General features: G+C 36.1%; 2 protein-coding genes across 8 annotated transcripts; one reads left to right on the top strand and one right to left on the bottom strand.

The window, feature by feature from the left end:
* The first annotated feature begins 25,139 nt into the window (after nt 1-25,139).
* On the top strand, nt 25,140-177,276 carry SEMA3C (semaphorin 3C). 3 transcript variants are annotated; one of them, XM_068669916.1, is made up of 18 exons: nt 25,140-25,269; nt 57,637-57,777; nt 122,347-122,507; nt 124,919-124,981; nt 129,777-129,896; nt 133,780-133,870; nt 138,005-138,124; nt 139,560-139,702; nt 141,707-141,821; nt 144,135-144,204; nt 147,205-147,349; nt 152,065-152,287; nt 161,929-162,017; nt 164,191-164,232; nt 165,075-165,232; nt 168,227-168,294; nt 171,475-171,605; nt 173,559-177,276. In XM_068669916.1, exons 1-18 carry the CDS (start codon nt 25,215-25,217, stop codon nt 173,970-173,972), a joined length of 2,349 nt encoding a protein of 782 aa, XP_068526017.1. In that variant the 5' UTR covers nt 25,140-25,214; the 3' UTR covers nt 173,973-177,276. The 3 variants fall into 3 exon arrangements, with proteins under 3 accessions (XP_068526017.1, XP_068526018.1, XP_068526019.1); XM_068669917.1 differs by lacking the exon at nt 25,140-25,269 and adding an exon at nt 54,133-54,558; XM_068669918.1 differs by lacking the exon at nt 25,140-25,269 and adding an exon at nt 55,115-55,137.
* Nucleotides 177,277-197,275: 19,999 nt separating this feature from the next.
* Nucleotides 197,276-233,310, bottom strand: CD36 (CD36 molecule (CD36 blood group)). 5 transcript variants are annotated; one of them, XM_068669912.1, is made up of 15 exons: nt 233,226-233,310; nt 225,325-225,493; nt 221,191-221,428; nt 212,606-212,766; nt 210,246-210,390; nt 207,888-208,067; nt 207,654-207,745; nt 207,154-207,200; nt 205,112-205,181; nt 203,232-203,419; nt 202,376-202,494; nt 201,033-201,106; nt 200,206-200,260; nt 199,844-200,008; nt 197,276-199,168 (listed from the first exon to the last, which is right to left on the bottom strand). In XM_068669912.1, the coding sequence occupies exons 3-14, from the start codon at nt 221,308-221,310 to the stop codon at nt 199,844-199,846; spliced, it is 1,416 nt and encodes a 471-aa protein (XP_068526013.1). In that variant the 5' UTR covers nt 221,311-221,428; nt 225,325-225,493; nt 233,226-233,310; the 3' UTR covers nt 197,276-199,168. The 5 variants fall into 5 exon arrangements, with proteins under 5 accessions (XP_068526013.1, XP_068526011.1, XP_068526015.1 ...); XM_068669910.1 differs by having other exon boundaries at nt 221,191-221,431; nt 233,226-233,309; XM_068669914.1 differs by lacking the exon at nt 225,325-225,493 and having other exon boundaries at nt 221,191-221,431; nt 233,226-233,309.
* Between the last annotated feature and the right edge of the window lie 15,908 nt (nt 233,311-249,218).

Below are 249,218 nucleotides of genomic sequence, written 5' to 3'. Positions count from 1 at the left end.
TGTTCTTCAAAAAGGTTTTTTAAAACTCAGATAAGTGCCAGGGACACATATCTCAACATTACATCCTTACCCTAGCTGAGCCTACAGTACATGTCTTTATAGTTTCAGTCATCACCATAACCTTGGTTGAAAAAAGACACAAAAGTAAATAGAAGACTGATGGAAAGGGGAAAAACATTTTTTTTCCCTTCTATTTTTTTTTCCATTTTCTTTTCTTTTCTTTTCTTTTCTTTTCTTTTCTTTTCTTTTCTTTTCTTTTCTTTTCTTTTCTTTTCTTTTCTTTTCTTTTCTTTTCTTTTCTTTTCTTTTCTTTTCCTTTCCTTTCCTTTCCTTTCCTTTCTTTTCCTTTCTTTTTCCTTTCTTTTCCTTTCTTTTCTTTTCTTCTTTTCCCTTTTCTTTTTTTCTTTTCCCTTTCCTTTTTTTTTTTCTTTCTCTAATATATCCAGCTCTTCATTAGCTATATTCAATGTAGTGATCAATCTTTTAAAAATAGAAGTTAATTATTCCCCACTAACTGATACTTTGAAAAGCAATATTCTTCAGAGGAACTGAGACACAGGGCAAAAAAAAGTTGTTTAGACTGAGTAAGAAAGGTATACCTATGTCAGAAAATTAACTCTTAAAAGTTAAAAAATTAGAAATTAAAAGTTAAAAAATTAAAAGTAACTGATGCTTAAACACTTCCTTCTTTTTTCCCAAGTCCTTGTCAGCAAGATGACCTTTAGCTGTCAGAAAAGGCAATTTATTTGCATTGCTCGCTTAGTATCCTTGTTGGTGATTCTTATCTCTAACCTTCATGAAAATAAAGGGCATTTTGGCTTCAGATAGTAAAATTAATTTAGTGTGAAAGCACAGATCAGTTGACATGTTAGCATTTTTCCCTGACTTGCTTTTGGCCTGGACAAGCTAGCATAAAGGCTTACACTGTATTGGCAAGTGTCAGGTATTAATTTGTTACAATGATTTTTGACCAAAAAGTAAGCTAGATGAAGCCACCATGGCAGTAAGACCAGTTGAATTCAGTCCGTGTCATGCCAATTGGTCCTCGTATAGAAAGAACAGTCATTAATTCGCTTAATTTATTATTAGACGAACTACCAAAACCAACTAGAAGTTGCCAAAAAACAACAATGTTCCATTTTTAATCACAGAATTTGGAAACTTTTCTTCAGACTTTGGCTACACAACTATCACAGAATCACAAAATTGAAGGGGTTGGAAGGGACTTCGAAAGATCATTGGGTCCAACCCCACTGCCAAAGCAGGTTCCTTAGAGCAGGATACTTTTACTAGATACCTGTATTTTTGTAAAACAGATCTCTCAGGACTTTTATACCCAGATAAAAATAAATCCTTTCAGTTTTACTTGGCTAATTAGGATTTTTACTGTCTTTGTTTCCTGCAATGTTTCCGTATAAACTCTGCTTCCACATATAACCCTTCCCTTATTTTTATCTTGCATGAAAAAAATAAGTCAGACATTACAAAGAACCCACAATAGAACCACAGGAAAGAGGACCTCATAGAAAAGTCATCTTTACTTCTTAAAACTCATGTAATTGTCTTCTGGAGGTAGAGTCAAGAAGAAGTGAAAGCAAATGCCTCCTTTATCTAATTTCACTATCTTATGTATAGCAGAAAAGATCAGATAATTGCTGGAAATCTCAAAAGGATGTGTCTTTGAAATTGAATGCTTCTTCTCTATCTGTTTAGGGGAAAATGAATCCAGAACATTTCCTCTTTTGCCAAGATACTTACGCAAAACTTGATACATTTTTTTCCTCTTTTCCATACCAATATTTTTTTTATTATTTTTTTTTTTGGTAGTCATATAACAATTTATTTCTGAGCCCACTTCCTGCTGGCTTTTTAAAAGATACACATTTGGCAACTGTGTTGTGACATTTTGTTATTATTAGACTTTGGAGAAGAAACAAATTTAAAGCACTTCCCACAATGAAGCTTCAGCAGTGACATTTTCATTATTGTTTCCACTGACAGCAGTAACATAAAAATTTCAACTGTTAGATACAGTCCTGACTCAGTGTTTCTCTCACCAACAGCAGTAAAATTGTACTGCTGCCCAACAGGATTTTTTTTTTAATCCTTGAGGCATTAACGTTCAATTATGTGGCATTGGCACTTGTGAGATGAGTAAGAGAACTAAATGGATAGCTGCAGCAACAGGTGGTTGAGTCCATGTTGCCTGTGTGACTGGCTTAGTTCAGTTCTTCTTTGTCTCTTCCCTTTTTCCCAGATCTGAATGGAAGCAACCATACCCATTGTAATAACATAGCTACAGCTACGCTAACAGAGCTCTGGCCTTAGTACTCAGAAAAGAGGTTTTGAGAAGAAAACAGGATGCTTTCACTTTACTCATAGCTTTTTCCTTGTGTCTGGGATAGTCCTAGAGAGCCTCTTCTCCCAAAGACCAGAAACATACAGTCTTCTCACCTCTGCCTTTCTCTGGAACTGCCTGCTTTCCTGCTATATTTTTTCTATTTGAATACAGACCTATAAACACAGGCAAACATACGTGTGTGTTTTTACATTTTTCTTAAACTGAAGAGAAGTAATATGTTTTATTGTTAATTAAACTTCTGTAAAGGAGTTGTTTTAATTGCTCAGTTACCAGCTTGCTATGAACATTGACTTCCACCTCCCAAAATGCCAAATCTACATTCCTTTTTTTCTACCTGCATCCTTTCATCCTCTTTCCTTTTCTTTTTTTTTTTTTTTTTTTTTTTTTTTTTTTTTTTGTTAGGTGAGGTTGTTAAATATATTAAATACAAAATACTAACTTATTTGTCATGTTCTACTTGAGTCATTATACAAAGACACCACCTGATTGATATCTTTCATCCTTAATTTGGACAATGGCGAATAACCCCCAAGCGGTTGCTCCATACAACTAGAATAACTAGCCGTGATCTGATTTATAATTTGCCAACACTTTCTGCTATGTTTATCAAGTATGGGTCAGAGGCATTGACAGTCAGCAAAAGGGAAGAGAACTATTAAAAGTATTAGACCTGATCCATGGAATCATATGACCTAGTAATAATAATAACAACAACAACAACAACAATAATAATAATAAATAAATCAGTCTCAGCAGCTAATAATTGCTTTTTATCATATGTGGTCTGATAAAGCCTTTATTGGTCTTAGAGAATAGGAGAAAACTTTTGATTTCCAGACCTTTCTCACTAACTACACATAGTACAACCCTATTTCTCGACTAAATTGATTTTAGACAAAAGTCGAGTTTGAAGCATAGATTAAGACCTTAATGCTCTGTAGCTTGCCTAAAGCTCTTTTTTTTTTTTTTTTTTTTTTTTTTTTTTTGATAGCCAATTTTAAAATGTTCCAGTTTGAGTTTTAAAATTTGTGGCCTATATAAATTCAGTGTAGAGCTTATAGAACTTACCTTAATGCCCAAATACTACATCAGGTGTGGCAGGAATAGGAATAACCACCACCAGGGCAAAACTGCCCAAAATGGAGAAGTGACCCAACATAAATTTCAGACTTTCTGTCCAGTATTTTTGTTGAGTATTAATTTATTTTTTACTTCTTAATGGTTACTGTCTGCCCTCTCTTTACCTTACCTCTATATCTTTAAGATTTGAAGGGGAAGAAGCCACATAATGTGTTTTTAAATGTATCTTTTTTTCTGTATTTTTGCCATGCTGGTCCAGAATTCATGCTTTGATCCTAGGAATTTGTGTTGATTTTTACAATTTTTCCTCTGGACTCTTGGTATAGAATCTGGAAATTTTGTATGCAAATATGTTTTCACGAGACAGTTGGCATTAGAACTATTTTTGACACATCCCAGAGAAAAAAATAATGGAGCAGAATACCTTTTTGAAATATGGACCATTGAAACATCACTGAGAAAGCAGAGTGCAGCAATATTGGAAGCAGATAGAATGCAGGCCAAAATTATGATTTGTTAGCCTCTAATTCAGGGAGAAGACAAAGAAAGAAACTAAATATTTTTTTTATGGTCTGTCTAGGTCAAGAGGTAATTAAGAATGTGCTTATGCAATAAAAGTTTTACTTACTAATTCTTTGTAGGTAAAAGACTTTTTTTCCTCTTTTATTATTTCCCCTCTAGTAGGAGACTTCAATAAACACAAGCAGATCATTGTTAGTGAATCTATTGCTTCTTCTGAATATCTATAACATGTCTATTCTAACCTTCACAGTTGTATTTATTGTTTAGTATAACATGATCTGTACACAGGGAAATGTCACTTTCTCATATGTACCTCACTGGGAAAACCTCATCCACTTAAAGCTATTTTCAATGTAAATACAGAAAATATTGTATTAGAAATTCATTTCTTTTTACCCTCTTTCAAAAGTACATGAACATTAAATTTGAAATCAGTCTGTTTATTTTCCATTTGGTAGTTTAGAAGAAATTATATTTTCAAATACTTTTCTAATGAAATAATCAACCCGGAGGTAAGAGATTCTGCATGCCACAGCAGGGAGGATAATGAGATTAATTTTAACTGTAGGCTTAAGAGTGGAACTTTAGAATGCAACTCTTTTTTATTATATACATATATATATATATATATAAACTAGGTTAACATATCAAAATTGTATTGTAAGGGTATACAAATGTATCATATGAAATTAGTTCCACTACCTGGGAAAATGTCCAAAGGCCTATTATCAGGAACGCAAAATTCTTTCATAGACCAACCCACACCTCAGGGGAAATGTTGCTCAAACAGAGATCATCTGCCTAAATACCATCTCTAGAGATTCCTTAATCCTCTTTGTAAAAATATTTTTTTCTGTGGCATTCATCCATCTTTGAAAAAAAAAAAAAAAAAAAAGGTATTACAGCCACATCTTTTATTATACAAAATACAAGTAATGTGTTTTTATCTATTTTCTGACTAAATAAGGGAATATCAGACAATCAGGGAGTGACCATCAATATTTAACTTAACAACGAAACCCCTCAAATCAGGCAACAGAAAATGACTAAGGAAGCTCCAAGACAGAAAGACAGAAAGGAATGTGGAATAACATAATATTAAGCTAATAAAATTTTACTGAATGCAGAGCAGAGAAGGTAATGTCTGTGGTGCTCCTATTACATTTTCAGGCTCAAAAACCAAACAAACAAACAAACAAAAAAAAAAAAAAACGCCTTATTTCTCTTAGTCTTATATTTTTGTTCTTTTCATTCCTACATTTTGATGTGGTAATGACAATAAACAATGGATGTTTGTATGATTAGTATCACTCGATATTTTTCTTGGTGTTTCAGCTTTTAGAAACAAATGATTACATTAGGGAGACCTTTCCTTCTTTCTTTTCTTTCTTTCTTTCTTTCTTTCTTTCTTTCTTTCTTTCTTTCTTTCTTTCTTTCTTTCTTTCTTTCTTTCTTTCTCTCTCTCTCTCTCTCTTCTCTCTCTCTCTCTCTCTCTCTCTCTCTTCCTTCCTTCCTTCCTTCCTTCCTTCCTTCCTTCCTTCCTTCCTTCTTCCTTCTGGGGAATATATCTCAAACTTTAAAACCTGGGAGGAAATAAAAGTATCTCAGAGGGACTTGTTTTGTTTATTTGTTTGTTTTTGCCTGAATTTCTTAACTAATGGGTCAATCTTATGTTTTTGGAAGAGGAATCTGATTTTTGTACAACTGAAAATGACAAAACTGGTTAAATTTGTAAACACAAAATTGGATCAGTCTGCGTCAATTTAATTGCAGGATTATAATAACAGGTTTGTCTACAGAGAAAATTTAAAGTAGAATACCTGGTCCTTATTAACCCCCTATTTAAATGAACTGATTATTTGACAAAGTTGTTGTGTTTTGAGCTAGCTTAATCCACTGAGATAGCCACTACAAGAAAAAACTATAAGCAAATCTCTTTTCTCGGATTAGGAGATAGATCTTTCTTGAATCCCTTGCCCTCAGTGGCAATTCAGTTGCCTTGACACAATATAAACTAATTGAATTAATTTAGTTTCAATTATTTGTTTCAATAAATGTTGTTTTGGTTCTTTGTTCTTCTGGCCCATAAACAACTGAAAAAAGTAACAATTGTCATTACTTTTACTATTCATGATGAACATACTGTATATGAAATTTTGTTTCTAATTTATGCTTAGGGATTTGGGAGACATGTTAATAAGTCCTTAAGAAAATTATTTTTAAATAAGCTTTCTCAATCTTCCAAGCAAATACCATGATTATAGAAAAATAAAATACACTAGGCAATCAAAAGAATACAGCTAAAAGAGTCTTTTTCAAAAAAAAAAAAAAAAAAAAAAAACGGGCTTTGTCACTTCAAGGCCTCTTCTTAAAATACCATTGGCTAAACTTTCAGTAAAGTAAACCAATGAGAATAAATATTTGAACAGTAAATGTCTATGTGAAACAATACTACACCATCTTTTAACAAAGACAATTTAAACAATTCTAAAATTGTAGGACAAAATCCATATTTCTACATTTATCTGTATTAAATCTAACATTTAAGAAAGACAATTTTACATACTAAAGCTCTTCATGGTATGCATATATTTTAGACCATGAAATCAGAATTTTAGTTTTCAAGATCCAGAATACAGATAGTATTAGCACCTGATTTTTTCTCTTTCCCTGTTAGCATTATGCAAGTTTTCTCACTGAAGGAAATATGCATTGGTGGGCCTAGGAATATTACAACAGAACCATTAAGGTCCCACAGTACCAAAAATGTGTTATTCCAAAGACACTTTCAGTGTAACCCTCAAATATAAATGGGTCACTGTGTCTGAGAAGGCAGATGTAGCCAGCTCTATTCACCTCAAGAAATGGTCTGCTGATGAAGTTAGGGTTGAGTGGACCTTTGGCCCTTGCTTTGATGGTCTTGAATCAGACCAAAGATCAGCATTTAATAACTGTTATCACATAGCTTTTTGATGTGCATCCATTTATGGAGCATATATAATCAGTTTATTCCAAGTCATTGCAGTAGGCAGGCAGACTTTCTCTTGAAGAGAGAAACTTGTAACTAACTTGTAAAATCATGGAAGAGGAGTTTTGGCCTTCATCTGTGTAGGTGTCCTCTGCTGAACTGCGCAGGTTGCACTTGGCAGCCATTGTACATCTCAAGTAAATGTTTTGCTTGCTACAGGGTGTATTATATTATAGTTGTTACAGCTGTCCAACATTTTTCTAGTGGTTATTATAACAAAAGATAACATTTTCACTGAAAATACTTCCTTGCCTTTTAGAAACATTTTTAAACAAGGAAACAATATGGTAGTTTAAAGATAAAAATGCTTTCCATTTATAGTTTATTTTCCTTCCTTCCTTCCTTCCTTCCTTCCTTCCTTCCTTCCTTCCTTCCTTCCTTCCTTCCTTCCTTCCTTCCTTCCTTCTTTCCTTCTTTCCTTCCTGTATTTTAATGAGATTTAAAATTATTTTTTTGGACATTAAAACAAACAAACAAAACCCACAATTTATGGAAGTCCCTATTGGAGAGACTGTTACAGGTCTTTTCCCTACTGAATTGCATTACTTGCCCATGCCTTCTGTTCACCTGTCATGCCATAAATTACTCACAGATGTCCTGGTAAGGTCTAAGCACTGATATTTGTTAAGAAGTTGAAGGCTATATCAGGTTATCTTGCTCTGCAGAATGTGTTTCCCCACAGGTCAAAATTTCTACTCATAAACTGTATTAGTGGAAAAACATAGAAACCAAAAAACAAACAAACGAACAAAACAGATCAAGCCCAGACAGGACTCCAGTACCCTCAGATGAGTAACAAACCTTATATTAGATGCCCAGAATCCCTCTGTCCTGGGTACAAGGCTGAAGTCTGTCCTACACAATGAAGGGGATTTTATTTCTTTCCTAGCCCTTCTCTTCTCTTCTCTTCTCTTCTCTTCTCTTCTCTTCTTCTTCTCTTCTCTTCTCTTCTCTTCTCTTCTCTTCTCTTCTCTTCTCTTCTCTTCTCTTCTCTTCTCTTCTCTTCTCTTCTCTTCTCTTCTCTTCTCTTCTCTTCTCTTCTCTTCTCTTCTCTTCTCTTCTCTTCTCTTCTCTTCTCTTCTCTTCTCTTCTCTTCTCTTCTCTTCTCTTCTCTTCTCTTCTCTTCCCTTCTTCCTTCTCTTCATTTTTTCTATACAAAATAATTTGGAGATGTTAGTTTGTGAATAGCACTTAAGTGACTTAAAACTTATTTTACAGCAAATTACCATCAGGGTGACAAAATTTACTCAACTCTTGAGAATAATCTTGTTACACTTAAGTCAGTTGGTAACAAATGAAAATTCTGTTCTAGCATGTGTACCCAATATAAGCACAGTATTGTACTGCTCTTAGATTCTACCTTCATTTTGCATGTAGAAATATTCTTACTTATTGTTTATAGCTCATTGCATCTTTGTTTTCTTAGCCAGTTTATTGACATGTTCACAGAGCCACAACTTCAAATAAAACAATGATGATTCGTTTTGGTGAAGTTCCAAGTAGGTGAATTTGAATGTCGTGTTTTTGTTCAACATAAACTATAGTAAGACAGAGAAATATGAAAGTATTTAATCTCACTGCACTGTCATGCTGCTGAGGAAAGTATAAACAGTCGATTCTAGGCTGGAAGCACTGTGCCAAACATTTGTATCTGGGACAGGACTGTACGTTCCACCAGCATGCTGCAAGAGGGTAAGTATTAACACAGGGAGTTAGTACAAGTAGAAAAATCTTTCAAAATGAAGGATGTTAGGCACGGAGGAAGCCTGGAGGGTGCTGTGTATTTGGAAAAGAATGAATGATTATTTCTTCTAATCTGGAACAACCCTAAAATTATTTTCTATACAATCCATTCAGAAAAGAAGCAAGGCAAAAAATTCCTGAGAGACAACCTTTTTTTTTTTTTTTTCATCATACTGGAAATAAGGTATTTTGTGTAGGTATTGAGTGACAGATAACTGAATTAGTTACAATTAGCATACATATTCCACTGGCAACAAGATCAGACTGAATGCTATACAGATTTGTATACCTGTCATGTTACTAAAAGTTTTGCTAAGCACAGGAAGGAAATGATACAGCTTTGATGTTATTTTTGGCTTTCAACCCTAGGACCGGGATGGAAAAGGACTGTAATAATATTCTAACCTGCTTATAGGGATTCAAACCCATATGTCTCAGCAGAGTACCCCAATCACTCCAGGAAGGAAGCATACTTCACATGCCTACTGATGAAATTGCTCCAGGATTCACTGGTGGAGGCAGAAGAGGTCAGGGAGGCAGATGGCAAACAGATTGTGTTCCAGTGGTAAAGCATTAACCTCAGAGAAGCATAGTCCCTCTGGTAATGCTTGCACTATCACAGTGTGGGGATGGAATGCACATCTCCTTCCAGGCTGCAGTCCCAACATCTGGGATCATGGCCATAAGTTCAGCAACTTAACTACCAAAGTTTTGCACTGAGTTAAACTACCAAGTCTAACACCTTAAACAGTAAATATGGAGTCACACTTTCCCTCTCCTAGGCTGCCTGGATTTGGCGATGTTGTGATATTTCACTTCTTTCAGCAGGTGGGATGAAGTCTGTTCTAAACATGGCTTTTACCACATAAATTGTGAGAGGAGTTGGGCCTCTTTGCTGAGCAGATGGAGAAGTTTGTACCTGGGACATTCAAAAGATGAACCAAGAGCCCAGATGCAGCTCTGTGATAAATTTCTGCTGAAGTGCAAGTTCTAAGTCATCTTCCTGAGATTTCCAATTCCATCCATGCAGTAACTGGAGAGCCAGTAAGCTTCGTTCAGGATTTTAGAAGCATGACCAGCAGATCGCGGGACGTGATTCTCCCCCTCTACTCTGCTCTAATGAGATACCACCTGGAGCACTGTGTTCAGCTCTGGGTCCCCCAGCATTAGAAGGCATTGAATTATTAGAATGAGTCTAGATGAGGGCCATGATCAAGGGGCTGTAGCACCTCTCTTATGAAGACAGGCTGAGGGAGTTAGGGATGTTCAGCCTGGAGAAGAGAAGGCTCTGGGGAGCCTTCTAATGGACTTTCAGTGTCTAAAGGGGACCTACAGGAAAGCCAGGGAGGGACTCTTATTAGTCAGGGAGAGTAGTGACAGGACAAGAAGTAATGGTTTTAAACTAAAAGAAGGTAAGTTTAGGTTAGATACAAGGGAGAAATTCTTTACCCTGAGGGTGGTGAGGCACTGGACCAAGTTTCCCAAGGAAGCTGTAGATTCCCCATCCCTGTAAGTGTTCAAGATCAGGTTGGATGTGGCTTGGAGCAACCTGGTCTAGAGGAAGGTGTCCTTGCTCATGTCAGGGAGGGCTGGAATTAGATGACCTTTAAGGTCCCTTTAAACCCTAAGCATTCTATAGATCTATGATGATTCCATGATTTTAGCTTTAATTTGGGGCCCAGGTTGACACTTTTTAAAATATCATGCTGTCTAACTCATAAATGCCTGTGTCTGTAATCTAAGACTTTATCTCTAATTCCATACAGCACTCATGTATAACATTTGATTAAACAGTTGCTAATATGAACTTTGTTTCTCTTAGTTTGCAGGTCTTCATGGGTTTCTTTGTACTGTGAAAGTTCTTTATATTTCTAGCTTTGCAACAGGACTTGCACTCGCATGAGCTGCTTCTGCTGCTATCCTGGTCTTTGGCCAACTCTTGGTCAAATATAGCCAAACTGATGCAGGTGGCTTAAAATCTATTTAATTTGGTAAATGAATGAAAATGAAGGCAAAATCAACAGACACTTCCCCTTAACATGCAGTATGTTTTCTGTTATCAGTCTGTTTAATTTATAGAATGTCTGGTCTATGTCTTCTTCTATTTCTTGAGCAGCACTTAGTACAAGTAAACAGGGATATTCAGCAAAACCTAATCTAAACAGAACACTCCTTGATTTACTCCAAATCTACAAATTAGAATAAAGACAAGGCAGCATTTTCTTAAATCTCTATTCTGACTGGTAAACAATGACTTTGTGGGCCAAATTCCCCTTCCTTCATTTACAGTTGTACATCATTTTTGCATTCAGATGACCACACACAAATTGCTCATCTAGTGCCCAAATTTTACACACATTTCTTGTAGCCGTATCTTAAAGAAATTTGATTTTTGCATTTTCTATTTAACTTATTATTTATAATAATTATAATAATTATAATATCTTTTATTTACTTACATTACTATAATCAGTTAAGCCATTTTTTTTTCTATGAAAACTGTATTTTTTTCTAAGGAGATATTTTTAGTCCAAACTCGTACAGAAAAAGACCTTTTTTCACTTTTGCTTTCCTTAAAAGCTATTTAATATAATGCAAATTTACATTAAGGCTTTTTGTTGTTGTGGTGGTGTGGTTTTTGTTATTATTGTTGTTTTTCTTTTGTTTGTTTTTGTTTGCTTGTTTTGTTTGTTGTTTGTTTTCTTTTTTTCCACCAAAGCTCTCCCTTCTCATGATACCAAGCCTTTGAGTAACTGGAAACCATTATTTATCAGCATGAACAGGAAAAGGTATCCTAAATTTAATTTCAAAGTAGGTATTTTTTATGATTACTTCATATTTATGTGGTCAGAAAACTGACAACTAAATACTGTATGTACATTAAAAATCCCACATATTTTAACTAAATACTGTATGTACATTAAAAATCCCACGTATTCAGCTAATCTATCTGATTTGAATTTAAAATCAAATATTTTGCTTTGGAAAAATAGCACCACTTCAGAAGTAATGCATAGATTACTGTTGTATAAGACTTCAAATTACTGAATGTTAACATCTGAGCATGTTCTAGGTCACTTTGTGACTTTTAGGCACATTTCTTTGTCTCTCTTTCCTCCTCTGCTCCATATCTGGTTCAGCAGCCAGTACTTACAGTCTCCATTCTGCTTTAGCATAAATGACACATTAAGTATAATCTTCCAAATAAATTAAAAAATAAACCTTACAGTTTACAGGTACTTTTCTACATAAACATCTCATGCTGATCTCATTTGAGTTTCATTTTGTTAGTTCTGAGAAATCCTGTATCACTTACATCTAGCTCTAAAAACTAGGACTGTTGCCTAGGATTTGCAGGGTAAACAATTCTTAGTGTATACACTGTTTTCCCCAGTTATACACACCCTGTAATTTAGCTATATCCCAAACAAGTTACAAGTCACTTAGAGAACATGTGTGTCAGCTTTCATTCCAAAAAAAAAAAGGGGGGGGGGAGGCTTGGAAACGATACATCTGTAAATCTTATTTAGAACTATCTTTTGACTTTTTATTAAGACAATAGAGAATAGAGTATAGTGACAGTTATCTAATGTTACCCTTCCTGACCTCAGCAGAGTCAGTGGGAGTTTTCTCACTGACTTCATGGACACAAAATTTTGATCTGGATTAAGTCCAGCCTTTGAAAACAGGGAGAGCAGCACCTTCAGTATCTTACATGGCTAATTTCACTAAGATTTAGGGAAAATAAACAAAATTCTAAACAAGAATTATAATAATAAGTTATATCAGATCTCTTTCTTTAGGCATGCTTAATATTCAGCTAGAAAAATATACTGCAACTATCAGAAAGGAATGAAAGGCATTATGTACAGAAATAGTCATATCAGTCTAGAGTGTTTTATTTCATTTAATTTTACTCACAACTCAACCACAATGAGAAATGACACTCATCGTTCATGGAGTTCTCAGCTCCCAAAACAAGGTGATGTGGAGGACCTTCCCCCTAACTCCCCCTCCCCCCCCCCCCCCCCCCCTTCATATTTTGCTGCAAGATTTTCGAAGGCCACATGGTCTTCTGCTCAAGTCCCCACTCAAGTAGGGCCACCTATAACAAGTGGCTAGTTGCCCAGGACCATCTCTAGGTGGCCATTGTTATTTTGTTTGTTTGTTAAGTATCTCCAATACTCCTTGTTTTCTGTGCATTACTTTCTTTCTGAAAGAAATTACCATGATGTGGATAACAAAATGATATCATTTTGCTAGAAAAGGCCACTTAAATTTGTGGCTGTGATTTTAAAGATTTCAGCTCATTCCCACAGGTTCTATCACACACTGCTGTGAATGGTGGTTTATGACCAATAACAAATATTAGAGGATCAAATGTAAGATAAAATTACATTGAAGTTAAAAGTAATGAAAAGTAAAATACTTTTTCCTCTGTCACCCTTTCTCTCAGCAGAGCTAGGTTAACAGCTGGGCTTTATAATCTTAGAAGTACCTTCCAAACTTTGATTCTGTGATTATTCTCTCTTTCTGTACCATGAGACAAGTCAATGATTTTGTCATCTTTTTGTCATCTTTATCTCTGTTCTACAGATGACAGTTGCCTTGTCACTCCATAGAATAAAGCAATTTTATAAAACTCAAAGAAATCATCCTCAACTTGAAATTTGTTGCTTCTGTTTCATGTCGGGAAAAAAAAAAAAAAAAAAAAAAAAAAGCTCCTAAAATCTTAAACATAACAATGTTTTGTTAATCATTGTTACTTTGTCTGTTTGTTTGTTTTCAATGATGACAGCTTTCCTAGTACAAACTTATATTTGACCTTGTTCTGCTTAATAACATTTATAGTTGTATTCAAAGGCAACTCCTGTCATACAAATGTCAGCACTTGACTGATTTTGTGCTTGGTGAGTGTTTAAAGATTTGTGGTGCAACTATTTCTCTTAGATTCAATACTGTGTTTTTGCTCTCTTCTCTCCAAAAAACAAATGTGGTATAATTAAAAATATTTTATACCATAGGTGTATTTCAACTATTGTGAAAACAGTGCTCATCAAACTACTGAAACATCAAGATTACCTCTGCAGTGTCTTCTTGTCATGCTGGAATAAGCCAGCAAAAATGTTCTTATATTGAGAATATTTGAGCTTTAGTGATTATAGACAATGAAGGTAGATAGAAATTTTGTGAAGGACCCTTTTCTGATTTGTTGAAGCTGGGCCGGTAAAGAAAAAGTGATGTGGAACTTAGGGATACAGAAGAAAGCCAAAACAACCTTTGCATCCTGGCAATTTACTTGCAGGTAAAGACATATATGGACCACTACCCAATCGTCAAACTGTCTATTTCTCTTTATAGCTTTTTAAAGTGAAATAGTCTTCACACATGAAACTGTGCAGGAGAAAAGATGTTTAACAAAAAGTGGAAGAGGAAGTTCAGAAAAAAATCTGTGTCGTGTATGGTAAAGTATGACTAGCTCAGTAAGTAGCATTCAGAGATGCTTTCCTCTTAACCAAATCTGTTATTTTGAATTTCCTTGCTGGGAATAGGTGTTAGTTTCAAGATCTGTATATACTAGTTGTGCTGCTTGAGCAATTACTCTAGGACTTGACCTCAGAGTTTGCCACTGAAATTATTTAGAAAGCCTATCTTTCAACACTGTGTGAACACTAAGTGATATTTTAGAGCTACAGCTATAGTAAGTAGGAACTGATTAAAAGAAATGCCTTGTATTTCTTTTAAAATAAAAGTATTTTCTTCTTGTCTGAGAATGGAGACAAACTGCCTTTCTGTTGTTCTGTTAAATGACATGTTCGCTCATTTTAATAATTTGTTTATATCTCAGTGACTCATATAAATGGTGGCATTGAAACCTTTGTTACTTGAGAATTTTGTACAGCTACGGATGGAAGACAGACAATAATGATATCTTGTTTTGAAACTGCTTTATGTGGAAGGCCTCTAGGTTTGTCAAGTTGCATATGTTTAATTAAAAAAAGCTACACGTACCAGTTGACATGATGTATGTCAAGTACCGTAGTTATAGCCCATTATATTGGATATAAAGCTAGTAGTCAAACAGTAGAGCCTTGTTCAGAAATAAGCTGTGTTTGGCCTCAGTCTTTGGGAGGGAACACCTTCCCTTAATAAAATACTCGTTAGATTTTACAATTATGACATAAGGAAATAAACAGTATGGGAATGAATTCTAGTGTGAACAATTGTGGTTCTGATACAAATTTCAGTTTAATTATTAATTGATGCAAATATACCAGACACATTAATCAGTAATATAAAAATGAACACAGTTTATGAAAAATCTCTTTGGAAAAACATATGCTAAAGCACATTACCACTGATGGGAAGTTTCAGAGGAATCTAATAGAACTGAATATGCACTAGGATAAAATTTTAGCAGTAATTAAGTTTATTCGATGATTCCTAAGACTATTCGCCAGTGTAATTGAAAGTGCGATAATGTTTACAATAATTATAATCAGAAAAAAAATAATTCATCAAATATTCCTTTCATCTGTAGCCTTGTTTACCAATAGATATAGTTTTATTTATTTATTTTTTTACAAAGAAGGTATCACTTTGTTCCATTTAAATGAAGTGAAACTGAAGCAAAGCATATCTACATGTCCAACATCCTTCAACAAAGTCTGAAGAGAGCCATCAGACTCTCACATTAATTTCCATCTAATGCAGCATTAAAACTATTGCCTCAAACTCAGACAAAACATCTCAACTGTCTAAAGCAGGAATTTTACTTGCATAAAAGTCTCTGAGATTTTACCATTTCTATCTTTGGTATGCATTATAAAGTTCTGATACAGGAAGAGAAATGAAAGTTGTGAAATAAAAACAAATGAAAATGATATTTGTGAAATGATATTTGTGAATCATTTCCAAACAGGACTGAGAAACACTCTTGGAAATCTCCTGCTTCAGTATCAAAGTATCATTTTACTGAAGTCAGAATGTAAGAATTATATCAATGATATCAATGTATTTTATTTCTAATACATTCTGGCAAACAGTAAACACTTAAGAAATTAATAACAGCAGTTTAGCTCTATCGAGCACCAAGTACTTCAAAACAGAGGAATACACTACCTTATCTCACATTACCTTAAGATGTAATTCCTATGTAAATTATGCTGTTGAACTATGACAAGTTTTTAATAACGTGGATGGATCTGTTTATAAAATAAGTAAAGCCATGGAACAAACATAAAAAAAAAAATATAAAAAAGATGCTTATTAGCTTATTTTAAAATGGAAGTTAGTTTTGATGTATACAAGAAAAAATCTGAAAAAATAACTGTCACAAATTGTATTATTTACTGGATCCCCTCTTGTTGATTTATTCTGCTCATTCTATTCTAAGTAAAGTAACTGTTTTGAACAGCTGCTCTTGCTTTAATTCCAGCTCAGTCAGAATGCAGAAGTTCAAGAAGTTTGAAACAATCCATCCTTTGTGAAGATCCAACAGGTATAGCTAACCAAGACTTACCCATTGTATTCTATTGGTTTACACGTCAAGGTTTACGTAATAGGTGGCTGCCAGGGTGGCCTCTGTGAGAAGAGTCCAGAAGCTGCCCCATGTTAGATGAGGGTCAGTTTCAGCTAACTCTAAAGGGACCTGCTCCTGTCCAGAGCAAAGCCAATAAGCAATGTTGTTTATATCTTTGTGAGTGCATATTAGAGGGGGTGGGGGGGCGGGGTGGAGGGGGAGAGAGAAGAAAAAAAAATGCTTCACAACAGCAGCTGGGAGAGAGAAGAGTGAGAACCAGCCCTGCAGACACCAAGGTGAGTGCAGAAGAAGGGAAGTGCTCCAGATATGGAGCAGAAGTTCCCCTGCAGCCTGTGGAGAGGCCCCTGGTGGAGGAGGCTGTCCCCCTGCAGCCCATGGGTCCTACATGGAGCAGATCTCCATGCTGCAGCCCATGGAGGAGCCCCCGCAGGAGCAGGCCCTGGGCTGGAGCTGCAGCCCGTGGAGAGGAGCTCCTGCAGGGGTCTGGGGGGAGCTGTTGCCCATGAGGCAGCTGTGCTGGAGCAGTTTGCTCCTGACAGATGGATCCCATGGCACGGACCCATGTTGGAGCAGTTCTTGAAGAGCTGCTGCCTGTGGGAAGCCCATGCAGCATCAGTGTGGGAAGGATGGCATCCCTTGGGAGGGACCCCATACATAGCAGCAGCAGAGAATGACCCTGCAGGTGTGGCAGAGACAAAGTGTTAGGGACTGACCACAGCTTCCATTCCCTGTTAGCCTGAGACTCTCAGGGGAAGAACGTAGAAGAGGGTGGATGGCAGGAAGATGTTTTTTGTTTGCTTTTAGTTTCTCATTGCTCTGATCTGTTAGTAATAGACAATAAATTAATTTAATTGCCCTATGCTGACTGTTTTACCCATGATGATAATTGTTGTTTGATCTCCCTGTCCTTATCTCAAGCCTTGAGCCCTTTTCATTGTATTTTCTCCCCCTTTCCCTTTTATGAGTAAGGGGAGTGGGAGAATGGTTGTGGTGGAATTCAGCTGCCCAGTTGAGTAAAACCACCACACCCATCTCCAACAATTACATAGACAATTGTTAGACATAAATTTTGAGAAACAGACCAAAGGCAGCATTCACTAGACATTCAGTCTACTGTTACTACTTTTAACTATATGGAAAAATCCCCTTAATAATTTTGTCCAGCCCCATACTAAAATCATTTATAATCCTAATTTTTCTATTGACTGGATGTTCCAAAGCATCTTTTTAATTAGATAGAATCCTTTTGTTTTCCATGTTATTTGAATTAATTTATAGATTATAGTCATCTATTTTTTTAATTTATCTATTTGCATTGATTGGCCTAGTATTTAATAACTTTTAGTTAATTCAAGTAATCCAATTTGCATAGTAATGACATGTTGATTCATGTCCATCTTCTCTTTTTATTGCTAAAGAAACTAGGCTCTTTTATTCACCTCATGGAATGAGATATCCATTCTGGCAATTATCTTAGCTGCTCTTTCTTCAGTTGTTCTTGGATATAGGTAGTTGCCTTTTCATAGATTGCAAATGAGGTCACAGAAGCCATGATCATATTGCCTTAAAGTTACCTTCTTTCTACTAGGAATACCTGATCAGATATATGTTGGGATCACATTTAAATTTTCCACAGTTTCAGGAAATTAGTGATGAATAGTGATGCTCTGATTTTCTTTTATGTACAGGAATTATACATTTACAACTAAACAGTCTTTTCTCTGTAACATAATTGCTCTTATCTAATTCTTAACATTCTAATTTGAATTTCAGTTTATTATTATCCCACTTATCATCAATCCCCCAAATTCAGTTTTGGTTCTTTCTGGATATCATGACCTTTCTCTGTGATGACATCTAACAAAGTTGTCACAGTATATGTGCTTATGTGGGAAAGTGCCATTACTGTTGTATGGAACAATATAAAAGATGTAAATACTCTTCTGCTGATCAGGAAAACATGTTTTTTTGCAAAGGAGAAAAAGACCTGGGTATATTGTCTATCTTCCTTTATCATATATTATATTACAATTGTATCTGTTTGCAAATGCAATTTTGTAGCTTGAACTCAGAATGTCATTGAAGGTTTGACAAACAAGTCAAACCACAGACTGGAGATGGAATTTATTTTTCCTAAGCAAACTTATACAAAAACAAATTATCTCAATTTTAGTATTTATTTTATTTCCCCTTTTCATTGCTTAACACTCTTATCTGTACTCTGACCCATGAAACTGCATGTTTTAGTTATGCAGTATGAGTTAGACATAGAAATTCCAGTAACTCATTTGAAATTTTGAATTTAAACACTCCAGGGTACAAAGCTATTTCAACCATATTGGCATCACTTTATTTTTCCTTTATATTCTTAAAGACATGTATTCATGTCCACTCCCTAACACAATAAAAAGGAGCCTCTAGCACAGCTTGCCTATATTCTGGCTGTGTGAACCAGCCACCTTTCTAGGCAATGGACTTTTACAGCTCTGATGCTGTGGAAAGTATTTTCTTTTCCTCTCTTCTCGCTTGCACAGAATCTATTAGTGTATTTCACATGTTTCTGTACAGGAAAAAAAACATGAGATGTGTAGTTTGTATTGGTATCCCATTTTTGTTTCTCAAACGGACAAAAGGTGCTTGCATGGTTTACAATAATCTGCTATGGATGTGAATGAAAATCTTCTGCTAAATCATTCTCACTGTGAAACATCAGTGTCTGTATACAGGAAGCTGGAAGAAAGCTGCTGTTTTACTATAACATTGCATATAATCTTGAAAACATTGAACCGTTGAACTCTGCTCATTACAAGGTCCTCCAGCCTGAGGTCTTGATTGAGCAGAGTTTCAAATAGGGTTTCTATATTACACAGGCATGAATGAAAACCCTATTACTCCTCCTGAGCTGTGCCAAATATTTATTGCTGCACATCCTGGCTTTTGGTTATTATGAATACTTATTTATTTATTTATTTATTTATTTAAGGTCCCTGTTGTTTCATTTCATATAAGCATAAAACAGAACTTGTGTTAGTCTTCTCCACTGCCAAATCTATAAGTAGCTCCTGCAGTATTGCATGAACCTCTGAATAAAGACTGAGTAGTATAAAATGATCTATACTTTTCCTTTTAGCAACAGATTCTTTTACTTCTCTTCACCTTCTTAATTCTATCATCTCCTGGTGCACACATACAGATTTTGAGGTCTGGAAATCCCATATCTGTCTCAAACTCTGGTTGCTCAGACAGAATTTGGAAGATCTTTTGTCTGGCATTGAGCCTATAGGTTTCACAACTGCTTTTATATTCAGCTCAGCATGAATCCTCTTCTCCTTTACTGTATTTCCATATGCCTTTCATTAATTTTATTGGAAGTCAAAAATCTAAGAATTTGGAATCAAGATACTTTTCTTGAAAAAAAAAAAAAAAAAAAAGGCGTTTGGTTCGTTCTGGATTTATATCCAAAGTTCAAATGGTTCAGTATTTGAATCTACATTGAAAATGAGGATCTGCTGCAGCTTTTATTTATATTAGTAAATTTATTATATCCATTCAAGTAAATTCTTATATTTGATGGAAAAAGGAAAAATCATTCTTGCTTCTTGAACTCTTTGAGTAAAGCAGATTTTCTGAAATTATGCAGTCAACAAAGAAACTGAAAATCTTGAAGCCAGACTTCAAGGTTTGATTCTTTGTTCCACCCCTAAAGCATTTGTTATTATGATTCTTTGATTTAACATAAAACTCATAGTCCAGGAGACCATGGGGATATAAACCACAAATGGTGTTCCTAATTAACTGCTCCTGAGATTTAGAAATCCCCAGGAGTAAAATATTTTACATTAACAGTTTCAGACTGGATTATGAGACAGTCTAGCTTGGATTCACTATACCAAGTAGTACTGTCATCATGCTCATCACTCATCATAGTTTTCAGCAGAAAACATTATAGCAATAGTCTCTACTTTTTGAAGTAAGGGAGTCCCTGAAGTCTGGGTTGGGCCCGTGAGAGCCAGCTGGGTCTCCTGGTTAGATCTCACTTTTAAATTCTACAACATACAGTTTTGCAAAACTTAAGAGATTTGTTGCTGTTGTATGTTACTGTTCAAGTTCAAAATGAACACAGGGATCAAAACAGAGGAAATTACAGAATTTCAGAATTCTGCAATGTGGTATCTCCTCAAGTCTGGATTCAAATCAGGACCTAAACTTGAATTGCATGAAAACTATTGATGCAAGGTAACTTACCTGGTAGTACTAAAAAAATAAAAATATATAAAAAAATACGATAAATAACCTCAAGGAACTGAAAGTAAAAATAGTCACTGGAAATCCAACAGCATAAATAGAGTAATGGAAATGTAATAATTTAAAATGATATTTAGCTTATTACTTGGCCAATCTAAACCTGAACTACATTTTGAAAAAATCATGGCATTTCTGGTTTTGATTTGCATCTGCTTCATTGCTAGACAAAAGGTATAGTATAGTAATCCTTTCTAAGTCTTAGAAAATGCATGACACAGTGCTCTCTTTGGAAATTTCTAAAAGGCTTTAGGAGACACAAAAGGTCCTTGGAGTTCTTATAAAGCACTAAAAGCCATCTGAACCTCGAGATTCTTTTTGCTGAAAATGGAAAAACTTCGAAGTTTGGTTTGCTACCAATCATAATGGAAAGAACTGTACTAACTACAAATAAACTTTTTTTTTTTTTTTTTTTTTTGAGAGAGAGAGAAAGATATGTCACTGTCTGTCTATACTGTGTTGAACTGACGTTCCTATTCTGCATGCCAGTTCATTAGGAATGGTAAGGAATCTTGAAAGGAAAGAAACAAACAAGAATTTGTGTACTAACTATGCCCCTTCCTTTTGCATTTTCTAACCAAAACAGGGAAACTACAAAAGCCTGTAATGTCCTTAATTTCCTTTAAATGTGTGTGTGTATGTATACATATATGTATACATATATGTATACATATATGTATGTATAATTTTGCTTAACTCTGCTTCTGAAAAATCCCTAAGAAAAGAGTTGGCAAACCAGACTGAAGAAAGACATGCTTGAGGTAGTTTTGGCTCAACTATAAGCAACAGAGTTCTAAAAACCTCACATATTTATGGGACACAAGAACAAAGTCAGGGACAAGGTCAAGGACAGTGACCTTTATTCTGTGTGTCTTTGCAGGTTTGTAATGATTTTCTACATCTCTAGTTACCTTTTCTATGTAGTCAATAGTAATAAACAGGTAGGGGACAGATCATCTGTCTCACATTAGTTTTTTACTTTATGGGGTAATTAATAGTTCCCTATTCTTCTTTAAGGATTACCAGCAAACCTTAGGACACTAGCTCAGGTGTATTGTAGGAAGGAACAGTTGTTAAGATAAATCCTGCTCAGGTTATTTACATTACTCTCTCAGACACCAGACCATTGGTCTCTGTGTTGCTGAAGCACACTTGAGTCTATTAACTTATTAACAGTTTTGAAATCTCTACTTTGTTCTTCAATGTGTGTATATATAAACATTTTCCAGCCAAGCTCTATAGTTTCAAACAGCTTAACTTTGAATATTCTGTTTTAAATGGATAAAACCTTATTGAGGTGAGGATGACAACTATTGCTCTCCTGGGGGAATTTTCAAACTATTCCAATTGAACAATAGCTTTCTTATGTAACTGGGGGGGAAGGAGGAATCAGGTATGTTAATTCTAAATTCTAAATATTTCACTTGGATCTCCATTATGTCTATAATGATGACTCAGATTAATTTTTCCTTTGAGTGTTGAGCTATGTTGCCTACCTTCCAAGAAAGTGTTATAACTGCTAGATCATGGGTATTTTGTCATTCAGTGTTATTAATGTATTCTTCTGACACATTTTATCTTGTACAACTTATGAAATAATAAGAAAGAGAAACCATTCTTAGGGACCACAGAGAAGTTTAAATCAACAAATAATTGGTTTTGTATTTTATTAAAACTGAAACAGGTGAAACATAAGAGGCATAAGAAGAACCAGCTCAAGGAAGCCAACAGCATAAAGGATAAGAGATTTATTTATTTTTTTTTTTCTGAAAGACTGAAAATCCCTGTTCAAATTCTTTGTAGAGGAGTATCAATACCTTGGAGTTGTGGATGAATGGCTGAATATATCCAGACTATAAAAGAGAAAGCATGCAAAGCACTATCTCCATCAGCCTACTTCTAAATCTGGCCTCGACTTTTCTCAGAAGAAAAGTTTGTAAACCTGGGATGTGAAGAGCTTTGGGACTAATGGCATTACATTTTTCAAGGTGTATAGTATTTACAGGTCCACAGATCTGTGTTCACACTTCTACATACTGTTTCCAGCCTTCATTTGACATTCAGTTGCTGAAATGTGCTACTTCTTAGACACATGTTTGACATCCAAAGATTCTCTTGGGACCTATATTTCATAGTACATCACTTCTTGGCTGGGCCAAATGGTATTTCAGGGATTCAGTTCTTCTGAAGTTCAGAGTTCCCTTTCTAAGTACAGGTATCCAGAAAAGAGTAACCTGAATAAAAAAAAAATATATATATACATATATATATATTTAACTCCATCTTAAATATATTACTACTTTACTTACTGTGCTAAATGTGTCTGTCAGGCAGTGGTCCCAGATTCTCCAAGCAAACTCATGCTTGTGAACATACTAGCACTTTGCTTTAAAGCACATTGGTGAAAACACACTATGCAGCATTGGAGAGATGCTCATCTCTGTCTCCATATGTTCTCGAGAGAGCTCCTGTTCTCTCAATACATCATTATAATATATGTGATTTCTTCAGTGAAAAGTGCATGAAATGACCTTAGACATGTATTTCTTAAAACATATAGGGATGGAAGCTTGCTGGGATAGTATGGAAAAAACATAGCATAAAGGAGGCTCTAGTCCAGTTTCATCTCTGCTGTAGCTCTGGACCATGTTCTGTTCAGAATGAAGAAGGAAAATTAACTGGGAGCTTTACAGACTTGCCTCCTGTCCCAAATCATAACTTGGGGGAATTACTAAGGATTTGGCTGGCACAGTGGATCAAAATAGATCATTCTCTCAAATTTATTTAGGATGATACATAGAGGATGCACTTTTTTTTTTTTTTCTTAACATTTTAGTGTGTAGAACTGCATGACTTAATTAATCTTATACAAATATACATTCTTCCCGATATTAACCCATATCTTTAAATAAGATATCATCTGACTGTTATCTGGCACTCCCAAGTGCTATTGATAAAATTACAATACAATTAGTCCCCCTTTCTAACAGTATACTTTTGTCTGACATGCATTCTTTAAAGCTGTATTAATCTCAGAAGTCAGAGGCTTAATTCCAGCATTAGATACCACAGTGTAGATAACTACCAGTATAGCTGTTGACATATGCACTAAATAGCTAAACTGCCGTTATGGAGCTTATGGAGGCTCCAACAATATGATCAGTAAAGTCTAGGAAGTGATCTAGTTCTCTATAACATGCATACCCATACCCAGTCTTCTGAATCTTTAAACTTTGGTGACAATGTTGAGTGAACATTGAATACAAAGAGCTTTGATGAGTAACTCACATAAATTCAATACCTAAATTCAAGCTTCTAAATCTAAATGTTAAGCTCACTCAAGACACCCTCCATCTACATAATAAAAACAAAATAATTTTATTTTGATATTTCTCTCAATTGCACTGTCCTTCAGACAGTACTTCAGACTTCATTACATAAAAATCCTTGAGTTTTGAATGGGTATTTTTAATTATTGGAAAGCAAACTTTTGAGCATCTTTTTTTTCTTCCCCTGTTTGAATCTGGTTCCTTTTAGTTTTCCTATTAAAGATTCTTCTTGTGAACTATTGCGTACTTGAATAACCTGTATCATCTGATTTGATCATCTTATGACAAAACTATTAGACGAGTATTCTATTTAAATCTTAATTCTACCCATCTTTAACTTGCATTTCTTGTATATTTTCCCCTTTATATTCATAAGACACATCTTGAATAATCCAAAGGAACTTGATTATACTTGTATATTGTAAATTATTATCAATTAAAGACTAAAGTAATGTCAAATGAATTCAAACATATATTTAATAGATTATATATATATATATATATATATATATATATATATATATAATCTATTAAATGAGCACAAATAGTCCTTAATTTCTCTTATAGGCATTTTACATTTAGCTTGACCCCCTAATGCTTGAAGTTTAAACATAAAGGAAGTGAAGGTATGCTTAAGAGGCATATTTCCATTATTTTTTTTATATATTATTCACTTTGTGAAGAAGTAGTAGACAAAGACCAGCAGTACATCCATACACACTCTATGAAGATTTTGATCTGGCCAGACCCAGCCCTCATCCAGTCTCTAAGTTATGAAGATGCATGAATGTGTCATTACACTTCAGCGATAACTGCACAGTCTCAGCAGAGCTCAGCAGGTTTGGTACACTGCAATGCTAATATAGCCAACTCACTGACAGATTGGAGCTGGCTCACATCCACATACCCTGGAGTACAGACAAAATAAGTTCAAGTCTATCTGCACGTGTTCATAAAAGCAAATGCACAGCTGCACAGCCTAAAAGAGGAAGGGAGTGGCTCAGGCCAGAAGCTCACCCTACTTCCTACACATTCACTGCCTAAAAAAGGAAAGGAAACTGAATATTGAGGGTGGGGGTGAAATTTGCCTGGTTTGATGACACAGTACATAGAGAGTTCTGTAAGTATTTTGCCTTTAAGAGAGGTATGGAGCTGTACTTTCCCCAGCACAGAGCTAGTGCTAAATGTTACAGTTAATCCTTTGGGGTATAATTCCTGTGTCAGCTTTGAGCCTCCATTAGATCAGCCAGCTGTAGGAAGGAGAAATACTTGGCAAGAAAGAAAGGAAAGCAAGGCAATGTGCATATGTATTTGGCTCTGTCTTTCTCCCAGATGAACACTACAATTTTATTTCTTTCAGGTAGGAAGGAAAGTCTCTTAACAATTTAGCTTTGTGTGTCTTATCTTTGCAAATTCATTTTTATTCCAAGTAATGGCAGGATTTATAATAACCAGATTATATATAAATTTATAAGAATTTCAGGTTAACTTCTTGATTTTGAATTAAATATTCCACCCAATTTAAACAAAGTTCAAAGAGAAAGTGTTATCTCTATAACCAAGAGAAAGACGAACAAAAACATACCTTTGGAAGAAAAACATGCTAATTCATTCTTGCTTGGCTTGTGTAAAAGCTATGCTAGCTTTTGTAAGTGTGAATGCATAGAAATTTTATTAAGATCAGCTTATGAAAGACAGAAAGTAACCTGAAGAGCCTATTTCTTGTCAGAGTCCAAAAGTTTGTCAAACATCATTCTGGAAAAAAAAAAAAAAAAAAGATAGAATTATTTGAATTGTATTAGATTCTGTTTGAATTGTAGACAGATGATATGGAGTGTTTTCAGTCTTTGTGTTTTCAGTCTGATTTTATATTTTGCAGTTCTTATGTTCTATAACAGCAGTGCACATGAACAGTTATCTCTTCTAGAACCTGCCTGAGTGAAATGCCAAACCCATGCTAGGTATCACTTGCTCTTCTAAAGGTATAGTAAGCAGATGAGATATGATACACATGCAGAAGAATGGAAATAAGACTTACCTTACATGACATTTGTGACTGGAAAAATTAAAGCAAACCCTTTATCATATTTTTCTTAGTATTATCATTAGACTTTGCATATTTAGACTTAACCAAATTAACCTTAAAAGCACTTAATTCTTTAACTATGTATGATATGAAGTGCAAGTTACTTGGTCAAAATTCTTTCAATTTCCAACTATCTTTCTTCTTTGCTTCAAGAAATGGTTGCACTTAACCCTCATCTCTGAAATTTCCTTTGTTCAACAAAGTATTTTTTTCTTCCTAGTGGCAGACGATGATCTTCCCCCCTGTCTCTCAGGTCAAGACAAAATTTTAAGCTATAAGAAAACAGAGAAGGAAAAGGGTTAACACAGTGATCACAAAAATAGTGCAAGACATTCCCAAAAGTCTTTCAACTCTAAGAGCAGGCACTCTAAGATGCCTATGAGCATCCTTGTGGATGTGGGCAAGGGGCAGTCTGACACACAGCCAAATAATAATAATAATAATTGCCAAGAGTAGGGTCCAAGAGGGGCAAGGACATCCCAATTCTCAAGAGCCAGAGAGATATTTTAAAGTGTTAATAAGCAAGAAAAATTTTGAATCATTAAGGCAAATGTGTTAAAATGCACATACTGTTATTTATTGTCCCTTGCATTATCATGTTATTTTACAACACCAAAATTAGTATTTTAGAAAACAAAAATTGTACTTAGCAACAGAACTAAGGGGTAATTTCTCCTGCATGTGTATTTATAATTTCTCAGTAATACAAATTAGATTTGTATTTCTCAGCTAGATTTAAATTGGTCATTTTCAAAATTACCAATTCAGTAATTCTTTCTTCCTCAGAGTATTCATTTAAAACAAAAATGTGATCATAGTCAAACTCTTTTATTTATTTATTTGTTTGTTTGTTTATTTATTTATTTATTTTAAAATACTATTTGGAAAAAAAAATGTTCTTACAACTAATGTATCATTCCATCTCTCTCTGACTAAAATTTCACAAAGATTAAAACAAAAAACAACAACAAAATCCTGCAGCTGAGAAAAGTTGAATGGCCTACGAAACTGTAATGAAAACCATATCACATTTTTCTAAGTTCAGCCCTAAAGAGATCTGTGTGGAAATATCAGGATTGGCAGAGTCAAAAGTCACCTCAGATGATCAGAGAAAGCACTTGTTTTCAAAGGCAGAGTGGATAAATAGAGAATAGTTCCTCTTCCACTCTGAATAGTAAAATGAATGTCTATTATTACCTAAAATTCAGAAACTAAAAGATCCCCTAAGTAGCTGGCTTTCCTTTTGGAAGTGTCACTGGACAAAAAATGCTACCTGAGATGATTGAAAAAGACTCATCTTAACATTGAGCTATGAAGTTTGGAAATCATTTAGAAAAGATTCTGTTATTTATCCCAGAGGCAGATGTAACTTTATGTTACATGGGGGCCTAACTCAACCAAGTAATTATCATCAGTGCAGCTTTTGGTTTCAGGAACTAGCGATTAAAAGAAGTGCAATAGCTGGATACAAGAGTTTTACTGCAGGCATTGATCGTTTTATTATCCACATCTTTACATTAATTAAAAAGAGAATTATGGGTTCAAAAGTTAGTGATTGGACTGGTTCATAAGATGATAAAAATTGTTTGAAATAACAATTTGATGTCTAATAATGACAGACCAATTTTCTCATCAAGTTGAAGGGGTAACATACAAATAAACTTTCCAAATTTTATAGAAAGTATATCAAGATTTATCAATGATAGTTTCAAGCAAAATGGAAATCCATTTTGTACATTTTGACACTTCTTTTTCTATGATGAATTCAGCATTGCAAAGATTAAGGATTAACTTACATTAGTCTACTATTGGACATAATTCATTATCCACAGAGATCTGCAAACATTAACGAAAAATCTTAAAAATAAAAAATACAGTTTTTCAACCCCAGAAATTATGAGGAACGAGGTCAAATCAAGAACAATTAGAGGGTTTTTAAAAAGCTTAATCAAATTTATTTTCCCACACATTCTTAAATTGTTCTCTCTCCGTTTCTGTTAAATCTTTGTTGTTGTTTTTGTTTACTTATTTATTTATTAGATAAACCTGTGATTTTGGGACATGTTTTATAAATGTGTTACTTTAGTTGTCTTACCGAGTATGTATCTATACTAGAACTGTTTATACTACATATTGTATAATATGTAGCAACACTATTTCTTTTTTTTGTCACTCCTGAAGGAAAAAGCTAAAATATCCTTTGAAAGCACAGGGCATATCTGAAAGACTTCTTTGTCAAAACAATGACTGTTTTTAAAGGCAATTTCTTAAGAAAAAAAAATAACAACTCACAGCCATGTGTACGATGGTAATGATAAATATAAAAAGTCATTTTTCAAAGACACTGCTTACACAAAGAGTTGCTTGTTTTTTCTTGTTATGTCTGTGACCAATGAGACATTTTTTTGCTTCTAGTTTTTTGGTTAAGATTTCAATCAGCTTATTTTATTTTTATTGTATATATCATGCACATAATTATAATAAGCTCCAGATCTCTAACTTGGCAATAATTTTCTAAACAACACAAACAAAGCACCATTGCAAACACTCAGTAAGTCTGGAATGATTTAGATCTAGCTACTCTACTGAAATACAGAGTTGTCTTTAACCTAGCTGGAGACCAACTAATTTATTTTCTACCATGTATTCTTCATAATTAAGTATTCTTCTTTGGGCACTACTGTACTTTAGCGTTAGTTATCCTTTGTAATATGTTCTAACAACAATTCTGCATGTTAACATTCACAGGCTTTGGTTAGCGCATCTCTTCAAAATTAGGCCATCTTGTACTTAGTCTTAATGTTAAGGAAAATGAGCATATCATTAACAAATATTGAGAATAAAAGAGCACTGGAGAGTATTTCCACTGCTACAAAAAGGTAAAAGCCAACTAGGAATGAGGTTTAGAAAGCTATTGGGTCAAAAAGAAAAGATGATTTTTTATATTCTGTTGTGAGGGATTTTCTTTTCTGTCATCATGTTATAACTTACAGACATGTCAGGGTTGTTTCTATTATTTTTTTGTTGTAGCTTCTTCCACTTAAATAATAATGCACAAAGCAAGACAGTTTGAATTACGTCTTAATGTAATGACGTACTGAGCTCACTACTGAAGATGATGAAAGGCAGAGAGACCTTTTCTGGTATTTATTAAAAATGAGCTGAGGGAGGACTTCAGATTTTGAATTCCAGTTAAAATATTGAGTCTTTAACATCTTAATAAAAGTACTTACAATCTTCAGGATTTAATCCTGAAGTTATACTATGAAATACTTCTTGTAACAAAACATGATTTATAGTTTTTTGTTGCTGGTTTTGCTTCTTTGCTTTCCATAGTACATTTGAGCCACTAAGCTCAGAGTAGGCTAGCAGCAATTAGTACACATTGCATGTGTGACAGATATGCCACATTCCAGTTCTTATGATTTCTGAGATGTGGCCATGAGAAAGAAAATATGCCCAGAACACTGCTGAGCAAATCTGAATTGGATGGTATTTCAAAAGAGACAGAAGAACTTCTGCTATCAGGTCAGCTGTTTTAGAATAAGATAGAAAATTCCATATCAGCACCCTTTCCTTGCCCTCACATCACACTACCAACATCTGTGAAGAAGGTGACAGAGTAGTCCAAGTAAATGTTGTACATTTTGGCACATATTTGCTTGTGATGAATTCAGCATTGCTAAGATTATGGATTAGTTTTTATTGGAGCAATCAGTATGGTTGCATAAGCATAAATCCAAATGAAAACATAAAGAAAATTTCTCCAACACACACACACACACACACACACACACACAAAGCTGTTGCACATTAATGGTAACACTTTCCCAGTAAGCTGCAAATACTGGATGGAAAACACAACATACCTCAGTGGGAGAATGAAGCATTGCATAATCTTCTGGGGAGCAACAAGAGTTTACACGCACACCTCTGGATACAACTGTGGCGAGAGAAGAGCTAGAAGTCCATGCCTCTCTTTTAAAGAAGATTCTTTCCCTTTTGCAATCTGCTTAGAGATGGATATACTACGTACGAGTAGTATAGGTGAAGGGAGTCTGTGGGGAGGCAGGCAGGAAGGCCCAGTCTTGGATTCTGCTATGGAGTGAGTGCATGATCACCAGATATGATCTGAGGCAGTTCCTTCGATGACAGAACATTTCTTGACTTGGTCCTCTGAAGAATGCCCACGTGCTCCTCAATGATCTCTTTTCTCTTTGATGAGGCTAAGGTGACTTAACTTAGCTTTTGGACTTCTTTTCCGGGAAGGACCCAGGTGGATCATTCTTATCACTCTCCCTTATCATATCTGTAGGAAGGCTAAGGGAAAAGGTCAAGTAAAATTAGAGAAGGAGGAGATATTTTTACAGGATTTGACTTGTTCGCAGACACAGTATTCACTACTGACCCATGAAAGTCATGCTGAACAAAAATATAGAAGTATGCAAAATACATGAAATAGGTCCCTAAGAGAGGCAGCTGTTCCAGGCATCCTGCACAACAGTGTATAAATACAATGAGATTAAATATTTACAGTAGTAAGGACCAAAGGCTAGGTTTACGATACATTTGTAGCAGGGATATGCAGAAGCAAATCAGTTCCTAGTGGCCTACAGGTGCCTAGTTGGATGGTTGTTTCCCAGTGAAATCAGGATAGATCATAATTTGAGTGTCATCACGCGGCACTTACAGGGCAAGCAGGCAATCAGGCCCAGTCAGCATGGGTTTATGAAAGGCAGGTCCTGCTTGACGAACCTGATCTCCTTCTATGATAAAGTGATGCGTTTGGTGGATGAGGGAAAGGCTGTGGATGTGGTCTACCTTGACTTCAGCAAGGCTTTTGACACTGTTACCCACAGCATTCTCCTCAAGAAACTGGCTGCTCTTGGCTTGGACTGGCATACACTTCATTGGGTTAGAAACTGGCTGGATAGCCGGGCCCAAAGAGTCGTGGTGAATGGAGTCAAATCTATCTGGAGGTTGGTCACTAGTGGCATTCCCCAGGGCTTGGTGCTGGGGCCGGTCCTCTTTAAGATCTTCATCGATGATCTGGACAAGGGCATTGAGTGCACCCTCAGTAAGTTCGCAGATGACACCAAGTTAGGTGCGTGTGTCGATCTGCATGAGGGTAGGAAGGCTCTGCTGGAGGATCTGGATAGGCTGGACTGATGGGCTGAGGTCAACTGCATGAAGTTCAACAAAGCCAAGTGCCGGGTCCTGCACCTGGGGCACAACAACCCCAAGCAGAGCTACAGGCTGGAAGATGAGTGGTTGGAAAGCTGCCTGGCAGAGAAGGACCTGGGAGTATTGGTGGATAGTCAGCTAAATATGATCCAGCAGTGTGCTCAGGTGGCCAAGAAGGCCAACAGCATCCTGGCTTGTATCAGAAACACTGTGACCAGCAGGGCTAGGGAAGTGATTGTCCCCCTGTACTCAGCTCTGGTGAGGCCGCACTTCGAGTACTGTGTTCAGTTTTGGGCCCCTTGCTACAAGAAGGACATCGAGGTGCTCGAGTGAGTCCAGAGAAGGGCAATGAATCTGGTGAGGGGTCTGGAGAACAAGTCCTACGAGGAGCGGCTGAAGGAGCTGGGCTTGTTCAGCCTGGAGAAAAGGAGGCTCAGGGGCGATGTTATTGCTCTCTACAGGTACCTTAAAGGAGGCTGTAGCGAGGTGGAGGTTGTTCTCCCACGTGCCTGGTGACAGGAAAAGGGGGAATGGGCTAAAGTTGCACCAGGGGTATTTTAGGTTGGATATTAGGAAGAATTTCTTTACCGAAAGGGTTGTTAGGCATTGGAACGGGCTGCCCAGGGAAATAGTGGAGTCACCATCCCTGGAGGTCTTTAAAAGACGTTTAGATGTAGAGCTTAAGGATATGGTTTAATGGAGGACTGTTAGCGTTAGGTCAGAGGTTGGACTAGGTGATCTTGAAGTCTCTTCCAACCTAGAAATTCTGTGATTCTGTGATAAAAATCTAAAAATTTTACTATGTGCCTTGAAAGCAGCTCTGCATGTCTACATATTTTCTGAAAATCTGCCAGCTAAATCACCAAAACAAAAATGAAGACAGCACCAGACAAAGGATTACAGTTCTCATCACAGTTGACCCAATAAAAAAATGAGAAAACGGGAAGATATATTAAAAAATACAATTTTAAGAATTTCACGTTTGTATTTTGGATACAAGTTTATGTATTATATAATGATAAAATTCAAAATAGGCATACCTAAGAATCAAAGTACTGTTTGTTTTGTTTATTGTTTTTTATCTCTCTCTCTCTCTCTATATATATATATATTATTTTTTTTTCACGACTCGGATTAAAATGAAATAAACTTAGATGACCTGATAAAGCCCAACACAGTAACAAAAAAAACTATTGGGATCCTATCAGAAAAAAAAAAAAGAGCATGACATTTTTCAAATTTGGATTATCTGTGGAAAGTTTCAGTATATACGTCACTGGTCTTTCCCATGTGCCATGGCCAGAAACATCGTATGTTTACTGGTTACACAGTTTGACGTTGTGCTCATTCATTTATCCTTCAAAATTCCCGTCCCAACCAAAAAGACACCAATTGCATCATAAACTTGATGACTCATACCACAAAATCAGGCTTCCTCTTTATTTGGACCTTGAACAACTGGCTTGACCCAAGATGTAACAACTGTTTGCAGAGGGAAAAAAAGCTGCAATTTCCCTTAAGCATAAGCAGAGTTGGTAATAACAAACGTCAGCTTAAGAAGGTTAACAGGGTCATGGAACCATTTACATTTTGTTTGGCATATGAGTTTTTTTAATTTCTGTTTAGCTTTTAAACATGCAAGTCTTGTACTAGGGAACGAAGGAAGGTCCTAACAACCTTTATACAAATAATAGGTCTCATAGCTAAGACAGTTAAAAAATTTCACTCCTGTATCTTGGAAACTGTGTTGCTGACTACAAATAAATGTGCTGTCAAAAGCACAGGGAAGAAACAATTAAGAATTCAGAGTAGACATAGCAATCAGTACTCTTTTTAATCTGAGAAAATACTAATGATTCAGATACTTGGTTATATTTTTAACTACTACTTTTACTTAAAAACTCTATTTTATTTTAACCTTTGAAGGTCTCCAATTTTGCCAAATCAAATTCTCCATCTGTTTCTCTTTCTCTAATCCCCAGACCAAATTAATACTCTTCATCTTTTTTTTTTTTTTTTTTTCATTAAAGATATTAATAAATATTCTGCAGGAACGTTTTCCTCCCTCTATTACCCTTCCAGTCTTCCTCTCCTCTCACATCTCACGTGTACAACTACAACTTCATGTTGAACAGGTTACTTAGGTAGGTTTCACAGGAATTACTACCTGATGTCTGGAACAGAACGGGATTCAGTGGGAGTTAAATTCTTAGTAAGATAAAACTCAAGAAGTATCAATACCTTATATATTCAAGGTATCAGTGCAATTTGTCACAGTGAACCAAATGCAACTGCCAAGCAGACACAAAACTTACACAATACACATCTTTCTGCTGAACATTTTGGAGAATTCATATGGTCATGCACACAGGTTTATGAAAAAGCACCTTGAAATCTTTTGCCCCTTTGCCAGACAGATGGAAATTGACTACATGGAATTATTGTATTCCCTCTTCTCTCTCTCTCTATATATATATTTATATATATTTTTTTTTTCCTAAAAGCTGCCTGTTTTGTTTTGTTTTTTTTTGTTAATAAAAACAACTCAAGCTTGAAAGTACAAGTCTATATCAATACTGGCTGCCAATTCACTGAAGTGAGGAATGCAAGTGCTAGTCACAGCAGTGGAGTAACAGGGTAATGCAAAAATGCTCCTTTTTGTTCACACCCCAGCATTCCTTGCATTCAAGCTCAGACTGCTATGGAAACAAGCGCTGAGTCAGTCAGACAGGAAAGATGGAGACCAGGCTGCTCTCATGGCCCACATGGGGCAAGCCCTCTTGTCCTGCACCAGCAGAAATCCACATCCGTTCCTCTGTCTTTGATGCAATGATGAGGCCCATATCTAGGTTGGCTAAGAGATCTTAAATCATGTCACAGTAGCCAAAGGATTCCTGGGATGGGTTCTAAACAAGGGTGCTTTTTTTTTTTTTTTTTAAGAACTCCCTCCATCTCCTAACATTTTACTGTAACAAGGCAGGGTTTTATCCAGAAGAGCTTTTTAAGTTATCCAGATGTCATGTGAACTATATGGTTGTGTCTATGGTCCAGACAGATTACGAAGGCTCCAAAAATCATACCCAGACCTCATCAGGGGTAAACTGACATCATCCTATTGAATTTGCTGACTGCACTGTCTACAGTCAAGATGCTAATAGCTGGCAACATAGGAGATACATCCCATCATCTGCAAAATTTATATATCCTTTTATCAGCATATAGGAAAAGTCTGCCAGTACTCGGGGGAAAAATGTGATTTAATTTCTTTTCTCCTTGAAATGTTGGAAGGTTCAATAAATGATCTTCATTTTTCCTGTGAGGATCCCTTCTCCATCAGAAGTGCTCTTCTTTCCAACATTTCCTCCCTGAAACTCATGAAGCATTTTATGAGCTCTAAGAAAATATTGTTCTTCTTCTGTACTCACAATATCCAGGATCTATTGTCATAGGCTATGATTTTAGCCATTCAGTGGAGTCTGTTTATCTGTCTGTATATTAGATACATGAGAAAAAATTACTATATGTCTGGATCCCTTATACAAAGCTAGTGCATTACACTTGATAGTTATCTAGTATAGCTCAGTTCTGCAGAACTGCAGTCATTCTTAGGATTTCTGTTTCATTGGAATACATCCACATAAAGGGTATGAAGCATGAATCATTCTGACTTACTCAGCATGTTACTTTTCTGGGAGGAGACTTGAAAAATGGTGTATCTATATAAAACCAGAGGGAAAATTTAGGCATCACTATAAACAGTACTTTCATTTAGTTGGAATTTGCCAAGGACCATAGAGCTAACATCTCTATGCTTGCTAATCACCAATTTGGATAAGTGCTAAGCCCCACAATTCTGCAAGTCTTCATATGTTAAAAGGAGTGGTTTCACTTCTCAAGATCAGACCTTAAATAAATTATGGGGTACTTAATAATGGCAAATGATCATCTTTATGTCTCATCTAGCTTTATGGGTCATCATCAAACTACCAGAGGAGAGTAAGATCAATTTAATTACAAAGTTTGAAGAAGACTTACTTATTATTCTTCATTTTCAGAGCTCCTATATGTCTGTCTGCTGTGAGTCAATATCCCCAGGCACATTACACTAGACTTCTGTATTAAACTGACTCTCTTAAGACAACAAAATAAAATGCAAGAAAAGGGATCCTCTTACAGACATTCCATGTGGAACACTCCCTGGTCAGATGTGTTGAAACACAAAATTGTATTCCCAGTTTGCAACTCTTTTTTTTTTTTTTTTTTTTTCTAAACTCCATACAACTGGAAAATCCATATTCTCTGATGGATTCACAACAGGCAAGTAAATCCAAGATTCATCTAGTTTTCATCACATATAAAAACAACCATACTTGTTTAAGAGTCCGTATAACCCAGCAATGTCTCCAAAAGTGGCCACACGTGAACATATAAGGAAAAAGAGGATCAGGGAAAACATGTATGATATTTCACCCATAATACTCTGTCTGCCTCCAGCTACTTTCAAATTTGTTTTCTAAGCACTTGTCCAAACTGTCTGTAAACTCATATAAATACTTTGCAAACAATGTTTTTTTGGCAAAAAACTCCGCAGTCATAAAACCTTTTCCATGAAGAATCACCACTTTTAGTTTGTTTTGAAATTCTCTACTACTATACAGTAGTAGAGGGAGAACATCTGATGTGTCTCTCGTACTGTGGGGAAAAAAAATAAAAAAATAATAAAAAAAAAAAAGGAACAGGAATAGATCCCTATCTCCTCTTTCTATGGCTTTTTTTTTTCTCTTTCATAGGTTGAGGAGGTCCAACCTACTCAGTAGTTGTTTCTGTGTGAAAGCTGCTCCATACCTTTGTTCAACCTTAATGCCTATGAATACAGAGATTATGAAATATAGAACCATACAGTAACTGAATTATGGTGTTTTTTTTGTGTTTTTTTTTTTTTCTTTCTCTTTTTACCCCTTTCCAACCAATTTCTGATATATATAATATATATATATATAATATATATATATTTTTCCCCCCCACCCTGCTTATGTTTCCATGGAACTGTTTTATCTGTGGAAGAAAGTAATTAGTTCACAGAATAATTGAATAATAGAATGGATTGGTTTGGAAGGGACCATTTAATTACAACCCCCCCACCATGGACAGGGACACCTCCCACTAGACCAGGTTACTCAAAGCCCCATCCTACCTGGCCTTGAACACTTCCAGGGATGGGACATCCACAACTTCTCTGGACAACCTGGTCCAGTGCCTCATCATCCTCAGAATAAAGAACTTCCTTATGTTTAATCTAAACCTACCCTCTTTTAGTTTAAAGCCATTCCCCCTTGTGCTGTCACTATACTTCCTGACAAAGAGTGCCTCCCCAGCTTTCCTGTAGGCCCCCTATAGGAAGGCCTCTAAAAGCTGTACCTGGAGCCTTCTCTTCTCCAAGCTGAACAACCTCAATTCCTTCAGCCTGTCTACACAGGAGGGTGCTCCATCTCTTTGATCATCCTCATGGTCCTCCTTTGGACTCACCCTAAAAGGTACAGTTCAGCATCCTTTAAACCTGTGGGAATTCACTCAAAGTAGTGATGTGTTAAGTACTTCTGATAATAACTATATGGCTACACAGTAGAGCTTTCACCGTTGAACTGAGTTGTCATATTTCAGTGATGACAGACAGCCATTCAGCTGAAAAAGAAGTTACCATTTACATGCCTAGATATTTTCAGGTGTAGTACTATGAAGAGGATAGGACAGCATTAGGCTTCTCTATAAATGGCATATGGTGCATTTCTACAACTATGTGGCATCCTCATTTGAAACTGGTATAGCTGTATTTTCTACAAAAAGTCTCAAGGGCTAATTTCTACCTCATTGTTTTGAGACATCTGAGATAAACAACTTTACCCTCAGTATTCTTAAATTATTGCAGGTTCACTGTCTGTTGAATCAAAAGCTTATTCAAAAAATGTGACAGAGGCTTAGGAATTTAATATAAAAGTTTCAAATTTGTGCTAAAAACTGTAGTAAAACAGCCATACTGCCACATTAAGGAGGCACAGGATGTTTTGTTATGATTAATTTTCTGGGTGTTGCAGAACCACTCTGATAACATCAATGGCTTTGTATGCACTGTACATACTGGTTTCTGTGTTAGTTAAAAATATTTTTATTCCAGAAACTATTTCACCCACCACTGAAACACTATATATGAATTCAACATTACATTGCACCAAATAGCAGCCACAGTGACAGTGCCTTCCATTTGGTATTCACATATTTTTTAGATAACGGATGCATAATTTTATGCTGTTTTCCAGGGACATTGATCTTGTTCTTTCTTATGAATCAGAATTGATGAGAAAGGGTAAATGCTTGCTCAAGGCTTGGTCTTGCTGTAAGAGAGAATGAAGATAATACCCCAAATGAATATCTGAATATTTCACCAGCTTGCTTTTAGCTCCTCTTGACATTGCTCCTCCAAAGCCCCAACAAGAGCATTTGTCAGGGATTCCTGTTCCTGTGTATAGTGTATGCAATGTCATCACTCTTCATTAGATCGTATTGATTCACTTTGCTTTTAAAGGAACTCAGGATGGACACCTGACAGGTTAAAGGAAGATAAGTGACACACTTTCTGCTTTCAGAAATAATTGTATAACTATTATAATACACAGTGTAAAGACTTTTATTCAGGGACAAAGAATGTAGTCCTGAGAATATGAAATGTGAACAGGCAAAATGTAGATGAAGGAGGAAAAGGTTCACAGCACTATTAAAATAAAGTTGCTGCAAAGAATAATTGACATGTTCCTTGTAAAAGCCAACATGTAAGTTGTGAGAGACTGCTTTTAAAATGTTGTAAGAAAGAGCAGGGATGCCAGGTTGGACAGCTACCTTTAGATGAAAAGCCAGAATAAGGTGTACTGTGAGCCAAAGATCAAAGAGAGGGATTTATAGCAATTGTGTGGTGTTCTGGCTACCAGCACAGGAAGCTACAGTCAAGGCAACCAAGTCAAAGACACAGAGCAATTATTTAAGAATAGGAATGAATACAGCATGTCCCTGCTTGGCATTCAGATCTGTCTGTAACTCTGTAACTTAGGCTGGAAATGAACTCCTATTAGCGGGAAAAGTAGAGGGAGAAACCATAAAATTCTTTGCAGATCTGGTTGTCTTTATCTTCATCAGTAAATCCAGCCAACCCAGTGAATCCATTCCAGTGTGTAAATGCTTCAGCAAACCATACAGGAAATGGAGGAGAAGGCAGAAAGAGAAGTACATGACATTTTGGAAAAAATTGCTGACTGCTTAAGACATATTCCCCCCCTCGCCCTCTCCTCCCGCCCCCATTTGTGTTAAAATGTCACTGTCAAGGTCTCTTGCAATGCAAAACAATTATTTTGTTTCAAAAAAAAAAAAAAAAAAAAAAAAAAAAAAAAAAAAAGAGAGAAAAGAAAAAGGTCAGTTCAGTACATCCATATAAGTTCACAAGGATTCACTCTGCCAAGCAACTCAAACTGACTGCAGGACACAGGCCTTAAGATTTCTCTGAACTGACCTTTATTTAATCACTCTATGCAGAAATAAAACCACGACTACAATTTCAATCTCACAATTCATTAAAACAAAGCTGTTTTTTAATTCTATATGAGCTTTATGATTGAGTTGATTGTATATAGAGATATTCCTGATAAATAAACATGAGAAATGGAGAATATATGGCAGAGAATGAGTCATACAATCTTTCAGAAATTATACTATACTGATCAGCATATATGTGATGGTAAAGATACTGGCTGCATCTTCACCTACATGTCTCCTGAAGTTACAGCAAGTCCTGGGATCTGGATACATCAGTCATTCCAGCTGGCACATAGGCAGGCAGACGCGGTCTGCCTTCTGTGTCAAGTGCCCAGCTTTCCTTGGCATGGAAATGAGAAACCATTTGTGGGTGCTACAGTACAGAGGTAGCTACGGCAACTTTTCTATCTGTTAGTTTGTATCAAAACACATTTGCCTGGTAAGATTGTAGTCAGCAGTATCATGCATTTTCAGTTTATCCCAGAAGATTTGTTTGCAAACACTGCTGAAAAAAGTCAGCCAAGTTTAATATACTGTATATTCACCTAATGAACTGAAATACATCATCACGACAACTATTTCCCTCATGCCTAATTAGCACACCCTCCTGGGCTTTAAACTCTTACCAGTGCTGTTAAGTAACTAAAAGTTTAGTTCTTGCAACCCTTTCCTTGCTGGGTAACACCTCATTATGTGAGCCCGCCCATTGACTTAAGGGAAACTGCTGGTCAAAAACGATGATTTTGTCACAGGCTTCTCTCATTAGATAATGTCAATATTTGCAGGAAGCCCGGTGTTTTTGGTGATGGGTGTAAATATACTGAATAAATATGAAGAAAAAAAATGTTTTGGGTAGACTAGTACATCCTTAAGATGCCTATGCTATAGTTAGTGCATTTATTTGTGTGTGTTTTGAAAAAGGCAGATAGATAGGCAGGGTATGAAGTTGCAGGTATTCAAATTATCCTGTCATATTTCACTCCAGTGTTTCAGATTCCAGATTTTCTCCTTTTTTTCTTTTTTTTTTTTTCGTTTTCTGATTTTCTCTGCTTTGCAAGACTTTTTGTACAGTTAAGATATATGAGCATTTTTATTTTATGCTTTCCAAAGGCTCAGAATGCCATGTTCACTTCCAAACCTACGTCTCTTCTCAGACAGCAGTGCGGTTCAATGCTGCCAAATCTGAACTTGTGGGCTAGAAGCCTCGTTTAACAAAAGTAACCTGAAACTCTGTAAGCTTTGTATAATGCTAACATCTGCATTTATTCAGCTGCAGATTATATGCACAAGGCTAGCCCCTAGCTGGTGTAAACAAGGATGGCTTCTCTGAAGTCAGTGAGGATTGCCTCCACTTACACAAGCTAAACACATGGTACATATTCATTAGTTCACTTCCCTTACACAAAGTTGGTCAGGCTGCCAGTGAGGTATTCATTCATAGACTACTTGTACATACTTTCTCTATAAATCACAGCCCTCAATTACATATTCAAATACATATCATTGCTCGGATCAGGGATGTGCTGAAACAGTTTCATCTGGTACAAACAGTTCCTGAAACCAAAACTGATTCTTAAACTTTCCATTTAAAAATGATTTTTGGAAAGTTTAACCCTGCTGCAACCATCCTCTTGTGCACAAATTGGGCAAATATGTTCACTCCTCCTCCCCTGCTCCATGCCCACTGAGGGAGAGCAAACAACTATAAAATGGAAGAGATGAAGAAGGATAAAGCAGCAGACTTTACTACATAGGTGGTAGTTTTGAAGACAGGCAAATTTGCTTCTCAAGAGCACAGTGAAAGGACAGGAAGTGATCAAGGAAAGGACAGGCCAATGACGATGTCAGGAAACTCCACTTATACATGAGTTAAAACACTCTGCTATGAGAGAGAAAATGCTCAGGAGCAGGCTGCTCAGAGATGGCAGTCACAAACTTCAGAGATTTTCAAGATTTGACAGAATATGGAGTGATGTCGCCTCTCTTGGAGGTTAGATTTGACTTCAGAGTTGGTCCTGCTTTGAGAGAGGGTTGAACAAGAGGAAATCCCTCCAAACCTAAGTCATGCTGTGATTCTGGGATCTAGTTCAGTTCACTTCTCAGGTGCCAAAGGTGTTGACAAGAGACAGTTCTAGTGACTGCAAATGAGTAACACTGCACTAACATGAATGTAATTTGCAACATAACCATTGCACTCCTTTATGATAGGAATTATATATTATATATTTTAATATGATATGATATAATATGATATGATATGATGCTATGATATGATGCTATGCTATAATATATAGTATAATTTATTTCATTGAAACTCCCCCCTCCCCAGCAGATAACAACATAATTTTTCTGATGTTCTGATATAATCTATAGTTTAGGCAGACACAAGGAATGAGAAAATACTTTCATATATTTGCTATAGAATACAGCTTTCCTGATCTAGTGCACCAGTTTTAATAAGTTGGAAGATTTTGTTTCCTCCTCAGAGAGAAATTTCCAAAGAAAATGCAGATTCTAAATAACAGGGACCTGAAACAGTATCTTAAGAATGGAACATTTTTTGTTTCTGTAAACATTAAATACCAAAGGATTTGAATTTATTTTGAAAATAAAAATTAATAATATATTAATTGAAAAACATATAGGCTATTTTTCTTGATGCACTTGTGTATCTTGATGCATCTTGTGTACACACTTGATGAAGTGTGTAAGTGCTAGTAAAACATATTTTATTTATTACTTCTTTAGCATGCGTGATGATAACAAGATGTTTTGCCTGTTTTTTTTTTTGTTTGTTTGTTTGTTTTTGTTTTTTTCAGAAAGTAAATTTTTTTAACCAGAATTCCCTTCAATGTTATTTCTGGCTGTTTGTTTTAAATAATATTAGTCAAGAAGATATACTGCTCCAGGAGGAACTTATGTAGTAAAAACAAATAGAACTTTTTGTTCTTTTGTTTCCCTCAAGTTTGCACATCCCATATAAAAATTACTTCTATTTGAGCTGTGTACAGAGGGACATCTGCTCACTGTGTACAGCTGCTGATCCGTGTACAAATTCTGTGCTCTCTGTCATAAGAATCTGCTCACCCTATATATGGTAATAATGTCTTTCACTTATTGCAATTATGCAAAGAGAATATAAACATAAAATTAAAAAATAAATCATTCTCTTTTGATTGCAATTTACATCACCGTGCACCTGTGCAAACCACAAAACAAGGTGTGAAGTAGTCAGCAGATAGGGGCAGAATACTTTTACACTAAGAAAGATGCTTTAAAAAGATTATTGCCCAAAATTAGTTTCTACCACAGAAGAAGAAAATTAACATCTTTAAATATTTACAAAGTGAATACGTATTTTAAAACCAACTAGGAAATCAAAATCCTCTCTTAGATGTAAATAGAGTCTGACAGACTATTCAGAATGGAAGATCTATTCAACAACTTGAGCCCCTTTTTCTTCTTATGCATCTTATGTGAATAGACTTGATTTTTGATAATGTCCTCATTATTCAAAAGTTATTTTAACCAGTCATTACACAAATAAGAAGATAAGTAGGAGCGAGTCCTGAGGTTGTTTGAGGTGGCTCACAAATATTCATTTGCACTTTAAAAGATTTTTTTTGGCATATCAGAATTGTTCTTTGAATGCACAGAGAGAGAGTTTGAAATATGATAGAAAATACTCTTGGTAAAAGTTCCTTTTTCTATGGTAACTCCTTTCAAATGTAACCAGGTTGTTAAATTCAAGTCTTTTCTTCATTTGAAAGGATGTCTCACAGATATGCAGTAAATGTGCGACACTATCTCACACAAAGTAGATTTGTACAACATAAAAACATAGTTATGTTCTGATGTTATTGGAATTTGTTGAGTGCTTCTTAAAAACTCTTCAGTGTTTGCTTGAGTCATAATGGATTAGTTTTAAGAATTTACCTAAAGGCAATGCAGCACTAGGTGAAGTACATATTGAGAAACAAATTCTCTGTGAAAAGTTTCCTTTTCCTATATTTTTCTTGTGGAAAAGCTGGAAAAAGGGTGTGCTGAGGGAGTATTCTTGCCTCATTTTCTGTGGGAGGTAAAGGCACATAGGAATGAAGGTTAAATTGTGACACACAGGAATTAATGATCAAAGTCACAGAAGAAAATTGAAGTAGAGTTTGATATTCATTTTTGGTTTTAAATTAAAAAAAAAAAAAACTCTCCTCTCCTCTCCTCTCCTCTCCTCTCCTCTCCTCTCCTCTCCTCTCCTCTCCTCTCCTCTCCTCTCCTCTCCTCTCCTCTCCTCTCCTCTCCTCTCCTCTCCTCTCCTCTCCTCTCCTCTCCTCTCCTCTCCTCTCCTCTCCTCTCCTCTCCTCTCCTCTCCTCTCCTCTCCTCTCCTCTCCTCTCCTCTCCTCTCCTCTCCTCTCCTCTCCTCTCCTCTCCTCTCCTCTCCTCTCCTCTCCTCTCCTCTCCTTACTGAATATAAAATAATTCCATCTAATCTCATTTGTTTTTTTACTTGCTTCCACCCAAATAGAGCTATTGTCCTAAGGACAAGCAGAAATAGGAGAATGGGTCACCTGAGTACAAGTACGAAGCATATAGAAGGCTGTATATTTCCTTCGGAGCAGTTCCCCAAAAGAGCCTAAAGGAAAGTGTTTCTGTTGGCCTATTGAAACCAGTGACTCTTGAAGTGATAACTGTTATTTCTTCTAAGAGAAAAAAATAATTAAAAAAAAAATATCATGAAGTAGTTCTGTGTTTAAAGGTACTGGCAAACTGCTGGAAAACCTGAAAACCTGTACCTAATATCTGTTCATGTGTTCTCAGGATGTGTAATATGTGTGCTAAAGAGAGAACTAAACAGAAGGGAAACATTGTCTTTTTACTATTACCACTATTATTAAAAGATGATGTGAGCCTGCTCCTAATACAAAGGCTGTCAGAAGGCTCCTTGCTCACAAGTAGATACAGACACCATTTCATACCCACATTCAATTGAATCTTAAATTTGTGTTAGATGCTCTGGATGGAATTGTTTGACCTTCAAGCCAGCCATCAGACTTTGCTGTACTAGAAAGTCACAGCAGCCATCAGTGTAATTCCACGTAATAATGACTATTACTACCCAATTATTTATTTGTAACTGAAAATTTCCATTTACCATCTATTGCTTGAGATCTCCAAGTAGGTAGTTAATAATTATAATCACAGCAAAAATGATGGGGGGGAGGGGGCGGAAGGGAGATCCATTAGCTATTATGTTTGAAAAATGAACATTTTATGATTTTATTCAGGCACAGAAGCATATAACTGTATCCATTCAAGTAGGACTACAGGTCATTCCATAAGTGGAGCAAATGCAGTGCTCATGAAAGATGCCAGTCATGGAGATTTCTGCTTCCCACCTATTCCCAATAAATATGCCAAATACATTGCTCATGACTCAGTTTGTTCATTGGACTTTAGTTCAGCTGTATCATTTCAAATATTTGAAATTTGATTAATTTAACAAAAATCTTGGTATTCTTTCTAAAGCAGAAGGAAGGTGAAAAATGTGAGGTTGCAGATGCAGAATTTCATTGATATGATTTCCATTATTTCAATTTCTACTGGCAGGATTTCTAGAATAGATAATGACATATAATTGTCTTGGGGAAGGTATCTAGTTCTTCTAAATACATGCAAGTATTAACTTAAATTATTTGTCAGCTCGTAACTCAGTGGAATTACTGATTCACCATAACACATACACATATATATGTATATATGTTTAGTGTCAACTGCAGCATTGCCTTTTCAGTTCTTAATGCACTGGGCCTGCAATGAAGTGGCTTGAAATTCAAAGATCCTAAACATTTCCCCTACATAATTCATTAAAAATAATTATAATTCCTCATAAACTAACTAGATGACAAAAAGACCAAATTGAACATTTAAGTTCAGCTACCAGTTTTTGCAAAGAATAGTTTACTTTTGTATTTTAGTACTTTTCCATCATATGCCAATAGGAAAAAAAAAAAAATCTGACAAGTTGGAGAATATCCAAACCTTATCCAAAACTGATTTGTATTCTTCTTGTCAAATTGTTTTTTTCTCTACATTTTTAGCAAAAGTGATTTAGAAGTAGATTTCATGTATTTTTCATAAAATCCATGTATATTTAATAGTTTACATAATTTTGGGAAACATGGAAATGAAATGCGTCCTTGGTATATAGTAAACAGTATGAAGTCAAAAAAATAACTTAGACACTCTGAATTGAAAGAATCCATAAAACAAGGATAATTCAATCAAATATTATGTTTAGAGACATTTATAATGCTAAACTATAATGCTATTTGTAATACCTGATAGAACAGGCTAAAACAGACAGTTGCTGCCTGAGACACCCAAAAGGTGTGGTCATGAATCTGTCTCTGTTCATGAAGTGCAGAACTGAGGCTTCCAGTCTTTCAGGGCTCTGAAAACCCTACATAGTGCACATTTGTTTATTAAGAACTTTTGTTGTTCCAGACTGAAGAATTTCTGTCTTTCTGGGAAACATTCCAGCATTCACCAACACTAGCAGAAGTCATTACAGCATGTTTTGGGATCCAACTTCTACTCTATTTTTTTTTGGTGGGGAGGGGAAAAGAGACAAGTCTTTTACATCCCAAATTTTTCTCATGTCTGCATTTTGATACAGCATATCTCTGTATTCTTCCCATTCTCACAACCTATATCACTCATCCAAAATGTTAGAGGCTTAGGTTTTAGTGCTTTTTTTTTTTTTTTTTTATTTTTATTTTTTAAATTCATATTAGGAATTTAAGAATTAATACCCTCTGTTCCACACATCCTCTCCCTTTTAATTACTCCTTTTTTTTTTTTTTTTTTTTTTTTCATAATAAAGGTTTACAAATCTTGGTTTTGCTCTCTTGCTGCTGGTTTCAAGGGAAGCATTTGAATGTATCTTTAACTTCCATTCACATGGAGAACATAAACAAGTGCTTAATGTCAACTCTGCCTAGGCATACTTTCTCAATTGCATCCATAGGTCAAACCACCAGCTTTTGGCTGTGTCTTCTGTGGTAATTTCTAAACTGCAAAAATAGTACTTTGCCTCTTCTTTGGTCTTGTATTTTAAGACTAATCAGAAAGAAAACACAAGATAGAGAACAATGCCAGTCCACGTAACTCATTTAATGTATTCCTAATTACAGAGGTATTCATAATTTTTTCTCCTTTGCTACGTGAGTGTAAAGAATTACCATTTCTTAAAACATATGTGTTTATGTTGAAATACATTTTCTGTTCTAAGTGCATAAATTATGCCCTCTTATGGCAAAATTTAGAGATTCCCTCAAATTTATCTTACCTAAGGTCATTTACATTATGACCTTATGTTATATATATATTTTTTTAAAAAAAAACACTTAACGTGGAATTAAAAAAATAAAAAGAAAATATGCTGTACATGATATTATGATCAAAACCAACATACTTTCTGTTTTTCCTTATAATTCTTTCACTTCATTTTGATGGCATTTGAGAGAAAATTCCACCCTTAGAAGCATTTTTTGAATAATTTGTATAAGAAAAATTATTAGTATATTTTGATGAATCTTTTTAGCCAATTGCTACATTAAAATGAGTGCATATAAAGCAAAAGAATGCATATATATTATTTATATATTTATTGATATTGACAAGAAAGGATTTAAATGATTTCTGGAAATGTTTGTAATATAAGTAAACTGTAAAAAATAAACAGGCAACATTGTAGTGAAACATTACTGAAAATGTTTATCTTCAATTTCACAATTCTTTGGAAGTACATTAAGATAAATTTGTATGAAGTAATACAAGTTAAGTGTTTTAAATGTCAGCAATAGTAAATAGAAAAGCTCTTCAGAAACATTTTGTATCTATTCTCTGTTTTTCCTTTGCCTTTTTTTCTTTTACCGTCTAATTGACTTCGAATAATTGACAATGAATAAATTGGTTTCAAGTCATAAAGGTATAATTGTGTAGAAGATATTGTGTTCTGGCTGGCATCCAAGCTATAGATTTTTATTTTTTTTTGGTCTTCTTGGCTTAAAACAAACTACTGCTAATAGATTCTAATAAAGATTCAATTAACAGCTGTTCTGGAGGGAGCCAAATATTAAAAAATAAATAAATAAAATAAAATAAATATTTAATGGAATGTTTATGCTGTGAGAGAAAAAAAATAAATGTAGATTCACTTTAAATTGTGATTTTTTTGAATGAGAAGCCAAGAACTAAATTAAAGCAACAGAAACTTTAGTATGATAGAAAATCCTGAGATCTAATTCACATTAGATTATCTGATGCTGTTATTATTCTGTATTATGAGATTCCATCTAGCCTGTGCTAACTTTGAGTGGGCAGTTAATAAAATAATAAGCAGAAAGCAAATTTTAATCCATAAAGACCAATAAACAGGTAGGTCAGATTCTCTGACTTTCTATGATTCTTCTGAGTCTTTTTTTCTTTTAACGAATAAAATTTGTTTTTAACCTGATGAATTATTGTTTTAAATTAGCCCATATCCTGATTGTTCTGGGGTCTAAAAATGTACAAAAATGCCAGCAGACTCTCTTAAATTCCATTGAACACATATTGCCTGCCTAGAAGTTCACTATCCAAGCCAAGAGTTTGCTCACACTTCTTATGCCACGTATACTAATGAATAAAATGGGGTGGCCTTCAAGAAAGGATTTGATGACTGAAACATGATAGCTCATCATACTGGTAAACAAAGAAAAAAGAAAATAAAAAAGCATTTTTGTAGAGCCTTTCAAAACTGTGTTGACAGTGAAAAGAAAAAAAAGAAGGAAAATAGACTCCTGTCCCCATGAATCACTAGCATCAGGAGGTATGGTATGAATACTCATGACAAAGGAAGAAGAGAGTTCACACAATCAAGAATACAGCACAAACACAGCAAAAAACAGAGCTTCCATTTTAACTTCTTTCATATTTTAGGAGAATGCAGTAGTATCTCTATAACAAAGCAATATGTTAATCATTATTACAGCTAAAATATCAATACAACATCAACAGCCTCATGCTGATTCCTGAGACAAACCTTCATTCATAGCAGACAATATGACAGCCTCTTCAAGAATGGAGAAGAACACTTTGCTGGAAGTATGAATGTCTTCCTTAACACTGAGATAATACTATGGTAAAGAAGCAGAACTCAAATCCTATGGCATCTCAATCTTTTCCACATTTTTCATTATGGGGAACTTTGGATTTGCATGAAAATTACCATGGTTTATTTCTGTTTTGTTTTGGTTTGGTTTTCTTTTTTAAAGGAAAGATAAGAACTGTCATAGTGGGCCACTTAAGAGTAAAATCCTGACTCTATTAATAGCTAGGATGTAATGCAAAAGGATCAACCTTGATGAGCTGGAGAAGGAACATCTCTGAGGCCTGTTCTGTTCCTCTGTGTCCTCTGATCCACACACATATGCATGACATTTCCACGGAACAGTAGGTAATATTCAAATTGCTCCAGTCAATGCAGTTTGGTGTGGTTTAAATTATGACCTTTTTCAATAGCTTTGCTTTTCTTTCATCTGAAGACAAGGTCTTTCTTCTTCTTCTTCTTCTTCTTCTTCTTCTTGGTGTTGCTGTTGTTATTATTATTATTATTATTATTATTATTATTATTATTATTATTATTATTATTATTATTATTATTATTTTGCATGAGAAAAACTTCCTTAGGGAAGGTAACAGGGACAATGGTCAACAGGACATGTTTGGGGAAGGACGAGGCATACGCAGAGTGCCCTGCAGGCTCCGCTTCAAAAGTAATAGTTTGTAGTAACCAGCTTGAAGACAAGATGCAGTGAGCAATTAGCTAACAAATACCATCAATACAGCTTAGGCTGTACTTACAGAGAACAAAATAAACTGAAGACTGCAAGGTATGCAGTCATTACTTTTCATTTGAAGATGAAGGATAGTGAGAAATAGGACTGCACTGTTATATTATTATCTGGGACCAGACTGGCAGTGGGTAGTATTTATATATCCAGGCTTCTAAGATACCTTTTATATAACTGGGCTTTGTGTTTCTAACCTAAGATGAATGGAAAATCACACACACTAGTTTTTGGCCAACTAGTGATTCACATAATGCATTATAAAATATAGCTGAATAATAGGCAAAAAGTTACCTTTCCAAAACCTCCTTCCAACAAAGCGAGAGGAAGTGATGTGAGCCCTTAGGCATGTAGCAACAGATCAAGCACCAAGCTGGAAAGAGGCATCTCATACTGGAATCTACTATGATGTCCAGGGTCATGTCACTGTCCCCATCTATCCTGAAGTAATCTTCTCCCCATCTTTCCAATTTGCCTGTTTGAATTAAAAAGTTCTCCATAACAGCTCCTCTTTTATTTCCCTATCTATTTGTACAGCTCCTTGCACCACAGGATCTTAATTAAATACTTCCAGAACACAGATAACACATTATTGCATCCTCTATGCACTTGCACTTTTTGTATTTATAGCTTCTTTGGCCTGAAGCCATTCTTGATGCGTCAAGGACCTATCCCTTTCCATTCGAGTCTTCCTAATACATATTCTTATTAATCCACTTGCAAAATAATGATGTCTTATTTACTAAAAGCTCAAACCCAGCTTTGTCTAAGCACAGTGGCTCTGGTTATATCACTGACCTCATTTAGTCATACTGGCTAAAAGGTGGAAAAACTGACCAAAATACTGTGCTTCTCCTAGGAACAGCAGTAATGTACTTGCCTCACTGAAGGGGGGCGGGGGTGGGGATGGAATGGCATGAAGGCCTGGTAGCATACCAGAATCAGCTTACATCTTTTGTACAGACACTGAAGTACTTATTTGATGATGACCTTACAGAAATCACAATCTGTTTAATGACAGAGCTTACTGTGAAGTACTGGCACAGTTACTTCCAGGGAAGCCATTCAGAGCTGGGTCTATTTGACTGGAGACAACTGGAGTTTTATCAAACTAAGAGCATGTTTTCCTCCTTCCCCATACACATAATAGTACTTCATTAATGTGGCTTCACTGATCCCGTTCCACATTTTTCCTAAGCTATGAAAAGACAACTTATCTCCTGCAAATTGACTTTCATGAACATAAAGTAGTAAAAAGAAAACTGTTTGGTGAATTCAGTTTAATGGCTTATTATTAGTTACATTCCAGTGGTTTTCTAAGGCTGTGACCTTTGTGATGAAGCCTTGCTGTTCATGAGAAGTCCTAGTTTGACCCATGTGAATAAGCCCATTGACCAGATAGGACACACTATGCCCAAGGACCCTCTGCCATCTCTGATCATACAGAGGTATCATCAGCTGTCTTGAGTGTCTCTTGCAATCTCTGGACTATTTATTGTGAATAAGAATATAAGTTGTTATTCGTATTAGCTCAAAACAACAGCAGCAAAAACAAAACTAATGGTTTTCCCACAGTAAGCTCCTGATATGTTTCACAGTTTCTCCAGTTCTCATAACAGTGGAAGAAACAAAGGGGGACTGATTGGATTACCTAAGAACCTTGTAATTTCTGTAAGGAGATTTGACACTCATACATGAGGAGAGAGGAAAGAGAAGTCAATACCATTCTGTATTATAATTTAGAATCTGTGCATCACCGCATATGCAATTCCTTTGATATTTAAGCAAGAACTGGATTACATTTGATGGTCACTTTAACATCTTTACTACATTTTTCTTTATAATAGCTAGCATCTGACCTTGCTTGAATAGTAAGTTTCAGCTTGTACTCAAAACAGAAACTGTTGATCTTTTTAATGACCAGTTGTTGCCAATCCAGAGGAATTTGCCTGATTCTATTTCACCACTGTCTCCAATAATCTTTTCACTTTTTCAGGAGCTTAAAATCTAAGTGGGGAAGAAAAACACGAAAGAAAACAAAACCCAAAAGCCAAACCCCAAACCAAAATGTTAAGTAGAAGCTCAGATCCACCCTTGTCTTTTTCCTTCCTGGCTTCAGTTAGTGTTTAGGCCTGGGTCCATTAGGATGATTTGTTTGGGTAAGAAGCAAACACTATGCACAGATAGGACAAAATCAACATCTGTTTGTTTTGGCCATGAGGGTTTTGCCTGCTCAAATCACATTGTGGGGTCAGAACTGCTCTGACTCTGAAGCTGAAAGCAAAGGCTCTGACTTTCTCCTGTCGTTTGTGATGCCACCTGGCATAACTGCACAAGTTATAAATCACACATACACCAAGTTGCTAGAAACAAATTGTGTATACAAAAAACCTTGTATGCTTTGTGTAATATACAAATAATTAAAAATCACCGGCAAAGCTGAGTCAAACTTATTTGTCCTCATCCCTGTGATAGCCTGTAAAATGCACAGCCTGGAAAGCAAGTGTCTTGCATATTTTTCATTTCACTCATAGGGCTGATTCATGCCAGTAAATACTGAAACCCCACCTCCTATTTGGAAAAGTAATTTCCATTCCATGAGTTTTGCTTGAAGCTAGTACATGCTATTACAAAACATCTAAAGTAAAACTTTAACCATTTCACTCAGCCCAGCTGTGAAGTTCAAACTGCTTTTAAAAGTTAATTATCTTGCTCTGACCTGCACATATGCACATGTTAAAAACAAATAAATCAATATGGCATGCTTATTCATGTCTCAATTTGCTTTTTGTTTTTAAAATTAGCATACTCTTGATTTGCTTAACAGATATATAAGTATGATGGTATCTCACAGATTAAAGTTTTGTGTTTGTCTCTTTGTAGTTCATTTACTATTTTATAAACCCCAAGTCCTTGAGGGAGTGTTGGAAATCCCCATAATTTTCTTCAGTATTTCATTTTACCTTTTTATCTCTGATGTAGTTAGCACATATGAAAAAGAAATGCAGATAGCCAGATGGCTCTCTACTGTCCATATATACCAAATCACACACAAACCCAAGTGACTTGAACTCATACTGAAGTTGATTCATGCTCGAGTATATTCCTTTTGTTGTCCTTTCCTAATGGTGCATTATTAGGAGCATGTGTTTGTGATCTTAACTAGATTTTCTTCTGAACTTGAAAAAGCAGAACCATCTTTTTTTTTTTTTCCTAAGGCAAAAAAATATTTGAGAAGGTCAGTTAGAATCAACATCATTTTCACTGTTAGTTGTTTTGTGATACTATTGTTCTTTCTCTTTGACTAGCATTGCCACCTATTACACTTCTCCCAGAAATCTCCTAAACGAGAGGTTATTTCATACTTGCTTTGTGGTTTTCTGTGTGCTCTCCTCTGAATCAGCCTGCACAGACCACAGCAAGAGAGAGAATATTGAGTTAGCTGATTCACTCCTGTTGCTTGGTGTGGTGATCTCTAATTGCACTTAGTTGTGGGGATTTTCCGAAGCAAACAAGTGACTTCTCCTCTTGCCAGGGTGCTGCTGTCAGACTCTGTGGCATTTGGACATAACCACATTTCGAGGATGAGCAGCATCATGTTCACAGTCACACTGCCTGGCCATTGAATGAACAAGCTCTCTGATGGCTTAGTTTAACTGCTATGACAGTAAATGTTCATGCATTTCTGCATAGTTTATTTGTGTTGAGCAGAACTGGAACAGCATCAGTAAGGACTCATGATCTGGAGTGTTCAGTTCATCTGGTGGCAGCAATTAGTCTGTCTTAAAGCTATGATCTGAAGTGAGTAAAGCTTTTCAAAATTCTGGACTTCTTTTTTGGCATCAGATGAAAACATGATGCTTTGCTTCAGAGAAGCACTTCACCCCTTACTTTTGTGTTCTCTGGGATTATAGGTGTCTTATAATGCAGTAATTTCTTGCTTGAAGAAAACATTTACTTTGCTATGCTGACACTGAGGCCTGGGTAAGAAACTGTCTTTGAAATACATGTGATCATAATTCTTGCAGGTGAACTTTTGCAAACTGGCCTGTAGACCAGCCATAAGGACATCCACATGTATGGACAAAATCTGTTCAGTAAGGGCTACTCCCAGCTCCCAGGCTACAATGCATTAGTGTTATTGATTGCTTTGGTTAGTATGGCCAGAGCATGTAATAGCTGGAAACAAAACTGTAACTTGAGCGTGTGCACTGATTCATTGTGGGTACTTGTTTACGTGTTAATGTACTTCTGCCTGTGGGACATGGCTGCATAAGTACTGAGAGATGTGCTCCTCTGAAGGAGTGCTGCAACAGTACCCGGCTATGCAACCCTTGGCTGTCTCACAGACCATCTTTCCCTGCAAGAGTGGAAATCTTGATTCAGAAGTACTCATTCAGCAGGTCAAACCAGAACAGAACATACTCAGAAAACAACTTAGGAAAACCTTTCCACAGGCCTTGTCTACCAAATGGCCCAGAACCCAAATAACATTGTTTGGAACATCCTAGTGGCTTTAATAGGGCTGTGATGCACTTTACATTTTCAAGATGAAATTCACCATTTTGGGTAAAATTTTTCAAAGCTGTCTGACTGCCATGAGAGCACTAATCTCATGAAAAACAAAGAAACAATGAAAACCTTTTGAACAACTAATAGCTCAGTAACTCAGTCAAAGCTGAGCTTGAACAAATGCTGTTCCAGGCCTCCTGAACTACAAAAAAAGAGTCAAAAAGCGTATGGAAAAAACTCCTGGAGCAGTCAGGAGACTAAGCTACAAATCTTACTATTGATATAATGCTGCTTTCTTCGCTAGCTTTCTTTTAGGTTTCAAATAAGGGGAATAATTCAGGAAAAAAAAAAAAAAAAAAAAAAAAAAAAAAAAAAAAAAAACACGTAAAAGAAAGAAATCCCTGTGTCCGGGGCTGGATACGACCGGCTTTCCTCCTTCACCACAACCCTTCCTCTTTCCCTCTCATCACAGTGACATCTACCGGCCTCCCCCGAAAGCTCCCCCGGCACCCCCCCGCCCCGGCCGGCTCCCAGCTCGAGGCCCGGCTCCCCTCGGGGCCGCTCCCCTCCGGTGCCCCGCTCCCCTCTAGGTCCTCGCCGTCCCCTCTCCTCCAGGCTCCTGGCCTCCGGCCCCGGCCGGGATCTCGCACCGGCATCCGCGGCGCTGCCGTGAGCCCCGGGCCGGCAACTTTGGCCGCAACTTTCCCTCCGCGCCCGCGCTAGCAGCGCGGGTGAAGCTTGGAGAGCAACCTGCCGCTGTCTCCCCTTTAGATCCCCTTCCCCCAAACCCTCTTACTGCATTATGAACCCCCCCGCCCCAGGAGGAACGAAACGCCGCGCAAACAGCCTGCGCGCCCGCGGGCGCTCCGCGCAGCTGAGTGGAACCGGCGGCCCCGCGGTGCCTGGGGCGGGCCGGGCCGGCGGCCGCGGAGCCCGGCGGGGTGTGGCCTCGGCGTTATTTATGAGCTCCAGCCCCTATTTGCTCAGCTAATGATGCACCGGAGGCCGCCGTGCCTCGCCTCGCTAGCGCGGCAGCGGCGAGGGCAGGGCAGCGCCGGTAACTGGAAACCAAAGGCTTCACCCTCAGCGCCCGGCTACTTTCCATTCACTCCTAGGTGCTTAATTGAGCGCAGGGGAGAAGCGCTCCCGGTGCCTTAAGGAGTCCAGCTGGAAGGACTGTTTTACAAAGGAACCAGGAGTACCTTTGCAACCACCACGACGAAAGAGTTTTCCTTTCCTTTCCTTTTTTTTTTTTTTAACTATTATTATTATTTTATCCCTCCCCCTCCCGCCCCCCAATGAGCCAAGTTTGGAATTAAAACGTTCTGGTAACAGCAGAAGAGTCCGTAAACTGATAAAAAGCAGATAGGAAGCTGTATTACTGGTTCCTCCAATAGCTGGGTAAGCATAATTGAAAGTTCTCTTTCTCTGCTGTGATAGATGTGAAATGTGTTTGATGACTGAATTTTCCTATTGTTCACAGATAGTTAAAGCAATATTTTCTAGATTAGCATAGTCTGGGTTTTGGGGTTTTCTTTTCTTTCACTTCTTTCTTTCTTTATTTTCTTCTGCTGAACAATTTTATTTACAGGATTTGAGGGTAGGACTGAGCCTGGAGCAGATGACACCTGCACAGCGCTTCACAGCAAAGCTGTATGATACTTTCCAAAGCAATGCAGCATGCTGGAAGTGACCTCTGTGGCAGGAAAACTTCAGCACTTTAATTCAGTAGTGGTTTGCCACCTTGTTTACAGCTAGTATAGGGTGTAAGAGCAGAAATGGAATTAGACATTGCTTTTTTGTCTGTCCAAAAAAATTCTTTAAGAGGACTTGAAAAAGATTTTAGGTCTGTGGGTTGTCAGTACAGATCATGTGCACAGGACATGCTGAATATAGTATCATGACTTACTGAGATAAATTCAGAACTGGGATATAAGCCCAGAGATTCAAAACTCCAATGAGTTTGTGTTCAGTTACCAGGTACGTAAATCTCTGAAATTAAACTTATTTCCATTAGGTAACTCACATGTCAGACACCCTGTGATACCTTTGTGGCACCGTATGCATGTATTATTTATGTGTCTAACAGCTGGATAGGAACCATATAGCTTACAATTTGAATCTTACATTTGCCTGTCACTTCTGTGTTAATGGTGAAAATATGCAATTTGAGCAATGAAATGTAGCAATGTTTCACTCCTGTAGCTGATTGCACTAGAATTGGCAGGAGGCATGAGAGTGGGAGGGAAAGAGTGCTGAAAGGGTTGATTTTATTTTATTTTTTTTTTGGTTCTTTTCTGTTGTTTTAATTATTATTTCTTACAGTGTCATTTAAGTGGAGAGAGAAAGCCACATGCTTGCTCCTCTGGCTTTTCATCTCTATTGCAAAGAAAGCATAGTGCTACTACTGTAAAGTACTAATCCCATTGCATCTGTTAAATCACATGTTCAGTATGATTGGCTATTTGTTTTGGCCTGACAAAGCAATCTTATCAGGATTTAATGGCACTTCTTTCTTAGAAGAGGGTTAAGTTAAAGGATATCCCATGGGCTAGTCTCAAGGTTTTGAATTTAAAGCCCACAAAGCAGTATTAATATTGAAGTTCACGCAGCTTGTTTAAAAATTATTCTTGGCAAAAACTCTTCAACTATAATTTTATTAGTTAACAGACCCTTACTTCTAGTTTTAAACTGGGCCAGAATGGATATGTTTCTTCTGTAGACCAGATCTGTATCTGGAAAATCTCTGACACCGGTGTTTTTGTCAATTAGCAGGGTGGTAGCATTACTTGATCTGCATGCACTTCGCAGTACCCCAGAGCACACTGGGCAGGGTAGTTTACTGCTTGTGCTACAGAGCTGTGTGCTGTCTTGCATGCTCTCCATCCCACTCCCAACTTAGTATGAAAGTCTAATGCGGAGAGAAGCCTTTAAAAATGATTTACACTGAGTGGATAGGGAAGTGACGGACCTAGTAATGAGATATGGAGCTTTTACCTCTTAGTCACTGAAGTGGATACAACCCAAATTGGTGCTGACCTAAAGTCATCCCTGTCTAACAGCTGGTTCCTGCCATGATGGGGTGGTTGCAGCCAGTTCTTTTAGGGCAGGTGTGAATCTGAGGGACCAAATGAACAAGGATGTAGAAATACTGTCTTCCACTGGAGGGACTGCAGTGCTAGAGCAGATCTGAGGTAAAGAAGTGTAAACTGATTACACAGGCAAGAGAACTCTTCATGAAAAAAATATACATTTTGTATAATACATAAACACTATTTTTAATGCTATCTTCTGGCCTTAGGAACTGTGTCCTTCAAAGTGGTGTCATTTACCATAGATCCAATATTCCACCTGATCAACCAATAAGTGGTGTCTAGTACAAAGGCTGTTGATGTCAAAATGGAAAATATATGTATTATATATAAGCAGGGAAGAAGAATGTGGCTGAAATGAGACTGTGTTTTATTTTCACTTCAGCAGCTGAACTGAAGAACACCACTGATACCATTAAGACCAAAGCTGTTCTCATAGGTAAAATGAAATCTAGACTTCAGTTTTTGGAGAGATGCAGTTGAGGAACATCAAAGATACGCAGTATTCAGCTTCTAATGTCTGCTGGATTTTATGGGTCTGGTCCAAAGTCCACTGGCATTGATAGAAAAGTGACCCTGACTTCAGAGAGCTCAAGTCCACTGCGAGTCTTCCTGACCTAAGAAATGATGCAGATTTATTTTGTTGTGTCTTCTGGCTCTCTCAAGAGCTCAGTCTTCTCAATAGTTTACACACTGTCCAATGCAGGGTAACTGCAGTGCTCTGTAGAAGTCTAAGAGAGTAGGTAAGCACACTGTAAGTAGCTATCCCCAAAAGCAAATGTAATTAATAGTTTCAAGCATGTTGAAATACTTTTGATTTCAATGTTTTTGAAATTAGTGACACGCATATTCAGGGTTTCATCTTAAAAGAGGATGTAGTTGGCTGTTAGAGCACTCAACTTACAAAAACTCAAAGCTCATTTCCAAGCACTGCTGATTTCAAATGTTTAAAAAAAAAAAAAAGGGAGGTGGGGAGATCAAGTATGATGTAAACTAAGGAGAGAGGTCTAAAAATATCAGCCAGCTTTTTATTCATGAAACTTTATCTCCTGTCCTTGCTTTGCTCTGCTTTGACATTTGGTATAATTATTTTTCCAGCAGGTGGAATTGTCCTTATTCAAATAAACTGAATTTCATGTCGTAGTCTTCTGTAGCCAAAACTAAGGCTCTGTAGGTTTATACTAACAGGCAGAGAGCTCTTTTTCCATCATGGAACACAGCTAGAGAAAACCATTTTCAGATCTATAAAGAAAAAAAACAGAAGTGCTGTGTCTCCTTCACATTGTCATATATTATGGCTTCAGATGGAAGAGCTTTCTAGCACAGATTGTTCTGTTGTTTTTCCTCCACCAAACTGTGTAACAGTAATGTTATCTCTTTCTTTCAGGTTTCATTTCTTGGATATTAAGCTGCAAATCTGAAGAGATGGCGTTTCTTGCACTGCACCTGGTGATTGGGATATTTATTTATTTTAACAGTGTAAAAGGATCTTCCCAGCCTCAAGCAAGGGTGTTTTTATCATTCAATGGTAAGACAGAAGATAAGCATTCTTAAGCAAATGTTATGACTGAACACTTTCGTCTCTGCCTTCCATTCAGTAACTGAGTAGAAATTTCTATTTTGTGTTCACAACTGTTTTTTGGTTTGTTTTTTTTTTTTTTTGGTTTATGTTGCTGAGGTACCTGTTTAAATTTGATTATCACCTGAAGTTCATTCCTAGTATAGTTATGGGTACATAAGTAATAATCCCTTCTCTTCATTTAGAAAATTATTATGACTTAATAGCAACAAAAAGGTTTTATTTCTTATTCTTGATTTTTTTTTTCATTTGAAAGATAATAGCATGTGAAGTACATGTCATGTAGTGAAAGTTATTGGTAAGTCTAGTTGCTTTTACTTGGTAACCAGCTGAGAACTTTATACTTTGAAAATCAGGGTGCTTGAAGGTTTTACAATATGGGAAGATACAGTAGTCCTTTGGCAAAATAGCAGTCCTTGTGTGTTTCATACAATGGGTCAGGTGTACTTAGCATTTTATAATCGCTGATGCCTGCGTACTGTAAACAAGCAATCAAAATAATGTACCTTTCTCTTGAAAACAATTTACTTCTGAAGTGATGAGCAATACTGTATTAATCCAATTACTTCAACATTACTTTAATAGCAAGGTAGCTTATTCTTCCAGTTTTAATCCCCATCTTAAATGTAGTATTTTAGTCATCATGTTTAACCACCACTTGGGAACATGTGAGAAGCCCCTTCTTTGGGCTTACCTTAAATTCTTTTAAATTTGAGCATCTGTCACTAAATACAAGGGCATTTACTTTCTTCAACCCTCTCATTTTTCTGGGATTGTCTGTGAGGCATGAAGGCTTCCTGCACCCTGTATCAATAATGTCTGTGTTAGGATGGTTTGTATGGTTTGAGTGCAAGGTTTTCTTGACACTGCCATGTCCTGCCATGGGGATAGTCTGCATGGTCTGATCAATCTTTAAAGTGTCATTTTTAAGAATAACTATAGCTAGGATGTAACTCAAACTGCTATTCACAGCAATGACTATAACTTTGTACTCTTGAGTCTGAGAGACATTCAGAAGGAAGACTGCCAAGTTAGATCTTCTGAAAATATCAAAGAGCAGACTGAACAACTGCAAGGTATTGTATATTGTACAGTTTAGGGCCCTAAACTTATGAGTTCTGGTACAAAATGGCATAGTTCCAGTAAAAGCAATGACAAAAATTGTGTTCCAAGTGGTAGCTGCCAAATGAAGAAGTGCATGAAAATTTCTTTTCCTTGTGTAAGTAATGCTGATATAACATAGATGGTACTGATTCTACACAACTCAACATAGAAGTAAATTTTGCCATGGTTGTGTATTACACTTGCATGTGTGCCACAGTTACACAACACAGGCTGTTTCAGATTTGCACATTGTGTTCCCAGAGGCCTTGACTGTAACTTAGGTTTCCCCTGACCTACTATATGAGCATGAGGTAGGAAGAGCTCAGGTTTTACAGTATTCAACATTGTTAACGGGAGAGAATTGTAATAAGGGCAAGTGGTTTTAACTTGGACTCAAGAGAGTTGTCTTTCATTCTTTGGTTTGTCACAGTGGTCATCCTGTGAGTCTGAAACATAGGGCCACCCATAGGAAGGGAGGGGAAAAAAAAAAAAGCTTAGGGATTTAGTGGAGGGAAAAAAAAATGTGTCAATTGAAGCCTTAGTTTCTCTGTCGTTCTTTAAAAGGAGTTTATTTCCCCTTCCTTTGCAAGGAACTATGACATTTCTGTGTCACAATGAGCTTAATCAATTACAGCTTGATCTTGCCAGGATATAGGAGTTGTTTGTTCTGTACCATTTCCTTTATAAATAAAGTAATGGCTTGCTTAGGTAAAACTGAGAGCCTCTTTTTCAGTAAAAGTTAGTGGAAAGTAAGTGCTACCTATTATGTGTGATGTTATCTTTAAAAGGACATTTTAATTTCCTTAATATTTCTCAACATTCAGCCTTTTCAAAAGTGTATATGTGTATATATAAAATATTTGATTTTAATGGGTCTTTCAAAGGTGTAAAAGTAAAACTAAATATGCATTTTATAATATTTCTAGTAATGTTTGAAATACAGGGCTGAACTTTTCATACGATGTAAAAACAGTAAGTTTATTTTTAATCCAGATGGTAAGAAACAGTCTTCATTATGTGAGAAGAGTTTGCAGGTTGTTGTGTGTAGCAAGATAATGGTCCTGCCAATAAAACTAACTTTTGTTCTATAAATCTTCACTTATTTACATGGGTACTGAAATAAGAGGAAAACGGTGAAACTTTGTATTGTTCTCTTGACAAGTATGATAACATACTCTATCTGCATAAGCTGTTTCATAGTTTGTTGTTTTTAAATCATGTAGAAATATCAAGTAATTTGCTGTCTTCGTGTCCTGAGAAGTTGTCAGTTAGAGAATTGTCACTCTTAAAGTGCATCATTTGAAAATAAAACTATAATTAGGACTCTTTATGTTTTAAATGACATTAGACAATAAAGACAAGTCATTTAAGCTTAGGATACTTACATGATATTTTTCAAGTTCTGAATTGGATTTGGCTTAGTATCTGTAATTACATTGTCTAAGTTTTGGGGGTGGAATGTGTACAGGAAGAGAAAATGAGTGATGCTTTTCAAAGCTAACCTGCTCCTTCAGGATCAAGTCAATTGAGCTTATTCACATCACGGCATTTCTCATGGGAAAATCCAGCAAGTATCTTGACCTATTCTGTTGTTCATCAGTAAAGATAAAAATGTGAGTTGTTTGAATCATGGGCTGCTTTTCTCTTTGCCATCTACTTCATTAAGAATCAAATGTAATTAAAAAGTAAGCCTGTGTAATACCTCAAGAGCCTGATAATAGGCATTTTGCAATTAACTTCAATGGGTGAAGGACTGCTACCCTAATTTCTATTTTTGAAATTAAAAGCCTGGCCTCTTGACTAATTAAAATGTAGTTCATGACTTAGCTGAGGTAGTTAAATGTGCATCTGATGTGAGTGTGGAACTTACTGCTGTCTGCACCCTGAGTGTCTTGACAATTCCCATTTCACACAGAGCTCCTAGGCCTGATTTTTGTTTGGTTTCCACCTTGCATAGCCATTCATAAAAGAAAAAGGTCAGCCTGGAGGTGATCTGCTTGCTTTGCACAGGTATACTTAGTTATAAACAACATCAGGCCTATAGTGAATGTGGTGAGGGGGTTCTCAATTCGCTTGGAGTGATTTATCATAATTTAATTGTCTTGTGTAAGTGTAATGGCTAAGGTTGTCAACTTTGCATAACATCTGCACTTGAAGAGCTGCTGCAGTTGAAGAAAGGTGGCTCTAGCTTTTCCTGATTCTAAAATAAAGATGTGAAGTCTGTCATGCAGCAGATGGGGAATAGCAGATTGTCTACCGTGATTACCACTGAGAATGTGGGAGCTGAGTAACCTGGGATGGAAGAAGGACTTAACGCATCTCCCTACACCATTCCCCTTCCTCTTACCTCTTCTGGCTCCTTGACCTTTAATAGATCTTCCTTAATCTACTTAAATCACCCATCATAATTTAAAGACCCATAATTTATTTTTGCCTCATAGCATAAGACTTACCTTATCTGTTTATGAACTATTAAGCACAGTGCCTGTTCTTTCTCAGACTGCATGCATTCCTCCTTGTTACTGCATGTTCCTGAACAGATAATTGGGAGCTGTATCTTTCAGTCTCTATAGGGGCAAAGCCTTTTTCAAAGCCAGTGGGAGTATTATCATAATAAGAGGAGTTATGAGACTACAGGATAGTGTCAAACTTTCAATTTTCCATTTACATTTTGGGTTTTAATACAATCCTAAAATGAGCTGAGCCAAGCTATTTTAATACCAGGTTCTGAATTGGTTAAAGAAGTTTCAGTTCTTATTTTTGAAAATATGTACTAACACATCTTCTTTGAATTTTGAATTTATATGGAAACATGCAAACAAGTGTTAATTTCACAATTTGCCAGGAACATTTCATGCGTTCCTGCCTAAAAATGTCTGGCCAAGCAGATATTTCCCATGCAGATTCTCCCATTGTCTCCAGTGAAAATTCCATATGAGAAGAGGATCAAGGCTAATTTGCAGACTGTTTTGTTTCTCTTTTTGTCATAAAATTACTAGAACACGTAAAGCACTTTTAAGAAAGTATCAGTCAGCTTCATTAATGACAATTAAATAGCATAAAATGTCACCAGAGCAACAGCAGCACACATTCAACTGTCAACATATTTTAAAAGATTTAATGCAACCCCTGTGGTTACCCTAAAGGAGAAATAAAGGAACTAAGAACCATTTTCTTTGAGCTCTTGAGCAACAGCAGTACAACTTGTTTTTAAACAATTCCTCATTGTAATGTTAATGTTACCACAGTTAATAAGAAGTTCATTTATTATTTGGGAGACATTGTGCTGACGACAATCTAGTAGGCAATGGTTTATGCTCAAATAGTTCATTGAATCCATGGTGGTGTCCATGCAATGAAAACTACTTTCAAAATGAAGTTGCAGTAAAGGAGTATTCGAGATTGGGGGAGGGGGGGGCGGGGAGGGAAACATTGAAACATTGTATTTATTTATCTATTTTTAATGCAGAACTATTCCAGAAATCTCTTGTAGGCTTAATATTTAGCAAATCGTGGGTCACTTTTTCTCAAAAGTGACTGACTTGTGGCTTTCACAGCTTCATGGACCTTAAATGATGCTGATTTATAAAGCTCTGAGCAATAACCATGTGAAATTTCTTTCCCTCAGTTGTCTCACTGTGGAGATCTAAGAAGTTAACTCATTGTTTACTACTGTCAACTACAAATAAATTATCAATTTCACTACTAAAGATAAGAAATATTGTTACATTTGGAGTTACATTTAGATAACTAAATCTTTGGTTGTTATTAAAGACAAACACCTAATATACAAATTACAGTCTGGGGGTAGTTTTTAGATTTTTGTCTTCTCTGTATACAGTGTTTTTTTCTTGTTTTGCCTTTATTTTTGTTGTTAAAAATTAACAGATAAAGACATAATGCAATAAATCTTACTCTTATATAAATTGAATTTCTTGAATAAGCTATGAGTTAAATGTAACAAAATATTTTCTAAGAGATTAAAGGAAGCACAATCTAAAAAGCTCAGTGTTCTTTCTAGAGTTTCATGGGTAGAGATACTACTGTTAAACGATATTGAGCCTGTTTATTTTCACACAAACTCTTTTCCAGTGGCAGTATCATTGACTTTGCTTCTATGTCGCTATTGAAAGAGTGTGAAAAGATAATTTATTGTATTTTTTCTGTATCCAAAGTTAAATTGTATGTACTGTGACTTCAGTTATGAAAACTACCATATGATAAAGCTGAAGTCACAGGCAACATTTGGTCCATTTGATTGTAGGTTCTCTGAAGTCAGTACACGAGAAAATGAATAAATAAATAGTCTTCAAGGTGGTTAATTATCAGGCCCCAAATTTAGGACAAAAATTTATGAATGTAACCCTGTTGTTGGATGAAATAGTTATCCAAATTTCACAAAGATTGAGAAGACTTTCATGCTAGAAAGTAGATATATTGTCTAAGAAATTACTTACTTCCTTTGGTCTCTTTCTGTTCCCCAACTCAGTCAGTTTGACCCCTATATGAACCATGTCTTTGATTTTTAGTGTGGAAAAATCAAACTTTATCTTAGAACACTTTTACAGATTCAACATATCTTATGCTGTCTCAATTGTCGCAGAAGAAATCAGCTTATCTTGGCCAGTTACACTGCTCTCTTGTTACAAGCCTTCCTTGTGTTTCCTGAAGTTCCTACATAGACAATTATATTGTGATTATTATACCAGACATCAGTCCTTTTATGTTTAAAAAAATGCAATGAGAAAAGTGTCAGACATTTCTAATACCCTATATTTTTCAGAATTATCAGTGTATCAGTAACAATAACTCCTCTGTGAGCCATTTCCATACTGGATGAGTTCACAGTACACTTCTATATGTGGTGCTGCACAAGCCTTTTTGTGTATGAGATATAATTACTGATGTGACTCACAATATTTACTTGTTTTATTGAAGTGCATTGACTGAGATCCTGTCATGAATAAATACATAGACCAAGACCTTATTCTGTCAGTTGAACTGACTGTTTCTTCAACAGGTGTATTTTGTTCCTTTTGGTGCTGCTGTTTCAGTGTTCTCAATAACACTCCTTAATAAAAAGCCTAGGCACTCTTTCTCAGGGGAGAGGGCTTTGATAAGGGCAAAATTTTCTGATTCACAGTGTGACATCTCATCTTACATTCAGACTGCTGTGGTTGCGTCAGGCAGCAATTTAAAAGAAGGATATCTGTTTTTCCTTCTTCCAATTTTTTGGGGGTCTCAGGATGCATCTGAGGAGCAAACAGTTTTCCATTACTTGCATGAATCAGTGAGATGTCAGATCTTGTCTCTTACTTTGAAGCGTGCATTTCCAGTAAATGAAATAGGAGACAGTGATTGATGGAGGGCTTACACCTCTCTGTTATTCCTCTGTTCCCTTCATACCTCCATCCTTATTCAGTTCAGACTTGGTACAGTTAGAGTTTGTTTGAATAAACATTTTACACTTGCATCAGAATTTTATCTGCCAGTGATGTGGCTTCTTCCTGGAAGTAAAATCCTGCTTAATGGTATCCTAGACCTACGACTCTAGTACCACAGCAGAAGGAAGATACAGAGTAATAGCTTTGTCTCTACCATGAAACCACCCTTTGTCTTGAGGTAGGACCATCGTGCCCTTCAGAGAAATAAATTTTTCTCCTTGTCCATATGAATATAAGGCTTTTTTTCTTTTTTTTTCTTGTTGAGGAAAGTACCTTGCGGCTTGTGTGGGTAAGGTTGGTGGAGGTCATTTCCTCTCCATTTGAACAGCAGATAGTATATTGGATATTCCTAACTACTGCTCTCACTCAGCAAATCAGCTATACACACAAAAGTGTGTGTTACAAAGGTTTCCCCATTACCACAAGTTATACCCCAGTTTATGTTTAAGTTATTTTCAGAGATACAGTATAAATATTTTTAACTAAAGACCTTAAAATAATTATATATTCCAAGACAGTAATGCAAAAAAGAGATGACATTTTGGAAAAAAAAGAAAAGTTTCCTTCTATCATCATGTATCTTGTCCACAAGAAACTGTAATCCATGGTATTTCATTGTTATCTGAAACAAATATTTTTCTGTCTCACACCTCTCCTTCACCCAACCAACTTAATAGAAAAATCTCAGAAAAGAAATTTCACCAGTGCTTAACAACAACAAGCCCTCAAATCACTGTAAGCTAAGAGTTTGTCTGTGAGAATCCTTCAGGGCTGATCTCTTAATTCTCTCCAAAATAGAACCACCATCTAAGGATATAACACTTCTTTGCTTTTCTGGAGCATGATACAGCATTTTTAATGAGCTCGGTTAGCTTGAGGAAGGATGGAGATATTTTTATTATAATTATTTGTGGGCTGTAAGTAGATACTTCGTATAAAAACACACCCTATCTTTATGAGAAGCTTTTAGTTTTAGTACAAATTTCAAGTGCAAATATGATTTCATGAATTGCAATATGTAGAAATATTTTGGAATGAATAACCAGACCTTTGAACTGTCTCCTTAATCTTGCATATTGCTCTGGGATAAATGATTGCTTCACAAAAATTATCTTCTAGCATTTGGATGAGGAGACATCTCCTTCATCCTGGGTTGCCAAGTTGCCTAATGGAAAATCAAAATGTATTCTGACAATTATTAAAAAAATAAAAAGTCAAAGGCATTTTTAAAGGTTTTGTTTTGTTTTTTAAATAAAGGCATCATTTTCAGCCATTAATAGGGTCAGGCTGGCATACTGCAATGAAGAAAAAGGACTTTCATTTAGAGTCACACTGTAAATGTATTAAAACTATTAAACTTATTAAAACTAACTTTCAGCAGTATTTGTTATCATCTCCTTTTTAGTATTTCCTTTGCAATTTCATAGTTCCTTTATGTGACATCATTACTTTACAAATCCGACTGGGAAAACAACAAAGAGGTCTAGTATATCTTTTTATGGATTTTCTCTGTCACCTGCTTTTCTGATCATTTGTTGTAGTCACATATATATATTTTATTTTGCTTAATAATACAATTTCCCTTTACGTTTCTTAAGGAAAAACACAAATACTCTTAGAAGCTTCAAGTTATGCAGAATAAATCAATTTATGTCAGCTTAGAATCACTTCAATTGGGCAAATATTTTCCCTCTTTTGACATCTGTGTAAATCAGCCTATGCATCTCAGACACCCAGCTTGAAGGAGCTACGGCATTAGATTTACAGGGATAATGGAAATATGTGAGGCAAGTGTCTGATTGCTCCTTCGCTTCAATGGATGGGAATGATGAGGTTTGTTTTCTTTCCTTCTCATGTAGCAGACCAAGAATGTAAAGTTTTGAACAGCAGTGGAAGATAAATTTCACGGTATATATGCACACAAAAATTATTAGTGCAATAGAAAACAAAGGGGGAAAGGATAGATGTACTCATAATCCTGAAGGGATTTGTTTTTAAAGCAAAGAGGCATGTGCATTCAAAGCAGTGTATATATATGTACCTCAGTACACACAATGGTGTTTTCTGATTTTTGATTTCAAACATTTTACAAGCTGTGATCCTAAAGCTGATACGAAAACTCCTTGAAAACAACTGTTGGTCTCAGAAGAGAACAAGACTGGAGTTTCCTTGTACTCTACTGAACCACAGCCATTTTGGAATGAAACACGGTGTTTTCTTTGGGGCAGACAGTCACGCACTGACTATTCTGGTGCATTTCAGTGGCACAAGGTAGTTCACAACACATTTGGTTTCTACAATTCTTAGAAATTCCTCTTCATTTGAAATAATCAGCTTGCATACCTGCCATTGCAGTTTGTTGATAGTCTCTGTGTTAATATGTTGAGTGTTCTTACAAACCAAGAGATCAAACTAGTGTACAAAAAAGTGAACACTTATATCTTTAGAATGGCACTTTCCATTTTTTAAATATCAGCCATTAAGATGTTATTTTCAGGGAGAGGCCTGGCATTTTTTCAAAAATGTACTTTTTGAGGCCTGAAAAGAATTTAGTTGGCATGTGTTACTGATTCTGAACTTAAACTTTTTGATGGATTCAATGTGAACACAGCTGGAATATTTTAAGTTTATTCTGTTAAAATCCCACTTTCTGCCACTGTTAAAAATAAAGCACTATCCCTTTGTTTTGTTTTGTTTTCTTCCCTAAAGCAGATACTCATAGCAAAGACAAAAGAACTTGGGAAGTCCTTATGAGGTGTTTTGTGTTAAGGAAATAAAGCTGTGCATTCGTAGCAATAAAACATGAAAAGGAATATACCTATAAAGCCATTACTTCAGATTAAATATTTTATAATCTTTATAATATTAGTAATTCCCGTAACAATGAGAAGGATGCCAGCCATTCTTTTCTCCTGTAGCAACCTTGTTTTCCTTTGCAAATATCCACTTGCAAACTTGAGACTTTTTCCAACATAATTTTTATAAGCACAGTAGGAGAAGAATCAAATGTCAGTGAGTTTTATTTCACTGGATATTTTTCAGACTCCTCTCTACCATTTCCTGAGCTTAGGTCTCCAAATGTGTTCTTAAGCTCACAAAGGAAGATGAAAAAGGCTGTTCCTGAAGTGGTAAAACTGCATAAAATTGCAAAAGTCGTTTGAAACTTTCAGGTGTGGTAGGGTATGTCACTGTCTGCACTGACATGGTTTGTGAATGATATGAAACAAAGATAAGACTTACAAATTTGGTCACCATGGTTTGGCCCACCAGGCAGGTCCAACAAACAATGAGCTTTTATCTGGACCCATCTTTTCCTCTAACACTTGGGAGCATCTCTGCTTGGACACCATGCTCTTTCTCTTGGGAGCATCTCTGCTTGGACACCATGCGCTTTCTTTGCAGATGAATTCTTCCTCCCACCCTGACATCCTGACAGTGTCCAGTGAGTTTATGAAGCACTAGCACGGGTGCCTATTGAAGGGAAAGGACATAAGTCTGACGTTATTGTATGTATGTATGCAACTAGAAAATGCTGTTGCTGTGTCCACTTCAATAACAGCAGATGATGGGGGAGAGGGGCAAGCGCAGGAATTCAGCATTTTACCCAGCAGCTGGAGAGAACAGACCACCCTGATGCAGGGGCTCTGAAGAGAGTTTTATAGAAGAAGGTTGTGCCAGCTGAATCAATACTGAGGCAGGATTCATAGCTAGAGTGGTAATTTACTTAGGTGTGTTTGGGGGTCTTCTGATAGAATTAAATAATAAAGATTAATTTATTTATTTTTTCAAGTTGGATTTGTGTGGACTGTGCCACAGATATAGATGTTGAATTAAATTACTATTTGCTTCTTTTGTTGTATTTTTTTTTAAAAATAGGGGGGGGGGGAGGTCAGGGGAAGGAGACACATTTCATTCCAGATTCTCAGGGTGTCATTGCCAATGCACTCTCTCTTTTAAGAGCACTCCAGCACTGCTGTACAGTGATGAGATTCCCCTCCATTAAAAATTATTATATTCATGCTTCTACTGAGTGTTTTTTAATCGGTATTGGTGTTGGAGCCAGACACTGAATACTGATTATGAGGCAGTCTGTCCTTCTTACAACATATATTCCCTCCAGGCCACCAAAGCAACACTTAGAGATGTTCACCTGATTTTTCTCTGTGGTTGCTCAGCTTGCAGACCACAAAGTTATAGAAAACAAAATATAAAACTGTGACCTGTTGGAAATAAGTTATCATCTAATATTTTTCTCCAGTAATAGATTCATTTGTATACTCAGTTTCTCACTTATCTTTTCCTTATAGAAGTGAAAAAATGTCTACCTGTACTTATCCAAAAGGCAAACAGACAAGGTGTTTATTTATTTATTTTAATTATTTTCAGTCAGACTCTGCGTGGTAAGCCTTTGCTTTAAGGTTATTCTCTTTCTTTATACCTTGCTTGTGGCTGTTGAAAGCTTCCCCAACCAGTAGGAGAAAACTCCCTTTTGAAATCAGGGTGCATATGAGAAAAAACATCTAAGTTCAACTAAACTTGAGAGTGTGTGTGACATCAACAAACTTCAGCACTCTGAATAAACAAGGTGGCCATTCACTGTTTACCATTCCTTTTGCTTATTTTTACTGCTCTGTGTCTGTGATAGCCCCAACCAGTTTGCTGAGCAGCTGAAAGTATGTTTTGTTCAAAGTGGATCTAATTCTTGGCTGATAGGTATGATTCCTATGTGGAAATGGGTGAGAGAGAAAGAGCAGACTGGGGGATACTTTTGCTTTAAAACGTTCGTTTGAGAAAGCAACTATTTCTCTATAGAGAATGAAAGGCTGAGGTAGCTGTCACCAAGAGGTTAGGGACCTTATGGAGGTTACTCACAAACACAGGAGTTGCGATGAATTTACTCCACCTAAGCACATGTCGTACAAGAGCATCCACCCATAACGTCTGCTGCAGAAGTCTCCAGCTCCTTAGAAGATGACTTCAGCTACCTAGAGATACCTGATCTTCCCGTGCTGGAGAATGTACATATGTGTATCTCTCCATTCTCAGTTACAAGGCAAAATATTATTTTCTACACAGAAGTAGAGCATCATTCTGACCTATTAATTACATTCTTATATTAATTTTTTTCTGCAGTCATTCCAATTTGTTTGTTTTAATTTTCAGAGAGGAGAGATCATAGAAAGAGACAGTTGTGTTTTCCAGTCCCCAGCATGAAAGAGACTGACAACATGTAAGAAGCCCAATGAGAGAGCACTAATCTGTTACAGGTGCTAGTGCGTGTGATGGACAAGGAGAGGTTGAGGCAGCTATATTCAGCCTGGCGAAGAGAAGGCTAAGGGGCATTTCAAAGCTGTCTTCAACCATCTGATGGGGTATTATCAAGAGGACAGAGCCAGGTACTTCTCAGATGTGCACAGTGACAGGACAAGGCACAAAAGTCACAAGTTTTAGAAAAATAAATTCTGATTAGATAATAAAATATTATTATTATATATTTATATATTTTTTAAAACCATGGGGTAGTTAGACATTGAAAGAGGATTTCCAGGTGCCTGCCTGGACTCTACAGATATTCCAAATTCAGCTAGATGAGTTCCTGTGCAACCGCATCTCACTGCAGTAGTTAGTCCTGTTTTGAGAAAATGTTTGGGCAACATAACCTTCAGATGTCCTTTCTAATCTGCATGCTTTGTGATTCTGAGATTTTATCACTGTTCAGCAGGTGTGAGACATTTGTATCAACTTTGGCAGTGTTTCCCAGGACAGCTTATCAAGAAATTCAGAAGAAGAAAGTTAACTTTCTTAAGTAAGTTCAGAAATCTGACCCAAATGACCTGGCAGCCTGTGTGCCCACAATGGAAACACCATGACTATTTATTTATTTATTTATTTGTTTATTTTATGTCTACTGCACATTATTGTGCCTGAAGTGTGGTTTTCCAAGTCTGAAAGCTTGTGTGTTGTATGAATTGAATAGTAGAAATCATAGATATGCTGTATTGCATGAAATAATATGAAAGCAATCTGTTAGATGATTCTGCTTGTATTTTCTGAATGCAATCTTTGCTGTCACAGAATCACAGAATTCTCTAGGTTGGAAGAGACCTCAAAATCATTGAGTCCAACCTCTGACCTAACACTAAGTCCTCCACTAAACCGTATCACTAAGTTCAACATCGAAACATCTTTTAAAGACCTCCAGGAATGGTGACTCCACCACTTCCTTGGGCAGCCCATTCCAATGACTCACAACCCTCTCAGTAAAGAAGTTCTTCCTAACATCCAACCTAAAACACCCCTGGTGCAACTTTAGCCCGTTCCCCCTTGTCTTGTCACCAGGCATGTGGGAGAATAGACCAACCCCCACCTCTCTACAGCCTCCTTTAAGGTACTTTAAAAGAGCAATAAGGTTGCCCCTGAGCCTCCTCTTCTCCAGACTGAACAAACCCAGCTCCCTCAGCTGCTCCTCGTAGGACTTGTTCTCCAGGCCCCTCATCAGTTTTGTCGCTCTTCCTTTTAAACTAACAACAACAAAAAAGATTGCCTTCTTTTTGTTAAATTGAGCTCATGAATAAATCACTACATACGAATGTGCAGAATGTAAGTAGATTTGCAGATACAGAATTTGATGAAATTTAATGAAATCCTTTAATATCAAGTTAAAACTAATGCTAAATTAAATAAGTAATATTTATGACAAAATTTTACAGCATACCTTTGGTCTCAGAAACAGTCTTAACATGACATCTGGTCTCTCTTCATTCTCAGACTTTGCATGTGTACATGTGTATAATGTTGCATGTAGCAGATAAAGCAGATTCAGTTTGTGGAGGTAAATGTGTCTACTTCTGGGCAAGTTTTATATTACCTGATGTATGGTGGAGGTATGTAGCAAAAAGTATGGAAAAATAATACTAATACTGTGAAGTCCAGAGTAAAAAAAAAAAGTCTAAACTACCTGGCCACATCCCATTTTGTGTGCATATCATCCTAAATTTGCTTAAGCAATTTTATTTTTAAATAAATATTTTTAAAAATTATTTAATTTTTAAGAAGATTAAATAAAATATTAAGAAAATAATTCTTAATTTTTAAATTAAATAATTTTTAAAATTATTTTCTTTCTTTTCGATGGCTTACGATCTTAAGCTCTGTTATTTAACAAATACAGACACGCACACAGAATCCACATAAAAATACGGTAATATGGTATGTGTTTCTGAGCTTATTCTTTTCAGTCATGTGAATGCTGCCAAATTATTTTGAATATTTGAAAAGCTATAAAAAGTGTATCGATTGTTAGGTTGTACAGACTTGTTCAGGAAAACTTGCCTTAGCTTCTCAGAAAAGCTGTAATGGTCTTTTACTAAGAATTATTTAACAAAAACAAAACTAAACAACAACAACAAAATACATTTTCCATATCTTTCATAGAATCGCAGAATTATGTGGGCTGAAAGGGGCCTCTGGCCAACCTTCTTCTCAAAGTAGGTGTGATTAGATCTGGATGTTCTGAGATGTTTCCACTTCAGTTTTGAATAAATTCAAGGTTGTAGATTCCACAGCCTGTTTGAACAACATGTGCTTACCCACTTTGATAGCATTTTTCTGGTATTAAGATGCCTTTTTCTTCACTTGTTAAATCTGAACAAACCCAGTTCTCTCAATTCTCCTTGCATGTTATGTGCCCTAGAAACTTTATTTACTCTTTTATTTGATTTTAGTCTTAGAAAATGATTCTTTCATTCAAATGTTAACCTGCTCCTTTCCAGAGCTGCTCACCATCTCTTCACTTCTTTCCATGTGCATCTCCACATATCATGTCAACAGTGTGACTTCATCATATCATAATACTTCACTCAGCCACTTTCAAATTGAGTAGGATCAGAGTCAGGACCGTATATATGTCTGTGTACGCATTTAGTGACTATTAAGTTGTACAGTGTTCAGCTGGAGAAGAAAAAGGAGGCTTTAATTGGCTTTAGTGAGTTAGACAACTATTGAGGGTTTTTTTTGGAGAGTGTGGACATATGCAGGTGTTGAGTCCTGTGGTAGTTTCTGAGTATTTCTTGAGACTGGGTATTATGAAGAAGTTCCCTGCCAGCCATTTTTACAGAAGTTTTCTTGTAAATTTCTGAGTATACTTTTCAATCCCTGCCCAATACTCAATCCATATAAGCAATTAAATATGAAAAGCCTATGCATCCATTACCAGTCCCTATTAATTTATTATGTTGGGCATTAAGTCTTGTCATTGGAGTACCCACAGCAGTACATCATTTTGGTAATATCAAAAAAAAACAAAAGATCAAAAGAAGTTTTATATGAATAATAAACTAGAAAGTATTTCAATTCAATAGTTTACACTCTACTTTGTGCAAACAGATTTGTTCACCGTGTCGTAAAAGACAGGTGGATTGTCTCTGAAAAGAGGTATTAATTTTTATTTGATCTTCCTTAATCCTGAAGATATCTGTTCAGATCCCAGAGCCTTTTGAAAATATTAGCTAGATGCTTCCATCAGCCTTCAAAAGCTCTGTGATTTAAATCTCTCAGCAGCTGTTATCTGCTATCTAACAAATATTGATGATATAGAAGAAGCAATTAAGATATGTTGAAGAACATACAAAACAATTTTCTTTCAAAATTGTTAGAAAAAGGAAATCCTTTGATGATTTCCTTACTGATACAAAGTACCAATAAGATTGCTCTTGGATAAAATAATTGATTTTTTCCTCAGATAATGCTCAGATAATGGGATCTAGGGGTCACAGTTCATAGCAAAATATGCTACCTCTGTTTGCCCAGCTGCTGCACCTTCTCTGCCTTGTCTCCTGCACATGAATAAAGAGACTGAAAGAAAGGTAGGTGAAATAACAGTCTTAGTGCTGCTCTACTTGTAGACCATAATTAATGTAAACAGTTTTATAGGATTAAGACTTTTTGCTTCCACATGCATATCCCACCCAGACAGTAATTCTAACCTATTTACGCTGCATCAATATTCAGCATGGAAAAGAGGGCACAGTCCCCTGGTGTGGTCATAGATAGACAGTGACATGTAATAGTGATCCAGAGTGCAAGAGTAAGTCTAAGAAAGTTTCTATTATTGTTACTGTTATTTTCACAGTTAATTCAGGGCTGCAAAAACTGAAAACTGCTGCTTCAGTACAACCCCAGCAGTCTTGATACAACAGGACTCCAGAAACAGGCAAGCCAAAAATGTCAAAACCAAGGAAATTCTTGAGGAGAAAAGACAGAGAAAGGCTGCTTCTCCTAGCTTTCATTCTTAATTCAATTTTATGGATATTGCACACAAATGAAACTAAGGTTGTCTTACAGAACTTTGTGTTACAAAATCTTATGGTACAAAATGTGAAAAACAAACACAGTATTCATGTCTGTGTCTCCATACACTTTGAACTGATGCATTTTAATTTTAAAATGTCCCACAGAGGTTTATCCACAGCATATAGTGTGAACCGATGCAGTCTTTCTCTGCCTTATATGTTTCCATTGGGTTTTGGCAAAACACAAGGAAACAACAACTAAAAAGACATTTAATTTAGCAAAAAAGCAAATTATAAATCCTTCTGAAGTCCACTGATGTTAATAAGCTTTGGATCATGATCATATTTTCCAATGGTTTCAGTATTTCAACTACAATTAATCACTCTCTAGTCTAACAGAAAGTGTGTTGTTATGAGCACAGTGATGCATAATGCTTTTCAGTGTTTTTCTTTTTTCATTGTAAGAGAGTATTGAACTTTCTAGTGAAAGTCATAGTGAAAATAAATTAAATAGAACAAGTTTCTATATATACATATATATTTTTTTTTTCTTACATCCCAACTTCATCATGAAGCATTCATCCTGTTCAGAGATTTCAAAGCCTGTGGAAGTGGGGCTGCATTAACAGGGTGGCACTTGAAGATCTGAGAACAGCCCTGTCTGTTCCCTTGGGAGTGACGGAAAGGGTACACGTTTCCTGCTGTCCTTTCTTCACTGTCCATGCCAGTAATTGCCATGTATTATTTATAGAGACAGAGTTGGTTTGTAGGTTTGTTTTCTCCTTTTCCTATTTAGCCACTACCCCACACAACTTCACCCAGGGTTTTTGTTGAGGTTTGTCTGGTGGAGGCAGAATTAAAGATTTTTGTGTGCTTTGCTATCTTATGACAACTGGCAGTAACTACAATGAGGCATGTCAAGCAGCTACCACAAAAAGAAATAAGTAATTTACAAGTTCAGACAAAGGTTAAAAAAACAGCACTTCTCTGTAATTGTATTGTCTCATAGTTAGTTAATATCTTCATGTTTGAGAATATTTAATTTTCCTAATTGAGAGAATGTTACACTACAGTTCAGAAGACAGGGTGAAATTAAAAGCAGAATACTATCTCTTTCAGCAGAGCAGTGCTAATGCTTTTGTTAGTGAGTGGGAAGAATATGGGGGTGGATGGGAAGCAATAATTCATTACTGTCTCTCCTGCAGTCAATTAAATATGTCTCATACCTAACTGATTAAACCTGCCCTTTTTTCCATTATGGTAAGAATAAGATTCTTCTGAAATGGACTAATAGTAAGAGCATTTCTTCCAGCATCTTTAGTACAAAGGAGAAAGTAAAAGCCAAATTCCAGCCTTACTGGTTTAATTACGTAAAGTCAAAATCAAATAACAATTTTTCAAAATAAAAAAGAGTAAGAAAACTCAGCTACAGAGATATTTAAAGAAAAGAAACTCAATACTTCAGTATTTCAGAAGAAACATTAGATACCTAGAATTTTTATACACTTTTTAATACTGTTAGTATATATGTGGCCATTCGTGCTTATGCTGCCTCCTTATTTATGAAGGTGTTGGAACAATAAAATTATTAGTGACGGAAGCTTGTAAATACCTGAGTAATGAGGACCATAGAAGTACTGAAGGGGTTGACTGTATCCTCTACAAATATGAATTAGAATATGAATTCTACAGCTGCAGAATTTTTTCTGAAGTTTTTCTTCCTACTTTGATTTTGACTCCTGTTAATAGCTAGACCTATTGAATTTCTTCAGCGGCATGTTGAATAAATGTTCACACTTTATAGACCCATGGATAAGAAACCTGATGTTCTGCTCTGTAGGTACAAATTTAACAGAAGATCCTATGTGAAATCATAGATCATCTCACCTAGTGGAGTTCCTATTTTCTGCACCCTTTCCAACTCCATTTTGGCTATCTTTTGAATAGTATGATTATAAAGTTATTTTGTAGTGCTGGTCTCTTTAATGTCTTTCTCTTTATATAAAATCTATTGTTGTTTTTCTAAGCTCTTTAAGAGACTGCATACTATTTTGCCAAGCTAAAATGTGCATTGCCTTGACAATTCTTCACACTTAACTGTCTCCTCCAATTTGATTCATTGATTCACAGTTATTCCCTTCTATATCTAGTTCTCTGCCCCACTCCCCATCCCACTCCCCCCAGAAAAGGTAAAATAAAGTAGAAGAGATGTTTGGGCCTCTGAACACATTGCTGAAAGGTTCCTTTTTCTACACACAAGTGTTCAGGGTATTTCTCACAGAAGAATAGCATAAATTATGGAGATGGCATCCACAGAACAGTGAATGGTATTGTCAGTTTGCTTAGGAAAAACTAATGGGGTTGTAAAGAAATACTATCTACTTTATTAGAGTAAAATTTGACAGCTGGAAAAACAAGGGCAATAGGCTGGCTTCCATTTTCCATTGATTTTAGCGCCTAACATTCAGAAGACTTCCTTTTCTGCAAAACCACATTCACACTGTATACACACGAACACACAATGTTCTTTTGCTTTAAACCTGAGGCAGATTAAACTTCATTAGGAGAGTAAAGCTTAAGGAAAGTTCAAACTGTAACAGATAGCAATTTGACAAATAAAGAATTAAGGTTTGTTTTACTAAAGCCAGAAATAAAGGCTGAAGCAAGGTTCCCATGGTTCTTTTGTGCCTTTAACCATTGAGTAGGAATACAGTCACTGTTCACTGTGTGGTTTATATACTTTATACGCCTGGTAGCCACATACCATGGATTTTTTAATGCACTTAAGCACCCAGTGGAAGCTCACATACCTCTCATTAAATAATCAAAAATATGTCCATAAAGTTTACCTTAGAGCAAGAAATAAGAACAAGAATGAGAACAAGAATGTGTACTTAGACTATTCTAAGTACAATAGTAAATGCACTAGTAGCTTAGCAGAAAAGAACAAGAATGAATGCATTTAATGTCTGGATAGATGGGATTAGCTTTCTGTAGCAACAAGAAAATTCTCACCAAACCATCCTTTTAGCTGCTTACTTTTCCAAGCCTTGCTAGCTAGGATAAAGGAGGGACATTTCAACTGAGTGATAGATACCTGTGGTAACTAATGAACTGTGATTTGAGGACTTAAGATATATTTTTCACTCCCTGGTGAACTGTAAAATGGTTCAAATACTGTGGTCCAGTCCAGTACAAAGGTCTGTAATAGTAATACCTGAAAACTTTTTGTTAAGTTATAGTGGATGGTGTTCAAAAAACAATTTAGTGAATGATGCTGTTTGGTATATGTTATATGCACAAAATACTAGAACACACAGCATAGTAGAATGTACAACGTACTAGATAGTAACTGTGCAAATAATATTTCAAAATGAGGGCTAATACGACAAAGGAATGCTGTGTCAAATTGTATAACAACAACAGTTTTTATATGGCTGGCTCCTATAGTGGGATTCAAACCCAGTGTTAAGTGTCTGTTGTTTGCACTTGAGCCCCTGGGGAGAGTTAGGAACCTCAGACTGGGAGCTGAAGCAACCCTGTCAAATAAACAAATGTTGCCAAAACCCATCATACTTCTTTAAACATTACACGGAATTAGCCAGTGGAGAATTGTGGAGGACATGAATATGACACAACTCTTGGTATTTAGTAGTTTTATTCAGGTCTGCAGGTACCTCCATCAGCCTGGAATCCGGATGAAGGGTTATAGCCTGAAGTGAAATGTTTGCATAGTTTACATATAAAGAACTGAGCAGACATTACTTTACTTTCTGTATTGTATATAGTAAAAAGTGTGGAGGAAAAAAAAAAAAAAAAGATTAATTTCATCTTTGTTTTGTAGCAAAGAGGCAGAAGTTACAGTTCCAGACCATGTTCAGACCATGTTTCCTTAATAACTGTCAGTAAGTTGGAGATGTGAGGTAATCAGAGAAGAGACCTTTTCATTCCTTTTTTTAAGCTCTGTCTCTACAATACACACCCATACACACAAAGACAAACAAACAGAAGACAACATCAGAATAAATTCAGCTAGGCTGAGGAGCAGTAGGTGAGATCTGAGTTCTGGCTGCAGTTTCTTGTTTTCATACTTGCAATTTTATTATATACCTACTAGTAGCTAAACTGTACATGAGGAGCAGCCTTTTGGGTGGTGGAGGACCAGAGCTGTGGGCCAGCCACTCTGCATGTCTGCCAGACGATTCTCCTAGTCCACTGACGATGGAGGAACATTAAAAACCTGTTCTATAATGGATTTGACCCCTAGTGCATATTGCCTTTAAAACTTTGGTAAGGTTAATTAAGTTACTGTTTGGTGCTTTTTAAGAACAATCTACTTTTTGACTTGGAGGAAACTACTACCCCCCAAAGCAACTATAAAATGTTGAAGACTGTGAATTTTGTTGTTTTATACATTATTTTTACACAAAAAAGAAAGGGGGGGGGGGGAGGAAGGTAATGAGTAAGGGAGAAAATTGTACATTTCTTCAATATAAGGCATACTTTGCAGTGAATATGGATATCAGAACAATCCTGAAGATATTCATTCTAAACTGTGAAATGCAGGAAAATATACATACATACAAGCTAATTCTGAAATGTTTAATTAATAAAAATTGCCCTATGTTGCAATCACAATTTGTGCTGACAATGAAAAATACAATTTGAAACCACGCATTTAGGCTGACTCCCTCTCCTCTCTTCGTCATTCAAATAGCCTTCTCAGCTATGTATGTGGGGGCAGCTGCAATTACCTCTAATGAAGTTATGGTAGCAGAGAATTTGGCTCCGCTTCATTAACTTTGCTAGGTTCTTGGAGCTTTTATGTATCATTCCCTCAAGCAACAGGGTAGATATCTATTCAAGATACATGTGAATTCAGAACACTTTATAATTTTTGCCCCAGGTAAGAAAGGTATCAAAATATCTCTTTTTCCTGATATGTATACATGTATGCACGCTTCTCTGTCCTCTTGTGTACATGTGCACACACATAGACAAATGTGTAAAATACCATGAGACCTTTATCTTAAGAAATAGACACAGTCAATATCTAAATTCAAACCTAATAAAAAATGTGTCTTGTAAGTGTAGGAATAATGAAATCAGAGATATTAGAAATTTTTAACTCCTCTAATCCACCGCATTGTAGTTAAAAAAGTGTTTGCTCCAGCACATTTTTGTAGTGCTTTCTCTTATTCAGTAATGAATGTCCTAAGCACAGAAACTTTTTCTGAGCTGTTATTTCGGGAAGAAGAATTATTTTCTAACTATGAGCCTTTGTTTTATATTTTGGAACTTTGTAACAGTGAATTATACTTTTGTGCACTATCCTAATCCTCTCCCATCTGAACATAGGGCACTCACACAGAACTGTTGTTATGTTTCTTTACAATCATTTTTTGGCCTTGCTGACCGTGCTCTGGCTTGTTTGTTTGTTCATGTTTTCTCAGTCTTCCTTCATAATTCAACCTCTTCAGTCTCTTGAATAGTTCAGTATTCCAACTTGTGCCAGTTTTCCTTCACATTACTAATACTGAAGAGCTCAGCAAGCTCAGTTCATTATTCCATGGATAATCTAGGGGTGGTAAAACTCTATAACATGATGGGTTTCCTCCAGGTAGGCTTCAAAGTAATGCTAAATACAATTTAGTGCATGCTAAAGTTATTTCTTGCAGGTGTATATGCATGCATTGTTCTAATGCTAATTTAATGTGTGCAAATCCAGATTAACTCCTTTGAAGTCAGTGAATATGCACCACCCTCCTAATTGTGTAGTAAGGTATTAGATTTGAAATAATAAAGATACAGTTAGGCAAGTCCTTAGACATCGTAATGTATTATCAGCAACCCAGTATGATCCAAGTGATAATGAGGTAATAGAACCAAGACTTTGGACCACTCTCTTTACATGCCCACATGCATGCTGTTTTCTGAAGCCTGTCATTTTAACATTGACTCACCAGCTGTACAAATACATCGGGCTGCTCTCTCAGCTTTTTAATGTATTCAGGCACATGTCTATTCTTGCCCTCTAAAGACCACATATGCAGTAGGACAGAAGCATGAATTAGAGAGTATGTTGTTGTAGAGGTTTTCAGACTACTTCATTCTGGGTTTTGTCATTCTATTTGACTGAAGAAAAAAAATTCAAGCTTAGCCTACAAAGGGAAACAATACCTAAAGGTCATTCAAGTAATTTCCTTCCTGATGCCTGAGACAAAATTACTTTAGCAGGTGTAATGGGGCAGAGCCACACTATGTTGGATTGCTGGTAAGAGGTGCACTGGGCTGCTCTCATCTCAGGGTCTCATCTCCCCACTTCCTCTTGCAGCACTTTGTGACTCCATTCTTAGGCACTGAGGGTACGTTTAATGAATGAAGGCAAACAGCAGAGAGTTGCCAACATGGAATACAGGAATATTCCCAACATTACTATACAGGGAGAGGGGCCTCATAATGTAGGAACCAGTTATATGTTTCTTACTCCATGAATGATATTTTCAATATTGTTACCAGTGTTGGAATAGTCCAGTGAAAGCAGATTTCATCAGATTTTCTTATAACAGACTTGCTGCCTACTCTGAAACCCATCTCCATACATTTCCCAATTGTATGAATCTGTCTCCTCTTCTGAGGGCTTCCTTCAAAAGCAGGGTTTTGACTTGGCCCTATAGTCTAGATCAGTCTCGTACATAACCAACATAGTAGATAGTTAGGTCTAAACTTTGGTGTGAGCCTCAGGCTTCATGTAATGTTGTTTACTCAGATGATTGTCACCTGTGCTGACACTCCTTACCCTACAACTTAGAAGTCTGCTGCTTTTTTGGCCCTTCTTATGGCATGAAGGCACATTCTGCAGAAAGAATGCAAGAATACAGGATAACCAGCCTCAACATTTATTCATCTCCTTCACAAATGCCAGAAGAAGACAACAGTGAAAAGGAAATGAAAACGTAGTTCAGCAATGGAGTCTTTACTACTGTTGTGAAAATATGTGTGTAAATTTATCTCCTTATTCCTGTTGCTTACTATGTAACAACAACAAAAAAAAAAGTTGCACTGCAGAGGAATTTGCAGTCTTATGAAGAAAAAGTTCAGTTGATCCTTCAGTTCTTTGAGCTGGAGTTAAAAGGGGCAAAGAGAAATAAGCACTTGGTGGGAGTGAATAGGCTTTTGTTAAAGAACAATAGAAACCAAGAAAGCCTCTCTCCATGAGGATCAAGAAAAACTTGTGTATTTTCTAATGTTTTAGATACATTTCTAGCAAATGTATCCTTGCAAAATATGATCCAGGTAACAAATAATAAATAAATAAATAAGATTTATATATATATATATATATTTATTCATTCTAAGTGCATAAGATGCCTGAAGGCAGTTTTAATTTGCAGAGGTTTCAAAGGATTGTTAGATCAGTAATAAGCATATGCAAAATAAGAAGATTTTCTGGTTTGTTCTTTTCCTTTCTTTATGGTTAAATGTTTGTGTGCAATGCACCTGGCAGGTTTAAATTGCAGTAGTGTTTGGGTATGCAATAGGGAATGGTGTTTAATTAATGGTGTTTAATTAATTTGATGTTGCTGTTTTTTAAGTAAATTGATGTAGGTTGTACCTTTTGAGCCCATTAACTTCATCATTCCCTTGAAGGTATGAAAATTTTGGAAGAAACATTGGAATAAGTATTAAATAAAACCAAAAATGCTTATATTTTCATTTGAATCATTAGAATTTGTCCTTGGATTGTAAAGCAGATTTTCATTACCTACTGTGAAGAGTTTTTGCATAAAAGCCAAAAAAGCAGGATGAGAACATTGTGCAATATTAAGCATATCAGGAGGCTGTACAAAAGAGAGACATGGTGTTGTCTGCAGAAATGTCATCAGGATCTGTAAGACTTGCAGGAAAAGAGTAGCAGAAAGCTTTCTTTGCTATCACTTTGAAATGTGGATTAGACACCAGAACTGAAAATAAGACAGAGGAAATCAATCCTTCTAATCTTCAGTTGCATTTTATGTCATTTTTTTCTCCTGTCTCTTTCCATTATTGACTTCCAAAAATACATTTAGTTTTTTGTAAGAATGCTTCAGCCACAGTAATGACTTTTCTCCTACAGGCTGGTTTGATCCTGTGCTTACACACACCTTACGCATCCCAACAGGGGATTTGATATCAGGGGGCAGTGAAAGTGTGGGTAAATCTAGCTGCCCCTTCTCACCCTATGCAGCAGGGCAGGGATCCCAGCAGGGTTCCCCGCAGTCATTGCCGATGCTGCTGTCAATCTCACAACTTCTCACCCAGATGGCATTGCAGGTACAGGCTCATGGACATCCCCACAGATAAGGAGTGGCATGGGGCAGCTGCCCTGGGCAGAGGATCTGCTGCCAGCCAGCCGCTGCAGCTCCCCTGGGGTATTTTTAGAAGTCTCTGAACTTTAGAGTTCAAGACGTGCCAGAAGCAGTTAGGAAAAGTTCAGGCAGCAATGAGCATTTGAGTGCTTGCTGTCTAACCTGCTGGTCTGGCAGTGTCAATAAAACTAGCATGACTGTCTTTAACCAAATTTAAGTGGATCAAACTTACAAATGCAGGTCAGTCTGATTCAGTTTTCTTGTCTCCATCCAGAAATGAATTCTGCTCAATGGAAAATCTCACCATTTGTTAAAAGTGATTAAATTATATTTTTAACAGGAGAGATTTTTAAGAACAAGATTTTTTTTCCAGGAATTACAGATTTGTAATTTATTCCAGAGAAGTTTGGGCTGAGCAAGTATTTAACACCACTGGTGAGCATGCTGCAGTGGCAGGCTTTGAGAAAGGATGAGAGGAAGAGTGGGGAATGACAGTGGGATAAAGGGAGAAGTGGACTGTGCTGCTGAATGAGCAGAACAGCCAGGAAAATGCTGGAATGAATTAAACTGGGAAATAAATGTTTGTTTCAGAGTAAGGAGTGAGGAAAAACTTTGCTTAGTCTGTCATGGAGTTAACCTGTGTGGACCACTTACTGGATTCCAAGGAATGATGAACTGTGTTTCCATTAAATCATGTTTAAGATGAATAAAAATTTCGTGCTGCTTCAAGTGTTCCAGCTTTTATTTCTGTAATGCTCCTAAGAAAGAGATTTATTAGGGAAACAAGTTGTGAGGAACACCTTCAGTAGGAAACTTACTCCATAGCTAGCTGGAGTATGCTTGGCAGGTTTCTCTCTCCCCTGAGGTGTATTGAGGCTGTTGGTACCTGGGCTGGCAGCCAACATGGTGACTTCAGTGTTTGAAGGCTGGGATCACAAAAAGGTTACTTGGGATGTATGTGTGTGGTTAGAGGGAAGAAAATCGCTGCCTCTAACTCTGTTCCTCATTCCCTGGTCCTAATAAGAGCTGAAAAAAATAAGGCAACTAGATTTAGTGTCTGCTGTTCCCTCGCAGTGGGTTGCAGGAGGTCTTTCCTTCTTCTATGTATTTTGGTACCTACAAAACCCTGAATGTGCACTGCTGTTTCACTGTACCTGTTCCTGCTTTGCCTCTCACGTTTGTGCACACCCTCCAGGGCTGGGTATTGCTTTCACTGCCTGCACTTCTCCGTGCCTGTGGGGTGGAAGCTCAGAAATCATTAAATCACTTAAAAAATATAATGAAATGTTTCATTTCTGCTACTGTTGAGTCTCTCGGCTGAGCACTTGTAATGAGCTCTTCCTGGAGTGGAACTTCCTAAAGCATATTGATTTGTAACCAGCGATTTGTCACTGGTCTACTTATACATATACACATCCAATAGATGTATTTTTAATTTATATCTATTATTTAGATCCATAAGACAAGGCCACAGTTTTTCTTCTGTTAGTTTATTCCATTTTCCAGTATAAGCTGCTGTAAACAAGTAAAAAGATTTGGATGAGACTTTGGGTGAAAAATGGACTTCTGTCTAAATATTGATTTAAGTATTAGTATTAGTATTAGTATTGGTATTAGTGGGAACAGATTGGATTGCATGTGGTCCAGGCAGATTTGTGAAGAAAGATGAGTACAGAAGCAAAGTAGTTGAGTGTAAGAATCTTCTGTGCTGTAGATCTAAATGAAGGGTCGGAAAAAGGAACAATTCCCTATAGTGGTCATATGTAAGCTACTGCTCCTTTCAGGGGTTGCTTTACCCATTTAGCTGTCCTTAATCATTACTGAAACAAAACTTCTTAACATTTTCTAAAGGTTATCTGATAACATGGTTTTCTGAGCTAGGACTATGTGGCACTTAGCCACTACAGAATACAGCCAGCCCATGGATGTGTACAATAAAGGAACAGGTCTTTCATATATTCTGCTTGAAGCTATATTTCTGCTTCCTTTCTTTGGCTCCCTTTGTATATAGTTGTCTAAACTGTTTTTAAAACCTGTAGAAAACCACTGTTTTCAGTAAGTAATAAAGATCCAATAAACTTATATCTTGAAAGATTGGAGCTTGCATTCATGGAGCCAATGAAAAGGTTGTCAGTTTGAATTATATTATCTTTGCCTTTAGGCTACAATTTTTAAATACTGTTTTCTGAGCATTCACTCAATTCTTTTAATATTTTTTTGTTGTGTTTCTGCCATGAACAGAACGCTGCTTACTGTTCAGCATAGGAGTTTATGAGTGTGTTCAGTGAGGGAGTTGTGTCTCATCAATGTGTTAAGAAGCTGGGAGGTAAAAAGACTTTGGCGCACCCCTTCTAAGTGCCTCAGTTGAAATCTTCTTCAAAGTGTTTAAATTTTCCACTTACTATAATTTATTTCACATGTTCGGCCAAAAAAGTTTCAGTGTCTGTCTTGTTACACTGCTAAAGATAGAAATTGAGATACACCAAATAATAATCTATACATGCGTGGAAACATTTTGTGGGGAAAAGATGGAATCTCATTTGAAAAATCATTTCCGTCATATTCTTCCCTTACAGCTATTTTGGGAGTAGACACTGTATAGACCTTTGGTGTGAGCTAAAACAGCTTTCTTTATGTTCTAACATAAAGCTCATTAAATATTTCACAGGACTCCTACAGCTTGCATGGCTGTCCAGCTGTCTGGCCAGGCTCTGCACAACAGGTGTTTAATTATGATCTTAGTCACAAACACCAAAAGTCCCTGGTGCTGCCTTTCAGTACTTTCTAGTAGCTCAAAATCTAATAGTTTTAACATGGTATCACTATTGATTATAGCTCCAGTGTTTATTATACTAGCTGTGTAATAAATCCAGTCAAGATCATTTGGTCTAAAAAGGCAGTTACTAAGACTGAATTATTATTGTTTTCAGAACTGTAATAATAATAACAATAATAATAATAATAATAATCACTCACACCTACTTTTTCCATCTTTTGCCTTTTTAACCATCAACGTGTTTTACCCAGCAGGCCTAACAAACTGCCATATGCTTTCTAGTCTCAAGGGAAGTACTTCCAGCTTGAAAATCAATATGTCACAACCAGTCAGTGGTAATGGATGCTTACAGCAGCAAGTTTATATAAACTAATGGGACACTGTGCAACAGCAACTCATTTAGATGAAAGGGTTGCCTAGTCTCATTCAAATGTTTCGGACAGTAAAAGATGAATGTTTGTAAAAGCTAATCAAAATGGTAATTTGTTCACTGATGAGCAAGCTGCCTACAATTGCTACACTGGAGATCCTACCAAGGAGTACTTTCAGCGTGCATTAATTTGAGCTTTCTTTTTTTCTGAAAAATAGTTTCATATTTATGTAATGCAAAATGACACACCCTTATTAATCAGTGTAAAAAGCCTAATTTATAGTGGAGCTTTTACATGCATGAACATCAACCCTTCTGGATGAGCTGAAATAAATCTGCAGAAAAACAAAGTTTTCACTATGCATATGAAATTCAGATGGATTTCACAAAAATGCCCAGAAATAATCAAGACCTGGATTTGAGAAGACTTTGAAAAGAGAAAGTTTAAGTGATAGGCCTTAAATAAAGGGGAGTTTAAAAAGAATCCTACCTTCATATATATGGTGTGGTTTGTTGCCTCAATTATGATATGTATGGATCAAAGTCTGCAGAAACATATTATTTCTATTCTGCGTGCCATTGACAGGCCATTCTTGGTGATGCTGGTGACATATTGCTTATTTCCACAGAAGGATTATTTCAGTCACTGCTGCTAATACATCATACCCTGGTGTCTCTCAGAGGAATTAAAAAACTCTTCTATTATAGCGTGGAGTGGAAAGTGGTCTTCAGTGTGAAGTAAAAAAGCTGTAGATACGCACATGGTTTAAAAACCATACAGTTTTCCTTTCTTTTCATATGCTATATGGTAATGCACAGAATCTCATTGTTTCCGTTGCTTGGGACAACCATAAAATATTTTTCACCTAAAGTATCTGTTCGAGTTAGCAAGGATGAGATTGGCTGGAGATTACATGCTTATCATGTCAAGCAAGCTTTCTGCCCTCTAATTATGAACGGTTACCAACAAGATATCCAGACTTCCCAGTTAAGCTAACATCTATTTCAGTTCTCACTTAACATGTAACACATAACCTGTTCTACAAAACCAACTCTTATTTTCAATAAATACCATGTCAAGATGATTCCTCTCTAGATTTGTTTCCATATAGAGCATATAATACCAAAAGATGTCTTGAGACACGCCTTTCTCATTGTTTAGGATAAAATAATCTGAAAATTTCAGATCCACATGTTAAAGTCTGAGTTCTGCTCTAGAAATGAGAGAAATTGTATGCAGACGAAAGGGCAATCATTCCTAATTGTGTATGTTTAATTCTAACGTGGATAGCTTGTAGGGGTTTGTTTAAAAAGTGCTGAAACACGCAGCCAGTGTATATCTTAATCTCCAGTTGAGATGTGGTGTTCTCAGTTTAAATAACTAGTTAAGAAGAGCTATTTAAACAACCCTTTGTAACATGTGGGAGCCAAAACTTGCATTGTTGATCCTTTAAAATGTAGCTAAGCCGTGTTTTGGTAATGTATGTGTAACTCTTTCTGTTTGTTTATTTCAAACTCTTCCAAACTCTTCCAGCAGCTTGTTTTACATATATTTAAAACTGTAGTTTCATTGAGAGGTCCTGTGGCCTCTTGTTTGCAAATTTACAGGGAGCATCAAAGGACATTATAAATACACTGAAAATTTCCTCTAGCAAGAAACAGAACCACTGTGTTATTTGTGCACTACATACATTTACAGTCTATTTCAAAGGTCTCGGTTACTTTAGCTCTGAGGCATGGAATCTCTCTTGAGAAGTGTGAATAGGTCCTATATATAAACATCAGCCTTGCAGATGAAACTCAGTGTTGTCACTAGTCAGTGTACACACCAATGTGTTGCATGTTGTCTGAACAGTGATCTGAAGCATTTGTAGCCCTGTGAAATTCAGAGAAACACCGGTTTTGGCATTGTTTTAAAATCTGCTCCACAGTCTGTTAAAGTCAGTGAAAAGATTCCCATGACCTAAATGTTGCTGTGGAAGGTCTGGTCTCAGATGGAGCTTACCAGCATTTTCTGATAGGACCCCAGGTTGGATAAAAAGTGAAAGACTGACAAGCTATATTATTAAAGATCAGAAAGCATAAGAGCTTGTGAAATGTGGAGCCTTTTAGTATAGCAGGTCATCTATTCACAGAGCTCCCCCTTCACATCAGCCTGGAAATAGAACTGTTGAATGAGCGTGGGCAAGAATTATACTCATTACAAAACTCTTCCAAAACTCAGCCATGTGAAGAGAACATTGTTGAAGGATCAAGTTGAAGGATCACTGAAAGGCTAGATAATATCCATCTTAAATTTAACTCTGCTTCTTTGTGATCTTGTATTGTGAAATTATCATGTCATTTCTTTGCAGGCTTACCTCCATCTTTGGAATTAACCAGGAATTGAAATATGATCCTTGGCTGCGGATCACTACTTTTTTTTTTTTTTTTTACTGCCTCGGAAGGCAGTAAAATTTCAACTCAATGTTTCTGAGGGAATTGAGTCTCTCCTTTTTTGTGTTACAGTTTTCTTTGACAATGCTCAACCAGCCAATTAAATAATATTTTCAGCTGGTCACAAGGTTCTTTCATCAGATATGAGATGCCTCAGTTTGATTGCAGAGGTGCCAAATCTTTAAACTTGAGGCTTGATAATAAGCAAAATGCAAATGTGCATACAAAGTGCTACACAATATTAGTCTAAAAATATTTTTCTTTGTTTCTTCAATTTCTTACCCCAATTTTTATTAAACTCAATTCTCTGTCCATTAATTCATACATGTTATAATACACACTCAATTAACATTTCTAAAGGTACTCATATACTACAACCAAGCAGCACTGAAAGCCCCCAGAGGAATTTAAAATATTGTGTTCAGATGCGGTTGCATAATTCCTATCCTCAAGGAATAAAGATGAAAAAAATATTGAATTACTTCAAGGTTATTCAGTATTCTATGTACTGAATGAGTTAATTGGAGTTCTTTGGAAAAATATGCTGATGTAATTAAGAAAAGTGTTATAATTCATAATACTATAATTCACAATAACATAGAGGTTAAATTGCATTTTATTCAGGTAGTTTTCATCTTCTGAGTGCTTACATTTGCAGTGTTAGTAAAGCTTTCAAAGTAAAGCTGAATGTTTGAGTGACAAACCTCACAATAGTGAAGCACTCTGAGTGCCTCCTTTCTCTGCCATCTTAATACTCATAACAATCATGTTATATTCAATTTTTGAGGTCTTTGAGCCATCTTCCATTCAAGAATAAAAGCAGTAAGATGACCCTTGTTGATTAACTTGGAGAAGGCACTTGTTACCATAGGCCAACTTCCTTCCTGGTGTTCCCAATTGTATTGAACGGGTGACCTCTATATCCTGCCTAACCTCATATCAGAAGAGCAGAAAGGATATAAGACTGAGGTTGTGGGAAGGGTTCATCTCAAAAGAGTTTCTTTCTTTTTAGTCTGGTGTCTTGGTCTGATAGTCGTTCCAGGTTGGAATACGCCCTCTCTGTGTTTGCTGGACAAAGGCAGAGTCATTTCTAAAAGGTGTTCATTTTGTGCATAAATTGATGGTTTTTTTCCACAGGACAGAAAAGGACACTTATAAAATTTTGAGTCTATCATTTAAGGTAGGCTCAAGCCTTTTTTTTTATGAAAATTCATTGACATTAACATGGTCAAAATAATACATTTTTCCTAGACTCTTTTTTTTTTTTTAGAATAATAAAAATGTGTAGCTGAAAATTTCCAGGGTTTCATTCAGCCCAAGGCAGACAGCCAGAATGGAAAATTTTAGCCCAAACAATTTCATTCAAGCAATTGAAAACAAAAGTATTGGGTAACCTTTGTAAAATCTATGGAGCACATGAGACTGATAGAGTAGTCATTTTTGGCATTAAACTAGTAGAAAAATTTGATTATCTACTTAATTTAGGAAAGATCTGCAAATAAATTGACCAAGAGTGCAAATAAATAATAGTTCAGAGATCCTTGCATCTTTTATGTGTGTGTGTGTGTTGCAGTGCTTTTAAGCAAACTGAAATAGAAACTTTTATAATCACGCAAAAAACATTTCAAATTGTGTGTTTTTAATAATAAACCCACTAAAGCTTAACTTTTGCCTAGAAAATCTTCTTGTTAGTTGAAGAGTCAGTGAAGAAGGGGAGAAGTACACTTTCTGAATGTGCAGAAGTGCATCTGTTAAATTTTCACTTAACACTACCCCTTTTCAAATTTATAAAAGTAAAATATGGAACTAAAGCCCTAGATTAATATATGTTAGGTGGGTAGAAAATACTTCTTAAACAGTTGTTTTGCTGTCAAACTGAAGAAAGACTTCTTTAGAGTGATTGCAAATTGTCTGCCTGGAATCTCTTTTTATTAAATATTTTCAGCAGCAAATTGGATGTCAGAAAATTTCCACATTTGAACATGACACCAAGCTATGAGGACTTACAAGATTTTTGGAAGACAAGGTCAGAGCACAAAATAATCTCACTGAATTGACAAGTGATCTGAAATCAATAAATTCAATAAGGAGAACTGCAAAGTCTCTGTGTGCAATTAGGGAGAGGAAATTAAATGGCCAAATGAAAAATAGGAGATAATTGGGCAGCAGCATTGCAGAATTGGAGGTAGGCAGAATAATTTGCAAACTGAATCAGTAACAACATAAATGTGTCAGATAAATTCATGGAAATGTCCATTTCATGGCAGGAGGCAATTTTACTCCAGACTGACGTGTGCAGTTTTAGTCAACACACTTAGCAAAGATGTAAGCAAAGTGAAGGAAGTCTGGAGGACAGCAACAGGAGTGATAAGAGGTATGAAAGGAAATAAGACCTGCAAGGAAAGCTAGAAATGACATGGTTTGTTTAGTCTGGAAAGGAGAAGGCCTCAGTGTGAGAGAAGAGAACTTGATAATAGTTTTCAAACTGTTATTTCCATAGTAATTATCAGTTGTTCCCCACATTCTCTAAGGACAAGGCTGGAAGTTACTGACATAATTTGCTATGGGGATACATAGGAGAAACTTTTACTGGGCAAGCAGTTGATGACTGAAACAGATTGTTTGGGAAGAATGAAAGTAATGGTCCCCAGATAATTACACATTTATCAGAAAAACAAAAACAAAACAAAACAAACAAAAAACAACGAAAGCATATATTGATCCTTCTTCAACTCAGCAGGATGTTATAATGACATTCAGATCCTTCCCAATTCTACTTCTCCACTTTGATTTGGTCCGTTACATTAGCTTCTGTGTGAATGGTATAATAAATAAAGCATGCATTTCTTGCCTTTTGGCAGCAATCTATAACATGTAACATTTTGATATGAAAACTGTTCTGTCTCCACTGGTTCTGTTGGAGGACAGGGTATTGTTTATTGATGCTGATGAATTATGTATTTTCCATAGATTAGAAACAAATAATATAGATATATTATATAAATTTCTGCATGTGCCATGTATTGCATATATTTTTATATTATATGTGCTATAAAAGTTATCCCATTTTTATGGTATCTCCATACAGTCTATACTAGGTCTGTGTGGAATGTTCATTCAAAAATGGAAAGTTTAGGTAAGTATCTTTACAATCTTACAAATTAAACCTTTCCTATGAAATGTACACACAGTCATAATTTTTGACTCTAATATGAATCCTATTTCAAAGTGAAAATGAGCAAATCTAAAAACTGCCATCTTAGATTCATAAAATCAGAAAAATCAGAAGTGTTTTGCCACCAACTTAAGTGGAAATATGACAGAGATACTTAATGAGCAAACTGTGGCACCAAAATTCACTTTTTAGTTGCTTGTACAAAACTGCATATTTCCTGATACAGGTCTGGGATGTGTGCCATCTATGAGTGATGCCATCATTTTGTGTTGTGGTGCATAGCATTACAAGCCTGGCATTTCCCACTTTTTTCATTCAGCTTTTTTTTTTTTTTTCCAATATCTCCTACTGTGCTGAGTTCAGTTTCCTGTACTGAAGATGTCTACTTAAATTTCTGGAATCCCTCTAGGGATGTCCCATTTTCTTACCCTGACTTTAGCTGAGCCAGAAATTTAAACAGAGTAACACGGTATGCCCAAAATAAATACAACTTGAACTATTGGAATAAACCCTATAAACCATAAAGGAAAAATGCAAATTGAAATATAACTTCATTGTTACTTCCAATAAGTTTTGCCAGGATAATTCTATTGGTTCCATGGTTTTATAACTTGATTTTGTGCATTAGGACATTTTCTGTGAATTAGGACATTCTCCAGTGTCTGGTCACCTTTAATCTCTGCTTGCTGTAGCTTGAGCTGTTGTGGTCATTAATATTAAATGAACATGAAAATTGAACTCCTGCACAGACATTTGTAAAAGTGTGCCAGTTCATTTTCAATATTGGAAGAGGGGCATACTGTGAAACAGGGTCCAGACTTGTAAGCTCTCTGGGAGCATTAGGCAAGGGCTTTGAGTGCAGCTGCAGCTAACAGCAGCACCTCAAGGGAAAAGGAAGAAAGCAGAGGATGGTGTGGATGCAGCAGCAGGGCTTTGAGGGTGAAGAAAGATGCAGTTGACACAAGGCAGGAGAGGGCAGTATATTTAAAGAACAGTTGCTAATAGGTTAAGAAAAAATGTACTAAAGGAAGAAATAGAAATTTTGCACCCTAGCTTAAACTGGAGCTCATTAAATCCTATGGATTTCATAATCTTTCCTGAAATGAGAAGGATTATCTTTTTTTTTTTTTTATTAATCCTACCCAGTGTATTTACATTATGCAGTTAGTAAGTAGGCTCACTTCACTTCATATTGAATAAGTTCTTCTGTACCATGTACAATAAATTAAGAAAATCTATCACATTTTCAGCTTCAGAAATGTAAATAGAAATAACATGATTTTGTGTTATTTGTCCTTGTCAACCGTAAACATGGTTATCAAAAGTAATTTGTCTAGAAGTAGAAAACTCTCCTACAGCCAGCATGGTCTATACATACAAAAGAAAGTTACTTCCTCCAGTTACCAGGTCAATAAGAAAAAAAAAAAAAGTATTATGAACAACAGAATTCATGAAAATAATTATTTCTGATTATAACAGCTGTAGTTTTGGTACTTTGGTATTATCTCAAAGACCTTAATTTTTACAAAAAGCCACTAATAACTGTAAGTAATGCTACCATGCAACAAGATTCTGGAATAAGCTATATCTCTAATATTTATTGTTTCTAGAATTAGATTACACATTGCATAAAACTTATGGACATATAACAAGAAATAAATCACTTGGTTAGGTGAATTTATCTTAAAAGGGCTTGTATTTACCGACTGCTTAAATATGGCTTCTTCACCTCTGAAAATAGCACACAAACAGCCTCCTCACCAAGAACTGAGCCAACTCAGATCTGCCAGGATTTGAAGATAAATACTACAAGGTGCATTTAGCCAACCTAATTCACATATACACAAAATCTATTTATGTGAAAGTAAATGTTACTGCACCTGTAAGTAACATTTTAGGCAAGCATTGTTCTGAATTAATGCTATCACCACAGAGATGCAGAGGAATGATTAAACAAATGATGATGATGAAGGATTTTGAAAGAACAAGCCAGTATGAACCTCATCACCTATTGAGCAGTGATAATTCTTTGGCAGGACAGGAAGGATGTGAGAGATTCTGGCTAAGGCAAGGACTTTGTCTTTTGGCAGTTTGTAGTTGGGTTTTATGTTTTTATTTGAGATTCAACATTAACATTTTACTTGAACTGACCCCTCCATGCTGTCAGTCCTGGGGTAAGCACAGCAGAACCAGAAGCTGGATGCATTTGTCATGCTGAATTGGTGTGATTTCTTATGCTGATAAGGAATAAAGGCCACAGAGAACTAATAATAATGAGGTGAGTTTGGCTAGTAGAGGTATAAGGTAGTGAGTCTGGTTAAAACATTAGTGATGTAGAAAGGCTGCTGGATCTGCATTCCCAGTGCAGGTTGTAAACACACTAGCTTTTTTTCCATCAAACACATTTTTTTCGTGAAGGTCAGCCTTTCCCTCACACATATGCCAAATCCACTTGCCTGTTAGCGTTTCTTATCAGTTACTCCTATAAGGAATGATGAATACTTAATGTGTTGAGTGTATACAGTATTTGCTTTCTGGTGAGATTCCAGCTGTAAAATCACTTCATATTTCCATGATTAAAATATTAGGAACCTAGGAGAAAGATATTTATCTGCCTGTCCGAAACCACCATAGTTACTCTAAAAGCCTTAGTTCAGATAACATTGTGTGTCTTCTATACAGTTTAGTTCTTTAGAAATGGACAGGTCCCCAGAACCCAGAATCAAGTGCACCTCTAAAAAGCACTGAAACGTGAGGAAACACCAAATTAGGTCTGCAATTCTGAATTTGATTGTTAGACTTGAAGTTACTCATAGGAAGGTAGGAAAGGGGAGAGACTACTACCCAGGGCTTCCATGTGGAGAGTGTTCAGACATTTAAGCAGCACTATTTTTGTTAACTCAATCTTCTCGTGTACTCCAGGAAAACACCAAGTTTTCCCTCCAATAATCAAATGCTTCTAGGTCAAGAAGGGCCATTACACCAGAAATACAACAAGGTACACATGTTGCATTTTCAGATGGGCTAATGCTTTTAAAAATAACGTAAGCATCAAAACATAATGACATAAAACTATACTCTTAGAAGATATCTCCTGTCATATCCCTATCTTGTTGACTGGTAAGTGCAGAGATATATAGAGAATGTTATCAACATGATATTTAGAATATCAACATAACCTTTTGTAAGGATAAACTACTCAACAGTAATGCAAAGTGTGGAAGGAGAAGATGGTACAAACAGGCACCTACTGACACAGAGCTAATCTCATTGTGCATGTATTTGAAGTTGATTTAGTGGATGGCTGCAGTAGTCTGAAGGATTCATAGTTGCTTTAATTAAAGGATTTGAGTCAAATACAACTGCAGCACTTGTGTGCATAATGTTCTGTTCTCTAGGAGGAAATTTTCAATAGATACAGCTATAAGTGTAGATGTACTCCTGCTCTGTCATACTGATCCCCTGCTGTCTAAATGTCTTGATATAGTTCTCAAACTGTACAGAATGTTTTTCAGACCATTTAACAGAAAATTGCCCCTTTAAAAAAAGAAAAAAATGTGTCATGTCTGGATTGTAAGTGAAAATGCTGGTATCTAGGAGGTAGCTAACCCCCCACCTGCTGGGACAATAAAATCTTTGACAATACAATGTCTCTAGTCTACTGGTGAGGGAGAAAGGTTTGCTGCACTTGAGAGACTATGGCTTTCTTTACAGCCTGCTGGTTTGGATTAGAATTAGATATGAGTTTCCAAGTCAGCATGTACAGCACCCTGCCAGAGAGTTGTTCTTGGAGCTGCTGCTGCTTCTTTGTAAAATGCAGAGGAAAAAAATAAAATAAAAATGGAATGGCTACTGGCAGCTTTTCACTCCTGTGTTTGGAATATTGTAGAGACAGCAACCAGTGCTGTCTGGACTTTGCTGAAATGAATGCTGGGTGGGCAGTGTGGTTTCTCACTCTTGGTAGATTTTGTTGGTAGTACAGCAGTATTAGAAAAGAAAGGAGGGCTTTCACTGAGGGGAACACTAACAACATGCTTTTAATATTTGAATGAAGCAATAGTTCTAGCTTTTGTGAAAAACATAGTGAAGAGTTTATTATATGTTTAACAATTTCATAGTTACCTTCAAAAGGAAAACACAGTTTTGGAAAATATAAAATGTATTTTCCCCCAATAAACTTTTTTTTTTTCATTTTCTAGAAAGAAGGTTGATCCAAGTCATTATATTTAATGTGATTTACCCAAGATGCACTACAAAAGTATGTAAAGAATTTCTACACAGTTGTTGTTTGTAAGATATTCAGAGTCTCTGCTGACTCCAAAGCTTAGATGGTAACAACAACAATACTTAGCATTTTAGTGATATTTGTAGAGAAAGAAGTATCAAAAGCTTTACAGGGGATATTATCAGCTAGGTAAACTGAAGCACAGAGAAGTCATCCCAATTGTCCAAGTTCGAGAGCCTACATTATTCCTTTGGACACCCTCATAAACATGATACAGTACCCTCTCTGCTTTTCTAAATTTATTACACACCCTGGTCCAGGTTTTAATGATTAAGGAAGCAAAATTATATTTCTGCCAGTTCTGCCAGGATATGTTTTGGCAGAAGGCTCACAGAGCAGTTGTGATGCCTCCTGCAGATGGAGGTTCACCTCCCTATTGCTTAGCAGTTTCTGTGATGCTTTGAGAAAGTACCTTAGTCCTCTGTCTGTAATTTTCCATCAAGGGAGCTACATCACAGATATACTAAAAAAATAAAGACACTTATAAATTTTCCAAGTATTATGGTAACTATAAATGTTGTTTAAACACAAGTTGTTTAAACAGAGTATTTGGGGAGAGAGATTACAATTTACTCAATTAAATTTCATATAATTCTACCAAAAATAACTTTTAGAGAAAGCATTCTAAAAAATGAATGACTGCAGAACAAGTCTTTTGATACTGTCCCTGTATTCCATTATTTAAAATCTTTTCTTTATAAAAGAGAAAACACATGAAAGGAAGACATTACTCATCCAGCTTCTTTACTAGCTGCACTCTTTATGAGTTCTGCATCTTCATTTTGTAACCTTAAATGGAATTACTGCGTTTGCTAATTATAAACTAACTACATGATTAAAACAAAGTTCCTTTTCAGCATTCAGTATTGCTGCCTATGTTGTGTTTTTTTTTTGTTGTTGTTGTTGTTGTTGTTGTTGTTTTTTCTTATGAGTTTTGGCAGAGACTGCAAAGCATACATATCTATGAAATATAATATACCATATGCCTATATTATGAAATGACATTGTCTTTTTTCCTAAAAGTTAATAGAGGGTGAGGCTCTCAAACACTTGTGGCTTGACAGAGCAAATCTTACTCAAAGTGAGTTGTATTGCTAAACTTTTTAGATGCAGGATTCCACTCATACTTTGAATGTTATAGCAATGAAATTTATATAATTTATCCCAATCAGCAGACATCCAATGTGAATCACAAAGAAAACAAAATTGTGGTAATGTAAGACCATAAACACATTAAAAGGTATACTTCAACATCTTTTTGCTTACAACAACATTTATTTTTTTCTTGGAAGCAACAGAAGGAAAAGCAGTGGGCTTCTTAACATTAGCTAACTGTGCTCTTTGAAGTCCTTGGAGGTGTTACCACTTTCCTTAATAGGCAGTGATGAAGAAACTCAAAGCCTGTTCAATAATAAAACTGAAAAAGCTGATGCTTCAGAAACCAACAAAAACTTTTCCTTGCTCACCTGTGTGAAGAAAGCAGCTATTTTCTCTTGCATTTTAGGGGGAGAGCTTTTCGCCTTTAGAATTAACTTTGCCCCATGGGCTAAATCCATAGGTCTTGGCTGGCAGGGATCCAGTCGCCTTACTCAGAGGTCCAAGGTAGGCTCCTGCATCTCCTTATCATCCTGGGGAACAGGATGATAAAGCTTAGAGGCCAGACCTGATTTGTTTATAAGAACAAATTATTCTGGCAGAGAATGCCAGCAGCCTCACAGCAGACGCTGTCAGATCTTTTAGCATTTAGTTAGCTTTCATCTTCTGTATGGTGGATTGTACTGCCTTCTGCTGTGCCATAGTGTGAATACTATTTTCACCAGGCTTCATTGTTAATCTGTAGAAAGGATTCTGCTGATTGTAGCATTGGATTTTTTTAATTTTTATTTTTTTACTTGGTTAACTAACCTGGTAATGAAGCTTTTTGTGCCATCTGCATCATGTCAGCAAAGTAATCTTCAGATTAGAAAGCAGCTGGGCATGGTTTTCCTGACAGATGGTATCCTGTCATCTCTTTAGCAGCTGTTTGGACATGGCTGCATGTCAACGCCACCATGATATAATCACTGCAGTCCTGTGAAGTAAGCCCAGTGTGACCCTTAAGACACTTGGCATCATGCTGTTGGTGGCATATTTTGCAAGCATATTTTGAGGAAAGGGTATGGAAACAAGAAATCTGAGCATGTGTCACATATGTCCTTCCTCCACACACTTTTATGGGGAGTGACAAATGTGTTCAAGCATTTTAACAGTAAGTCTTTTGCTGGTTGCAAACCTAAATTTTGAATTTAAGAAACTGTATAGAGTTGCTATGAAACCATACCAGTTTTACTGTACTAGTTTTACTGTTACTTCGTTCTGGTTTTATTCCACTAATGTTGGAGACAGAGTCTTTTATATTTAGGATTTAAAGTTCTAGGCCTTGTCAAACAGATTTCTTTTATATCATTGAGAGAATATTACTGGAAACAGTGGAAATCTGCTTTGTGGGCTTACATAAATCTTTTCTCTCACTTGATACATGCTGTCATGGTAATTTCTACTGAGTCAGAATGGTGATAGAAGAGTTAACAGAACTCCAAACACTGAGGAAAACTAGAAACAGAATCATTTTCTGTGTCGGAATTTAAATGTTTAACCTGGCTGGTATAATGAGATTCTTCACATTTTTAGACTCTTGTACTGAACATTACAAGTCTTAGCTGTGTGTTGTACATCAAAGAGCTTAGTACTCTTCACCATTTAATGTGCCCTCAAAGATAGCATCTTTTTTCTTCTTTTCCACGTATGCATCTTCCACCTAATCTTGTTATTTGTTTTTTCTCTGCTTATGGTTGAAGTACTGAGTGTAACATTAACAGATGTGACACAGATTCGCCTATGTCTTGGTGACCAGCCCTGTGGAAAACTTAGTCGGAAGTATTTTTGAGTCGTGTGTGTGTTTATATATACACATACACGTATTTGCGTCCAAGCCACTTTGGCCACTATCTCAGAGTTCAAAGAATCTGCAGTATGAGTGCTAATTTTGTCCAGATGTAAGTTGTTTTGGTCAAACTGAGTTGTACGTAGGACTTCACCACAGGAATCTCATTTCCGGTGCCTCCTTCCTTGACCTTTTCTGTATAGCTAATTAGAAAGTATTGTGACTATCAGTGAGAATTGGCAGGTGATGATTAGATTCTGTCTTTCTATGGGGGATATTATATTGATTATATCACCAGGCAACACAGCTTGGGTCAGTAATATGTGCATGACAGAGCAAACTCACATGGCCATTAAATCATTCAGTGTTGGTTAAGATTTAAACAAGTTCCTCACATAGATACAGAACATATTTGCAATGCAGTTAAGTGTGCAACTATAGACTTCCTAGCTTCTTTTGGAGTTTTATCTTTGTTTGTTTGTCTTTTTTTTTTTTTTTTTTTTTTTCCCCTACCCTGGCATGGAGCAATTACAAACATACTTCAAGATTTTTGTAGGTTCTCAGTGCTTAGTAGTTATGGAGATTTACCATGCTATTTTTGGTCTAATTCTCACTTACAAGGGAGCAGTGAACAATAACAAATATTCTATGTCTCTGACATTATTGTTTCCATAGGATGGTTAAAAAGGGCTCTTAAGAGTATGACATTTTTCAGGGGTGATGAATGGGCTTTGCTTTACTAGAATACAATATTAAAAGACTAAAAGACACTTTCCAAATAACAACAGCTCTAACTTTCTGAGGATTCCACTTTTCATTTGCGTTTTAGAAGCACGAGATATTCTTTAATGGTTACAGATCATGACAGTGAAATAGAAGTCCGTGTCCACATGCTTGGGTAAAAACATTTAAAACTCGTCTGTCTGCAGTTATGCTTGTTGATTGTTGAATGCTTTTGCATTGTCAGCATACAGATAAACATTTTGGCCTTCATGTTACACATCCATTGAAACTCTTATAATGCCAGACAATAAAAGAGAACAAATAAGTAAATTTTTAGATGTCAAAACATTAGCTAAAATTGATCCATTAACAGAAAGAATTTTCCTTTTAACATGTTGTTTTTAAAAGTTGATTTTGCTTATTTGTAGCATACATGATTTCCTAAACATTTTGCCATCTAATTAGTGTTCATCACAAAGACTATCTTTTTTATATTTTTAACTGTAAATATTGCACAGTGTATTTTTCCACATTTAACAAATTAATGTTCATTACAGGCAGCTTAAGACACCACTCCACCTAGGTTTTGCAGCTGCTCTGGTTTGCACAAGATCCTGCCAAATCTCAGGGCTGTGGAGTTAATTGGAGCTGGATCATCACCCAGGCACACCCAGCTGCTGCTGCAGTTTGGCTGATGATTCAGAGGGTGACCCTCTCCTAAGTCAGTACAGCCAGAAAAAAGGTCTTATTGTTTTGTGCTGTTGGAGGTATTATCTTTTAGGTGAAAAGTTAAACAGAGGTCAGGTCACTAGAGTTTGAAGATTCAGACTGCTTTGGAGCCTGTACATAGGGGTGTAAAACCTAAATCTATGACTTTGGTGCTTGACCTACCATCTGCACCTTTGTTTGGTTTGAGCATTCACTTTTATTCTTATCCCCAAGATTGAGTGTTATTTGCTATGTGGCGTGAAACATCTATTCTCTTTTAACCTGGAGATGCTTATTGAATGATGTGTTCTCTGTGCTGTTTGTTCTTCTGCAGGCCATGTACTAAGATGAAATTCAAGTTTGTAAGAGGTCTGGGATCTTGTGTCAGTGTTACCGCATGTTATAATTTTATTACCCACTGCATTCATAACTGCTGTTTACTATTTAAAATAATGCTTTGTATACATGATCTAAACTTGTACATCTAATATTCAAATTGACATACAGTGAAGAGCACTAACCTGACTCTTTGAAGACAATAGTCCAATTTCTTCCCTTCCAACAAATTTCTTTGTGGAACCTACTAAACAATAAATAAATAATATACATATGGATAGTGCACATTCCTTGTAAGTGAAATACAAAAGAAAAGATGTTAAAGTTCATGCCAAAACAGCTGGTCTGGTCACAGAGATGGAATGCAGTCTGGTCAAGTATGCCATTTCTCCTACTTAAGATGAAAACTTCCAAAAACTAAAGACAATTCCATTGTTAGTTTCCTGGAAAAGTGTAGAGAGCAGACTTAGAGCTCTTCCTGGATACCAGCTATGTTGTCCTGGCGGGAGAAGGAAGTTGTTTTGAGAGACAAAATGTTTATTTATCAAGTGGAATTATACATATCTTTTATTATTTTAATATACTGCTTTTTATCACTTTTTTTTTTCATTTTCTTTTCACGCTGTGAACACTTGCTTTATTAGCTTTACCATATTAACTAATTGCTACACCTAATTTTTGCTATTTGAATGCTTTCATTGTCTCACAGCTAAATTTGCTGTTAGGCAATTATTGCTATTCAGTCAACAGAGATGAATAGATTGTTGTACTTAGAAAGCTGAATACTTTATATGGCTTTAACAAATTAATTAAACCTGCTATTATTTAGCCTGCAGGTCTAACTCTATACAGCTTAATCCTAGTTGTAATAGTAACAAATACATTATGAGTCCATAAAGACCTATACATTTCTAACTAGTATTTATTACTTCCCTTGCAGTGTTAGACAGCAAATGAAGCTACTGTGAAACATTTGTGCTGAAAAACATTATCAAAAAAATCATTATTATGTGGCCTATTCTTACAGCTCAGTCTGTTATTATACTAATAGGGAGAGCCTCAATAAAGTCAAGATTTTTTTTGCTGCTGGTAAAAATGCCAACTTTCATTCCTTCTGTACTAAGACCTTTCTCATACTTACTTCTGTGTGGCTTTAGGATTGCCTTGTTTGACAAAGTGTGCATCAGTGTACTATCTCCCTGCCCTATTAAAAACATTCTACATTTTCTATCACATTTCTATTAACCTTTTTGATAAGGTTTCCTATTGCCACTAGTACTGTACCTGATAAGTCACATGCTTTATACAGAAACTTACTCATATGGCCACCCTTACATCCAACCCTTCCATGTCGTGGCTTCCTGTTGCCTCTGGAGCAACGCATGCCACACCCAGCTAAATGGCCTGTTGCACTGGGACATGAGCTTGCAGAGATCAGCGGCCAGGACTTTGCACCACAGGAAGAAGTAAGTAAGGAGTGCATTCTGGAAGGCATGCTCCCTCGCAGAAGTCCTTGGCTTCAGAGTCATACCAGCATGCCTAGCACGCCCTTTGCAAATGCCCTGGTGTGGGGATGTAACCGTTCACATGACCCCGCGTGTGGAGCCTGGTGTGTTAAGTAACAAAAAACTTGGGAGGTCTCTAATGGGCTTGGACTGAGCCCTGTGTGAATCTCAGCATTGCTAATTGACTATCTTTGTTTGAAATCATGTTTCAGATTGTGTCAGAGGAATAACTCTGAAAGTTACAGGACTTTAGGAAATATCAAACCACTACTTATGAAGAAACTGGAGCTACTGCCATATGTCCCGTGATATTTTAGCTTTTCTTCCAGGCCAGCTGAGCCTTAGAAGAATAGTGGGAATCAACATTCACAGTAAGATTTCAAGGAATAAATTAACAAATTTCTTTGATTTTGGCCTCATTTTGGAGGGACAGCGAAAGTTTTATTGTTTTATTTCATAGAGATTGAGTCATCTTCTGTTCTTATTATGAGACAGATCTGATTTGCAATTTTCCATGACTGCTTATGATTTTTTTCTAGTACCAGAAACTTTGTTTTCTTAAATGTTCAACTCTTGATCTTCTTTAGCAGAAATAGTCTTGAATTAGGTTTCGTCATTCTTCTGTTCATTCCTGTTGGTATAGGCCAATGTTTCACAAAAGTGACTGTATTTGTCTCTCTGTTGAGATTGCTATGAACCTATGAACCTTATTCTCTGCCAAGTGTTTGTTTGTTTTAAGGAGATTAAAAAAAAAAAAAAAAAGACGAAAAGACGTTTTCTGAACTTTTGACTTGTGTGATATTCCACATAGGAAGTGATATTTATAAGGGTAATGAAAATTTTGTGCTGCACTTGGATTACATTAAAGAAGATGGCAGGTTTAACTGGGTATCAGTATGTTCTGCTGCTTTCTCCTGAGCACAGCGGGGCAAATGTTCATTTTTTTTCACTCTGGATTTTCTTTGAAGCACATCTCTGCTATTGGAAATGTCAGCGGCTCTTTCAATAATTCTGCTCTTTTGGGCCAAAGTCCTTACATTTTGCACTTGGGACACTGAGTAGCCAAGAAATACATACATGGCCAAAATATACTTTTTTTGTTTGTTTGTTTGTTTTTGTTTTAAGGAACCTTTAGAACTTTTCTCTCTCTGAATGTGCATCTGGATTTTCTTTACCTTTTCTTCCTATTCTTCATGTTGTTTTGTTTTTAGGGTGGTGATAAGTTTACTCATTGCAATAGCATTCTAACACAGTGACATAAATCCTCCACTAATAGGAAACAGAGATAACAAATGACTTTGTATACATTCACTGCACAGCATATTAAGTGTAGCAAGAATACCGAATGTTAGGTAAGACAAATCAGAAAACCAGAGTGGTCAGTGGCCTTCTGCGTGGCTGAAAATGGGTATATATTTCAGTGACAAGGTGCTGAAGTAATAAACCTTTGCCACGTCACGTGCTGTTCTTAGAGGGTGTTGAGTACTGAAACTTGTATTACTAGAATGCATGCTTCTTTCTTTATAGTATATCTGTACTTGAGTGCTTTTTTTGTTTTTATTTATTTATTTGTTGTTGTTTTTGGTTTGTGTATTCTTTAAATTTTACAAAAACAAATCCTCTTTTTTTGCCTTTTTCCACTTTTTTCCCTTGTCTGTTAAAGTTGGTTAGCTCTTAACCAAATGAAATATGTACTGTTAAAACACAAGGGAAGGATGTTTAAGAGGTAGAGGAAGGCAGATGGGCTGAGTGATGTCTTAGTTCTTTCTTCTGTTATGTGGGAGTCTGGGAGTGAACTGTATTGACGTGGGCTTTATAAAAGCCAACTTCCTTCTAACAGGTTTCCCCAGGATATATAACCAAGCTCCCAGACAGTGAAGTTTGAACCTCTGTGGACTGAATCTCATGAAATGTCTTGGTCACTGAACAACATAATCTGAACCCATAAAGAAAAACAAATTCACATTGTCTTTCCAGCCATTGTTATTTTTAGTTAAGCCACAAACCATTAATGGCTGTTTAAAGAAGAGGTTTCCACATTTTTCTCTACATACATCTGCTGTTTATTTGTTACCCATGCAAGTAGGCAGCCAGAGTACTTGGTTCCTCCAAAGACATCGGAAAGGATTCAGAAGCTTTCACTGGGGCTCTGAGAAGGGATCCTGTCTCTGCTGCATGCAGACTCCTTGGGGATGACTATTCCCAAAACGATTTTTCCTGTTGCTTAAGGAAAGGCCAAGATTCTATCCTTGATCTCACAGGATGTGTCAGTGGGCTTGGCAGAAACTCGTGGTCTTGAGTGAATTCTGGCAGGTCACTTTCCCTCCTTATATTTCTGATTTCTCTTCTTTGACTTACTTACAAAGGTGCAACTATTTCAGAAAGAGATTGCCTTATATTTGTGTTGCACAGAGCTATGATTTTTATTTGAGCCTCATGTAAATTAAGAATGGCAGAAAAAACATACTGTCAGATAGATATATAAGCATCTTGAGTGTATGAAGAGTATCCTTCCACCATCATTATATGTTTCCTTTACCCCGCAGGAATCTTGAAAATCTGTCCTCTGCTTGGCAGAGAAGGACCTGGGAGTATGGGTTGGTAGTCGGCTGAATATAAGCCAGCAGTGTGCTCAGGTGGCCAAGAAGGCCAACAGCATCCTGACTTGTATAAGAAGCAGGGTGGCCAGCAGGTCTAGGGAAGTGATTGTCCCCCTGTACTTGACTCTGGTGAGGCTGCACCTCGAGTACTGTGTTCAGTTTTGGGCCCCTCGCTACAAGAAGGACATTGAGGTGCTCGAGCAAGTCCAGAGAAGGGCAACGAAGCTGGTGAGGAGTCTGGAGAACAAGTCCCATGAGGAGCAGCTGAGGAAGCTGGGTTTGTTCAGCCTGGAGAAGAGGAGGCTCAGGGGTGACCTGAGTACATTAAAGGAGGCTGTAGTGTGGTGGGGGTTGGTCTATTCTCCCACATGCATGGTGACAGGACAAGGGGGAAAGGGCTAAAGTTGCACCAGGGGTATTTTAGGTTGGATATTAGGGAGAACTTCTTTACTGAGAGGGTTGTGAGTCATTGGAATGGGCTGCCCAGGGAAGTGGTGGAGTCACCATCCCTGGAGGTCTTTAAAATGTGTTTAGATGTTGAACTTAGTAATATGGTTTAGTGGAGGACTTGTTAGTGTTAGGTCAGAGGTTGGACTCGATGATCTTGAGGTCTCTTCCAATGTAGACAATTCTGTGACTCTGTGAAATGCCTGCAGACAAGATTTCATATAGACAGGAGGAGGAAAAAGTATGCGAACCAATTTTCTGCTGTATTGACAGTCTTATTTCTAAAATGGTATTTTTCCCTTCTCCCCCTCTCTTCTCATGACACTCATGTTTCTTGTTGATTGTTTCCTCTGCTGGGATAGTAATACATTATAGTGGCAGCCCAGGATTTATTTACAATATTCAGCTAAAATTTAGCTTTCTATCTTTCTGTAAGACACTGCAATACATTTTTAATCACTGCCATCACTATTTCCACTTGTAGTAACTAAGCCAGTATTTTTATTTCCTTGCTTGCTTTCCTTCTATTTTCCACCTATTCCTTTCTTCACCTTCCTTTTTACCTGAAATTAAAGGTTGGTCAAACAGTGCATTTAAAGATGTTTAACTTGCATTTCTGCAAAGTCCCAGTTAAACTCCTTCTAAGTTAAACTGTAAGTTAAGTACCTTAGTGAAGTAGACCATATTACAACTGTAGCAAATGAAAATCTGTCCCTATTTTCTTCTTGTATCCTGCTTGAATTCTTAAAAGTTGTTGTTTTATTTCAATGTTTTAACCTTGTCTTGCTGAAAATACAGCCACCAGTCTTATGGTAGAATCTTGTGAGGCCCATTGATTGCAATACAAGGGAGCACTGGTATAATATCTACAATGGGTGGATAAACTCCGAAAATGTATAATCACTTTGGAAGGACATAAAAGGAAGGTGGAAGTTTTATTAATTAAGGCTACAGTTTGTTACTCTTGTGTTGCTAATGGCTCTTGAAAGTTGTTAAAAGATCAAGCTGTAAAACTTCATGTAACAAGAGAGAGGCATGCCATTGCATCTTTTTAACACACTTGCAAGGGAAAAAAAAATAATAGAACCACTTCCATATAGAGACTGGCGTTTTTAAAAAATGCCCATGATCTTTTGTACTTTCCACCTGCTCTGATATCTAACGGGGAATTGACACCATTATATGTGCCCTTATGCAGATCAAGTAAACTGTGAAAATTATTTGTAAATTGGAGTTGGATCAAGGCAGATTCCTTCAGAGGGAGCTTCAGAGAATCAAAGGTACCTCCCTGCTCTTTTTAACCCTCTAATTTTCCTCTCTCATTTAAAATATAAAAAGCTTATAGAGTCGGGTCTCCCAAATTCAGTACTTCAAACCAGATGCCTGCAGCAGACTATATGACTTCCTGCAGACTACTTCATCTGTGTAAGGACAAATTCATATCTTCTTGGGATTTCAGTTTGTTGACAGAAAACAAAAACTAGTGCAAGCCATGTTCCTAGCTTTAGATAACCTAGAAGTCTTAAAATGGACCTGCTGAACCCTCTCTTAATTGCTTATGTGTTGTCTGAGTCAGAAAGGATGATGGAACTATCAGTTTTTGAAAGAATGCACTTGCTTTTCCTCCTCCTGTAATCTTTGCAGGCCTCCTTTAACTTAATGGCAATCCTGATTTTGAGTCTGTGGTTTTTGCTTCCATCTAAAAGATTTTTGACCTTCTACTGACCTGCCATGTTTAATATTCAAAGACGATTGTTACATACCACTTTCCTGTGTGTTCCTTGCCTGTTTAGTTGCTCCAGAAGATGATGCTTAGATTGTTTGTAATCCTAACTACCACAGAAGATTTGGCTTTGGCTTGAGTAATTAATGTGGCTCAGTGACTCAATAGCAATGATAAAGTATTTATGTTGGATCTCCCAACTGAATGCAGAATGAAGGCAACCTGAAGGGAAGTTCTTAATGAGAATATTGCTCCCGATGCTGTTTGAAACACATATTGGGAACCTAAAATCTTTCAGCCAAAAGCACTGTTTAGAAACTAATTTAAAAAGAATAGCATTTGTATGAACACTTTTAAAAGTAAAACCATTTTTTACTGTAAAACCCTTTTGCATTGATATTGCAATAAACTGAAATGATGTACTATGTTGTCCCTGCCATTCTGCACAGAAGTTCAGAAGCTGTCTGTGGTCCTGTCTTGAGGAGGTTATAATCTAAGTTAAAAGAAGAGATCAAAGTCAGAAGGAAAAATAGAGAAGTAGAGCGATACGCATACAATTACACAACAAGTTAGTAGTTGAGCTCATGTTAATCTAAAAGATCCTGTTGCCAGAAATGTGTGTTTTTTTTTTCAGTAGGAAAAACCAAGGAAGATCACCTAAAAGCCAAGCTTTGAAAACCTAGATGCTATCACTTTAGTGGAAAGACACGGGAAAAAATGTGATGGCTTAATAAATTCACCAACAGAAAAGATGTAAGAACATTGTCTCCCATGTCATGAAATGGAATCAGAAATATCCTGTCCCTTGTCACAGTATGGTATTCTGACATACATACCCATAATAATTAAGTGCTTTTTAGCTTGACATATAACAGAAGAGATGGGATTCTCAGAATATTTTAAACTTTCAGTATTCCAGAATGATAATGTATTTTATTTTTTTTATTTCTTCATCTGACATCAACAGTTATTTTATGCCTTTTCTCCTTTTTTTTTTCTCAGTACATAGACAAGCTTGTTAAAATGCTTGCTTATTTCTGATAATTTTTTTTTCCCAAAGCTATTGACATAGTTTCCTTTGTTCAGTTAAATCAAGCCAACTACTAATGTCTTCCAAGTAACAATATCATTCCATCAGAAAAAACAGTTCAAACAAATTACACTCTATATTCACTATAGGCATACACACACAAAATACTGTTATTAATTAATGTAATTGTTAGGGTTTATTTTAATTAGAGCAATACAAGGGCTATAAATAACCTTTCTGGATATTTTAAATATCATATTTGAACAACTGAATAGATAAAGTCAGCTACTTTAAGCAGATTTTTTGCAGGGTATAAATAATTAGTGGGATGATGCACAGCACAAAAATGATCTTTTAACAAATGCATCTTATAATTTTGTAGAAGAATTGCTACCCAAATTTTGGAAGCATACTATAGGTTATTCTTGTACCTGGACTGTCTATCATCTCAATTGATACCCACAAATTCATACTAGCTAAAAGAATCACCTTTGCCTTATTAGAGAGCTGGAAAAAGAAATGGAGAAAATATTAAACATAAGATCTGCACAGTGCTCTTTGTGAACAGCTTGTAAATTTAAGTGACACATGGTCTGACTGAACTTGCAAACATTTATTCACGTGACTAGTTTTTGCTTCTATGAAAAGACCCATTCTGATTGCTTCTATAAATAGGGTTTCTAGGACCTTTGGTTTTAATTGGCTTAGTGTGTAAGGCCAAGGGATATTAGACAGCATTTAATGTTATCAGGAAATAAATGCAAATGTATTCAAATTGCAGATAGTTTATTGTCTTCACTTCCTTCCTATCCTCATGTGTCACTTGCTTCAAAGTTTATAAATTCAGCAAGTTAATGTATAATGGTAGTCACACACCTGTCTGTACAGGTGTTTGTTTGTTTGTTATTTGTTTTTTTTTTTCCTGTTTGGAGGTTTTTGGTGAAATGTTGTATTCAATATATTTATAACTGATTAAATCTTTTTAATTTTAATTGCCAAGCTAACCATTAAATGATCAACCATTAAATGATCCTACTTACCTTATATATATATATATTTATTTATTTATTTATTTATTTTATTTTACTATTTTACTCTCACAATTGTCTTAGGATTCACATCCTTCTAGTGTTGTCATCTAATATTAGATATCTTGTCTGAGTTAGTCATCCAGGTTTCTTTTCTAATTGTTAGACAGAAAAAGAAAGTGAGGAGGAAACAGGAGCCTACTGAAGAAGACTGAAATAAATGACCAAGGACAAACTGATGTCAGTGTGGACTAATGTGTTAGGTTCTTCATTTCAGAAAACACCTGAAAATAATGACTTTACTTCTTCCTTACTCAGTAATTTTTTTCTCTCCCAAATATTCACTTATTCTTAAGGTTTTATTTTTCTCAAATTGAAGCCTAAAATACACTGCCTTAATTTTCTTCTTATTTCTTAAGCCTGCAGAAGGTGATGGATTTTCTAGAGCCTGCAGAAGGTGATGGATTTTCTAACAATGCAGAGCTTGTGACTATTATATTCAATACTGGAACACTAATGGATGAACTTCTTTGTGTGTGCTTTATCTTACGAGTTGTAAATCCTGAATCATTTGTTTTATGTTATTCAATTTCTGGAACTTCATGCACTGATTTTACATGATCGACAGAGGCCATCTGATAGGCAGTGAGGAGTCTGGGATAGGCCACTTTGTGTCTTGTGATTTGGACCAGGCACTAGACTTCTGAACATAGCCATTCCATATCTGTATGACTGTTTGAGTATGGAACATGCAGAAGTGGATAAAGTACAGAAGGGAAAACACATTTCAACAGACTCTGGGGTATTTTCTTTGTTATGAAATCTTCAACTATTGGTGAATCTTTTTGTAGATAATCTGTCATTGCTGTACTGTTTAATGATAGAAGAGATTACAGTAGTTGAGACATTCCCAATTTAGAGTAAAGAAAGTGTAGTATAAGAAGAAGGTGTAATATGGAATGTATTCAATACACCAGTTTTGCACCTCAACTGACATCTAGGTGGGAATTAAGACATTAAATTTATGGTATTAATTAAAGAAAATCCATCCTAACTCTTAATCAGAAATTTTCACAGATGAAAGCAGTACAACTGAGTGTGCTCAGCACAGTGTTTGTCTTTGGATTGGGATAGCTAAGAAGGTGGTATATATGCAGGCAGAACAAAAGCATTTCTTTGCCTAAATCCTTTGGTGATACTAGTATGCATGGTCAGGCCTTACCAGCATGCTCTGAAGGGTCTGTGGTAGCCAGAAAAAAAAAAAAAAAAAAAAAAAGGCAGAAGGCTAATGCCTGAAAAAATTCCCCTAAGAAGCTGAACACTTGCACTCTCCTCAGTTCTGCCTTGGGGCTGCAGTACCCGAAATAAGAGTCTCAGAGGCATTGCAAAGCTGAGATTTACATTTCTAGGATTGTCCGCTCTCCTGCTTGGTCGCAGTATCTTGAGTAGAGCCCAGTGGTCTGTACTTCTGGGCCATTTCTCATCATGAGCTTATATTTCAACATTTTTTGAATTTTTGCTTGCAGCCAACTTGTAAATTTGCTAATTTTTGAGACTGCACTTTTGATAGTTTGCTCAGAGACTTAAGAATTAATTCCTAATGTTTTAATCATATTTTATGCCAGTGGATCTCTGTTAATTGTAGTGGAGTCAGGACTGGAAATTTGGAGCAATGTAGTGGAAAATGAAGTCAGCACTGGCCAGTTACAATAAAACGCAGGGTTGCGTAAAGAGCTGTAATTCTCAGGTTGATGATATTCCCAAAGGAACAGATTTGATAACTTCTGTAGCACAAATCAGAAAGACAGATTCTTTAGACTGCAGTGTCTTTAGCTGTTAATATTTAGTCTTTAGGATTTTTTTACTTTTTACTTTTACTGCCAAAAATATGTAAAAATAAGCTGAAAAAATATTTATTCTACTCTCAATAGGTAACTGATGCAAAAAATTCCTGCTTCTTGAAAGTTTCATTGCTAGTAAACCACCAAACAATCCAGCATTGAATACTAAATAAAAGGCAAGGTAAAGAAACAGCTGTGAAGAATTAGTTAGGATTAGTTTAAGGAAAGTAAAAGTTTTTAGAATTGCTGCTTTTTTGTTTTTGGTTTTTGTTTGTTTGTTTGTTTAACTGATGAACAGTTGAGGTATATAGTAAAATGTCATGAAGTGAAGCTATATAGATACAGCAGTGAAAGCCCAAAACACCAACTAAAGGATTTAACCTGTTAGAAATATTTTTCATTCAAGCTAAGGGTTCAAAAGGTTTCAAAAGAATGCCTAGTATTCTTCCTTACGGGCCAATCTAGTGGAGTTAACATGCCTGGTAATTCTGATTAAAAGCTATTCAGAACTCTATTTATTCTGTCATAATCACATGATTCTCTCTTGTGGAGATTTCCTTTCTACTGCAATAGAACTCATGACACTATATGTTTAATGGAGCTGAAATGGATTGTGCATTAAGCAGCATTACTTTATATGACATGTAAACACTAAAGCATGTATACCTGTAAAATGGAGAGATTTAAATATATTATGCAATAATCTTAAACGGTTAGTAGGAACATGAGTTAGAATAGCACTTTGAACATAAAAATGCCTTTACTTGTATTTTTGTTAACATGCATTAGCTGAAACTGATAGTGATTCTGAAAAATAGGTAAGTGTAGTTATAAACATACAACAGATGGTTAAGCTGACATAAATGGAGGGTGAGAGATTTGTTCAAGGTCAGAGAGCAAATGCCCAGGAGTTCTGACTTATAGTTCTCTGTTCTGATCATGAAACAAATCTCCTTTGTTTAGATATTTGTATACTATGCTTTAAAAGAATAGTTGTATTTTGTTACTTATGCTCCCAAAATATGAGTACAATTTAGTAGTCAACTTTTAGTACAGCCAATTTTTAGTACAAGTAATAGTTTGCTACAGACCTAAGTGGCTGACCGTGGTTGACTTCTATTCCATACTATCGTCTGCCTCTTATCCTATACCTGCAGTGTGCCAATTTTAGCCTGCTAGGAATCTAAATACTCTTTATTTTTGGATTTCTGACAGAGAACTGCCTTCCTTGAACTTGCTCTTTCTGTGCTGAATCTGCAAGTGATCCAGGCAGTACTTTAGCAGAGTATGTTACTCTTGACTCTTTTATTCTTTTACCTGAAGCAACCATTTATATTTCTTTTCCTTTTTGTTGATGTTCAGCATATCCAAATGAATTAATAGCTTGCTCCCATCGGAGACTAAAAATAAATGTCTAAAACTGATAAAGTTGTACTTATGAGACTCTTCACAACTCAGAGCTGAATATAAACATAAAGCTTTTATTTAATTAACTATTTTTATATATATATATATACAGCTTTTATTTAAATATATATATGTGTGTGTGTGGACAAGCAAGATGGGGGGTTCGCATAATTTTTCCAAAATTATTTTGGCCCACTACTGGATAGTTGTCCTGCTGAATAAATATGGCAGATCTAGATTAAACACAGAGTGAGTGACTGCAGAAGGTTTATTTATTTAAATGGCTTCCCGTTCAGATGAAATCTAAACAGAAAAGTATAAAAGTTATCTCTTAAATCCAAACCAGAGTTTTGGCTGAGCTTATTAAGTCTTAAGAGTCTGGACTTAAAACAAACAAACAAAAAATCTCTTTTTGCATGTGAAATACACTTGAAAGAACTTCCTGCAGCTATTTCATTTTTAATTTCAAAGGCTCTTTGGTACATTACCAAATGAAACCCCAAAACAAGTCAGTCAAGTATATTACAAATTGTTACCTCCTATTTACATATGTAACTCAGAGAGTTTATGTGACATGTCTTAAGTAAAAAGCAGAATACCATCAGAATAGGATTTAAAGTTGAGTGGACCCTAATCCACCAGGCTATGTTCAGCCCACTAAACATGACTTTTATTGTGCAGCCAAATACCAGCTGGTGATCACTTGAAGATTGATGGCAGCATGCAGCTCTGGAATGTGCTCCTAAATTCACTCTTTGTGTCAGTCTTTATGGTGTAAAAAATGGTTATGTTCTGTGTGTTTAAAAAGCAAGCATACTACCTCCTGAACACATCTCTCTGCAGGGTTTGGGCACAGAACTCTTGTACTCCCACATAGCCACCAGTAGGGACTGCCACATCTTGTAAAAGACACCTAAGAGTTACAGACCCACCTCCAGCTTCCAAATCCATACAGACATATGTATATGTAAGCATAAATAAAATAATATTAATTGAACATTTGGAAGCATTTTGTTTTTAGAGATGACATTAAGAAAATATATATATATATAAGTCCTGATGAATTTACAATTGAAAATACTCATAAACAATCTGAAGGTGTTCAGCAACACAATGAACATTGATGATACAATTAATAACTTCCAGTTGTGTCCAGCCTCTGAAATCCTCTGAGACATGACCAAGTCCTGTGTCCAGTGAAGCAGGTTGTGGCATGATAGTCATTTTGAAAAAATAAATCCTAATGTGCAATCTTATGGATCTTCCTCTGATGCAAGTAGATGGATATTAATATGCAAATATATATATATATTTCAAGGTGGAAAAAAAAAAAAATAAGGACTTAAGGATAGGCTTGATCTTTGCACTTCTCACAAAATAAAAATTTCTTGACTTTAGGAAACATTGCAAACACCCACATCCAGAAAACAGCTTATTTCCTGTCAATACAGAATGCTGGGTGGCCTCTTGGCTGCAAAATCAAGTCTAATCAAACAGCCCAAATTAGACAACAAAAGATATTTTAACCATGCAGAACACAGTAGGAAATAGAATGAAGAATATCAATCTTCTACTATTCTAATATTTTTGTTCAAGAGATAGAAATATCAAGAGGAGATTGGGATAAATACAGTTGTGAAAAAAACTGTGGAATTGAGTGTGGCTTTGTCTTGGTAAAGTTTGTTATCTTCAGTGTAATGATCATTCTGGCATCATGTTGGAATCGGGGTTCATTGAAGGTTCACTGGTGGTGGGATGCTATTTGTTGACCTCCAGCTACTTTGTTTTCTCACATAGTGGAGAGAGAATATGTGCTTCTTTCATCCTTCTCAGATGTAAAGTGTAGCTTGATAACTTTCTTAACTTAGTATATAGAGACAATTGTCTGACACTAGATAAATAAATGCCATCTACTGACATACAAATGCTTATAGGAAATAAGAAAACACTCTAAATTAGGAAGCAGTAATTTACCTAGTTGTATGTGACATCCACCATTCCACATATCTGTTTCTGTATTTTTTCTATAGACAACTTAGCTTCTTTTACAAAGCATCCCTCTATATTCAGAATTGTTAAAGTCTAAAATACAACCCTTTCATTCACTAGTCCATTGAAATTAAATCAATAATGAAATTGTGAAATGATAAAATAATGAAAACCTGAAATACTATCCTCCACATCTTCTTCAGCTCATGGCTGAGTAAATTTTACATTATTTTATTGAAGAGTGAAAAAAAGGAAAGCACTTGGGATTTAGCTGGATCTGATGTTTGCCTGATGGCTAATCCTAATTTGATTAAAATTATTATAATAATAATGAAACTGTAACCAAGCCTGCATAAAATAAGCTTTTTTTTTTTTTTTTTTTTTTTTTTTTTTCCAGAGTAAGGACAAGGGGTGACTGCTGAAGAAAAGAGCAGTATATTTTAAGATTTGTGAATAAAGTGACATGGATAAAAAACACAGCTAAAGTTGATTGGATCAATAAAGACAGGGATTACTGCAGCATGGGCAGTAATGCCAATCCTAGATATAGAGAGATTGGCTGAATCTCTAGAGAGGTTGCTCTTTGGAGGAGAAAAATGTATATAATAAAAGGATTCTTCTACCTCACAGTGAAGGGGATTCATACTGTATTAGAACCCATAATGAAATATTGGGTTTCTCAACAAATTTTCCTTAGCTCTGGCCACGAGAGTAATTCTGCAGTTTAGCAGCAATATACTCATAAAGAAAAGGAAAGACTGTGCATGTGAGTTGAAGTGGAACATTTTCTCAGTCTGAAAAGAGGTTAACAGACCACTATCATCACTAAAGGTATTGGATATTTTGTAATATTTGATAATTCTCCATTCCAATTCTCTATGCATAAAGCTCACATGTCAATGAAAATGTATTAACACCTCAAAATTGTACGTATGGTGAGTAGCTGCCACTGTCAATTTTGTAAAGGACAAAATATATCTTCGTTATACACAAGATACCTTAGTGAAAATGCAAAGTACAATTTTAAAGTGAAGCAAAAATATAAACTTGCAAGGAAAGACAATTCTAGCAGTAAAATGTCCTACCTGTCATTCAACCTCACATATACTCTCCCTGCTCTTCTCCCTTCCTCGCTCACAGATATTCAGAAATATCCCAGCTGACATCAGCTGTCTTGAGTTTATGGAGAGTAAATAAGTACACAAACTTATGCCTAAAGAAGTTTGCCTTTTTCACAAAACCAGCAGCCTGAATGAGATGCAAAACTAGTAAGTCCATTCAGACCTCATTCTCCTCACAGAATTCAAGCTATTGGCAGTAAAAGGGATGAAGATGAATGAATTGGGAGAACAGCTTGCATGTGTCTCATGTTGCTGACAGTTCTGAGTTGGAGAATAGCTTAAGTTTTAACTCATTTTTCAGAGAGACAATTGTAATAATTCATTTTCTTCGTTTTCTCACATCTTTTTTAAATATGCATCAAAGAGTTTTGGTGTCTGCAAGCTGTAAGGGCTTCAGCTGGTCACTTAGAGTGATAGCTACTTGGAACATTTCTCTGTGTGAATGAGCATCAGAGGAGGAAGTGCAACCATTCCTCCAATGACGTGATTGCTGGTCCAATTAAAAAAAAAAAAAAAAAAAGCAAGAAAACACTAGAGATTACAATGAAAAGATATACTGCTCCCAGTAGAAGTAAAATAATGTGGAATTTGTCTGACTTCTCCATGGATGTGTTGTTTTTGTTTCCTCAATTCATGTCAAAAATAATGTTATATTTGGCAACCAACAGCTTCTCACTTCTGAATCTGGAAAACAAATACATCTCAAGTGCCAGTGGCAAAACCGCTATGTGCACACAGGCTAGTGGGTGAGACTGGTTCAGCCAGTGGAGCCCCAGGCAACGTGGCAAAGCCTCTTCTCCATTTCTTTCAAAAAGAAGTAAAGAAGGCAACTCTGCATGACTATGTGCAGACTCTGAAGTATGCAGCTCTTGGACAGTGGTTAACTTTGTGCATGAGACATGGAGAAGACTGGCTTCCACCTCACATGCCTAACTCAGCTGCAGTAATCTTAAACACAGTTTGCTTCTTCATACAAATCTCCACATTTGCCAAAGTTGTCTCTTTGGTTTGGAGACCAAAAATGAGAATAAGTCCTGGACAGACTAATAGCGGGCAGAAATGGATGAGGTAATACTTGAAAAGTTAGATAACTTCTGGAAAGTTCTATATTGTGGCAGTATTAGTGACATCTCTCTTGCTTTCTCTTTCTCACACACAAATTACAATTATACTGAGGGATGAAGTTGATGACCAATAAAATTATAACTGTACTGAACTTATTAAAAAAATAAGAAGGCCACTTTTAAGCATTTTTGTTGAAATGTCTACAGAGATTTTAGAAGAGTTATTCCAGGTTTACTGCAAGGTAAGTAGAGGAATAATCTGAAAATTATTCCTAGAAGTGTCTATAGCCAAATAAGACTGTGTGGCTGAAGGGTGTTTGTGGTCTTGCGTAATTCTTAGTGAAGGAATCTCAATACTGGAATCTTTGGAAGGTCTTGGAATGGCTGTGCAACTGCAGTTTGGAAAATGTTGACATATTTTTCCTCTTTGTTTCAGAGTACAGCTTCTGTTGTGGAATGTGGTATGATTTCATCATGACAATATCTCTGTAAATCAAAAAAAAAAAAAACCAAAAAAAACAGTATTTTAGTAGTGTCTTTGCTTCACAATGTAAAGCTGCAATAAAAGTGCACTTAACCTGATGGAGTATGCTAGGCTGAATGTGCCACACCGCCATGCTACTACGATTTGCCACACACATGCAAATGACTTTCTTTAATTGTATCTTTGCTTAGAGAGCACATTCCTCCTGCACAAAACTGGCAGCTGCCTACACCTCAGAGGGTCTGCCTGCCCTTCTTCATTCTTCAAAGCAATAAATCAAAGGTGAAAAAAATCTGATAGCTGTTGAAGCAGTATTAAGAAAAGCAATAAAACTCTGTTAGGAGTGTCTTTTAGAACAGCATTCGAAGATCCCCAACAAAAGCTGGTTAATAATCCATTGTGATTTATTATTATTATTATTATTATTATTATCATTATCATTATTATCATTATTATTATTTTAATCCTACAAGTTACTGGGATTTTAGGACTTCTGTGTTTCTTGTGAATTGTAAAAGAGGAATCATATACTGACATATGTGAATGCTCTGCTTAAGGTTAACTATTAACTGGTATGTCTTTTCCTATCAACACATGGGCTGCCTTCACAAAGAGCTATTGAGCATTTTACTGCTCCTAATGTGTATGTAAAGCTGTCCAAGGTGACAGATTGCTCTTCAGACATGTTACAGCTACCTCTAGGCCTGATTCTTCCAAGATTACACCTTGGCACTTTTATTTCTATTTATAAAATACTTCCATATCTTAAACCAGTAATATGTATATTCCACTTTCAACTCATTTAGCAAATACACCAACAAGTATTCAAGGTTTATAGTGAAACCAAATCACATTTAGATATTGTTGACATTTTCATGTTATTTACACTCATTCCAAATACAGCAATTAAGTTTCCTTCTAGCAAATTATATGTTTTAGCTCTGGGCGATGAGGGCTTCTGTTTCAGCCTGCACTGTATGAAACCCCTTCCTCCCTATCCTCTAGGTGATGTTGTTAATTAGTTAGTCTGTAATTTTATGAGCACTTGTAAATCTATTTTCTCCCCTCACAGTAACTCTTTTTTTTTTTTTTAAGAAAAAAATGTAATTAAAACCCTTTCAGACAGATTCAGAAGCTAACAGTTCTTCTAAGCCTATTGCCTCTTCATAGAAAAGGACAAATTTAGTTCTAACAATGTTAGAAAAAAAAAATATATATATATATCAAGATTTCTCATGCGTGAAGAAGAGATAAAGAGATAAAGAAAAGGTCAAAGGTCAACCTGAGCTTTTTGGGCCCTGAGCGGTTAAGGCACACAAGGGACTGACAAGTAGCACATCTGGCTGCTTATGGCTCTTTGACCAAATTACTATGTACCCATTTATAGTCAGCTTCACGTGGGAGCTGGCTGAGAGTTGGTTCATAGTTTGAAAACTGCAGGAACAGTAGCAAAAATGTGTTAACAGCTCTCTTACCTCACCACCTTAAGTAGAAGGAATCAATACATTTTATTTTATTTTATTTTTATTTTTTTTAAGGAATAGGATTATCAACAGAGAAAAGGTGAGATGTTCTGAAGATTTTGAAAGGAATTATGTGGACTCACCTTGTTCTCTTTGCAAATATAAACAGTCACAATGTATCTCTTGTAGCTGAAAAGCAATAATATAAATGAGGAATATAAATAAGGTTCTTTTCCACAGTTACTATGTGAACTGTAAAAGTAATACATCTCTTCTAAGTCTTTACATTTAAAGAAGAATCAGAAATAAGTCCAAGAAAACAATAGTTAAAATGATTAGATTTTTATGAAATCTGATATTTTTTAACCAGATCGTTTCCAGTCATTTCTGTTAGTAAGGTACAAAACAGATAAGTCACTCAATAAAAAGTACAAATGAAAATATTGAAAATAAAATAAGAGCTTTTCATGTGGCTTTAATCTTTTTAAAACGATCTTCTTGTAACTTTACAAATACTTCTGATTCCAGTTGCATTTTTAAAATACATGGCTATTCCTTTCAGTGCTAGCAATAAAATGGTCCTATTTCCATCAGGTATTATAAGCAAAACCATCATTCTACTTCTGTTCCTAGAAGCTGAGATTTTACATTGCAATTTCACATTTGGCATGGGCTGGCATATTTGTTGGCACAAACTGACAGTTGAATGAGGCTTAAGAGACTCTTACAGTTTCATTAACAAGGGGCTAATGTTGTCAAGCCTACTGCGGGATGCACACAAGGCCAGTCAATGGTGAACCCCATAGCTTGTGAGAGGATAAAGAAAACAGAGTAGCTTTGCTGACTTCCAAGTCACTAAGGCTACATAAAATCTGTGCCAATTTGGGCAGCAGAGGTTCGCTGTTGTGAACCTCTTTCCAGAAAGCTAGTTTTCTCCCCTCCACTGTCATTCTGTGCATAAAACTGCATTTGTTCCTCTTTTTCTTTTTTGGTCTCTAAATCTGTGCTTCTGCTCTGAGCTTCCCATAAACAAGCCTTCTGAAGCTGAATCCCTATGCCAGCAGGAAAGAGGAAGAAGACATATTATTTCTTGTACTTTACCACAGGGGATCCTAAATTAAAAGCTTGACAGATCATCCTAGATTTGCTCAAAGAAGCCCTGCCAGGCTGGAAACCCAAGGACGATTTAGTGCAGAGATGTCTGCATGCACTCATATCGTATATCACAGTATGTTCACATCTTATCTGTGGATAAGTTCAGTGCATTGAATTTGGGCTGGGGATGCTTGCACCCCATGATTGTAGCTTACCAAAATCCGCAATGTAAAGATATCTACAGATTATACTGAAGTTTTTACTAACAAGTGGGCAGGTGGGTCTGCAAATAGAGTGTATTTTTTTTTCTTTTCTTTTTAGGAAGTTACCACTAATTATCGCAGTAGTTTCAGTATTTATGTATCAAGCATCCATATTAGCATAACATTTATACTGACAAAGTCACTTACATTAAGGTTTTGTCTTACATATTGGGGATTATTATATCCCTTATATTGAGAAAGTCAGGTTGTGTTTTCAAACACCAAATAAGGAGTGTCATCATGTCAAGTGATGAAACAAGATATTCAGAGAACTACCTGATGTAGTTTGTAACTCATACATACATGCACTGGTGGCTTGGACAGTTCAGGTATAACAGGCTGTGTTTATCAGTGGGGGAGATATCTCCACATTCCTCAGTTTCCAGATTCTGATAACAGTAGTTTGCTTTGTTCTGGCCAATGGTGTTTTTTTAAGCATTACAAAGGCTTTTGTGATGTTAATAATAGATATTATACAAATATATATATATATTTCTCTTGTGAGAGCACAATATTTTCTCTGTAACACTTGTATTAACTTTTATGTGGTGGATTAGAAAGATAATTAAAGAGTAAGTTGTAAATTAATTTTCAGTAAGCTCTACATGGTGTTCACAGAAAACTCCTAGTCACTGGGATCTTCAAAACATGCAGGTCAATAATAATAATAGCTGTGGCAAGAGAGTTCTTTGAAGTTTTTGTTTTTCATTAAAAGGGAAGAGAGCTATTTGACCTGACAGATTTCTAGCACTAGAAATTAAATTGGTATTGCCTTTATCACTCTAAGAAAGCCAAAACTAAGTTCACTGACCTATAAAGAATGCTGGACAAAGGTTATTCTTGTATTATTAGTGATGACAATTATTGGCATATGGAATATACTCTAATCTTTATTTTGATTGCCAAAGAAAAATAAACTTATTCATGGAGAGCTGTCCATGACATTATTCTCCACACAGGCTTTACTGCCTTGAAAGTTTGGTTAAATTCCCAAAGCATGGAATAAAATGTGCTTTAAAAATCAGCAAATATTTGCCTTACTTTTTCCAGAACTTTTAGAGATGAAAGGGAATGTGGAAGACCTTTAAGCATCTTTCCACACACTGATCTTTTTAAGTAACAGCATCCAGCTAGTGAATCTTTAAGAAAATTAATTTTTCCTGATTTTGTGATAAATTTTGTTAATTGAAAAGAAAATTTGATCAATTATAAATTCTCTCCCCACTTGCTTGAGTGGCCCTGTTAAGCCAATACACTGCATGCTTTAGCCCTGAAAGAAATAAAGGTAATAAATGTATATAGGAATCCTTGTTATAGGGCAGTGTTCTTCTGTATTCAAGGGCTTTCCTTCCCTCATATGAATGTCATTGAGTTTCTGTAAGCTAGTGGCATGTGATAAGGTCCTGATTCTCCTAATCAGCACCCTGATGGAAACAGATTACCCTTCAGGTGCCTTAGGAAGAAAAAATACCATTACAAAGGTTAAAAATCCAGGAAAATAATGTATTTCTATGAATAATGGTTATGGAGATCCAATATATGTAGTTATTTTTGTCTCTTCCTTAAAAACAATCATTACCATCTCTATCATCTTTTATGTCCATCATAGTTTATTTATTATCATGTTTACTCTAAAAACTCTGAAGCTATAAGGAGGGATATTATATAATGCAAAATAAATAAGCTCACCTTTACCCAATCTTGTGCGGGAAACTGCTGCCTCTTCCAGTTTATCTATGCTTTTCTAGCATATCAAATATACAGTTATGAGATGGTTCAGTTTCATCTTACAGCTGCAAAATATTACAGTAAAGTTAATAAGGCCACCAGGAAAGGGGATGAGCACTAGCTTCTCAGGCTTGTTATGAAAGGTCAATCTGAAAATTTCAGCAAGAGCAAAGGGACTGAATTTTAATGGCACTGTGCTGGTGAGTCTCCCGGGTGTCTTTGGAACTCCCAGCTGAAAACTTACAGGGAGAATTTTTAAATGAAGTAAAGCAATTGATTTTTCAAGGACTGAAGAAAGACTTATGAAAATGATGTGGACAATTTTCATAAATATTCAAGGTACTGTTTCAGTTTAAGCTCTTAAGCACAGCTTGTATGTGTAAATTTTCTTGAGAAAAATAATATAGAAATATTATTTGTTGATCTTTTTAATATTAACATTAATAAAGGCATATAGAAAACACTTTGCTCCTGAAAGCTGTCACATGCCTAAGTTATTCAAAATGTCATATCTTTAATTAATCAAAGGTATTTTTCATCTTTCTATTAGCTGTTTAAAAATCAATATAAAAATAAGTGGTTGTGTATCATATTTACCAATGCAAATCATGTTATGTCAAGCATTCTTTGAATCACTAGATCTGTAGTAGACAGAAATCTAAATCCCAAAATATTAGGTGACTATTTTGGCTAAGATATCTACCATTTTCTATAGAAAAATATTGAGCAAAGACCTTTCTTTTAGCAGAAAAACAGGCTTTAGCAACAGTGACAAGCCATATTGTCCCAGACACCCAGTTTGAAAAAGAGATATGGAATCAGTTCTTATGACTTTAAGAGGGCTTCATTTTCATATTTACTCTGTATTTGCAACCCTGTTTGAATCATGGGAAACACAATCCAATAATAATGTTCATAAGTTAAGAAAACTATTTTATGTTAAATACTTGAATATGGAGAAATTGATTATTAAAGTTTAGTTTAGTTTGTTTTGTTTTTCCATTCTCAAATCTTGAGAAATATTCCTTCTGTTATTACTGAAAGGAAAAATAATCTGTTTTGAGGCCAAGCAAAGACAGGAAGGCTGATCTTTCTCAAAGGCAACAAATAATATTAACACAAATGTTTGTGCTATTCCTGTAACAGGCTTGATCCTGCACTACTGGTATCAAAGGATGTTTTTCACTGAAGAAAGTTTTAAGTGTGAAAAAAAACAAAAAACAAAAGCCAGTTTTACAGTTCTGATAGTTTATTCCAAATCCCATAAACAAATAACTAAATAAATAGACACACAATGAGGCAATAAGGCTTGATTGAATTACCTTGATTCTATTACTTTTTTTTTTTTTTTTTTTTACTAAGCCATGTATAGTCATGAAGGACTGAAAAAAATTTACTTTGGAAATAGTAAACTCCTATTGTTGGTGATGCCCCCGTCAAGAAAAGCGAGTGAACTGTTCTATGTAATTTGTATTGATTTTGTGGATTTTGTGCTGTCATAAACTTCAAAATATATTGAACACATTGATTAATTTAATTTCCTTAAAAGCCGAAGCTGTAAATAATCACATCCATTAAAATAACAATTCATTACATGACTGAACAAAAGTAATGCCAGATTTTTATGGGCTATGTATAGTTACTTAGGGTATAAAAACGTTGCATTCAAACTGAGAAAGAAAAGTTTGTTTCAGCTCAGCTATTGCAAGTGTCTAATAGGGGTTCTTCATCTTTTATCGGTCCCAGTTATGTTTAAAGATTCATTTATTTAAAAAGAAGCAGTTTACTAATTTCTTGTATTTACTATTTCAGAGCTGCAAGAAACTAAGACCTCTGAATATCACAGAATATCACACAGTCCTCTGGATTACAGGATATTATTAATGGATGAAGATCAGGATCGGATCTATGTCGGCAGCAAAGATCATATTCTGTCTTTGAATATTAATAATATAAGCCAAGACCCTCTCAGTGTAAGTTCAGGATTTATTTTGAGAATCCAAGGTTGTTCTACTGAATGCATTTATTTTTAAGACAAAAAAAAAAAATGTATTTCATTATTTTGCAGGTCCACACCTTTTGAACTGTTAGTACTTGTTTTATGTGTAATGCAAGATGAACAAACTATTTAGCGTGATTGTGACTCAGACATTCAGTTTGAGCTGTTTACTTGTTTTGAAGTGACATACAGCATGGCTTGGCCTCATAGGGAGAATTTCTATGAAAAAAAAAAAGTTATATGGTTGATGGTTTCCAATTCTATTGAAGATTTAAGATAATTCAGAGATGCACTTTGAAAAACAGATTGTAAGGAAGGATATGGTATGTGCTATCATTCTCAGACCAAAGGCAAAAAATAAAAGAAAAATCTACAGGGACAGATCTGACTTTAACCTTTGACTATATTTATTTTTGTTTTGTACTCTGAATCCTAGTCTCTGATCTGTTTGTCAAGCTTTATTATGGCTGCATCAGCCCTTGCCCTTCAGTTAGATAGCTAAGACACAACTAGCTTTTGTTTTTTTTGGACACCGTGACCCTCATCTCACTCTTTTTGTGGCTGCTCCTCTGAAGATACTGAGATGTCATTTTCCAAGGTCTCTCTATGTTCCAACTACCCAACTTGTAGTAGGCACCCTGTATATGAAAAGGGTCAAATTAGTGAATATTTAAACTTTTTTAGATTCCTCTTTTTTTCCAGAGCCAATTGAAACCCAGGTGCTCTGATTTTAAAATAAGTGGCCTGCAGAAATACTGAGCCCAGAAGCTTGACTATTAAGTGTACTGGGTCTGGTACTGGGTGGTAAAACCACCACATTAAGATGTTACATGTATGGACCTTGCCTTGCCTAACTTTAGATTATTACACCTACACCAACACCTTAAAATGTATCCTATACGCCTTGTTATACCAAATTCATCTGACCCTTTAATCTATAGGCTTTATTACTGTACCTCAGGCATGTCAAGGGGCAGGGAGATCCAGCTTCTGGCAGCAAAGTTCAATGCTTTACTTAAGAGTCAATGCTTTTAATGTGTCAGCAGAGAGAGAGTGAGATCCCACTGGAGGGTGATTAAGAGTACTTAAATTAAGCTTTGCTCTGAATCACCCTCTGGACATGTCTGTCTACCTGAATTGATCTTGTGGTGAGTGTGAGCAGACTAACTCTCTAACTTACACGTTTAAATTAAATGTTTCTTGTGTGCATGAACACCTCCTTCCTTCTCCTAATGGTTTGGGAATCATGATCTGTAATGGGGCTGCCTACTTTGATCTGAAATGGCTGGTGTGACCTTCTTGCTAATTCAGATCTCACAGTGATTCTGCTAACCTGGTCTAGAAGTGGTGGTGTCCCTGCACTGCACACCTTTACTTAACAGATTTGTTTTAGCTCTGTTCAGAGTTAGCTAGGTACAACAACTTCTGTGGCATGAAATACTTTCTGCAGTATAAAGTATAAAGGTGTTTCAGTAGTCTATTTAGGAAAGCCCCATATAAAAATTAAAATCAACAGAAATCAAATTACCCTAAGTTTTCTGGCAGCTATTGTAATCACCCAATATTATGCTCAGAATTACTTTCTGCAGTTTCATGTATTCTTTCTTTAGTTTATTTACTTTTATAACAGATCTACTTTGCTAATTTTATGCTATATTCATATGAATCTGCAACTCTCTGCATATGAGTATGTATATATATATATACACAGATCTTTTAACACTATTATTTATGTTATCTTGAGACTAAATATTATCAATTTATGTCACTTATTAAATTTCCAGTAAGATATTTCTAATTTTTTTTCTATTTCAAAATCAAGATAAATCAGAGTTTAATTATATTTCAGGTAATGTAGTATTGTATATTTCAGGTCTGTAGTGCAAGAAGTCTTGGAAATAAATCAAGAAATCAGCCCAAAATCTTAAGGTTTGAGCAGGTTTTATCATAACACACTCAAACTTTAAAAATGAAAATTTGTTACAAGAAGTCTTCTTGCTATATTTTAGTCTTCAAGTTTCCAGTGTGAACAATTCTAGGAGTTTGGTAAATGTGGTAAAGGTTAAAAAATAAATAAAGGTGGATGGTAATTTAGACAATGATGAAAATCTCATTTGGAATAAACAAAATTAAATAAATTAATTAACTTATCTTCAAAATATATGATAATTTATATCAACCACAAGTGTTGTCCTTTCCTTAATTTATTGCTCTCTAAGACAAAAATTCTTCTCATTTATCAATGAAAATCCTTTTGGTCCTTATAATCAAGGTATAAAATCTATCAAAATATTAACTTATTAGTGTAAGTTATACAATACAATAATATTTAAAAGTAAATTATGTGATAAATGTGTTAGTGAAAAGATATTTCTTTCTTCACAGATTTTCTGGCCAGCATCTGCAAACAAGGTAGAGGAGTGCAAAATGGCTGGCAAAGATCCTACAGTAAGTCGTACTCCACATGCACATCCACACGCATACCCAAATTACATACTTGGCAGTAAAGTCAGGACACCTTGAGTGCAGCCAGAAACAAAATGAAAAAAGTGTTTTGCTTTTTAAATGCTCTGCAGGCCAAACGATAAAGTGAAGAAAAAAAAAAAAGTCTATGTAAAGAGAGTGCACCTTCAGACTGACAAAATGGGGAGGAAAAAAAAAAAAGAGGAAAGGAAAGAAAAAGAAAAGAAAAAGAATTGCCCAGTTCCTTGCCTCACTCTTTCTTGTTACTGCTGATAATAATTTTCCAGATATTATGATGCCAAACAGTCTACTAAGCTCTTGTTCAGTGTAGGGATGCACTCTGGTGGCCCCCAGGAAGAAGGTTACCCACTGTCTACAGATGAAAATCTTAGACTCACAAAAATCCTTTTTTATCATCTCTTTAAGTTGCGTAAAGCAATGCACTAATGAGTATCTGGAAACTAGTATACTTTGCTAGGCAAGATAAAGATGGCTTCTGGGGTCATGTGAAACCCAGACTTCAAAGAGGTCACACTGAGTCATTTTGCACCCTAATTGATTTGATCCCATCTAAATGCAGCTACCTAAGGACCTAAATCAGATAATAATTTCCTAATGTTCTCTTTATATACAATAGGTAGAAATTAGCTATTTTGAAAGATGTAGAATACAATACAGCAGATCCTGTCTTTGGCAGAAGACAGGATCTATGTATGAACATAGTTATCTTCCTGAAGTTATTTGATCTTACAGTCTGTGTATGCCCAAATTTTATTCAAGAAATAATGTTAAAGTGTAAGAAAAATACAGAAAGTCACATTTCTATTCTATTCTGTTATCTTTTTGTCTGTTTCTCTCTTCAGCTGCACCTAGGTATCTGGTTTTCTTTCTAGTTTTTTAGCTTCTTTTTTTTATTATTATCTGATTTCCAATTGATATTTAAATATTAGAATTCATAATCTATTCTGAGCTAGAAATTTGAAATTTCTCGATGTTAAATTCATGAAGAAAATAATTTGATTTTACTTATACTTTTACTTGAGCAAGAAACTATGGAAATCAGAAACCCTCACATTAGATAGGTCTTTGGAATATCTTCCTCTGCATAAATCTAGGAACAAAAGTGAGGCCTAATATTTCTATTTATATTAGCTACACATTTTGTATTGTTAACTAAGCCTACTAAGACTTGCAATGTTTCAATAATTCTGCTGAGTCTGCTTTGTAACAAAAATACGGTGTTTTTTTTTGTTTGTTTGTTGGTTTGGTTTTAAATCTATTACAAATGCTGATGTAAAGACATCAGAAGTTTGGCCTCTTGGAGCTTAGCCAAACCTTTTCCAAAACTGTGGAGAGTAATTCATTACAGGTCTCTGAAGCAACAGAAGGAGTCCTTATGAATAATTATTCTATGTTTGGTATGGCAGCTTACCTACTTTCTTTCCTGATAGCTACGGTAGTGAAAAAATAATAAGTATTCTGCTGTTGAATATCACATTTCTATGCATCTTTGCATCATTCTGATTACCGAAGTGAGCAGTAAACTCTATAGCTAATAACTCGTTGAGTCATACAAAGTGTGAAAATAAAACATATAGTTTTATTCATGATAATTAACGTTTACGCTGGTTAGTGACAACGTCGACTGCAACAGCTCCCGATAGACTGGTTAAGAAACTTTCTTTTATATGAAATACAAATGTTCACTGGTCTTATTCATGTTTCCAACATAACACTCTTCTAAGGCAAAACAGAAAAAGGTACATGCAGAAAGCAGTATACAAAATGTGATTCATGGGAAAATACTTAGGACACTATTAAGTCCTGGGTGCTCCAGAGAACTTTTAATCTTGGGTGTTTAGTGGTGAGACTTTCCTAACTTTTAATCATATTAAAGTAGTTAAATGTTGATGCTTTATTTAACAGGTTTCTGGATAGAACCTCTGTTTTTACAATAACAGTTTAGTTGTGGGTACTGGTAATGCCCTGTAATGCAGTTAATTAAGAATGTCCAGCTTATCGTATGCACCAAGGTGTTTTTTTTTGTTTGTTTTTTTTTTAATCCCTGGCTGTGCAAACAGAAGAAAAACAAAGTTCCAAAACACATGTTTATGTGAGGTTTCTTAATGTTTGTCCTCTAGGTTCAGAAGATACACATATATATGATCCTGATTAACATCTGTTGCTCTCAAAGCAGTGTTGTACCTTATTGAAAATTCACTGAAATGATGAGAAAAAGAGAACCCAGAGATAAATCAGTGTTTGCAACCTGAAATGTATAGACCAATTTGAAGAGCAATGGAATAGTGCTTGTGAGTTTCATTCCTGATAAGAGCAGGATAAGCAGAGAATGAATTCAGTGGAATTGTTTCAAATGAATTAGAATTTTCACCTCAATAATAATAATAATGGTAGATGTATGGTAACATTTGGTCTATCCGAGAATAGTGATTATCACAAGACAGAAGAAAAACAGGCAGCAAAAGACACAACCAGTAACTTATTTTCAAAGGTGATTAGGGAAGAGCTCATTTGCCCAATCGTTAGACAAACATTGGTGCCTGAATTTGTCATTTTTGGCTACCTTTTTCATTACTGAAAATAAATTGTCACCTCCAAATAGTGAGTTCACCAACATAACTTGGATGCTTATATTAGGCTGACATCTATTTCTTTCAATGTACTGTGATGAGATTTTAGGACATAATGTCAGTAAGGCAGTTTCTGAGACTGCTATAGAGTGCATGTTGGTATCAGTTCCAAGAGGACCATCAGTAATATACAATTATCTAGAGCTTAATCATCAGCTCTGACAAACAGCCATCCTAAAGACAATTTCATGTCACCTGAGACCTCCCTGATTTAGAATACTACAGGAATACTACAGTAGAGAGAAATAAATTGAAGCTTTACAAAGCAGTCCTCTAGAATATTTTGAAAAATAAATAACAATTTCTTGTTAGATTGTGGAGTCACAGTGCAGTACCCAGATTAATCAGATTTCATTAAACTGAAAATGGCATGCAGTGGTTCAGCACTGGAGAGATGGGCAAAAGCTCAGAGAACATAAAATGGTTTTCCTGACAGTGAGCATTAAAATATGATAATGTTGGTGTTAAGCCAACTTGTGTTACTTGTCCATGAATTATCAAAGAGACATGAAGATACAGTATGTGTCAGATGATAATCTCAGAGGGCTGTCCCTAAAGAAAAGAATCATTCATCTAACCACCCTTGCATTCTTGCTATGCACTTTAGAAAGTGCATGACATAGTATTGAAGCAGAATAGTAAGTGTACTGTTCATCTAGTCATTGGCTCATTGCCTTTATCCTTGAGGACTTTTTCTTCTGAAATTTATCAGAATGTAGTGTTTTATCTAGAGTTCTTCTGGAAAAGGTTTTTGCAAAAAGCAAGAAAGCATCAGTTTACACACTGGCTTACATAAGCTAGTGCTATACCTTTACAGCTGTGGAAAAGAAAAAAGGAGAGGTAATGTGGAAATTAGTAGTACTGCTAAGAAAAATAAATAAATAAATAAATAAATAAATAAATAAATAAATAAAACTGTTTTCTACAGCAAGGTATTGCTAAAACCACTTTTGAGCCAAAATAAGATGGCCAGATAAGAGAAAATAGAAACTTTTAGTAACAGTCCTTAGCTTTAGAAAAAAAATATATTTCGACTGAGTTAAAAGATTTTTCTGGTATAGATTGAGCTAACACTTCACACAGAACATGCAGTGTTCCCTGCAGAGAAAGTTTATGAACACTGAACTACCTACAATTATACACTAGTTTTCAGATGTTGTTCTAGAGTACCAGCTCCTGCTGAACCAAAAAATGTGAAATACTTTAAATATAAATGAACTGTGTAGTCTGGTGAACAAGAATTAACTCTACAGATTTTCATGAAGATGACTGATGACACCGTTTCCCATCCTGTGCTCAAAAAACACATGCAATTCTCACTCTCATGTCTTTGGTGAAGGTTTGGATGAGTGAGTATGAAAGCAGATCTGGGATCTCAGTAAGAAAAATGTTCAAGAAAAAAAGTCTATTTTTAACCTAAAGTGCATTAACAGTTGATGATAGTGAAAAGGGAAGAGAAAGAGAAGAAAAGAGTATGTTGGAAGGAGAAAACTGTAGAACCGATGGTGTGAAACTCTGAGCTACTTAACATTCTGTTTCAATTTTCATTCTTATTTGAAGATGTTACCATTGATTTTCAATATGAAGCAACAATTCTCTGCAAACTTTGTTATATAATGTTTTGTTCAGAGTTTTAATTATTTGGCAAGATATTGTTTACACAAGAAATGGGATCTGAGATTTGGGCTTTGTTTTTTAATTATCTCCAGCTGTATTGGGTAAAATGAAAAAGGGGGGAGGAGGGAGTGGAGAGAAAGAGAAGGGAGGGACTGTTTTAGAGGTTTCCTTGAGGAAGCTTCATAAGGTTACTTCTTGCTTTTCTGTGGAGGCAGCTGCTTCTTCCCATGAAAGATACAGTGAAGTCTATAGATGAAAATAAGATTACTGTGTAGAGATTACACACAATCCTCTAATTATGCCTCTGTTGTACCCTACCTATGTCTGATGCCCAACTGAGAGAAAATGAAAATAAAGCAGAAGTCTACAGCTGTTCAAATCCAGAGACTATCAAACTCAGTAGCTGTTCTCATGATACTACTAAAAATATAAATTGTGTCTATTCCCTAAAGTTCCCAATGTCTAATAACAGTTGCCAATGTGATTTGTTTTTGCTTCTGTAATCCCTCCAGCATGGCTGTGGAAATTTTGTGCGTGTGATACAGTCATACAATCGCACACACCTATACGTTTGTGGCAGTGGAGCCTTCAGCCCAGTGTGTGTGTATGTCAACAGGGGACGCAGGTCTGAGGTAAATCTCTTTCTATCTATTCATTTTGTGCTGGATCTTACTAGTATTATGCAAACCTCACAAATTTAAAAATCGAAAGAAAGATTAATGAACCAAGTAGGTTTCTTTACCGGTGTAATACAGAAAAAGAACAAATATTCATGGTTTTCTGACAGTCCTGTTGCCAGCAAATAGCAAAGCCATGGTCAAAAACCACACACAAATATGACATTTGTCTAAAATTCCAGTTTTATCAAATGTTGGGCTAAATCTGATGTTACTTTTTATTTGATTTTGTTTGTTTTGTTTTTTTTCTGGTGAATTCATTCCTATTTGTAGCTGGAATTGTCAATAAATACTTGAAAGGAAATAGTTGTTTAGAAAAAAGTAAATCTTGCAGTTCAACAGCTTTTTATAATTCCCGGGTGATACTGATTGCTGGGAGAAGCACTTTTGTGGACTAAGTGTGCAGGTATGTGAGGATTCACTGAACTTCAGTTTAATATCCATTAGATGCAATCCAAGTGTAGATAACTTTCATCTAACACACAATTTTTGTCCCAGGAGATCCTGTCAGGATGAAACCAATAAGTTTACTCCTCACTGAGACATCTTTCAGGGTATAAATCTCATTTTCTGTAGGTAGCTCTCCATTTTTTCTATATTCAGTTTCACTATTAATACACTTAAGTATATGAAGTACCAGAAGTCTCATAAATATATTGTCCAGGTTTCATCATTTGCAAGTGAAATGATTGTTTATGTGCAAATGTAATAGGTAATAAATTAAACAACCAGAAGAAAAAAAAAAAAAAAAAAGAGTACTTAACCAAGACCCAGCACCTCTGGAGCCTTTGGGTCAGATTCATGTCTGCAGGCACAAGGGTGTGCAGTATATTTTCCAGTAGAATGGGAAGCAGATGTGCTGGGAAGACAGATCAGAGAGTCCTACCTGGAGTTTTGCCATGTAAGGGCAGCTTTAAAAGCTGGGCTTGCTTTTAGGGAAGACACTGGGAAATTCATCACCGATTTCACTGTGAGTAGGATGGGAATTCTGGCCAGGACCCAGGTCTACTACAGAGGTTGCTGGTGGGTGATAAATCGTTGTTTTTCCAGGTAGGTTTGCATGTATCTCAGTGACTTTTGGTAGATCACCTGGCTCCAACCTCCTTGGCAGATGATGTAGTCTGAATCACTGCACTTTCATTCCTAATGGATTATCTGAGAGGTTCATAGGCCTGGATTTAAAAGTATGAGGAGGCAGAATGGGGTGAATAAATCCATCCTCCTAGCTAATAGTCTGCAATAGCTTTGTTTTGAAACTGAGGTCTGCTTCCTCAGGTAATAGCACTAACCCAATTATTTCTTGAAAAATTATTTAAAACATGGAAAATGATATTTTATTAATTAATGAAAAGTCATTTATCAGCTTAAGTAGTAGTGCTGCAGAGAACTTTGAATCTCTTTATGTGAGGAATTTTGTAAACTCTATTTGGAAAAAAAAAAAAAGCAAACAACAACAACAAAACACCAACACCAAAAAACAAAGACATGAGTTCTTTATGTGCATGAGCTCCCCATAATATAAGATGTTCAATTTTGTAAGTTAAAAATAAAGATACATGTCTTGGAAGACCAGAATTGGCTTAATTTTGCCTGTCTGTATAGCTACATGCCTATGATCAATTGATTAAATAAACTGCTGTTTCAGACGTCTGGAGTCTGTCAGACACTTGACTGTAGTCATTGCATGCTCAAAGTCCTTACTTGTACAGGCCAACAATAGCATAACGGTTTAAAATCAAGCATTTCCTTCTGAACCAATTGTATACATAAGTACATGTCTAGTTAATACAACAGAATAAGAAACTATGTAATGCTGATGGGACTAGAGATAATTCTTTTTTTTTTTCTTTGCTTTTATCATTTCACCTTGAATTTAGTACAGCTTTAAATGTATGGAAGGCTGTTTTTGCAGGTGTAAAACTGCTGTTTTAGAACGCACATCTGTTTTTCTCTAGAAGCTACAAAAACTGACATTAAGAGAAATATCCAATATCCAATATTAAGAGAAATATCCAATAAGAGCTAGGCCTGTTTTCCTCTTTTGTCTCCACATAATCCCATGGAAAAAGTGGTTTCATTGGTGATGCAGAGTGTTGCCCTTTTCCCTGAAACAGAGCTTAAAAAATAATTCATTTTCTTGCTTGGCACACTTGATACTTTGGTCTTTCATAATGACTCTCTTAGTCACCAAAATATATTTTAATGGCAAAGTAAATGCAAATAGAAGCAAATGTAATCACTATGTGAATTAATTATATACTAAAAAGTAGTTTAATATATATGAAAATCAAGTGCAATCCTGGAGCTAGTTTAATACTGCAGTAATGGACATTTTGAATTGGTAAATAGTGTTATAATGTAGTAGAGATTAACATCAAGCTGCATATTAATCTACGAGTAAACCAACAACCGAAAAAAATCCACCCAAGATTATATTAGAAAATTCATACTTACATTTTTAACATGGTTTAATCGGGCTTATTAAAGAAGTTATAGATAAGATCTCTGTGATTAAATTAGGAAAAGAGAAGAGGGAAAAAGGAGATAGGTGATAAAGGATATGAAAACTTCCTGCTGTAGGTTAGCATATCAGGTTGGTAGTATTCAATTTGCTGTTGCCAGGTGGCTGTACAGTGATCTGTGTGGTTTCCCCATTCCACTGCAATTTACTTTAATCAGTCAAATACTTAAAACATTGGCATCTATATCATAGAAACCTTTCTTTGGAGGTTTTTTCTTCAGCTAATAGATATATTTTAAGTTTGGTTGTTGGTGTTTGTTTTTTGTTTGTTTGTTTGTTTTCCTTTAAATTTTATCTTTTAACATTTTATTAGAGATTGTAAGATTGTTATAGGATGCTAGGAACAAGTTGTTTGTTGTAGTATATAATGACAGTAACACAAATAAATGTGCTATGTGTGTCTATCTCTGCTATTACTGACTGCAGTTTTTAAGGAATGGAGTCAGGTTCAAAAGTCCTTTCTTGCTTAGCATACAACATTCTTCAGGGTTACCGGGACCTGGGAAGGGAAGAAGTGCACTGAGATGGGAGAATCTTCTAAAGACTGTTCATATTTCAAGCTGTAGTCCAGATTTCCTTGACTTTGCCAAATATATTTCTTATTTATGAATCACATGAAATATAAACAAGATTCCTTACCAAGATTCTTAAAGAGCAAAAGAACCTGAAAGAATTAAGGCTACAGCAATAGATATTAATAAATCATCTGTCACTATGTAACTGGAGATGTCGCTGAAGAAAATGTGTGATATTGTGTGTTTTTTTTGTTTGTTTCCTTTTTTTTTTTTTTTTTTTCTGTTTGTTGTTGCTGTTTTTGTGGTTTGGGGATTTTGATAACTCAGTAAAGAGTAAAAGATTTATATTATTACCAAATCACAGAATGATAGTTATCATAAGATATTTGTATTTAATATATACTATTGTTCTAGTACTTTTATGAAAATGTTTTAGCCTAGTATAATTATCACCAAAGATTTGGCAGATAAATGATAAATAACTTCAGAAATACAGAAATTCAGATGTAATCTTCACAGCTATTACTGTAGACATCAGTTAACCTTTGAAAAGCATACCTGAGCTAAGGAAAAAAATCTTTGTTTCAGTGTCTTAAGTTTATAACTAGAAAATAGCTTGGTGTCAATTAAAAAAAAAAAAATCTCAAAAAATGATGTGAATCTGCATAAGAAATATAAATTCCTGATAGTACAAAAAAAAAATAAAAGTGCCCAGCAACCTTAAGCATTGTTAATGCAGGAAAAATCTCTTTACATCTGGTGGTTTCTAAAATGAGAAGTGACATACAAATTTACATTGCAGGAACAAATCTTCAAGATCGACTCCAAGTGTGAATCAGGGAAGGGACGCTGTTCTTTCAACCCAAATGTGAACACAGTGTCTGTTATGATCAGTAAGTAAAAGTACCCCAAGGTGCTGAGGTCTAAATCTGTATGATCATGGATAGTGTGGAATGGTGGGATGACTGGGATGAGCAGGGCACAGAATTCAGCCTCCGAGATGAATCCCTTATGCCTATGCTGATGAGCAGAAAAGTTGTGCCCATTCTCATTACAAGGATTACATGAAATAAGGATGGACATACAAATGAAATGCAGAAATAAGTTGTTGAGAGGGAGAGAAAAACAGAAAAGGAAAGATTGTTCCTTTTCCAGCTTGTACATATTTTCCCAGGGTCAGTTTCAACTTTCTATTACGCTGCCTAACATTTTATGTTTAAACAATTTCTGACCTTGTTCATCCTAGACAACACTTGTGTCTCATTTAATCATTTGTCATTCTCAGAACAGCCAGGCAAAAATAAATAAATAAATAAAATAGTCCAAAGACTTTAGTTAGTTTGATTTTCATTTTTGCTGGCATCTCTGCTGTAGAGCCCACCAGCTCTTGCGAGGCTTTTCACTCTTCAATTGGCTTTCTACCCCCCAGATTTTGCAATTTTCTCCCATATGAAAAGTCAGAAACTGACACACATCAAATATTCTTGTGAATTGGTTATGGATGTTCTCGGCAACTGAGATATCTTACACACACATAATTACTGCATTGCCTACTGACCACCTAAATGAAACCTCAAGGGAGGATAGACTTTGTGCAACTCAAGTCGAGGCTCACGTTGTATGGAAGGAAAAGTGTGTATAAAAGAGTACAGTCCGTCCTTCGGTTTATACTGGGAGCTTTGCACTATTCAGGCAGTGTGAAGCACCTGTAAGAGGAGTCAGGAAATAAAACAGTTATTAAGACAGGATCAGGTCCCCTTGGCCCCATTTTACTGCCGTTGCAGGGGAGTCCTGCAACAAGTACTTTCTACTTGGCAAGCCACCTTTCACATTTGTAATATGTTCAAAGACCTCTAGTTCCAAAACCTTGATATTTTAATATGTGTGTGATCCTTGCTACATTTTTGGCTATGAATAGAAGTTACACAGATTTTTCAGGCATTTTTTAGAAAAGACAACTTTGTGCACACAAATACTGGATGTTTCACCCAAGGTTTAGGAAGGAACAACAAATGATGTTTGTGCCATTTGGCTTCCACTGAAATTAAAGGCTAATATAAACATATTGAGGCAGATATTTCCTTTTGGGATATATTGGGTCTCCTAAACCTTAAAAAAAATATATCATATAGTTTATCCTACATAGCATGTTCAAAGTATAAATTGATGATTTTTTTTATTCCTCGTTACAAATATATTTAATACAAAAGAGAAATAATTTCCTTCACTGAGCTATGAACTTAAGAATCTTTAAAAGACAGAAAAGTGCTACCTAGGTACCTTAGGTACCTCCCTGAACCTTGGCTGCACTTACATCTTTATATTCTCAGTGATCTTTGTTCAGTGTTTACAGGCACTTGCTGTGTAAAGAAAATATATGTTCAAAGCCAGCGATGGATTAATCTGCTACAATTTATTGCTGGTTTGGTTTTGTCACGTGAATTTTTAATGTCATTAAAGAATAAATATAAATTCCTACTGTATTTTATGAAACCTTATTAAAGTACATTGTTTCTGAATTTCTGAATTACTGTATATACAGTATGCTGGGTTTTTTTGGTTGTTGGTTTGGTTTGGTTTGGTTCTGTTTGTTTTAGTTTGGTTTGGTTTGCTTGTTTGTTTGTTTACAATAGATCTGTGGCAGCTTTGTTCATCCAAGTAGAGTTTACAGTTTCTTACTTGATCTCTCAGTTATGTGACTGAAGAGACCTTCCCTAGGGTTTGAGTTATCTTTCATGACATAATTCATCTGCGATGTTCAAATTATTCTGCAAAGGTCACATTCTTTTTCAAAACTGTTCCATAGACTGTTTTATTCTTGCTCTTGGAAATCCCTGTTACTGCAAAGTTCAGTTACTTCTTAAGCTTCAAGCTTGAATGAATTTTGCCTCAATGTCCATGGGAGATGGAAAAAGGGAAGATTTTGGAAGTCACAGTTTGAATTATATGGAACTGAGCCTGTGTACTAGGCTCTGAGCATTCTTCTGAAGGAGGAATTCCTTCCCCTTGCTGCAAAAGATAGAAAATACTGGCAGACGGGTTAAATTTTCCACAACAAAAGAACCATTTTTAAATATAGCTGCAATTTCTTTACAATTTGGGGTATTACCAGCCTGCTGCCATAACGCAAAGTATGACCCTAGAATACAGCAGGAAAACTGATTCACCCGTCAGAGGAAAGTGATACTATAACAACAAATTTGAACTTGCTACAGTTTGCCATTGTACAGAGACCCTTCTGAATCAAAGCAGTGGAAAGAGTGCTTTGAATAAGCCTGGCAAAACTAATGTGCGTGATTCAAGTCTCTCTCCACTCCAAGGTTCTTACATTCATAAAAGCAGACATACCTCATCTATTCAGTTATTCCCACAATAACAAAGAGAAGTAGTGTGAACTACTGTGCAGACTTAGTGCTGTGTGGAACTTAAGAATTCAACCAAAAGGAAGTGGAGCTGGCCGATATCTGATACGTGATTAGCAAGTAGATGCTAGGAATGCTTAAGACATAACTAATAGTGTTGCTTTGTAATAGGATTAAAATTTCATTGTGTAGTACTATTATTAATCTGTGTATGTGGAAATTCATAGGCCTGGATTTAGTGAGTAGCGTAAGCCCAATCTCCTTCAGACAATTTATTTCATAATAAAAATAAAGTGCTGATGGTTTGAGGCCATGGGGCCAATATATAAATCAGCTATAAACCACTATAGTTCTACGATCATTCTGTCAATATATGGTCAGGAGCTAAATGCTTCACAAACATGCAGCAAATGTATTTTTTAAATCCCATGTGTATAACTCCTGTCTTCACTGGGAGAGAGGAGAGCAGAAGAGTAGCTGCAATATCTGTTGGCAGCTCTGCAGGGAAGCAGTTAAGGATCTAGCCAGCAATATAAAAATGAAATCTCCAGAGTTTTAATTCTCTCATGAGCCAATATTCTACCATATTGATGCACATACACACACATACACACACACACAAGCATATAAATAGCTCAAGTGCTTCTGAACCTGTGACTCTTGCCAGTTTGACCACACTCTCTGGGTAGTCCAAGAATTCAGACAAAAACATCAATCAGAGGACCCAGCTGTACTGGAATATATTCAGCCACCACTCCCACTCTGAGACTAAAGTTTATTTTAGCTACTGTTTTCTACTCTGGGGTTTCGTTGTCATTAGTCAGTGGAAATTACTTGGTTATTCACAGAGTAGAAAATGATAGTATATGTAATTATAAGTATAATTATACTTATATTTATGCACACATACACAAACACAGATATGCATTCTGACAGATGAACAGTTTTCTGCTATTCACAGGGAGCAGAAGTTCATAGCTCTGCTAATGTAGGAAGTTGCATGCCTAATTCTGTTCATGCATAGTGACCCTATATTTAGAACGGAGCACATAAAAGGAGACAACAGTTGCTCCATATTGCTCTGCATAAGTTTCAATAATACAATTGTCTAGTCTCTGCAATACTGAAGTCAGCTTGAGGCTGCCTATGGCAGCCTCGATAATAGTGTTGGTCAGTACTGACACCAATCCGTTAACTGCAGTAGACAATGTACAGTCTAACTACAGACAATTGCAGTTTACACCAGCAATAAGTCCAGCCCAGTCATTTTGTCTACTCCCATAACAAAGCTTTTTAAAGTACTTATTTAAAAACATGAATGTGATGCTTTTTGATAACATTAGCCTGATTTTCCAGTGATCCTTAGCAATGAATATTTAGTAACTAAATTTTCTATCAAAGAAAGGTTCACCACATATGTGGTTCAGCTGTGGCATTAATTATGCAGTACCCTAAAGTCCTTGATCAAAATCTGATGATTCTCTCTCATTGAGATTGTTTCTTCATAAATCAAGGGAAACATCACTCCCATGGCCTAGTACTTATGAGCGCAGACTCCTGTGTAAATAAAAAGCTGATGAGGTTAGTTAAAATAAAAATAGGTTAGTAAATACATATTTTCCCAAAGCCACAACAATGCTTCCTCTCCATTTCAATTCTTTGCAGATGAAGAGCTTTTTTCAGGAATGTATATTGATTTCATGGGGACGGATGCAGCCATTTTTCGGAGCCTGACCAGGCGGAATGCAGTGCGAACAGACCAACACAACTCCAAGTGGCTAAGTGGTAAGAGGCCTTTGTTTTACTAGGGCTTTTCATGTATGTCACAGAGATTTTGCTTTGTTTTACTTAAAAATAAAGAGTTTGTCTTTTAAAGAGCTCTTCTCTGAATTAAACTTATGAAGTTGGACCATGAAGAAATATGTGCAAGTACATACTATAGACAATGCACAACTCTAGATGACTCTCTGAAGGAACCAACCTCATGGGCCTGATGCTCTATTTTGCATTATGGATAAACAAAATCTTCAAGGAAAAGTGTGTGAAAACCTTTAAACAGCAAGTTATCAGAAAATCTGTCATCTAGGGATTTGCCTTCTTCACCATTGTACTTTTACATAAAGCTTAGCATTGAAAGGGTTGTGAGGCATTGGAACAGGCTGCCCAGGGAGGTGGTGGAGTCACCTTCCCTGGAAGTCTTCAAAAGACGTTTAGATGTAGAGCTTAGGGATATGGTTTAGTGGGGACTGTTAGTGTTAGGTTAGAGGTTGGACTCGATGATCTTGAGGTCTCTTCCAACCTAGAAATTCTGTGATTCTGTGACTTCTAAATACATTAGACTCTGACTTAGATTAGAAAGTCCCCTGAAGTCTCCCTTCACTTTCCATTCACTTCACTGAGGTCTCCCTTCACTCTCCATTGTACTTTAACATAGGAAATTCCCCAGAACAAGTGTTCTGCAGGTACTAATGCCAATAGAAGTGTTTGACAAACAAAGCATTGCAATAACCTAGTACACAGCCATGCATGTCATAATATACATTTTAAAGCAGAATCCTGGTAGTAGCACTAGTGTGCTTTGTATTCTTAAGCATATACATATTTCAGAAATCATATGCTTCCTATTACACATTTCTATTTTTTTTCTCACTAGCTCTCTTTTGCAGTGTTTCATGTACTCTTGACTATTTACCAGCCTCTGATATGAGCTCAAATGCCGTTAAAGTATTTGCATACCCTACTCTTCATCTCAGTGTTACAAGAGCTGTTTTCCTATTATTTATGTATTTTTAAAGTACCTTATTTATTCCTTTCCTAATTATTATTATTATTATTGTTATTTAGCTTGCTTTATTTTTTTTTTACCTCATTGAGTCTTTCCTGAAGTACCTGTGATTCTTCCCTCTTTGGCCTCCCAGTCTTTGAATTGCTGTAGAAAGCTAACACTTCTGATTCTGTATTTGAACTGCTATTTAAAAATTCACTGTGGGATAAAATCTGAGGCAGCAGAACCTTAAGGCTGTCAGCTTGAAACAATTTACCTAGTGATATATGAAACATACAGACACAGGTTTAGAGCATATCCCGTAACCGACCACAGCAGTACTTCTATATACAATGTTTCCTTGAAACACTCATTAACTGTCAAATCATTAACTACTTATACTGCTTATGCTGATACACCTTTTGGTTTCATCTTTTTGGTACACTTTCATTTCAGAGCCTATTTTTGTGGATGCTCATGTTATCCCAGATGGTACTGACCCCAATGATGCCAAAATCTACTTCTTCTTCAAAGAGAGACTGACAGACAACAGTGGCAGCACCAAGCAAATTCACTCAATGATTGCAAGAATATGCCCAGTAAGAACTATTTTAATCATCATGTTGTGGGACAAGCTGCTAGTGAGACATGACAAGTTAAATGACTATGGTTCATTAATATGATTGAAAAACATCTGATTTATTAAAGTAACTCCTTGTTTTAGCTTCCACATTCATAAGTGATGTTATTAAACATGCAGCTAGGGTCTGAACTTGTTATGTGTATCTGGTCAAATATAGAATGATAGGCAAAAATAGAGATTCAGGAATTTGTGTATTCCTCTGACTGGCTCAGAATGGTTACCAATGTTGAATTTCTAAACATTCTATCCTTGGTAACAATCAGATACACCCATTGCATAGAAAAACTGAATTATATAACAGCAGTCTTTCATACACACGCACAAAATCTTCGAAACATGTTGGAAATACCAGAACCAAGCTTTCAAATGTGTTGATTTAATTTTCAGATATTGCTTTCACTTTTACAATGTCCATCCTTTCTGAGTTCTTTCATTGATATATGTGTGAGCCTAACCTTAACAATATGCATAAGAAAATTAAATTCAGGAGGTACGGCTACTCATGTGCCATAATTAATTTTCAACCACAGCACTCTTCGTTGTCTCTATTTCGTTTTTCATATCTGTAATCAACTGTGTATGGAAAATTATTGGAACAGTTATTAATATCTTTGGTGAAATTAATTTTTTTAATGAAAGAAAAATTATAAATGAACAGTTACTACTAGCCTTTTCATTCCTCTGTTTGGAAAGGTTCAGGAAGATAATTGTGTTTGTTTATTCCCTGTCTTTAATCTGGATCTTCTTTAAAATTTGATGCTTTGTGATGTTGTCCATAGGCATGAGGGTGTGGTCAAGGTTGAGTTAATGTAGCTCTGGCAGTTTGATGAGGCATGTGATCTGTTTTATAATCTCCATTTTCTATATTTTTGTGAAGGTGCCCAGAGGCCTTTTTGGGTATTTTGCAAGAAGACATTTCACACTATTATAACTGTATTTGTTATTGTTACTGTTACTGTTGTAATGAAGCCCAGATGATTTTTGAGAGGCCTCAGCCTGTTTAGACTTACACTGAAGTCAGTGGCAGAATCCCAAAGACAATGAAAACAAGTCTGAGCCAGTCATACTTGTATACTTGTATACCATCATATTCATATATCAACACATTTGAGACAGGCCACATGTGTTAGTAAAATAGTGCCAAAGGAAACCCAGCGAAAGATCTCGTATAGGTCACCCAAAAAGTCTGATTACCAGCTATAGGAATAAGAAACAAGGAAGAGAAACAAGCACAGCGTTTCAAAATCACATTTGGCTAGCTTCCACATTACCTTTTTATCACTTGTCTTGGGTGACATTGTATTATGCCATTTAGAAGATGCTGCTCTTGTCTAAGGTGTTCACCAGCAGAATGAGGCAGGAACTATCACCACTGCACTGCATAATCTGGTTTAGCAATTATCATTTCCACTGTGTTTTGGAGAGAGATGGAGACATCCTTGAATGAGCTGTAACCAAGCTAGCTCTGGACCAAGTTAGCAGGACTTGCAACAGTGCAAATCTAGGTAGCATTATTTCTGATTTTAGAGCATCCACCTCATGTGTTAGCATAATTTGTTAGATCACATGGAGCTATACTGCTCTCAGAACTAGAAGAAACATCCCTCCATAAGACTATTGGATCTTTTAGAGGTAACATGGATGTCTCTCCTCACTAAGTGTCTGCAAATGATACAGACATTTAGTCTTTTCCAAGCATACATGACTTCTGCACAAAATTTACCGCCCGACCATCCTAAGCTTTCTAGCCCAGCACAGAAAATCTGCTCAGAAAATGCTCTCTTGTTTTTTGAGTGTTTAGATGGGGGTGAGGGTTAGTTTTAACTATAATTTATAATAGATATAAGAGTAAAAATGTCTAGATGATGGGATCAGTTTAACCTGAGGAAAACGAGGGAAGACACAACAAAATGTTAGATGTGTTGTATTTTGTTTTTCTAAAAATTATATTCCTTTCCAGAATGACACAGGTGGTCAGCGTAGTCTTGTGAACAAGTGGACAACTTTCTTGAAAGCAAGACTCGTGTGCTCTGTAATGGATGAAGATGGAACAGAAACATACTTTGACGAATTAGGTATAGCAAGAAAATTGCTAAAAGTTTTCCTCTAAATCCTGCACCTGGTGCATATTATTGAACACATTATAGAACTTCCTATGGCTTCTTAGTGAGGAGAGAGTTAGCAGTGTTCACCTGGAGAAGAAGAGGCTAACAGGGGATCTCATCAATATGTAAAAATACTTGGAGGGAAGATGCAATGAAAACATAGCCAGGCTCTTTTCCATGATGCCCAGTGTCAGAACAGGAGCAATGGGCACGAACTGGAGCACAAGAGGTTCTATCTAAACATAAGCAAGCACTTTACTCTGTGGATGCCAGAGCACTGGCACAGGTTACCCAGAGAGGTTATGGGGTTTCCGTCCTTGGAGATCATCAGAAGCCATCCGTGCAGCCTGCTCTATGTGCTTGAGAAGGCCATTGGACCAGTTGGACTCCAGAGGGTCCAACCTACCTCAGCCTTTCTGTGATTCTATGATATTATGATTCTGTGAGGTCACTGACATTGAAATGTAGCCATGCAGAAACCCACAGCAAAATTCCCCTGATAATTTTATGGTGGGAAATGAAAAATTTCTTGTTACATCTGTCTGGGTAATGATGATTATCTTTGAAATAAAGGTAATCAATCTTGATTGTGTAAAGGAATCCCATAAGAAACGAATTAATATTTGGAAACAAACATGTAAGTGAAGTTCATCATTATTTTGCTTCTAGTTGGGATTATGACAGAAATTTTAAAATGTGTAGCATACTGCCTTTTCATAATTGCTTCTCTTTTTTGATCATTGGGCAGAGGCACCAGCAGTAACACTATGAATAAATGTAATTCTGGATCTTAGTTTTTCAGTTCAGCATGTAAAACACTGTAAATATTCAGTGAATAATCTATACAGTAGTTAAAAGAGCTTTCCTTTCAATGAGGAATTAATAGATGCATATTTTGATACTTAGGTGCCTAACAACAATATTGGAAAGTTTCAAATTTGATGTTGTCTATAGCTGTGATCTACAAAGACATAGTTCTAAATTCAGGTGTTGTGAGATTTGCTGTCTGTATTAGTATAAAAATAATATAAATAGCTAATCTCTCTTCATCCCCAACCCCCACTCCTCCTTCCACACATGTTGCATATGATTTTTATCTTCTTTCCATGGTAATCTGTCTCCTTTGGCATTATTCCTCATTTTCATAATAAGAAACAGGGTACATAGTCTTTATTGCTTGATATCTTTGCAAATGCTTGGTGTACTTTTCTGGTTCAAGGTTACAATGGAGCATTATATACCTAGGAGCAGATCCTAAATTTCTATAACTGTGCAAGGTGCTTTGAGGACTAGCTTTCAGAATTTCTCCGTGCTTAACATCTAACCACTAATCTTTCAGAGATATAATTTATTAGCTTAATCCTCTTCAACAAAGCAGCAGGAGAACTGTTTATGTTTTTTGCATGACAAAATGCAGGATCATACAGAATACAAGATAACATCCTCAGTGTGAGTTTCCAGCACAATCCTGTGGCAGAGAGGAAGAATACAACCACAGCTGGAAATTCAGAAAACTCTGGGAGCAATGAAGTGCATTCTTCTGTTTTCATGTATAATGCAGAAGAGTATAACATTGCCAGTCCTGCATGGTGAAGTCTTCCTTTTGATGTATTTGAAAGAATGTTTAAAAATTTGAGACGGTAATGAAGGAGACAAGCTAAATGGCAAGCTAAAGAATGTATTTTCTTTTTAAAAGCTCATTTTTTGTGCGATGTAACATAAGTTTAAGAAGTGACTTGATTATAGTCAGTTAGTTAAGAGCATTTATAAGGAGAAACTGTCAGAGACTAAAGCATTTTTCATTTAAATGTAAGAAAAGTGATCAGATCAGATGTAAAGTTGAGCAAATTCAATTCAGCAAGTAGGTACTGTTTCCATAGTGCAGTTAATAAATCCCTACACAATGAAGGCTTGCATCTCTCATTGTCTTTACTGCAGAACTGTATGTCATTCCTATCATGTTGAAAATGAGCTAATGGGAGGGCATCTAGGGTGCGTACAGCATGTAAAAAAAAAAAAAAAAACCTCCTCATTATCCTGCTTTGGCTTATATCTAAGTGAACTCTTTGTCTTTGACCTACTGCCACTTAAATATTTGACTACTACTAAACAACCTGCTGAAATGAGATCCAGCTGAGAGAAATGTGAGACATGGATGGTGAAATGGATATTTGAAAATCTTTGCCTTCTGTCTTCATAAGGCTAGATGGTGTGGAGTTAATTTCTCATTCTGTTTCTGAATGTTCAAATGCAATTTTATTTATTTATTTATTTATTTTACAGAGGATGTGTTTCTTCTGGAGACAGATAACCCCAGAACAACGCTTGTGTATGGAATTTTTACAACATCAAGGTAATGGGGAAATTGAAAAAATTACTTTTCTGAAATACCCAACTTTCTGTAGGAAGACCAGAAGTGATGTTTTGTGGTCAAAGCTGTCCTGTGCAATGATGCATGTGTCCTGTGACCAGCATTTGTATGCAGAAGTAACAGTCTCGGTTAATAGCATTACTGTTGGTATCTTTGGTATCCTTATTAGGATACCAATAATAGACATCGTGTGCTGCTTGAACCAAGCTGCTCCCAAACATACTGGCAGTCGGCACAGGGAAAACTTTTCTGTGGAGAGCCACTTGTTGCTGATCAGCAGCAGAAATCTAAAGGACTTCAAAGCAGTGGCTTGTGTGGTGTTAGGACTGCTTAACACCTCCTGTAGGACAGCCAGCACCCTGAAGGATCAAACCTGGAATTCTTACAGGAATGCATTTCTCAGCTGGTGGATGATTGCACAGATGGCAAATAACCAGTGTTGATTTCAATGAGCTGTGAGAAGGCAAGCCTATATGATGTTTGATGACATCCTCACAGCCTCAAGCTACCATTATTAGTTGTAGTGTTCACGTACTGCCTGGTTTAGAAAGCACTCAGTGAACTCCCAAAGCACTTGAAGTACCAGTTATGGCTTACTATGCTGAAACCCCCAACAGAGACAGACCTACAGATGTACCTACAGATGTACCTAATATTGCCATTTCTACTTTGTTTTCCCCTTTTCTCTCTTTCAACAAATACAGGTAGCATACAGAGTAGAAATAGTTACTGCCTATTAATTTCTGATATGCTATCCTGTAATTTTAGCTGTTATTATGTAAGTTCAAAAAGGGGTGAGGGGGAGTGAGGGGAGAAATGTCTGTTTAATCTTTTTCATTTTATTTCATTTGCTTGATTGAATCAGCGTTATTTTTAAGTTATTCCCATTAATTCTCTAAAGGCAATTTCCAATAAAATAACCCTTGCATTAAAAAAAAAAAATGTATTTTATTTTATTTTATTTTATTTTATTTTATTTTATTTTATTTTATTTTATTTTATTTTACTTTATTTTATTTTACTTTATTTTATTTTACTTTATTTTATTTTACTTTATTTTATTTTATTTTATTTTATTTTATTTTATTTTATTTTATTTTATTTTATTTTATTTTATTTTATTTTATTTTATTTCTCATGTGGATCCAAAGATCTGCATTTTCAAATGTGTGAACTGGCCAGGAAAATATGATTTTATAATGCTAAGTTGGGAAAACAGAATTCCATAACTTGTAAACATCTGGTACAATCTACATTTTATGATTCTTACTGCACAAAAAGAAAAAATGCTGAGGTTATGTTTAGCAGTAAAACCACACTTATCATTAGGCTGTGGATGCAACATGCCTGAATTGGAAACACTTATACCTAATTCTTCTGGTATTCCTGCAGTGGAACTGAGGTTTGGAGTTGCAAGGCCATATAGGGTGACAACAAAAAGAAAAGTTCACTTATTCCCGGCTCTTAAGTTGTTTTTACTCTACTGAGGCTCTTGCACTTGTGCATTTCTGTTTTTATGAACCAGCAGTTTATGGTTTCTTTCTTTTCGTTTGGTTGAATGTGTTACGTAGTTAAAAACAGTGATGATAATGATTTTTATACCTTGGACTTTCCTTTATCTTCACCTTTGTACACCTCCAACTTGTAACAGTGGCAAGAGAGAAACATCCCACCAAATAATAACTATTAGTACTTTTATCTAAACCATACTGAGGGAAACCAAGCAATATTGAGGCAAATTATTTTGGTGACATAATCTGCTGTAAATCTACCATAAAACATCTGGACAGATTAAGTACATTTTTTTTTTTACAAACCTATTAATTCCTACTAAAATTTCCACAAATATCATAATCTATCTAAAAGGTTCCTCTTGCTAATACATATGTAGCTGAGGGAAATGTGGATTGCTGGGTAATCTACAGCACTTTGTTTGTTTAGACACTATGTCTCATAACTGCAGATTTGAACTTTTTTTTTTTTTTTCAGTTTTCTTCTAGAGTGATGTTTTGTCTTGGTCAATTAAAAGCACAGAGTTACTTGGATTATCTTCATCCTATAATTGACATTGGATGTATTTTAGACTGTCTGGAGTTTCAAGTTTGTTAGGATAAATATCCAAAACCTTAAAAAATAAAATAAAATAAAATAACGGCAGTCAGACATAGCATCACACTGCGAGTTATTCCTCTAGTGCCTTCCAATGTCACTGGCCATTCAGGGCTTGCACTGTTAGAGGAGATATGTGAGACCCAGATGGACCCGGAGTAGTAGAAAAAAACAGGAGAGACCTCTGTTTCTCTTCAAACCTGTGTCTTCAGACACATCAAACTTTGAGTCTTTTGAAGGAGTTCTCTAAAACTCGTTTTATGGGACATTTTAAGGCCTCTATAGGAGAAATTCTCTTACAGCTACAACCTACCCTCATTTTGCTTAGAAAATTGGCAACTTATTGTAGTATTTTAACCAATAGTAAATTAAAAAAAAAAAAAATCAAAACATTCTGGATGTTTTGATTAACATTTTAGCCGTAGATTTTAAGAGACTCATGGAAGTTTTGTAGTTTATATGTTGGTAGGGAGTTCTGGAAACCTGTGCTGAGCTTGGCAGCACAAAATTTATAAAACTTTTGTTTCACTTAAGTCAGCATTATTTTTGCCACCAATTTCACTGGGACTAGGTTATATATATATTTTTTTTATACTCAACATTTGGAAATTTTCCTATACCACTGCTGGGTTTGTACCTCCTTACCTCTTTTTTTCAGTTCACTGTTCAACAAGTTTCTCCGGCTTAACATGTAATGGTGTATTTTGGGAAACTAGATTAGTTGATTTAAAATATCAGTAAATACACACTATATAAGTATTAAACTATAGTAAATTGTAGAGGTATCTTTCATCACTGGGACATGCAAAAACATGGAAAATCTATAGAAAAGATGGTAGCTTAAGATATTAACTTTTTCCTTCTGTCTTCTAGCTCAATATTTAAAGGCTCAGCTGTGTGTGTGTATCATTTATCTGACATCCAGACTGTGTTCAACGGGCCATTTGCACACAAGGAGGGACCAAACCACCAGCTGATTCCATATCAGGGCAGAATACCATACCCGCGGCCTGGCACTGTAAGTACAAGATATGTTTATGCAAGCTTGCCAATTACTTGTCTTTGTTTAATACATAAATAGATCTTATTTATTCCAGGAGAATGGACTGTATCTGACTATGGCATTTAGTTACAGTTCAGAACAATTTTATTTGCTTCTCAGCTTACCATTTGAATCAGGTAGTATCTGGAAATCTTCTAGAAGGAATTAAGTCATGCAAAATATTTATCTTTCTCGTTCTTTCTGCTCAAAAGGTGATAAGATATTTCATTAGATGGCACTTAATTTTTTTACATGTACATTTTCATTTTGTGCATAGGTTTTAGCAAAAGATACCCTGTCAGGTACTGAGTCTTAGGAAAAAGACACAGAAATGAGTTTTCATGCCAGTCAGTTCACAGTAGTCTTCCTCTGCAAGAACACTTCTTCTATGCCTTGAAAATGTTTCGATACCTTCTTTCATCATGAGTGGTAATAATCCAGTAAAAACCAACATGAGTGGTAATAATTCAATAATCCAATTAGTGGATTAGTGGTAATAATCCAATAAATATAATATATTCATATAAAATAATTGTTATACACCAAATGGTGTATAAAAAATCCTGTTCATGCAGCTTTGCCTTTATTTACTTATCTCTCTGTTTTTTAATTTAGATTTAGCAGAGCTATGAAATTTTCAGATTTAATGAAGAATATATAAAGTTTCTCCAGGATCTTCCCTAAATCCGTATTTGTTAAAAGAAGTATGGTAGTGTGGACTTCCATTGATTCTCATGAAGAATTTTCAATAAAGTATCAGAATTTAATAAGTATGCGCAGAATCATAAATCTATTCTCAAAGTTGTAGTTATTTTTTTAGATTAATTTTTGTTTTTTGCTCTTCCATTTGTCACAAGAAATTAAGTTTTGTTTTAATTTTGCAAGTAGCTACAAGAATATTTAACCATGTTGCCATCTCATTAATTTTCTTCTTTGTGCTGCATATCTTGTTCTTTCTATTTGTTTCTCTCTCATACACTAGTGCTCAGATATATGGAATAACTTTGTCTCTTTCAACAATTCTTCATATTTTACTGCAGTTTTTAGTGGTTGTAAGATTTAGAATTTCATGTCCACAGATCTCTAAAATTAGCTAATTGGTATGTGATGTTCCACTAACTTCTAATGCTAACAGTAGTATTTCTTTGCAATTAATTCATACAGCTCTAATCTCATGAGTTCACTGAGGCTTTAAGCTTAAACTTTAAAAAACACAAAATTAATGGTCCATTTAAATGGGAAGTTACATGCTTTTGCAAATAGTCACATTTTAGAATTTATTGCTGCTTCAAAATATTGTATTTGTATGTATTTCCTCAACTCCTCAACCACTGCCATGGTTCACCTCATGGAGAATTAGGAGGTGTTCCAGATGGGCCTGAAGGAATTGAGCAGCACAATGGAGAGGGAAAAAAAAATAATATTTAGATTTAACTTTCTGCAGATATCTTCCTTTTTCAGACATGCTGGTGAGCTTTTAATTTAAAGATAAATTCTTAGACCATAGCTCACACTGAAAATAAAGATGAAAGAGCTTTTAAGGTGATCACTGCTCTTCTTTAGATATCTGAATTTTCTGTGTTTCCTCACAATTACATAGCACAGTATCCTAGAGCTGTATTTTCTAAAATGGGACTTTTCTGTTTTTGTTTTCTGTACTGCCAAAACACTCCATTTTTAATTTGATTTTATTTTTTTACATGTATACTACAAACTCTTTTTTTAAATTATATCAAAACATCTGTAAAAATCAAGTTTTTGTTTTCGTTTTTGTTTTCTGTTCAGAAATTGTATTCAAGGGATTAGCTTTGAATATCCAAGCTTGCAGATTAAGGGGCTTGAACATCTTTCCTCTGGAACATAAATTATATGCTACTTGTAGGATGCTGAACTAGACATGGATGATTTATATATATATATAATTCAGAAAATCCTACTTTATAGTTGCTTAAAGAGATATTAATACTAAAACTTTGGACAGAAGTGAACATTTTTTGTGTTTCAGTACATTGAATAAACAATGAAAAGTCTTCAATATAGCTTCAGTAGGATTAAATAAAGAAATACATTCATTTGGTCATAATCAATTCTGCAGAGTTTGGCTGCTGTTCACCAAATACCAATGGTTTCTTATTTCTCCGCAAGCAAAACCTACTTATGGAAAAAAGAAACTACATAATTGGCAGCTTCCTACTAAATTCAGTCATGTTTGAGGACAGTTTCCATTTTTCAGTTTACAGAAATAGTTTTTTTACCTACAGAATGTTGAAGAATATACTGTAAATTAAAGAATTATGTTTCTCTCTGTAACCTAACTGCACAGTGATCAACTGTGAACATAATTATTGTGTAGCTGAGTCCTTTGATTTGTGAAGAATACAGATTCAATCCCTCAAGGAAAAGGAGAGTTTATAGTGTTCTTCAGCACCTTTTGCTTGGTATAGGTTTATATAAGGAATAGCAAAAGAATGAATTGATTAAAGATGTTTTTTAATGACTTGCTCATAACAACTATTTAATCTAAGTTTTTAGGGTCATACTGGGGTGAACTATAGTGTAGACATTTTTTCAGGAAGTCATAGACAAGAGTCTTACGATCTCCAATTCAAGAACTGAAGAAGGATGGAAAGTATCAGAGAAAGTCTTCTTTTCACTGAGCTGTATGGGACAAGAAAGTTTAATTCGAACTGCAGGTGAAATAGAAATCCTTTGGAGATGAACTGGGGTCTGGTAGATCACTGAGAAGAATAATTGTGCTAATGGCCCTCAGATTTGTGAAGACAGTTCTGTTTTCACCATTTGCTGCTAATCATAGCAGATAGCACAATACATTTCCTGGAAGACTGTGGATGGAAGTACCACAGAAAGAAGGAGAAGGGCAAAGAAGATTAATAAGAATAAGCTGTCTTAGAGGGGTAGCATGTGGTGTCATTTGGAATGAGAACCAAACGAGTATCCCGAGGTTAAATAAGGGCTCAGAAGGATAAATTGGATAAAACTCCAGAAGGGAAAAGAGACCCATATTTGAGCTGAGTTCCAGTTCTTCCTGCTGAAGGTAAAAGATTGCAGAGTGGTTTCTTTTTAACAAATCCTACCAGAGAAAATTCCACTGTACATAAATATTTAAAATAATAAAAAATAATAAATAAGTAAATAAAAATAATAAATATATAAATAAAATAGAAATGTTGATAAAATAAAATATTTAAAATTAAAAATTAAATCCTAATTGAGACAGCAGCTCATTCTAAAACTTGGGATCAAGCTTCAGTCCCTTTTGTACTTGGTTCCTGGTATTACCCAATGAATAGTTACTTAGGTGAACAAAATGGAGCAATTTTTGGCACTGAGGGTAGAACTGACACTCCTCTCTGGTGGTTAGAGGGATCCCCTGCAATGTGAAGACCCAGATTTTAATGCTTGCTTGCATCAGGTAGGCTGGACACATGAGTCATATACCTCTGGTGAGTTTCCTGGTCTCTCAAAGTATGATTCATCTTATACAATTTTAGCCATATAAAAACAGGGCATCTAGTCTGAATTACTGACTACAGAGGAAAGCTAGATGGCTAACTAAGAATAAATGCCTGACTTTGAGACAGCAGAAGTTAGGTGAGGTGAATCTCTCCCTAAACTACTAATTATTTTAATGTTTGTGGTTTTGACCAGAAGTTCCATACTAGACCTAAGAATTGTCCTCATCAAAATAAACAAGTTTCCATAAAATACTTTGTATTGAACAAATCAACATTTTACAACTGGAAAATATTATATTGAAACATTTCTGAATAGCTCCAGTGCTCCAAGGAATGGTTTACAGCTTAAAAATCTGTAAGCGGGAAAATGAAAGCTCAGGAACAGCAGTGAAAAGTGAGGTAACAGTGGCTGAAGAAAGTTGTGTCAGGAGTACATCCAGCACATAGTACTAGTTACTGACACAGCCCCTCACTTCTTCCCACGCTATCTTATTTTAGCTTCAGTCTCAGTAAACGCTTGAGATTTCTAAGACTTCTTTTATTTCCTCACAAAGTCCAGAATGCCTCAGGGCTGATTATTTGAGTGGTTATTCATTGCATTTAAAGGAGCATCTGGAACACCAGTGGACCTCTGTTATTTCTTGGGTATAGAGGAAAGGATAGACAAGATCCTGTGAATGATCAGCTTTCTCAGGTATCAGATATCCTGCTTCAAACCCATGGTATCGCCTTTTCAAATGAAGATGAGTCACAGGCCCTTTCACAATCACATAACCAAAATGTCTAGAGGGTACTGATCAAATTACAGTGAGGTATCAAAATTTACCTTTTACCTTTGTACTACTAATTCTATAAACAAACAAACAAAAACTAGATGCATATTCCCATACAAATCGCTTGGATTTTTTTTCAGCAGGGTGTTCACAGCATAAGGAATGTGAAAATAATTGGTCCAGAAATATAGATCTTTACCATCAACCTGGATTTTAATACTGCAAACTTATGTTTATGTTTGCCTTATCTGAATTGATGGGAGTTCAAATCATTAAAGTATTTAATTCCTGTTGCTGGAACATAATTACTTTCAGTCAGAGTCTGAAGTACTCTTTCAGGAACTTTGTAAACTATTTGTCAATATTTGTAAATGACTTAGAGAGAAAATCTCTCTGAAAGTTGGTAACCATTTTTAAGCATTATTGTGCATGTTTCTTGCAGTGTCCAGGAGGAGCCTTCACACCCAATATGCGGACAACCAAAGAGTTTCCAGATGATGTTGTGACCTTCATCAGGAATCACCCTTTGATGTTTAATCCCATTTACCCAATACACAAGAGGCCATTAATCATCCGCATAGGAACAGACTACAAGTATACAAAGATTGCTGTGGACCGAGTGAATGCAGCAGATGGAAGATACCATGTCTTGTTTCTTGGCACAGGTAAGACAAAATTAACAATTTCCTCCATTGCATTCTAATTTGCAGTCTACTCCAATCTGTACAACTGATAGCTTCCAGAAATGTTTGCTTAAATGTATTTACTAATTACTAAAGTGTCTACAGAAATCCACATTTTTTTTTGTTTACTTTCTTCTCATTTTTCTCTTTTCTATGGATCTTAATTATGTGCAAGAGATAGAATGTATCAACATTAATTTTATTGGAGATACAAATCAACATTATTGTATTTTGTGTTTGATCTAAATTATAATACTTGTCTTGAATATGTTTTGTCATCAATGTGATTCCATATTACAATGTGATACTCTCTAACATGTAAAAATACCAAAATCTGGCCTTGAATTGTTTTGTATACTACCATCACTTAATACATCACTTAATATATGCTGTGTAACCTACTTCTGAAGGAAAAGACAATGTGAACAGGATGTTACAAATGCAAAAATAACAGCTTTCAAAACAAAACAAAACAAAAAGTAAAAAAAAAAAAATAGTTACATTAAATTTGAATCTGATGCTATGTTGCTGAACTCTACTGGGAGCAGGTCGACTGATACTTGTACTGATCAAATTTGATTTTTAAAAAAATATTCAGATCTGAATCACGTTCCCCTGATTGAAGTGGACAAGCAGAGTGGCAGTCTGTCTAGACCCTAGGATTCATTCACATGTGAAACTCCCACTGGCTTACTGGTTTAACAGGGCATTATAGGCTGATATGCACAAAGGCTCTTTTTTACTACAGATGGTTTCAAGTAGAACAAAAAAGTAAAGAACTCCAGGAGAACAAATATATCTCTGAGCATCAGAAAATAATTACGGAGGTGGCTTGCATTTCTTTTATGGTTCACATGTTGCTGGTATCCTGGTTGTTTTCTCCTTGTAGAATAACTATGTCTGCCAGCAAACTCACATGGGGCTGGAATAACCAACCTGTTATAATAGATTTAGAAAGCTGGTGCTGAAAATAAAATAAATAAATCAGAATTTCAGGCTTCTGTAGGAAGACTGTGTGGGATTAAAATGAAGTCTCTTCATTCTTAGGAAAACCTCCCCAGCTATCAGCAGGGTGCCCTTGGGTCAAAAGAGGACAAATGTACACTACACTGTAAAAGTATAAAAACACAAAAGCATATCCAGCCAGCAGGTTGCTCAAAGGGATTCTTCCCCTCTATTTGGCTCCTATCTGAAGTACTATGTCCATTTGTGGGCTCTCTGGTACAAAGAAAACATTTGTAGAAAATGGATTGAGATGGACTGTGATACATTGAGAGAACTGGATTTATTCAGAGAAAGCTAAGGGGAAACATTGCTATTTGCAATTATTTAGTGGAAGGGTACAGATAACTCATGGGAAAAGACAGAGACAGACTCTTCTCAAGGTCTCCAGTGTCAGGATGAGAGGCAATGGACACAAGCTGGAACATGGGACATTGTAAATAGATATAAAAGAAAATGTTTTCAGCATCAGGGTGGTCAAACATTGTAATATGGGTCTAGAGAGGCTGTGAATTATCTGTCTTCAGAGATTCAAAGGATTCACAACCCAACTGGACATGGCTCCAAACAACCTACTCTAATTGGACCTGTTTCAAGTGGGGTATTAGACTGGATGACTTCTAAAGGCCCCTTCCAGCCTGCAGCGTTCTATCATTGAATGAAAAGAAATAAGAAAACAAAAAAAGTTGGCTCACGTTCTTATGTCACACCATTTGATGATATGTCTATATCATTTAATGTACTGTGAACGCTTAGAATATTATAAGGCATGGTTAGGATAGAAAAAGGTCTAAGTAGTGAATTACAGTAGAAATTTCATCAGATTTTGTTCTGGGCATTTTAGTTTTCTTGGTAGGTAATTGCTAAATGAATTTTAAGGCATGCGTAAAAATTTCTTTGTTCTCACTTGCAAAGTCATTGGAAACTACTAAATTAAGTAATTAGGTCAGGACTTTCTTCTTGTTGTATTCCCCCCTCCCTAACATGTAGCCATATTTTCTTTTTGTGTAATTAATACAGCTACAGTTCTCAGCTTTTGGGCCCCTTAGGGTCATATTCCTCGTTTCCTTCAGAACAAAGAAAAACAATTTTTGTACACTGCAGTAGAAATATCAAGAGCATTAATAGATATTGTCACACAACTCCACAAGAACTCTGTTCTAGTAGAAGAGGTTTGGCTGTCTCTTGGCTTTATTCCTTCCCAAAGCACTATATCTAACCATAGAAATAGCTTGGCAGGCTAAAACAGATCTTTCAAATATACATTTTCAGTATTTTTTATATAGTTGTGCCATTGTTTTAAAATGTTCTATAAACTTCTGTACTCTTGTAATTGGAGTAAATCCCACTAAAGATTAGAGGAAATCATAAAACATACAAGTTTCCAGACAATGCAGGATTCTTAATGTTGTAGTGTTAGTTAATACTGGAAATGCATAGAAAATACTAAATGTCAATGAAAATAGACATTTAGCATCTCAGTAATTGTGCAAGAGATAAATACAAGCCATTTCAATGCATTTTTCAATGAGCTGCTGATCGTTCTTAAGTGACCAGTGCGGCCTCACACATGTACCTGTGACTCATTTTAAATATTAACATACCTCAACTTGTAGTTATATTTTGTTAAGCCTCTGCTGTGTATCAGCACAGGGTCCACTTTGGAAAAATACGTAACCTTCAGCTCTTGATATTTTATATGCATTGTTTTTAACTTCTGCAGTACACTGGAGACAAGGATCATTGTCTTCTTTCTAGTGAGTTGCCGGGGTAGATATTAGTCTTCCTGAGTAGGGCACACTGACTCGCTGAGACACTAATAGCTTCCAAGATCTTCCTCAAAAGAAACTGGTGCAATAAAAGTTACCGGGTTTCTCAGCACTTAAATAAAAGTGATCAAGTTCCAGCCACTGAGAGGAGTTTTCTTTATTCTCTCCTTTCTGTGATACTCAGGAGGATTCGATAGAGATATTAACTGTCAAAAGGAATGCAGAGGGGATTTGCTTTGGTGTCAGTTCATCCCAGCAAAATGCAAAAACCACATTGTATAGAAGAATTTCATGTGATAATTTCCTTGGGAGCCTGGAGCCCCACAGCCAGAGACAATGGGACTTGACACCTGGTGACAATTACACTCAGCTTGGATGATGAGTTATTGCTGCTGAACTGAGATGTTGCCAGCCATGTCTGTCACTGTCAGTGACCTGTCTCATGCTTGAAATTGGAGTGTTTTATGTCTTGCCAGATGCAGAGCACACAAAATGTTTAGCTTTTCCTCTCTTCCTCCTCTATAGCCTCAGTAATAAATCAGTTCCTGAATGCAAGTGAGAAATAACAGAACAGAAAGCCGAAAGAACCCCAGTGGTTTTCATCATGTAGCCATGGCTTGGAAGGGTACAGACAGCTGTATTACTTTTTCACATTAATATGAACTAAATGTAGTGCTTCCTTTGTGCCCCCAGACAGAAGTGTTGAGCTTACAGAGGCTGGTCCATGCCGAGACTTAATACGTTGCTTTTCTCTCTCTCTCTTATGTAGCTAACAAAGTAAATCTCACAGACAGATATTGTTCTCACAGCATTCCACACGCTTTTCAAATGATAACGATCTCCTATTCTCCTTGTGCTTTTCAACCTGAAGACTCCCAAAGCACTTAACAAAACTTGCCACCCAAAACAGTCTCTACACTGTCCTCTGAGCTGATTTAGAGTAAGAAGGAGCAAGTCCTTAAAGTAGATGGCAGTGCTACAAGAGCAGAGTGCTGTGTACATTGTCTTCACAAACAGAAACCAGTGGGATAATTTACTTTGATGTAATATAATCACTTATTTACATATTTGACAAGGGTAATACTGATAATGTTTTTTTCCTATGGGATGAGTAATAACATATTCAGAGTTCTGCTTCAGTTATCCCTTTTCCGTGGTAGTCCAGGATTCACTCTTGATGTTTTTGATTCACCCTAGCATTTCACAGTCAGTACTTTAGCCAGTTCACTTATTTGTAAAGAACCCAATACAATACAATATTTTCCTAGTTTACCATTTGGTAGATTGTTTTCCATTTGAGTTTTAAGAACAGCCATAAACCAGCATGAGGACATTTTCCTGAGATTAATATTTATTTTTTAAGCATGCCACCTACTGCTTGCAGTACGAAAGCCTTTGGTCAAAGTACACACAGATTACACAACCAAAAGATTGTGCTTTTTTTTTCTTTTTATTGCTCATGGTGTTATGAAAATATTTAAATGTCTGGGTCAGACTTGAGTACATTAAATAGCTACAGGCAGCAATAGGATTTTTTTCATCTCCTTACTATCAAGATAGGATATGTTTTTGTGTGAAGAGATCTAAGTGACTGCCATGAAAAGGCACTTCAGATTTCACTGTGGCTTATTTAAATGATGAATGTGCATCTGATGTGGCTTGAGATTGATCAGTGTTTCTTATTATCTTTTCTTCTCTGATGCAACACTTGTTTTCAAAGTCTGGAACAGTAAGTGCTTTCAGAGCATAAGGTTGTAATATAGTCTTAAAGATGTGAATTAATCCCGACAATACTTGTTTCTGTGGTGTTACACTATGGATGTCTTTTTGGAAAACCTACCCTTGCTGACAACAGTAGCCTCCAGTAACACAAGAGACAAAATCATATAATGAGCCACAGATTCTAGCAGAGAGAGATAGTGTGGTCAGAAGAGCAAGCTTGCCTCCCACAAATGTGGTGGCTAAAGATTCGTCTGTGAGCTTGGGAAGATGGTGTTGCACAACGGTGACACAACAAGTAGCAGACAGTTTCCTTCCTCCTCTTGCTCACACTGGATGAGTCATTCAAAACCTTTTAGAAACCAACTCATCCAAAGCTTTCTCACAGACTTAAGAAGGTATGTAAAGAAGGGTTTCCTACACCTGTTTGGTTTCCTTGGCTATTTTTTGTTCAAACAAATTCACAGTGTTTCCAGAAGTTTGACCAAGCTGGGCCTATGTGGAAATTTTGGCCTTGAGTGTGGCTTGTACCTGCCTTTTTGTTCTCTGATGCAGCTTGAAATGACTTTACCAAGTTTCACAGCAGCACTCAGAGCTGGAAAAATATTATAGCCATACAACAGATGAGTGAACTAAGGTGGAGATTAGGTGGCTGTGGTGGGAGCCCAGATTTACATAAAACACCAAAGGCCAGCAGAGACTGTGAAGACTTGGCTCTCAGGCCTCACTGCTAACCTACCACCACCTCAGGTGCTTTGCTGAGCCTGAACATTTTCTCAGGGAGATTTCAAGCATTCTGAAAATTCTTTTCTTCTTTTTTTTTTTTTTTTTTTTTTCTTAAAATTTTGTCTATGTCAGGTTCAACTCAGATTAGAGACCAAAAACAATTAATCTGCCAGCAGGTGGACAAGTACTACATGCAGAAAAGTTTACAAAGGGTCTCCCACAGTGTCTGACACACCAGGGAGGTGAGTTACCACAGTTACCACAGGAGGCCTCTCCGTGAAACTCCTTGCAGTGTAGCAGTTGACGTCCATTGCAGTCATTATTTTATGAGGAAAAGTCAGGTTTTTTGATTTGCTGCTCATTTTGTCCACATAATATAGCTCAGAGGTGGATAGGTCCTGTCTCTCTTTGATGCTCACAATACTGACAACTGTAGTGTTTACCTAGATCTATGGAAAAAAGCTAGTAGGAATTCAGAGAATGAGAGTTAAACTCCGACCTACAGATTCAGCTTCTGGAATGTAGATTCCAGCCAAACACCTGCATATTTTTCCTCACTGGTCATTAAGCTTTGCTTTTTCTATTGCCCATGGTCAGTCAGACCAGTAATTGGTGTCAGACTGTCAATCGGTGGTATAACCAAGTATAGTTTCACTAGTATCAGTGCAACATAATTGATTAATACCAGCCCAGAATTATGACATGTGTTTCAAGGGAGTTCTTTTTCTTTTATTATTGTTCTTCTTGTTGTTCTTATTGTTATCAATATTGATTTGTCTCCCCTTCCTTTGTTGGGTGCTGCTTTCCTTCTCCGTTTATTTACCATTCTGCATGCTCTGTACTCCATCTTTTAGCCTATGGGATACCAATATTTTCCTGTCGTAACATTCCCTCTTTCTCAGTCCTCTCAGAGGGAATGCAACCTCAGTGACATAATCTTCCACGTTGAGCTGAGAGACTGTAGTTGTTCAAGCAGGTTCGAAACAGAAAAACAGTCATTATGAGTTGCCCTTGTCAGCTTGCTGTCAGCTCAAAGTGGATTCCTTCTCAGCTGTCAGTCTGCCCTCCACTCCCAGCTGCTGGGTTAAAGTGAGGCTGCAAGCAGTTCCTGGTGAAAAGTCAGGGCAGCAGTGACTGTCACTACATCTGGGATATTCCAGTTGTGATTTGATATTCTGGAGACACAATATTACTATTTTTTCATGACTGTGTGAAATCACAATAATGTAGAACTGCTTTCATGCAGATTTCTGGGAATAAAAAGCAAATCAAGAAGGAAATTATCACATTCATTTTTACAATTTTTACAGAATTTTCTTATGATTTCATATTGTGACTTAAATGTGGAAAAAAGAAAAAAAAAAAGACATCATTCTTTAGCAATCTCTTGTGTCTGGCTCACAATACAGAAGATTACAGAAGATTATCTGCCGTGAAATACACTGGAAAACAGCTCAGGCAGTGCTGTTTTGCATACATCTCCTGCAGTGCACAGTACCTCATCCTTTCCAAAATTCTTTCTGACCCAGGAATTTAATTTGCAGCCTTGCCATTAAATGAAATAAGCAAATAAGATTTTCAACAACACTGAGATGTACCATAAGCTTTCTGACATAAACACATAGAAATGACTTTATATCAGCTACTGTGGTTTTAATGGAGACCTCAGTTCTACTGAAAAAGGAATAAGAAAAGTTTTCTAGGCACAAATATTTGCTTTTCATGTATTTAATAAAATACTGAGCAATAGCAGCAGAACCATTTTCAGAAAGGGTGGAGAATTACAACTACATGGCCTGCAAGCCATGTATTGTTAGAATTATGTGTATATATGTGCACAGGCTATTGGAATTCCTAACTCTAAGTGGTTTTATTTAATGAATAGCTTTCTGTTGCCTGCTTTCCCTCACATTAACATTTATTCTAAATGTATTAAGTTTACTAATTGCTTTAAAACAATGGTGCATTCCTTTCTGCAAGGATCTGTCTCTAATGGTACAACACTGAGTCAAAGGGAATGGTAAAATAGTGAGTCAAAGGGAATGAATTCTAAGGTAAACAAGTCAACTGTGTATTTTGCTGGGCTGTGACAAAAAGGTAGATATGAACCTAGTTTTCAAATAGGAAAGGTTATTAGGACACAAGGGCTTGGCGTCAGGCATTATCTGTACTTTCTGTGACGATACCCTGGAAAAATCTCCCCTCAGGTTCTGATTTCAGTTTGGGCAATGTTTGAGGACTAAAGACAATTTAGGAATTTTAAATGTGTGGCATGCACTAATGGATCATTGAAATAAACCGGTTCTTCTGTTCTTTGGAGGCTCAGCCTCACATTCCTTTGCAGGTAGGGTCATTGTCAACAGGCTGCATACCCTGTATGTCAGGGTCACAGGTAGTTGAAACTTTGCAGGCAGCTGGAAACAAAAAAAAAAAAAAAAAAAAAAAAAAAGCTGCTATGCTTTCCTGCATTCTGATGCAATATTTTAGATGGTGTGGTTTAATGTTAGGCAGAGGACATTGATAAAGGGAGGTAAAGAGGTAGAGGTGCATTTAAACTTTGTAAATTTGTGTGGGGATTATTCCCTTTAGCAGGAACAGAAATACACACATTTATGCATGCACGTGCTTCTCCTTAGCTGCAGCAAAGGATGAATCTGCAGCAGTTTAAAACTTCGGTGTTTCTTGGCAGTTAGTAAATCTCTATCAGGTTCTCATAGCTTTGCTAATACTGGCACCCAGTCTAGACCACAGCTGTGCTATCACAGGATTTAGTTTCGGTAGTTTCTTCGGAAGGAACTGGTTTATTGTGCCATTGTCTAATGAAAATAAATGTTTGCCCTAGAAAATTCTCATGAAAAATTCATGCCTAATGTGTCCTGTGCATGCACAATTGATAGCTACACATATTTAAATCTTCTCAGCTTTCAATTTCTCTTTTCCATTTTTTTTAAATGACAAAATACTGCAATGTTCTCTGCAAGCAGGGTCAGGTTATTACATGTCAATATTCTGGCCATAAACCTTAATTTTTAAAATAAAATGCATGGCTATTTGCTAGCTTCCTCCAGGGAAATAAGAAGATGTAAATTATTTACTGCAACCAACTTGCCCCACAGCTCCAGCTATGGAATTTTGTCAATGACCTTAAAAGCAAAAGCAAAATTACACTTTTTCAGTTTATGTAGTCAATATCATGGATTGTCAAACAGGAAGCTCAGATTTCCTTTCACAAATTCATAAAAATACACATAGATACTTAACTATATTGTGCTGTGCTAGTGTTTTACTAACCACACAAGGCTATATTGCTCATATAATTTTTGAAGGCCAAACAAAATCTATACCATGTGTTCTCATTCCTCAGAATCAATATTGAGCAAATAAATTTATTGTACTCAGGCTAATTTCCAGACCTTTCAGACAAGAGGAATTTTTTCTGTTGTACTTCTTCCCGGTAAAAATACCACATGCCTGTTCTTATGATTCTTCACAGTCTGCCTTTTCTGCCACATCAGAAATCCTTTAGTGGATGTCTCAGCCTCCACAGAATATCCTCCATCCCATAAGTTCTTTCCACATAAATTCACTAAATCATTGATTGTCTCACTCGTAGCATCTACTTGGAGAAACATCACCACTGCCCCATACATCTTGCTTCTTACTTACTCCTTTAACCTGAATGGATTTGGGGGTTTGAAAGTGTATTTTGACAAGGTACTACAAAAAAGTAGTTACAATATTATCATCTTGAATTTTCTTTTTTTTTTTTTTTTCTACATGGACCAAAACAATAACTCCTACTAATATATAAACAATTTAAGTATTGTTTGACTTTCTTGGGAAAAAAAAAAACATTTTATTTTTTTTAGAAAGAGATTGAGGATATTCTAAGGAATAATATTCTAAGGAATATTTACCTCTCTTGACATCAGTTGTCATTACATATTATTGAGTATGAATGTACTTCAATTACACAGTAGCTGTTGATAGTGCCGTGTTTTTACTGCAAGGTCATTAGAATAGATACTGCCTCTATCTGTGTGTCTGTACAGCTGTTATTGTTATTATTGTTATGTAAAATAGTTACTGATTTTGATTGATCTTTTGGGGTAGAATGGTAGTAATAATGTTACTTTCTCCAGTCTTATTGTGTCTTCTTCAAATTCTTCTATGAGAACATTACTACACGTCCAAGTTATCCACAATCTGTGACTTCTGAAGGAATCATCTCATAGTTTCATCTTGTGTTTTCGCACCCCAAACACAAGAAGTTAATGAACATCTTTTCATATCTTACTCTATGTTATAGTGCTTACTTTGATGGTTTCTTTTCATACCTGATAATGTTTATTATTTTCTTTCTCTCTCTCTCTGTCACGTGGTTTGACTTTGTCTCATCTTTTCCAGACCAAGGAACTGTACAAAAGGTTGTTGTCTTACCCACCAACTTCTCTGCAAGTGGAGAACTCATTTTAGAAGAACTGGAGGTTTTTCAGGTTTGTCTTTCTCCTACATACAGATTTTCCAATGTGTATGTTCACACAAACTCTTTGTTCTAATAGGCTTTGGCAAGGGCAACTATGACTTGATAAAAGATCAAACAAATGAGCATACTGTCAACTTGATACCCACCCAAAGTACAATATAAAATGTCAGCTGCTATGAGGACTGTAGTTAGGCTTGAATCTTTTCCTTTTTTTTTTTCCTTTTGTTTCTCTCTCCTTTTTTTTTAATTATTTTTTAAGTTGTCATACTAGATAGAAGGATTTTTACAATAACATTGTATATTGTTGTAATGTCATAAGGGCTGCCTGAAGGCAACTTTTATCATTGGTATCACATACTGAGACTGTCACTATTTACAGATGAAATCTAAGATTTTTATACATTGATTATCTGTTAATCTTCCTGATTCTAGGCTGCAGAATTAAAGCAAACTAGTGTGGGTTTTGCTCCCATTCTTCAAGTCCTCTAGAGTAACAAGCTTAACACAACATAAAAAAAAAGAAACACAAACAACTACAGGGAAAAATAAGGGAATAATATCAATCAGTCTGGTATGTAGCAGCTTGTAAAAACCTAAAGAAAATGTTCACCACCAATTTGAAGAATCCTTTTCAAATTTTTGAATGGGCTGTTCTTAAAATAAGTAGTCTTAGGGCAAATGGTAATTATGCAGCTACAAACTAAGTTAAGGGTTTTATCATTGCCTTTCTCGGTTTCACTGAGGGGATACAAAAAGGAAAATGTAAGATTTTTATCTAGATAGACAAGAAAAACAATTTATCTAAAAACTGAAATGCTTTCTGTATCAATCCCCCCAAAAGGTATAATTAGCACTCCTAGCCTTTTGCTGAATACTTCCCTTTGATAAATATACATGTGAGTATCATTACTTAGAGCACCATTTGCCCAAGTATTATTTATTCCATTTACAACAAACAAATTGTTGGGGTGGGAGGAATCCTGACCCTAAACCTCATTTCTGGGGCTCTGAACACAGAACTTTTTATCCCGAGCCTACAAAATCATAATTTCTGCTGTTGCAGTCTGTGTGGGCACTGGGGCAGCGTTGAGCCTTTTGATGAGTCTTACAAAGAGAGGGGTTATGAGATTACCAGATATGTGCTAGTAAATGTCGAGAGTAAGCAAAGCACAGATTCCTTTCCAGAGTGTAAGCAAGAAAAGGAGAATGTGGCATCAGATCCAATGTTGCATTGGAACTTGAGTCTCCAGACACTGCAGTCATAAAATATAGCAGCTCTAAAAAACCTTTGCCAATTCACATGATTCACAGCCAGTTTTTTTATTCCTGGCCTCCCCTCTATGCGTGTAGTCCACTGCAATTAATCCAGACCCACCGTTATGGCTTTCCTTTCTGACTGAGCAATTGCTAAATCTTAAAAAAATGCTGAACATTTTTATTACCATCATTTTTATCATTCGTTTGGATGATAATAATGAATTACTTCACTTGCTTCAGGCAATGAACATGATAATTCCTTATCCAGCTCTTTAAGGTTTGGTTTGGACACCGACAACAAATGACTCCAGTGATGACACACAGTAGTATACAGCAATGTCTCTGTGAACAGAACATTGAATAACACACATGCCATTTTTAATATTCTAGTCATTGATAGTCTGAAAGAATGTGTTGGCTGGCAACCAAACTCTATGCACTGTAGATAATGTTTAGGAGAAATGTGACATTCTTATCTGTATCATGTGATAAATATGCATGAGCTATTGTATGATTTTTCCATATCATCATTTTCAAAGGACAATTTATTTATTTATTTATTTGTTTGTTTGTTTATTTATTGCAAAGTCAGAGTAATGGCTTCAGAGCACATTACTTCTGTATTGTTGAGGTAACACAAATGCAGGTGTACAAAAAATCACCTATACATATGATGAATAATAACACTGTTTATTTCAACTAGTACCTTTACTGATACATTCATTGTATTTATGTAAATTTTTATAGTTTTGAAATAGCAAAAAAGTAGTATGTGTGTTTGTGTTTTTTTTTCTTTGTTTTCCAAAATGTGGAAAGTTATAATTTTATTAGATACAACTTTGTCTTTATTGAACTTTAAATATAAATGTTGGGAAAGTATTAACAAGTTAGTCTTTGTAAAAGTGGTTTGTAATTTTGTCTTTCAGAGTAATTCTCCTATAACAACAATGAAGATCTCATCTAAAAAGGTAAAGAGAAGTGGGATGCTTACTTAACGCTTAATAGAGAAACAAATTGACTTAAAGATGTTAAAAGATCAGTTGTAATGTATCATAATAAATATATACAGGAGATTTTCCCTAATTAATATGTAGAAATATGACCAAAACTTTCATGAGCTGTTTATCTGCCCCAGAGCCACTAGGATAAAATAATCTATATTAATAATTAATCATTTCTAATTCACTGAAAGTGGAAAAAAAAAAAAAAGAGAGAAAAAAAAAGCAAGTAAGGAAAAAAAAAGTTCTGAAAGATGAAATTTGTCCTCCATTTCTTTTCATAGCTCCTAAATAAAACCTTTCTTTTAGAAGTCTGGCTTAAAATGCAGTATTAGGTCTATAGAGAAATTGTACATATCTATCTATTAGTAATAATGATGGTTTATGCCTTGAAAATGTATCAGCCGGAGAACCCAATTAGTAACTCTGCATAATATTTATTAATGTGACTATATGCAGAAAAAATAATTAGGTAAAAGACCAATAGCCCTCAGTCGTTAAGAACCAAGTTTTAAAGTCTGAACAATATTAATTCAGCCTGCCTGCCCCAGAATGAAACAACAACAGACAAAGTCCAAAAACATTAAAATTTTCTGGTGTTTCCAAGTCTTTTGTAACAGGAAGGTGGAAACGGTCCTGATCACCTGGGAAATTTCTATTTATTTAGGCTTTATATTTATTAGTGGCTCCTGTTGTGGTCTTGAGTTTATTCCAAAATTAATTCAAAGGTTTTTTGGTATGCGAGTTGAGTCTTAGGTGAAGCTCCTCCACTCCTCCACATCTGAAATAAATCTTTCCATTTCCTTCTACAGCAACAGCTGTATGTGAGCTCAGATGAAGGGGTCACCCAGGTATCCTTGCACCGCTGCCACATCTATGGGACTGCCTGTGCTGACTGCTGCCTAGCCCGAGATCCGTACTGTGCCTGGGATGGCAACTCTTGCTCCAGGTTTTATCCCACAGGGAAAAGGTGAGCAGCCCTGTGAAATCTGCAAGGTTCCTTCCTATTCTGTATGAATAAGTTTTTTGTGCTGCTGTGTAGCTTGGAGCCTTACAATATGATGTGAGATGTCATTCCTTTCAGAAGCAAATACAAACAAAACATCTGTATCTATTGTGCTTGGCGCTGTTCATTGTTCATTACCTAGGAGTTTGCCTTGTTTGTCTTTTCATATTTAAAGTAATGGACGGAAAAATTTTTAAAAAAAAAAAGAAGAAGAAAAAAAAAAAGCTATTCCTCATTATAAATATTAATCTTTACGTTTCACACACACAAAATCAGTGAAATATTTGTTCCCTTTATTTAAATTCAGTTGCTCACTATGGATGTAATTAAGATAACCTTAAATACAGCAAGATATCTCTGAGGTTGTCGAAGGGATAAAGTGTTGTGGTTTTTTGTTTTGTTTTTTTGTTCCTCACTTGTTCCTAAGTGAGAAGAAGTATTTCCAGGAAAATTTCAGGCAAATGTGATTTCCATGTAATTCCTGCAATCTTGGAGATTTTTTATTTATTTTTTTGACATGAGATTTATTAAAGCAGATAGGGAAAGCAATTTATCTTTAATTTATAACAGAGCTAATAGTCCATCTCGTAATTCTTATGCAAAACAGGAGCCTCTTTCCTCCTCCTTAGGGAAATATTTAATAGCAGAGGGTTGTAGTAAGCTTTTGTATTCCTAAGATTTCACATCATGTACAAAGAATATACAATGAAGTACTACCACAGAGGAGACAAAGCTTTCAGTTACATGTCAGAGCTTTGCCTAGTTTGTGTCCCTGTGCTCACTCCCTGCACCTGGGCTGCAGGAATGCAGAAGTCCAGATGCTGTGGACATACTATACCTACATGGGGAAAGCTGGCAGACAGAAACAGGCAAAGCTTGGCTATGCTCCAGTGACCCAACCAGTTGATGACAATGGGATCCCTTGGGATCACGATTACTTTTATCATTACAACCTTTTCTTGAATCATTCCTCATTTCACATAAAAAATGTAAAGCCCAGCGTGGTCATATAACAGTAAAAGATATGGTACAATATCTGTGTTTTTACTGCTTTCACATATTATATTCAGCTTCCAGTTTGAGAACTGACTGTTTTCTTCCATGGAGTAAAGGTCAGAAGACAAGGGTGGAAAGAAAAGGAAAATCTCCAAGCCTCAGGTCACCTAACTCCTACACTAACATAGTCACTGAAAAATAATGAGCAGTCAGGTATACCCAGCCTTTACAGTTTCCAGTGGATTTCTTGCCATTTCTGTGTATAAACCATGGTTATTTCCACTGGGGCTTGCTTCCATGATGACATTTTGTCTTCAGTTTGCTTTTTATAACAAATGAAAATAAACACCTAAAATAGTATGGGAAAAAAGTATATATATATATATATATATATATCTGTTTTTACTATGTGAAGCAAATGACTAATCTTGTTATCTAACAAGAGAGATTATGAAGAAGAAAACTTTGGCGATCAGAGCCAAATCCCATTGTCTAGACAGTATTATCTTTCTGCTGTACACATTTGCTCATTTGCTTCCTTTGACACTTCTGTCTCCCATGATTTACTGTGTCTTCTCATCCAAATTGATTTACCTCAAGACACCGGAGAGTATCTTTATTTTCAAAACACCACCATATCAGCCATTTTTGGATAAATATAAGACTTAAAGTTTAGATTCTCAGAACTGCTTAATGTCACCAGCATATAATTTCTGATGCAGTGGAGCATCTCAAGGTAGCACAGAAATCCTGAAATTCACTGAGAAATTCTCCATTGTTTCCTCTGACTCACATAAACAGCTCACACAGGTTAAAATCCTAAGGCATAATATGAAATACTTTTGGTGTTTACCACCAAAAATATACTTGGAATGTCAGAAACTACTCCTTTGAAAGATTGCCTTTCAAATGTTTCCTCTTAAAACAATCCAGTGAAAGATCATGTGACAAAGGATTATAAGGGCTGTCTCTCATTGTTTGTGCAGTTCATGGTATAACGTGACCAAAGAGGCATCACCCTTAACCCTTAACATTTATGACTTTATGAGTCATAAATGAATAGTTCAAAGCATGGCTGTTACATACCCCAACAGCATCCCTTCGCAACAACATATTTTTTCACTGAACTTGATAAATATTGATCTAATTTACAGAATTTTCAGTAAATGAAATAATGTATCTTAAGAATAAAAATTCAAGTTCTAGATTATCATGCACTGAATTCTGTGAACAGTGACCTCCTAGCCAAAGAGGACTAAAATTCCAGTATGCCCAATCCTAGTAAGCTCCTCAACTACTTAACTACGTAATCACGATTTTACATCTAACATTCAAATAATATAACTAAGCCCCATTTTAAAGTATTTTGAGACTTGGTGAGTTTGAATATATTTGGAAAGAAAGGAGGTCATGTGCCCTGATGTAAAGGACAGAACTGAATCTTAATTCTCCACCATTCTGGTTGAATACTTCAGTTACTCTGCTACAATGGTGGCTAAAGGCACTGAAAATAAGGTGTCTGGCAAAATCAAGGAGGGAACATGTCCTACATTATGATTTTCTGCTGGTGCTTTAGATATGAGATCTGTGACTCTTCTACAATCCATTCTTATGTGCCTGCCTTTTTGAAGACCTCTAGCCTCATTCAGGGGTTCTGCCTCTAAATGTTAGGTCTTGCATCACTAAACCTTTTATGCATTATCTCTAACTCTTCCATCTCTATGCCTTCATTGCAAAACTACTTTACCAACCTAAAGAACAACTGTTTTATGAAATTCTTCAAAATGATTATTCATTTAAACAGTATCTTCTCTCTAGCATCCCTGGCAGCAGCAAAGTAGTCTCAGAGTAGGTAATGAACTATCCCTGATACCTAATCTGGTTAAAAAAAAAAAAAAAAAAAAAGTTTATTTGTTGTGTACCTACCTTGGAATAACAGTTTGTGTTTATAAAATATTTCAGGAGGAGTCGCAGGCAAGATGTGAGACATGGAAACCCTCTGACTCAGTGCCGAGGTTTCAACCTGAAAGGTACTATAATTTAGAGATCCTCGTGCTATATAAAGAACATATGGCTTTCCTTTATATGATTCATTACAGCTCATATTATCTGTGTGGTTTACTGGTAAAGCATAATTATTTTCCAAGTCTAAGTTTTTCCTTGCAATTACATGAAACCTGCACATATGATAAAAAATGATGAACTGTGACATATAAAGTTCAGCGTACATGAAATGAGAAGCTGATAGTGTTGATTAAAAACAGGTACAGTAAATTTGAGGCCATATTATGTTTTGGGGAACATCTTTCAGCAAACAGGAGGTTTTAGACCTACATTTTGAGTTATCATTATTCATTTCTTCCTTTACATGGAAAATCAAATGGCTTCAAATCTCTTTATAAAGTTCCTTATTTCCAGCTGTGCAACTCTTTTGCCAGCCTGGCACAATGTGGATAGATAGTGGAGACAATGATCTGCCCTCCCAGTTCTCACTTTCATCAGATTTCTAGGCACCAGCCAAATATGGCCAAAGTCATAGTCAGAGTAGATACACAAAAAAGAAGTTTAATCCTTTTTAACCCCATGCCTGTATGAGCCAGAGAGTGGCAAACTATGCCATCAAGCCACAGTCCTGTGTTAGAGAATGATACTTCTTCCACTTCTGTTTCTGAGCTTGTGTTCAGTAAGTGTGTTCTCATCTGTTCCTGGATGATGATGTTCCTGGATGATGTTCCTGGATGATCAGCTGGAGATGAAATAATAGATCTCACTCTAAATTTTTGATTACATTTTTAATTGAATAAAAGAAGAATGTTTAAAGAGTTACATGTCAAAGGTTCAGTCAATCATAATTCCACTTAAATGTTGATTTTTTTTTGGGTTCCAGAAGAATCTCCTGGAAGAAAACAGACCACAACAATCAGACAGGCATAGAACCTTCAGGCCAAATGTGGCTAACTCTTCTCTAGCTGCCAGCCCACAGTACCAGTGGGTCTTTCCCCATGATTCAGTATTAGGTCATTTATATGAAGCTTGATTGCTTGAACAGATTAATTACAAAAGATGACCCCACCTGCTCAGTATGTACCTGAGCTCTAAGATATTTATATTGAAGCTCAGGCTTTAAAACATGAAGTACATGAACATCTTTGTGTCCTACCTTGTGGGCATATGCAGTTACCACCCACCTGCTATCTATCCCAAGGACGGGTGTCTCTTCTTTCCATGTGGAAAATGTGAGAATGTCAGCTGTCTGCTTTTTGGGCTGAGAGGAAATAAACATTTAACTTTGACACGGGAGTCTTATTTTCCAGACCTTTTTTTTTTTTAATATGGCTGTATTTATAGATTTATATGTTTTAGCAATTTTAAAGGATGTTTTGGTGACAGCAGTATTGTGTAGGTAGGTGACAGCATCTTCTCCTGTGGAAAAAAGAAAAAGAAACAGCAACGTGGAATTCATATAATTCAAGCCATTTATAGAAAAACTATTATTCTAGGGAGAAAATTGAAACCTACCTAAAAGACAAAAGGGTAGAGAGTTGGACAATGAGAATAAATCTTAAAAGTTCATAAGGAAGACCATGAAGTCTTGAGACTAAGTCTTTAAGCATGATAGGTTGCATGCCTTAGAATTCTCAGCTTGTATATAAAAACATTTTTAGCACATTGCTATTTTTAAGAGATTGTCAAGAACTAAAGTGTTTGTAATACCACTTTTCAAATGTTCCATGAAACACTATAATGCTTCTACACTTGTTTTATACCTTATGGCCACTAGAGAAATGCATTTGTATTCTCTCTCTCTTTTTCTTAGCATGTATAAGTGGTAGGAGGATGGTCTAAACAAGAAGTTAGATATGTATTGATCAACTAAATAGATTTTTTTTAAATGCATTTGTTATACCTAGTCCCAGTGTATATAAGTTGTGCTACAACTCTAATTCTTACCATGTTTCACAGCTACAGACAAGCCAGCCCACAGACAAACTCTTTGCTAGTTTGTGGTCTTTGAATGCAAAATATTTCTACATTATTCTCCTAAAAAAAAAAAAAAGCAACTGATTTTTTTACAACTTAATAAATGTGTTAAGAACTTGCAAGGACTAAAAGAAAAAAACCTCCTTCATTTAGTATCATTACAATTTCACATATCATTTGATTAAAAAAAAAAAAAAAAGGATGAAAAGAATGGGAGATTCAGGGTGAGCAAAACCAGTCTTAAGACTGCAAAACCACAGTCTGATTTTAAACATACAAAATTCTATGTATCTGCATTTCTCACATTATTTTGTATTCATGCTCCTTTGTCTAAATAAATAAAAACATAATAACTTTTATTTTATATATGATGTAAGCTTTTAAATCTGGAAATATACTGTTTTCAGGACAAATACTATAATTTAGTGCAAACAATGAAAATCTGAAAGTTCCTATCAGTAACAACCAATTGTTCATCTATCACAATTATGAAGGGCCACAACAAGTCTAAGTGATGACATACACTCAGCACTTGCCCAGGTGTTGCTGGAGTGCTATAAATTTGACCTGCTCTCAGTTGCTGGCCTAAGTATTTATTGACTTTCAGATTTAGAACCAGGTCCTTTCCTAGAAGGAGAGGCTTTGTAAGAGAAGTGGGTGATTGGCAGTCAAGTCTGCCCTCTCTTGCCTCCCTGTGATACTGCATGACCACTTTAATAGATGGAGCTGTCTTTAATTTAGGTCATTATGTATTTTTATTCACAACAACAATATTACCCTAATTTGTAAACTGTGAAGTGTGAAGAAAAACACTTTGTTTTTCTTTTGATGGTTCCAGAGAGGTGGTCTTTTCTTAGTAGAGAATGAAGTATTTCTGGGAAGAATATGCCTGAGATCAGTTACCCCATCAGCAAGCAGAGCTTTCCAGGCAGGACTCAACTCAATAGAAACATCTAGATATACATTTGCCTGCCAGCCCACAGGTATTGAGTTTCTCAGAAAAAAGATCATGTCCAAGTGTAAAGACCAATAATTTGAACTAGCTGTGATTCTTTACATTTCATTTATTTTCTTTGAAAATCCTGTTCCTTAAAATACTAATTATCTGTTATTTTAGGATCAGATATACCTCACTGGACCTGTATTGCAAATAGTGCAAACACAGTTTGTTTTTTTCTGTATAAAACTAGCATTTACATTATCCTGACCTGTCTTCTTTTCCTTTCTAGCCTACAGAAATGCAGCAGAAACAGTTCAGTACGGAGTGAAAAACAACACCACCTTTCTTGAATGTACACCCAAATCTCCTCAGGCTTCTATTAAATGGCTGCTACAAAAAGATAATGACAGGAGAAAAGAGGTGAGTAATGTTAGCAATAGCTCAGTAAGGGACCTCAGTCAGTATCTAATCCACATCCCAGACCAAGGCAAAATGGTGTTTGTGTTTTCATCAGACTCTCCAGTTACATTGAAGCTGAAGAATGTGTGTGGATGCAGGACACTGGCCAGCACTTTACTTGTATAAGTCAACGCAGAGATTTCAGTATGACTGGAAGGCACTTAACTCCTCAGCTCTGCCAACTTCTATCAAAGCAGAATAGTTATCAGAAAATACCCTAAATTTAGGGAACCAGTTAAGGAATTTTTCCTTCACACCTTGTTAATTGCAAATGGAAAGTTTGCAGCACTCAGGAGTTACTATTGATCTGAGAAAACAGGCATAAAAGCAATAAGCTGTATAAAGTTGAGGAAGAAGTCTGCATGCAGCAGCCTTTCTGTGCTATTGAAGAGATAAAACGCAAAAGTGGGAGAAATGTGAAAGGTTTCTTTAGCAAGAACACGTATTGACAAAAGTATTTCCCCACCATGCTGCAATCACATTTTCCATTACCGCACTCTCTAAGGCTCTCAAGTTTCAGCACTGCAATATACAGTATGATTGTTTATGAGGAATGTGTCTTTCTTAAGTAATATTAAAGTGGAAAACTCCATTTCAAATCCAAGGCAGTTACTGTATGAATAAAAAGGAATAACTTTTGTAAGTAAAAAAATAATGAATATGGTGTCTGTTGATAGATTATAAATACTGAAAAGCATTAATCTCATATCAGGCCATTTTCCAAAATCAGAGAAGACTTACAAAGCCTCTTACTGAGTCTTTCATGCTGATTCTCTCATGCACTGTTCAAAGACTAGAGCCATGTCCTGCCAATCTAGGTGAAATTCTTTAACCTGTTGCTTTAGAAGAACAGCTTCCTTTTTTTTTTTTTTTCCTGATGTTCAATAACAGTATTAGAATCAATCCAGTTTTAAGTAGCAACAAACTAAATCAATGACAAGATTAATTACTTTTCAAGCTAAACTGAATCTCTTGGGTTGCTGAAAATCTTACCTCTACAATGTCTAAAAAAAATTGCAATAACAGAATAGCATAATAAATGCATTGGATCTCAAGAGGGTCAGGTATAATGCAAAGTGCAGTGGCAAAATAGAGAAATAATTCATTAAAATGCCAGAACTGGTATTCTTTCACAGTGGGTTAATTTTTATTTCACAACTGATATGCTAAGAGATATGTGCAGTGTCATTTATAATCAGATTATAGCTCAACAAAATATCATAACTTGCTTTCTTCAGATGATGTTACTATTTCCTGGGACTGTCCAAAATCTGAAACCAGAAGGAAAATAGAAGAGTAGAAAAATTACTCTAGGTTTCCAATGAACCAAGTCCCAGCTGATGCTATTGTGAAGAAAACTTTTTTTATCTGACTTTAAACTCCACAGTTCAAAAACAGTTCTTTGGAGTTAGCCCCAGAAACCTACCAGTCAAAACATTTAACCAGAAGCTACCTTCGGTTCAATGACAAATCAACCTTTGGCCGAATCCTGCACCTGTCTTCCATGAAGTTTCAACGGCAGTGTCTGATTCTGGAAGGAATGGTTGCAGGGATATAACCTTGGCAAATAAAAGTTCATTTTCTCAGCTTCTGTACTTGAACATTATAAAAACTTTTCTTTCATGTAGTCTCCGGATTGACATTTTTGTCTTCATCCCAATCAAATCTACTGTAACATAATGAATACAAATATTAAAACTATTTTTTTAAGTGACACTTAACCTACTTTGAGGTAAGTTCTCTCCTAACATTAGCAGGAACGGTGGTCACTGTGATGCATGATAAAGCAAAATATAATACATTTAAGAAACCCTTAATAAAGAAAGAGGCATTTGAAGCCTTAGCCAGGAGGTCCAATTCTGCGTTGTTCTGTAACATTCTTGAAAAAGTTCATTCTGCCTTTCCTCCCTTTAGGTCAAGCTGAATGAGAGGATCATAGCTACTGAGCAAGGACTTCTCATTCGCTCTGTCCAAGACAGTGACAGAGGGCTTTATCACTGCATTGCAACAGAGAACAACTTCAAGCAAACCTTAGCAAAAATCAATTTCAAAGTGCTAGATACAGAGATGGTGGCCTTCATGACTGACAAGTGGTCCCCTTGGACCTGGGCCAGCTCAGTGCGAGCACTGCAGTTCCACCCAAAGGACTTTGTGGGAGCTTTCAGCCACTCAGAAATGCAGATGATTAACCAGTACTGCAAAGACAGTAGACAGCAAAGTCAGCAGAGGGAAGAATCCCAGAAGATGAGAGGGGACTACAGTAAACTAAAGGCCCTTATCAATAGCAGGAAAAGTAGAAATAGAAGAAATCAGTTGCCTGGATCTTAATTTTATTTTGTAGTAGGAGATATCTTTGTCCTCACTGTAGGAGGCTTATATTTATCTGTTGAGAACAAATTTGAGCAAATATGACAAGAAATAAATGATATTGCAACAAGCTTCAGAAAGTATCATCCTCCCAATAAAATGCAGTGTAACTTAACTAAAGAAAAGATGTGGAGAATTTTCATTCCTAGATGCTTAACAGCACTAGATTATGCTCTGTCCTAGAAGCAAAACTGAGTGTTCTTCTTAAACCAGATTCACATTCAACATCTCAGTATTTAATTACTGTTGAAAAGAAATTGTTACAAAATCAATGCATTATCTTGCAACTTTGGAACTGTACTAAACAGATTGGTGGTGGAAGAATCTGGGTTAAGATGCAAGCTCAAAGTAAGATGGTACTAAGATTTCCTTGCACTGCATTCATGAACATGAGTTTCTACTTGTTTACTGTTCTATACTGGGTTTACAGCTTTCACTCATTGTTCAAATCATGTGAATGCGTGCAGATAGGAAGCAAATATAGTAGAAATGTTTCATTCATTCAAAGGTCAAATGAAGGAATGAGTAGAAGAAAAAGAGAAAAAAGCTTTATATACTTTATCAGAGGAAACACTGATTATTGTGCATAGTATGAGTTGTAATAAATTAATGAGTCTGGAATGTAACTTAAAATATCTCTGCTCATATTGATTTTTATAAGATGTCCTATAACATGACATAGCTTTGTAAGTGGCACAAGCTAAGATAAGAATGTTCATTTATACATACAATTTTGAAAAACACCTAAGTGTCTTGGGTATTTTAGCTATTTTCAAAGAATTACACTCCAGTTTTTTTCAAAGGTCAGAATGTGGGTATACAGTACAATGTTTACTCAAAAATTGTATTTAATCTGCTTCACAATTTATTTGGTCTACAATATAGAAGCAAGTCAGAAATGTCTTTGAAAATTTCAAAACATTATTTTTTCAGCTGGTTTCTCAAAGTTGCAAATATAGTATCTAGAATTACTAGAATTAAAGCATTTTCATCTTTCAGTCTTTATACCTTCCTCCTTTTTTTTTTTTTTTTTTGGTTGGTTGGTTGGTTTTCTGCTGAAAAGAAGATCAGGAGAAGAAAAAAAAAATAAAAAATAAAAAAAATATGTTTGGGTCAAAAAACTAAAGTTTTGAGAGGGATGTTTAAATAGAAATATTTTTATTTAAGAAGCAGCTGTCATGTCTAATGAAGTATGTCATTGAAAATTGGTTACATGTGCATCATCTAGCCTGGGCAAAAAAATCGCGTCCTTTTGAGCAACACTGATGCCAAAAAATAGGGACAAATGTTCATTATTTTATTCTGTAAGAGTGTTCTGGAAGCCACTGGGTTTGTTTACAGGAAATAGACAGTAGGGATTAAATGTATGTGACTACCTTAGAAAAACTTTTATTACGTGATATTTTTATGATGGTATGCAACAATATAAGCTAATTAACTATGTTCTGTTCAATAAATAAATGAATAATAAATAAATAAATACACTTTCTAAAAAATCACCTAGTGATAATAACTTCTGAGCCCAGCGCAGGTAAGAAAAAGTTAGCTCAAGCCAGTAACATGGATACTGTATTTAAAACACAGTTCTGAAAAATTTAATGGATGCTAGTTGTAACTCTTGGGCATTATTTCGATTCTATACTGGGCATAACTCTACAGGATGTAGGAAGACACCTCAGCCAGTGTGATTTAAGATCCAGTGCAATGGAGTTAACTCTGTTATTAAGGTGATACCATAGTTTGATATGTCAGATCGTCACCACCTGATGCAGAATAGCTGGGAAATGGGTCATGATTTATCAAACTACTTGAACACTTGAACCTAAGACCCTTTGATGCTTTGATGCTGTTGGACATGCTTAGTGCTTGCTTCAAAGGGGATGGCAATGCCTGATTGTATGTTACCAAGTAGTTAAGTGTTTTCCTCAGCCAAGGCCTAAATAGAAGTTTTTGAAGTACGCAGATGTTGGTATCTAAGGTCCTTCACATGGAAACCAATGGGTAAATTTTCTTTTTGATTTCTGCGGTCTTGGAACCAGCCTAGAGAACTGGTGAAAAAAATACTTTCTGGGAAAAAAAAAAAAAAAGAAAAAAAAAAACCTTCTGGATTGTGTAAGTTACAAACCAAAAATTGAGTGCCACAAAATGAAACTACCTCCTAGAATGACATTAGTGCATATGCTCTGTATGCTGCCATGCTCTTATTTCCCCAGCAGATTCACTGCAGAGTCAGTGTAATATTAATGTCTATTGTGAGGATCATAATTGTTTCCAGATGGAATACAGTGATTAATAAGTATTTAAGGGTGCAATTTACTCCTTAAGTGGTTAGGTACGGTGATATTTTAATAGGCCCCCATTAGGCCTCAGAAATTATAGTTACACTGTTTTCTAATAGAATATTGGCAATAAGGGATTCCGTTAAAACAATCAGCATAGCTCAGTTTCATATGATTATAAAATAATATTTTTAAAGCTGCTTCATATACCATTATTATGGTATGACTGTTTAAGGGATTATACTTAAACTAACATTTTTCCTGCTGCATGAAAACTTCAGCAAATATATAATAAGTTGCTGTCAGTGCATAACTGGTCCAAGCTTCCATGCTTTAGCAGCCTTCCCCTGTGTATAGAGTAGTCAGGAGCCAGACCCTCAGCTGGTATAAACTAATGTAACTTCCTTGCTGTCCATTTAGCTACTGTGGTTTCTACCAGCTGAGGGTTTGGCCCTAAATGTACAGAGTAGATAAACTTCAATTTTTATTTGTTTAAAGTAGCCCCTCTACTGTAGGTAACACCAAAATTTAGGACTGTAATATTGTTTGTGCTATTTAATACTTCCTATTTTGAGGATTACTAAATTATGTATATAATTTTATTTCTTAAAAAATACAAAAGCAAAAAGACATGTAGGCATAACTTCACAAAATGTAAAGATATGTTCTCTGCTAAGAACTTCACCTTGTACTGATATTTTTTGGTTATTATTATTTTGTGTAGTTTGTAAAGTTTGCTGAAATCTCGACCTAACAATGTGTTCTTTTCAGATGTTGTTGTTACTGTAGATATGCGTGTTTTATTAAGAAAATCCTGTTTTTAAAAACTGTAGGTATGTGTAAAAGTTCCTAGCATGATGAAACTGTCATTACAGTGAATATGCATTATATAGTGTGTAAGAAAGAACAAAATGTAGTTTAACAGTGTTATTTAATTGAATATCTAAAATATTATTTGCCTGACAAAATAAAGTGTGTTGCAACAACTTTTTTTTTTTATTTATTTTATTTTCTCCTTTACAGATATGTTTTAAAAATAAGAAACTTCATTTCTTTATCTGAAGAACAACCCCATAGGCTTACTTAAACAAGTCAAAGAAAATACTTGCTGTATAAGGTATTACATCTGGTACGTTCTGAGTTCTGCTCTAGGCCACAGTGATTTCCAGGCATATATGAGGAGTCAATGTTAAATTCTTTCAGAAAAGACCTTTTGTAAAGATTCTACATATAAACAAGTCAACAGTTTTTCATAATAAAATAAAATAAAATAAAATAAAATAAAATAAAATAAAATAAAATAAAATAAAATAAATAAATGGTTTTCTACTAAGTATGGCATAAAGAAATGTCTGACTTTTAAAAAGGGGAGTGAAATGTAAAGGCTTTTTGCTTTTATTTCACTTGGAAACAAAACAAAGCAAACAACAACAACAAAATACATTTTGTGGAGTCCTGCAAATGAAAATTTGTGTTGTTCAGCTTTTTCTTTCAGTTGGGACTCAATGCATTTGCAAAACTGCTCCGTAGGGAAGGCATGCTGGTGGGGCTGCACCTTAGGGAGCTGCAGCTCTCTCCTGTTTCCTGGCTTGTCCTTAGAGCAAAATTACCTACCTGACACCTACAGTACACTCCTTTTTCCTGCATCACCCAAGCAGTGTTATAATTGGTCTTCTTGTCTTCAGTTTTTCCAGATGGGTTTTAAAAAGAAAACATAGGATCTGCTTTGGAGGGATAATAATTAAAATGTTAATGTCACAAATGCTGACCTTCACAACAAGGTTCTGGATCGTTAAACCTGGATTTTGATTTCCCAAATAGATAGACTCCTGCAAGACTTTATGAGGTGTGAGAAGGATAAGATTACCTCACTCCAGGATTTCCGTACTGGCTGGCTCCTAGATGTGCTGACACTGGATAAGTTACCTGCACTCAGGCCAGTTTGGGTCTGAAGCTGAGGTTTTGAGCACTCCCAAGTGCTGTAGGAAATGATTAGGCTCTAAAAGTCAGGGACTTAAAAGCTAGGCATTTACAGAGTTCAACACTCTGATACACATTTCACGGATCTAATCCTCTGTCTTTAAACCCTGTCCAGTCTTTTGATGATCTCTCCCCCTTCTCTTTTTCCCCACCTTCTGTATAATAATGGTTCAACCACTTATTGTTTTGATTTCTTAGCTCCAGGCAGTGGTAAAACAAATGACTTCTCAGGACATCACATGTGAGATTTTCAAAGACCTAAGCTTTCTTCCTTGTCTTTCAGATTTGTTGGATTTTTTTTATTATTATTATTAATTTTTTTTGTTCATGTGTGAGTTCATTTTCTTTTCTCTTTTCTAATGCCAAGCCCTGTTCATTGAAAGCAGAATGCGAACCGCACACACTTTTACTTATACAGTCTATTGCGATGTGTGTGACTGCAGGATCCCTAGAGGAGCAGAAGAGCAGTGTTAGGCACATCCTCCTCTACATATCCACAAAAGCCAAAAGGGAACCAGTGAAAAATGTTGCATGCATAGGAGGCACCACTAACAACAGGATGGGTCCCAATACTGAAGAATGCTTATGGAATTAATTGTTGTCTCTAGAATTAAGTCAGTGGCTTTAATTCTGTGGAACTGAAAACAGATTAGGACACTGTGACTTTTGTCTAAAGCAATGGACTAGGTCTTGGGAGACCAATATTGCTTTATTCTTTGAGCTGCAGCCAGCTTGTTAAACCCATTCTCCCGCACCCCAAGTTGGTCCACAAAAGCCCTTTCTTCTAATCACTCATTTTCTAAATTATCTTTTTCTGCTCTCTCTCTCTCTTTTTTTTTTTTTTTTTTTTTTTTTTTTCCATCAGGAAACTAAGATAGCATAAGTAATAAAAATGTGCTGGCATTTAACATGTCTGATCTAAACTAGAGACTGAGATTTGAAGATGTCTTGGCATTCTGAACACTATAAGATGCAAATTCAACACAGCTGGCTCAGCAGTCAACAAATAATTACTTTACAGTGATAGACTGTCTTGTATCCCAGGACTCATTATTGGATTCTATATACTGCTTTACAGAGCAAACAGCATTCATGTATTCTTAGCACTGTATCAGCTTCATTACTGCTGATTTGAATGCCAGCCTTATAAATGAAAACGAATGTTTGCTGAGCTCTACAGTCAAGACTGTTTAGGCCAAGGGGTTTCAAACTATCCAACATTTTTAAAAGTCCTGAAACTATTTTAAAGGATTTTAGAAGGAGCAAATTAAAAAATGGTCAGTGTTGTTATCTGTGGGAAATGAAAGTCAGTAAGAAAGACTGTTTTCTAGCTGAGCAACTTGTACAGCAACATGTAGCATGGGGAAAGAGTAAGCAGAAATACATTTATTTAACCTTAGGTTCACAACTCTTTTGGATAGTTGTTGTTCCTTGGCACTTAACAGTAGTTCTGTTTCCAGTATCTGCTCTCTCTCTCTGTCTCAAAGATCCCTAAGAGACATCGGGTTTATACTTGCTTTCAAGTTCATGTCTTAGGACATAATGTCCAGGACATCCTGTCAGGCCTTTCCTCTAGTAAGATATAACATTTATTATAAAAATAACATTGCATATAGTGCTATCTATGATATTTGTCTAAACAGTTTCAGAAGTTGGTATAATATTAAATAATAAATAAATAAAGTTTGCATTTTTAAAACTTTGCTAAGAATGACAGACAGAGAGGAACAGGACTCCAGAAACAAAGCAATACAACATGCCACACGTTTTGTGTCAACGCTGTGAATAGAATATGAATTGCTATTGCATGTTGTTAGATGATGGGAAATATTATTCTTCCATTTCTGAAGGCCTGATTCTTAGGAACTTACAGTTAAAGTTCACCCAAATTAATGTCATTTAACTGCTCACAGTAAGGATTTGAGAGCTTTCAAAGAGCTTTTATGCTCCTCTCAGTTTTTGTTGAAAAATCAACTATTTCCTCTTCTAAAAGCTTTTCTTTCTCTAATGCTCTCTTCCTTTTCTGTATCATCTCCTTTATATTTCCTTACCTTTCCTCAGCCAAACTCAAACTCAGAAGAGCTACTTTAACTTAGCTGTTTTAGTTACAAACCCTGTTCACTCTAATACTCTTAAATATATTGCCTATTATAATCTTCAACAGATGTCCCATATTGTTGGTTTCATCAAGCTTCTCTGCTTCAAGGTGTCAGCTAAAAACAACACAAAATGACAACATCATAATCAACAACAACAACAAAAGAAGAATCTCTAAGATGTAAGTAGAGCTTAAGAACAAACATCAGAAACATATCACTTAGTAGAATGTATGTAGTAGAATGTCACACTCGACATTTGTGTACTATTTTTTTATGATTTAAGAGTTGCATTGATATTTGTGCTTGGGTGTTGTTTTGTTACTGCATCCAGGCTCAAAGACTTTGTTTTAGGGGACCTGAAGTAACAGAGGGTGGAGAAGTGAAATATCAATAGATGGTATTGCACAGGCTTAATCTATTTGACAGATTGCCAGTCACAAATAGATTCTGTCAAATTTCTGTGAAGATAAATTATTTTGTAACTCAGAAAGGTTTATAATCAAAAGAATTAGTCCAATCTATCCAAATGATTATAAAGAATGTTCCTAAGATTTTTTGTTTGTTTGTTTGTTTGTGGAAAGATCAAAGGCCTTTGCCATGTAAGTTGAAGATCACCCTTATTATCACAGAAACAAAACTAGGTGCCTCCTTCACATATTCAAGACAAAAGTAATTCACAAGTTTTCTTCTCCTTCTAAGATTCCTAAGAATTAGAATTAGATATTTACCTACATATGGATCTATCCCATGTATGGATCTTGCTTGTGCTGTGTCCTCCACCTAGCAATGTATGGAGTGGGCTATCAGGAAGTGGTTAAAGCAGAGAATAACATACCTGATGGATTTCCCAGGGCTCCAGAAGTAGGGGGTCATATTTACTGCCATTTGGTGACCACATGGCCCTCTGGAGCAGCCTAGTTGTCTCCCAGCATGGGACCTGTTGTGGTGTGGTACAAATTGGCCAAGGATCCCTAAATGGAGTTAGAGACAGTATATTTTCTAGTGTTGCTGGAGACCAGTTAGAGACTAACAAAGAAAGAATTGCCTTGCCAGTTTATTCGTTCCTGTCAAGAAGGCAAGCTGTTATTTTGAAAGAAGCTAACGACACGATGGCAAAAACCATATAAGCTGAACAGAAACTTCCCCTGTATCCTCCAGCCAACTGTAAAGTCAGCCAGCAGAAATCTTGGAAATGGTACAAGATTTCCTGAATTGAGAGCACTCAGGTTTGGATGCCAAGAATAAATCTCACTCTGAGGGAAACCTCTGAAGTAACTGCTGTTGACTGAGCTGTTACTGGCTGGTGAAGGCAGAGTTGAGTGTGGCAGACAGTGTCACACTCTGCCAGATGCTGCATTCCCCTAGTCCCATTTACACCAGGTTTTGCCTTACTTGTCAGTACGGGAAGGGAGATGATGCAGTCTGCTTACTTTGCCTCAAACTGGCAACTCTGGGCCTCTCTCTTGGTTCACTGCAGCTACTTTGTGCTGTTCCAGAAAGCTGAAACAGTCATAAACACCATTTAACTGGTTGATTAAGTCAGTTCACAGCTGCTTTTCATCACCAGAATTGTGCAAAGTAACCATTGTGTCTAGGCCATAATTTAAGCCCATTTACCAGGACAAAGCACTAAGCTACATGGTTTTGGGACTCATCAGCATCCTAAAGAAAGACTCAGCATGAGAAGAGGTGGTGCAATAACCAGGAGCACACTGATTTTGCTTGGTAATGACCTCTTTCAGCTGTGAAATGGGAGAAGAGTTTCTGTAAATGTTTTCTGCATGCTGCACAACTGTATTTCACCAACAAGAAAGTCTTTCAGACATATCAGACATCGCACTTGAAATTTAGCTACTTGAAAGGAACAGAAAACATGTAATTCTTGACAGATCCAGAATTCAAGTCACTTTAGTGTAAAATACCCTGCGTCTTGTGCAATGTCGAACTCCTTGTCTAACACATGCCCAATTCCCATCCCCATATCTTAGAAAAGATCCAGCAAGTATTTCCTTGATGACACATTAAACTGCAGCCCAGTCCAATGTACTTCCTGCTCAGTTTCTTAGGCCAGTTTTCTGGTGAAAACTCCTGCTGGTGTTAGTTACTCATCTTCGAAGAGTGAGGTCTGAAAAAAGCCTGTGGGATTTGACTTTCTGAGAAGTGTTCTTTGCCTCCTTTTTCCTATGTCCAGGGTCTTTTGCATTTGAAATCTTTCTCACCACCTGATTGAGGGTGCTCTATATCCTCTCTATAAATTCATTCCAAGTCACTGACAAGAACACTTAGTTTCTGTTTTATTTATTTTAGGTTACTATAGCCATAGTAATCATATACAAAGACATATACAAAATCAATTGCCTTATCACAAACATAAAGCAGTAAGACAACACTCAGAAAATATTTTTAAAAAGAAAAAAAGAGAGAGAGAGAGAAATAACACAGTAATATCAAGATTTTTTTAAAATATATTTTTTTAAAATTAATTATTTAAATTATTTTTAAAGAAATTCAATTCCTTCTGGATTCCATTATTATACAGTAAAAGAGAAATTAAAATATAGAGCTGTGTTCATTTTATTTGACAAATCTTAGTCATGACTGTGATAAAGTTATTGCTCTGAGTCATCTCCATACACCAAAACACTCATATTCCTGAATAACTGAATTATTCCCTTCACCCTGAATAAGGTAAAATGGCTAAATGCCATTCAAGGTTCTCTCTTATAGAAAGAACCCATTTTTTTCAGGATTGGATACAGCTCTGAATCAAACTAGATGTGCATGACTGCAATCCTGGCTGACCTGGCAGTGCTGTTCAGTCCACCCACACCCACCAATACACAGATGACATTACTGCCAGTTTGATGATATGGGACAGTAGGAACCTATTTGCTGATTTGAAGTTGCCTTTTAAGTTGGCTAGATGGTGCTAGAGTACACTTCTGTATTACGTTAACAAGCATATGGCTCATGTTCTCCTCACTGTTGATCAGTGAGTACTTGAAGCTCAGTTTTAGCTTAAAGATTGTTAAATGAGTCAGTTCTACAGTCTAGCCCTGGACCTGAAACTATTAACAATGCCCTATTAACTAAATATTAAGATGATTTTAAGAACAAAAAATAAAACTAATGCACATTTTAAAAATCCCCATTGCCACAGGGTACTGCTACTTGACAATATCCTTTTGTTTTGTTTTGTTCTGTTTGTTTGTTTCTCTGAAGGTTATTTTGTCTGTCTTAATATAAGAATTTGTATCAGTTGTGTAGTTTAACTTTCCTTTCTGCTACAAATCTTGGACTCCCTAACTCTCTTTGAAGGACGCTTCTGTGCTTTTCTGTTTGTTTGTTTTCAGCTCACTTGGGTCCATTAACTTGAAGAAACGTGATGCAAGTAATATGGGAGAGCTGTAGACACATTTGTGTGCAGCCTGAATTTATATTTTAATTTGACTGGTCAGAGAATTGGTTGCAATTCAAAATAAATGTGTCATTCTAGATCTCACACTCTATTCTACAAACAGCTATCACTCTGTTCTACAAACAGCTACACACGCAGAGCAACAGCTGAAATGAAAATGCAAGTCTCAGGGGATATTTAACCTCCAATTATTTTCAACTTCTCTTATCATCACTGACTCCAAATTGCATATTGGCCTTTTCACAAAGATAAAAAGAGCCTTTGAACTGCTGGAAAAATGAATTACAGCAAACGAAGACAGCATGTACCAACATGGTCCTCATAGTCTGCTTGTAAGCAAGCAGTTGATGGTATTTTATAGCTAGTCTGGGGAAGATGAACCAGACCTTTGCTGATACATGCTAGCTGACTGCAGAGAATCCTGCAGGAACAGCATGCCTTCCTCCACACAATGACTTTCGGTACCACAAGTAAGCTGATTGCAGTTTAGCCAATGCCATGAATGTGGTTGTATGTCTGCAGTTTAACAGAAACTCTCCACTCCAGCCTGAAAATTAAAGAAATGAATACGTCTTTTGCAGCCCACGGGCTGGAGAAAACACACACACAAGAAAACTGATACAAAGAAAACACTTTTTCTGTTAAGTTAAATATTGTTGCAGCTGTTTATTGCCCTGTCTATTGAGGAAAACAATACCTTCACAAGGTCAAAGGGCTTTCAAATAAACATTAATACACTTTCTGGATGAGTAAGTTTAAAGCGATTGCAGAAGAAACTGTCAGAATGCATTGATTCATTCATGTAGTATTTGTTTCTGTCAGTCCACCCTCTTGAGCAAGAGAGGTGTTGAGCAAATCACAAGCCACATCTTTGGGCTGCTGCATGTTATAGTAACTAGGCTGAGGCTCTGGATTGAATTTTCAGTGGTATGGGTATAAAAGCGAGGTATCAATCATAGAATCATAGAATCATAAAATGGTTTGAGTTGGAATAAATCTTAAAGCTCATCTAATTCCACCCCCACCCCCCTACCATGGGCAGGGACACCTTCCACTCAGAGAATGCAGAGTGCTGGTTTCTCTGTTGATTGACAATCATGAGCACTATGTTATTAAGGCTCATGAGATTTCCTCTTCCCTTTCTTCTCTTTTCCATGCAAAGAGAAGTTCCTGCTCTGGATGTGTTTACCTGGGGTTGCACATAATCTGAGAATAATTACAGGCTCATGTTTTGCAACTGGAATAATATCTGTTGTGGAAATCATCAAAACTTCCAAGGGCTTAGATGACTGGTGTACTTGGATGTGGACAGATGAATCTTAGCTGATTGTGGCCATGAGGTGTCAGCTTGGTCATGAAATCACTCAGATGCAGGCATCTAGAGCCAGATGCAACACACTGAATAGACAATTCTGAAGTTAGGTCCCATGAAAGACGTAGAAGCTTGAAATACTAATTCCAAAATAAAAACCCAAACTTTCTAGTTCTAGGAAGCCTTAAACCCAGCAAATATTTTGACGGACAACATCCATATAAGTTATGTCTTTCAATTCCTTGACTAAAGGGTTAGAATCAAACCTTTGTCAGCTGTGTTTCATCACAAAATAAGCCCTAAGTATCTTAGAGGAATCATGACTCACAGGTATCTCTTTTTGTTCATTAGTTATCAAGAGGGTGTAATGTGCTAGCATAATAGCTAAGGACATATAACACCAGATGAGATAAACTTCAGTATAGCTGCCTCCTGGGATGACCAAAGTGGCAGGCACTGGAAGAGAACAAAAGCAAGGACATGGACACCATGGATCAGCTGAAAGACTTGATACACCCCAGTTCATGCAGGGGCATGCACAGGGACGGATATAGGCAATTCACCAGGTTCATTTTTCCTCTTTCCTTAGTTCTGTATGAAAGTCAATGGATTCTAACTGAAGAGTATCAACCACCTCCATGTTTTCACTAAAATAGCATTTACAGGTGCTAGGCAAGAGTAGAAGTCCTTTGTTCTTGCCACTGTTCAGATATATGTGACAGCCTCCATCTAGGTCAACAAGGTAGATAAAAGGCAGAAGGAGTCATAGGGCAGGACTGTGGCAAGGCTGCAGGCAGAACCAAGTCACTTGACTCTGGAGGATACACATGGATCATCAGCCTTTACATGCTGCTGAGGAGATGTTCACAGGAACTGCCTTTTCCACCCTTCCCAGATGCCAGACCTCTACAGGCAGAAGGGGTGTAAAATCTTAATGTCTTTTCTTATAGATTAACCTAGGTCATATCTCTATGACCACAGTAACTCATCTGATAAAACTTGATTTTATATTATCTAATTGTAGGAAATGGCCTTTGGCCTTATGCCTCTGCTTTTAAAAGGATTGTTTCAGCACTAGTCATTATACTTACGTGCAAACCACCACTTCAATATGGAAATTAAGGCAGCCCAAGGGGATTTCATTAACTAACTAGGGAGAAGGACACATAATGTCATTTGCTGTAACTGGATCCATAGAGCCAATCAATAAATGACCATATGTGCATGGGCAAGGAGCATTTCAATCCCCTCAGCATCACTGTGAAGAAAAAAAAATGCAGGAAGGAGCTCCTTTATCTGTGACACAATCTTGTGGTCTCAGGCATATTTTCATTGCTTAAAAGAATTGCACGAGCCATGCTGTCACATCAAGCCACACAAAGCAGGCAGATTTATCGTCTGCTTGGAAAAGCATAGTAACCAAAGAGCTTTGCAGTTCCAAGCCAAGGACTTGACAAGCATTATAAGAATAAAACCTGTTTTATATCAGAGCTTTCATAATCAAGCCATGTTTTGCATTTGAAGTCCAAGTTTGCTACTCTTAAAGGTCAATTTTTTTTTCTGAGTCTGAAAGAAATTCATGGTATTAAGTGCTAATGCAGCTGTAAGTACATCTTTCTAGTTTTTTTTTTTTTTTTTTTTTTTTTTTTTTTTTCCCTCCTGTTCTATTGGCTAAAACCTTAAACAGCTGGTGTTTGCTATATTGAATTCTTAGGGTGAAGAGTTTGTCCTACACACACATATTGTGTTCATTCCTCAGGAATCAAATGACCACACCAGAGCTAAACAATATGTGAAGCGTACAATTTATTTTTTCTCCAAATGTTGAAAGCTGGTACATTTATTAAATTTTGACTACAAACCACTTATTTTCAGTAGAAAAATGCATACAAGAAAGAGTAAAAAAAAATATTGAGAGGTGTTATTTGGAGCTTTACTTAATGCCTACCGCCTTAAAAACTACTGGTTTCCAATATTCAATCTCCAAATAGAATGAGATAGAATTATTTATTTATTTATTTATTTGTGAGAAATCTTTCTTTAAGGCAAAAAGGTCCTGAGCCAACATTGACTGTATTAATGGAATGATCTCCAATAAATTTGTGGGAGCTGGAGCAGGCAACCTATTTGAAAGCAGACCAGTTAATCATTTTCATTAACTCACAAATAAGCTGCTATCCAAGCTTATACTATTTAAATGGCATCCAATATATTCTAGCTTTGGGTTATAGTTTCTAGTTGTTCTTTTTGGTTTGATGGTATGGATAGATAAATCATCCTGGGGTTGCATTTTCAGTGCTCTTTACAGCCAGAGCAACTTGAGCCTTGGGCCCAAGATCCAGCTGACTAATCCTTAGTTAACACCCCTTAAAATGACTAGGATTCATACATGTAAGTAGTACGTCAGAGTTCATTTGTCTTTGAATATTCGGGTTTTGAAAGCCCTGTAAGTGAAGGTTTAACCTCTGGAAGACAGGATTGCTGCCTGAGGAAAGTGTGTATCTGAGGCCCACCTTGACAACCAGAAACTGGGGACCATGACCTGGAAAATGAGTCAAAGTCAACTTAATACTTTGTTATCACAGATATTAAAATGCCTCAATCCTGCCAAGAAATTTGTGAATCTTTTCAAATCATTTTCCTAATTCTGTAAAGCTCATAAACCAACAATGCCTAAAAACTCTTGTGCCCTTCACACAGGGTGCATCAGGCTGCCATTGCATCCTGGTTACCCACTCTCACGCATTTCAGCTCTCCCTTTCAACATGCCATGCCAGTGCTTCAACACCACTGTTGGCACACATTAAGTAAATCGCTAACAACCTGAATGGAAAAGCTCTGTACATTAAGTTTTTGTGATGAAGTGTGGAGTTCTTCAAGCAAAAGTCCTGCAGGGTAGTTAGAGACATTACCAATCTTGTATACAGGGCTGAGTCACACAGAAGGGAAAGGCGGAGTGCATCCAATGCATGCTTGCAGGATTTTCCCCCTATTCCTCTCACTTTCGTTTTGTTGAGTTCAATGGGAAAGTTGATCAAGAGAATAGGGCTGTGCCCACTTGAAGTGCCATGGGACATGTTATTTCCCAAATGTGTTTCTTTTGCATCATTACCGGTTATCCAACCTTACCATCCTGTAGCTGGGGATTTCAGGTACAGTCATGCACAGAGATGGAAAACAGACATTACCAAAGTTGTGGGCGGTTATCAAGGCAGAAGAAATGTGTGAGGAGGGTGTGAGGCAGTGTACAATATCCAGTGTGTTTGCATATGATGTAATGAAGAGCACCAGCCTTATCAGGTGATGCAATTTATATATTTATTTATTTATTTATTTATTTTTATGTGTGCATAATGTAATCATCCCAGGTGTGCAGCATCTGTCTTCAAAATGCATTTATTTAACAGGTTTGTGTCCTGTGTGTTTTGTTTGCTAGTTGTCTGTGCCTGTCCGAAGAAAATGTCAGCATTCACTGCTCATGGCTGGAGGAAACAGAGCAATGAAGACAGAAGTAGCAACAGAATGTTTTATATATGAGCAGCTACATGTGCTCCCTGGTGAGTCAGCAACTGGACGTGAAATCATGTGATAGCCACTGCCTGTGAAATCTACTTTGGGAAAGCCAATAATGGAAGAGGTTTAATACATGTTGTATATCTGTCATTTTAACATGCCTCCACTACCTCCTCAGGCCTGTAAACTCTCTCCCTGCCCTTCAGGCAGTCAGCATGAAAGCTTAGTCTTCAGAAGGAAAGCCAAGATTCTACATGCCAAGCTTCAATCAGGCAAGACTTGCTGTGAAGCATATTTGCAGAGCTAATTTGAATAATGGATACAAATTTCTAAATCAATATTTAAAATGCAGCAACACAAAAGCCTTCACTACTGTACCGGCTCCCCACAGGATCATTTCCATGCCGAGTTTAGTTTGTATGGGTAAAGTTTTTCAAAACTTTCTGTCCTTCAGGAAAAGACAGGTATGCCAAAAAGTAATTCATCCAGTAGTCAAAGGTAGAGATTTCTTATTTAAAACATGTGACAAGACAAATTTGATAATTATATATATGAAAAGTTCATAAGAAATGTTTCGTACTAAAGGGCTAACATTTAAGATTAAATCCTAATCCTAAAATTGTTACCAAAAACTTCCATAACATGATGGATTTTGATGTGATGATCAGATAGAGACAACCAGTATTCTCCTCTGGTCAACGGAAACTGTATCTTCAGGACATCCACACTTGTATTTTGCAAACATAAACAGAGAGGAAAACTTGGACAAGTCCAGCATTTGGCACCTTGTCTGGTTTACAACACAGATAACTTCTGATGTAACGTCTTGGTTCTTATTTCTTTGAGGAGTAACTTAGAGTCTAGTTCTGGACATCTATATGTATAATTCAAGTTGATTTTGAAAAACAAACAAACAAACAAACAAATAAAAAAACACTGATTATTCATCATTTTAAAGGGTCTCTTGAGTGTTACAAGAAGTGCTCCCACCTGAGTATTAGGATATCATCTCACTGGGATGAGAGATCATACCCTACAACTCAACAGGTGCCAAGCTTGATTTTTTTAATAAAAGAGACTGCTATTCTGTCTTCATAACTCTGCAAGGTATTCATATATAGTTAGAGACAATAAACAGACTCATTAACACACACGGATAAATATTTTATTTCCATAAATTATGGCCACAGGTGAATAGTGACATAACCACCATAATTTCAGCTACACCTGACCTACCTGTCATCTAACTTTTAGAAAAAGCTTGATGAGGTACTGGTTCTCAGCGGGGCCAGCACTATTACCTTGAAAATGGAGATCGGAAATGGATTATTTCCCGCTCCCTGTAAACCCCCTGCAAACCCCTGCAGAACACCCTGGAGATACATTTTTGCAAGGTAGGCTAAGACAACCTTACATGTATTTTTTTTATTACTATTATTATTATTATTTCCTGTCATTCAAAGCTGCTATCATGGCTACCCTGTTAGCTAGGTATTGTTAATATTGGTGTAAATGTGTTATTTAAACATATATCTGTTTGTCTAGCCACATGCATTGTAATATTTTTGTTCTTCCCAGTTAAAAAAAAAAAAAAAAAAGACCAAAAAAAGACCTCTTTTCTCTAAAACCAAAACATATCCCATAATAAAGATATAATACTGGTTAAGGTCTAGAGCCTTGATTTACAACTGAAAGTCCAGAACAGATGCTGTAACCATATTTAAGCAAATATTTTAAGTACACAGTTACAGAGATACATTTCTAAACATTTCATCAGTGTAAGTAAAACTGAATTTAAATGCTCAAGCAGGTTATGTTCACATCTTCACAGGCACAGGAAGCAGAAAGAATAAGAAAAGATGAGTTTTCAGGATGAAGAGTGGGGATATTAAAAAAGGTGAATCTTGAAAATGGGTGTTGTTTCTTTGATGTCAAGGGGTGGTGAGTGAGGCTCCTGAGCGTTGGGTGTTTCATATTTTGTTATGTCTTTCATCAGGAGTCAGTCTGGCTCTTTGAGCAGGTACCAGGAGCATGCTCTGCCTGCAGAAGCTGTCAAGCAGTAAGTGGAGCATCATTTATGTTGTTCACAGGCCTGGGAGAACATGACCCAAGTTCAAATATTTCATTATTTCTTCAGAAGCTGAAATGCAACTTTGTAAAGTAAGCATTCTCTATATCTAGATCTCTTAGAAGCTGTATGCTAGCATATATGAACTAATAAGGTAATTGTTGCAACACTACTAAGCTGTGTGAGGTGGTGATGCAATGCAGATAAATGCGCATAAAGGGGCCCCAGTTTAAGTCTCACCGTGTCCAACTGTATCCACCCTAATCCCAGTGCAAGGGTGAGTAGCCCTGAACACGTGTTTTGGAGAATTCAGACTGCCAGCCTAGATATTGCATTGCCATCTAGTGCCCATCTCACAAACTGCAGGCCGAGGCCTAGAGGTTAAGATGCACAGTGCTATCTATAAAACTAAGGGTGATTTTAGTTTTACTTTTTTCCTGTTCTTTTTCTTTTTATTTTTAGTGTCCTTTTTTTTTTTTTTATAACTAAATAATATATTTTTTTAATATATTGTGATGACAGCACAATAATGGAGGGCCTCTAATGAAGGCTACAAATGTGACCGAGGGACAGGAGCACCTCTCCTATTAGGAGAGGCTGAGAGAGCTGGGACTATTCAGCCTCAGAAGAGGAGGCTCAGGGGATCTCATCAATGTCTATAAATACCTTAAGGGAGGAAGCAGAGAAAATGGAGCAGGGCTCTTTTCAGTGGTGCCCACTAACAGGACAAGAAGTCATGGACAAAAACTGAAACTCAGGAGTATCCGTTTGAATATCAAAGAAGCATTTCATTGTTGTGAGGGTGACTGATCACTGGCACAGGTTGCCCAAAAAGGCGGTGGAGTCTCTCTCCTTGGAGATCACAGAATCATTAATGTTGGAAAAGACCTTCAAGATCATCTGGTCCAGCCATCACCCTACTGCCAATGTCACCCACTAAACCATGTAACTAAGCACCAGGTCAAACCTTTCCTTGAAAATTCCCAGGGACAGTGACTCCACCACTTTCCTGGGCAGAGATTCAAAAGCCACTTGGAGATGGTCCTGAATAGACCTGCTCAAGGCATCCCTACTTGGGCAGGGAGTTGGACCAGATGACCTCCAGAGGTCCCTTCCAACCTCAACTGTTATGTGATTGATTCTGTGATTCTGTGATTCCGTGAATGTGCCCCTCAAAATTCAAAAGCCAAAACTGTAAAATGTGCATTTTTAATTATTATTTAGTTTTCGTTTATTTATTTAATTATTTATATTATTCAGGGTTTCAGGCTGCAAGAACTTATATATTCTCAAGTGCATTTTGGAGCATCCAGAAAGTGTCTGTAAAAAAAAAAAAAAAAAAAAAAATGTTTAGAAGAGGTTGGTGGTTGGCAAGAGGAGTTAATACAAATCTGCTTATGAGCTATTTAGTTGTGATATCTTTTCATTCAGTTCTCTTTTCTGCCCACAAAGAACTTTGGGGAAGGTTCCATATAAGTACTCAGTTGTGAAGAGTACATCTATGGAAAGAGATTATAGAATGATCTAGGAAGACTTCCCACATGACATGCTTTGGGATATTTGAAACACTCATGATGGATGAGAATTATGACATGGACTCTATGGGAGACCCAGGCCTTCCTAAACTATATGCTAAATAAGTAAATAAATATATTTATTATTATTAAATATATATATATACTTAGATATATTGCTTTCATACAGTGAGGCAACTGAGAATATTCACAGCATTCCTGTTTTCCCTGGTTTGTTTCCATGTGCATACAACCACACTTTCTAGGGTATCATCAATGAATAGGGGATTGGTGGGAAGCAAACTCACTAGTGGGATGATGCTTCTGGTTCTTCAGCCTGTGCAGTGCTCAGAGCTTTTTGGGTACAGCCTTGCAGTCCCACTCAAGGAGCACTTCACTTGCTTGTAGCCATCTTCCTGAACATGCCTGCTTTTGTCTGTGGCCGTTCTTCTTGTCCTAATCTTAGCGAATACTTTTTATCTTCATTGCTTCGCACAGGGGAACTCAGAAATTACTCTCTTGGGTCTTGTCAGAAATCATTGCCATTGCCACACAAGTTCCTTCTTTTCTCCCTCTACAATTCATTCCTCATTTCATAATTTTTACTTTAAAAATATATATTATGAACTAACAGAGAATAATAAGAGATGTTCAGATAGAAAATTAACATTTCCCAGCAATGCACAGACATAAGAATTAACAGCCAATTAGCACTGCAAAATCTGTTCCTGGCTCAAGCATGCATAAGTCAGCTCTATCAGAGCAATGAGTGACAGAAAACAGTGGTGAGATCATGATGTAACTGCAGTTACTTTCAAAAAGCTATTTAGCTATTTGCAAGTAATGTTACACTGTAAAGGATGTCCCCAAAATGATGTTCATCTGGAGGGACATCTGTCACTTCTCAACCAGGCTAACTACTTTGGAAAATTCCTCCACCCCACCCCACCCCACCTTTCTCTTTTTCCCATTCCTTCTCTGTACTGATCAAATGAAAAAGATTCTGTTGCAGTTGCTATATATCGTGACATATGGACCTCACAAATAAATCTTTTTTGTCTGCAAACCTCTTTCATCATCCTTTGTGCTACAGTGACAATTTCCTGTTTCTTTCAGATGAAACCAAATAGACAAGTTTAACCATTTGTCAAAGATTTAAACAATCATAACACCATTTAACAGGTCTCAGCTCAGAGATGATTAATCAGAGAGTTGCTCAAACTGTCTGCTGTGTGTGCTGCATCCCAGAGGCTGAAATGCAAACTCAATTATATGAGTTTAAGGTAGTGAAAACATGACAGCTTTAAACTCATCTATTTCATTTGTTCTGAATCTTTGTGAAACGTGAAAAATTTCATAATATTCAATCTTCAGCTAAAAATGAAGAAACTTATATTAGACATCACAGAATAACAGCTATTACCTGCTATTTGGGAGTCTTCCACATTGTCAGCCCACCACCACCACAGCCAGGACCACTAAACACTCTTACATTCATGATGCTGTGAAACAAATAGCAGGACTGGCACTCTTAGCTGACTCCGATCTAAGCATACTTTTGAAAGTTTTCCATGTGGGTATGAGGCATTGCCATGCTTAACTGTCTGTGTAGACTTGCCTTTCCTTATTTTTGTGTGACATTTGACCAGACTTCAGGGACCTCCAGCCTCCTCATGCACATATTCCAGACAGAGCAGCCCCTCATGAGGGTTGAAGCAGTATTGAACAGAAGTACTTAAGAGTTCTGATAGCTGGTGCAACACCCAAGATGTACTCAGCCCCGGGAAGGAATTCATATGAAGCACAGGGTAAAATCTGGCTCTTCATATGTTTTCATAGAAGTAATAGAAGATTTTAACTCCAAAAAGCACTATATCTTTCACTTTCCTTAAGAAGAAGGTGCATTTAGCATTTGTGCTGCTGTTACTGCACCTGACTAGAAAGGGAAATCAAGAGATTCTGGTCCTTGATTATTAGATTACTTCTGGTTTTAATCCAGTAAACATTAAATACAGCATAACAGTAGTCCCATATTTCTCAACCAGTGGCTAAAGGATGTCAAAGATCCCCTTCATTTTTGTGGATTAGCACCTTCTTGTACAATTCCAACTTCAGTTGAAGGTATGATCTGAAAAATAATACACACTGGCAATCTGAGCTAATGTAATCTAAATAATTCACATTAAAATTGGTGCTTTTGTAACCCACATATTTGATTTTATGGCTGATACCTGCATTCAGTATTTTACTTCTACTGCTAGAACCATTGAGTGCATGATCAGACTTGAATCCCAAATGATCTTACCCAGAAAGCATGTACTTACATCCTTTCAGCAATGTGGGTGATGTTCCTGAGTGCTGCCTGGTAGATTAGATGGCAACTAGAGAAGATTTCCTGAATTAACCTCTTAACTGCACTGACTTGTTATTGAAATAAAGGTTATGCTTTGCCAAGGTTGTTTTTTTTTTTTTTTTGTTTGTTTGTTTGTTTTTTCCCAATCGCTAATAGGAATAATAATAATAATAATAGGCCCCTGGTTCCACTTTTGTGATTTTTTTAGTAGTCTTCAGTTTATTCTGCTGAGGATAAACAGGTTGAAGTCATCAAGACCGCAGAACAAAATGAAGTTGCTGCAACATTACGGTCAGCGTGGGGATGTGTGTGTGTGTATTAATTGTTGTAATAACTTTTTTCTTCTTGTTTTACAAACTGGACCCACTGTGTGACCAGAGCAAAGACAAAAAAACTGCATCTGTAGAGTGAATACACAGAGAAGAATGTACTTTCATATTTGTTCTAAGAACACAGAAAAAAAATGGCTTTATGTATCAGTACACAGACGTACTTGCACCTCCAGCATACTTACATGTATACCTTCCATTGCTGGTTTGAGGTGCCATTCATTCATGCTTTAGCTCCTGTAATGAAAGTGTCACTGGAGAAATTTACCTTTAAAAGAATTCTTATACGTGGGCTGTGCATTTGGAGAAAATTAATAAGAAGGAACAAAAATTTGATTTTCCTTGTCCTACATGCAAATATTCTATTGCAAATAAATATGCAAATATGTTTTAGGTGCATCCAAAACCTGAGTCAGGTATAAGAGCATGCAGGTGGCTCTATGTAAATCCCAACTTGTCCATAAACTCTTAGTGGTACATTAGTGCTTGCTGGGCAAGAAAAAGAGTCCTGAAGGCTCAGGTCACATTAGGCATGTATCCTGTAAAACACAAATTCACAAAACTCAGGGGAAAACATGAACTGAAACAAACACTCTGGAATATTAATGGGCATCAAAAATTATGTCTTAGCAATGCCTTTGACAGTGTAGCATTCAATGGATACTTAAGTTGTGATTTTTCTCATACTGCTTTTAAAATGATGCAATTATGTTGGATGATGTCAACTGGCACGAAAAGCAACTATGAGTTTTAGCCAGTAATACTTTTCACTGGCTATACTGAAGTGAAACACAACGACTTGTGAAAAACTGTATGCCCTTTGGGTGGCGCCTACTGCAAAGCATTTATCTTCTTTGCTTACACAGTACAGCTGAGAAAGTCCCCAGCCTGGCACTGGCTGGTTGAGCTCTAGGTCATTGGCTGCTTTGAGTACACCTCAGAGTGGGTGTGACGATGGAGTGCCAGGGAAATCTGGTATGTAAAGAAGGAACAGAGAAAAGAAAATATATGACATCTATTCATAAATGCAGTTTGCATTTGATAAAGGTGAATAATTTGCCTCTTTTCTTTTCTTTCTTTTTTTTTTTTTGATTTTTGAAAAAAAAAATGCATTTCAATAGTTATTACATCTTTTACTTATTAAATGCTGACACTCTGCACATCCATGAATAAAACAAGTGTTTGCCTAATCTCCCAGTTAAAAAGACAAACAAAACATCAGCTTTCTCTTTTTCAGGGTGTCGTGTCATGTTTATATTACCTTAACAGACACTGGTAGGCTTGGTATGAAGAACAGGTTTTAAGGCTTTGAAAGCATAATTACAATTAGAGATCAAGAGCTGGCACACCTGCTCTGGGCTGTATGTGGGCTAGTAGATCTTGGGTTAGATCTGATTTTCACCTGTGATTTTCACCCATAATGACCTGGGGTGGGCGGTGAACGTGGGGTATGAGCACTGTCAGGCTCCTCCCCCCCTCCCTCCCCCCCAAGCCTCCTACTTTTTGTAACACAGAGGATAAATAGATGTCACTGGCATTTATAATACATCATGGTACATGGTGTATTATACTTGCATAAAAGGTGATATGCACTTCCAAGCAGCAGGGATGTGTTAAATTACAATTATATAATAAAGGCTAGCTATAAACTCATTTATTTATCACTTTATAAAATCAATCTTAAAGAAAATAAAACAAAAAATACCAAGAACATAAATAAATGGAGTCCATTATCCAACACAGAAGATTTTATTTACACTTAGACATATGGAACTCAGAAAAAACACTTTGAGCTTTATTTTATTTGTATTGAGTTCTTTAAATCCCTAATAAATGCTTATCCCACATGTGTCTGAACAAATGCAAATAATTAACATTAGCCTTAATAACATCAGTTAAGAATAACTGGAACCAATGCTCTGGACAAAACAACTATAATTATAATTCAAGTGTAGCCTAGGTGCTGAACATAGTTTAAAAATCCAAACTTGCATTTAGATCAATTTGATTATACATAAGAACATTGTACATTTGTATGTATGCAAAATTGGGCCCTGAGACATTTAAAATCATGGCCTGACTTGCTGGATCACTGATGCTAGAGCATCACATAGCACTAAACCACACAAATAGAGCAAACTTTAATGTACTGACAATGGACTTCAAGCCAAAGAAAATTAAGCTGAAATACTGTTGTATCAAAATCAACACGACAGCCACTGTTCTTTGGTGAAAATAGATCACCATTAGATTCCAGCACACATACACACACACACACACACACACAATAGTTTTATTATAATAACTTGGTGTCAGATCTTGAATCACAGCAGAGCTGTGCACATTTATGTTTCAAAAGAGAAGGTGACTTAATACCTTTACTTGTGCTCTTTGTGCTCTTCTTTTTTTTTTTTTCTTTTTTTTTTTTTTTTTTTTGACCAGTCCATAGGACTCTAGGGATGCCTTCAGTTGTGTCAAACTGTCCCCATGTTAATGTGGGAACAGAGCATTACAAATGACACCAGCAATAATGTAGCAAAGAGAAAAAGCCTTTTTTTTTTTTTTTTTTTTTTTCTCTCTCTCTCTTTCCCATCAATTAGCAAGCACAATAAGGAGAAACTAAATATATCAGCTTTCTGAGTGTGATCAGAACTTCCCTTGAGTGTCATGCTTCCCTCACATCTCCCACCCTGGTACTTTAGAGTTCCAAACCATGGCTGGAAAAAGACTAGCAATGTACATAGAACTTCCCTCCAAGAATAGTCTTTGGGGATTTTTGTAATTCGTCGGCTCTAATGTACAATGATAGCTACACAAGGAATATTAAACACTAGGGATTAAGACAACATCCTTTTAGTCTTTGTGGTTTTTCCGTTTCTTTCCAAAGGGTGAAAACAGCTTGCTAAAGATACCTGACCAAAGATTTGATAGTGAATTAAATCTTTCTGGTTTAAAGTCTTTCTGGTTTATAGCACTCTTTCCAAACACCAGGCTGACCTGTGTTTGATTTTTCTTTTTCTCTGCAGCTCTTAAAGGGAAAAAAGCTCCAAGGGGAAGTTTTATGAAATGCTGAACTTTGGCTATTGTTCTGAATTCAGTGAGTCCAAAGAAAGGAGAGACCCCGTGACGTTCAATATCTGTCCAACTGACCCTCATATCTAAGATATGTATTCAGATTAAGTGAAAAAGTAAACCATTTACACAGATGGAAATATCAGCTGCCTGTCTGTGGGCATCAGTAAGGTTAATGCACTTCATTAACCACACAATTGCACATATTTCCTTGTGGCAGATGGCTTATCAGAGAAGAATTGGGGCTACCTGTTTTAATTTATATTCTGTCATAGAAAGTGGAACCCTCTGATGTTTGACCATTATCTTAGTATTTCCTGTGTCCAAAATGTTCTGAAATATTTTCATTCAGTCTTAAGGATTATAACATTCCCTAAGGGAGGCCTTAGGTGAAGTGGAGCTAAGGCAGAGCAGAGGCTGATGTTTGAGCAAGAGCCAGAAAGGGAAGCACACAGGAGGCAATAAAAAGAGCAATGGGGGCTGGGATTTAGTGAGTAACTCAGATTACCAAACAACTGTGAAGTCAAATGTTGATTAGTGCCATCAACATATGAATGACTGTGGTGTGTGTATGGGCCATCTCTTCATAAAATGTATGAACCATATATTTTGGTAAGTTATTTATTAACTTCATGTATTATGGTTAGTAACTTTACATAATAAACTTCACATTCAACACAGTTTGCATCCCTGAATAGAGGACAGAGAGCAGTTCTACTGCAGCAGATTCCATTCCTTGAAGGAACAGAAAGAAACTTTGCAACGAGAGTATCTAGAGTATGGCCTGAGCTCATAGACATTGTCATTCCCAAGCCTGTGCTCCAAGCTAGAACATCAGCAAAGGGTTTTCAATTGTCTTGCAGTTCTCAGAAGAAAAAAAGTAGCAAGTTGCATATATGGCAGAAGGTGGACTAAATTCCAGCTGCATGTCAACTTCAGTCGGTTTGAATGTCTTTTAAAATTTGTAACAAGGTTCATGTAATCAGTTATTTGAAAAAATAATTTCCACAGTGGCCACTCTAGTGATGTCATATGTGTGGGCCTCTGGAAACATCTTATTTGGGTTAGTGAGTTGGTCTTTTCAAAATGGAAAAGCACACTGAATTCCATAGCACGTGGGCTGCCTGTGCATTGAATCATACCTTTTGTCACCAAATTTTAACATGCTGCTTGGCTGAAACTTCAGTTAAACACTGTCTGCATCTGAAGTCTTTTATTACCTGTAGTGAAATAAAATCAGAATTCAGCATGTTATGAGGTAAGTCTTCTTAAAAACATTTTTACTACAGCATGATATTTTCACCATAATATTCACATCTCTGCTTGTTTCCCTTGATGTCATTAATCCACCACTTGGTTATTCTATCCATGACAGGACTGTATTTAGCTTTAGTAGGCTAGCTGTGAACAGGATGTGTTTTGACTAATGTGATTCTGATGCAAGACAGGGAGAAAAAAGTGAGAAAGCCTATCCAACATTCTTATTAAGAAACAGGGCTATGCCATAGAAAAGTGCAGGAAACTGCATCTGAGTAGCCTCTGTCCCAAAGAGTACACTTCTGAAGTGTTCTAACAGTTTTGGATAAAATGTCTGTTTCCAATAAGTCACAGTGATTAAGTTGTATATTTGACCAAAAAAAAAAAAAAAAAAAAAAGTTTTGGTCTTTTGGAAATAGATCCCAGTACCCTCCCTGGTATGTTAAGAGTATCCTGATGGATTAAGTGTTGGGAAGAGAACTTGAAAACAATGGTTATCTAGACGATTTTCAACAGAACTGGCATAATAACTGCTGAACTTTACTAGCACTTGAAAAATAACAACTAAATATGTAATGATTCTGAACTCAAACCTTAAGAAGTTACTACTGAGGACTGAGCCATTAATGTTTACTTACTTATTTTAATTTCTTTGATCTGCATATGAAATAAGAACCCAGGAATGCGAGGAACACCACAGAACCTGTGATGATCAACACCATCTGCAGCAGACTCAGCATCTGGACCCGACCAGAGACTTTTTTTCTGAACATTTCTGCTTTTGCATCCCCAATAACAGCAGACTGAAACAGTACAAGAAAAAAGTCAGTGAACACTAAGCATACAAGACCTCACTCACTGAGTATATTCTTCTCATGTGCACATCATAACATGAGTTTATTCACTCAATTTCAGGATATTAAGACAGAAAAAGTTAAGTCATTTTGTGTGTGTGTATTTTTTTTAACAGTGAAGATTAATAGGCAGAAAGTATACTAACCTCATTTAGCCAAAGAATGGGGAAGACATAAGGTTTTTTAACTTTTGATAAAGCTCTGAAATGAGAAGAAGAAAAAAAAAATTACAGCATGTTACCTTCAGTTTGGTTCATAAAGCCAATATCTACTTAACAATTTTCGATCTGCACTAACAGTTCTGTCTTCTGGAAGTACCTTTTGATAAATTTGGTAGATTTGGATCAAAAAAAAAAAAAAGCCTACAGTTAAGAACAGACATTTCACCAGTCGGGCAGTTATCTCTTTCTGTCTAGTCTTCCATGGAGAGGTAGTCAGAACAAAGAAAGGCTGGACAAGTGTTGAAGAAAGGGTCTGAAAATCTATGTGGTGTTCACCCGTACCCAGCGTGCAGGAGCTGTACGTGTTCGTTTGGTCCAATGGAGATAAGAGAAATAGTGAGATAAACCTTAACCTTTCTCATAAATTCCATCAAGTAACAGGGAACACATAAATTATCTCTCTCATTGGATTTATTGCAGAAAATATATTATTCCTTCTATTTCATCCTTATGCCCTGCATTTGGGTTTTGTAACAATGTTATTTTTAAGAACATGTTGCACTGTAAGCTGCTGTGGGGAAATCAAATACGTGCTAAAATTGTTGGGCAGTGCCTTGCACAAGAAGGCTTGCTCTTTCACTGAAATTAATATTCTCTGGAAATTCATGACTGAAATTTCTGCAAGAGAGAAGTAGAGACTTTAATCAAGTATTTTCATTTGTTCTTTTCCCTTCTCTACTAATGTTCTTTTAGACCAAGAAGACTTCTGAAAAAAGATGTATTTAAAAACAAAATAATGAAACAACACTTACTCAATTTTTTTTGCAGGTTTCACAAGGAGGTTTACTTGAAGCCTTTTGGCAAACTGTAGTGTAAAACCGGTGGTCTAAAACATGAAAAAAAAAAAAAAACACCATTAATTTAAATTTTGAATTGATTGCGTGAGCTTAGAATACAGTCTGTGTAAAAATTATATTTTGATGAATTACATTTTTATGAATGTTGAATGTTTCTAAGAGTCTTCTAAGGGTCTCTTTTTCTCATAGAAGTAATGATTTTATTGTTTTGCCTTATTTACTTTTGCAATTTACAAATTTATACTGAAGGCAACAATAATAGTGAAAACTGTTATACCAGTTATACTTATATGTTCTATATAAAAGCATATTTTAGCTTTTTTCTTTCATTAGAAATTGACTAAAAATTCTGTTTTAACGAGAGGGGTAAGTTTAACCCTTCTGCCCTGCATAGGGCAGAAAACAGACATTTCTTATCAGAACAAAATATCAAAACAAAGGTCAGATTTTATTTTTTTTTGTCTCCTTTTCACCTCGGATTTAGGAAACTTAGGTTTGTATCTCTATTTCAAATGAAACTTGACTTTAGATTTCATTGAAGTTATGTGGCTTCATTTTTAAATTATATGAGAAAAAATATTTTAATGAAAAATCCTGAATTTTGCCATTTCATCTAAATTCAGATACAATAAAATTTTGAAACTTCAGAATTCACCACATACTTCAGAAGACTCCGGCTGACACAGTTAAGATTGTTAATCTGATTCACTGGAACAGAAGTAAATGTAAAATTGAAGGCAAACAAAATCAGAGCTATCATAAATTCGTTCCTTTATTAGCTCTTTTGGACAGAGTTACAAAGACTATATTAGTTCTGTTCTAGAGTCAGGCAAGTGATTGGGCTTTAGACTATTAATAATTTTCTTGGAAATAATCTATATTTATTTACTTTAATTCAATTGAGATAGTAATTATACAAAAAAAACTATGGAAAATTAAAAATAAATAAGATAAAATATAATAAGACATCTCATAGAAAAGAATTTTCAGAAAGTACTTGAAAATGATAGATAAGTTATAGCATACTTCAAAGCTTTGTGAAGTCATCATGCATTCCCAATGAGGAAAAAAATCGAAGTTTATATTCCAACTTTGAAGGTCAGAATAAGAAAAAGTTCTGCTCTAAATTTCCCCTGCTAAAAGCTTAACACCTTGGTGAGCAGATCTTAAAAAGCAAGCATAAAAATATTGCTTCCTCTGCTTATCCCTCTTGTAAAAGACCTACTTTACTGCAATTAAATTTAAACATCGCAAGGTTACTGAATTACTATTTAATTTTATTAAATATTTGGACTTACAGGCTCTACATCTAGAAACGTCTCATGTTCCTTCTCATTTGGGCTCAGGCCTTCAACATCATTCAGTATAGATTCACTTGCATGAAGAAAATGTGGAAGAGAGATATACACGGGTCTTCCTATTTGAAAAAGAAAAAAAAAAAAAAGCATTTAAATCATTAAGCCTTGTTTCAGCGCTCACCTTCTAAACCCATTTTCTATGCAAACATAATTCATAATTTGTTATACAAACACACAAACAATCCTGGAAAAAAAATAATAATAATAATAAAAAAAAGCATTAATAGCTTCCCTCACCTACATAAAATAAAGTGAGAATTTCTGAGATTCTACTGTCTGGAGAATTTGTCTGGTGAAATAAGTTGTATTTACAAACCTTGTTTGTGTCTACACTGTGGAGCTGGGAGTGCATTTTATTGTACTGATGTTAAATTAAGTAACTGGTGTCTCTCAGTCTCTGTGTATGTATATAGCTGTGCAAACACACACAAACACATGCACATATATCGTGGATGTGAATCATCACAAATACAAGGACTGTAACTATTTCTGGCTTTAAACAGTACATATAGAATCCCTCTCCTTTACTTTCTACTTGTGCATTCCTGCAATTTCAGTACACAATCTATAGCATTGTGATTTTCTTCTTCATAGTGACATTCAAAATACAGAAATATTATAGCTCTCATTTGGGGAAATGAGGCTATGGAAAAGGGAAAGCTCTCACAGGCAATCTGTGGAAGAGTTTTCAGACAAACACAAATGCCCTAGATCCTAGAACAACACCTCAGCTACAGAACACGTGCTTTCTCCCCAATCAGATGGCTTCTTTGGCAGTACCATGCCCCTGCTATACCTCCTTTGCAGGCACTAATATCTAGGACTCCAGCTGTTGTGCAGTTCTGGGATATGACCTCCTCTGTACAGAAGCAGTAGTTATCTCCAACTTCAACTGGTGATGCGAACGCTTCACGAGGAACTGCGAAACGATAAAGTGGGATTCCCTTCACATTCTGTTTGCCCTGGAAGACTCCATAGATCGATCTGAATATAAAAGAGGAGAAATATGTTTTAGTCACTTTGGTTGAAAATCTGAATTCATGGCATTATTCCTCAAGGATCCTCTGACTGTCTCTTAAAAGAAAAGTACTTCAGAGAGCCCACACCCAGCAGTTTGTAGGGGCCTTCCCCTGTAACACAGGCAATTCTGTGCTTTCACAAAGGGATGTACAAGCTCAGAGGTGAGCACAGCAAGACACAAAAAGGCAGAAAAAAATACTAATACCAATAAACAATATAAACTAAATGAGTAAACTAATAAGAGGTCTTTTCTACACACTTCTACAGCAACTGCTACTATGAAATGTTTGAAATTTGTTTGACTACTGTAAAGATACTTACCAAAATCAGTGGGTTTGGTTACAGTTTTGCTGACTTGATGATACTGATTTAAGCTTTATGGTGCAAATGACATACTTATTATAAACTTGTTCCATTGTATGTGAATCAGAATACTACTTCAAGCTTTAGAATACCACTTCAAGCTTACCACTTTTTTTTTTTTTTAATTTTATTTATATACATTTTTTATGATACATTATCAACTGATAAAGAAATAAGGTTGGTATGCAGTAATGTAACCAAGGCAGCAACAATTTGTATTGCAGCTGATCAAAAGAAGGATTTGGGGTCTTGCAACATGGTCAGAACCATTTTCTGTTACCTTGTTTCATCTGAGACCTTTGGGAGGTTGTTATTGCCCTTCATTGTTCATTAACTGTGAGAATTACATGGCCTGAGGAATCTCTCAAACTGTGTCCAATTGGTTCAAATTTATTTTTTCTCCACTATGTAGAGTTCCCTTTTCCATAAGTTCTGAAACATTGTCCAGTTTGGGGATACAATTGCTTCACAAGAAAAAGAACTCTAACTTCATGTAAAAACACTGATCTTTGAAAACAAACATTCTGCAAAGCAAATGGTCCACTTTAACCCTAGTTAAAAGGAAGCAGCTGTTTCCAGGCAGCAAAATAAATACTAGGATCGAACCTCCCAAAGTAAATACACTCTGATGCCCTTTAAATCTCTTAATGTTGCTTTCAGTTATCTCACTGGAGAACTCAGGGACACTGCATAACCACAGCAGATGAAGCAGGCTGAAAAGCCATCAGTATGGGATGAATTAAGCAGGTTGGTTTGTTTGTAAATACATCAAAATAAACTATGTAAAAAAAATCCTGTGGGAAAACAATTTTGAGCATCTAGTGGCCGACAGTAAATCCTGTTCTGCATAGATGACATTATGCAGAAATCCCGAAGATGGTCCAGACAGCCCCTGCAGAGGGGTAAACTGCCTGCTAATACCAAATTAGGCAGGTTAGAGGCTGAGTCCTGATCCTATAAATTGTTCAAGACTTTGAACCATTTGGACCTCAGTGTCTGTAACTGGTCATAGCAGTGTCTCTCTCTGTAAAATTAAGCAGTGGTATTCCTAAATTACACACCTGTAACTTGCTTAAATGAAACACACCATAAATAACTTGCTACTTGACACAAATGAAAGTGATAGAATTAAGCTCTGAATCATAAGCACAGCTCACGAATTTACTTGAGTTTAGGTGAAACAGTTGTGAGGAACTGCCTCAGCAACCTAAGCCTCAGCAGAGATACTGCAGCAGCCTACTGAAACAAAAGAGCAGTTGGGAAGCACACGTATGCACAAAAGGATCAACGTACCTGCAAATGTCAGAGGAGAAGAAGCGCAGTACCTGATCCTTCTTAACAAATGGAGGAAATGATGCCCCATCTGTGAATAAAATTAAGAGCTTGAAAGCAATTCCACTTAGAGGATGTACTTTAATTTCTAGCTCAGTGCTTAATACTTTCCTATAAAGCTGTGAACAAGGTAAACACAATGAGTCATTTGTAGGGAAAATATTTACATAAGCTACTGCATAATGACAGGTACTCCATGGATTGATTTTGAAGGCAAGTCAAATAATGGCAGCTTTTTTTTTTTTTTTTTTTTTTTTTTTTTTTTTCCCACAGACATGAATCTATATATCATCAAGCCTATTAAAAACAGCAGATAAAAATACCACTCCTGCTTAATACGAATCCCAATACCTGTTGCCACTATTTCGAGGTTTATGTAGTCTAAAAATTAAAGCTTGCTGGAGATGCATAGTCACCTGGAATTATGGCACCCAGCGCTTATAAGAAATGCAGCTTTAGACTTCAAAACTTATTGAATAAACAGCACATAACTCTTTTTTTTTTTTTTTTTTTTTCACCCAAGATTGCTCAAGTGGAGCTCATAGTAGACAATCAAAAAAGGTCAGAGGAAGAGCACTTTGGTAATGTTTTTCTCCCACTTGCTATGGAAAGAGCAGCTTGCCAGTTCAGATGCATATTTCTGTATTGCATGCAACTAGTGTTAAGTAAGAGGAGTCTCAGCCATTTTTTTAAGCAAGGTGTTGTAACAAACCTTTAACCAGTACATTTGTTACTTTTTGCAACAATTTGCTGTTTAGTTTCTTGTTCAGCAACCCTAACCAAGGAATTGAAAACATCTGTGGTATCTTTGAATCTACTTGGCAAGAGTGAGAAAGCTAAATTACATACTGACACTTGCCCACTGCTGAGGGAAGCACTTTTCCTTAAAGAAAATCCAAGATCCTCCTAGAGACAAACTCTATTTGTAAATCTTGGCAGTCTCAGAGTGTTTGCAAATACGGACTCGTTTCAAGCCCCATACAAGAAAACTGTTTCATCTTCCTGTCTAGTTATTTACTTTTGCTCAGAAAACATGCCGTGCTTTGCTGTAAAAGTTTACAAGATACAAAGGAATTCTCACATTTACTTACAAGACATTTTAAACCTGCTGATTCTCTAAACACATTCCCTCCTTAGCAGTCACATTGAATGCTCATGTAAACTGTGTAATGACCTTTGCTAACAGTTAAATTCTCCCCATTTTCACTGTATTGAAGCGCTTAGTCTAGTTACCTGAGTGTGTTTATTCCATCTGCTGTGGAAGAAGACAAAGAAAAAGCTGACAATAATATATATATATATATGTATATATACATATATATAAAGATTTGGGGCTCCATAAGAAAGAAGGTAAGTCCCAAAGTCCCAGAAACTAAGAAAACATCATTTCTTAATCATTAAAATGACTAATCCTTCCTGATACACAACCTTTTGGAAACTCAGATTCTTGGGAAGTATTTGAAATGCTTCAAAATTACTTGTCATGTTTTTTGTTGTTGTTGTTGTTGTTCTTGTTGTTTTTGTTTGTTTGTTTGTTTTTGTTTTTTAGGAGTATGATCTATGCTAAGGAAAACTACACAGTACAGAGGAAAAAAAAAAAAAAAACAGAGTAAGAAAAAGAAAGAAAATGAAAGTAAGAAGAATGTATGTTACTGGAAGGCAAAGATAATATTCGTCAACTGTTGTACCAAAGATAAGGAATCTTAGTTATACCATGCCATGCAGATATTTAATAAAAACAGACAGGTAGATTGTTTCTTGTCTTCTACATCTTCTATAGCTGAAGTGTGCATATAAGTATATAAAATAGTGTTTTAAATAGTGTATAGTGTTTTAAATAGTGTATAATATATATTAGATATATACGCATGTATATATACATTCATATTTATATAGACATTTAATATGCGGAATACAGAACTCTCAAAGCCCAAGAGGGACTTAACATTCCTTTACAATATCCAGAAATGTGTTGAAGTTTCACAAAGCTTTAATAGGCTCACCTGTGCCGTTAACCAAATCACAGTAACCTTCCCAGTAAGAAAGATTCCTTTAACATAAAAGAAACAAACAAAAAAAAAAAGTCATGCTGCATGAATTATATTGTACTATGTAATCCATTTCACTACCTGTGTTGTTAATCCTCACTGCTCCAGTATAAATATGATTCAATAGCAAAGGCATATGACAGGGATGTTAATTCATATGTTCAGATAAACTATATGATGCAGTAGATTAGGGCAAAAGCGATCTAGCTGTATAAGTATGGAAGACAGAAGTAACTACTTGTATTGAAGAATCAAAAAAAATCTTAAATCCAAGCTCATAACAGAATCACAAATAGCTGAAACAGAGAGGTGGTTTTGCTTAGCCTGGGGCTTGATCTAGCTTTCCTTGAATTGTTGACAACTTTCCATTTAATTATAGCTCTCAGTGAGCCAGGTCTTAAAATGCAAACCTTGAAAATATGATTATTTTTTTCATATATACAATGCTATTATACCTTTTGTTTTTATAACTTTCAATTATTGCTGTTTTGCTTATATCTTCTTTCCCAGTATACACTCTGTAAAGTCCATCATATGTCCCATTATACTGTAATAGACACAAGAAGGAATAACAGTTAGAAGTACTGACCCAAGGTCTTTTTGTCAGATTTTTCTTCCTTGCAGCTGCAGTATTGATTTTATTCACATAATTATAACTGAAATATTGCCTTCTGATTGGTTTCACTTACCGGGTAGAAGACTCCCAAAACTGGGTCCAAGGGGAAGGGGACCTTGTTTAAGAAGGGATCTTTGTATCCCCAGAGTATTTCTTTCACTGTTCTGTTCTGCAGCATGGATGACTTAGAAGCTTTAATCCAAGTGTTTAATAGTAGTTGTATGAAAGCATTTGTATACAGGGCAGGTGCAGCCTACAACAGCAATAAAACTAATGTTTAGCATAAAATTCTGCGTGAGCAGATCAAAAGTACAGACCAACTCCAATAAATCTCTGGCAAAGCTGATAAGTAAGGTTGTTTCCAGACCTTACTCAATGCAAGTCAAATTTATAATTAAAACTACTACAACTCATTAGTGAAACAGTTGCTGAGTATAACATGTATAAAACTAGACAATTTATCTTCACTGTTTCCACAAGTTCACTAATGTCTCTATACTTCAGGTCTCTGTGCATATAACATAGACTGTACAACTTTCATTTTCCTTCTCTGCTATATTCATATCTCACTACTGCAGACTCACTCACATCATAAACATGCAAGTACAAAGATACATGCCTTGTTACCTATCAGCTGTGTTTTAGACTTGCTATTTTGATAAAATTATGCTAACAGCAGTATAATTCTATCCTGCATAAAACCAATGGAGTGATGAATCTCTGTTTAAAGATGAATCTTTAATCAGAAAGAATACATTTCTGCAACTAACATGTTCTTTCCAAATGGTTTTAATTCTACGTAGCAAATGAACTTTTCCTATTTCAATGAAGAATTATGTGGTATTTTACCAGCCATGATTGTAACGAACTTTTCCAGAGGCATAAACACAAAGTCAAGTCCCTAAAGCCACTGATTAGCTTGTGGAAAACTAGAAAAAATGATCTATGTTGGCCCATGTGGTGAGGCAGGGAACAGTAACAATTTTGTGAAGTAAATCTGTGTAATGAAAAAGTACCTCTCAGAGCAAGTGTTCACTCTAGGCTTTTTACTGCAATCTCTGCTTGTCTTCAGTGCAATGGGAATGACAATGGGCGATTCAGAGCTAGCCAGAAAGTCGAAACAACCAAGACAAAGTTGTTCTCTTGTTTGTTCTCTCTCTTTTTTTTTTTTCTTAACCTCTTAGACCATGCATTCCTTTCTGAATTTGAACATAAAGCAAGCAGCAAGCATGGATATGGAAAGATTATGGGATAGAGGAGATGTGGGTTCAATCCCCTCAGGGTTAAGAAAGTGTGAAAAACATCTCTCTTGATTCCCTTGTGAATATTCTGACCACAAGGTTATGATACCAAAGATGGGCTCTTTGGGTAAAGATGGGATGATACTGTCATGTGAGATAAGCACAGCATCTCTGGGTATTTAAACTTATCCAAGTTTTGTTCTGAACATCAAAACGGGGCTTGAATGCTCTGCTCTTACTTCCTCTGACATGACTGCTTCCAGGCAAGAGCCTGTGTTTACATGCATAAAGAGCTACATGGCCCAAAATGTGGCAACTGAGCAAAGTTAGTGAATACCATGAGAAGAATATAATGAGATGAAGGACTCAGGACATTAGTCCGGGGGCAGGGGGAGGGGGGGTGAAAGCTTTGTAAAAGGGAAATTCTAGTCTAAATTAGAACATAGGCAGAATAGATCTGGTCTCAATAAGGCAATCGACCTTCTTTTCATCTTTACACATAGCATCTCTCCACTCTGCAACTAACACCCACTCTCTCTGTCACAGTAGGCCTGATATGCAGACACCACAGTGTTAGTATGGGACATCTGAGGAACGCAACTAGGGCTGAATACAAATATAAAATCTGTAAACATAGGTCAAGGGCAAATACTCAAATCCTATGACAACAGGAAAACATCTGGAGTGAAGTACAGGTGGGGTCTCCTGTGATTTCCTCAGGAGAACTAAAGTCTCAGGAGGACTAGAAAACTCTGGTGACACCATTGCCTTGGGGCAGAGGAGCACCATGGAAGCAGCGCGGCCATGCATACACTGATTTAACACAGTCTCCCTCGCAAAGCAGGACTGAAGATATGAAAAGAGTATGGAAAACCCACATTATACTGGTCATGCTGTACCTCAGTAGAATAGGAATCCATCCACAACCCTTTGATTCATTCCCACACTAAAATTGACTAGAAGGATGCTTTTGATACATCCCATCCAAGCTGATGGCTTTGCTTCCATTGACAAGAACAAGTCAATTTTCATTTACAGTTAAGATTATCCTGGGAGTATAACGAAACCTCAATGTAAATTTAATATGTCTTCAGAATCTGTGTTCTTAATTTTTTGAATATCTCAACCCCTTATTTTTTGAATATCTCAACGTTCAAATGTGCATATTATGGTTTATTTTCTCAACTTACAACAACAGCGAGGTTCAGGCACGTGATGGTATCATTTTCTGTCCCAACAGACATATCAGGTTCAAAACGAGCAGCATTAGGCAACATGTAGGATATTGTGCCATCAGAGTTTTCTGTGATATTTTCTTTGGCTAAATATCGCACCCTTGAAATACAAAATAATAAAACACAGAATATTTTAAAATCTGATTTTCAAGTCAACACATCTGACTGAATTTTTGAGATGTTGATGAACACTTTTGAAGATGAATATTTTAAATTTAAAAATCACTGAAATGGTTCTAAACTTTTCATTTGAATATTTGTAAAAATCTATTTTATGTAAAATATTTTTATTTTCCAAACATTTCCTTGATGCCTAATGCATTTTTTGCTTGATACTAAAAAAGATATTTTTTTTATTTTCATTTTTTTACTTTTAATTGCAATAATAGACCTTTTATCTTTTCGTATTCTGTTATGAATTAGTTTTGTTTCATCACATCGTTTTCTAAGCTTATTCATGATTGCGTGTTCTTAGAAGGGAATGACTCAGGAATGGTTTATAAATGCCCTTAAGATTTGATGTGATAGGCCTGTGTTCTAATAAAAGAGATTAGAGGTTAAATCCATAATGGGAACTACTTTATTAATATTTCACATCCATATAGGGAAATCCCAAGCAGTCTTGGGATAAGCAGTCTTTCAGCACCACTGAGAAACACAAAAGCCCTTCTCCATCGTGCCTGCAAGTGCCTATATTTCTGTTAGGGGATTACTGAGGCACAAATATCTGAGCTGCTACAGTTCTGGCTTTGGCTCAACTCTTTATGTCCCCATCCTCTTGCTGACCCCACTGCGGAGGTGGCATCCAGCAAGTGTTGTATTGCTTAGTTTATTCCATGGGTCTACAAAGTTTATCCCAGTTCCACTTCAGAAGGGATCATCATGCTCTATCAGATCATCCAGCCTGGACATGGGAGGACCAGAAATTTCAGAGCACTTTTCCCCATGGTACAGATGTAACCAGTGCAGGGTGGGACCTACCCCACAAGCAGATGGATCTTGGCTTCTCAAGAGTGGTGTTTGTGCATTCCACTTTAGTTAATGGACTAATGTGTAGAGCACCTATCTAGAAGTTGGGAGGTTTGTTTTCTAAGCCACGTTACTTCTAACTGGAAATGAAAGTCTTAAAGAGTTTCCCACTTCCCGACAGAATCTTGGAGACAATTGCAGTTTCAAGGACAGTTGTTCCACTGTGTAGTAAGCAATGAAACAAATGAAACATTCAAAGGGAAATTGAGAAAGACACTCGGCATTACGGTGATTAAGGTAGACCCAATATCTCTGATTGAGGGATGGTGTTTGGTTTGTTTGTTTGTTTGTTGGTTTTTGTTTGTTTGTTTGTTTGCTTGTTTGTTTGTTTTCCCCAAGAAATGAAGCCATCATTTCTTGCACAGTCTTATCTAGGCTATCTGCAGAGATTTATCCCTGAGAGTATATGCACCATCATGACCAGAGTAAAAAATGCTTGTTTAGTGGGAGTTCACCTTCTGCAATATTTCTCAGCTGCTGAGTTTCCTGACTCCTGCATAACCATCTCCTGTGTCTTCCCACGTACTGTATGAACCAAGATATTCCAATGATAAATTAACAACCTTTTAGGCATTAAGGCACCTGTGGTTTATATACTGCAATACAAAACTACTTGTCAAATATTGCATACATGTCAATGACATTAAGAAAGAAATGTCTTATCATTTTAGGAAAGCAATTTCATAACAAGAGTGCCAGTAGTAACAGCTAGGTACTTTCCTGGACAGGGATGGACTGTTGCATATACGCCTTAGATAATACATTAAAAAAAAATGTTTTTCAGAGGGAAATCTGAGAAAGAAAAAGCTATAGATTAAAAACAATCAACCAAAGCAAAACAAAATAAATAAATGAGCAATAAAACAAAACATATTATTAAAATAAATATGAGTGTTATACTTACATCGGTGATAAGACAATCTCTTGTTTTGGGGGCATCTGGCATATTTTTTTCTAAGTAAAAGGCTGGCAAACACTGAACAGCAACAAATGCAACATGCCTGTCTTTTTATGGTAAACATCTTACTAATGAGCGACGGTTTATCACAAGAACAAATAGATTCACATCTGATTACCCGTTTTAGTATCCCAACATGAAACTCAGTAAGAAATGTTTGTGATTGCAGTTCATAGCTCCAAATATTTAGGCATTTTTGGCAACTCTGACTACAATGGGATTCTGAGCTTTCCAAAACCAATTTAAACAATTTTGACTCAGCAGAACTTTTTCTGGCTTTAACAAAAATTCTGATATGACATGTCACGTATTCAGGAACTATGGTTACCTGTATGTGTAAGGTCCTCTTTGTTCAAGTTTTGGACGTGATCCATTTTCTAACACCTCTGTTGGATTTTGCACATGAAAGATCCAAAACTGTCTGTAAACTGAGCTTCCTGGCACAAGCCAATTATCAAAAGCAATGGTACCATTTGCAATAACAGCTTCCTAAAATAAATAAATAAATAGATAGATAGATAGATAAAAAGTAAAATTAACAATAAAAAGTGACTTTTATTGTTGAGGTATACAGCACAAACTTTTGGCCAAGATTTGAAGGCAGCCTGACATTCCTGTGCAGAAATGGTAGCAACAGCAAAAGTGAGTCCCCTTAAAATAAGCTGTCAGAAAGCTGATATAATTGCTATTGTAGCCAGTAGGAAAATTTTCCTATTGCTGTGGTTGGGCATCTCTGTAATTCCCATTCTCTAAATTTAAGGATTACTTGTAAGAATAAAAACTGTCAATGACTGAATCATACCCAGCTGCTTTTAGAATCCATAAACTAATTTTCATACATTTTCATGCATTTTCTAGTATTTCAGGGGAGGAAATGAGAGCTATCTCTGATCTTTACTTATGCACTAAGTCATTTCACCACCTGAGAAAGTGAATACTGCTCTTGCAGGACTGTTTTTTATCAGAAAATTCTTGTGATCAAGACTGAGACTTTATATGAAATCTCTCTGCTTTTAATAACAGTTATTTAGGAAGGTTTCCCAGGTCAGAGAATGAGGGCAAATAGGAGCAGAAGGAGCAGACAAGACATCATTATAGACTAACCAACAGCTTTGTGTGTGTGGCACTCAGATTTACTATTATAAATGTCTACCTTGGGACTGCACAGTGAAAAGGATAGTCTGAAGTTATATATCCTATATTTTCAGGGGAAAGTCTGCTTTGTTTGGTCTCCATCTGACCTGTTTCTACACAATCTTCACAAATCCTTGGGAGAATAGATTTTTTTTTCCTCCTGATGGTAAAAATTTAGAAAAGATTTTTTAATAAGAAGAAAAATCTAGGCTGCCCAGGTCCAACATATAACATGCTTTTTAGCAGAGTTGTGCAATATTATAGTTAATTTCCATAGCTCAGAGACACAAAAAGCAATAGACTTGAATCTTCCAGACAGTTATGTAGCAAGAAAAAGCATTTTATTTGCAAGATTTGCTAGATTTTCTTTCTAATTTAATTTTCTGCCTCTAGAGTTTGTTTAGCAAGCACAATCCGACAAAGGATAATACCAATTAAGAACTACTGTCATAAAAATGAATAAAATGTCTTAGAGAACTCAGCACAGACAGGATGAAAGCCTATTTGTAAGGTAGAGCAGCAAATGCTGTTGGTGGTAGGCTGAGCTTGCTGTCTGAATATCTGCTATAATTTAAGTGCATTTGTGTGAGAGGGTAAGGAAATTTTCCACAGCAAAAGTTTTATCAGCTTGAGGACTTGCACTCAGACCTGACAGATAAAATTCTCTTCAGTCTTGTTTTGTAAACCTTCAGAGGCAAAGGACTGTCCCAGCTGTGATCCTAAGTAGGACAGGCCATTTCCTTTGTGAAGAGATATTCCATGAATTGGAAATTGCCTTTTGTGCTTTCATAGAGAATTACTCATAGGATCTGGGAGAAGCAGGTTGATATAAACAGTGGAGGTTGGTGAATGTGATACCCATCTAAAAAAGTCAGGGAGGAGGATCTGGAGAATTACAGGCCTGTCAGACTGACATCCATGCCAGGGAAGTTCATGGAGCAGATCTTCTTAATTGCCATCACACGACACGTATGGTACAATCAGATGAGTAAGGGTTTATGAAAGACAGGGCCTGCCTGACTAACCTGATCTTCTTCTATGACAAGGTCACCTGCTTAGTGGTTGAGAAAAAGGCTGTGGATGTTGTTTACTTGGACTTTAGCAAAGCATTTGATACTGTTTCCCACAGCCTTCTCCTAGAGAAACTGACTGCTCATGGCTTGGACGGATGTACTGTTCTGTTTACTGGGTGTATGGCTGGACATCCAAATGATGTGAATGGCTGGATGGCTGGGCCCAAAGAATCGTTGTGAATGGAGTTAAATCTGTTTAATGGCTGGTCACAACTGGTATTCCTCAGAGCTCAGTACTGGGGCCAGTTTTGTTTAATATCTTAACAATGATCTGGATGAAGGGATTGAGTGCATCCCCAGTAAATTTGCGGATGACACCAAGTCGGGTAGGAGTGTTGATCTGCTTGAGAGTAGGAGGGCTATCCAGAGGGATCTGGATAGGCTGGATAGGTTGAGGCCAATCATATAATACTCAACAAGGCTAAATGCTGGGTGCTGCACTTGGGTCATAACAACCCCATGCAGTAGTGTATGCATGAGGAAGACTGTCTGGAAAGCTGCCTGTCAGAAAAGGACTTGGGGGTGCTGGCTGAGAGCCAGCTGAACATAAGCCAGAAGTGTGCCCAGGTAGCCAAGAAAACCAACAGCATCCTGGCTTGTATAACAAATAGTGTGGCCAGCAGGACTAGGGAAGTGGTTGTTCCTGTATTCAACACCTGTAAGACTGCATCTTGAGTACAGTGTTCAGTTTTGGGCCCCTCTCTACAAGAAGGATACTGAGTTGCTCAGGCACGTGCAGAGAAGAGCAAAGAAGCTGATGAAGAGGCTAGAAAACAGGACACATGAGGCATGGCCGAGGGAACTGGGACTGTTTAGTCTGGAGGAAAGGGTGCTGAAGGGACCTTTTAACATCCTACCACTACCTGAAGGGAGGGTGTTTGTCTCTTTTCTCAGGTGACAAGTGATAGGATGTGAGGCAATGATCTCAAGTTGCACCAAGGGAGATTTAGATTGGATAGCAGAAAGAATTTCTTCCTGGAAATTGTATTCAAGCGTTGTAATGGGATGCCAAGGGCAATGGTGAAGTCACAATCCTTAGAGGTATTTAAGAGACATGGAAAAATGCAGGGAAATCTAAGAACATGCAGGACTTTATAACAGCTTTTTAGTGCAACCAGGAATACCCTCTTTTATCAGCTTGGACTGTAGGCTAAATTATGATAATTTTCATGTCCTGTTCCTTACTACACTTTACTGTTCTGTACTATGTACTTTCTTATCAATCGAGAACTAATTTGCTGTCCACCTACAAAGGTGGGGTGACTCTCCCTTATTTTTTATGCAAGAATGATTACTATGTCCCTATTATATGCTTGGGAAATGCCAATGGGAAAGTAGGACCTTGGGCATTGTATGAAGAGTCCCCAGGGACTGAAGAACTAGGGGAAGACAGGTAACAGTGAGTTACCGTGTAGATTTGCAGTCCACCATCTACTCTGTGCTTATGCCTCCCTGGGGGTGAGCTTTGAGGGGACAGCCAGTCTGATCTGACTGTTCTGCAGCTTTGCTGACAAAGGGGAAAGACAGCTACCTCTGCCCTCTGACCTGACCCAACCTCTTTTCCCTTCCTTTGTGCTCTCATTCCTCAGAAAGCTGTTTCTGCTTTATGGACTTTTTTTTTTTTTTTTAATTATTATTATTTTTCAGTGTTACCTTTCTGCCAGTGCTGTGGGTAGGGGGAAGGATCAGATGTGAAGTAGACTTAAAATAAGGGAAGCAGAAGGACAAAAGAGGGAGGGGGAGGAAGGGAGTAAGACCATTTTTGTTGGCAGTCAGCCATTATTGTTATTAACATTTCTCAACAAAGGGGGTAGCATGTATTTCACTGCCATATACTTCAAGAGTTCAAAGAGTGAGTTAAAGTGGAAGAAAATTTAGAGCTATGTCCTTAATCATGTCCTCATCTAATAATACTAATGTCCTCACACTTACAAGTCCTGGGGCTTTGTCTGTCTGATCACTAGTGAGGCCATCCCTAAATACTACTCTGCTCTGTGGCTGCTCACCTTAGTAGCACTGACACATTTTGTGCACTATGATTTTATGAAAGGTAGGGTAATTTGGGAAACTAATAATTTGCAAGTGATAATATGAAAGACTTTAGCTCCCTAGTAATAGAAACATGGATGGTTTGGAAGGGACCTTAAAGATCATCTAGTTTCACCCCCACCCCCACTGAATTAACTGAATTAGTTAAGGAATAGACACATATATATGTGATGATGATTCTGTTATGTATTAGCCTTGCTATTCAAGCTTTGTTGAATCAAAACTTTTAGCCCTTTTAGGTTTCTTGGTCATAACAAATTATGGAAGCCAATCAAGCTTATCGCTGATAATGCTGGAATATGTATGATTGGATCACTAATGTTCTGCTTGGAGCCAGCAGTTGCGGTTGCTTTAGGTTCATTAGTTTAGATAAAAAAGGTGTATATGACTTTCACAAAAACGATTCTAAATTAGAAGTATTTCCTATGCTTCCAGCAGCTGAGAGGAAATAATCTGGCTAATCATACAGAAGAGATATCTAGAGAGACAGATGGCTAAATGTAATAATAACTAAAATTTATAGCTTTATTTATAAAAATAACAGAGACTAACCCTAAGGACTCTACTGAAATAGGACAGCACTTAGGTATTGTGGCAAAATATTTTCTATTATCAACTCATAGGGAATTTAATATATTAAGTGTCTTCTCTTAATCTGCTGAGTTCACACTCTCAGGCAGGCAGCAAAAGTTCTCACAGAAATGGCAATAAAGATTTTTCTGGTAATTGAATCAACTAGAAATGGCTGTGAGTGGTTAGACCTGGAAAAAATAAACTGAATTTTGTCTAGGTTAATAATATTTTGCTTGGGGAGAGAAAGTCAAATAGCAGTAATTGACCATGTAAAAAAATATCTCCTTTCAACAATATTGGATGTAAACTTTCTGATCTGTTGCTTTGCATGGATTTCTCTTTTCGATTATTATTATTATTTTCTTAATATTAGATGATAAGACATGACAATGTGCAAAGGAAGTGTGTAAAGTCAGATATATTTTGATGGTCTCAAAATATTTTTTGTAACGAGCTCTGAAAAGTTCATGCTTCACTCCTTACTGTAACAAGGTCAGTTTTCCAAACCTCTAGGACCTTCATGGAATGGCATTTCTACTCTGTGGTAAATGCAGCGTTTGGGAAAATTACAGTTTTTGTCCTTTGGTACTGAAATCAAAGCACCTTTTAAGGGGTGTGTTTCCTTTCCCTGTATAGTAACACAGCTGAAATATTTTAACACTAATCTTGTTAAATGGATCCCAGCCAAGATGCTGCTGTTGTCATTTTAGTGTGCTCCTCAAGTGGCAGATTTTTAAAGGGCCTCTTAAAATATTCAGAAATAGAGAGAGTGAGAAAGAGAGAATATTGAAACAGCTTATCCAAAAAAATTATTTGAGATGTGAGTAAGAGCAGTCAAGTTGGAAAATATAACAGTCTGTTTTGTGTCAAACTACAGATGTATGTTAATAAACAAACACGTGATGAGGTGACATTTTGGTATTATACATTATATGGACATCATTTTAGAGAAGGGTGGAAAGCAGTACCTATCTGCTAGGATATAACAGCCTGAGACTGTCTGACGAATATCTAAGGGCAACTAAGATTGCATATACATTTGCAGATGCTTTCTCTGTGCTGCAACAACAGTATGAAGTCTTCCAGGAAAGTATTACTTGCAGTGTTTACTCAACCTAATCCTTCAATGGCTGCAATAAAGATGAAATGGGGCTTATAGGGTTTGGCCACCTGTAGCAACGTATGCTTGAGGGAAATGTGCTTAGGCTTCCGCTACTAGCAGAACAAGAATGGCAAGAACTATTGATTGTATTGATGATACTACAGCTGTTCTTTATTGTGAAATGCCATGAAGTTCAACCAGACTTGCTTAAGAGAAAATTGATGATTATGTGATTTGACTAAATGATGATAACAAGTTAATTTACAACATTTTGACTTGTTATAGAATTAAGTGTCCTAAATATATTTTCAGGATAAATAAATAAATAAATAAATAAATAAATAAATAATCTCTAATCTAGCAATAATATTTTTGCAGCAAAATTCATTGTAGCTAGGAATGTAAATTCGGTTTTGCTGTACTGATGTCAGTTTCTGTAAAGAACTGGGATTTACCCTGAAATAGGTAAAATGAAATTTTACCCTGAAATAAGTAGAGGAACAACTGTGGGGTCTCTTTCAGGCTTTGGATTGTGTAGAATGTTAAGACATAATTTGGCTGATAAGGTGATATCTCAAAGAATTGTTCCTTTTTATTAAAAATCTGGTATTTTGACACTTGTTTTCATCCTAGTGGATGAAAACCCAAGTTCAGCCTTTGCCTTGTATCAGACAAAATGGAAGTATGAATGATACAGGTCATATCTGAAAGTCTTGCTCATTTTTTTGTTTGTTTGTTTGCTTGTTGTTTTTCTTTCTATCCTGCAGTCTCTGTTCTTGGAAAATTCTAGATAAAACTGTCACTGAAATGTCTCTGTTTCAATTAAAAAATCTGTTTCCTTAAAAAATGACAATTTCAAAAGTGAAATGATTCAGGAAAAAAATGCATGTTTTAGTATTCTCTGTTCAGCAGACTTGTTTCCTTTGCTGTCATCTATATATTTTTGCTGTCATCTATATATTTTTATTAAGTATAACTGCAATATTTAAGAACTATTTGTTTTTCTTGCTAGTCATCAACAAAAATAAATCAGAATTAGGCAGATTCAAGACCCTCTTGTGTATCTACTGATCACATATTTCAGCTGTTTGACATATTTGTTAAGAAAATTAATTGTCTTACAGTCTTATGATCTCACTGAATAATCATCACGATAAATATAAAATAAATAATCCAGTTTGATTTGTGGTTAGGAAAAAAAAATACATTTTTTTTACTTAAATAAAGAAAACCTCTACAAATTTACTCTTGTATTACTCGTATGAATACTGGTACATGTTCTCCTTTTTATATACTTCAAAGAAGCTGCCTTGAAATATAAGCATCTGAAACATGATCACAATGCAGAAAATTATAAAGAGTCTAAAACTTTACCACTAAGAACTCATGCAGGTATAATTTAATGTGTAGACATTTGCAAAGCATGCTGTATAACTGGTTCATTATTATAAGTAAACAGATGAATGCATAACATTGCTAGTGTGTATAATTTGCTTTGAAAAAGCTGAGTGGCATTAGAAAATGTTCTGGACTAACTCAAAGTAAATTTTAAATGTAAAGAGATATACATTTTAAAAATACATGTTTTCTAAAAAACCTGTCATTTCCTCAATATGCCAATCAATTAAAATTATTTTAAACTTTTTTTTTTTTTTTTTGTCAAGATATTGGAAGGAGAGTGATATGTTAGCTAGTGAGATATTCCCATGTTTCTTTTAATAATTTTTATTTCTATGAATCTGAAAATATGAAAAAATACAATCGATGCTAAGAATTGAATAATTCTTCTTGTCAAAATTAAAAATGTTATGCAGAATGTTAATTAAAATGCAGAAGCCCTTTCTTTTTTTCTTTTTTTTTCTTTTTTTAAACAAACTGGTACTAGATTCTAGGTTGCAACTTCCTTGTCTAAATTATATAGATGATCAATTAAAGGCAGTCTTCAAAAAGGGCCTTTTAATAACTATCTCCAAGATTTCCAAGGTCTTCAGCTAAACAGATCATTAGGAAGATTAGCAATCAGCCAAAGCCTGATTTCTACATTTTTAACTGTTGGATGGTTGGATAGACTGGTTTTAATTGGTTCCATGATTCTATGACAAGGACCATTGTAATGACCCCAAGGAGACTCTATGTCTCCTGTGGTGGATACCCCATGGCTTCTATGGTATTTCCATTGCTCCATGGTTATACACTCCTTTTCACTGAAGATTTAGCAAGTTAACTTCTATTTTTTAATTAAAGACAAAATGAGATTATAAAGACAGAGAGGGAAGGAGGAAGGGGGAGAGGGAGAGAGAGGAAGAAGGAGGGCAGAGAGGGGGAAAGAGAAAGAGAGAGAAAGGGAAACAGTGGGAAGGGGAGAGAGGGAGGGAGGGACATGTTTCTACCAGATCTACAACACTGCTTCAATTATTCTTCACACTCCTTGAACCAAGGAGATATGTATGATGAGACCATGTAGTCTCATGAAACATGATGTGTTTGAATTATATAGTCACAGATCATGATCTGAATGCACATAAATGTAAGACTAGATTCTGCATCATAAGTTTGTTTAAGTTATGTGCAGTAGGGAATGCATAAGTGCATTGACTGAGTTCCAAAATAAGGGAAAAAATGCAGAAAAACAGGTGTATGGGGGGGAAATGGAAAAAAAAAATAACAATCGTAATTGCAATAAAATAAAAAATATGTATTACTTCTAAATTACATTAATAAAAACCCATCTTGAAAAAATATTTCAGATTCTCATGTGAATCATGAAAGAGAGCAAGTAAGTAAACACAGTAATGTAATTAATATAGTTTTAAAAGTTCTGCAGCAACTAGTCCTAATTTTGGATTGTTTACATTACAAAGACTTGTCTTTAAAAAAAATAATAATATTTAAAAAAAAGGAAAAAAGCAGAAACAGAACACAAGATTCAGAAATAATGACTATCCACAAACCATCTGGATTGAAAGAGGAAATAGTTTTTACCTTTTCTATTGCTTTGCCTATAAGGTTATCTCCAACTGGTATCAGAACTCCTCCAAAGATGGCCAGCACAGCACCGATGACAGCCCCAGTGAGGAGCCCACAGTTTCGGTTACAGCCCATTCCTCTCCTTCTTCAGGGTGCAGACAGATGATGTAAAAATATCCTTGCTGCAAGCCTTGATGCTTTTCTTTTCCTCACTTCTTGGTCCCAACAAACTCACTGATCTTCCTGAGTGAAGCTGCTAGTATAAGGAGAGAGTGAACAAAAATCACATTCCAAAGGTCAAAAATACAAAGTGCATTAGGTGAAGCAGGTAGGGAGATAACGGGTCAAAACCAGAGAGTGGCAAACAGTGAAAAGAAAAAGAAAAAAAATAAAGATATACACAGTTGGCAAGATAGTCACTTGTCTTTTTTCCTGAATTCTCTAAAATACTATTGTGTGCTATTAAGTGTGTTGTTTTATTGGTGGTGGTTTTATTTTATTTATTTATTTATTTATTTACTTATTTATTTTTTCCACTCTGTTTTATTAAAGAAAAGTGTCACAATATTATGTAGCTGATACTCTTCTTCAGGAAAACGCATTTTTAGAAATCTTTGTGCCAAAGCACGAGGTTATAGCCTTCATCTTTTATCACACGCTTCAGTGCCCATGGCTCCCACTTCAGGCAAAATCAGGACATTACATTGCTAGTGGGAGCTACCCAGACTGTGAATTCATTCTACCTTGGCAGTAATGCCAATCTCTAGTGAGAGACAGCTATGGAAAATTCGTCTTTCCTGACCTCTGTCAGTCCATATTCTAGTACTGAAAGGATAAACTTTGTTTCAGCAAAATCATGGCCAAGGCATGATTGTAGAAGTTGAATTCTTACTCTCAGTTGTACACACCAAGTTTCATTAATCCCAATTAACTACAGAAAGGCAGACTTTTTAAAACATTGTCTACATTTTGACCTTTGGAGGCTGTAGTACCTTATCTTTCACTGAGTATCAGAAAAAACAAGTTTGCAATTATTCTTTGGAAAACAAAAGTTGATGGTAATATGTGGTAAAGTGTTTTGACATCTGGTCCCTACTGAAAGACGTTATAAAGAAAATCAAAATGACACCAGGGTTGAGAGATGGTAAAACATAAGCTCCCAGTGGTATTTTGTCCTATTTGTTACAGCTTATGAATAACTGGGACAAAGAACTTCATAATTTGAAATTTATGCTTGCTTGGGAATTAGTCACAGCCACTGAATTTTTTATTTGCCTTAGACCTCCAGATAACAGTAACTCAACTCTTTTCTATTTTACATGTCATTACCCATAGTCTTTTTTATTCTTAACAATTTTTGTTTGTCAAATTATTGTGCTCATCTCTAAATCATTTTTAAAGCAGGTGTTATTTGCAGGGTTAATTACACATTCAAGGCCAAACACAGAGAACAAAGAAAAGAGAAGGATGTAGTGAAAGAACAACTCAACCTGAATTCCGAGCTTACTCATGAGGATTAAAAGGCTTCCTGAATTTCTTAATAGTATAGTAAGTGTAGGAACAGCCATGTGTTTTATTTTTGTGAATCCCATATTCCATTATGAGGTCAATTTTTTATGGGGGAAAAAGAAGACACCATGCATTTTGTCAGCAGGCTGTATCCCCTTGTGACTGTTGTCACAACAATCATATCATGTCTGCACCTGTGCCCAGTCTGCTCCTTTCATCTGCTCCAAACACCTACCTGTTGCCTGCTCTTCGGTTAGCAGTTCATGGGTCCCTTGATATTAACAATGACTATATCTGTACGTTTGAGATTGGCTGGCATTTTAATCATTTCTATTTGGAAACTTGCAGATAGGATGACTGAAAGACTACTTCTTGCAATCACAGGACAATACATTGGCTATAAAGGTCATCCAGTTATTTCTGTTTTGTTTTTTCCTTTATTGCATTTTACACCCACCTGCCACCAGCTGATTCCTTGTGGTTCCTACATCAAAACTTTACACTCTGACCAGTACTTACAGCACTTACAAAGGACAAGGAAAGAAAACATTTAGCTAAATTTCACTAAGGACTAAGAATGTTTATATAAGTGTAAACTTTTTTTTTTTTTTTCTTTTTTTTTCCTGCAGAAGGAGATGCACCTTATTTGAACTACAGGTTTGGGTGGTTGCAAATGGGTAACATTAAGAATTTTTTATTATTTTTTTAAGAAAAAAAGTCTCTTTTCCCAGATTTTTGTGCAACCTGTTGCACTTTTCAGAAATATAGCTGAAAAATTCAGAAATATAGCTGAAAAATACTTGAAATACCAAGTTATTAACATCTCTATAATGTACTGAATGGATGGATGAATGGATGGATGGATGGATGGATGATGTGGTTAATGGCAAACTTCTAAGCATGCTCAAGAATTTCAAGTTAGACCTGAAAAATTTTAAGTGACATTCACCAGGACCGACTGTCATATGCAGATATGTTCATATCATTGTCTTTAGTTTAGCAAAATCTGATTGTTCCTAATAAGCAGACATTCTTAATTAAAGGAAATTCTGAAATTGCTATTTGGTTTTATTTTATTTTTTTGGCTTACATAATGTAACTTTTCAAACCCAATGTAAATACACATTCCACTGGAACAGGTTTCCATCTAAGCTTGTATAAGCGGTTCCAGTGGATTTTTATATTAGACTGACTAGGTATTCTTCATGATTGCTAGCAATAAACAGCTAGAAAGCAACTGGCTGCAAGTAACTTTTGTCTATTCTAGGCTTTTGTGAAATGCAAAAGATTCACCCTTCTCCCACCAAACGCAATGCAATAACAGTCTAGACATATCCAAATTTATGCAATTCAAATTATCAATTGCACAATTTCAAAGAAAAGAACTCATAACATTACACAGTTTCACACAGATGTTAATAAGCTACTCTTATATATCATAACTGAACATAAAAAATAAAGGCCAAAGTAGTAATTTCCAGTAAGAATATAGTTGTATCTGGCAATTCATATTCAAGTGAAAAAAATTTACCTTATACAGAAGTACCATAAAAATTAGATACTGTCTATAGACTATATCATTTAAACTTAGACATGACAATAGAATTAACAAGAATATTTAACTCATTCTAGACTATTGGGTACATATGTTTAATTTGTTTTAAATATATAGAATGGAATATCAGCAATGGAAATGGTCCATTCAAACCTCTGAAAAGACAACTTATAAGCAACAGAAGGAAAAAATGTAAAGTTCTCTTAAACTTTTTCTTCCCTACTTCGCTTATACATTTTTTTTTTTTTTTTACATATCAGTTTAAAGCAAGTTCTTACAAAACTGAGAAATATTATCTGCATTTTCTTAATGACTTCTCCAGCTCCAACAGTCATTTTTAAACACTGTTTAACATGCACCTCTTTAACTGTGACATAGAACCAGATTTGCTGCCCCAAATCTGGAAGCTAAATGAGGAAGAAGCAATGTGCATAATGAACATGAGAATGGATTTTGAAAATCCTGATGAGAATTTCAGCCCCAAAACAGTGGGGAGATTTAACATAATTACAATTCTTCTGTTCAAGGTCAGAGTGTGGGACTAAAGAACATGAAGTTATTAAGAGAAAAATTTGCAGGGAAGAAGTTATTTCTTTTCTTTTCTTTCTTTCTTTCTTTCTTTCTTTCTTTCTTTCTTTCTTTCTTTCTTTCTTTCTTTCTTTCTTTCTTTCTTTCTTTCTTTCTTTCTTTCTTTCTTTCTTTCTTTTCCTTTAATGCATTTTACAATTCTAGTTTTGATTTTTTATCTGCAAAAGTAAATATTACAAATATCACTTTAAAAATATTTCAAAATATTCCTAAATATGACTCCAGGAACTGTTATTTCAAGAACATTAAATATCAAAAAACAGCATGAAATTGGGAAATTCAGCCACACTGATCGCAGAGGACCATTGCTAACATTGCAGAGTTTCAGTAATATATGTGCAATTTAACTCATTGTTGCCAAATCCTATCTTTCGATTTTATATTACAAATAAATGTTTTCAAGATTTTTTTGAACAAGTGAATTCAAAAGCCTTTTTTTTTTTTTTTCCTGAGGAACTTCCCCCCCCCACTTTTAAATGTTGTATTATATGACTCACCTTGAATAAGGGCAACTGATTTTTCAGCTGAATGTACAAGTACTTAACACACAACTTGCATCGAGTTAAGAAAAAACAAGCAGCTAAATCTCCCCACCAAGGACAAATCCTCTAAACGCCAACGGAGTATTTATATATTCCAAGAGATGTCAGTTCCCCGTTTATCTTCCTGCCAGAAGAAAAAGTTAAGTTGTATTGGTGCTTGAAGGGGGCTGTCTATTTTTGCTGTCTGACTAAATGCCACTACCTACATCTCATGGTAATATACTTAGCAGCTGCAATCTTTGTCAAATTTTGATCCAAGTGAGTCAAAGGTCAAGGAGACAAAAGGGTAACTTACTTACTTGGTTCATGGTCACTTCTCTAATATCCATTTGCTTTAAAAGTGCTTCTATTAGCATGTTATCACTAACCAGTTCCTCACAGCTTCTTTAAGAAACAGAACGTTTTCAAATACCATTTGCTATACAGCATGCTTTGCTGTATTAAGGCTTATTATTGCAATCATTCTGTTTCAAAACACAGTATAAACACCTTTTCAGTTTAATCATCAAAATAGTATATTTTCAAATAAAATAAATACACACATAAATCAGGAAATGTGAGAATATTTTCAAAGGGATTTTTTTTTTTTACACATAATTTGGATTACAACATTTTGTCATGAAGTACTAACTCTTCCCCTTATATTGCAAGATCCATGAAGTTAATACCACAAGCTTCTTTTTCTTAGTGTATCTAAAAGTCAGTTTTACATTGATATCTACTATCATATTTAGTGTCTACTAAAAATTAAAAATGATCAGTCGGGCAGTCAGATTTTTTTTTCACCCTTTCATGCCATGAATGGATTGCTCTGAAAGATTCTTTTGGCAGCAGCAAGAGGAAGTGATTTACATGCAGCTTTCTTAATTATTAATTTCTTAAGAGAAAATATTCTTATAAAACAGATTCTTAGGTCCAAACTTTTAGCGTGTAGCACTGTAGTTTGTGATCCACATGTTCAGTATTTTTTACACATTTTGACTGTTTATTGTTTTTGATATTGCCTTATTTGAAAGTTGAGCTGGTGTAGAAGAAGCTCCCTTCTTCTAATCTACTTCTGTTAAGTATAAAAGGGATGAAGATTACTGAATTTGAGTTTTTCTTCTGGTAGTGAAAGTAAGAATGAAAGTCACTTTAGTCCTTTGAAAGAAACCTGTAGGACAGTCTGAAGAAGGCTCATGGCCAGTGAAATTTGGTGAGCCTAACTAATTCCAGTTTCATACCCTAGAAAATGCAGTAAAATTGTCTTCTGTTTCTAATTAAAGAGTGAGGTTTAATTGTGGGCAGAAGCAGCCCTCCATCCTATGGTTACCATGAACTAGTTTTCTTAATATTATTAATTATTTCCATTGGAGGTGTCCTCATACGATACTGTCATGAGGATGCTCATTGGGAATCTCCCAGCTTTCCTCTCTAGCTGCACTGCTTTATTCATTACCGATTTGTCCCTTCTAAGAGAAGGCAATTCCAATTGCTCACACCTGTCCATGGAGATATTCCCTACCATGCCTATTTTCTTCCTTTGGGAAGGGAGAACATCTACTGCTCATTTTTTCTTGTTGGTGTTCTTTTTTTTTTTTTTTTTTTTTTTTTTAACCTAAAATGCAAATTACAAGGCACTAAAACAGATGTAATGAGGCTCAGTTTGCAACATATATATGCAGAGTTTCACTATTTAATTTTATGACATAATATTCTGCACTCGTCATGTATAAGCAAAATCTCTTTTGGCAAGCTGTGCTCTGTGGTGAAATGAGGACAGCCATGTTAAACTGAAGAAACAGCTAAAGGGATTTGAAGCTAAGGGAGAAGCTGTGCACTTTCAGATGTCAGTTATTTCTCTGTTTTATAAAATAGAAAGAAAAAAAAAGTATAAGTACTTAATGGTACTTCTGATACCATTTTCTGATCTTCTCTGGCTTTAGATCAGAATTCAGAGGTTATAGGGGAGAAAACAGACAGAGAAACAGAGCAATGACAGAGAAAGAAAAAAAGATATGTATAACATTGGAATCCCCAGTGATATGACAACAGACTACCTAGACAAAGAGAAATTGTCAAGAAAGAGAACTAATGTAAATGACAGTCACATGCATGATGAGGACAGAGAAAACCACAGGAAGCAGAACAAGTCAAATGCATTTGTCAACCACATATAAATTATATCCATATTTATTTCCTGAAATAAACAGACTACAAATGAGAAAATTCTGATTAGATGAATGTAATTCCTGGCTTTTATAGGGATTTTATAGTAGGGCTTTTTGGAAATCACTCTCTTTGGGGTGTTTTCTAAATATAGAAAGAGTGAATGAGAAGAAATATAGATGTCATGAAATCTAAACACTCAATGACAACCCCCCCCCCCCCTTTTTTTTTTTTAATTAAGAAAGATTGTGCCTATTGGTGGATTACTTATCTTTATGTTTCATATAATTTGAATTCTGAGGGATGTACACATAAATGTTTTCAAATTCTTTTCGGAATTCTTTGATATATGACATAACATGACTTTGTATTCTGCATTTCCACAACTATAGAAAAAGAAAAAAAAAAAAACCTCAGGACTTTTCTTCATTTGTCTATTATAGACATGTAAAAATGTAAAAATTAACCTTAACATGAAGTTAAGATCCTCAAAAAAATATTATATCTTACTCAATAATGAAAGATTTAAACATTTACAAGACAAAAAAAACCCTCCCATCCCCAAATATGCTCTTTCTAATTCAACACACTCATGCTCTCTCATGTGTACTTAATTTGACTGAATAAGACAATGAGGAAGATGAATCATCTGAAGAAGAAAATGTACAATATGCCACCATCTGAATGGGAATTTTACCTTTGTAGATGTATAGGAGATATTAGGAGACGTTCCTTTAAACAGAATGAAGTATTTTGTATTTATGAAAGATAATGAGGTTTCCTATGGAAATGAAAGCCTTCTGCATATCACTTAATCATATAATACATAAGTAGAATGTGAGCTTTCCACCTGGACCAGCTTCAACAATTTACTTGACTCCTATTACCTATGAGCCTCTTCTAGAGTCAACATCGCCAGTATTCAGGTACTGCTTAAAAAGGACTTGAATAAGTCCTTCACCAACATAATAGAAAAAATAGTTATTTAGAACTTAATTTTCTTTTCCTAAATGTCTTTGTCTCAGGTGCTCTCTCTGTGACTGGTATTTTGTATCATCTTACTTTCCAAAATCCATGGCAGAGATCAGAAGTACACAGCAAGGAGCAGAGACTTCATTTTAAAGGAAAGAAATATTAAGATATTTCAGATTTTTCAGTTTGGCTTTTAGTGTCTTCTCTCTTTAGGACACAAATGAAAAGAAAGCTTCATAGTGATGATTCTGTTTGTTTGTTTGTTTAAAGTTATCTACAAATACTTGTTATAATGACTTTATACAGATGGAAAGGAGGCATACAGCTTAAGGAAGATGAACTGGTTTCCTGTCCTCCCAATGGAGAGGTATGGGAACTTCAGTGGAATTTTTCCATCTACCTTAAACACCTTAGGCAAAGAGGCATCATATCCTTTGTACATCCTGATAACTTCTTTAACTTCAGAGAACCTAAATGATTCACTTAACTTAGACACCTAACTTTTAGATGGTTAATGTTGGAATGATTCCACTCAAACTCCCCAGAAAGGTTTTTAGTTCCTCCCCTCATCAGCGCGCTATACCAGCTATACAAGATTCTAGTTGAATGCAAACAAACTTAAAAACAATAAGAAAATATAATGAGAAAAGTTCAAAATATTTACCACCTGACATTAGTGAATAGTTTTTGACAAAGACTGCTGTAGACTGTTGCAGCTTTTTGTCCACCTCACATCATAAACTTTTACTATAGATGTGTTGTCCTTCAAGGTTTTCCAGTGTATGCCCTAAGGCATACTCCAGCCTCATATCAGCAATGTGCACTTGCAGCTCAGAAGACCATCTGTGTCCTGGGCTGCATCAAAAAAGGCATGACCAGCAGGGCAAGGGAGAGGATTGTCCCCCTCTACTCTGCCCTCAGGAGGCCTCACCTGGAGTACTGCATCCAGGTTTGGGGTCCCCAGCACAAGAAGGTTGTGGAGCTTAGAGTGAATCCAGAGGAGGACCACAAAGAGGCCTGGAACATCTCTTCTACGAAGAAAGGCTAGGAGCTCTGGGGCTGTTCAGTCTGAAGAGAAGGCTCCAGGGAGACGTTACTGCAGCCTTTCAATACTTAAAGGAGTCTTATAAAAAGATGGAGGACTCTTCCTTTGGGTAGATAAGGATAGGACAAGAGGGAATAGTCTTAAACTAAAAGAGGATAGATGTAGAATAGAGGTTAGGAATAAATTCTTTACTCGGTGGGTGGTGATGCACTGGAACAGGTTGCCAGAGAAGCTGTGGATGCCCCATCCACAGCTGCAGGTGTTTAAGACTAGGTTGGATGGGGCCTTGGTCAACCTGATCTAGTGGGTGGTGTCCCTGCCCATGGCAAGGGGGTTGGAACTAGATGATCTCCAAGGTCCCTTCCAACCCAAGCCATTCTGTGATATCAAGTAGCCTTTGGCCTGCTTCAACATGAAAAAAAAGATCCTCCCAAGGATGCATTAATACCTGATCTCCCATCATAAGAGCTTGGAAAAAAAAAAAAGTTATAAACTGCTGTGTAGCTACACACTAGTGTTTCCTAACTGCAGTTTTCCCAGCTCTGTGGAAAGCGTTAGGACCTACGATATTGTCCCTTGTGATTCTCAATGTATCTTGATGATACGGAAAGCATCTCAAAATACCATTTTAAGAAGGTATTAAGACTCATGCCAACTTGGCAGCAGTACAGTGGAAACAGTGTGATATATTTGGCTCTTGCCAGTGATGTGTGTCTCTATAAAACTGTAACTAAGTTCTTTAAGGGCAAAATGAATGATAGAAAACCCAGCAGCTACTTCAGTTCATTTTTACCCAGAAATATGTATTCTGTACTCTTCTTAGCATGCATATACTACTGCCTTTCTCGGTCCTCAAAATTACATTTAAAAGTATTTTTAAGTGATTTTAGCAGGAGAATCAGGTGAAGAAAGCATAAGAGAAGTAAGATAAAGCTGACTTTTACTCTTCCACTCCCATGGGTTCATGTGAGTCATTCAGAATGTAGGCAGGAAGGAATTTTTTAGAACTGAACCAATACAGAAAATGTAATATAGTAACTCAAACTTCTGAGCGAGTCTGAAGCAGCACAGTGTCTGTTAGTCGAAGGACTATGTCATCGTGTTACTGCTAGAGACTTTTTGCTCTGAAACCTAAGGAAGGCACAAAGAGGAGGCTCCTATTGTAAGGGACAAAATTTTTGAAAGCAGGTATCTTTTGAAAGTCAGGAGAATTTTAATAAATCTTGTCCCCACTTGGACATGTTCCTCTTCTTTCAAAACTCTGCTCCTTGGCTTAGAAGTCACAGAATAATGGAGTAATTCAAAACTCCTTCGCTGCCGCAATATCTGATTGGGAAATAGTCACCATAATGAATCATCCCAAACAGGCAGTGGCAGTGACTCTGATCTGCCTGTAATGTGGTAGTCCTGAACTGGGTAGAACTGGGTAGTCCTTGTACTAGCTTTTGCCCTTCCAGCTACACCATAATTTTGTCTGTGTAATAGTTAAGGACAACATACTTAGAAGTGGCTTCCAATGAATGAAGAGGTAATTTTAAGGTTGGCTTTTTGGTGAGTTCTTTAGTGATGGAGACCTGTCAAATTGACATAATTTTCTTTTAGTTGACATATTTCAGACTTGGAGAGATATCCTTGATCTGAGCAACACATAGATCTTCCCCAGGACTTAACTTCTGCCACAAACGCAAGGAATTAAAACCAAATTAAGAGCCTAGATACAGAAGAAAAAAAAAAAAAAAAGAAGAAAAAAAAGAAAAAAAAACTTGCCTGCTTGCCCTCAAGCCAACAACAGAAGAAAGACTTATTTAATCAGTCCCATGTCCTGGGACAATTCCCCAGTCCTACTTTGAGAATCAGAACCAGTAGTTGGGATAGTATCAGGAGATCCAGACCTCTGCCAGGGAGATGGAAGTCTTCCAAAAGAAAGGGCAACATAGAAAATCATTTGGACAAAGTCCAGAACAAATTCCTTCCTTATCAAGCTTTGTCCCTCAAGGAGAAATCTCAGAGACTACAGCAGTGGCAGTGCAGAACTTTCAGAAAACCAGATTTTCCACTTCAGCTGGCAGCAACAGTTCTGGATCTTGCCTACCACTCTGCATGAAGAAGCAGTACCCATACTGTTTTCAAGAATATGTTCCCCAAGTGCCAGAGAGTTTTTTACCATTTACAAACGTTCCCTGTGGACCTGGTGAGCTAGGCTTCAATTATACAACTTTATACAATAGAAACTTTTACTATATTTTCTTATAGCAAAGGAGGTGGGTTTTTTTGCTTGTTTGTTTATTTTTCTGCTTGAAGTACTACTGTGCTACTTTTGTGAGCATGGCAATGAAAGATCTTTCAACTTTTTTATATCTTTCTTGAAAAGATATTTTATTACAATCCAAATATATAACATAGATCACAAGCACACACACGCAAGCACACACACAAGAAATGAAAATATAAAATTGTCTTTGCTACAAGAGATACCTTGGCAACAGTTAAAGATCTAGAGAGATTAGGAAAATATATGAAGAGTTATTGCATATTAGGAAACATTAACAACTATGAAGAACAGATCAGTAGAAAAAGTATTAGTGGTGATTCCTGTACTTTAGCAATGAATAAAACACTCAGATAATAGGTACCCTGAACTTCTCCAATTACATACTTTTCCAATGCTAAAATCTGACATTATACTTTCAGATTAAAATCACATTTTAGAAATATGCATATAACTATCAGTTACACACAAAGAAGTTCCAAAAAGTAATAACTTAACTTGAAAAAAAAAAAAAAAAGAGAGAGAGAAAAAAAAACTCAATTTCTGACCATTTTGTGCCCATGGTATGAACGTTTATGAAATATAACTTGAGAACAGAAAAAAATCCCCAACACTGGACAGCTACAGACTACACTTATATATAAAAGATATTTTTACCAAATTTATTTTTTTTTTAAACCTAAGTTAATATTATAGTGATTACATCATATATGAAAGAATCAGATTATTAAAGTAGCACAAGTTATTAGTATTTACATTATATTGAAGGTTTTTCTAACCTAAATGATTCTAAGGTTTTATGATTATTCTGTATTTACTGACCTGATCTCAGGACTTCATGTCAAAATGAATTTAAGATATGTTACATCAGCATCTTTATTGGACATGAATTATAATTTTAAACCTACACAGACATGTAAATATACTGCCTATTCCTGTATTTAATAATTATGTCAGTATCTTCATGTTGATTCATAACACATATAAAATGTATGCATTTAAGATCAGCCATACACTTGATATTTCTTTTCTTTCATATTTTTATAATAAATACATATAGTCCTTTGTATCACAGAATTTTATATACAAAATAATTATTCACAGGCAAATAATTATATATAATTCTAATAAACAGTTTAATCTTTAACTATTTTCCTTTTAATTGTAACTTGCTGTTAGCAATATATTCATATACAATTAAATATTTTGATTAATATTATATTTACTCTTGCTAAATTTTTGTAAATAGGCTCTTTATATAATTTTAAACAAGTAAGAAATAGAGGCTGAAATATCTGTCTTTGATCTTAATAATTCTAACATATAAGAGTACAGGATGCAATAGCATTCTCACATGATACCAATACAATGTCCAGCTCTGTGCTGATAAACTGCATTTAGTTCAAGAGAAGGTTTACCTACCTGTATGGAGGGAGACCTGCTCTCACAACCCTTGCCACCAGGAGCTGCAGAGTTGCAGAAGAGCCAGCTAAGTTAGCTCCTTACCAACAGAAGAAAAAAAAAATTCTGTAGCAACCTGATAGCAACCTAGGCTGCCATAGGGCAGCCTATGAGCTGATATCAGCCTTCTGGCTGATATGAGTCAATGGACTCATATAGAGTATATAGAAAGAGAAAAAGAAAGTTGCAGAGACCTTCTAAACTCCTTACTGTCTCAAGTGATAAGAAAGTGGTATGACTTCTCAGCCAAAGTTAACACTCTTCCACCCTTCTGCTTTGCAAGAAAGACTAGCTCCAAAAAGTCCTTTCAACATCAGCCTCTGCCTCTGAACTCCTTACCCTCTGCAATAACCGAGCAATTTGAGGCAATGTATCAGCTCCCTGTTGCCAATCCAGAACAAGCCTAATTGACTTTGGTCTTTGCAATAACTCTTTGAAAACACAGTCTAAATCCTACTAATCCTACTTAATACTCACAAGACTCTGGAAGCCAGGTAAGGAGTTTCATACTACATATAACTCTTCAGATTTGGGCTTATTATACTTAGTTACATAAAGCACAGAGACAGGTCAGAATGAGGGATCGCAGCCGTGCATGCAGCTGTTCGAATTCATGGGATTTTCTAATGACTTTCACAGGCTTTGATACAGAGCTTTGTTGTCTAAAAGAACATATAAGTCAAGTGACAGTGTTAGTGCTTCCTTCTGCCTTCCTTTTCAGATCCTTGCAAGATCCTTTTATCATAGCAGTGATGAATTGTTAAGGGTTTTATTAATTTGGGGATTTGAAAAACAGATGGAGGCACCTCCTTCCAGACAGTTACAGCAAATAGCAACTGTGGGCAGCCTGTCTGGGATGTACATTCATAATTAAACAAAAGCTGTTCCAGAGGGTTAACAGCACCCTGAGTTGAGTTAGTATGACAAGAACTATAAAGCTACTTGCCACGTGTAGTAGTTCAAGAGGCACCCAATGGCATAAGACTCTTCTCTTTACCTTGTTTCCTATGATGTTCCATCTCTAGTTAGTCAGAAAATGAAGAAACAAGAGAAAGGAAGGGAACAAAAATATTCCAGAAATCTCCATCATGGATATTTTCTGACCTCTTCACTTATGTAAATGCTGTTTTTCTACCTTTGGTCTTTTTGGAGTCCTGTTGGTGGCTTCCTTTACAGCTGCAGCATCCAGTTTGTTGCCAGATTTCCCCTCTGTCTTCCTTTCTATATGTGCTTCCTTTTACTTATGTTTCCTTCCCAGATAATCTCCTCCCTCCTCCAGCATCCTGTGTATCTCTCCCACCTTCCACCCTATCATCTCGGCACTCACTCCTCCATCAAGAATCTCCTTTCATCTGTCTCCTCCCTCACAGAATCATCCTCTAGTTTTTCTTTCCCCACTTCCAGAATTTACAGCTTTGCATCAATTCTGAACTTGTCCCTTGTCATTAGCATTTATATTATGGAGATATGCTATGATATTTTATCAAATCTCTCATCATGTTACTTTTTTTTTTTTTTTTTTTTTTTCTCTCTCTCTCTCTTTTCTCCTACTTCCCTTCCCTCTGCCTGAAGTCCTGGTATACGTCTCCTCACACTATCACTTAATCAAAAGCTGATTGCAACTGAAAGACAGTTTTATCAGTGCTCTTTAGTACACAGATGAATCTTACATTAAAAGGTTAATTATAAATAATGATTAGTGATTGGTATCTTAATCCTGTAATGTGTTCTTGTTTGTGTTCCTTCCTAAGGCCTCAGAATAATAAAACTCATGATGTTCCTGCCCACAACTTTTTCCCTGCTAAGCTATCATTCAGCACTCTTTCTGAAGTCTTCCAACTCCTAAGAAAATGATTCTTGAAGAGCTTCACCTATACACAAAGATGCAGATGTGCCAGGTAAGGAAAAGGAACTTTACTCTCCACTTACCTGCACCAGAACTGAGACAGGATCGGAGAAGAGGCTGGGAACAGCTTGGACTTCTCTGAATGTGGAAACAGATTCAGTGCAGGAGTAGAAATGTTGGACTACCAAAAACAATGCTGTGTCCTTCCATCCCACAACAGCTAAAAAGGAAACTGAGTGTATCCTTCCCCTCTGTCTTATGCTTTGAGAAGTCAGGGCACTCGTTAGTGTTAGGCATTTAAAAACAATTCTTAAAATTACATAGGATAAAGATTACAGAATTGTAAACATGCCATCACAACATGAAGCACCCCAGGCATGTTTGTGGTGGAGTGCACACCCTCTGTCTAATTATACTCAGGCTTCTCTGTTTTGGGCAAAAAGTAACAATAGTCACTTATCAGATTCCCAAAATGGTATTGGAGAGGATTCAGTGTGACACTCCCAAGCCTTTCTGGGTAATAGCAGTCACAGGATTACAGACACATAAGTGCTCATTCCCTCCAGCTTCTGGCAACCTTTTCTTCCATACTGCACTCTGCTTGGTTAGTGGCTTTCTAACTAGGTTTTCACTAGTCTTTCCTTCACAATTCCTTTATTCAGCTCCCAGATTCTAACACACACTTCATCCCCCTCACCTAAACCTTGCTATCAAGCTGCCTGCCCATCTCTTGTGGGATAAATGTTCACCATGTCACTACAGTACCTTTAGAAGTTTGGGGTGTGAAGGCTGCAATCGCCATAGCAGCATTGCACCTTAATGCAACAGAGACATTCCTAAACCAACAAAATTTAAGCATTATGCATTCCTGCATGTATACATGAACATGTATAAAGGTGCATTGTTTCAAATTCAAAGCATGTTTCCAGAGATTTGGTCTGTAGCTGAGCTCTCTTGCCTCTTGCAACCTTGCCTTTGCCATTTTCCATCATGTAAACACCCTGAAAAGTACTGCCTTCTTCTTGGAAAATGCCATGTGTGCCTCACACTGAAACACGTGACTAGTCAGGTTTGTGCCTACACAAGCCTTTGAAACTGTGTTATGGGTCTCCACACAGGCTTTGCCATGCTATACTTTTCATACCATTCAGGTTTCTCACCTGAAGAATGGGGCAGTAATATAGACCTATTTCTTTGGCATGTGCTACACTTATTGTATTGCTTAAATCAATTTTTCAGAGGTGCTACAGCCTTCTTTAATGTAGTTCCTGTATTTCTACGTAGCCTTCTTTTCTTCTGATGAAATTTGTTCATGAACAGATTTCCAATTTTAGAACTATGCCTCATCTAAGCACTATTTTGATACTACTTGTATAATTCACATTAAAATTTACTAGTTTTTATTAATAGAGTCCCTGACAGTCTCAAAAGTCATAGGTAAAGATGTAAACAGAAACTTTTACACTTCTGACATTTTCTTTGCATTTTTAAGAGTTACATACTAGTCTGAATTTAGAAGCAGCAAGGTGATGTAGTTCCCTGTTCATCAAAAAGTCATCTCTAAAAGATTTACCCAGACAACTGAGCATTCACAGTAAGTCCTCACAGAGCTGAGAGGGAAGCTGAGAGAGCTGGCAACAGTGTGGAGTCTTGGTGGTGAGATTAGAAACTCCCGTGTATTGAAATAAAATGTCAAAGTATGAATTTTTCCTAGGCTGGTTGCCTAGACGTGCTGCCTATGAGCCAAGAACTGGTGACCAGTGATTGTCCTCTTCTCAAGCTGGGTCTGTATGTATTTGTTGCCATAAATAGTAAGAACAAGCACCAAGCCATACAAATTAATAAGAATTTACGTAAGTGAATTAATGCAGTTAAAAGAATATATATAAGGAAGTATAAAATCAGGCCCCAGAAGTTCTGTGCTATTCTTCAGTTTTTCTATGATAAAGTTCATTTGTGTTCATATTAAATCTCTGCATGACTAAAATCACCATCTCAGCTTTATTTCTGTAAACAAAACACTGCAATATACTAATGCACTTACATCCTAAAATGTCAAAGTGATGCTAGATACCATCAAATTTAGGTAGCTGATTTATGAAAATTGCTATTTGTCCCCTGGAAAATAAGATCCCTTTTAGTTGCAAGCAACATGTTTCCCAAAACAGAGTAGCATTGCCCAAAACTAAAAAATAAATAAATAAATAAATAAATAAATTTACCACTTATTAAAAAAAAAAAAAAAAAATTGTAGTTGGCTGTATTAGTCATATTCTTGGTATTTGCACATACTTTTCAGACGGTGTACTTATCACTAGCAATCCAAAAGAACCTCTACTCCTGTTGCTTCAGTAAACTGTGTCAGTCATTAATCTACTAGTCTGGAGGTGTGTTGAGCTGTTTGTGCATCCATAATAGTTCAATGTGTTGAATGCAACGAGACTTACAGGGCCAAACTGGGCATCATTCAGAATCTAAACCCAGCCAACTCAGCCCCTCTGATATATGAGGACAGGCTGGAATTTACCTGCCACCAAAAGTTTTTTACCCTTTAGCACAACAAAAAAAAGCTATAAGAACCACAGATCTCATTGTTACATTTCCGAAATAAAGTTTTCCTTAAGGAAATATACAAGTGTCTGTAATGTCCTTGTTTTCTTGAGGCAACATTCCCCTGTGAATTGACAAGCATTAGGAATTTGTATCTATTTAAAACTTGAATAAACATTGGTTGTTTTTGTTTTTGATTTGTTTAGTTTTTTCAAAGTTTAAAAGTTTAAACAGCTCAATGACCTTTTCCTTTACAGAATATGCAGGCTTCTAATTAATGACAAGCCCAAATAACAACTTCTGCTCAAAATCCTCTGCTATTTGCATGATTATCATTGTCAGAATGTGGACTCTAGTTTTTAAGAATGGAAATCTGTATATCTTGTGCTCAAAGACTATCTGCTCTACTGGACAGTGGTAATGTACACTGATACTTTTAAAATTGGGAAGATACTGAATAAAATGTCACAAGAATGCTTCTTGCACTTTGTGAGGACTTGGAACTACCGTTTTAGTCTCTAATGGCTCTGGCAGAAATTGTGGGAAGAACAGCAGCTGATGTGAAGCCGGAAAGTCAAGAGCAAGAAACACATTGAGATTGAGACAGAACTTGACATTGCACAAGTCATACTTAAGTAAGTGCCAAAACTGACTATTCAGAGGCCAGTAGCCCAAAGATACTTGGCTTCTCTATTCATTTTTAATCATTTTGTTCCAAGTACATGTAAACAATACCTAATTGTAGGAAAGCCTGGAGACAAATTTTAGCTATAAAGAGTATGTAAAAGGGTAAAGGAAATTCTGATGTTAATAAGGGAGAATGAGGCTGAAGAAGTAGTATTTGAATAGCCTCAAGGGACAAGAAAGAAAATAGACCAGCAATCCTCAAGCATAACTGAGACGTGGAAGGAAATTAGGAGAAAAGTACAGATTTAAAAGAGATACTAAAAATAACAAAGAAAATGAAGAACTAAACAGAGAGAAAGAGAGAGAGAGAGCACTGTGAACATATGAAACAGTAAAACAACAGAAATACTTCAGGTAATTGACTTCTATGAAATCAGTATTACCCAACTGGCTCATTGTTTTGCCATACATACCCCGTGTCCTGGGGTGCATCAAGCACGGCATCGCTAGTAGGTCGAGGGAGGTGATTGTCCCGCTCTACTCTGCGCTGGTGCGGCCTCACCTCGAGTACTGTGTGCAGTTCTGGGCACCACAGTACAAAAAGGACATGAAACTGTTGGAGAGTGTCCAGAGGAGGGCTACGAAGATGGTGAAAGGCCTGGAGGGGAAGACGTACGAGGAACGGCTGAGGGCACTGGGCCTGTTCAGCCTGGAGAAGAGGAGGCTGAGGGGAGACCTCATCGCAGTCTACAACTTCCTCGTAAGGGGGTGTCGAGAGGCAGGAGACCTTTTCTCCATTAACACTAGCGACAGGACCCGCGGGAACGGGGTTAAGCTGAGGCAGGGGAAGTTTAGGCTTGACATCAGGAGGGGGTTCTTCACAGAGAGAGTGGTTGCACACTGGAACAGGCTCCCCAGGGAAGTGGTCACTGCACCGAGCCTGTCTGAATTTAAGAAGAGATTGGACTATGCACTTAGTCACATGGTTTGAACTTGGGTAGACCTGTGCGGTGTCAAGAGTTGGACTTGATGATCCTTAAGGGTCCCTTCCAACTCAGGATATTCTATGATTCTATGATTCTATGATTTGGCATGGTTAAACTCTTATTTACAGAATCAGTTGTTACTATGAGTTGTTACTATCTCTGATTTCATTTCTGAAAAAGAAAGTAAGTTTCTAGTTATTATAGCAATAGGAAAACAAAAAAATTGAGAAAAAAATGTATTTTTGTTCTTGTAGCGAAAAAAAGTCTCTTCACTCCAGCACTCTAATTCCTGGGGCCTGGAGGTGTTTGTTTGTTTTGAAAATTTCCAATTTTGTAAAATGTTATCAGCATTTAAAACTATGTTTTAAATATTAAAACCTATTATTTTTATAAAATTATTGAGAGAAAATTATCATTTTAAGCTAGAGATCCTCTTTTTTCTAACTCTAACAGAGTTGTAATAATTTGAAAACTATATGCATAAAGGAATCCAATTTTACTTTTTTTTTTTTTTTTTTTTTTTTTAATAGAGTCATAGAATGGTTAGAATGGTAAGGAGGTTAAAGGTCATCTAGTTCCTGCCCTCCTGTCATGGGCATCCAGCCCCATCCGGCCGGGTCTTTAACACTTCCAGGGGATGAGGCAACCTGTTCCAGTGCCTCACTATCATCAGAGTAAAGAATTTCTTCTTAATAGCTAATCTAAATCTTCCCTCTTTTAGTTTAAAGCTATTATTCCTTGTCCTATCACTTTATTCCCTGACAAAAAGTCCCTCCCCAGCTTTCCTATAGGGTTCCTTAAGGTTCTGGAAGGCCACTATAAGGTCTCCCTGGGGCCTTCTTTTCTCCAGGCTGAAGAATCCCAAATCCTGTATTCACAGAAGAGTTGCTCCAGCCCTCTGATCATCCTCTTGGCCCTACTCTGTACTCACTCTAATATGTCCATTGCCTTCTTGTGCTGGGGGCCCCAGAACCGAATGCCAGGCCCCAGGTGGGGTCTCACAACAGCAGAGCAGAAGGGGAGAATCAACTCCGTCAACCTGCTGGCCATGCTGCTTTTGATGCAGCACAGGATATGGTTGGATTTCTGGGCTGCAAGTGCACATTTCTGGCTCACGGTCAATTTTTTTGTCCACCAAGTCCCTCTCTGCAGTGCTGTTTTCAGTTCACTCACCTTAAAAAAAAAAAAAAAAAAAAGACATGAATCAGAGTTGTCTTAGAAATTCTTAAATAATGTACAGATGTTTACTTAAAATACAATTTTACTTCCATAAAGTGTTTGTATCTCTCTCTCTCTTTTTTTTTTTTTTTTTTTTAATATCCTTGCAAAAAAAATCCTTTTCTTGCAGATTTCACTTCACACAAATGCAGGAAATTATTATCATAGCAGTTCTATAAACAGCCTTGTTTTGATGGATTGGTATTTCTGATTCTTCTAACCTTGATTTTCTGCTAATCAAGCTTTTATTAACTTCAGAAAAGGTTCTGGAGTTTACAGCTACTTTCAACAGCATCTACAGAAGCAGCTATTCTTTTAAAATGTTCTGAACTAAGTAAATGAAATCCAATTTAAAAACACTGCTTATGAGAAAAACATTCTGTTGCTATATTGCAGTTTCTCTGCATAGAGAAGTCAGTAAGTGAACAAAACAAGAAACACAACACTTAATCACAAAGCAGACAGGCCTGACCTTGTCTCAGACATTAAATGTGAGGGAGAATTTCTCTCTCTCTTTTTTTTTTTTAATGCATCACCCATTTCTAGCATCTTGTCACCCTTCTAACAATAATAAATTCTGTCACACACAATTGCTGCCCAAATCAACAATTACTTCAAACTATGTATGTGATTTGGCATAGTCCTATTTCAAAAGAATAATTCCACCATAGCTGATAGAAAACGAAACTTATAAACAAAATAGCTGAAATTACATATCTTCATTGTAAACTATGTTTGAATATAGAAAGAAAAAAAAGCAAACAAAAAAAAAACATAATAGTAATAAAGCTGTTTTCAAGTATTTACTTATGACTTGATTAAGCAATTGTATTACTTATCACAAGCCAGTTAATACTAATTTTGATGATCATAAAAGTGTCTGCAACTGTCTTGAAAAGTTTGGCTTACATCCATTTGTGATAAATAGATATGTGCACATTTGCATTGTAAATCCTGGTGTTCTTATGGGACAAAGGAACAAACAGAATTTTGAAAGTACATTTGTTTTCTCATGCCATGAGAGCTTCTAGAAGTATTTTTTGTTTTGTTTTGTTGTTTGTTTTGTTTTGTTTATTTGTTTGTTTTGTTTTAGTTTGATTAAGAGCAGGGCACACCTGTGCTACTGTCATTATTTTTCAAATTTTCCTATTGTGTTTGTTTAATTCAGCAGGCTGAACTGTTCAACAACATTAAATGTTATAACACTCCAAGTTTTCCATATTGTGTAAACCATTTTTCATCATTTCTCAAGCTATGCCTTCAACAAAACATAAGAGTAGTACTAAAATGGCAGTACTGACTGTTGACTACAAATCCTATCCCTCCTTCCCTCCCTCCTCCACACATCTCTTTAAATGATGTCTTTCCTCATAACTGTGATGAAGAAAGCACTGAAGTAACTGAGGTTGAGAAGATAGGAACACAAACTGACTTGATACTTTTTCTCTCATTGTCAGCATGATACCTTAATGTTAAATAGGGTGCTCCAACTTTTTTTTTTTTTTTTTTTTTTTTTTTTAATCTGTAGCTGGGACCACCTCTGAATACTGATGAGTTAAGGAGATTGGAGGTGGAGGTGAGAACTGGCATTTTTCCATTCTCCATATTTTGCTTACTTTTAAAGAAAGCTGAAAGTTCAATTACAGAATCTATAGTTGAACTGTTCTGTATTCAGGAGTGATTAATAAAGAGAAGCTAGAGAAATTTTTACTTCAGTGAGAGCTGTGAGCCATTGTTGAAGTTCAAATTGTTATTTGAATGTCTAGATTATTATTTTTATGTTAAATTACATAAAACAAAATCTAAGTCCATAAAGCATGTTTAAGTATAGACCCAAACTGGTGCAATAAACCTTTTCTTTTTGTCAAATATACCAACATACACTTTTGTCCCCAAAACATAGGAAAATATCTTCTTGTTGTCTGGGGCAGAAACTGCAATTCACAACAGTAAGTCCAGTATCTGGTGCCATGAGTATCATGTTAGGAGTTCTCCAGTTCAGTTAGAATGTTAGATTAATACATTTAGATACATTCTCACCTTAATTATTTAAAAGATCAATTGTAAGGCAAAGTCCTAAAATAATTTCTGGCAAAGGGAGCTTATCTGAGAAACAATACAATAAAAAGTGTTCAAAGTCTTTCAGAATTGAAAGAGAGTCTGGGAAAACATGATGGTAAATGATTAACCAAAAAAAAAATCTCTACCTGGGACAGAAAATGGGGATACTACTGTACAGTATTCCATGTCATTGGAAAGTTTTTTTAACTTATTTTTATTTATGTGGAGTAAAAGGTGTTAAAATTTAATGCAGAATATCCCTGGAGCATTTAAGTTTTATACTTTAGGTCTTAGAGATAAATCAAAACAGCAGAGAATTAAACCATTGTTTAGAATTTACACTGAATTATACAGGGAGTAGATTAAGATAATATTGTTGATGCTAATGTTGTAAAATCATATGATGATTTTAGCAATTCTACCAACAGCTGAAAGCATGCAGAAGAAACAAAATCACAATGTTAGAGGTGAAATTAAAAACACAAAGCAGAACTTTTCTGGTCACTGATATCTGCGAAGCCTGTTTCCTGGTGGAAATGGGCCATTGGCTGGGAAACTGTACCAGCACCCCTGGCAATACAGGGCATGTTTCAAATTGTAAGAGGGCAACAGTCCGGACAAACAGGTCGAAGGGAGGTAAGAAAGAGAAGGCACTGAAGAAAGGCCCAGCTACAAAGCATTGTGAATTCCCAAAATCAATTGGAAAATTCTGCACTTCCCCACTATTACAGTAATATAAATAAACAAGCATGGACGTTCATAAAACTTCCATTAAAAAATACAAGAATCCCCAACCATTACAAGCAAGCACAATGGTTTTACAGCCAAAGAAGACAGCTGGTATAAGCAGACATCTTAAAGGGAAGGGTTGCACAAATCACTTGACAGAGGAAACAAGTGTGCATGAAAGGGGAACCCACAGCTATGTGAAACTTTGATAAAGTGGTAAAAGTAGGCAGTCGTCTCCTGTTAGTAATCATATCTTCTTCTGCCAAGGTGAACATTTTATCAGCTATTCTAAATTCTTGGATTCTTCTCTTCAGAACATTTTGACTTCAGCTACATGAAGGTTATGGCCTATGCTTCTCCCCTGTTGTTCAACAGCAAGGTGTTTTAGACCACAGAGTGAAATGGGGCAGGCTGAGAAAGAATATGCACTTTGATCTCCACTTGCCAAGATTACAACCTTAGCTATCAGTCTCCTACACAGACACACACAGATGCACACAGACACACACACACACACACACACACACAAAACAACAACAACAGAAAGGACATTTGCCAAGAGCGCAAGAATGACCTGGCACCTGTGCTTACTTTCATCACATTTACTTAGGAGTCTATCCCAGTTCTACAACATGCTCTGGAACCTAACCATTTCAAAATATTACTTATAATCTTGTTTTATGTCAGACTATGAAGAATTGCCTTTGGAACTACTTACGCTTCTTCTTAGCTTCTTACCTAACATTTAAATAGCCTAAGCTCAAAGGATTTTTATCTCAATTGTGAAATTATTTTAATTTGATTAGGAAGCTGACCATATTTTTAAATATCCCGTCTTCTGGATCCATATTCAAGTGCATATGCAAAATAGACCTACATCTAACCAAGTAGTCAGATGTCAGTCTTACATAGCACTCAAAAAATGTCCTTAACTGAAGCTGAGAGATGATGTGAACTTTCTTCTAGCGTAACTCAAGGAAATAGGTAAGTACCAAGGAAGAGTTAATAAAAGCCTCCCCTTTATTAAGGGAAGTCGTGCTTCAGAGTTTTCTTTCAAGTAAGCAAAAGCAGACATGGCAAATCCTGTGTATGCAGTTACTTCAGTTTGAAAAAATTGACACAGTTCAGCAGAACAGAAGAGTAGTTCTGGAAGAAAGTTGATAGCAAGATTACCTTTATGAAATGTTTTTTGGCTCTTCTGCACACTTTTCAAACTGTACAGAAATTGCATCTTCTACAGATATCCTTCTGTCATTTCAACTCATTTCACTTCAGGATAGTCTGAAGAGTAGTTTGACTAAAAATAAAATAAATAAATAAATAAAAAGATAAAAATAGTTGGCAGAGTAGGCATTATGGGCAGATGTTATGATTGCTGGTGGCAGTTTGGCACATTGATTTGGTGTGTAGGTGTGCCTCTTTTCATGTATGTAGATTAGGAATCTCTATCTCTAAGGACTGTAACAAGTATACTCAAAATAACAAGTGGATTAATTAAGGGAGTCACAAAGAGTTTATGAACATGGTTGAATGAAAGTTGAGCATGTTACTTGTCTGGATTTCTCATTTGATTCTGGAATTACAAAACAGATACACTGGGATGCTTAACAGTATAGTGAGAACTTTCACGCCCTTAGTATTTTTCAGAGGACTTAAAAATACACTTAGTCAAGAGTCTCAAGACTCTAAGAGAGTTGCTTTTGTGATTAATTCAAAATTTGATATCCTATGAAGATTCTCTTAAAAGGTAAAGAGAAAAATCCTATAAAAAAAACTGAAATACTCAGGAAATATTGCATTAGCCTTCAAATGAACCATTAATATTTACAACTAATCCCCATCAAATTCATTTCTTTCTTTTGTTTCCCTTGTAGCTATTCCTAGCCATTCTTTAACCTTTTAAAGTCAAAAGAGCTTCTATATGATTTTAGAAACATCCTTCTCCCATAAGACTGACAGCTTCTCTTTCCATAATCTGGCATTCATGTTTTTTTATTTTACTCATAGCCATTAACAACATCCACCCTCACGTTTTCAGGTTTCTGTCTTCACAGAAATCTGGCTTTCTCCAGTGTTTTTGTTTTGTTTTGTCTGCATACCTTTCCTAATATTTTCTTTATTCTCTTTTGTGTTGCAATAATAATCAGCTTGGCCTCTTTGCCTCCTTACTGGAATGATATTTTGCTACTTATTTTCACTGACCCCAGTGAATCTCCCTGTGTTCACATAGTCATGTTTCTGTCATTTTTAACTTCCAAGAAGGATCTCAGTGTATCAAGCCAACATAACTGCCTGCTGTATCAGTCCCTGATGGGATAGATACTAAAAATGTTTTATGGACATTAAGAGTGTGGTGGCAAAAATAGCAGAATCCATGGCTAAGCAAAATACCTTCTGTTTTTTTTCCCATTAGAATATCCTCTAGTTTATGCCCTTGAGCTCCCTGGTTCCCAGTTTTTTGATTCTTACTCTGAGCCCAGAAATATTAAACAAACACGTGAAGGGTCAAACACTCGAAGAAGAGCTAAAGAGGGAAAAGTGTGAGTTACATAAGAAGGTACAGAATTATCCCATTTTGAGGAGGAAAGGGAACAGAAATTAAGCTTCCCTATAGAATGTTCCAAATTCACATTTATAACATCTCAGGTAGTTCCTAGCATGATCTGCATCCTCTTGTTATAAAGCAGAGACAAGGGGACAGCTGCATAAGCTACGCAAGGAAGAAAAGCAGCAAGTACAGGTTAGAAGAAAGGCAGGAAGTACTGGTTAGAAGAAAAGCAGCAAAAAAGGGAAAGTAGGTATACCTACATATTTAATCTGATGTCTATTACAAGAAACATGTCTCATTAAAAATAGATTGTTTAACCATGAGCTCCACTTAGGTTCCTCCTAAGTGGGATTGTAGTCAAGATCACCCCCATTTCAAATAAAAATTTTAATTAATACAGATATCCTTCACTTCTGAATAATGAATGGTCTTTCATCTGAACAGTGAATGTGAGCACTGTCTATGTTTAGCACTACTTAGTTCACTCCTTGGCTGTTTTGAACTGCTCCAACTAGGTGCAACACTAAGCATTGTGGATATAGGACAGTTAATGCCACTTGACCTCAGTAATCTTCACTTGGTTCTGATCCCTTTTGTGTCCGTATCACACACTCCTAGAGGTCCTAGCATTTCAGACAAGTGAAAAAAATGTTTCTGGTTGGTTGGTTGGTTGGTTGGTTGATTATTTTTTTAGGATTCCTATGGCCTCTAAATAGTTGTTTAAAGTAGTTTAGATATCACCAGCCTAGATAAATTAATCTGCCTTTCTGCTCCTTGGAGAAAGTTATGAATCTGGAAAAGCAATTCAGATATCTTCTCTTTTCTATACACTGCAGGAGGAGCTGAAGAGACTAATCTGATCTCATTTCATCTGCTAAATTTCTGGATTTGAGCCCCAAATCTTGGGGTAATTTCCTTCCACATGCTAACACTGAGGCTGAATGTATACCTAGAGTGAAAGGGACTAGATCAGACAATGAGGGCTGTGTATGTATTTAAGGATGAAACACTAACGTTTGGCAATAAGTTTTGGAGGTCTCACTCTGTGTCTTCAACAAAGACAGAAGCCACTGGGAACTTTTTGCCCATATAAGGACATCAACATATCATTCCTCTCTAATTTTTTATTTACCCCAGTGCTAGAATGTGCTTGTTTGCCACACAAAGTTCCTTCTTAGAGTTGGAACACAAGGTCCATTTTTTTGTTTAGTTTTGTTTTTCTTAAAGTATGCAGGAACTGAACTCTTCTTCCAAAATATAAGTATATATAACAGAGAAAAGCTGTACCAACAATACCAACATGGCATGAGGTTTCTCAGAAACCAGATTAGAGATTAAGCTTTAGAAGCAAATAATAGTAAATTTGCCTACAAAATGACCAAAAATGTAGGCTAAATGATCAAAGAACACATTGAAAGGGGAAGTATCAAAAAAGGCACAGTCTGTGCATTATGACTAAGACTCGTGACAGGAAAACCACTAGTCAACCGTCACTTAAATACAAAATTACTTGCAGACACAGTCAAGGAAATCCTTGACAGAGTTGATCATTTAGATATCCTAGCTCAATTGTAAAAGGAATATATGCTTAAAATCAAGTAGAAATTAGTTTTAGGTATTGAGATATTCAGTGCATGGCCTTCAGCCAGCTAGGCCATGGCAGAAAGTACAGTGTCTGGTAGCTGTATGTAAAACTTACAGACACAGATAGGTATACACCCCTGTATACACACCCCTGCTGGCACTTATGCACAACAACAAATTAAACACCAATGGACAAAGGCAATCAAATGAGTTATTCAGTTTTCATACCAGTGTCACCTACAGATATTCTTTATGCAGCTGTACAGGGAGGAAGAATATCACTCCTACACTCTCATATATAAGGATATGTGGCAAACTACTGGCCTGTTGGAATATGTTGGGATGTCAGAAGCTATATTCCTTCACCTGCTTGGAAACACAGCTGCCCTGCCCAAGATAAACACATGCCTGTGTGTTACAGGCTAAGTGATCCTGAATAATCCTGGATTTGTGTGTTTACAGACCACCTAAACCAAACTCAACACTAAGCCATCATTAAGTTCGTTTCCTCATAAACACTTGTAGAGGTGTCTGTATAAATTATATGCGTACTCACTGTGGATGTGGCAATTGTAGATTTAATTATCTCTATAAGAATAATTTAAATACCCATCACAAAGAAAGCCTGAATTATTAGTTTAAAAGCAAGTCATAATTGTGATCATGCTTATCTCACTGCTCTCCCACATAGTTTTTAAAGAGGTCACAATGCAGTTATAGTGCTCTTTTATTGTGATTCTTATCTCTCTTCCTTTATGTGGTTTGTTATTATGCATTTAAGAATGTCAGATAGGTAATTGATAGTTTTTCTAATATTTTATTACACCATGAGACTAAATCCAGCAGTTTCCTGAGCTGGTGGAGAACTGTTTTACGGTCTTCTATATATACTCTGCTGTTCCAGCCTCTTTCACAAATCACTGATTTAAACTGTCTTGTTTATCATTTTAAAGCTTGTAAAGCAATAAAATAGCAATAAGACAGTGACCTCGCCTGAGTAAGCAGTGCAATGTTTTTTGATGAGCTGTTATGCTGACAGCTTTTTAGCTCTGTGTTCTCAGGCAGGATGCTCCTTTTCAATGGAGGTAAATTGTACTGCCCAAGCAGTCACTTGCTCAGCTATTTGAAAGCAAAAACTTTTCCCAACTCATGCTGAGAACTTGCTGGGCTATGTCACAGTCTATTATTTTCAAACAGTTATGTAGATATTTAAGATTGCCCCAGTTTCTTCCCTTGGAAGAGGACATTAAATAAGTGGGTATACAGTGCACTTCCAGTGAATATGCAGTCCGTAGAGAAAAGAAACTGAATTAACATAAAAAAGCTATTATATATATATCTATATATATTAATATAATTTCCATTTTTCCAATCAAATACTCAGAGAACTCACAGTTTCAGGACTCAAATTTCTTCCTCCTGATTCTGTATAGCCTTCATAATTAGAATCATAAAATCATAGAATATCCTGAGTTGGAAGGGAGCCTTAAGGATCATCGAGTCCAACTCCTGGCTCTACAAAACTGCAACCAAAAATCAGACCATGTGTCTGGGAACACTGTCCAAAAAGCTTCAAAAGCTTTTTGAAGCTTTTTGGTGCCATGACTACTGCCCTGGGGAGCCTGTTCCAGTGCCTGACCACCCTTTTGGAGAAGAATCTTTTCCTGACAGCCAGCCTGAACCTCTCTTTCTGCAGCTCCATACTGTTCGTTTGGGTCCTGTTGCTGTCCCTAGAGAGCAGAGAACAGCACCTGCCCCTCCACTCCCTTCATGGGGAAGCTGTAGGCCACCAAGGGGCCTACAAT

Source organism: Anas acuta, chromosome 1, assembly GCF_963932015.1.
Source record: "Anas acuta chromosome 1, bAnaAcu1.1, whole genome shotgun sequence".
NCBI lineage: Eukaryota > Metazoa > Chordata > Aves > Anseriformes > Anatidae > Anas > Anas acuta.
The sequence above is the reverse complement of the archived record's forward strand: the minus strand, read 5'-3'. Positions and strand labels throughout refer to the sequence as shown.

Coding starts and splice junctions, on each gene's coding strand:
- CD36 (XM_068669912.1), bottom strand. CDS start 221,310: ATGGGCTGTAACCGAAACTGTGGGCTCCTCACTGGGGCTGTCATCGGT. Junction 207,201..207,653: donor GAAAGTTATAAAAACAAAAG/GTATAATAGCAT, acceptor TTTATGTTAAAG/GAATCTTTCTTACTGGGAAG. Junction 200,009..200,205: donor CCATTCTTTGGCTAAATGAG/GTTAGTATACTT, acceptor GTACTGTTTCAG/TCTGCTGTTATTGGGGATGC.
- SEMA3C (XM_068669916.1), top strand. CDS start 25,215: ATGTATTTGGCTCTGTCTTTCTCCCAGATGAACACTACAATTTTATTT. Junction 144,205..147,204: donor GGAATTTTTACAACATCAAG/GTAATGGGGAAA, acceptor TCTGTCTTCTAG/CTCAATATTTAAAGGCTCAG. Junction 162,018..164,190: donor AAGAACTGGAGGTTTTTCAG/GTTTGTCTTTCT, acceptor TTTGTCTTTCAG/AGTAATTCTCCTATAACAAC.